The sequence below is a fragment of the Lemur catta genome, chromosome 1 (genome assembly GCF_020740605.2).
Source record: "Lemur catta isolate mLemCat1 chromosome 1, mLemCat1.pri, whole genome shotgun sequence".
NCBI lineage: Eukaryota > Metazoa > Chordata > Mammalia > Primates > Lemuridae > Lemur > Lemur catta.
This window is the reverse complement of record NC_059128.1, coordinates 117175055-117425792: the sequence shown is the minus strand read 5'-3', so window position 1 is coordinate 117425792 and position 250738 is coordinate 117175055. Positions and strand designations below refer to the sequence as shown.

The 250738-nt window shown below is 50.1% G+C and overlaps 9 protein-coding genes, 3 long non-coding RNA genes and 1 other non-coding gene across 28 annotated transcripts; 9 read left to right on the top strand and 4 right to left on the bottom strand.

Moving 5' to 3' along the window:
• Positions 1-17220: 17220 nt before the first annotated feature.
• Positions 17221-28043, bottom strand: LOC123639617 (endoplasmic reticulum transmembrane helix translocase-like). The gene is given in 28 exon segments (XM_045553616.1): positions 17221-17225; positions 17494-17615; positions 17617-17675; positions 17759-17870; positions 18099-18241; positions 19009-19205; positions 19286-19400; positions 19470-19627; positions 20324-20420; positions 20498-20541; positions 20544-20696; positions 20875-20915; positions 20917-20969; positions 21504-21629; positions 22783-22893; positions 22969-23144; positions 23536-23693; positions 24092-24212; positions 24290-24427; positions 24512-24638; positions 24868-24923; positions 25045-25174; positions 25664-25770; positions 25849-25918; positions 26012-26125; positions 27309-27429; positions 27570-27760; positions 27866-28043. Coding segments are annotated over 28 exon segments (3195 nt in total). The 5' UTR covers positions 28016-28043.
• A 35389-nt stretch (positions 28044-63432) lies between these two features.
• LOC123631217 lies at positions 63433-63538 on the top strand. Its single transcript, XR_006733076.1, has one exon. It is a non-coding gene; the product is annotated as a U6 spliceosomal RNA (small nuclear RNA).
• Positions 63539-72478: 8940 nt separating this feature from the next.
• Positions 72479-80742, top strand: LOC123637888. Its single transcript, XR_006735087.1, has 3 exons — positions 72479-72614; positions 73493-73574; positions 80545-80742. It is a non-coding gene; the product is annotated as an uncharacterized LOC123637888 (long non-coding RNA).
• A 12968-nt stretch (positions 80743-93710) lies between these two features.
• Positions 93711-97671, top strand: LOC123637869 (NADH dehydrogenase [ubiquinone] 1 beta subcomplex subunit 7-like). The gene is made up of 3 exons (XM_045551005.1): positions 93711-93896; positions 96878-97046; positions 97481-97671. Exons 1-3 carry the CDS (start codon positions 93785-93787, stop codon positions 97599-97601), a joined length of 402 nt encoding a protein of 133 aa, XP_045406961.1. The 5' UTR covers positions 93711-93784; the 3' UTR covers positions 97602-97671.
• On the bottom strand, positions 94264-121649 carry TECR (trans-2,3-enoyl-CoA reductase). 3 transcript variants are annotated; one of them, XM_045550972.1, is made up of 14 exons: positions 121500-121649; positions 100639-100689; positions 99987-100038; positions 99622-99666; positions 99423-99526; positions 99231-99346; positions 99039-99144; positions 98890-98962; positions 98760-98803; positions 98630-98687; positions 98455-98543; positions 98051-98096; positions 96483-96667; positions 94264-94489 (listed from the first exon to the last, which is right to left on the bottom strand). In XM_045550972.1, the coding sequence occupies exons 1-14, from the start codon at positions 121512-121514 to the stop codon at positions 94403-94405; spliced, it is 1071 nt and encodes a 356-aa protein (XP_045406928.1). In that variant the 5' UTR covers positions 121515-121649; the 3' UTR covers positions 94264-94402. The 3 variants fall into 3 exon arrangements, with proteins under 3 accessions (XP_045406928.1, XP_045406948.1, XP_045406939.1); XM_045550992.1 differs by lacking the exons at positions 94264-94489; positions 96483-96667 and adding an exon at positions 97725-97935 and having other exon boundaries at positions 121500-121646; XM_045550983.1 differs by lacking the exons at positions 94264-94489; positions 96483-96667 and adding an exon at positions 97725-97967 and having other exon boundaries at positions 121500-121644.
• On the top strand, positions 101880-123403 carry LOC123637874. Of its 3 annotated transcripts, XR_006735086.1 has the most exons (5): positions 101880-102829; positions 104560-104670; positions 108788-108892; positions 120961-121149; positions 123075-123403. It is a non-coding gene; the product is annotated as an uncharacterized LOC123637874 (long non-coding RNA). The 3 variants fall into 3 exon arrangements; XR_006735084.1 differs by lacking the exon at positions 120961-121149 and having other exon boundaries at positions 101889-102829; XR_006735085.1 differs by lacking the exons at positions 104560-104670; positions 120961-121149 and having other exon boundaries at positions 101901-102829.
• Positions 123404-128399: 4996 nt separating this feature from the next.
• Positions 128400-132292, top strand: DNAJB1 (DnaJ heat shock protein family (Hsp40) member B1). The gene is made up of 3 exons (XM_045550958.1): positions 128400-128814; positions 130005-130585; positions 130906-132292. The coding sequence occupies exons 1-3, from the start codon at positions 128604-128606 to the stop codon at positions 131134-131136; spliced, it is 1023 nt and encodes a 340-aa protein (XP_045406914.1). The 5' UTR covers positions 128400-128603; the 3' UTR covers positions 131137-132292.
• A 10256-nt stretch (positions 132293-142548) lies between these two features.
• Positions 142549-153987, top strand: GIPC1 (GIPC PDZ domain containing family member 1). 3 transcript variants are annotated; one of them, XM_045550939.1, is made up of 11 exons: positions 142549-142627; positions 145094-145183; positions 145292-145343; positions 146988-147075; positions 148485-148538; positions 149845-150165; positions 151344-151529; positions 151623-151803; positions 152533-152645; positions 152964-153045; positions 153176-153987. In XM_045550939.1, exons 6-11 carry the CDS (start codon positions 149878-149880, stop codon positions 153325-153327), a joined length of 1002 nt encoding a protein of 333 aa, XP_045406895.1. In that variant the 5' UTR covers positions 142549-142627; positions 145094-145183; positions 145292-145343; positions 146988-147075; positions 148485-148538; positions 149845-149877; the 3' UTR covers positions 153328-153987. The 3 variants fall into 3 exon arrangements, with proteins under 3 accessions (XP_045406895.1, XP_045406888.1, XP_045406903.1); XM_045550932.1 differs by lacking the exon at positions 148485-148538; XM_045550947.1 differs by lacking the exons at positions 142549-142627; positions 145094-145183; positions 148485-148538 and having other exon boundaries at positions 145338-145411.
• Positions 153988-156432: 2445 nt separating this feature from the next.
• Positions 156433-159202, top strand: PTGER1 (prostaglandin E receptor 1). 2 transcript variants are annotated; one of them, XM_045550918.1, is made up of 3 exons: positions 156433-156541; positions 157289-158256; positions 158835-159202. In XM_045550918.1, the coding sequence occupies exons 2-3, from the start codon at positions 157306-157308 to the stop codon at positions 159099-159101; spliced, it is 1218 nt and encodes a 405-aa protein (XP_045406874.1). In that variant the 5' UTR covers positions 156433-156541; positions 157289-157305; the 3' UTR covers positions 159102-159202. The 2 variants fall into 2 exon arrangements, with proteins under 2 accessions (XP_045406874.1, XP_045406867.1); XM_045550911.1 differs by lacking the exon at positions 156433-156541 and having other exon boundaries at positions 157175-158256.
• A 550-nt stretch (positions 159203-159752) lies between these two features.
• On the bottom strand, positions 159753-185744 carry PKN1 (protein kinase N1). Of its 4 annotated transcripts, none has more exons than XM_045550876.1 (22): positions 185507-185744; positions 180179-180479; positions 177295-177446; positions 174919-175054; positions 171579-171724; positions 170962-171175; positions 170036-170230; positions 167878-167987; positions 167640-167783; positions 165761-165836; positions 165525-165666; positions 165341-165434; positions 163438-163517; positions 163284-163359; positions 163098-163189; positions 161811-161987; positions 161506-161568; positions 161300-161376; positions 160965-161107; positions 160552-160659; positions 160375-160455; positions 159753-160043 (listed from the first exon to the last, which is right to left on the bottom strand). In XM_045550876.1, exons 1-22 carry the CDS (start codon positions 185525-185527, stop codon positions 159840-159842), a joined length of 2832 nt encoding a protein of 943 aa, XP_045406832.1. In that variant the 5' UTR covers positions 185528-185744; the 3' UTR covers positions 159753-159839. The 4 variants fall into 4 exon arrangements, with proteins under 4 accessions (XP_045406832.1, XP_045406822.1, XP_045406842.1 ...); XM_045550866.1 differs by lacking the exon at positions 185507-185744 and adding an exon at positions 181303-181394; XM_045550886.1 differs by lacking the exon at positions 185507-185744 and adding an exon at positions 181303-181394 and having other exon boundaries at positions 165546-165666.
• Positions 185745-187774: 2030 nt separating this feature from the next.
• Positions 187775-193854, top strand: LOC123637805. The gene is made up of 3 exons (XR_006735075.1): positions 187775-188177; positions 189264-189467; positions 193712-193854. It is a non-coding gene; the product is annotated as an uncharacterized LOC123637805 (long non-coding RNA).
• A 283-nt stretch (positions 193855-194137) lies between these two features.
• Positions 194138-202834, top strand: DDX39A (DExD-box helicase 39A). 3 transcript variants are annotated; one of them, XM_045550833.1, is made up of 11 exons: positions 194138-194246; positions 198063-198298; positions 198609-198736; positions 199913-200005; positions 200388-200571; positions 201284-201402; positions 201779-201910; positions 201989-202098; positions 202188-202332; positions 202448-202595; positions 202688-202834. In XM_045550833.1, exons 2-11 carry the CDS (start codon positions 198091-198093, stop codon positions 202702-202704), a joined length of 1284 nt encoding a protein of 427 aa, XP_045406789.1. In that variant the 5' UTR covers positions 194138-194246; positions 198063-198090; the 3' UTR covers positions 202705-202834. The 3 variants fall into 3 exon arrangements, with proteins under 3 accessions (XP_045406789.1, XP_045406798.1, XP_045406804.1); XM_045550842.1 differs by having other exon boundaries at positions 194142-194246; positions 198087-198298; XM_045550848.1 differs by having other exon boundaries at positions 194162-194246; positions 197980-198298.
• Positions 202835-202934: 100 nt separating this feature from the next.
• ADGRE5 (adhesion G protein-coupled receptor E5) lies at positions 202935-218460 on the bottom strand. 4 transcript variants are annotated; one of them, XM_045550794.1, is made up of 21 exons: positions 218160-218460; positions 216512-216652; positions 215095-215145; positions 214750-214869; positions 214072-214227; positions 211111-211242; positions 210395-210541; positions 209820-209966; positions 209688-209734; positions 209483-209560; positions 207830-208007; positions 207646-207753; positions 207211-207434; positions 206153-206332; positions 205068-205259; positions 204437-204663; positions 204235-204301; positions 204037-204128; positions 203781-203949; positions 203602-203703; positions 202935-203519 (listed from the first exon to the last, which is right to left on the bottom strand). In XM_045550794.1, the coding sequence occupies exons 1-21, from the start codon at positions 218191-218193 to the stop codon at positions 203490-203492; spliced, it is 2622 nt and encodes an 873-aa protein (XP_045406750.1). In that variant the 5' UTR covers positions 218194-218460; the 3' UTR covers positions 202935-203489. The 4 variants fall into 4 exon arrangements, with proteins under 4 accessions (XP_045406750.1, XP_045406757.1, XP_045406767.1 ...); XM_045550801.1 differs by lacking the exon at positions 211111-211242; XM_045550811.1 differs by lacking the exon at positions 216512-216652.
• Positions 218461-250738: the final 32278 nt, after the last annotated feature.

Genomic DNA, 250738 nt, shown 5'->3' with positions numbered 1-250738 from the left:
TCATATGTAAATAATCTGAGAACAGTCTTGGTTCTCTCTAATTCATTACAAAGGCGGGGTATTCACTTGTTTTGTTCATTGTGATATTTATTCTAAGTGTCTAGAAGAGTGCTTGGCACACAGCAGACATTAAATGAATGTTTGCTGAATGAACATGAATTTGTATGTTGGGTCTTTTTCTCGTATTCTAAAGTAACTGTTTCAATCTAATACAAAGAAAAAATTGAGGAAGTAAATGGCAAGTTGTAAAACAAATGATACTTTTAAACTCATTAGCTTAGACTATTTCCTAATTGTTCCTGTTTTGCACACAAACCTGCTAGTCTTGGAGGTCTGAGTGCTGGCAGGGAACCAGTCCACTCTTGGCATAAGGGTCATCCAGCCCCTGTGGGTACCTTGGTCTCAGCTGCTACTTTTGTCTGTTTCTCTCTTTCTGTTTATTTTAATTACCTTGGCTTCTTCTGCATTTGCCAGTAAAAGAATATAAGAAAGACAATGCAAAGGACAATGCAATGCAGTGCGGTCAAAGATTACCTGAATATGTGAAGACCATTGAACAAAGAAAATCAGTCTAGAAAGCTGGTTTTGTGGGCTGACTCAAGTAGGTTAAAACTCTTTAAAATATTTAAACTTTATTATGCGTTTAATAAAATATTTATCTTTCAATGTTAGAAACCAATAGATATTGTCAGAAGACAAAAAGTGGAGAAAATGTATAGAGGACAATATGCTTTGTTTATTTTGGAAGCTAGGCCGGGCGCGGTAGCTCACGCCTGTAATCCTAGCACTCTGGGAGTCTGAGGCGGGCAGATTGTTTGAGCTCAGGAGTTCAAGACCAGCCTGAGCAAATACTAAAAAATAGAAAGAAATTATACGGACAGCTAAAAATATATATAGAAAAATTCGCCAGGCGTGGTGGCGCATGCCTGTAGTCCCAGCTACTTGGGAGTCTGAGGCAGGAGTATCGCTTGAGCCCAGGAGTTTGAGGTTGCTGTGAGCTAGGCTGACACCACGGCACTCTAGCTCAGGCAACAGAGTGAGACTCTGTCTCAAAAACAAAGAAAAAAAAAAAAGCAGCTAATGTCTTTATTTTTATCAAAATAAATCATGCTCCTGGACAAAAGCAGAGAGCATTATGGAATATCCTTACACGAAATACGTATTTATGTAAAAAGCAACAGTCTCCTGTTCACTCGCACCTGCTCCAGTTTCGTTCAAAGAGGTTACACTTTCCCCCCTTCCCTTTCTTAATTCTCCTGGTTGCTACTTTGACAACTTGAAGTAATCCACGTGCGCATCAGAGCTTCAGGGGAACAGCTCTTAATGGCCCCTATTGCTTCTCAAGTCTGAAGCATGAATGCTTTTCTCACTTACATTATCTTCCTCCAACTTTCTCCCTTTCTGCTAATTTTGGCCAACTACGTTTAGTTCTATTGTTTACCTTTTAACTTAAGCTTTTACTTAACCCTCTGTTTATTGGTGGATTAACATTAGAAAGTGTCTCTTGATTTTCTACCACACAAAATAAAGGTGTTTGTGCCCAGCGTTTTACCTCTATCTAACCTTTTTGACTGTCTGTCTTTAGCCTACTGTGGATTTGCTTTCACATTTTCAAGATTGAGAATTTTCAAATCATGATCTGTAGCCCACATTTGCCTCTGCATTCATCCTGAACTCTTTGGGATGATCCACAATAGGCAAAGATCATTTTTATAGGTGGACCTCTATTTATTGCCCCGGTTTTTAGCCATATTTATCCAGCTGTTTCTTCTAACACTGGAGACTTAGAACCTAGAAATGTTCTAGGGTCCCACTGTGACTATAGCAGACATCACGATTGCCAGTCTTGTCACAATAGATTCTACACATTGTAGTCTCCACTACAGTCCATTAGTTCCATATTTTCACATAATTTTGTCTTCCATAAATGTATTGGCATCTATCTCCTCCAATTGGCTGATTTCTTTCTTGGCTACCATAGATGTATTATAATATTTCCCATTTTAGTTCCTTACTATCATTTTCCTGGAGTTTTCAGAAGACAGTATCTTTAATCAGAATTCCAACTTCCAAATAAATACGTTAAATGTTCACTTAGGTACAATAGAGAAAGAGAACTGAATTTATGATGTAAATAATTAGACTGAAGTAATGGCCTGGCCCTCTGCTTATTAGGTAATTAATTTTGATTAGAAGAAAAGAATACAAAATCTTAGAAAGTCAGTTTCCTCACTTATAAAGTGGTTGTAATAACACTTTCCTCAAAAGATTATTTTAAGTATTGAGTAAGAAAATGTGAACATGCTTTGCAAAAACTTAAGCACTATATGATGTTAAGTATTATAGCTTATAAAAACTGACACGTTCATCTTATTTTAAAATCCTCAATATAAACATAAGTCTTTAGCTGCTTATGTCCCTTATTCCAATACAGAAATGGAAATAACTAATAGTGTTTTAATCCTGGTCCAAAATTATTTTGTAGGAAAGTCTGAGTTCTGGGCTATAAACACAGTGGATCATAATGCTTAAAATTTAATCACAATATGAAGTCCATGACAAAAATCTAGTGGCAATTATTTAACATACATTTATGTTAACTGATTTTTTCACTTTAACTGATTAAAGTGATTTTAATTACTTTATACTTAACTGATTTTTTTCCCCACTGCTTTTGTTGAAATTAACCACTGCTTTGGCATTTTGCACACACCTAGCCTGATTAAGACATAACTCCTGGATATATTCATCCAGATTTCTCGGGCATCACTATGCATACAGAGCAACTGTCATCTCTGTTCCCCACACTTTCCAATCTCTTCTTCCTTCCAAACCTGCTCTTCCTTCTGAATCCTAAACATTCATGAGGAAACGCTTATGCATACCCTTCCCATGTCAGAAATCTGAATTCACCTCCTGCATCTATTTCTTCCCATCCTGGTCCCGGACCCATCCAGTTTACATCTTCAATGTCTAAAGTTTGTTCACAGCTTCACTTCCATTTCCCCTGTTAAGACTTGAATATTTCTCCCCTGGATTTCTGCCACAGTATGATTTTCCTGTCATTAATATTGCCCTCTCTGATCCATTCTGATGCCAGAGTTTTTTCCTCTTCCTAAAACCGGAACTTGGTATAGTTTCTCTCCTGCTCCAAACTGTCTAGCCCCTAAGATGCAGTCTGCCTCCCCCAGCAAGCGTGACCCACTTGTGACCAGGCCCCTGCCTGTGTGCCCTGCCCCAGCTCTGCCTAGCCCGGCTCACGAGTCATCCCTCTCCTCCTCCTGGCTTGCAGTCAATGGAGCCACTCTTTTTACCTGAACCTGTCAAATGTATCCCTACTTTTAAGCCTTCGCACACATTCTGTCATCAGACTGAAATGCCCCTCCGCCACCCTGACTCCCATTTTATCATTTGGCTGGAAATGACCTAATCTTTTTACAGGAGACTGGACGGGGTCCCTCCTCCTCTTTGTCAAAATTTCCTTGTTTTATCAATGGTAAATAAATTGACATTTATTCACTACGATAGCCTTTCCCCCCACCATGATTAGTTCTACCAAAATACTTACTGATTTGTGTCATCATTGCCCATTAACATATTTTTGAAGATCAGAATAGAGCATTGTTTAAGAGCGGAGTCTCTGTGGGCCCGTCGCAGGCGTGGGAAAACCAGGCTTCCCTGCCTACCACCGGCATAATCTAAGGCAAGTTACTTACACTCTTTGTGCCTCAGCTTTCTTACCTGTGAAACAAGCAAGATGATAGAATCCGCCTCATATGGTTATGGAGGGGATTAAAAGATAACACATGTACAGTATTTAAGGGCGGGGTATATGGTGAGAAGTGTGAGCTATTTTTCCCTTAGTTTTTGTTTGTCTCGCCCAGTGGTTAGCACGAGGCAGGTGGGTGTTCAGCGATGGTAAATCGTGAATGGTGATGAGCAAATGATTGTGTCAGCTGCTTTTTAAAGAGGCTTTTCTGACCACTTTCTCATTTATTTTATTATTGCATACACTCATTCTCTAAGCTGTTTGCTGGAAATTAACTGGATTTACAGCTAGGTGCTTTGCTTTAACCATTATAAATTATGAAATAGTTGAAGTATGCATGAATATACACAAATTTAAAATGATCTAGAAATTAAATTTGTTGGTGACTTCTGGAATTATAGATGATTTCTGGCTAATGGAGTTCAGTTATGTAAGATGCCCTAAGAAGCCACAGCGCTTGTATGAATGATGATAAACACTTTTGTTTCACTCTGTATCATTTAGCATTCATTAACATATCTCATCTTCCACATGAGGTTTTTCTCTTTGGGCATTATTTATTTACTGGAAAATTTTTATTTACTTATTGAAATTTATCAGTTTTAGTTAATGTCCCTTTTAAGATTTTCCACAATAAATTTTTTAACATCTAATGTCATATATATCTACTTATTGATCTATTGAAGGTACAGTTTAATACCATATAGACATACTTAGTATGTTGTAAATGTGTGTGTGTGTGTGTGTGTGTGTGTGTGCACCTGGGTTTGTTTGTTTGTTTCTTTCTTTCTTCTTTTTGAATTAAAAACACATAACCCATCATCATGTTTTGGTTTTACCTTAACATTTTGGAAAAGCAAAGTTAGACTAAATTTATTTCTCTTTTTGGTTCTTGACCCTATTCCCCTCTTCCTTTAATTAATTTTATGCATTCATATTTTATTATTTTTACTTTTATCTGCTCAACTTATGTGTGTATTGTAAGCAAACAAATATTTTGGAAGTTGCCAGAGCATCACTATATTTTCAGAGAATCATTTTGAATCTCTAGTAGTGACATATGTGCCACAGATTTACTTATCGATGAAGAAACTGAGCATTGAACATGTTAATTAACTTGTCCACAGCCTCACAGGCAGGTTGAGGGTACAGGGAGGGTTTTAATCTTTCTCTGTCTGGATAGAGCTGGTATTTTTCATTTCATGCCACACTTACAGAGGAGCACAAGTCAGGTGCCTGCCTTAAATCACATCCCCACTGCCTGTCACGGTGCCTAAAACGCAACTTTGTTTAGTTATATTCCTTTTAGTTTTGGAGGCTTTCTCTGTCATAAATGTAAAATCCACAAAGTAGCAACTACCTTCAACCTCGTATGTTAAGGAGGAGAAGTGCTAGCAGCGTCTTCTTCTAGAGGCACCCAGGGAGGAACGAGGGATTAAAAAATAAATGAATAAAAAAGGGCAAATCCACTTAAATGTGAGTTTTTCTAGTATTTGCCACTCAGAGTTCTGCCAGCCACAAAGTAAGATCAATATATTCTGGAAGTCACCTTGATATCTATTTTATTATCAGCATCATCTAATGATTTCTTTTTAAAACACCTTTTATGAGAAGAAAATAGAAAAAAATCAAGGCAGAAGCATTAATCTGGAAGAAGGATCTGCTGCAGATGAAAAGGAAACCTTTAAAGTCCAAAATGCTAATGATGATAAAGTGATTTGAGGCAACATCTAGTCATGAGTATCACCTGATACTGAAGGTTGTTGTGCAGTTATTAGAGAAATTTAAAGAGATTTCCCTTGGGCTTAATCTATTACATACAAAGTAGAATCAATCAAAAACATGCACTTTCCTCTAGGGGAAAAATAAAGAAAAACTATGAAGGTACATCTGCCCTTTGGCTGTAGGCTTACAGGAATTTTGTGATACTTGCAACATTAGAAAGGGAAATAATATATGTCAGGGTTCATGACAAAAGATTGCAGAGCAAACTGCCCGGGAAATGGAAGACAACTGACATGTATTGTATCATCACCAGATGAAAGTGAAGCTTTCACTATGATTGTAGTCACCAAAGCAATGACCATATTCAAAAAGACATAAAATTTGTGGATGTAAAATAAATATGGACAGTGTGGCTAGTGGAGATATAATAACATAAATGCCAAATGAAGTGGTGTTCAGACCATCCCAGAAGAAATGAAAACATGCTACCAAATCTGATTATCAATGAACTGAGAGCTAACTGCTAGTGAATCAAGGAAAGAGTGTATTTTCTGCCTGACACACCGTGTACACCACCAGATTTGCAATTGTGTAAGCAGAACAGATGATACTGTAAAATGCAAGCAAATTGACTTTGGGGTCAAAATAAGCAAGGCTGTTCAAAGGAGTCCAAATTCAATTAGTATTTTTTTAATGCAGAAGATGAATTCTGAATACACAGATATAAAAAATACATTTACATAGGTGAAACCATTTATGAGAATCTGTTGCTTCTTGTACTATCACATTACTAACACAATATATATATATGTGGAGAAATAAGTAAATTAAAAATGGAAACCATGTTTTGGTGTCAGGTGGGATACTAGAATTATAAAGGTAAGATTTTAATAGCAATTTGCATATGAATCTGTGCATCCATTTTCTATTGCTGCACAACCAATTACCACAAACCTAGTCACTTAAAACAACATACAATTGCACAGTCTCTTTGAGTCAGTAATCCTGGAATGGCTCGGTCAGGTCCACTTCCCAGGCTCTCACAAGGCTGCAGTCCAGGCACAGGTTGGATTGTGTTCTCATCTGGAAGCTCTACTGGGGTGGAATCTGTTTCCACACTCTTTCAGGTCGTGGCAGAATTTGCTTTCCTGCCGCTGAGTGACTGAGGAAACCTGCTTCTCGCTGACTTGGCCATGGGCTTTCCTCAGGTCCTAGAGACTGCACACAGCCCCTGCCACGTGGTGCTCTACGTGGGAGTTCACAGTGTGTCTGTTTGCTTTTTCAGGGCCAGCAGAAAAATCTCTCTCTGCAGTCTGCAAAAACAGTCTAACAATATAGTATGACATAACATAGCCATGGCAGTGAAATCTCATCGCCTTTGCCATATTCTGTTGATTAGAAAGGAGTCACGGGTGCTGCCCACACTCACTGGGAGGGGATCACTCGGGGACGCGACTCACTGGGACTCACCTTAGCGTGTGTCAGCCATCGTAAGTGATCATGTATGAGCACAAGCAGAGAAGGAACATGACAAAATTAAATGTCTTCTCAATAAGAGATCAAGAATATATGATTTGCCCTTAGGAAAGGCTACTGAATTTTAAATTTTCATGTAATTTCATATTAATCACCTTAAAAGAAAATAGTAAATAATTATAGCTTTAAAATGCCCCTGAGTGTAAAATTTAGGTTTTTAGGTATTCCTTCTAAAACTGATGGTAAAATAATTTGGATGCTGAACGTCAAAGTAACGCACCATTTTGCCAAGTTCTAAGGATTTTTGTGAGGGCCCAGATGCTGATTGAGTCTCAGCTCAGTGTTCCAGCTGCCTTGGTTCATTTAGGAGGTTTGCCCTGCCGCGTGTCTCCGGCAGTTATGAGTTCACTCACAGACGGCAGGTTAAGGCGACACCTCCGCTCTCATTACCTCTTCAGAAGGATGTTTGTGGATTTAATCATAAGGAACAGATACTCCCCCTGAAATCTTTAAAGATGAAAACCCAGGTTAACCTCGTTTGTAACGTTTTTATTAATCAGATGCAGTTTGCTGTAGAGTGAGAAGGGGTGAGGACGGAGTGTCATGCTGTGCACTTTTACCACACCTCAGAATCACCTGGGGCCCTGATGAAAAACTGCATCTTCCTTGGCCCCACACAGAAGTCCTGAATGAGGATTTCTAGGGAAAAAAGTCATAGAATGTGTAATTTTACAAAGCTCTCTCTACGCGATTGGCGTGAGCAGCTAGGTTTGTCAATCACTAGCATAGGGTAAGTAATAATAATCCAGTTAAGAAGCCATCTGTCAGTGGATATGTAGCAGAAAATAACAATCTCAAGGGAGAAAAAATGAAATAGATCATGTTTGCATTATGATTTACTCAAATATAGTCATATACATGGATAACAAGATTTTAATACTACAAACTTGAAACCATAGAAAACCATAGCAGCATTTTATTGATAACCTCCTACAAGTATGAAACTTTGTTATATATTTGTGTATTTTTAGTATACATATATTTTTACCTGTTCATTAAATCAATTCAGAATAAAAGATATTCCTCAAAACCAGTCCGTGAACAACACATCATGCAATGCTGAATAACCTGTATTATGCTAATTATAACCAAAAAAATTGTTAAAGAGAAGTCTTAGAAGCGTAGCCTTAAGGCTCTTCTCTTTTCTTTCATCGGTTTATTTATTTTTCAATTCAATCAATTCACGTATCTTTATTCATATTTTCACCAAATAAACTTACATCGAAAGGTTTAGTCTGTGTCAGAGTATAATGCTGTCCTTACAGTGCCATACACATGCCATACTACAGCAGGCATTGTAGATACGATGGTGAGCAAGGTAGGAAATATCTCTGTGTCAGAAAACTTACGTTCTTCAAAAAATAATAATAACCAAGAAGAACACTACATGACTGTAAGTGTTATGTGGAGAATAAGAGAAAAGTCTATGCTACGGCCAGTGACTGGGTAAATTCTTCAGATTGGGGGGTTGGGGAGACTCTTTAAGTGGCTGACATTTTAATGAAATGCCAAGAAGTATAAAATGACAGGAAGGAGGCAGCTCAGCAAGTATTAGTTGTGACGGTGTACCAAGCACAGAGAGGAGCTACCACATGACTGGAAGCAACTGATCTTGGACTGTGCAGGGGCAGAGAGCTGTGTGCCTGGAGTCTACAGGACCACGGTGAGAAGAGCACAACATAAACACACTTGGGCTGCACCGAGAAACCGAGCGGAGCAGAAGTAAACTCACGGTGCGAAGGGAAACTGCGGGAGGTTTGTAAGAGAGGCAATTGTGTGTTCAGGTTACAGCCTCAAAATGATCACTCTGACTGCTTTGTGAACAATACAGAGGTCAGAATTGTACGGAAGGAGAACCATTATGAAACCATTGCACTTGCCTGGTAGACATGAGGCTTCTACTAGGGAGGGGCCAGTGAGCAGGGAGGGCAGGGCACCGATCTGGAACATGTTTTGGGGCTCAGGTGGCAGAAATGGATGATAGTTTGGATGGGAGTAATGAACAAATAAAAGGAAAAAATACAACTCTATGTGTGTGTGTGTTTGTGTGTACAAAACCATCCTCAGACTATGCTGATAGTTTTCTCAAGATGATTCCCTTGTTTTGATTTCATGTGTTTGATATGTTTATTGAAATAAACATCTACTTTGTATATTGAAACTAGTGGTATGCATGTTAGAATTTTATTAAGAAAGTGCAGGCTTTCCCTTTGTTTTCACCAAGTCACCTTCCAGTAATCCTAATGTAAGACTTTTAGCAAAAGTAAAGCTTCTTAAATATAGACCAAAGATAATTATCATATAAACATGTGTCTTCCATATTGTTATGTCTTTTCATTGATTTGACCAAATATATTGTTCAATGATGATAATATGGGCATGACTATCTCACAATTAAGACTGAAATTTAGCTTTCGTCCCTCTAAAATGGAAAATACCATTATCTTAAGAATATATTTTTATGTGCGTATGTGTGTGTGCATTTTAAACTGGGAGGTACTTGGGGGAAAATGAAGATACCAACCAGAAATTTACTCAGCAGGGATCATTTATTTCTGTGAGTAATGAGGGTGTGTGGTCCAGAGTGTGGGTGGGAATTTTGCACAGCAAACAATGCTAATGATAGCTCATCGGTGGGGACAAGGACAGTTCTGTGGCACTATAGAGCCTGAGCTATGATGACACTTCACTAAAAGGTTACAGAAACATGTAAAGAGAGGAATGGCAGCCTTATATTAACCAAAATGTTCTGTGTTAAAATAAGTACTGGGCATTCCTAATGGATATTTTAAGTGACTATTTTGCACAACTGCTTTTAGTTAAACCAGTTCTATTTCACTTGAAATGTGAAGAAATTGTTGCTCTAGCAGCATTTCTTGTCCTTAATGTTATTTTTCAGCATATAGAAAAAGATATTTCAGAAATCGTCATACAAACTGGGATAGTTGGAAACATGCCCATGTTTAGATCCCGTAAGTGTAAACATTTTTATTATGCTTATCATAAAAAGTACACATCATAGTACCTACAAATAAGGATTGTGCTAACATGGAAAACACCTGTAAAATGACTTTAGCACATTCTAAGTTAATTTGTTTAAATGTTCTCAAATTTCATATAATGATAATCTAAAATTCACGTGCACATGTATATCACAAAGGGAAAAAGATAAAAAAGATAGATCTCCTTAAGATCCACAAGAAAGTATGCATAGATCTCATGGGTATTGTTTAGGTGAACTGGCATCTTTTTCTAGTACAAAGCATGCAAATTTATGGTCTAACAAAACAGGGTTTTGAGTTCTTGGCTCCTAGTGCTTCTTGTGCACACTAGGTATAAAAAGATATGGAAAAGTTATTCATAAAGTTTATTGGGGTCTGCATAGATACTGAGGTAATTCGAAGGAAAAAATGCTACTTTGAAGAAAAACCCAAAGGTTGCTTCTATAAGAAAATTCATTTTATTTTTATTTGACAAAATTATAATTATATATATTTATGGGGTACAGTAATGTAATGTTACAATGTATATATACACTGGGGAATGATTAAATCAAACTAATTAACACATCCATTACCTCACATACTTATCATTTTTGGGGGTGGTGAGAATGTTTAAAATCTACTCTCTCAGCAATTTCAACTATAGAATACGCCATTATTAACTAAAGTCACAATGCTACAAGATGGATCTCCAGAACGTATTCTGCCTGTCTAACTGAACCTTTATACCCTTTGACCAACATCCCCCCACTCCCCCCTCCCCCAGCCCCTGGTAACCGCTGAGAGCTTTTCCCCACTTCCTACATTCACGAAGCTTCTGCAGTGTGCCGTTGTGTAGGTGCTCTGAGTTGCTGGGAATGACTGAGGCATTCCCACATTCCATGCTTCCATAAGGCTTCTCGACACTGTGAGTTCTCATATGTTTAATGAGGATGAAGAACAAAGTTTTCTTCACATTTTTTCCATATACAATAACATGTCCAGTGTGACCTCTAACACACGATGAAGGACAACCAAAGACGACCCCACAATCCTTACATTAATTAGGATTGTGTCCAGGTAAGATTTTATATAACTCTGAAGGGATGAAGTGTCCATGAAGGCACTGCATGCTGTCCCCATGGGTTTCATGTCAGGAGGACTTCCTGTGAGCACAGTAAGATTTAGAACCTCGGAGAAGCTTGTCCTACATTGATTATCTACATGACTTGGCAAGTGACTCTCCTTGTTCTTGTAAGGAACTTCAATGCCAACATTCCCAGGTTTTTCATAAGTGGAGGACCAGAAATCATTCCTGGTGATTTTTTTCTAATTTCTGTTTATTAATATTTTTCTCCATAAATACAGTCCTGAGGAACTCAGACACTGGCATTCAGCAGAGTCTCACAACCTATTGAGGCCAGGCTCCCGGGATTTTCGAGCACCGTGTATCTGTAGGGGTTGCCTTGATTGGGTTCCAGCCAAACCCATTCCTCCTGGGAGCGTTCACAGCCACACCCTCAAAGACCGCAACATCCATAAACAAGGCTGATGTGGGCAGTCCTGGGCCATCCACAGGTAGCACCGAGGCTCAGTACAGGACGTGGAAGAGTGTGGACTGAGAGGAGACCTCTCCCTGTAAAGTCTCCAGAAGGCAATTCAGCCCAAAGAGGTGCTTCTGGGATGGTTATCCTTAGTGAAGGGACATTTTCTGGAACGGACACCTGGAGGTCTCTGTGGGCATCAGCCATTCAGCCCAAGATGCAACTTAAAGACAAGAGGCTAAAAGAGCTGGAGGCAGGAGAACCGAGCAATTCGAAATGGACAGAGGAGGTGACATTTGTCTGCTTTTGCTTCCTACCTACATTTAAGGGAGTGTGGATGTGGTATGACAGGGCCCAGACTGTCCCTTTTAACTTAGCCTTGAAAGAATATTCAAAGTTCTCCAAAACGTCTCAATCTCCTTTCCACATTGGAGGATACCCCAGGATAAAGCAGCCCCTGAAGCAGGGCTCATCTCCTTGCGTTTCCTGTCCTGTCTGGATTGTTCCTCAATAAACTCGTGGTATTGTTAGCTCTCCAGTGCCTTCCAGCATTTTTGTTTTTCATGCTTTGCCTATGTTTTCCCGTTGTCCTCAGTTTATGGTTAATTGGAAATAACTGGTGTACCCTGACTAATTTTGAATAAAACAATGAAGGAACAAATCAATAACTACTTGCTTATTGGATGGCAGTTTTGTTGATTCAGCGTAATAACAATAATAATAAACACACTAGTTTCAGCCATAGGGGAATGTTTGCATATCTTTTAATTATATATTTATATTTTGCACATTAAACTGTTTTTAATGTCCTAATCATAGACATCAGCCTTTCTCACTACTCTAATTATGTAGTAAGACAATCTGTTCCTCCAGGGTTAGTTACACTTATTTTCATCGATTTTTGCTCACATTTCTAGTTCAGTCTTTTTTTGATAATATCTACTTACTACCTTGAGAAGATTTGCCTTATTTCAATTATTTTTGTCCTTCATATATCTCAAAATATTTTTTTTTCTGCCTGTTAGCTAATGTCTCCGTAGATTGTTCATATAACTCTTATTCATGTCACAGATCAAACCAGGATAATAAGGCAAAGGAAACTTGAATTTGGATGATAGTATATCATACAGTTCTGAATTGTATAAAAGAACAGAGAACCCGAAAGAACCACAAACAAGCAAGTTGAATATATCAATAGCTTACACGTTTTAAAGGGAAGTTTTGAAATCTCTTAACACAAATACGTGTTTACATGTTATCTTAGGTCCCCCGAGCAGAGTAATCACTGACGCTGAAAAGAAGCTGACATGTACTCGGGTCACTTCTCTGCAGGACGACACATTTCAGAGCATTTGTCATCATTTCCTATTGCTCAGTTCAACAATGACAGCTTTAAGAAAAACCGTTTCTGATGTTACAGGGTTCTCTTAAACTGCTGGAAAGAAAGGCTTTTCTGTGACTGTTTTCATATAGCATGTGGTCTGGTAAGAATTAGAACTGAGAAGCAACCATGCTTTAATCACATGGTACCCAATTGTGGCCTTGAAGAAGTTTCTTTGTAAAATATTCATCACGTCACCTTGCCTCCACTGCCATTACCTTAACACTACTAACGTGCTCGAAAGACTTCTCCTTCACAGAGTACATTTCCCCCTTGCCTTCTTCCCCAAATACCGCATTCGTAACAAAACATCAATATTCCCAGACATGGTTTGGAAAAACATTATTTTACCTCAAGACAGTTTTTTGTTCACCACTACATTTCTTGTGTTCTGCATGATGCCCGATTGGTAGCAGTGTATCAATAAAAGTTTTCTTAGTGAATAGCCTAATTCATTGTGATATTTTGTGCTTATATGTAGGTGTGAACATCTGAATACACAATATATCATATGTGCACACTTGCAATACATTGGTCTACATAGCTCCAGCAATGTGAATAAAATCTATACATGTCAGAAAATAATGGAATTTCAAATAGGCATCAATCACAATCTTAATATATAGTGAAAGAAAAACATATGAATGGATTTATGAATTCTATTGTTTGGGCATAAACAATAGTTTATGACAGTAACTAAGAAACCATCTAGGGAATATTAAAAATGTTTTTCACCTGAAATATAGTTCTCAAGTTAATCTCTTAAATAAAAACTGATACATAATTTTATCGACATCTCTATCTACATCTACAATTTATCTATTTAGTCTAAGAAGCTAATAGCGAGTAACAATTATTGGAGAAATGAGACAATCTGAAAGATCTTAGGAGAAAATCTAAAGAATAAACAATTTTTCAAAGAACAATGTGCCAGCATAGAAACTATGTTTTTCATTAGTACTTTCAATCGTTAAATAAATTTTGAGTTATATATATAATAAAAAAGTGAAAATACTTTTTCATTAACATAACCTTTTTCCTCTATGAGCAGAGAAAGAAAGTAGGTGAAAATAGAGGCCAGAAGGTGATACTGGGAAGTGGTTTAGGTCCTGCTCCCTTTTATCTGAGTACCTGAGTATGCCAAGGATTTGGAGAATGAGTAAAGTGATACACGATGACTAGATAATCAAACCACCCTATTGTTTTTTTAAGAATATTGGAAGAAAACTCTGGAAACAACATCTGCCTTTTGTTCCAGAATTGTTGAAAATAAAATAAATGACTATGTAGATGTCTTTGAGTATATTTTATAAAATGTATTGAGATGAAGAGCTGTGTTCTACAATCTGGGAGAAACAATTATGGATTTTAGTTAAGTAAAGTGATGAATATAATGAAAATCAGCAGAATTCCATAACAGAGATGAAGAACAATCTTATTTTATTCCAATGTAAATTTAAGTTTTAAGTTTTAGATCTTTGTTTTTTGTTGTTGCTGTTAAAAATTTGGTTAGATGGGTAATTCTGTATTTAGATGCGTACGTTTTCCCTCAAACTGGGAAAGTAAACTCATTTTGCTTACAAAATTATGAAGTAGCAATGATATCTGAATGAGTAGCAAGTGTAATTTTATACACAAAATTATTTTTAAAAGGTTTTATAAGATTTTAAAATGTTATATTGTTAACAAATTAGGTTTCCTATGTAAGAAATTTCAATTATGCTATTTTAATTCAAAGTTTTGAAAACTGAATATCTAATCACAAAAATAATATCTTTGGGATACTAACAAAAGCATGTTTAAAATAACCTAAAGGAGGGAGGAAATAATTGAAAGCAAAGTATTCTAAGGTCCTGGCATCACTGAAATGATTAAGAATTTACATTAATTTTGGTTAATTCTTGGACATAATTTGTGATAAATCAAGAACACAGAACTGTTAGTTGAAAGCAGGATACAAAATACAGGTTAATTTAATGAATGACAGAATAAAGTATGCACATGTATGTTTATTTATATGTTTATATACTATATACATTATGTATATTGGAATTATTTATAATGTTTTATATATGTTATATATAATACAATCAGAACATTAATAAATTAGTAAAATAATAAAATTGATAGTTATATCAAATATGCAAGCAGAGAACATTTAGAGTGTTTCTATACAATATCAGAGATGTGGAAAAGTAATAGAGTTTGGGAAACATTATAATTTCAGTACGTATTCAGTAGCATTTTAATGTATGATAAATATATTACAATGGATTTGATATTTTGCCATACCGGACCACTTAACATATGTCACAAAACCCTGAAATATATTAAAGATAGAAAACATCTCCATAAAAGAACATGCTAACTTCTTTTCAGACTTAATCTACTGTGTGATAAACCCATGTGAAAATATACATAGAAGTTATAGCATTGGCTTGTGTGCGGATACAGGGCCTTTTACGTGAGGTGTTATGAGAAGATCAAGAAGGAAAAAGGAAGAAAGAAAGAATGTGAAATTAGTAAAAGATTGATGGATGAATAGAACGTTTCCAGGTAGACCAAAAGGGATTTTTGAGGCCAAGAGACCAAGATATTTAAGGTAAGGAAACAATGTTTTGCATTTCAGAAACTATGAAGATTCTGGCGTAACTACAGTATCAAGTGCACTGAGCAAAGTAAAATAATAATAACAACAACAACAGCTAACATTGATCAAGGTTTTGGTATGTGCCAAGGACTTTTAGCCGTATATTCTACATGTAGTGTTAGATTTATTCTTTATAACAAACCTCTGATATATTATCCTTGTTTTAACCAAGAAATGAGTAATGAGTAAATGAGGTCAAGGTAACAATTTGGTATCATTTTAAACAAACATATTGTATTTGTTCAATATTCATTTAGTTGCATCAGAGAAAAGCACATTATTAATAATAAACATTCTTCATGTTCGAAATAAGAGCTCATAAACAACTTTCCTTCAAGTGCTCCTCTTAGCTCAGCACCTTTGCGTGCGCCCGTTTCCTTACAGTCAGTAGTGTATTTCCCTTTGCTTGTATTTGCTTGCCGGTAAATAGTTAATAACTGACTCTGGAAAAAATAGAAAAGAAAAGAAAGAAAGAAAACCCCCGATACCTCACGTCTGCTGACTTCTGTTGTGCAAATGCTACCACGGTTAAACTCAAACTACCAAAGCGCGGTGTCACTGGACACAGAGTCGGGAAGATGTGCGCGCACGCTGCACCAGCACCCGGGCTCCACAGCCCGACCGCCGCGTCGCTTCTCCAGCTCTCGCGCTGAAGCGGCGTGCTCTCCCGGCCTGCGCTTCTTCACATTATACATCTTTGTAACGGTATTTTCCACACTCTGCAATAACTTTATTACATGTGCAAGAATGTGCACTACAAGCACCTTCCATTAACTGTCGCGCCCGCGCCCACCTTATGGGGGGCTTGGTCCCCAGCCCCAGGGACTTCTCCCCGCCCCCCAGGCCCTGTGGGGCGCATGCAAAGTATGGGGTGGGGGTCCCGATGCCCCGCTGACCCTGCCTAGTCCCCCAGGCTAGACCCCTGGGGAGCCTGGCCCCGCGGTGGCCCCTAAGGAGGGGGCGGCGGTCCCGCGATGCAGCTGCATCCGCTATGCTGCTGTGCATGGGGCCCCGGTGTGCGGCTCGGACGGGGCGGTCTACACCAGCGCCTGCCGCCTGCAGGAGGCCGCCTGCCGCAGTGCTGGGCACCTGGAGCCAGCGCCCCCCAGCCGCTGCACCCTCGGTGAGGACCCCACGCCCCGCCCGCCTGCCCTCGGCCCCCGCCGGCCGTGCATCCATCCTTTCATCCATCACCTCCCCGTCCTCCCTCTCACCTCCCCTCACCTCCCCGTCCTCCCTCTCACCTCCCCTCGACATGGGCTCCTGGTTCCTTTCTGCCTGTTTGTCCCACCCCCCCTTCCCTTCTCCCACTTATTTTTTCTCCACAGTGCCCCCCACTCCCCCAGTCCCTGCCCTGGTCTCCTGCCCTCTCCCACTGATCCCCCGCCTTGTGACGCCTCTCACCTCCCACGTTTGCTGCTCTGGGCCACATATGTGCTCCCCTCCCTGGGTGCCGCTGGGCTGCCTGCAGTCCCGATCCCCTCCCCCACAGCGCCCTTCCCTCCAGAGCAGCCCCTGCCGTCGGCCTCTGCGGCCTACACCCACCCCGATGACCCAGGCCCTCTGGACTTGGGGCACCCGCAGCAGGATGTGAAGCTGAGCGGAGCCGGCCCTGAGGCGGTGGACTCAGACCCCTAGCCTGAAGGAGGGTGGGAGCACAGGTGAGAGCTGGGCCTACCCCCAACCTCCCACCTGCCCTGGCCCCAGACAGGCAGTGGGAGCCACTCAAAGAGAGGGGTCAGCCTTGGAGTTTCTGGGGGGATCCGGTTTCCCTCCACCGCACACCCCTCCCCCAGCACACACTGGGGAACAGCCCCGTGGGGGACAGGAGCCCCGAGCCTGAACCTTCCTGAGGGCTTGACCCGGGGACAGACCCATCCCAGGAGGCCAGTGAGCCAGCGACCCACAGCCAGGCCCCAGCCGAGCCCCAGTAGCCTCAGGGCCACTCACCTCCACAGGGATGTCCATGAGGCCAAACTGGCTGTTGAAGTCGGGCGAGGAGCCAAGGAGCAGGCTGATAGCCCGGAGTCACTACCAGGCTCCACACCAGGGGCTTGTTCTCGGGAAGGCTCTCCATGAAGGGTGGGCCCTGCAGGGATGGACAGCTGGCTGCATGTGGTGGGTGCTGGGTGGGCAGGTGGTGTGTGCTGGGGGCGGGGAGCCAGGCCTCACCTTGTAGTTGATGGCAAAGGTGGCCATCTGCATGGCCATGGCCATGATGCAAACGGTGCTGTTGACCAGGCTTGGCTCAAACTCCTTGTACAGGTCCACAAACGGCTCTTGCCTGCAGGGATGCGTGGGGGTCAGGGCTCCCTCTCCTGCTCACACACCCTCTATGGCTCCCTGCTGCCCTGGCACAGAGCCAGGCCCCTGCTTGGCTGACCACACTGGCCTGGCCTTGTGTCCCTCCCTGGCCCAGATGACCCACAGGCTCTCCCATCAGTGTCTGGGCATTCATCCTCCTGCCATTCCTGACTGCAGGGGCATTACCTCTTCTGGGGGTGGCACTCACTTCTCAGAGCTCCGGGCCTGGGCCTCCCTGTACAGGTAGACAAGGCTCAGGAAGTGCACGAAGAACTGGAACATCATGGTGAGGATCGTGTACAGGTTGAAGATGTTGGGTAGGGGACGCTCTCGGGAGAGGGTCTTGAGGGGCTGCAGCGGCAGGGATGGGAGGTCAGGGCCTGGCTCTCCCAGGGGACTGCGGTACCCACTCAGCAGGCAGTAACCCCTGCCTCCTTGGAAGCCTCATGCAGAGAGCGGCCACCAAACCCTGTCACGAGTCCACACCAGTCCCCAGATCCCTGCCCGCCTCTCGGCCCTCCCATCCCAGGGCCACTTTCCTGGCCTGGGCCCTGCTGTCTACGCTCTCCTTGGCAGCCACAGGGGTCTTAAAATCATGAAGCAGATCCCACTCTCCCTGTTCCAAACCCTCCCTGTTCCTGTTGCACTGGCGCAAACCAAAGCCTTCCCCGGAGCCCACGGGGCACTCATGGTCCAGGCAGCCCAGCACTTACCCTCTCTGGCCACCGGGGCCTCCCTGCCCCGGCCTGAGTGTCAGTGCTGCGTGAGCCTCCCTGGCTGTCCACCAGGCCATCCCCTAGAGCCCACGACCCACTGAGGGTTTTTACCCTTTTGAGGAATTGTACCCCTGACTGTCCCCTCCTTGCCTATGGGGCTCTGTGTGGCCCACTCGAGACCTCTGCCCACGGACAGTGTGGGACCTCAAGCTGTGCACCTCGGAAGGGTCCGGGAGCCTTGGTCTGCACTGTACTGCTGGCACTGCCTGTGCCACCCGGGCACGGCCCCCACCTCTAGGCCCTGGACCCCTGTCTGTAACTTGGGGATGACAGTTGCCACGCCTGAAGCAGCCCGGCCTGGCTGGCCCACACATCCCTGGCCTCCCAGCACCCGTGGCCCACCTTGGAACGGGAGATGAAGAGGAAGCAGCCGGCCAGCAGCAGCCCCTGCAAGGTAGCCTGGAAGTCGCTGAACTTGACTCCCTCCAGGTAGAGGACGCTCTGGCTGTAGGCCAGGATGAGGGCGTTGAGCGCTAGGATCTTGAACATCTGCAGTGTGGTCACCAGTGTGCAGCGGCCTTGCTTGATCACGTGGCAGACTGCGGGGTGGGAGGAGGCGAGTGTGGGTGTAGGGTGCCAGGCAGGGTGGGCGGGGGGTCAGGGGCAGCGTGGGACTCACTGCACTGGATGGACGAGAGCTTGGAGGTAAAGGGCGCGGCGATGCTGGCGTCCCCCAGCTTCACGATGGGCGTGCTCTCGTCCTCGAGATCACGAAGCACCTGGCTCAGACGGTCCTGTGGGGGTGGGAGGCGGTGAGCCCTGGCCAAGAGGGGGGCACCGATGGCTGCCCTCTCGAGACTCACCTTCTGCGAGGCCGGCTTCTCCTCAGGGGGCGGGAGCCCCGACTTCTTGGCTGTCCTGGAGGTGGCCCTGATGCCACTGTTGTTCAGGGTGGGGCTGTCCCGGGGCCGCCGTCGCTGCTCAACAACCCGCTCAGGGGCCTTGGCCAGGAGCGCCACACCTGGGGGGCGGGGGCGTCAGGACCAGGAGCAGGCTCCACACCGGGGTGCACCAAGCTCTGCAGCTTGTTCTCATGCAGAACTGTCCCCAGACCTCCCAAGGAGACCCCGGAGAGCATCCATTCTGCTTTCCAAACTACTTAACAAAACAAACCAACAAACCCCCCTGCAAATCAAATAAGAAACACACTGATACTTAGATGGGTCAAACCTAAACTGATTTCCAAAGAAATGGACTGCCAAGAAACACAATTCTAGAAGGTAAATGGCACTTCATAAACGCTTGACTAGACGAAGCAGATAAGTATGGGAAAAGCACAAAAACCACATTAGGTTGATCTTTAAAGTTGAATTGAACACCTGTGTCTTCTTGACAGCAGCCCGGAGGCCGTGACCCCGCGGCAAGCGCTTCAGCTCCTGGTTTTTGGAGTCACCTTCCCCACTTGTCCCCCCTCTCCCCGGCCCGTGGCCTCCACCTCTATTCCTGGACCCTCACGTCCCTTCCTGCCTTCGAAGCCCCTAGGACCCCCTGCCCTTGCCGGCCCTTCCCTCCCCTGTGCTACTTGCTGCCTCACAGGAATGAATGCCCCGGGACTGTCCCTGTACAGGGAGAGCTGGGTCTATCTCTCTGGCTCAGTGACGTGTCCCTTAACACCAGGTCTGAGGAGGAAGCAGCCATCCCAGGCCACGGGGCTCACCCACATCAGCGTGCTTCCGGGCACCCATGTCGTTGGTGCCGTCCCCGCACATGAGGGTCACGTAGCCCAGCTCCTTCAGGCTGGTGATGACGAACTCCTGCATGGGCAGAGACGGGCTGAGCAGGGCCTGTGTGCCTGGACGCTGTGCCCCTCCCCCCAGGTCCCTGCAGGCACCTTCTGTGTGGGGGCCACTCGGGCGAACACCTGCATGTGGGGTTGAGGCGGGGCAGCTGCTGGGGGTCGGCCGCCTGCAGGTGGGCCAGGCCATCGCCTGTGAGGCACAGCGCATGCTCCAGGGCCAGCGCCTTCGGGGACCCCTGGGCCAGGGGCAGGACAATACTGCCGTCGATGGAGCGCCACTCGCACGGTCGGCCTGTGGGGCAGGCAGGCAGGGTCAGGGACGGGGGCTCAGCTGCCCAGGCTTGGAGTCCCCCACATGAGGATACTGCGCTGCTCACTCAGGCCTGGTACACAGGTGAGCTGCTGGGATGGGAGCTGTTCTTGGACTCAGGGTCCCCTGACGCCCCCTCCTGGCTGTGCTGGGGCCTCACCTTGCTCCGAGGGAGGCTGCAGGATCAGCGTGTGGGCCTTGCTCCTGGGCCACGTGGCAGGCAGTGAGCGGGTTGTCTCCTGTGATCATGACCACCTGGGGGAGAGAGGGGCAGAGAGGTTCATCAGGGCGGGCCCAGCGGGGCAGAAATCCAGCCTGGAGACCTGCTGCCAAGTCTCCTAAGGCAGGCCAGGGCGGGAGGTCCCGGCCCTCCAATGGAGACCCTGAACAGACTTCCAAGGACCACAATCCACCCCCACCCAGGGTGTTTTGCACAAAAGACACACATGTCTGTGTGTCCTTCGGAGAACACCCATAGCTTTTATTTGCAATGCAGATTAAGAGCCAGCCTCTGGTGTGGACCCTCTTGGCTTGGTATCTGCTACCCAGGGGAACATTTCAGCAATGAGAAGGAGGGGAGAGGGGCTGGCACAGGTGAGTCCCAAAGAGTCCTCGGGCCAGGACCAGCGTAAGCACCTGAGCTATAATCTCGCTGGGCCAAAATCTGCAGTCTACTCGCTGTAAAGACCTGAGTGCCCACCCCCCACTGCCTGCCCCGCTGTGAGGCTAGAATTGTCACATTCCTGCCTGTTTGACTTCTCTGCAGGTGGAGCCCAGCCTCGTCCATACCCGGTGGGACGCGTTCTGGATCTCCCTGATCACGGCTTTGGAGTCGGCCTTGAGCGGACAGGAGACCACGATGAAGCCGACGAACTTGAGGCCACACTCCAGGGCCTCGCGCTTGACCTCCCGGGCCTGTGGGGGGACACAGGTGCCCTCATCATCTGTCCCTCCCGCCACTCCCTCTCTGCATTTGCTGAGCTCTGACCACACACTGGGAGCCAGGGGGACAGCGGACACTTCCTCAGCAAGTACAACCTCCTGTGACGGTGCTGAGTACAGGGGAGGTGAGTGAAGCTCCTGTCCTTGCAGCAGGGACATGCTAAGGTCAGGAGGAGAAAGGTGCTAGGCACCCTTGAGGGACGGGGTTTGGCAGCGGCTGGGTGGCCTGGACCCCCCACTGTACCTTTACCTCCTAGCTGTGGACGTGGGCACATCATGGAGCCCCCCATGGCTCAGCTTCCATGTCAACAAAGTTGGGACTCTCCAAGTAATGGGGTTTGGCCATGTCCCTGACGTACCCTCCACCACATGCCAGAGACTAGGCAAGAACACTCCTGCCTGCAGGGAGTTCACATTCTACCCGAGGACAAACGTGACAAAGAAAGTCATAGACATCAGAGGGCTGGGAGCCACGGGGGAGATGAAGGTGGGGGCAGGGCAGACAGGATCAGGGGATGGAATCGGGTGGGGGGTGGGCGGGGCGGGAAGGCCTCAGAGATGACGGCTCTGAAGGGGGTGAGGGCCCGTGCCACTCGGGAGAAGGGGCTCCGGTGCAGGAATGAGGCGGCCGAGAGCCTAGGCCTGGCCTCTGCACACAGCACTGCGACCTGACCTCACGCTCTGGAAAGATCCCGCAGCTGCAGGGTGCAGACTGAAAACGGAGCAGGCAGACACCGGTAACCTGGCAGACGTGTCAGCAGTGGGGACCGGAGGGCGGATTTGTGGATGATGGACACGGGGTGAGGGAGCTGAGGGTGCCAAGCTCTTGCAGTCACCAGGTGGTTCGGCAGGGAAGGAGCAGGGTGTGTGGGACACCCCAAGGTGGGGGCAGGCGAGATCTGGGTGTGCTCTGCATGACGTGGCCGTGGAAGCCAGGACAGGATGGGCCCCCATGGTAGGGGACTGAGGACTGAGTGCCACTTGGGGCCTCCGAAGGAAGAAGCTGAGGTGGAGGACGAAATTGCACCCATGGCACCCACTCACCATGGAGCTGTAGGGGACAGGGGGTGGACTCCAGGGAGGAGCTGACGGCCAGGCACATGGTGGGGGCAGCCCGGGTCCTTACCTGCTGGTGGGTAAGGTGCCCCAGCTCCTTGTACCCCAGTGCCAGGACGCGGGCTCCTTCCTGGGAGATCTCAGTGTGGATGTGGTGGTAGTCGGGCGGGCACTGGGCGAACTGCAGGGAACGCAGGGGGATGTCACCCACTGCCCCACACCTCCTCCCCACCGCCCCGGGCCGCGGCTGGCTCACCATGGAGTGCAGGGTTTCGGGGGCCCCCTTCACAGCTGCGATGTAGCAGAGGTCAGTGGAGCCCAGCTTCTCGTACGAGGCAAGCACAGACATCCGCTTCAGGGCACTGGCAAAATGAAAGCGCTGGTGAATTTTCAGCCCCTGAGTTTTAATACTTCTGGGGAATACTTTTTCATCTGGAAACAAATAAGTACGAGTCCTGAGGGGCTTTGCTCCAAACAGGCAGCCAAGCCCCCATCTCTTCCCCCGGCCTCCCCACCTCCCTCCTGCCTCTCCCCGGGCCTGCTTGGGGGGCTCTGGGCTAGAGAGGGGGTCAGAGCTGGGGGACGTGTGGTCGGATGACCCTAGCACTATGGCTTCAGCCAGGGAAGGCCAGATTCCAACCCAGGGGGATGCCCAAGGACGTGCCCTGCCCTGGCTCTGAGGTGAGCCTGTGCCCACTCGTCTGGGGCAATGCCAGAGTCGTGGGCCTGCCTGTTCCCCAGGTGTCTGAGGGGTGCGGCCCGCCTGCCCGGGCCGTGAGAGCTGGTGGCTCGCCCTGGCTGGGCCTGAGGCTCCAGCCCTCACCTTTGGTCAGTGTCCAGTCCACAGCGGTCAGCATGGCCTTCTCGAGGGGGTCACCCACGAGGGTGCCGTCATCAAGCTGCACGAGGGAGTGGCATGTGGCAAGGGCCCGGTGTGTTTGTACTGGGATGCTGGACACGGGGGTCATCTCCTTCCCATCTCTGCAAGGATGGGGTAACCGTTGGTTACCGGGCGGAGGCAGAAGGGTGGAGCTGCACCTCTCCCAGGGGAGGGACCCGCATGGAGCACTCGCCTTGTGTCGGTCACTGGGGGTCTCAGGCTGGGTCTTTGTGAGACCTCTACCTGCCTCACAGATGTCCCCGAAGTCAGGCATCGCGTGTGTGGGTCACACGGCCAGTGTGGGATGGAGGCTGGCTGGCTGCTCTAGGCCCGAACTGAGCCTCCATGCCACCGCCACCTCTCACCCTGGGGACTTTAAGGAAGCCCCAGGGGACAGACCCCCTGAGGCAGGCCCTCACTGCGGGGGCTCGGGCTGTCCCTAGACCTCCCAGAAGCCCCCTGCTGGGCAGCCCCCAAGCCCAGGGCCCCTGACGCTCACCTCAGCCCAGCCACGCCGCGTACCACCAAGCTGTCACTGGTCAAGGTTCCCGTCTTGTCAAAGCAGCACACCTCGACCTTCCCAGCAAAGGGGATGCGGAAGGGCTCCGTACAGTACATGTCTGGGGACAGGAGCTGGCGTCAGGGGTCCTGCCAGGCCCCGGCCCGCTCAGTGCCCAGCCACACCCGACACACTCACAGAGCTTGGCCAGGGCGATGAGGGAGGTGCTGACGGCCAGGGACAGCTCGATGGGCAGCTCAGGGGGCACGACCGAGGTGAGGATGAGGGTGCACTCCAGAAACAGCTTGTAGCGGTTCCGGCTGGGGTCCCTGGTGCCTGCAGAGACAGGGCCTGCCAGCCTGGGGCCTCAGAGGCGGGGTTACAGGGGCCGGTCGGGGCCGTGGCCGGTCGGGGCCGTACCTTCAATCCACACGTAGGCGGCAGCAGCGATGGCAAACACCAGGAGGAAGAGGATGAAGATGAAGGTCTCCACGTTGTTTGCGGTCACCCGCTTGACCCCAAAGAGGATCGTGCGCAGCAGCTTGCCCTGGAGGGACAGAGGACACCTTTCTGCTGTCCGGGCTCCCACCGGAACCTGAGGCCTGGGAAAGCAGGCCTGGTCTTGGGCTGGCCTCTGCACCCTGGCCCTGGCCCAGGCACTTGCTGCCAGCCCGAGCCTGTGGGCTGGATGTTCTGGGGTCTGAAAGGGTGATGGCTTGAATGTCCCCCGCTCACCCTGGGGCCCAACCTCCCCAGATCCAGGCAAGGCCCCACACCTGGGACGTGTTGAATCCAGTCCGCAGGACGTAGGCCACATACCCGTTGTCGACCGCTGGGGAGACAAGCAGAGCCACTGTCATTCCTGCCTCCTGGTCCTGACTCCCTCACGATCAAACAGATGTGGGAGGAGGGGGTGGAAGCCAGGACACCCCAGACACCCACGAGGCACCTACGCTTCAGGCCTGCGGTGGCTTTCTGTGGGGGGATGTGCTGTACCACCTTAGTGCCCCCAAAGATGACGTGGAGCCGGGAGTCAGCCTGGAGGTCCAGCACCCGGTCTGGGCTGAGGTCTTCGATTGGCTCCTGGGGAGGAAGGTGGTGAACCTGGATGGCCGGGGCCACTCTGCCTCCTTCCCCAGCCCTGGAGAGCTGGCCCTGCAGCTGCGATGAGCCAGTCTGACCTCATGGGGCTCCCTGCCCGACCTGGCGCATCCCACCCAGGTCCCAGGCCCCACCCTCACCGGGGGCGGCATCCCGTCTCCTCTCGCCCTGCACTTGCAGTTCCCACTCCCTGTGACCCCACCACACCCGCCTCTCCCAGGACTCACCCCCTCTCTCAGTCCACCTTGCTCTGACACCCCCGGGCACCCACAGATACCCTGGCTGCCCTTGGCTTCTCTCACCTCCTTCCTTCCCACCACCTCCCAGTTCCTCCTGTCCACTGCACTCACCCGAGTCCACCCGCCTCCACCATCTGCACCTGGGTGGGATCCTGGCCCAGCCACTGGCCCCCCCTTTCCCGGCCTATTTCCTCCCAAGTAGCTTGAGGACCCCCCACCTCCTGCCACCCACCTTCATCTGCGGCATCGACTCCCCAGTGAGCATGGCCTCGTCCACAATGCAGCGGCCCCTCAGCAGCAGCACGTCGCAGGGCACCAGGTTCTCCTGCGGGGAGCGGCCTGCAGGGCAGGGCAGGAGGGTTGGTCAGAGGCCCCGAGGCAGGGCTCCCACCTGGATGGAGTGGAACTGGGCCTCACCGATGGAGACGATGTCCCCGGGAACAATCTTGTCGCTGGCGGTGGGCCTCCACTTGCGGCTTCGGTATACCTGGGTGGTGAGGGGCGGCAAATGTCACCACGGAAGACGTGCCTGCACTGTGCCCACCCCCAGACTGGGCAGGACTCTCTCCCCCGCGTGCACCTGGATCACGTGGGGCTTGTTGCCCATCCTCCGGATCTCCCACATGTTCCGCAAGGCCTCTGGGGTGTGGAAGCCCCACCTTGACAACTCTGCTCGGGGCATTGCAGGCCTCCCCTGGAAAACGAGGAGCCGTGGGTGGGTGTTGGGAACCTGGGCAAGCCTTCAGGCTCCTTTCTTCCGGGCCTCACCTGGGGCAGACATGCTGCCTGCCCACAGCCCTCTGCTCTGCAGGAGCCCGAGGAAGCTTCTCAGTCTACCAACAGGCTCTTCCGGCAGTTGCGGTGCTGGTGTGAGACAAGAACCCCGTCATTTGCTTGGGTGACATGACAAGTGGAGGAGTGCCTGACTGAAGTCGCACAGAGGAGGCCTGGGCAGCTGGATACTGGCTGCAAATTCCCCCAGGGGCCCAAAAGATGGAGCCTGAGCCCCACCCCCACTGAAGCTGGGAGTTCCTAAAAACTGCTGGAATAGAAGCCCTGGAATGCAAGGAGCTGGGCCCAAGGGGGTGTTCTGCTGTCAACCACGGTCATCCCCATCCTGCCCTGTAACTGGATGGACATCCCAGGCCTGGGATGTGAAAAACATGAAGAATGACCCTACTGTTATGAAAACAAACAGTGACAACAGAGCCCCCTCCCGCATCTTGGTGGGCACCTTTGCATGAGCAGGAAGAATGGTGTGAAAGGGAACGTTGCTGTCCTAGGCCATTGATGTGGGTGACCTCAGGGAGGGGAGATGGGTAAGTATTTCTTATAAATCTTCGTATTAGATCAATAGTTGTGGTAAACACAGTTGTAATCTACTGAAAAGCAATTAAGTGAGGAAGAAGCCCCTAGGAGCTCTGTGGGTTTCCAGGTTGAGGACCATTGCTGTGGCGGCCAGGATGGGGGCCCTGAAGCTAAGCCACAGCATCTGGAGCCTAGCTCTGCCCCTCCCAGCCGCGCCAGCACTCGTGGTTTTGGTAAAGATTAAAGGAGAGAGCATGTGGGCTGGCAGGGGTCCTGGGCCTGTTTTTTCCGCCTGGTGCTGTGTTGACGTCTTGGGGGAGTAACACCTTGGTGATGCTGATTATATTTTTAACTTTTGCAGTTTCAGCCAGAGACTCAAAACCAAAGCCAGCATCAGCCATTCTGCCCAGTACAAAAGAGAAGCCATCAGGATCACCAATGTCTTTATCACCATTACTGAAACGCTGACATATGTCTGAGCAGAACAGTGAGGACTGAAACCTAAGGAATTTAAGATGAAGAGGGGAAGTGCAATAACAAGAAAACAAGGACGAACAGCCAACTGTTACTGGGAAGGGGCCACGGGCCAGCTCCCGCCAAGAGTGGCACACTCGGGGTTTCACGCCACAAGGCAAGGGCTCCAGGCCCTCTGGGGGTTCCTGCCAGCAGGCAGGTTTGGGGTAAACTAAACTAGAGCATGTTTTGCAAACAGCGCCACGTTCACCTGGCATGTCTGGCTAAAAAGGCGGCCAGGATGGGCCTCTGTCTCCGCTTCCTGAATGGGAAGGGGCAGGAAGGCCAAAGGACCCTAAGGGAAGCCAGGAACTCACTTGTTGCTCCCAAATTTCTTCTCAGCTGCTCGGATCTCTGAGTCTTCCTGGAACCCTCTGTTGCCCTGATAGTATGAGAAGGCATTTCCCACCGGAAAGGCCACAGGGAGGAACTGCTTCTTCTCCAGGCCATCGTAGGAATACTTAATCTTCTGGAATTCAAAGGACAGCACCTCAAGCCCGTCTTCGCCCTGAGTTAGAAGGCATGTGTGTGGCAGAGGCTCCTGACCTGGGTGTCAGTACCTGGAACTCCCACCCAAACCACTGCTACAGGCAGCCTGGCATTCGGTCCCTACCTTGTCACGGTACAGGGCCACGAGTTCGGTGGAGCCATTGTTGGGGGTTGGTACCACCTTCACAAAGGTCGCTTTGCTGGGGTCATACTCCTGCCAGAGGCAAAACATTGCTGTTGAGTTCTTCTCAGCCCATAGTTTGATGGCCCGCATGGGGAGATTTTGGGTGCAGAGGCCTCATGGGCATGTTCCAGAATATGCCACTGGATGCTGGTCAGCCACTCCCCAGTCCATCCCAGGGACAAGCAACACCACCTCGCTGTGCCTCTGGTCCTGTATCTTTTTTTTTTTTTTTTCTTTTCAGGCAGAGTCTCACTCTGTTGCCTGGGCTAGAGTGCCATGGCATCAGCCTAGCTCACAGCAACCTCAAACTCCTGGGCTTAAGCGATCCTCCTGCCTCAACCTCCCGAGTAGCTGGGACTACAGGCACATGTCACCACACTCGGCTAATTTTTTATATTTTTAATAGAGATGGGGTCTTGCTCAGCTGGGGTCCTTTATGGCAACAAAAACAGTCTAAGACACTTGTCCACGGTTAAAGGAAAGAAAAGGTCACACTCAGGGCCAAGCACTTTGGGAGGCCAAGGCACAGCAGGAGGATTGCCTGAGGCTACAGTTTGAGACCAGCTTGGGCAACATAGTGAAACCCCATCTCTACAAAAAAAAATTAAAAATTAGCAAGGTATGGTGGTACGTGCCTGTAATCCCAGCTACTCAGGGGGCTGAGGCAGGGGTCGCTTGAGCCCAGGAGTTGGAGGTTCCAGGGAGCTATGTTTGCACCACTGCACTCCAGCCTGGGCAACAGAGTGAGACCCTGTGTCTAAAAAAAGAATAAAAATTTAAAAAGAAAAGAAGTTTGTTAGGCTCACAGTACTGCAGGCTGTGCAAGAAGCTTAGCACCAGCATCTGCTGCTTCTGATGAGGGCCACAGGCTGCTTGCACTCATGGTGAGTGGGGGAAGGCACAGGGGAGCCAGCATGTGCAGAGATCACATGGCGAGAGAGCAGCAAGAGAGAGGGCGGGGAGATGCCAGGCTCTTTTTAACAGCCAGCTCTCATGGGAACTAATGAGAAGTCCCTCATTAACACAAGGAAGGCAGCACAAGCCATCCATGAGGGATCCGACCCCGTGACCCAAACACCCCTCATCAGGCCCCACCTACAACATTGGGGATCAATTTCAACACTAGATTTGGAGGCATCAAACAAACCAAACTATAGCAACAGCATTCAAGGTCCCGTCTCCCCTTCTGCCCCACATATGTGCTTGCTAATCAGATAAACTGGTATGGTTCAGTGGGTATATGACTTTGCCAAGCACCCTGTAGTGGGCTGAACAGTGCCTCCCCTAAAAGATACGTCCACGTCCTAAGCTGCTGAACCTGTGAATATCACCTTACTTAGAAAAAGGTCTTTGGAGATGTAATTAAAATAAGGATGTTGAGATGAGATCATTCTGGATTTAGGGTGGGCCCTAGATCCAACAGCAAGTGTCCTTATTAGAGATACACAGAGGAAAGAAGAGATTGAGGTCGTGTAAAGATGGAGGCAGAGACTGGAGGAATGAGTGTGGCCACAAGCCAAAAAATGCCAGCAGCCATCAGAAGCTGGAAGTGGCACCAAAAGATTCTCCCTCGCAGCCTGTGCAGGGAGCGTGGCCCTGCCAACACTTGGATTTCAGACCTCTGGCCTCCAAAACTGGGAAGGAACACCTTTCTGTTTTTATCCTCCTGGGTTGAATTTATCCCTAAGCACTTAAAAAAAATTTTAATGTTATTGCAAATGAGATTGTTTTCTTGATTTCTTTTTTAGATAGTTGGTTATTAGTGTATACAAATGTACTAATTCTTACAGGTTTATTTTGTGTCCTGCAATTTTATTGAATCTGTTTGTAAGTTCTAACAGGTTATTATGTATGTGCGTCCTTAAAATTTGTTATATATATTGTCATCCCACCTGCAAAGAGAGACAGTTTGGATTCTTCCTTTTTGATTTGGATTTTTATTTCTTTTTTTGCCTAACTGCTTGGGCTAGGGCTTCCAATACTATATTGAATAGTTAAGTGGGGAGGGTGGGCAACCCTGCTGTATTTCTGATCCTAGAGGGAAAGCTTTCAGGTTTTCACTGTTGATTATAAGGTCAGCTGGAATCTTATCCCAAATGGCCTTTATTGTGCTGAGGTCCATTCTTTCTGAGCCTAATTTGTTGAAGTTTTATTATGAAACGATGTTGAATTTTGTCTCTGTATCTTATGAGATGATCAAATGTTTTTTCATTCTCTTATGGAATGTCACATTTATTTATTTGCATATTTTTATTAGAGATTGGGTCTCACTCTGTTGCCCAAGCAGGAGTGCAATTGCACAATCACAGCTCACTGCAGCCTCAAACACCTAGGCTCAAGTCATTCTTCTGCCTCACCCTACTGAGTAGCTGGGACTACAGGTGCGTGTCACCACGGCCAGCTGATTTTTAAATTTGTTTGTGGAGAGGGGGGTCTCACTGTGTTGCCCACATTGGTCTCAAACTGCTGGCCTCAAGCAATCCCCTTGCCTCGGCCTCCCAAAGTGCTGAAATTACAGGGATGACCCCACATGACTGGCCCTAAACCAGTAATATCTGATGTGTAAAAATGATTCTTCAAACATGAATAAGAAAAAACACTAAAGAGAACTCTTTAGGCTAAAATATTGGATGTTAGACAAAGACTCAAAGTCATATAAGAAAACAAAAAACTGCAGAAAGTGTAACTTTTTGGTCAATATAAAAGCCAGTATTCTTGTACTTTTGTTACCTAACACCACTTTTTGTTTCCTGTATGATTTAAAGCACAAATGCATAAAACAGTAATTATAAATCTATTTTAATTAGAACAAAACATATAAAAATGTAATTTGTAACAGTAATGATATAAAAGAAGTGGAGGTGAATGCAATCAGTATTTTTGTGTGCTATTGAAGCTATGTTGGTATCAATTAAAATTGGACTATTCTAAATTGGTGATAGTAATTTCAATACCCATGGTAATCATTAATAATATCTAAAGATCTCAAGATATACTCAGAATGAAATGAGAAGGGAATCAAAATGTTTTACAACAAAAATCAATGAGACTCAAAGACTGTAATGAAATGGCAAAAAAACATAAGACACAGAAAATAAAGAGCAAATCGGCAAAAATCAGTCTTGCCTCATCAACTATTATGTTAAATATAATGGACTAAACACTCCAAATCAACATGCAGACATTGGCAAAACAGATTTAAAAAACACCACAGGATCCAACTATATGCTGTTTGGAAGGGATTCACTGTACATCCAAGGAGGCAGAAATGTTGAAAGTGAATGGAAAAAGATATTCCACTTAAATAGTAACAAAAACCGATGTGGTGGCTACAGCAATATCAAACAAAATAGACTTTAAGTTAAAAAAAAGCAACAAGAGACAAAGAAGGGCACTATGTATTGATAAATGGAGACATTTATCAAGATTAAATATTTGAAAATATATACACACCAAACAAGAGACCCCACAATATAAAACAGTGACTGAATAGATGAGAGAAACAGAGTTCTAGGATAATACTTGAAGAATTCAATATCCTACTTTCTATGATGAATGCAACATGTAGTCTAAAGATCAAGAAACAGAGGACATGAGCAACACTATAAACTACCTAACACATTTACGTAACAATCTACCAAATTACAGAGTACATTTTCTTGGGTAAATATGGAATATTTTCCATAATAGACCATATATTATGCAGAAAAACAAGTATCAATAAATTTAAAAAGGTAGAAATCATACCCCTATCTTTTCCAAACACAAGTGAATGAAGCTGGATAACTTACAAATTGCACTAAAGGTTGTTTCCTATCTTCAGACTAGGTTGCAAGAAAGGCCTGTTGGGGCTGGTCTTTTTTTCCTAGTCCTTCAATTCTTCCTAACTAAGAAGGATCCCAAAGTGGCAGAAAGAATGGTTGCACATGTCATTGAAGATGTTCCTATATTGCCGGCCGGGCGCGGTGGCTCACGCCTGTAATCCTAGCCCTCTGGGAGGCCGAGGCGGGTGGATCACTCGAGGTCAGGAGTTCGAGACCAGCCTGAGCGAGAGCGAGACCCTGTCTCTACTAAAAAAATAGAAAGAAACTATCTGGACAACTAAAAATATGTATAGAAAAAACTAGCCGGGCATGGTGGCACATGCCTGTAGTCCCAGCTACTCGGGAGGCTGAGGCAGGAGGATCGCTTGAGCCCAAGAGTTTGAGGTTGCTGTGAGCTAGGCTGACGCCATGGCACTCACTCTAGCCCAGGCAACAGAGTGAGACTCTGTCTCAAAAAAAAAAAAAAAAAAGATGTTCCTATATTGCTCACATTGAAGAAATTACTCTTCAGTGTGAGTGGTTTCATGGTTTCAAAATGAACTGGGATGAAGAATTTCCCACATTCTTTACACTTGGGTTTCTATCCAGTATACATTCTGTGTTTCAAAAGGTTGTGTGAAGGCTTTCCCACATTTCTGACATTCACAGGGTTTCGCTCCACTGGAAGTCCTTCCATTATATTCACATCCTAGAGGAGAACTGAGGTTTGCCCACATTTTTTACAGATTTCACTGCAGCAGGAGTCTTGTCTTTGATATGAATTAGGTTAATGGAAGGCTTAATCACAATGTTTACATTCATATGTTTGCTCACCAGTGTGAGTTCGTGTGTTTTAAAGAAACTGGAACTGGGGCTTAAAAAATGTTTATATTCAAACAGTGTCTCTCCAGTATGTATTATTTCATGAATTCAGAATAGAAATTATTTCTGTATTTTTTCTGTGATCACCTGAAGCCTTATTGTTCTCTAAAGGCAGAACCAAGACCATCCTAGAGAAATGAGAGAGATGCTATAGAAATGAAACAAATTTTAACACCATCAATTTCTTGTGAGAAAAACTCTTTCATTTCCTGCCTTATTACACAAAATATCGCTACCATTTCATGAAACACAAGGTCAAATCTGGATGAGATTTTCATAAATAGAGGCACCCTCAAAAGGTTTTTCTTCTATTCTCATTAACAAACATGAGAAGCCAGGAGGCCAGTGGTGGCGAAATTGTAAAAAGAAGCCCCTGGCCATGTTGTCTTGAAAGACTCCGGACTATTACAAGTACTTAAATCCAGGTAGTTGAATGAAAATATTCCTTTGTAGAAGTATTAGTTTCAACTTGTTTGCATTTTTCCTTTTACTCTCTGTTCCATTTCTTGGGTCTAGGAAGTTAGAGGGAAGTTAGAGCTCAGGCATGAGGAAGAAAAGATGGCATCTCTCAGACCTCCACAAAATCCCTGTACTCATGAAAGGGTTTATTACACACGTACATGAGATCTCAGCGAGAACAGGGCAGGCTTTCAAGAAGTTGTGAAATGGCTTCAGAGAACAAGAAAAGGAACCTGGCTAGGGATTTTTTTATTGAGGTTAGAGAGTGGGCTAGTGTGAAAATTCAAGCACACAGGCAAGGGCTTACGTGAATTGGATGTCTTACCAGCACCAAATGAGGGTGCCTACCACATTCAGATGTGAAGTACAAGGTAGAAAAGGAGAAATGAGGTTTTAAAGCAGTCATCAGTCAAACGTTAATAAGATGAAATCAGAGACTTCCAGTTTCTAGTCTGACAAGTAAGGCACATAGAAGCTGTCAATTCCATCCATACAAGTAAAAAAAATGAACAAACATAAAATCAATTACTCTTCTCAGAACCGTTAAAGAATTGAGGGTCACAGGGCAATATTCTGTCTCCAAAATTGGAACAACACACAGGAAAAGTAGCCATTTTGTAATATTCCCAGAATATTATGTTCTTCTTAAGAGGCCTGTCCTTAATCTATTTCAACAAAGCCTAACCTAAGTCTATTTGCCAAAGCCCAAGTGACCTAAGGGGAGGGACTGAGAAGCATGTGTGAAGGTTAACAGTTTTTTGTCTTCCCAGCACTAAATACATGGCGTCTTTGCCGACACCACTTCTCCAACTCTCTTGACACCAACTAGGTGTCCCAAAATTTAATTCAGTTAAATAAGTGCATGAAATTAGTCAGACTCTACAGGTTAAAGGCTCAGTCCAAGAAGACTACCCCCATGTCAAATGCCAGCCACAACACAAAGTGCCCAGGTTACCCACACTTCTATATGTCCAACGACACATCTGCAGGTTTCCGCAACACCCCTCACTGTTGAATAATTCAATAGAATGTCTCTCAGGACTTGGTAGAATGCTTTACATAATAGCACAAGTTTATCAGAAAGCATACAACTCAGGATCAGCCAAATGGAAGAAGTGCATACATCAAAATATGGGGAGGGGTGGAGAGCTTCAGTGCACTCCCCAGGTGGGCCACTGTCATAGCAGCTTGATGTTCATCAGCCTGGAAGTTCTCAGAACCCCATTTATGGGATTTTGTAGAGCTTCATATATAGACATGATTGATTAAACCACTGGGCACTAGCGATTAACTCAATGTTCAGATCCTCTTTCCTCCCCAGAAGTTGGGGGCTGGGTCTCAATGTTCAAAAGTGGAACTTTGTGGTCACCAATCCTCCCCCTAGGGTTATCTAGGGGCTCCAAGGGTGGTTACTTTACAACCGAAGTGGGTCCTTCACCCTTATTGCTTGTGAAATTCCGAGGGATTTATGATCCTGGCGCTAGGAACTATACACAAACACCAAAATTTTTTTTATCATACCACAAAACATCACAGTTCAGGGGCATAGGCTCACTAAAAGATTGAGATTACATCACTGGATTATAACATGTTTCCTCTCCACTCACACCTTAGTAGTGTATCATTAGGGTTTCTATTTAAGAATAGTTGGGATACAATGAAAGAATATTCTATAATTTCTTTCTGTACATTTCAGACATTATTTAAGAACTGTCTAGAAAACCCTAAAGCTGACAGGGGAGAGAAATGAAAGAAAACCAAATGAAATTTTATCCCCTGACATCTAAAGCTACTGAAAATAGTAAACACAGGATAAACCTAAAACCTCACAATAAGGGCCTATCCACCTCAGTTTCTTTTCCCCAGCACATCTTGTCTAGTTTTCAATAAAAAATTACAAGAAATGGTAAAAGATTTTAAAAAATACAGTTACAAGGGATGGGGCAAGCACCATATCTAGATTCAGGTATAGAAGAGATATTGGGATCACCAGATCAGAAACTTAAACCAAGCATAATTAATATGCTGAGGGTCCTCACAGAAATAGTGAGCAACATAAAAGAACTGGTAACTTAAGCAAAGACACAAAAATTGTAATAAAGAATCAAAAGGTAATGCAAGACATAAAATATACTACTACAGAAATGAAGAATGCCCTTTAAGGTTCATCAATATAGTAGAAATGTCCAAAGAAACCAGTGATCTTCAAGAACTGTCGATATAAGCTTCCAAACCTGAAATTTCAAAGAGAGAGAGAGAGAGATAAAAAAAAAAAAAGAACAAAAAGGACAGAACAGAACATCCAAGAACTGTTAGAAAGTTATAAAATGTGTAACATACACATAATGGCAATAACTAATGAAACAAAAAGAAACAGTAGAAATGACTGAAGCAATAATGACTGAGAATTTCCCAGAATTAATGATAGGCACCAGTGCAAATATCCAGGAATCTCAAAGAATGCCAAGGAAAATAAATGCCAAAAAATTCACACTGAGGTATACCATATTCAAACTTGGGAAAAATCAAACACAAAGAAAAAATCATGAAAGAAGTTATGGGGGTGGGGTGGTAAATCCAACACCTTAGTTATAAAAATGTGTGGGAATTAAATCAGACTCTTTTCAGAAACTGCACAAGCAAGAAGAAACTGGAGTAAAATATTTATTTATTTTTATTTCATCATATTATAGGGGTACAAAAGTTTAGGTTACATATATTGCCCTTGTCCCTTCCTCCCCCCACTCCCGAATCAGAGATTCAAGCGTGTCCATCCCCTAGTGGTGCACATGGCACTCATTATGTATGTATACACCCATCCCCTCCCCCCCCCACATCTGCCCGACACCTGATTAATGTTATTCCTAAATGTGCTCTTAGGTGATGATCAGTGAAACCAATTTGATGGTGAGTCCATGTGGTGCTTATTTTTCCATTCTTGGGATGCTTCACTTAGTAGAATGGGTTCCAGCTCTATCCAGGAAAATACAAGAGGTGCTAGATCACCATTGTTTCTTATAGCTGAGTAGTTGGAGTAAAATATTTAAAACATTATGAGAAAAAATACCTCCCATGTAGAATTCTGTATGGAGAAAACAATTCCTTCAAAAGCAAAGGAAAAATACAGGCTTTCTGAGACAAAAAAAGAAAAGAAAAAAGGAAATTTATCACCAGTGTATCTGCCTTGAAAGAACTGTTAGAACAAATTCCTCACAAAGAAGAAAAATGAAAAAGAAAAGTTCAGCTCTAGAGGAGAAATAAAGTTAAAATAAAATTTGTTTTTATCATTCTTAATCTGACAGATGAGAGTTTGTTTAAAATACTAACCAACAATGTATTTGGTAATTGTAGCTTATGGATAAGTGATATGTATGGCAGCAATGTTCCAAAAGACAGGGAGGGAAGAACTGGTAATGTTTACATCAGGGACTTGCAAAACCAGTGAAGTAGTGTAGTGTTACTCAAAAGAAGACTTGAGTTAGTTGTAAATGTATACTGCAAGCTCAAAGGCAATCACTAAAACTGTTAAAAAAAAAACAACAACAACAAACTATAATTGATATGCTAAGAGGAGAGAAAAATGGAATCAGGTAAAATGCTTAATAAAAGCAGAGAAGGTAGAAAAAGAATGGAAGGTGGAAAAGAAAGAACAAGTAGAAAACAGTAAAAAGGTAGATATTAACCCAACTAAATCAATAATCACATTAAACATCAGCGGTCTAAATACAACAATTAGAAGACATATATTGTCATAGTGGATAAAAATAACACCTAATACATATTCTCAAAAAGAAACTCATGTTAAATATACAGAAACTGATACATGAAAAATAAAGGCATGAAGAAAGATAAAGATATAGCATGCTAACAGTAATAAAAAGAAAGCTCACATAGCTATATTAACTTCAGACAAAGCTGACTTCCTCGCATGAAAATCTCAGTGACAGAGGGGTGTCGCATAATGATTAAATGGTCCATTCACCACAAAGACAAGGCAATCCTTAGTGTGTATGTACATAAAAACATAGTGGCAAAATAATGAGGCAAAACTAATAAAACTGCAAGGAGAAATAGATGACCAACTAGTACAGTTGGAGACTTCAACACCCCTCTATCAGTATTAGGAGATGGAGCAGGCAGAAAATCAGGAAGGACACAGTTGAAATGAACAACACCATCGCACAATGAGACTTAACTGAAAAACAAAATACTTCAACCAGCAACAGAATATACATTCTTCTCAAGTTCGCATAGAACTTTCCCCAGGACAGCCCACATTCTGGAACATAAAACACATCTTAACAAATTTGAAAGCAGAGAAGTAATACAAAATATGCTCCCAGACTACCATGGCATCGACCTAGAAATCTGTTAATAGAAAGATAGCTTGAAAACCGACAAATATTTAGAGATTAAACAACATACTTCTAAATGGATCAAGGAATTCTCAAGAGATATTAAAAATTATTTTGAATTAAATGAAAATAGAACTTGCCAAAATTTGAAGAATGCAGCAAAAGAATAGAGAAAAAATTATACTATTGAACACATTTACTACAAAAAAAGAAATATCTGTAATGAATAATTTGCATCTACCTTAGAAAACTAAAAGTAGAGGAGCCAATTAAACCCAAAGTAAGTACGAGACAATAAATAACAGAAGAAATGAATAAAATTGTGGGAAATCAATAGAGAAAATTTTAAAAAAGCAAAACCTGATCTTGTGAAAAGAACAATAAAATTGATAAATGTCAAGGTAACTGAGAAAATAAAAAGAAAACAAAAATTATTATCTTTTTTTTTTTTAAGTCAGGGTGTTACTCTGTCACCCAGGCTGGAGTGTAGTGGTGTGATCATAGTTCAATGCAACCTTGAATCCTGGGTTCAAGTGATCCTCCTGCCTCAGTCTCCTCAGTAGCTGGGACTACAGGTGCATGCCACCATGTCCAGCTAACAAAAATTATTATGACAAATGAAAAGGGGGACATGAAAATACATAGACATCTGACAAAATGCAATATCCATTTATGATAGCAAAGTAGGAAGATAGAGAAACTTCCTCTTCTTTAGAATCAACACCTACAAGAAATCTGCAGTTAACATCATAACTGAATGGTAAGAAACTAGATGCTTTCCTGGTAACATGAGGAACAAGGCAGGGAAATACCCTCTCACCATTTCTGCTTAACATTGTATTGGAAGTCCTAGCTAATGTCATAGCACAAGAAAAGTAAATAAAAACTATATAGATTGAGAAGAAAGAAATAAAACTGCCTTTGTTGCATATGATGATGGTCTACATAGAAAATCTCAAAACATCCACAATGAGAAAGAACACTCTTGCAACTAATAAGAGATTATAGCAAGGTTGAAGTATACAAACTTAATGTACAAAAGTCAATTACATTTTTTAATAAAAATAAAAAATTATTATAAGGATATAAAGATAGGTGGACAGCACAAATTTAACCTTTCAAAATATTTTTGTCATGTGCATTGGTAAGCATTACAGTATCCTTTGAAAAGTGAAAGTCTTCATTGGTTATGGTGGATCACTCTGATAATCTTGGCACTTTGGGAGGCTGAGGCCAGATGATCTCTTGAGGCCAGGAGTTGTATCCCAGCCTGAGCAACAGGGAGATCCTGTCTCTACACATGAAAAAATTAGCAAGTCTCAGTGGTGTGTCTGTAGTCCTAGGTCAGGAGGCTGAGGTGGGAGGATCGCTTGAGCCCAGGAGTTAGAGGCTGCAGAGTGCAGTGAGCTATGATCATGCCATTGGACTCTAACCCAGCCAACACAGGCAGACCAGGTCTCCGAAAAAACAATCTCAAAATTTAACTTCCCTTGCTGTAGAACCAAAAGTGCCATATTATTCATTAAGCATTAATTAAAGAAAAACAGAATAACTACTAAGATCATCAATATTACAAGAAACATTGGATTGCTCAAGAAGGGAATGATTTAAATAGAAACACTTTAGATTTTCTCAAGTAGGAAAGCTGTTTCTCTTAGACAATTGAACCATCTGTGATTTGTTCAGGAATATTCCCCCGAAGGCCTCTGGTCTCCCTGTGAAAGCCTAATGCCCAGAAATCAAAAATCTATTTATGGCCAGGCGCGGTGGCTCACGCCTGTAATCCTAGCACTCTGGGAGGCCGAGGTGGGTGGATCGCTCGAGGTCAGGAGTTTGAGACCAGCCTGAGCGAGACCCCATCTCTACTAAAAGTAGAAATAAATTATCTGGACAACTAAAAATACATACAGAAAAAATTAGCCGGGCATGGTGGCGCATGCCTGTAGTCCCAGCTACTCAGGAGGCTGAGGCAGTAGGATTGCTTAAGCCCAGGAGTTTGAGGTTGCTATGAGCTAGGCTGACGCCATGGCACTCACTCTAGCCCAGGCAACAAAGTGAGACTCTGTCTCAAAAAAAAAAAAAATCTATTTGCTACTGCCTGTTTCACAAACACACATGAATGGGTCAGATGTGTCGCCTTTTCCTCCACCCCAGAGGGAGGAAGGAGAATCTGAGCAAAGTACAGAGATGATCCAACCTCATTACACATACAGAGGAAAGAAAACAGGGTGGGTTTTTTAAACAGGACAAGGTCACCGCCCATAGGTACAAGGATAGCAGTTAAGGTCCAGGCCCAGGGATCCTTCCATCTTGGAAGGAACTCTTGGGAAAGAGTCTCTTATCAGAAATAACTAGCAACAGACTCCAGCAAAAAAAAAAATATAAAAGCTTTGTTTTTACCCCAGGGCGGGGTCCTGGTTCGTAAAGAGACCACTGCGTTGGTGCTCTGGGACTTGGACCCTAGCTCGAGCTAGTCAATAAAATAAAACTCCTTTGCCTCTGCAGCCTCAGTGACTCTGTCTTTCTGTTCCTGGGGCCGAGGGGAACCAGCTCTAACATTTTGGGGGCTCATCCGGGATCCCCAAAATCCCCCGGAACAGAATCCGGATCCAAGGAGGAGTTGAAGTGCTGAAAATCCGTACGGTGTAGGTAACTGGGACCTGGGAAATGACCGGCAGAAGACTTAGGCGGACGCACTGGTGGGTCACCGGTCGGGAGTGACAGGAGACGTCCATCACCCCCTTGTCTGTTATTTGTTGTTTCTCTGTCTGTCTTCTGTGTTCCAGCCAGCGGGACGCAACCCCGAGAGGGGGCCACTGGGCAGAAGTCTGTCAGCCAGCTGGGTCTCAGGCAGTAAGAAATTCCGTACGACGTGGAATCCCTACGGTGACCAGCAAAAGGCCTAGGCAGATGCGCTGTTGGAAAGCCGCTGGTCGGGAGCGAAGGGAGACATCCCTCGCCCCCCTGATAGGTTTTTGGTGTGGGCCAGTAAGGTCCGTCTGAAAAGGGTTTTTCCAAGCAGTGGGACGCAACCCCGAGTGGAGGCCACTGGGCAGAAATTCAGAAATGGTGCAGCTCATGTAAAAAAAAAAAAAAGAGAGAGAGAGGTAAAGTCTGTCTGTCTGACTGAGTGAATGAAGTGTGACTGTAAGGTTCCACGGCTACGGCTACGGAATCTGAGTGGGTCCTAACCTGCAGTTCTGTGGCAACGTCGTACGGCATAACGGTGATTCACTCCCCTAAAAAGGAGTGACCGGGCCCGGGCTTTATACGGGTACACCTTAGCCAAGACCGCGCCTAAGTTCCCACGAGGGATGCAGCCAGGCGGACACCTGAGAGAAATTCCCTTCCCCGTTTCCTTTGTGAGCATGGGACAGACTCAGACAATGCCTCTGTCTATTCTCTGAGAAAGCAAAACCAAGTAAATCCATTTGACGAGGAATCCAAATGGCAGCTGGCTAAAATCTCTGTTGTTTGTTGCTTCTTTGTTTGTCTTCTGTCTTTCATTAGCGGGAGGCACCCCTAAAGTGTCGCGCCCGCCTCGCCAGCAAGGAAAACGCGGCAACAGGAGTTCTTCTACAGTGCTTTATTGGGGATCCCTCTAAGCTTCAAGATGCGGAAGACCCTGAGCACAAGCTCTCACACAGTAATATACCCTCAGGGAAACAGGAAGTAACAGTGATAGGCCACAATCAATCACAAGCGGTCACCAATAGGCCAAGCCAGAAAACCTCATATGCATACTTATGTAACAGACCTACAGATGTACTACGCATGCGCCACACTTGTTTACCTCAGCCAGGCCACCGGAAATCGGCGCCATCTTGTAATGGCGTCCGCGCTCCCCACATCTCCCCCTACTTTATTATTTAAGAAGGCCTGCCAGACTGGAAACCGCCTCGTCTCGTGCAATGAGCGAACTCGGAGACGTGCAGAGGCCAGTTATAAAGGCGGCCGTGGGTAAGGCCTCTGTCTTAGGCTACGCGGGCTGCCTCCCGGCCTGGCACCAACTGGTGTGCCTCCAGGCGCGGGACCCACGCATTCCCGTCATGGAGGTACCTTACAGCCGAGAGAGGGGGGAGAGCAGGCAAGTCGCGGAACGCCTATAACCTGGCCATCCACACGTGGGGGTCCTGGCCGAGTTGCAGTGCGGCAAAGGCTTGTTGCAGCAACATTTGGTTGCGCCGATTGCGACGCGCCATACGGGTAAGGGCCACAAATCCTATCAGGGCCACAGTCGCGAGCAAGGCTAACAAACAGCCCATTCCCGCCCACTCTTTCACATGGTTAGCCACTTGCCACACCCAATCCGACAGTCCTTGGGCAAAGTCCACGTCGACTCGCGTAGAGTTAACGTGAACTATACTAGCCTGCAGCTGTTCCATCAGAGTCTCAAACTCACTGGACCATGTACCCAACAACTGCTGCGACAGGGTTCGTGATAGGTTAGCTGCCCGGGAAGCGTTCTGAAAAGGGATAGAGGTGACACACATGCCAGGCAGGCGCCACTCGCATCCGAGCTGCATGACCTGCATCAACAAGTCCACTTGTTCTTGAACCAAGTCCACTCTTTGGTTGAGAATCATGATGCCTCCTTTCAGCTGAGCGTTGACGTTTGATTGGGTCGCCAGGGCGGTCGCCACCCCCGACGATAAGTTGTTCAAGGCGGTGGCCGTCTGCACCGAAGTGGTGAGCGCAACTGCAGCCGTCGCCGCGGCAGCCACCGTGGCCGCTACGGCGGCAACTATGGCTGCGGTGATGCCAAAGTCGCGTCGCTGCCGATACAGCATCGTGGCCGAGGGCGCCTCCACAGGGATATCAAACGGGAGGAAAGGTAGTTCTAGAGACTCGTTGGTGGTAAAAAAGCGGGGAAAAACTGTGGCGTCATGCCGGACGGGCATCGGCAGAGGGAAGACATCCATCAGGGCCCAGCGCGCTTCCGGTACCGCCGTCGCCGTCGTTAGGACTCCCCCCAGCATCAGCATCTGCAGTGACGCCATCCTGGCCCGCCGGACGCTCGTCCTCCTCAGCCGTGGTGTGCACCGAGCGGGTCAAGCGCGTCGGAACCCAAATAGGGTCCTCGTGATCCTGCGGGAAAACACAAACAGCTCCCCTGGACCTGGCTATAACCGGATCCGGGCCTCTCCACTGGCTCGTTAAGACGTCCTTCCATTTTACCGCCTCACGGTGAGCCACCGGGGGGGACGTGTGTCTCTCTGCCGCAGAGCGGCCGGACACATCCAAAGTCAAAAAATTTAAGGTAAAAAGGGCAAGGGAAATGGTACCTTTAGGGGACCTCTGTATGGCCTCCAGGGCATCTCCCCCTTTCTGTTTTTGTAGATAAGCCTTGAGCGTGCCATGGGCACGCTCCACAATGCCTTGTGCCTGAGGATTGTAGGGGAGGCCAGTGAGGTGTTTGACTCCGAGGCGAGCACAAAATTGTTGGAAAACTCTGGAGGTATAAGCGGGGCCATTGTCTGTTTTAATAGTACTTGGCTTGCCCCAGGCAGCCCAAGCCTCCAAGCAATGGATGATGACATGACTGGCTTTTTCCCCCGTTAGTGGCGTGGCGTGGAGGACACCAGAACAGGTATCTATGGAGACATGAACAAACTGAGTTTTTCCCAGAGAGGGAATATGAGTGACGTCCATTTGCCACAATTGTAATGGTCGCAGACCCCTGGGATTTACTCCCGTATGCGCGACATTGCGAAAAGGAGCACAAGCGTGGCACTGCAAGACAATCTCACGCGCCTCGGCACGCGAGATGTGAAATCGGAGACGCAAGGTCTCAGCTGGCACATGGTAAAGTGTATGAAAATCTTTGGCGGCAGCAAGGTTATCAGCCACCCAAAGAGTGCGGGTGGCCCGGTCTGCCATTGCATTTCCCGCCGCCATGGGTCCAGGCAAGAGAGAGTGTGCTCTGATGTGGTGAATAGAGAATGGGCTGGTCCTACTCAGGATGATGTTCCTGAGGTCCGTGAATAAGGAGAAAACTGTACTTTTAGGAAGGATATAAGGGGAAGTTTCCAAAACCTTCACTGCGTTAACCACGTAGCAAGAGTCTGAGATGATATTAATGGGATCGGTGATGGTGCTAAGAACCAGGCCAACTATTGCACACTCCACCAGCTGAGGGGAGGCGTAAGGGAATTGCTTAGTAAACACCTGGTCCCGGACAACATAACTCCCAATGCCTGTTTTAGAGCCATCAGTATAGACATCCAGGGCATTAGGCAGTGGGTGTGCCGAAGTCACCTTCGGGAAAATGAGGTCATTTCTCATAGCCAATTGTAATAGGGGATGTTTGGGGTAATGATTGTCAATGCCTCCTGGGAAAGCGCACCGCAGCACTGCCCATGCATGAAGAGTGGCACATAAGGTGTCTATCTGGTTAGAAATGTATGGACAGATGAGGCTCTCTGGGTAGCGCCCGAAGTGGGAGAGAGCCATGTGAAGGCCCTTTAATGCGAGGTCAGCTACACAGGTCGGGTAGTGACCAATCACCTTTCCCGGAGAGGCTTGAGGATGTACCCAGAGAAGGGGACCATCCTGCCAGAGCACTGCTGTAGGAAGGGTAGGAGAGGGGAGCAGACATAGAAGAAAAGGGTCCTGGTGACGAATGCGTACCAGATGCGCACTCTTAATGGCTTCCTCAACCCTATGCAAGACCTTTAGGGCTTCCGGAGTCAAGGTTCTAGGGGAAGTGATATGCGGGTCTCCCTCAAGGATCTGAAATAAAGGCTTTAGTTCAGCGGTGGTAAGACCCAGAAAAGGCCGAAGCCAATTGATGTCTCCTAATAATCGCTGGAAATCATTTAAAGTTTTCAAAGCATCCCTTCGAATGGACAGCCTTTGAGGTACAATTTTATCGGGAAGGATGCTACTGCCAAGAAATGAGCCCACCGCCCCTTCCTGCACTTTATCGGGAGCTATGGACAGCCCCCTTTCCTTTAACTGAGCGTGAAGGAAGGCAAAGACCTGAAGCAACAACTGGGCATCCCGATGGCATAGTAGAATGTCATCCATGTAATGGATGATTTTTACCTTAGGGTACCTCTGTCGAACAGGCTGGAGAGCCGCGCTCACGTAAATCTGGCATAGAGTGGGACTGTTAGCCATGCCCTGAGGCAGGACCCGCCAGTGGTACCTTTCATCAGGCTGCTCATGGTTCATGGAAGGGAGTGTAAATGCAAATCTAATTTTGTCAGATGAGTGAAGGGGAATAGAGAAAAAACAGTCTTTAATATCCAAAATGATCAGATTCCAATGCTTGGGCAAGGCAGAAAGAAGGGGCAACCCTCGCTGGACAGGCCCCATTAGGCGCATCTGGGCGTTGACTGCCCTTAGGTCCTGCAGTAAGCGCCACTTTCCTGACCTTTTCTTAATCACAAAAATAGGGGTGTTCCAAGGCGAATGAGAGGGTTCAAGGTGCCCAAGAGTGAGCTGTTCCTGTACCAACTCATGGGCTGCAAGCAGTTTGTCGGAGGGTAATGGCCACTGAGACACCCACACCGGGTCCTCCGAAACCCAGGGAATGGGCAAGGCAGTGTCAGCGGCCCCTAGGAAAAACCCAGCCCCTGTCTACCGGGATTGGGAGTAGGCATAAGTGGTGTTGACCTGCCTTGCAAATTCTTTCCTAAGCCCTTACCCGGGACCCATCCCATGGTACTCATCATGTCTTGGCTCTGAGCAGAATACTCATTGGTTAACTTAAGGTTTAACTGTCTCAGGACGTCTCTGCCCCAGAGATTCACTGGTAAGGGGAGAACAAAAGGCTTAAAACTACCCCTACCGCCTTCAAGATCACTCCAAGACAGAGTTCGGGCACTCACGGCTGGGGCCGAAGCGTAACCCAGGCCCTGTAAAGTTGCCTCTGAGCGGGTGAGCGGCCAGCCTTTAGGCCACCACCGCTCAGATATGATACTAGTGTCTGCTCCCGTATCCAGCAAACCCTCAAATTTCATTCCCTGAACAGTCAATACAAGGGTCGGACGGGTGTTTAAATCCAAAGACAGAAAGGTACAAGTGCCTCCGGACGACCCGAACGCCTTACTACCACGTGGCTCCTGCTTGCTGGGGAACCAAGCGTGAAGGCTAGGGAGGAGCAGAAGCTGAGCAAATCGGTCTCCGGGGTGGATGGAGATAATTCCCCGAGGTGATGAGCACATGACCTTTATTGGCCCCTGGAAGTCTGAGTCTATAACCCCCGGGTGGACAATCAGCCCTTTTAAGGTAGCCGATGACCTCCCAAGCACTAATCCCACAGTATGATTGGGCAGAGGTCCTTTAAAGTCTGAAGGGATAGGTTGACATCCTAACCCAGGTGTCAAAACTGTGAGGGTGGTGGCACGGAGGTCCAATCCTGCGGAACCGGGGGTGGCCCTCCTAGGTTCCCCCCCGGTAGCGCCGGATTCAAGGAGGGACGAGTCCCCGGGGTCAGCAGAGACGGGCCTGGGGGCCCCTGGGGGCTGTCCTGCGCCAGCATCGCCCCATATGTTTGCGGGCCCTGGGGTCGTGGGCCCCGCCTCCCGTTTTTTTGGCAGTGCAACCATGCTGCCGCTAGGCCCTCGGGAGATGGGCCGGCCTTCCTTGTCTTTAACGGATCGGCACTCTGCGGCCCAGTGCCGACCTTTCTGGCACACGGGGCAAACCCCCGGCTGTGAAGATGATTGCTTCACCTTACTTGGCGCTCGGCACTGTCTTCTCAAGTGACCGGGCTTGCCGCAGTTGTAGCAACAGCGTTGTTGCTGGGCTTGTGCCGCTATGACCGCAGCCGCCAGGCCTTGATTAGTCAGAGGACCCCCAATCTCCCTGCAAGCCTTCAGCCATGCATTTAATCCTTTACTTTTCCATGGCGTAATAGCATTCCGACATTCCGAAGTGGCCTGCTCAAAAACCAGTTGCTCAACCAACGGCAAGGCCGTGTCTACGTCCTCAAAAATCTTTCCTGCGGCATCCATCATGCGAGCCACAAAATCCGAAAACGGCTCTGCCGGAGCCTGGACAATTTTTGTCAGATTGCCACGCACCTCCCCCCGTTTGGGCAAACACTTCCAAGCCTTAATGGCTATCTGATTTACCTGGACATACACCTCCTCTGGGTAGGCCGTTTGATTATTGGCCCACTGTCCCTGTCCGGTGAGCATGTCAAAAGTCCACGCTGCTCTGCCGCCTCCCTGGGCTGCATTCGCACGGGCCTGCGCGGCACACCCGTCATGATACATGGACTTCCAGTCTAGATATTGGCCCGTGGATAGCGCCGCGCGCACCACCTGCTGCCAATCCGTGGGCGTTAGGGCACTAGCGGCAAGCCTCTCCAGCAGTACTAAAGTGTAGGCTGCGCTATGCCCCCAGTTGCGGACCGCCTCTGCAAATTCCTTTAATTGCTTATGGTCCACAGGTTGCCAATATCTCTGATTATTGTTGTCCACATACACAGGAAAAGCAAATCCTAGCTCTCTCCGCGCTTCTGGGGGGAGGAGAGACGCTCCACCCCCCGGTGCGGGCCCAACGAGGGGCGCTGTAGGTGGGGGCAGGGAATACGGGGGAGGCCAGGTCTCTATATCGAGCCTGGGCGGGGCCTGCCTTCTCGGCTGGACCACATCCTGCTTTTTAAGTCCCCGTATTTCCTTTCTCAACTGCAGAAAAGAGGGGGTAGCTTCTTCCCCCTCCGAGGCGGACGATTCACCTTCCGCCTCGGACAAATGCAAATCTGCAAATTCTGGCAACAGCGGGTCGTCACCCGTTCGCCGGTTCTCTACCTGACATGACTGATCGTCCTTAACCGTTGCAACTCCTTCCCCTCTCCCTCCTTCTGAGAGCTGAGACTGCACTTCCGCAAGCTGTTCTGCCGCGCTCCGTGAACCCTGCGGATCGCACTTTAGGCAATCCATAACTAACCTATGAAGTATCAAGACGCCAGGCCTTAAATCTGACGCCTCGCTTAGATCATGACCCACCTTCCTCCAAGATGGTATTGTGAGCGAGCCGGAGGCTAGGAACCAAGGGGATACCCGGTCCACCTCCCTCAACAATCTCTTTAGGTCATGATCGTCAACATGGATTTTATTTTCAGCAAGCAGAGTTTTCAGAGGCCACAGAAACCGGCGTAGTGGTATGTTGCCCATGTCTCTCTTGGGGGCGGGGAAATTGGCCGTCCCACACTGTAGTTCTGAACTCACCTCACAAGAGGTCGTCTCCGCTGGTGCCCTGGTGGTACAGTTCCCGGGTTTCGGCACCACTTGTCGCGCCCGCCTCGCCAGCAAGGAAGACGCGGCAACAGGAGTTCTTCTACAGTGCTTTATTGGGGATCCCTCTAAGCTTCAAGATGCGGAAGACCCTGAGCACAAGCTCTCACACAGTAATATACCCTCAGGGAAACAGGAAGTAACAGTGATAGGCCACAATCAATCACAAGCGGTCACCAATAGGCCAAGCCAGAAAACCTCATATGCATACTTATGTAACAGACCTACAGATGTACTACGCATGCGCCACACTTGTTTACCTCAGCCAGGCCACCGGAAATCGGTGCCATCTTGTAATGGTGTCCGCGCTCCCCACACTAAAGGGGATAAGTCCGGGGCCGCTCGGTGGAAATTCTGCTTCTGTTTGTCTGAGTTTTAGATGGTTAGCACAGGACCGGTCTAATATTGTCTGTTTGTGCCTTGGTAGATTTCTTTTGAGTGATATTGGCCAATTTGTAAAAAAAAAAAAAAAACGAGTCCAGACTCTTAGGTCAGGCGTGTGATTGGAATTAATGCTTACTGTGTGGAGTGTCTGTAAGTGCAACTAATGATAAATGAGATTTGTGGGTGAGTCTGCTGAGCCGAGGTGCTGCTGAGTGGAGCAGCCCAACAGCTTCTCCTTTTTCTATGGCCCTCTCAATCTCTGGATTTACAAGCTCCTGGTTACAGATTGTTCTTTGGGGGCTCCCTTCCCTGTTGGCGCTACTGCTTAGTATTGGCTTGTACACTGTGACCCCTCAATCCTGGGGACCTCTAAAGAAGGCTGCCTTCACACTTCTCTGCTGGCTCTTGGTGAGACTCCTTGTGTGGCTGTGAACTGCCCCCCCCTTCTAGTGGCTTTGTGTCATGTGATGTCTTTTGAACGCTTTCATTGCCCCCTTTTGATTAATAATCCTTTTTCTCCTCACGTGACTCAAGAGGACGGGGCGTCCTCTGAGGCCCCACTGTGAAAAGAAATAAAACTAAAACAGGGTCTGACCAAGGCCAAGACCTGCTGCGCAGACATGGGACAGACACCATCAACTCCTCTGTCCATTTTTATGGGCCATTTTAAGGATGTTAGGAAAAGGGCGCACAGCCTTTCCCTAAAACCAAAAAAAAAAAATTCATCACCCTGTGCGAGGCAGAGTGGCCGACCTTTGGGGTGGGATGGCCACGGGAAGGGGCATTTGATGCTGAGCTTATTGAAAAAAATAAAAGGGATAGTCTTTGGTCATCACGGCCATCCGGACCAAGCCCCCTATATTATAGTCTGGCAGGACTTGGTCTAGGATCCACCACCTTGGCTAAAGACCCTCCTGCCAGCATCAAGGAAAAAGACAAAAGCCCTAGTTACCAAAGAGCCCACCTGGGACGATTGTCAGCAACTACTAAAAGTTCTCTTCACCACTGAAGAGAGGGAAAGAATAGAGGGGGAAGCACAAAAACTGGTTCTAGGAGATGATGGCAGACCCACCGCTAACCCAGGGATCACAGACCAAGCGTTTCCACTCGAACGACCCCCCTGGGACTACAATGAGGCTGAAGGTAGGGAGCATCTCCGGGTCTACCGCCAGACTCTAATGGCCAGTCTTGGTCTCCAGGCGGCGGCACGAAAGCCGACCAATTTGGCTAAGGTAGGGGATGTTTGGCAGGGGCCCGAGGAGAGTCCGGCGGCATATCTAGAGAGGATTATGGAGGCTTTCAGACAGTACACTCCCATAGATCCTACTGCAGAAGAGAGCAAGGCGGCAGTAATGATGGCTTTTGTTAACCAGGCAGCCTCAGACATTAGGCGTAAAGTGCAGAAAATAGAGAGGTTAAGTGAGAAAACTCTGCGAGACCTGTTAAAAGTGGCAGAAAAAGTTTACAACAATAGGGAGATGCAGGACGAGAAGTTAAAAAGAATAAAACAAAAAGATAAAAGGTTCCAGGCGGGCGAGGTGCGTAAGACAAATAAGGAGATGGCAAAGATCCTACCTGCAGCCATGGGGGGGGGCGTCAGTTAAGGGCAAATGGCCGAGAACGACCCCGGAGGAAAAGACTAGGCAAGGATCAGTGCACCCACTGCAAGGAGCATGGACATTGGGCTAGAGAATGTCCCAAGAAAAAGGGGGGCCCAAGGAAGAGAGCATCGCCTAAGAGAGTCTTACTTGCAGGGCAAGGAAAGATAGTGAATAGGGAAGACGGAGTTCGGACCCCTTCCCCAAGCCCAGAGTAACCTTAGATGTGAAAGAGAGCCCAGACAGTTTCCTGATAGACACAAAGGGTGCTCACGCAGATGCTGGGACCTTGGAGGCAGCCGATAGCGTACCTGTCCAAAAAGCTAGACCCGGTAGCAGCAGGATGGCCAGCGTGCCTGTGCATCATTGGAGCTACCGCTTTGCTGGTCAAAGACACCGACAAGCTCACCCTGGGCCAGCATCTGCACATTACCACCCCTCACGCCATGGAGGAGATCCTGAAACAGCTGCCGGGATGATGGATCACAAACGCGAGGCTGACTCACTACCAGGGGCTTCTGTTAGACGCCCCTCGCATCGAGTCCCGGACTCCTGCCATCCTGAACCCGGCCACACTTCTGCCGGATCCTGAGCCAGCAACGCCTGAACATAGCTGCCTTGAGATCCTGGCCGAGACCCAGATGGCCCAGAGTGACCTGCAAGACTGCCCCCTCGCGAACAGCGACCTGACCTGGTTCACGGATGGGAGCAGCTTCATCTGGGACAGACACAGGTATGCAGGGGCGGCCATAGTAGATGAGCAAGGCAGGCTTATCTAGGCCACGCGCCTTCCACAGGGGACCTCGGCTCAGAAGGCTGAACTGGTTGCATTGACAGAAGCCCTTCGCTGGGCCCAGGGGAAGAGGCTGACGGTGTATACTGACAGCCGCTATGCCTTCGGGACAGTGCATATACACGGAGCCCTCTATAGGGAAAGGGGCTTCGTTACAGCTGAAGGCAAAGAGATTAAGCACAAGCCAGAGATACTCCAACTACTAGAAGCCATCCTGTTACCCAAGGCAGTGGCTGTAGTCCATACCCCGGGGCACCAGAGGGGGACTCCCTTGAGGCCAGGGGCAACCGGAACGTGGACGCTGAGGCAAGAAGGGCTGTAAAGAGACCAGCACTAACTGATGTTCTGCATCTGAGCTTGCCGCCCCCTGGGATGGGGAAGATGCCCCCCCAACTGGACTATTCCAGCATGGACATAAAGTGGGCCACAGAAAAACTACAGGCGACGCCGAACAAGGACGGCTGGTTCCAAGACGGAGAACATCACCTGATAGTCCCTGAGACCTTAAGGAATCACCTACTAGGGCACTTGCACCAGACAACGCATCTTGACAAAAAAAAAGATGTTACAGCTGCTGGCCACGGCACAACTCAGATTCAAATCACAAAGAAAGACGGCAGAAGACATTGTCAAAAACTGCCGTGTCTGCCAGGTTATGCAGCCGGGGAAGATCAGAGGGACCCATGCAGGTACCAAGGAAAGGGGGAGGCAACCAAGATTATTTTGGAAAATAAATTTTACAGAGATAAGACCAGGAAAATATGGGTAAAAATATTTACTGGTCATGATAGACACCTTCTCAGGGTGGGTAAAGGCTTTTCCTACTAAAAAAAACCTGCTTTAATAATGGCAAAAAAAATATTAAAGACAATAGTTCCCAGGTATGGGCTGCCAGAGAACATAGGGTCTGACAATGGACCAGCCTTCACAAGTCAAGTTAGTCAGGGACTAGCCTGGGTGCTGGGGACAGATTAAAAATTACATTGTGTATATAATCCCCAGAGCTCGGGGCAGGTAAAAAAAAAATAAACAAAACTATAAAAGAGACTTTAACTAAATTGGTCCTAGAGACTGGCGGGGACTGGGTGACCCTCCTTCCCTTCGCCCTATTTCGAGCCCGAAACACCCCCTATCATTTAGGCCTAACCCCCTTTAAAATTATGTACGGTGCTCCTCCACCAGTAGTGCCAAAAATAACTTCTGGAGTTACGCCTGAAGCCCCAAGAGAGGTGTCACAGGCTGTACAAAGCCATAATAACAAAACCCTGGAGCCCCAATAAAAGGGACCTTTTCAGATTATTCTTGTTACCCCCACTGCCCTAAAGGTTGACAGAGTGACAACCTGGATACACCACCCACACGTGGGACCGGCCAACGAGGACGGGCAGGAGCAGCAGCAAGTTCAGTGGAGAGCCTCGGCGGATCCAGAAAACCCACTGAGGACCAGACTGTCTCGCGTGACAACCAGACAGCAGCAGGACCAATGAAAAAGACACACGGACTAAAATTGTTTGTGGTGACTGTTATATTCATAACCCTTATAAAAAAAACAATGACTAATTCTAACCCCCACATGCCTTATAACCTTACCTGAAAAATCACTGACCTCACTGTCTGAGGTGGTGCTGCAGAACCGGAGGGGACTAGACCTAGTATTCCTCCAACAAGGGGGGCTATGTGCAGCCCTGGGAGAAGAGTGCTGCTTCTACGCAGACCATACTGGGGTGGTTAGGGAATCTATGGCTAAAGTCAGGGAACAACTGGCAAAGCAAAAATGGGAGAGTGAACAAAGAAAAGGATAGTTTAAGTCATGGTTCAATAGCTCCCCTTGGCTGACTACTTTACTCTCCACCTTGTTAGGGCCTTTGCTTGTGCTCTTACTCATTCTCATATTTGGACCATGTGTTTTAAATAAGCTGGTTAACTTTGTCAGAGACCGAGTCAGCGCCGTGCAATTACTGGTCTTACGACAGCAGTAGCAGGGCTTAGAGATAAAAGACATAAAAGGCTCATAAAATAGGAGACCCCATGCACGAGCAAGAATGCTCGTAAAAACAAAAAAAAGGGGGGGGGGGAATGTAGAGTAGGACTAAAACAATATTTTAGTTTGTTTGATGGTGACTTGTTTTTTGCTCTTAGCTAACAGCCAAATTCCGCTTCTGTACACAAAGCTTGCTTGCTTATTGCTTGGTTACGATAAAGAGCTAAAACCATGCTCAAATGCAGTTAAAAAAAAAAAAAAACGCACCACAGGTGGCTTCCTGATAGGGAGGCCGGCTGTGCAGGGCAAATGTCCTTGGGGAGAGAATCTCCTGGGGGGGGAATCTCTTGGGAAAGAGTCTCTTATCAGAAATAACTAGCAACAGACTCCAGCAAAAAATATATATATAAAAGCTTTGTTTTTACCCCAGGGCGGGGTCCTGGTTCGTAAAGAGACCACTGCGTTGGTGCTCTGGGACTTGGACCCTAGCTCGAGCTAGTCAATAAAATAAAACTCCTTTCCCTTTGCAGCCTCAGTGACTGTCTTTCTGTTCCCGGGCCAAGGGGAATCGGCTCTAACAGGAACAACAGGAGGAAATGTCACCTGAAGACTTTTAGGGGCTGTGAAAATCAATAATTCAAAATCTAAGCTGGTAGAACTATAAAATTATTTTGAGCCTCAAAGCATCCTCATTATGATGTCAGAGTCACCTGACAGGCTCCTATGTAACTTCTGTTTCTCTGGTTAGAGATTAGCCTTCTTGCTTACCTACACTGCTTTGTAAAATGTTATAAATGACTAAGGGGAGCCAGGGAAGACCAATCCCCTCTGCACTGCTGATCTTCATTATGAAACCCACTATATTAATGTAATATGGTGCCATAAGGCAAGAAGTGTGGTAGAAGCCTGATTTCTACAGAAGTACAGGCATAGCTGCAAGATGACCAGCCATTGTTTCATAGCTTGACTTCCTGTAGTTGCTTACTCCTTAGGAGTCACGCATCCCTAGCTGTCATGAGACTAGTAACTTCCCTATTCAGATCTACACATACCATCTCTATCATAAAACCTAAGACTGGTCTTTGAGATATTTTCCAGACTCTGCCTTCAAGTGGACCAACTGACGCCAACCAGACCAGCAGCCATACTTAGGAAGTGACTCAGCAGGTCCTGGGACCCTCTACCTAGGAACTGACTCAGCACAAGAAGACACTTTCTGTTTCCCAACCCTCTGAGTTCCTCCCCAGCCAATCAGCAACCAGTTGCCTAGCCTTTTGTCCCCCGGCTACCTTTAAAAACCCTGAATCCCAAATCCTGGGGGAGACAGAAGTGAGAAATTTCTCGTGTCTCTTTGCTCAGCACCCTACATATAATATTAAAGTATCTCTCCACTGCAACCCCTGCCGTCTCAGTGCACTGGCGTCCTTCTATGCAGTGGGCAGTAGAACCCTGTTGAGCAGGAACAATTATAGATTAATTTCCCCCATACCCTTCTGCCAGGGACTTCAAGGCTGTCATATCTTAAGACCCAATATTAAATTGGGAAGGAAATGAAACCTTCTGAAAGAAAATAAAACAAGCAGTGTGGAAAAGAAAACAAACCAACTAAATAAATTGTTGTAACTCATAACTCTTACACCCTTTGTCCCTGCAGCACAGACCCTGGGGGCCAGACGCCTCAGTGCCGCCAAGCCAGAAATCGGCCTCGCAACAGCGGGCACAGTGCCAGGAAGGAGCCGCTGGGTCTCGATCCCCCATGGCTGCCGAGTGTCCTGTGTGGTCACCCCCACGCTCCAGTTACAAGCCAAGGAGGAGCAGGCCTGGGACGGGACGCTGGGCGACCCTGAGGAGGACAGCGACCAGCCCCGGTAGCTTCCTGGCACTGTGCGGGGTCCGGGCTGCTGGGGTCGCAGGAGATCGGGGGTTTCCAGGCCTTCGCGGCTCGCGCTCAACCTGCGGGTCCCAGCTGCAGCTGTCGCGCCAGCGCGGGCTACCGGGGCTGGTTGCTGTCGTCCTCAGGGTCGCCCAGCGTCCCGTCCCGGGCCCGCTCCTCCTTGGCCTGCAGCTGGAGCTGGGGGGGGGGGGGGCGACACAGGACACCGGGCAGCCACGGGGGATCGGGACCGGGCCGCTGCTTCCTGGCACTTTGCAGGGTTCCCGGTAGCCCGCGCTGACGCCACAGCTGGAGCCGGGACCGCGGGTTGAGCGCGAGCCGCGGAGGCCTGGAAACCTTCGATCTCCTGCGACCCCAGCAGCGCGGACCCCGGTGCCAGGGGCCTCGACTTCGGCCAAGCCCGGCGGCGGCGGCGGCACACAGGGGCGGGGAGCGGCTGCTCAGCCCGGGTGGCAGGAGGGCGCCGCGCCCACTGGCCTCTCACGCCACGTGCGCGAGGAGCAGGCGTCGAGCGGCGGTGTCCGCCCCGCCCGGGCCGCTCCTCGCCGCCGACAGAGCGCGCGTGGAGCGGCACCCGCCTGCGCCGAGGGTGGAGAAGGGCCTCCGGGAACCCTCCTCGCGTGCTCTGCGGCTGGCGCCTCGGGCCTGGCGCAGCCGGAGGAGAGCCGGGCCGTCCCGCGCTGCGGCCGCCACCTGCTGGCGACGCCAACGGCCCCAGAGAGCTCCTGGGCCGGGCGCGCGGGTCTTTGTGCGCACGCGCAGCGACGTCGCCCGCTGAGGGGCCGCGCGGGCACCAGCGGTTGACTTTGCCTTTACTGGTCTGACCGGCTCGAAGGCGCGGAGCTTGCTGCTTGCGGTTTCGGCCAGACTGGGTGGCCAGCCTCGGGCTACGCAGGCGGAGAAAACGCGAGGAGGAGCTGAGGTGTCCACGGACCCGGAAGGCTCTACCCGAAAGAGGCTTTCGGCTTGAGCGGCAGGATGGGGGCCACCTCCCCTGCCCCTGCCCCTGCCCCTTCGTGGGCGACCCAGCCTCCCCCGGCTGAGATGTGTGGCTTCGAATTCTTAACCCGAGGATATGACCTCCGGTTGAAAGAGATGGGGGAGTTTCACGGAGCTGCCTGCCGGCACGAACTCGTGAAAGTGAAGAAGATGCTTTACTGCAACAGAACGTTGCCGAATCGGACAGACAAGAAGCACAGGTAATAGCAACCGAGAGCCCGGGGCTGGGGCCGGGCTGGGGGGCGTGGGGGAGAAGCCCCCCTTCCTGGGCCGTGCGGGAGCCCGAGCCCTCCTGTCGCCCAAGGTGCTCGGCTTTCTCCCCTCCGCGGGCTCCTGAGCGCCTGGGATGAGGAAACCCTGGAGGGGTCCCGCTCCCAGGCGCCCTTTTGAAATTTTATAAGTCTTCAATACTAATATTAGTCACTGGGAATATCTGATTTACATACGTTCTACAAATCTAAGTACTGAATAAAATAAGGCATACCTGTTCATTTGAATCCTGCATTTCCCTTGGTTTAAAGTTCTTTGAAAATCAAAGTAAGAATTAACTTTGTTTCAAAAATGCGCTCTTGTTATTTCAGCCCTCTTTTTTCATAGTATGTTTACGGTGGAAAGTAAAAACTAAAATGTCTTTAAATGCTAATCATATGAAAAGAACTGCCAGAGACCTGTTCTATATACCAAAGTTCATTTAATGTAAGTCATCATGGATTGTGTAATGCCCCATTATCTTATGTATCAATAAGATAATTTTTAAAATGCTGCGAATTATAGTTATAATAAATCATGAATTACAAGTGGCATTCCAATGTCAGAGGTGTTAAAATGTGAAAAAATGAGCTTCTTAGAATCACTGAAATACGGTTGTATCTCTCATCTTTCAAACTTACCACAAGGTAGGTATTATTGTATGATTTTTACTTAATCAGAATGTCATCATTGTTAGGTAGTAGTCGTAGTAATCGTTGTAATATCTAACAATTACTGAGCTGTTATTTGTGCTAGGAACTCTTCAAAACACTTAGCATAGATTCTCACGTAAGCATCACAGTGGTATCCTGTGAGATGTCCCTACTATTCTCATTTCCATTTTAATAGTGAGGAAATTGAGGCACAGAAAAGGTAAGTCATAGCCAGTAAGTGACAGCTTAAAGGAGGATTCAAACCCAAGTTGAAATGAATCCAAAGGCCAATGTCTTTGTATTCCGATAGGCTGCTCTTTCATTAATGCAGTGAGTACTAAGAGCTAAGACATATTCTGCCTTCACAAGAAAATTAAAGATTTGTTTTGAAAACAGATGGAATACCATGAGATTTAATGCTTGCAGTTACATAAATATGTTTTGAGATAGTGAACTACAATTTTCTAAAAAGTCCTCTCACTCTTTCATAGGACTGCTCTCCATTTGGCCTGTGTCAGCAGAGATGCACAGGTGATAACTTTCCTGCTGGACAAAAACTGTGACCTTAACCCCCGTGACGGCGAAAACAGGACACCTCTGATAAAGGTATATAGCTGCGAACTATTTCAGCATGAGATGGGTTTTCTTTAAACCCATAGAATAAAAATGAATTTATCTCATTGAATATAACTAATAAGTGAAACCTGTGAAATGTTTATATTGAATTCCTAGAATTTACAATCTATTTCTTGGTCTAATACTGACAGGCCGTACAATGCCAGGCACAGGAATGTGTCATTCTGCTCTTAGAACATGGTGCCGATGCCAATGTTGTGGATGACTACGGCAACACTGCTCTCCACTATGCTGCCTACAATGGGGATTCATCAATAGCAGCAAAACTAGTGCTTATGGTGCCACTATGGAAACGACAAACAGGGTATTTATTTTCAAACTATTGGAAATGCCTTTGTTTTAACATTGACATATGTAAGGTCAATTTTCCATATTTGGAAGTTCAAGCATTCCCTGAATGAAAATATTTTGAAATACCTTAATTGTCTAAGGTTTTACTTGAAATATTGATACTTTTAAAGAAGCATTAGAGGGTACAGCTTCTTTTATGCATTTAGGGTAAATATTTGTGATAACACTAAAAGTAAAATTATTTTTCAAATTCTTTTCCCACCAAGTTTTTGTTTGTTTGTTTTCTCATTAGTGTAAAACAACATGGCAATGCAAATTTACCCTGGAAATGGGCTCTATCATAAAACTTGAACAAAAGAAATGCATTTCACAGAAATGGAAATCTTGCTGTTGAGAAGTTCCTAAAAAACTAATTGCTATGAACATGGTTTACCTCTCAGTGGCAAGGCTAAAAAGGGAACAATGGAAAGGGAAAAGGAGAGCTACCAGAAATATGCAGACCAATTTGACAATTATGTAAGTCAGGGAAAACACCAAGAAGAGGTTTTTTGCATGTCCCCCCCAAAGTTTTTATGTTTAGACCAGGAGCTCTTCAGCTGTGGGGATGATAATTCTCAGGTAGAGAGTGTTAGTGAGTGGTCAGCCTGCCCAGGCATCAATTGTAGGAGGACTCTGAGGAAAGCAGATTGGTGGTGAGTAGGTGGGAATGAAGTGGGAAAGAAGAGGGAAGAACAAATTTTTATTTTTATTTCAGCATATTATGGAGGTACAAAAGTTCAGGTTACGTATATTGCCCTTGCCCCTCCCCACCCCCAATCAGAGCCTCAAGCGTGTCCATCCCCTAGACAGTGCCCATCGCACTCATTCTGTATGTATACACCCATCCCCTCCCCCATCCACATCTGCCCGACACCCGATTAATGTTATTCCTAAATGTGCTCTTAGGTGATGATCAGTGAAACCAATTTGATGGTGAGTCCATGTGGTGCTTATTTTTCCATTCTTGGGATACTTCACTTAGTAGACTGGGTTCCAGCTCTATCCAGGAAAATACAAGAGGTGCTATATCACCATCATTTCTTATAGCAGAGTAGTACTCCATGGTATACATATACCACATTTTATTTATCCACTCATGTATTGATGGGCACTTGGGTTGTTTCCACATCTTTGCCATTGAGAATTGTGCTGCTATAAACATTCGGGTGCAGATGTCTTTATTATAGAACGTATTTTGTTCTTTTGGGTAGATGCCCAATAATGGGATTGCTGGATCAAATGGTAGGTCTACTTGTATCTGTTTAAGGTATCTCCATATTGCTTTCCACAGAGGTTGCACTAGTTTGCAGTCCCACCAGCAATGTATGAGTGTTCCTGTCTCTCCGCATCCATGCCAACATTTATTGTTTTGGAACTTTTTGATAAAGGCCATTCTCACTGGATTTAAGTGATAGTTCCTTGTGGTTTTGATTTGCATTTCCCTGATGATTAGAGATGTTGAGCATTTTTTCATATGTTTCTTGGCCATTCTTGTGTCTTTTTTTGAAAAATTTCCATTCATGTCCTTTGCCCACTTTTTGATAGGTTATCTTTATTTATAATATATAGCCTATATTTTATATTATTCCCTTAGTAATAGGGTTGAGTCTTAGAATTCAGAAGGTGGCTTTTTTAAAACTCTTTTTTCTTAATATATACCATAAATAATCATCTTCCTATTAGATTGCCTATAAGCCTTTTTCGGTTAATCATTGTTATGGTTGGATTGGTTATGCAGATTGCAGATGACGTTATATGTTTCTACTCAGCATCATCCCTTAAAAATGCAAGTAATTTAGTGCCTTTACTTATGCTAGAAATAATTCATATAGGCAGTAGCAGAACTTTTACTAAGAAACCATTATATTTCTATTTCTGATTCATATTTTGCCTAAAATAAAAATAGTTTTAAGTAACAACTAAAAGGGAAACCAGAATAAAAATGGATTAAAAAGGTAGATATGCATTATGGTCCCAGGATTACCATTAACATTGAGAATAAAATTTCATACTGAGTTTTTTAACAGCTGAGATAAAAATCTGTGATCTTGTAACAGGAGAAATTCCATGGACCATTTAATAATAAGCAGTCAAAGTTCATTTGAAGCCTCTCTTTTAATTCAAAGCCCATTTCCTTAATGACCCACTTGAGCAGGAGTGGCAGACATTGGCATCTGGGATCTTGTCACCATTGATAGAAGAGAGTCAAGTGAGTTGGCATCACCTGGAGAAATCCTCCACCTTTGTTGAAAGCTTTCAAACCTGTCTCTCTCTATCTCTAATTTCTCAAATGTTAATATTTGCCACAAAAAATGTATTGTCAAAGAGGGATTAGGCAAATTCAGAAGATTGTTTTCATACTGGACTTACAGTGCACAATTTTGTCATATTTCTCACCAATAGATGATCGTGCAAACTTTCTGTTGGGGTACATTACTTCTTGTAGGGCAAATATTCTTTGGAATATAGTTTAGGAAACACTGCTCTAGAGGTAATATTTAGATCATTAACTCAATAAAAATACTGCAAATGTTCACTACTATATCTTAGGGTCTGGGAGTGTAGAGATAATAGATCCCGCCCCTGCCCACAAGAAGCTCTTTTTAGATGAGAATCAATAAAATCATTACGATATACCATGATAAATGCTGTGACAGAAGCAAAGATTCTTGGGAGCAGTAAGCGTCTGAAGTGAGCTTTGGAGATGACCAGAGCTAACGCGGTGAGGCAGAGGAGGCGTGTTTCCAAGGGAAGGAGCAGCACATGGGAAAGCACAGGGTTGAGAAGGAAGGGGCTACTTTTTATTCACTTTCTGTATTATATGTACCTTCTTAGGATCTTATATAAGGTGTTCACTTCACTTGAGAAATACTTAATTTTGTCCATTACTAATTGTTTTTGCTGTATTACAGCTAAAAGACACTACTTTTGATTGCTCTGAAACAAGAAAACGTGAACGTGGCAGAATTTTTAATAAAAGAAAAGGCAGACGTAAATACGGTTGATGCCCTGGACAGGTACAGTAATTCGTTCTTTTTTTTAAAAAAGTGAGTGTTTTTCTAGAATGGTAACAGTCACTCAAGTCAGAAATATTAAGCAAATAAGAAGATTACCTTATAATTATTGGGGTATAGTGAAAAATGTCAACAGAAATGTTCAGTTAGAAAATCAGTGATTTGGACTGGACAATGTAAAGAACAGTATACAGAAGGATTTATCTTCTTTTACAATATTGACTGATGTTTGTAATTTGCTATCTTTTATCATATTATCTTTTTTCAGTGATATGATCTTGTGTTAGCTAAAGGAGTTTCATATTAGTTTTATTAGTTTTATGAAGTATGAACTTTAACTTTTAGATTGCTTTATGGCTCAATATGAACTTCTTCACCCCATCAGAGTATTTGTCTAACCCCTCCTTCTTACATACTTTTCCTTTAAAAATGCTGTATTTCACATAGATAGGAGCTGAAATTCATTTTGTCTTTTGGATTACTCAGTGAGTCTTTGCTTTAAGTTGCTTTCTTTGAAGCATATTGATGTTAGGTTATCCTTAAGTGACTATGAATTGCTATTACCAGATAGTGTGGATTCATCAGCTTTTTCCACTTGCATTTCTAGTGTATTTTGGTGTTTTTATTTTTAATTGGTATGGGCAGAGGGAAGAAAGACAGCTTTAATTGGATAAACTTTTCCTTGAATGAAGATGAGCCATAGGTCAGTGATAAAGAGAAAAGAGATAGATTTAGACTCCCAGAAACCTGGATACAATTCCTGACTTCCCACTTGATAGGTGTGGACCTTGGGGACACTATTGATCACCAAATATGTTTTCTGATATGAAAAGGCAGATCAAAAGATATCCACCAAGAGTTGCTGTGTGTGAGATTATATGTGTGTGTGTCTGTGTGTGTGTGTGTGTCTGTGTGTGTGTACAGCATTTACTTCAGTGCCTAGCACATGCTTCTCGTCATCGATACCTGAAACTACTCTGAGTACAGTTCTTACCGTTATTACTAATACTGTTGATGTAAGGCTGTAGGTAGCTTTTACTTCTGTGACCCCTATCTGACTTTGAATTAAAATATATTCTATTTAGACTAGGGAAGAATGGATAATTCTCCATTTAAATCTGGACCTATTTTAGATAAGTGATCTCAGCATAGTTTCTTGCCCATCAAAGGACTATAAATTAGCAACTTTTACTATGATATACTCCAGTGAGACAGGAGGCTTTTTTTTGTCCCTTTCTTTTAGCCTCAGTGATAATTTACAAAAGTGAACACTTGAGCACCCAGGATTCTTGTGTCTACAAGTACATGTAAATGGTTAATTCTACACAGACAGGCAAGATAGTGAATTGGTAAAGTATATCATATTAGTTGTTTAAGTAACTTTATTAAAGTTCCTAAGGGTGAAGTTATCTCTCTGTTATTTTAGAACACCCCTCATGCTTGCCGTACAATGTGAATCATCAAGTATAGTCAGTCTTCTTCTCCAGCAAAGTGTTGATGTCTGTGCTAAAAATTGCTGCGGACAGACTGCAGAAGATTATGCTGTTGCTATTCAGTCTTATATGTAAGTGTACCCATTAAAAGACTAGTTGATACTAAATTGGGGTATAAGATAATTATAACTATTGCATCTTATACATCAGGGGAGATTTCATAGTTTGGTTCAGGTAGTGCTGGAATGGCCGTGAGGTAGTCCACTTCATGTGCCAGAAATCAAGCAAAAGGCTAGCCTAGTCAGAAGTAGCAAAGGGTGCAGGATTCTTTTCCTCAGGACATTTAAGACCTTTATCCTTAGGGATCTCAACATTGTCCATTTTATTCCAAGTATAACCCCTATGCTGGGGATAAAAATAAGGTCACATCCTTGATACTTCTAATTAGTTATTTGGGCCTTGAAAAGTCCAGTTTAGCAGAAACTCTTGTACCATACCCAGGGGGCTATCTCCTAGACCAGCGGTCCCCAACCTTTTTGGCACCAGGGATCAGTGTCATGGAAGACAATTTTTACATGGATCGGGTGGGATGATTTGGGGATAATTCAAGTGCATTACATTTATTGTGTACTTTATTTCAGAATTATTATTGCATTGTAATATATAATGAAATATTTTTACAACTGACCATAATGCAGAATCAGTGGGAGCCCTGAGCTTGTGTTCCTGCGACTAGATGGTCCCATCTGGGGCTGATGGGCGACAGTGAGTGATTTGACAGGAGGTAGAGCTCAGGAGGTGATGTGAGTGATGGGGAGTGGCCGTAGATAGAGATGAAGGCCCTCACCCCCTGCTGTGCAGCCCAGTTCCTAACAGGCCATGGACCAGTAGCAGTCGGCAGCCTGGGGGTTGGGGACCTCAGTCCTAGACCCTTCTCCTTGAATTTTAAAGAACTTAAGGGGTTCCAAAGTGCAAGGAAGATGATCCTCTTTTATAAGTCAGAAGGAGGAAAAAAACAACATTGTAATCAGTCAGTTGTTTCCCTTGATTCGGTTGCTGCCTTGTTGCTATGGAAACTGATCCTGCCATCCGGTAATGATGACCTTTGGTACTAGGACACCCTTGCTGGTTCAGATCCCTCAGTCTTCATGGTCATCCATACTTAGACTTCCAAGTAACATTTTCTTTAGTTCACATACATATGCTCATGTGCTCAGCCATTGTTCCCAAAGCAGCAGGACTCTGCTCTGCAGCTGGGCCTGCTAGCTTTAGCCACACACAGTGAGCAAAGTGACCCTTCCCCCCACACTCCAAACCCTACGTAGAACCCACATTTCAGCTTAGACTTAGTCTAAACCTTCATGGTAAGTCATCCTTTGAAGCCCTTTTTCTCAAGCACATGTTAGTTGAGATTGTTCTAAACTGTCAGAGAGGTTCAAACAATGTTGCAGGAATAGATCAGAGTTCCCTTTCTTCTATGTTACCAGCTCTGTACCCTGAGGTCTGTTTGTGTCCTGGGTAGCACCTTTTCTGAGGTAGCGAATGGTCCCATATCATCCTTCCTGAGTAGTGGGCACAACTTGCCCTTGGCCCCGAAGTGATCTCTTCCCCATAATAATGAAAATCTCCCAAGCTGCTTGGTTCTCTACCTCAAGGTTTTAAAACATTTTCAAATTTTGCTTCACAAAGAAGCCATTCAGCTGAAACCTCTGAGTCTAAACTAGGGTAGTTGGATGTAACAGGGCTAAGCCTCACCCATGACTCATGGATACCCACATACAGAGGTGGGGCTTTGTGCTTTCTCTGGCAGCACATATCCTAAAGTTGAAACAATACAGAGCAGTTAGCATGGCTCCTGTGACAATATGATGTGCTCATTCTTGAGACGCTCCATATTTTGCACAGTCCCTGGAAGGTCATTTGACTGCTGACTAGCTCCACCAAAACTGTGTGAGTCCAGCACAATGGGCGGCACTCGATATCGAAACTGTGACGTTCTTTACAAAGATATCTGTGTAAAGTAATCTATGAAATGAGAATGGAGCTTAGCAACACATGGCATGTTGTGTGCACATATGTTGTTGGTACATAGCTAAGAAATGAGAAAATGTCAACTTCCTTTGTGGAACTTAAAAAGGCAGGATTTTATCTTCCATGTCAGTTGGAGATGAACATGGAGATTAAGCATCATTCTAACAAAGGTCTGCTGGTTCAGAGTCTGAGCAGCTAAGGAGGGAACAGTAGTAGTCCAAGCCAGGTCTTGACATCTCCTGAATTATGAGCTACAAAGAATAGAACAACTAACAACAAAAATTAGATCTTAATAACATGTTCTGAAAAATGCAACATTTGAATATTAGAACCTTGAAAAACACAGACTGGGTTTCATTTGGGCTTCTATAATAGCTTTAGCAATGAAGTTCAGGAACAAAGTATTCCATTGCACCACTATTTCTCTGAGCATTTCAAAAATGTTGTCTCAATACATTTTTATAACAACCTAGTTAAGAACCTAGTTAAGGTAGTAAAATCCTTACTTTTAGAAGAAAATATTGAGCCTCAAAGAAGCAACATGGCCGTGAAGAAATAGCTGTTTGTGGAGCTAGAATTTATTCTGATTTCAGGATATTTTCCATTATGTCTAGCTGGCTCCAGTTAATGTAGTGAGTTAATTCAGGAGTACTTCACCTTACTTTTTTCTTCATTACTTAGAAGCTGTATAAGAAGTTTGTAGATAGACCTTACAGATTTGAAGTGTATATGATAACATTGTTACATTAGCTGTGATATTTTCTGAAATGCTCTAAGAATTTACTATATTTAGTAAAAATTTTTTCTATCTGTATTAAAATAGTAATTTTATTTATTGTTTATTCACAGGTTATGCCAGCAAATTTTAGAATATAAAGAAAAAATGAAATATAATAATCCTCCTCAAAATCACAGTCCAGGTAAGACTTCAAATAGTGAGTTGCTGTTGGTGGTTCTACCATCATAAGAGTAGGAGGTTGTGACTACAAAAGATCAGTTAAAAAATTAATATTGAAATTTCTTAATTTCTTTCTTAGAAGCCTCAAATTCAGAATTACTTAAGAAGTTGGTTGTAGGTAATTTATAATCCAAAACAATATTCTGAAAAAAAATTCACTTAATTACTTATTTATGGTCTCTGAAATCTTATATGATATTTTTGTATGAATAAGAAAAGAGATGTTTAAGTTAGTATGTTGTAAATTTCCTCTATAGTCACATTATAATGAATTGGACTTGCTATAAAAATGAATCTTCTATTTAGTATTATAATAAGTGTTTTGCATTTAGTAAAGGAATATTCATTACTGTTAACCCTTGAACAACATGGGGGTTAGAGACACCAATCCCCCTTGCAGTTAAAAATCTGCATATAACTATTCTTTTGGAGACAGTGTCTTTCTCTGTTGCCTGGGCTAGAGTGCGCTGCCTCCTCATAGCTCACTGCAGTCTCAAACTCCTAGGCTCAGGTGATCCCCCGCCTCAGCCTCCTGAGTAGCTGAGACTACAGGCATGTGATACCATGCCTGGATAACTTTTAAATTTTTTGTAGAGACGGGGTCTTGCTCTGTTGATCAGGCTGGTCTCTTTTTGCCTGGTCTCAAGCAATCCTCCCGACTCAGCTTCCAAAAGTGCTAGGATTATAGGCATGAGCCACCATGCCCAGACGGTGTATAACTTTTGGATCCCCCTAAAACTTTGTTAAGCGTCTATTACTGACTAAAAGCCTTACAGATAACATAAATGATTGATTACCACATAATTTTGGTATGTATTATATGCTGTATTCTTACAATAATGTAAGAATATTGTCCTGTAGTCTTACAATAAAGTTAGAGAACAGAAACTATTAAGAAAATCATAAGGAAGAAAAAGTATGTTCATTACGTGGAAGTGGATCATCATAAAGGTCTTTATCTTCCCGGTCTTCACTCTGAGTAGGCTCAGGAGGAGAAGGGAGGGAAAAGGTTGGTTTTGCTGTCTGCTGGCGGCCGAGGTAGAAGAAACTCTGCTTATAACTGGGCCCCTGCAGTGCACACCCCTGTTATTCAAGGGTCAATTGTTTTACATAGTGATTTCTGTCATCTAAAATGGTAATGTGTGTGAACTCAACAATACCTTTGTGGTACCATAAACAAATGGCAATAAGAAGTGCAAAACGTATCCCGTGTGCACCACCAGCAATAGTTGATCATTTCTTAAAGATACCTGCTGAGTAGAGAAGTCAGAAGGGCAATTCTTTGTTTTGAAGTACAAGGCATGTTACGTATTCTTGTGCCAACATATTGTCACTATTTTCGACTTCATTGCCCATAAGTTGAAATTGAATGAAATACATTTACTTTGTTAGAACAGGATGTGTTCTTCTCTCTGCTCGATAATTGTCACAGTATCTATCAGCAATGTTAGAAGAAGATAGTCTGTTACCACTGGCTAGAGTTTTGTCATAATATTCCAGTAGAACAACTCTGGGCACAACAAATTATAATAAAAGTACAAAAATGCTTCACAGTAACAAAATGCTACTATGCCACCTCAGTCTCATACCAAATGCATTGTATAATCTAAATTGTAATGTAGTCTATACTTCTGAAAGAATTTCTGTAACTTAAGTTTTGCAAGTTGCAGGAGAAGGAAGATGGGATAGACTTAGTTTAGTTCTTTAATGTGCTCAGAGTGGAGCTGTTTCTATTTATTAAGAATTTCTGTGATTTTTCAAGAGAATTGTCAAAGAAATCATTTTTATGCATTTATTCCCTTGCCCACTTAACAAATAACTATCAAGTGTCTTTTAGGTATGAAGCATTTTTCTAATGTTACAGAAGACATTCAAAAATACTGTCAGGAGCTAGTTATTATCATTGTCCTTTTTATTATTTACTACTTTATTCAGTGTTTCCTGTGTGTCTGATGCCCCCCAGGAGCACATAGTGACCACTTGTTATGTATTTATTATGTTAACTGTAACATATGCCTGACACTTTAAGTCCATGGGAAGAAATTAAAGCTTTAAGAAAATAGGTAGGATGTAAAGTGAGCATGGCAGAGCGAATAAAAGTCTGCCAGATGAAGAGGCAGAAGGATGACGCTTGGCAGAAGGAACATCTTAGAAGATTGCGTGCTTGTCAGAAGGAACAGCAAGTGCAAAATCTGGTACTCATGAGTGAACTTTGCAGGGTTTAAAGCAGTTTGGTTTCCTACAGCAAAAGTGTGATATGAGAGTGGCTGGGAATGAGGTGACTACCTTGCTGAAATGAGCTCATGAAAGGCTTTTTAATGTACAGAAATGAGCAGATCTTATCCTGTAGGCCATGGGCAATTTATCCAAATGCTTTTTGCTGTAGACAGCAGATGACCTAACTAACAGTGGCTAAAACCATAGGGACAAGAATTGCTTTGGTGAGTCAGTGTCATCAGGATCCCACTTGTTGTCCCTCTTTCAGCTGTGCTGCTGGTGGCATTTTGCTCTTGTCTCCTTTCATGGTTGGCTAATTAGCAACAGCTCCAAGCATCATATTCTCACAGGACAGTATCTGAAGGCTGAAAGGCCTGCTTTTCTTCACACGTTTCTGTTAAATAGGGAGAAAACTCAGAAGCTTGCAGGGGACTTCCTGTAACGCTTTATTGGCTGGGTTACACCACATGCTCATTCCTAAGCCAATCGCTGGGAAAGCAGATGTAATGACAGTGATAAGCTTAGAATAATCATTTCTGGTTTGGGAGCTGGGTTGGGGTATTGGGATGAGAAATATCCAACTAAGATTGTGCTTCCCCAGCAAGAAAGAATAAGGTGGCTGTTGTAGGGAGCCAGCAAAGTGTGCTGCAGGGATTCATTGGTGAATTTTGAGCAAGGGAGCCACAGGATTAGATTTGGTCTAAAGTAGAGATTGGTTATGGTCTAAAGTAGAGATTGGCAAGCTCTTTACGCTAAGGGCCACAGAGCGAATGTTTCAGACCAGGTGGTGGTCTCTGTCACATCTACTCAACCTTGCATTGTAGTGTGAAAGCAGTTGTAGACGGTATGTAAGCATATAGACATGCCTGTGCTCCAATAAAACTTTATTTACAAAACCATATGGCAGGCTGGATCTGATGAGTGGTCTGTAATCTGCTGAGCCCCCATATAGGGGATAGGTGGAAGGTAACCACATAAAGAGACTAGGAGACCAATGAAGCTTTTGCAGTAGTCAAAGCCATCGTTTCCTTGTCATCAATTCTTGGAGTAGTCTCAATCTATTAATATTAGGAGGTTTTCACTGATCCATGGTAAAATACAGAAAGATAGAGAGCTCAGTTTATTCATTTTAAAATGTTGGTCTTTTCTTTGGTATTATGTCTTTTCATTTGTTTTGCTTAATGTTTTTTAATTTAAGAAATAATAATAATAGTTGGCAGTTTATTCTTCCTGTGAAAGCCATTCATTAAGAGCCCATGTTAAACTAAGTATTATGAATATAATTATCTTATATGTGAATACTTATGTATATGTTTCCAGTGGTAGTAGAAACATAAAGCAGAGGCAGAAAACAGGTACAGTTAATACGATTATTGAGCATGAAATGTTAGGGGGCAGAGAGAAATGTCAAATGATCCATAGATTTCCATGCTGTACACTGGCATTTAAACTGGACATGAGGAAGGAATAGGAAATTGTCAGGTAAGCAGAGGGGAGCAGCAGGTTAACAGGGAAGACTAAGTTTTTTCTATACATATTGCGTTTCTTGGGATATTCATGTAGGAGATTTTCAGTAGGTAAGTGGATAATAGACATTTCTAGCTGGAGATGGAATACTGAGGTTGGATATGCAGACTTGGAATAATCTTATTCTAATTATCAGGCAAAGTCGTAGATCTGAATGAACTTATCCACGATGGGGAAAATGCAGAATGAAAAGAAGTCCAGTGGGAAAACCCTGGGCATATCAACATTTCCCAGAGGAGAAGCAGTTAGTGCAGAAAACTGAGAAGTGGTTAGGCAAAAGTAGGAGAGAAATCAGAGGAAATGATGTTGCAAAAATTTTAAAAAGTGAGAATTTCAAGGAGGGAATATCTATTTTCACAAGTAAGATTACATGGCATCCTTTCCAAAAGAAAAAATTTATCGTTGTAAAGCCTACTATTTATGTGATTGGTTGTTCTTGCATCCAAATGTGGAGGAATATAGCTGCCAAGATCCTAATCAGTTTTTGTAAGTGCAGCAGCTACCTAAGCAGGATGAGGGAAAATGGTCTAGACTGGTGAGTACACCTCTCAGCACTTTTCCAGAATTGCCAAAACCTAAGGGTCACATGTAAGGAAAAGTTTTGTCTTTCTTATCTGCCTCTTGTGGAATTACTTGTTTTGCACTCAAGCCCTTGACAAGCTGTTCTGCATACATTCCAAAACAAAAATCTGTCAGTGAGAAACGGAACGTGCTGTCAGATGTACCTACCCTCCCTGTGGCATAGGATCATAACACAGTCATGTTTTGGCAGTTTCAAGTTGTCATCAGAAACAGTTTAGAGGCCAGGCACGGTGGCTCCCGCCTGTAATCCTAGCACTCTGGGAGGCCCAGGCGGGTGGATCGTTTGAGCTCAGGAGTTCAAGACCAGCCTGAGCAAGAGCGAGACCCCATCTCTACTGAAAAATAGAAAGAAATTAACCGGACAACTAAAAATATATAGAAAAAATTAGCCAGGCATGGTGGCACATGCCTGTAGTCCCAGCTACTCGGGAGGCTGAGGCAGTAGGATTGCTTGAGCCCAGGAGTTTGAGGTTGCTGTGAACTAGACTGACACCATGGCACTCACGCTAGCCCAGGCAGCAGAGTGAGACTCTGTCTCAAAAAAAAAAAAAAAAAAACAGTTTAGAGACCATCAATTTGGAAAAACTGACATCTTTTATATATTCGTTGCAGAAAACTTATATATATATATATATATCTCAAAAGAAAAATATAAGGTGATATGCTGAATATACTAGTTCTCAGTATTTTGGGAACTTTGGTGACATCAGTAGAAAAGTAAGCTCCTGACTCTTTTTTGTTAGTGTAATTCTCTTTTCATTTACATTCTCCTGATATCTCTGCCTTTACTGGTTTTTTTTTATTTCATCCCAAAGGAAAATACTATTATAGCACATTTGTAACATATGTATGCTTGACAAGTGTGTATTATTTCTTTTTGAGAGAATTGGCTGCCTATCCTAAAGTATATCTGGCATTCTATTAGTTTCTCTTCTCTTCTCTTGTCTTCTGTTCTCTTGTCTTCTCTTCTCTTCTCTTTTCTTCTTCTTTTCTAGATAGGGTCTTGCTCTGTCACCTAGGCAGAGTGCAGTGGTGTCATCACAGCTCACTGCAACCTCAAACTCCTGGGCTCAAGCCATCCTCCTCCCTCAGCCTCCCCAGAAAGTAGGATTGCAGATTCATGCCACCATGAGCAGCTAATTTTTCTATTTCTTGTAGGGACAGGGCCTTAGTTTTGATCAGGCTTCTGTTAGTTTTTCATGCTAATCTTCTTTATATCTTTAGCACAGTGACTTTTACTGATGATGGTTTGTCAGGAGTTTAAGAGTCTGTGGAATTGTCAAATACAAATTGTTTTATCTGACATAGTTTTCAGGGGAAGCACTTTTCCAGTATTATATATCTTTAGAAACTGGTAATCTGTGGCTTAACTAGAATATGTAGTTAATTGAGTTACCATACTTTTGGTATGCTCACTGCAACCTCAAACTCCTGGGGTAGAGGTGTTTCTGCATCCATGAAGTTCCCAGTTTGCAATACCTGACTTTGTTTGGAAATTGAGGGAGGTGAACAAGGAGAGTGCGTGATTTTTCTAGTGTTTCAATTGCTTGTTGGAATCCTGATCTTTTCCTTGAGGAATGCATTCTGCTAACATGTCAATCATGATTTACCTTTAGTTACTTTTCCTTATTGTTGTTATACTCATGATATTTAGGGAGTAACATGTTGTGGTTGTCTGACTGTATGTCTGTGTGTGTGAGGGGGAAAGTATCTGTGAATAATGAAAACAGGAAAGAAATGAATCATTTCTTAATGACTCTTTGGTAGAGTGCGTCTTTCAAACGGTGATCCTGAAACTCTGTGGCCTTAGGGTCCTTTTGTAGTATCATAAGTCATTGTGTAGAATGAAACAACACCTGGAAGTAGCCAGGTATCATTACCATGCCCTCTCGGGATATGGTTCCTACGTAAGTGTGTGGTTCCAAATATTATATAGACCTTGTTTCCGTGTCCTAAAATTTTATGTAAATAGTGTATACTGTATGTGTCTTTCTTCAATTTTCATTTCCTTAACATTATGTAATGTATTTGAGATCTATCTGTATTGACCCAAGTATCCCTGGTTTAATTTATTTTAAGTTCCTTATAATACTCCCTCACGTGAATGTACCACCTTTAACCAAATACTCTGGATGTGAGTAAAAGAGGACACACATGGAAGTAAAATTAATTGGGGATTGCTGAGAGCTTTGACATTAAGTGCTGTGTATCCTTTGATGTTTAGAATATTGTACATTAAAATGGAAAACATGAAATACAAAACACAGAATTATCTCTCAATGTATTCAGTTACAATGCATAGTATGCAGGACACCGACATTTTGTATTGGAAATATTTCTGCAACACTCATTAGTGTAAGGCCTGCCTTGCCTTTGTTTAACATTACTGCCTTCTACTTCATCTCCTTCCATTTCCTTAGATGCCTCTGGAATTCCTTCTCCCTGTAGTAGTTACAGTCATGTCTCTCCAATGGAAACAAAAGGATGAACCTCTCCTTGAATTATTACTATCCTACTACCTTCCATTTTCATATAAAGCTTTCATAATCTGACTTCTGCCCCCATGTCCATCGTTAGCCCTCTCCCTGTCTGCCTTTTTCTGTGGCACTGTGGATAGGAGGAAATGCCTTTTCACCAGTCCCTCTACTTTAGACAGATGCACATGCAGTTTCAGGCTTCTCTCTTGCTCCTTCTGCTTCCAGGCCTGCTCTCCCTTTCTCCCGGCCTCTACACCTTCTACTCAGGCTCACTTCACTCCTTAAGTCTCAGGTCAGGCATGATCTTTGGAAAAGCCATTTTCCTTTCTAGCCCCTTAAGCCCACTGCCAGTGTTTATGGAGCAAAGTCGATAGAGATTGTTCTTCCAAAGATGTTTTGGAGGGTTATTCCCTACACTCCAGGAACAAAGGGGACAGCCATGGAAAGAAATGACTGACAGTTGAGGTGGGGAAGTTAGAGTAGAGAAATCAGTAAGGTCCTGAGGCAGCCCCAAGGAGGGACATGCCTGTTTCTGTGGGGAAAGAGCCAGAATCAAGGAGGACTTCACACAGGAACCTGGGTCTTAAAAGAGGAAAGAAAGTTGTCAGACTACTAGAGGAAAGCATCTCCGATATAAGGCATAGGGTGTCCGCTGCTAAAGCTACAGAAAATAAGAGTGACTTTTTTTTTCAATCATTAGTAAGAAGCACATGCTCCGCATGTAACTCAAAAGGTCCTGTTAATATTATGAAGTAGACGACGCTATACAGCGTTCCTTTATGTGTTTCACTGTAGTGTTGAATTCTGTTTTGTGTCTGATGGTTGTGTTCATTTCTGTCGGGTGGGTGAATTTCTGAGTGAACATTTGAGATGTTTGTATGCCAGGGAGCTGGTGACATCTCGAGTGCCTCCCCCGAGTGGTTTCTTCAAGTTTTAGATAATTAGGAGCATTTTTTTTTAAAAGTAAACATTCTGCTACACTTTAAGCTTCATTAGCCATCTCTGAATTTACAAAAGCAAAAAATCTTTAATTTTCCGTATAGTTTTATGAAGATGATAGCTTTTATGGCATTGCTCTAAGCTCATTTTAACTAAATGTATGGATTTGACAGGAAAACAAGACTTTGGCACACCATCAGAGAAAGACGAAGAAGTCTACAGGAAGTGAAATTAAGGAGACACGGGTATAAGAAAATTATGTATAAGTTACTTGTTTAACATTGTCTTCTTTGTATGACTAACATGACACAGCAGCAGGGATTTTTTTCTTTTTGGAACAGCATTTTATAACCAGTGGGCCGTAATTTAATATTTCATTTTAAAAATCTCTTAAGTTGTCACGAAACTCAGAACATTCTCAAACTGAATGGTAAGTTACAGGTGGTCTTTGCCGTTGGAATAGACGCAAAGGATTTCTGAAATTGTGTTCGTTCCTTCATTTTTATACCCTCCTTTTGTGAAAAGGAACGTAACATAAAACTGACACGTATGATTAGGCGATTCAAATTTTGAAAAATGTCACACTCATGGCCTTTGGTTGGACTCACATTTAATGAGTCATCATTCCTAAAGTTTCATAGTTTACATTTCATGTTGCCGGTCAGTAAAGCCTGGGTCAAATGTGTCTCCTGCCCTGTGCTCTCTGCTTCCCTTCAGTGTCTATGTTCAGGGAGAGGATGGGCTCATGCAGCCTGTGCCTCTGAAGAGAATCGCACCCCCCAGAATGGGGCCTTAGTGAGAGGGTCCGCCAGTGAGTTGTGACTTACATTATGCAGGAAATCAGTAAATGGTTTGAAAGTCATTTTGTCACCTGTCCTTAGTGGGCTTTAACGTATACTCGACCTGTAGTTAAGCACAGAGTCTGTCAGGTACTTGACACTGTCTTACTGTGGTACGGAATTTGAATTAGCGTTTGAGGATTGGCTTTTGTTTCTGACTGGTGTTGATTTTATCTACTAGTAATGTAAAGTTTGCCTAGTCTCCACTTACTAACCTTGAGAAACAGTACTGAAGTGCATTGCAGGGGTTGCCTCTTGAAGACATGATGTGCTTTGTTTCAAAGGCCACTGAGCGTCCCCTCCCAGTACAAGGTGCGAGACCAAAAACAGCTGTCCGCAACAAGAAGCTGTGAACATCGAGATCAGGTAAATTTTTCTGTTGCTGTGTGGAGGCGAGGTCTCGCCGTGTCTGCCAGGCCGGTGTGCCGTGGCCCGACCATGGCTCACTGCAACTTCAAACTTCTGGGCTCAAGGGGTCTTTCTGCCTCCGTCGGGTTCCCAGTGTGCAATCCCTGTCTTGGTTAGGGCATGGACAGAGGTGAACTAGGAGAGGGCATGATTTTCCCAGTGTTTCAAATGCTGATTGCAATTCTCACCTTTACCTAGAGGAAGGCTTTATGCGAACATGGTCAGTCATGTTCTGACTTGAGTTATGTCATCTGATGGTCATTACACTGATGATATCGAGGCAGTCCTGAGTTCTGACTAGCAGACTGTGTTTTGCGGGGTTGGCTTGGGGCGGAGATTTCCGTGATCATTGAAAACAGGAAAGTAGTTTATCATCTGTTCATGAGTATTTGGTAGACGTAGTCTTCGAAACAGTGATCCTGAACCTTTTTGGCCTTAGGGTCCTTTGGTAGTATTGAAAACTATTGTGCCAAATTAAGCAGTATCTGGAATTAGCTGGATATCATGGCCATGTCCTTTGAAGATATGTTAGTACGTATGTCAATGGTCATAAATATTATATTGAGCCTGTTATCAGGTGCTAAAATTTTATAGAAATGGTGTACTCTCTATGCATCATTCAGCAGCTTTTCTACTTGCTCCGTAATAGGTATTATTTTTGAGATCTACCCATAGTGACACGTGTATCCGTGATTTAATGTAAGTGCCTTATAATATTGGATCACATTGAACACACCACATTTAACTAACCTCTCTGCATGTGGATAAGAAGGGGAACAAATGGAAGTATAAATTCTTGGGGATCCCCAGGAGCTTCTGTTCATCTTTGTTAATATTTGCAATATTGTACACTGAAATCCAAAATATGTAAAATATGAAACCCATATTTATCTATGTAGGTATTCAGTTAAAATGCATGGTAGACAGGGAAGTGATATTTTACTTCCCCACCCCTTGGCAACCAGAGATTTTTTTTAATTGTATCTGTAGTTTTGCGGTTTCCAGGATGTCATATTGTTGGAATTGTGCAGTATGTAGCATGTTTTAGATTGGCTTCTTTCACTTGATAACATGCATTTAAGGTTCCTTCATGTGTCTTCATGCCTTGATAGCTATTTCTTCTTAGCAGTGAGTAATATTCCATTGTATGGCTGTACCATACTTTATTCATTGACCTAATGGAGGATATATTGATTGCTTCAAAAATGGTTGAATTTTGATACCCATGCTCATGAGGGAGTATTCTTTTTTGTAATATCATTGTCTAGTTCAGGGTAATGCTAGCATTATAGAAATGAGTTGGGATGTATTTTTGCTTTTTATTTTTTGGGGAGAGTTTGTGCAGAATTTTATTTTTTCCTAGAACGTTTGGTAGTGTTCACCAGCATAGCTCTCTGGGCCTGGAGTTTTCTTTGTAAAAAGATTTTCAACAACAACTTTTATTTTATAGCTTTAGGGCAATTCAAGTCATCTAGTCCTTTTTGATTGAGGTTTGGTAATTTTTGTTTTTAAAGAAATTTTTCCACTTCATCTAAGTTGTCATGTTTATTCACATAAATTTTATAATATCACTTTGTTATTCTTTTAGTATATGTAGACTATGTAATAATGTCACAGTGCTCATTTCTGAAATTAATAATTTATCTTTTCTTTTTCCTGATCAATGTGGCTAGATATATTTTTATCACATTTATGGATCTGCTCAAAGTGTTTGGTCGTACTGATTTTCCCTGTTGGTTTCATCTTTGATGCCATAGCCACTTCAGCCTGCTACAAAAACATGCCATATGCTGGGTAGTTTATAAGCAACAGAAATTGATTTGTCACATTCTAGAAGCTATGAATTCCAAGATCAAGCACTGGCAGATTTGGTGTCTGGTGACAGACCACTTCCCTTTTCAGAGGTGCATTCTTTTCCCCTGTGTCATCACATGGCAGAAGGGGTGAAGGAGCTCTATGAGGTCTCTTGCATAAGGGCACTAATCCCATTCATGAGGACTTGGCCTTCAGGACATAGTCATTCCCCAGAAGACCTGCCTCCAATACCATCACCTCAGTGATGAGGTTTCAGCACAGGAATGCTGTAAGGAAATAGACATTCAGACCATAGCAGATGTTTATTATTTCCTTTCCTCTTGCTTTGGATTTAATTTGTCTTTCTTTTCTTTCTTTCTTTTTTTCTTTCTTTCTTTTTTTTTTTTTTTTAGTTTCTTAAGGTAGATATCAAGCTCATTCATTTGAGACTCTTCTAATATAGACATTCAGTTCTAGGAATTTTTGTTTAAGAACTATTGTAGCTATATTCCAAACATTCTGCTATGTTATATTTGCATTTTCATTCAGTCAAAATACTTTCTAGTTTCTCTTTTCATTACCTCTTTGACCCAGGGTGGTTTAGATATGTTTTACTTAGTTTCCAAATATTTGAATATTTTCCAGAGATATTTTTGTTATTAATTTCTAATTTGATTGCTTTTCAGTCAGGGAATATACGTTATAGGTCTTAAATCCTTTGGACTTAACCTTTTTATTAAGGGATATTGAAATCTCAGACCGTACTTGTGATTTTTGTCTATTTCTTTTCACAATTCTGTCATTTTTTTGCCTCATGTATTTTGAAGTTGTTATGTTACTAGGTGCATAAACATTGAGGACTATTATGTTTTCTTGATTAATTGAATCTTTTATCACTATGAAATGACCTTGTTTATTGCTGATAATATTTTCTTTTGCTATGACATCTACAGTACTTTGGTACTAATACAGCCACACCAGCTAAGCCTTCTTTATCCAAGGGTTAGTGTGGTATGTCTTTTTCCTTCTTTTATGCAACTTGTGTCTTGACATTGAAAGTGCATTTCTTATAGGCAGCATGTATTTGGGTTTTGCTTGTTTATCCACTCTGACAGTCAGCCTTTTACTTGGTGTTTTCAGACCGGTTTCATGTATGATGTGATTAGTGATGTAGTTAGGTTTTCTGTCATCATGCTGATTGATTTCTATTAGTCCCAGCTGTTCTTTGTTGTCTGTTTTTTTCTCTTTATGCTTTCTTTTCTATGAGTCTAGTAATTTTTATGATTCAGGTTTTTTTTTCTTTTTTATTTCAACATATTATGATTCAGTTTTTATCTCTCTTTTGGGGTGATTAGCTACAACTCTTTGTTTTGCTATCTTAGTTGTTGCTTTAGGAGTTTTAGTATATGATTTTAACTTACCACAGTCCACCTTCAAGTAATATGATGCCACATCACATATGGGATAAGAAAATACAACAGTATACCTCTTTTCTTCTCTCCCAGCCAGACCCATCGTGCACCTGTGGGATTATAGTTTTTACTAAGTTGAGAAAGTTTTTGACCGTTTTTTATCAAATTTTTATTCTATCTCTCTTCCTCTCTCTTTGGGGACAAATATTACCTCCTTGAAGTTTTCTCATAGATCACAGCATCTCAAATTTATGATTTTTTGTGATGTCTAATCTGTGTTTATTTCTATCCAGTGTAGTTTACATCTCTCACAGTGTAATTTACATCTCTATCTTTTCAGGTTGTTAAAAAAAAAAAACACCTTCCATGCCTATACTTATCTTGAGTTATGTATTGGGATAGAGTTGAATTACTTATAAAGAGCTTGATCTTCTCTGGTCTAGCTTGTATGATTTGGGATGATGCCCTACCTGCAAGGCAAGACCTTTTTGATGATTCATTGTCTTGTGAAGTCTGTGTTTGTCCGGCCCTTTCTCATGGTAATGAACACGTCTTGGCACTGTGTGAGCACCAGGCATGGTTTCCTCCAATTTATTTATGTGGTTTTCCCCTCGGTGTCGAGTAGTTTCCTAGCACACACGTACTATTCGTAACTCTGCTCACTACCTAAAAAGGAATCTGCAGATCTCCAGGGTTCTTTTCCTCTACTCTTCTCTCCTCTTCAGTGTTCTGTCCTGTGGTCTCTGTCTGCTTTGGTTTTTTCAGACTCTCAGCTTCATCACTGCAACTCAGGGAGTCTGGCAGAGTCTACCTCAGTGTTTTCTCCATGTGTCATGTCCTGAAAACTCTGTCAAAGCAGGGATCTGGGACATTCCTAAGGTTTCCTTCCTTTGTTTTTTGTTTCTCAGGGATCTTTGTCTTCATTGCCTAAAGTCCACTGTCTTAAGAATCTTTGTTCAATGTATTTATCTGTCTTATTTTATTTATCTTTTTGGTTGTTTCAGGTAAGAAGGAAACTCAGTACCTGTTCCTCTGCCTTGGCTAGAAGCAGACTACAGTAGAGCTTCAGCACCTGCCCTGGAGTGGCGAGAAAGCTTTTCTTCCCCCTTTGCTTCACCGCTCGCTTCTCACCCTCCATTCCTCAGTGTAGCCAACTCTTCCTCAGAGCCATCTTCCCTGGGCCCAACACGGACCACATCGTCCTGTGTGATCACACAACTGTTTTCTCGCAGCACCTATCTGAATTTATAATTGCCACCTTTTGTCTTTGTTCTTCACTACACTAAAGCTAAATAAGAGCAGAGGTCCTGTCTCTGTGATCTGCAGAGCTTAGTATAATGTGTTCCCCACTGCATGCACTCAGTATATGTTTATTCAGTGTATGAATGAGTGAGTGTAAAAATGTGCAGTCCTTTATATCGAAAAAGTACCCATATATTTTATTTCTATCTTTTTTTCACCCTGATACAGGCTCTTTTAGGCTACTGAAAAAACATACCAGAGTTCTTTTATGTGAAAAAATGGCAGAACTTAAAAAACTTACAGAAAAAGCTAAAAAAATGGAAACTAAGATTAGCATACTTCAAAAGGAACTATCTGAAACAAAAGGAATAAAATCAGAGTTAGAGTGACAAAAATTTGAGTGGGAACGAGAACTCTGCAGTTTGAGGGATGACATTCTAGTTTTAAAGAAATGTTTGAACTGTTTCCTTTAAGCTACAAATATGTTGGAGATTTTTTGAAATTGCTAACTTACCTTCTGGGGTTTAGCAGGGGAGAAATCATCTTAGTCTTGTGGAGTGTAACATTCTTGGATATAATATAACAAGTTTCTAACTGTGAATATATCTAATAAATGCATATTTTTTAAATCATAATTTCACTTTTTTTTTTTTTTTTTTGAGACAGAGTGTCGCTTTGTTGCCCGGGCTAGAATGCCGTGGTGTCAGCCTAGCTCACAGCAACCTCAAACTCCTGGGCTTAAGCGATCCTCCTGCCTCAGCCTCCCGAGTAGCTGGGACTACAGGCATGTGCCACCATGCCCGGCTAATTTTTTCCATATATATTTTAGTTGGCTAGATAATTTCTTTCTATTTTTTTAGTAGAGACAGGAGTCTCGCTCTTGCTCAGGCTGGTCTCGAACTCCTGACCTCAAGCGATCCACCCGCTTCGGCCTCCCAGAGTGCTAGGATTACAGGCGTGAGCCACTGCGCCCGGCCTAAATCATAATTTTAATAACTATGTTAGAAGTTTACCATAGAGAAATCTCATTGTTTATTTAACAAAGTAAATTTGGGGTTTAAAATTTTTTGTATTATAATTAATGCTGTGAGAACATTTTTATATAAATCTTTTTCTATATTTCAAATTATTTGCTTTAAACAAATTCTTCAATATAGAATTATTTGGTTAATGTACTGGAATCTTTTTTTTTTTTTTTTTTTGAGACAGAGTCTCGCTTTGTTGCCTGGGCTAGAGTGAGTGCCGTGGCGTCAGCCTAGCTCACAGCAACCTCAAACTCCTGGGCTCAAGCGATCCTACTGCCTCAGCCTCCCGAGTAGCTGGTACTACAAGCATGAGCCACCATGCCCGGCTAATTTTTTCTATATAGATTTTTAGCTGTCCAAATCATTTCTTTCTATTTTTGGTAGAGACGGGGTCTCACTCTTGCTCAGGCTGGTCTCGAACTCCTGACCTCAAGCGATCCACCCATCTTGGCCTCCCAGAGTGCTAGGATTACAGGCATGAGCCACCGCGCCCGGCCTGTACTGGAATCTTTTAAAAATGTCTTGGATCACTATTCCTAAATCGTGCTCAAGAAAGTTTATACTAATTTACAGTTCAACTGATAGAGTATGAATTGGCCATTTTTCTCAACCCAGAAGAAATTTCTTTAAAAAATTACACACTTTTGTTCTTAATATGCAGGGAATAAAAGGTAAGATGGGAAGTGATTATTTATTAGCTTATTCAACATCTCTCTCTCCTAACAGATAAAATTAATTTAAAGTTCTATATTGAAAACACATATTATTCCTTATCATTTAAATAAATATTAGACCTTGTTTTTTTCCAAAAGGGATTTTAAAGTTGTTTATAAAATACATAGTAGTCAACAAAATAATTTGAAATTGTTTCCAAAAAAAGAAACATAGAAACATTCGGGTAGCAGATATTAGTCTCCTTAGCCTAGACTTGAATTACAGTAATCCGTAGGTACATGTTGTGTGAAAGACATCTGAAGGTGTTCTCTTACACTGCAAATCAGTTTTAGCAATACCCACAGTATTTTGTGAGGATGAAAATTTATTTCCAGTGAATTTATCAACTAGTTTATAAACAGTAACTTTTTAATTAGTTATCTCTAAATGATCCATCCAAGTTGAGGGGTCATTATGACTGTGTAAAAAACGAGGTAATTTTCAACTTGTAACTTTACTGAATAATTTTGAGTATCTTTTTCCATAGTAACTAGTTCCAGAGTAACTAGTAAAAGAAACTTACCAATTGGGAGAATATTTGTTCATGTCTACCTTGCAAGTGCTATGTCCTTTGGAAGAAATTCAAGTGACAAATTCAAAACCTCAGAACTGGAAAGGAAACATATTTAAGAACATTGAAATTTTATTAGGATAACAAACCATATGTGATGAACCAGATCACAAAATAAACTTTCCATTTTCTAACACAATTAATTTTAAGAAAAATATATTTAACTGCAGATTCACCTTAAGACAACAGAAAGAGAAGAGGAGAAATGATCATATAGTGTCTGAAGAGATTGGAGAAAAGTTAAGACCAACAAAGGAGCAACATATGAAAGAAGTTGAAGTAAAACAACAACTTGAACAGACTCTGAGAACACAAGATGTGGAATTGATGGCTCTAAGAAAGAAATTGAATGAGATAAATCAATCTTTGGTAAAAATTTCATGATTATCATTTTATTTCATCAATATTACTTATAATATTCCTTTGGTTTAATATTTATTATTTAGTGCTAAAACAAACCCAAAATGTTACCCTAAAAATACACTATGACATTCAGAGCTAAAGTTATTTATTATAAATCTTGGCCTCCAAGTAGTATCTTATTTCAGTATAAAGAGCTTTTAAAAATGATGATATGCGATATTATGTACTTAATGATGATTTGAGTGTTTTGTTCCTAATAAAATAGTACAGTGCATTTCCCCCATTTCACATTTATTACTGTTTCAAACATAATGAGAGAAAACAAAAATGATTGCAATAGAAAATAATCTCAAGATTTTCTATGAAGACCTCTATAAATTTTTATCTCATTTATCATTAATTTTTTTTTTAAAAACAAAGTCTCATTCTGTTGACCGGGCTAGAGTGCCATGGTGTCAGCCTAGCTCACAGCAACCTCAAACTCCAGGGCTCAAGCAATCCTCCTGCCTCAGCCTCCCGAGTAGCTGGGACAACAGGCATGCACCACCATGCCTGCCTAATTTTTACTATATATACTTCTAGTTATCCATATTATTTCTTTTTATTTTAAGTAGAGACGGGGTCTCGCTCTTGCTCAGGCTGGTCTCAAACTCCTGACCTTGAGCGATCCTCCTGCCTTGGCCTCCCAGAGTGCTAGGATTACAGGCGTGAGCCACCACACCTGGCCTATCATTAATGTTTTAAAAGAGAAATCTTCTTAAAAGGGTGGAAACTTAGAAGGTGCTCACAGTGGGTGGAGAAAGAATTCTCAAGCAAAGTTTAGGGTGGACAGAAGTACAAAGTTTATTTATTTTCCTGAAAAAGAAAAGGAAAGAAAGGAGAGGAGAAGAGAACGGAGGGAGGAAGGGAGGAAGGAAGGAAGGAGGAAGAAGGAAGGAGAGAAAGAGAAAGAAGAAAGAAAGAGAAAGAAAGGAAGCAAGGGAAATGAAAGGAAGGCAGGAGGGAGAAAGAAAGAGAAAAGAAAGGGAGGAGGGGAAGGAGGAAGGAAGGAAGAAAAGGAAGAGGAAAGGAAAGGAAGAAAGAAAGGAAAGTAAGAGAAAAAAGGGAGTTAGTGGGGAGAGAGAGAAGTAGCCATGTCACACAGAAGAAGAAGTGAAAATGATGAGTAGAACTCCATGGTACACATATACCACATTTTATTAATCCACTCATGTATTGATGGGCACTTGGGTTGTTTCCACATCTTTGCAATTGTGAATCGTGCTGCTATAAACATTGTAGTGCAGATATATTTTTTTATAGAATGTCTTTTGTTCCTTTGGGTGGATGTCCAGTAGTGGGATTGCTGGATCAAATGGTAGTTCTACTTTCAGTTGTTTGGGGTGTCTCCATATTACTTTCCATACAGGTTGGACTAGTCTGCAGTCCCACCAGCAGTGCATGAGTGTTCTATCTCTCCACATCCACGCCAACATTTATTGTTTTGGAACTTTTTGATAAAAGCCATTCTCACTGGAATTAAGTGGTATCTCATTGTGGTTTTGATTTGCATTTCCCTGATAATTAGAGATGTTGAGCATTTTTTCACATTTGTTAGGCATTAGTCTGTCTTCTTCTGAAAAGTTTCTGTTCATGTCCTTTGCCCACTTCTTAATGGGGCTGTTTGATTTTTTTTCTTTCTGATTTTCCTTAGTCCCTGAGACCTTTCAAGCCAGAAGGGATTGGGGTCCCATTCTTAGTCTTCTCAAACAGAATAATGGCCAGCCTAGAATTCTGTATCTTGCAAAACTAAGTAACGTATATGAGGGGGAAACAAAGTCTTTCTAAGATGAGCAAACACTGAGGGAGCTTGTCAAGATAAGACCTTCCCTGTAGGAAGTACTCAGAACTTCATTATACACAGATCAGCACAATAAACAGTCACTGGTGTAAAATCACCCAAAAGCTAAAGGTCAAAGACCAGATACCGCAATGGCTCAAGAAATAAAGTAAAGCAACAAAGTCCTACTCAACAGGATGAACAGAAATCTACCCCACTTGTCAGTTTTTTCAATAAATCTGAATGGCTTTAACTGCCCACTGAAGAGACACAGGCTGGCTGAATGGATGAATATATACAAGTCAGGTGTCTCCTGTCTTCACGAAACACATCTAACCCACAAGGACTCATTTAGACTCCAGGTGAAGAGATGAAAAACAATATTCCATGCAAATGGAAACCAAAAGAAGCCTGGTATAGCATTTCTAACATCAGATAACTTAGTTTTCAAATCAACAAAAGAAATGAAAGACAAAGATGGTCACTATATAATGGTAAAGGGAACAATTCAACAAGAAGACATGACAATTCTAAATATTTATACACCTATCACAGGAGCACCCAGATTCATAAAGCGAATCCTACTTGATCTAAACAAAATGACAAGCAGCAGTACCATAATAGCCAGGGACTTCAACACCCCTCTATCAGAATAGGACAGATTCTCCAAACAGTACATAAAGAAACAATGGACTTAAGCAGAACTCTAGAACAAATGGGCCTAATAGACATTTACAGAACTATCTACCCAAAAACCACTGAAAATATGTTCTTCTCATCAGTCCACGGGACAGTCTCTAAGATTGACCACATCCTAGGCCACAAAACATGGCTCAATGTAGAAATTATGCCATGCGTCTTCTCAGACAACAGTGAAAAAAATTAGAAATAAACTCCAACAAGGCCGGGCGCGGTGGCTCACGCCTGTAATCCTAGCTCTGGGAGGCCGAGGCGGGTGGATCGCTCGAGGTCAGGAGTTCGAGACCAGCCTGAGCAAGAGTGAGACCCCGTCTCTACTAAAAATAGAAAGAAATTATCTGGCCAACTAAAAATATATATACAAAAAAATTAGCCGGGCATGGTGGCTCATGCCTGTAGTCCCAGCTACTCGGGAGGCTGAGGCAGTAGGATCGCTTAAGCCCAGGAGTCTGAGGTTGCTGTGAGCTAGGCTGATGCCACGGCACTCACTCTAGCCCGGGCAACAAAGTGAGACTCTGTCTCAAAAAAAAAAAAAAAAAAAAAAAGAAATAAACTCCAACAGAAACACTCATCTCTATACAAAGTCATGGAAACTAAACAACCTAGTGCTGAATGATAGGTCAAGGAGGAAATTAAAATGAAAATCAAAAGATTCTTTGAACTAAATGATGAAGGTGACACAAGTTATCAAAATCTGTGGGATACAACTAAAGTAGTCCTGAGAGGAAAGTTCATAGCCATAAATGTCTACATTCAGAAGACAGAAAGTTCACAAATCAATAATATAATGATGAATTGTCTCAAAGACCTGGAAAAGGATGAGCAAAGCATTCCCAAACACAGCAGAAGCAAAGAAATAACCAAGATCAGAGCAGAGCTAAATGAAATTGATAATAAAAGAACTATACAGAAGATTAATGAAACAAACAGTTGGTTCTTTGAAAAGATAAACAAAACTGACATGCTTCTTACCAGATTAAGCAGAAGCAGAAAAGAAAGGACACTAACAATCTCAATTAGGAATGAAAAAGGAGAAATTACAACTGATACCATGGAAATACAAACTATCATCTCTGAATACTATGAAAATCTTTATGCACATAACCTGGAAATGTGGAGGAAATGGACAAATTCTTAGAAACAGACAGCCCCCCTGGGCTCAATCAAGAAGAAATGGAATTCTTGAACAAACCAATATCAAGTACCAAAACTGAAGCAGCAACAAAAAATCTTCCAACAGAAAAAAAAAAGTCCTATGATGGTGGAGTGGTGGTGACCTCCTGGATTTGTGCTCCTGGAGAGGAAGGCATGGATCTCAGTCTGCCACAACGCTAGAGGATCGCTCCCCCACAAGAACAGCGGTGTGAATCCACGGAGAATCAGCGTGGGACACAGAGAGCAAGAAAAGACTGAGGTGAACGGGAAATCAGATCGTGAAAATCTGGAGAGTGCCGGATGGACAATAGAGAGGGGAGCATGGGACAGCTGCAGGTGAGGTGGGTTCAGCCCCACAGGAAAGTGGCCTATTTCGCCACTGACCTCCACACCCACTCAATTAGGGATCTGCCTGAGGCCGGTGCGGAATCACTGTGGGAGATGCGGGGCTCTGTGGAGAGGAGACAATAGCGAGAGGCATTTTGGACCCCAGAGCTCTGTGGGTGGACTGCAACTGGCGGGAGAGGGTTTGCGCTAGGTTGCAGCGAAAGACACCTGGGGGAAGCCAAACTGTCTCCTTTACATGGGCAGCTGGGCTCCCTCAATCCCTGGCTCCTCTGGCCCCTGGGACCCTGAACATTCACCCCCAGTGCCAGCGATCGGCGGGCGGGCAGCCACCATTGTTGGGGTCCATAGCCTAGCCTCTGCAGAGCGATTGGGAACCAGGCGGCTCCATAGGCGGCTCCATCCCCTAATCCGTGGACCCCCACTAGGAGCTCCGCCTTTGTGTGAACATTGAGTGCTTCCCCAATTGCGAGGGAGTGGAGCGTGGACCTTGCGGACATTGGGGCAGGGCGGAACGTCACCCCTGGGAGCTGCAGCAGCCGGGGTGCTGGGCAAATGGGGGCACCCACCTCCCCCTACCCACTGTCTTTCACGCAGAGAGAGGCAGAACCCACCTCGGGAGAGGAAGAGGCAAGGAAAAAGTCACTTTCTGTCTGCAATTAGAACAGCGCAGTGACTGAACTCTCAAACCGGTTTCAGGTCAAATTAATTCTCTGGGGCTGGACCCAACAGGAGCAGCCCCCCAGATGAGGTAGCAAAATCCTGAACAACACGTGAAGGGCTCCCCCTAGTGACAGAGGAGGCAGCTTACCTGGGCTGCTGCACAGCCCAAGATCAGCATGCACGGCATGCCTCTGTCCAGCCTAAAGCTGAAAGAAGGGACCTAAGCATTGATCCAGATGGGAAGGGCTCAGCAAAAGACCTCTGGGAGTATAAAGAATCAAGCTGAAACCTTGCCTTCAAAGAGGACTACTAGTTCTCCACCAATTGACACAAACCAGACTCGAAATAGCAACATGTCACAGGAAGAATTTCAAACATGGATCATAAATAAGCTGAATATTATGCAAGAAAAAATGGATAACCAACACAAAGAAACCACAAAAAAGATCCAGGACTTGGAAGAAAAATTCACTAAAGAAATCAAAATATTGAAGAAAAATCAAACTGAACTCCTGGAAATGAAGAATTTATTCAGGGAGCTACAAAACACAGTGGCAAGTCTCAAGAGCAGGGTAGATCAAACAGAAGAAAGAATCTCAGAGATCAAAGATAACACTTTCCAATTAAATAAGTCAGTCACAGAGATGGAGCAAAGAAATAAGAGAAAAGACCAGAGTCTACAAGAAATGTGGGATTATGTGAAGAAGCCTAACGTGAGAGTTATCGGCATTCCTGAGGGTGAAGAAGACAATAAGCAAGGGTTGGATAAGCTATTTGAAGACATAATTGAGGAAAATTTCCCAGGCTTTGCCAAAACTCTAGATATACAGGTTCAAGAAGCTCAAAGAACCCCTGGGAGATTCATACCAAATAGGAAGACACCATGTCATGCAGTTGTCAGACTGACCAAAATTTCCACTAAAGAGGCCCTCCTTCGAGCTGTAAGGAGAAAGAAACAAGTAACATACAAAGGAAAATCCATCCGAATTACGCCAGATTTCTCAACTGAAACCTTACAAGCAAGAAGAGACAGGGGCCCCATTCTCACTCTTCTGAAACAGAATTGTGCACAGCCTAGAATCTTATACCCAGCTAAGCTCAGCTTTATATATGAAGGTAAAATTAAGACATTCTCAGATAAACAAAAACTCAGAGAATTCACCAAGACAAGACCAGCTCTCCAAGAAGTACTCAAAACAGAGCTACACACGGACCAGCACAAGAAAGACCCATGAATATAAAACTATTCAAGAGAAGATAAAAACCCAGTTATCACAATGGCTCAAGTGAGAAAACAGAATAATGAAATTCAACCCAACATAAGGAACAGAAATCAGTCTCACTTATCAATTCTCTCATTAAATGTGAATGGATTGAATTCTCCACTCAAGAGACATAGACTGGCCCAATGGTTAAAAAAATACAAGCCAAGTATCTGCTGTCTTCAGGAAACTCATCTAACCTGCAAGGATGCATTTAGACTGAAAATAAAAGGGTGGAAATCAATCTTTCAAGCAAATGGAAGCCAAAAGAAAGCTGGCGTCGCGGTTTTAATCTCCAATAACTTAGTTTTTAAATCAATAAAAGTAATGAAAGACAAAGATGGTTACTATATACTGGTGAAGGGTACAATTCAACAAGAAGACATAACTATACTTAATATATATGCACCCAACTTAGGTGCACCCAGATTCATAAAGCAAACCCTACTTGATTTGAACAAAATGATAGACAACAACACATTAATAGTCGGAGAGTTTAACATGCCACTGACAGTACAGGACAGGTCCTCCAAACAAAAAATAAACAAAGAAATAATGGACTTAAATAGAATGCTAGAACAAATGGGCCTGACTGACATCTACAGGACATTCTACCCGAAATCCACTGAATATACTTTCTTCTCATCAGCTCATGGGACATTCTCCAAGATTGACCATATCCTAGGACATAAAGCATGTCTTAAAAAATTTAAAAAAATAGAAATTATACCATGCATCTTCTCAGATCACAGCAGAATAAAAGTAATAATAACAGAAATTCTCATTCCTACTCAAAGTCATGGAAGCTAAACAACCTTCTCCTGAATGATTATTTTATAAATGAAGAAATCAAGATGGAAATAAAAAGATTCTTTGAATTAAATGACAAAGGAGACAAAACTTATCAAAATCTTTGGGACACAGCTAAAGCAGTCCTGAGAGGAAAATTTATTTCCATAAATGCCTATATCAAAAAGACAGAAAACTTACAAATAGACAATCTAATGAATAGACTCAAAGAGCTGGAGAAGGAAGAACAGACCGACCCCAAACCCAGCAGAAGGAGAGAAATTATTAAGATCAAGTCAGAACTGAATGAAAAGGACAACAAAGAAACCATAAGGGAGATTAATAAAACAAAAAGTTGGTTCTTTGAAAAAATAAACAAGATTGACACACCTCTGGCTAGGCTAACCAAGAGCAGAAAAGAAAAAACTCTAATAACCTCCATCAGGAACATGACAGGAGAAATCACGACCGATGCCACAGAGATACATGACATCATCTATGATTTTTACAAAAATCTTTATGCACACAAATTGGAAAATGAAGAGGAAATGGACAAATTTTTAGAAACACACAGCCTTCCCAGGCTCAACCAGGAAGAAATAGAATTCCTGAATAGACCAATATCTAGATCTGAAATCGAAACAGCAATAAAAAACCTTCCCAAAAAGAAAAGCCCTGGACCACATGGGTTCACACGTGAATTTTACCATACCTACAAAGAAGAACTGGTGCCCATCCTACATAAACTATTATCCAATATCAAGAAGGATGGAATTCTCCCCAACACATTTTACCAAGCCAACATAATTTTAATACCAAAACCAGGAAAGGATGCAACAAAAAAAGAAAACTACAGATCAATATCCCTTATGAATATAGATGCAAAAATTCTCAATAAAATCCTAACAAATCAAATCCAAGTGCTTATCAAAAAAATAATCCATCACGACCAAGTGGGCTTCATCCCAGAGATGCAGGGATGGTTTAACATACACAAATCTATAAATGTAATTCACCACATAAATAGAAGCAAAAATAAAGATCATATGATCCTCTCAATAGATGCAGAAAAAGCATTTGACAAAATTCAACACCGTTTTATGATCAGAACACTTAACAAAATAGGCATAGACATGGCCTATCTAAAAATGATACAAGCCATATATGACAAACCTACAGCCAACATCATACTGAATGGGGAAAAATTGAAAGCATTCCCACTTCAAACTGGAACCAGACAAGGCTGCCCACTGTCCCCATTACTTTTCAACATAGTATTGGAAGTCCTTGCGAGAGCTATCAGGCAAGAGAGCAGAATCAAGGGAGTCCAAATAGGGAAAGAAGAGATCAAACTCTCACTCTTTGCTGATGATACAATGTTATATCTAGAAAACCCCAAGGATTCAACCAAGAGACTCCTGGAATTGATCAGCGAATTCAGTAAAGTCTCGGGATACAAAATCAATACACACAAATCAGAGGCATTCATATATGCCAATAACAGTCAAACGGAGAACCAAATTAAGGACTCAATACCCTTCAAAATAGCAACAAAGAAAATAAAATACCTAGGAATATATTTAACTAAGGAGGTAAAGGACCTCTATAGGGAGAACTACGAAACACTGAGGAAGGAAATCGCAGAACATGTAAGTAGGTGGAAAACCATACCATGCTCGTGGATTGGAAGAATCAACATTGTTAAAATGTCTATACTGCCCAAAGTTATCTACAGATTCAATGCAATCCCTATTAAATTACCAACATCATTTTTCACAGATATAGAATGAATAATTTTACGCTTTGTATGGAACCAGAGAAGACTCCGTTTAGCAAAATCAATTTTAAGCAACAAAAACAAAATGGGAGGTATCAATTTGCCAAACTTCAAACTATACTACAAAGCTGTGATTATTAAAACTGCTTGGTATTGGCACAAGTGCAGGGACATAGACCAGTGGAACACAACAGAAAATCCAAATATAAAACCATCCTCATATAGCCATCTAATCTTTGACAAAGCAGACAAAAACATACTCTGGGGAAAAGATCCCTTATTTATTTATTTATTTTTTTTTTATTTTTTTTTTTTTTTGAGACAGAGTCTCACTTTGTTGCCCGGGCTAGAGTGAGTGCCGTGGCGTCAGCCTAGCTCACAGCAACCTCAGACTCCTGGGCTTAAGCGATCCTACTGCCTCAGCCTCCCGAGTAGCTGGGACTACAGGCATGAGCCACCATGCCCGGCTAATTTTTTTGTATATATATTTTTAGTTGGCCAGATAATTTCTTTCTATTTTTAGTAGAGACGGGGTCTCACTCTTGCTCAGGCTGGTCTCGAACTCCTGACCTCGAGCGATCCACCCGCCTCGGCCTCCCAGAGCTAGGATTACAGGCGTGAGCCACCGCGCCCGGCCTCAAGATCCCTTATTTAATAAATGGTGCTGGGAAAACTGGATAGCCACATGTAGAAGACTAAAACAGGACCCACAGCTTTCACCTCGCACAAAAATCAAATCATGGTGAATAACAGACTTAAACATTAGGAGGGAAACTATTAAAATTCTAGAAGAAAATGTAGGAAAGACTCTTACAGACATTGGCCTAGGGAAAGAATTTATGAAGACCCCTAAGGCAATCACAGCAACAACAAAAATAAATAAATGGGACCTGATCAAATTAAAAAGCTTCTGCACAGCCAAGGAAACAGTCATGAGAGTAAACAGACAGCCTACAGAATGGGAAAAAATTTTCGCATACTACACATCAGACAAAGGACTTATAACAAGAATATATTTAGAACTCAGGAAAATCAGTAAGAAAAACTTGAACAACCCTATCAAAAAGTGGGCAAAGGACATGAATAGAAGTTTTTCAAAAGAAGATATAAAAATGGCTAACAAACATATGAAAAAATGTTCAACATCTCTAATCATCAGGGAAATGCAAATCAAAACCACAATGAGATACCACTTAACCCCAGTGAGAATGGCCTTTATCAAAAAGTCCCTAAACAATACATGTTGACGTGGATGCAGAGAGACAGGAACACTCATACACTGCTGGTGGGACTGTAAACTAGTGCAACCCCTATGGAAAACAATATGGAGATACCTTAAACAGATTCAAGTAGACATACCATTCGATCCAGCAATCCCATTATTGGGCATCTACCCAGATGAACAAAAGTCATTCTATAAAAAAGACACCTGCACCTGAATGTTTATAGCAGCACAATTCACAATTGCAAAGATGTGGAAGCAACCCAACTGCCCATCAATTCACGAATGGATTAGTAAATTGTGGTATATGTATACCATGGAGTATTACTCAGCTATAAGAAATAATGGTGATACGACATCTCTTTGGTTCTCCTGGAGAGAGTTGGAACCCATTATACCAAGTGAAGTATCCCAAGAACGGAAAAACAAGCATCACATGTACTCACCAGAAAATTGGTTTCCCTGATCATCACCTAAATGCACATTGGGGAATGATACCAACTGGATATCAGACTGAGGCAGGGGGTGGGGGGAGGGGATGGGTGTATGCCTACATGATGAGTGCGTTGTGCACCGTCTGGGGAATGGCCATGTTTGAAGGTGCTGACTCTGGGAGGTGGGGAGTGGGGGGAGGGGATGGAGGTATGATTACATAGTGAGTACCAGGCGGACTGTCTGGGGAATGGACACGCTTGAGGCTCTGATTCAGAGGGATGGGTGGGACATGGGCAGTATATATAACCTGAGCTTTTGTACCCCCATAATAAGCTGAAATAAAAAAAAAAAAGTTCTGGTTTGGAATCTAGGTTTGGACTAGGGTCATTTCATATAGTCCCTTTACAATATTATTATTGTTCATCAAAGCTATAGAGGTATGGGATTATCAACTATTACCTTGTTGATTTATTCTACAGGAAATATTGGAAAGATGTTGCTATTGCTTTATGTTATTCAACTCTGTAAAAGTATAAAGATACAAGTATTTCTACTAAAGTTGCCTTTCTATCAAAAAAAATAGATACATGAGACTACATCAAACTAAAAACCTCTGCACAGCAAAGAAAACAATTAACAGAGTGAGGAGTGAAAGGTGGTCTTACTAATAACCTAACAGAGGAAAATAAACTATCAAACAGAACGTAAGAGAAATAAACTCACAGGACATAATTGCCCCTTTCTCTGCCTGCATGTGAATCTCACACCCTTTCAAGGAGACAGCCTGTAGAATAGGAAAAAACATTGCAAATTATTCATCTAACAAGGGACTAATATCCAGAATATACAAGGAATGCAAACAACTCAATAGGAAAAAAACAAATACCACATTAATAAGTGGGCAAAGGACATGAATAGACATTTCTCAAAAGAAAACATACAAACAGCCAACATGTATACAGAAAAAGACTTAACGTCACTAAGCATCATGGAAATGCAAATCAAAATCACCATGAGATATCATCTCACTCCAGTTAGAATGGCTATCATCAAAAAGACAAAAAAATAACAAACACTGGCAAGGATTCAGAGAAAAGGGAACTCTTATACATTGTTTTTAGTAAACTAGTACAGCTGTTATGAAAAGCAGTATGGAAGTTTCTAAAAAAGCTAAAAATAGAACTACCATATGATCCGGCAGTCTAACTGCTAGGTATATACCCAAAGGAAAGGAAATCAGTGTATCAAAAAGATACCTGCACCCCCATGTTTACCACAGCACTGTTCACAATAGCCAAGATATGGAATCAACCCAAGTGCCCATCATTGGATGAATGAATGAAGTGTGGCATATATTACATAATGGAATACTATTCAGCCATGGAAAAGAACGAAACCTTGTCATTTGAAGCAGCACGAGTGACTCTTAGGTTAAGTGAAATAAGTCAGACGCAGGAAGATAAATCGTTCTCACTCACATGTGGGAGCCTAAAATAAATGAGTTTATGAGAGTAGAGAGACTAGTGGTTATAACAGGCTAGGAAGGAGAGGAGAGAGGGGAGGATTGAGAGGGGTTGGTTAACAGATACAAAATTACAGCTGGCTAGGAGCAGTAAGTTCTAGTGCTCTGCAGCACTATAAGGTGAATATGGTTAACAACAATTTAGTGCATATTTTCCAAAGACTGGAAAACAGGATTTTGAATTTCCATGAGACAAAGAAATGATAAATATTTAAGGTGATGGATATGCTAGCTTGATTTAATCATTACACATTGTATACAGGTATCAAAATATCACTGTATCCCATAAATATGTGCAATTATTACATGTCAACTAAAAATAAAAGGAAAAAAATGCATGAAAATCCAGTGTGTTCCCTAAAAGGCAAGACACTCATGCTCTTAAGGAGGAGTGGAGCCAGGCGTGATGGCTTGCACCTGTAGTCCCAGCTACTTGGAAGTCTGAGGCAGGAGGATCACTTGAGCCCAGGAGTTCAAGGCCGCAGTGAACTATGATGGTGCTACTGCACTCCAGCCTAGGTGACAGAGACCCCATCTCTAAAAATTATTTTTTTTAAAAAATGAGTGGAAATCCCTTTATACCCCCCAACCATCCAAACTTAAGTCATTTCCTCCTTCTCCTCTCTCATGGGCCCCTCATATCACAATTTTTGAATCTATTCTATTTGCATAATTTCTTATACAACGTTTTCCTCTCCCATTAGACTGTAGCTGCACAACGCAGGCACTATATCTGCCTTGTTGACCACTGGACCCAGTATACAGTAGATGCCCAATAAATGCTTTGCCAGATGAAAAAATATATATATTATATAATATATTCAATAGTATTTAAATTTTCAGCTTTAAATAATGTTATTTATAGATAACTTTAATTTGTTTATTTAAATTAAATTCAACCAATCACAATATTTACTTTAAATAATTTCATTAACAATTATGATGTTCACTATAGTGTCAGTATTGAGTGGTTTTACTGAGAGAAATTCAAATGTTTTCAAAGAAAAACGTTTTTTTGAAAAATAATTTTCATTTGTGCTCTATACTCGGGCTACCAGGAGCGCCCCCGATATGGCTGAGGGAGGCCGCGGGCCCAGCTCGCTCCCCTCTCTCCAACCCAGATGGATTTCCAGATTCAGGGACGTTCCCTCTGGGGTCCGACTCTATCCCGCGAGGGGGCGCCGCACCTGTCATGCTTCTTCCTGACCGCCAGGTGGCGGAAGGCGAACCCTCTGGAATCTCTATCATCCCCACAGCGTCCCGAGCGACCCGGAAGCCGTGGCTGGAGAAGGGGGCAGTGCTTCCGGGTGGGAGTGGGGTGACCCTCGGCGGCCGCGGAAACCTGCCGCGACAGCAGCCATGGGGGCTCACCTGGTTCGCCGCTACCTGGGCGATTCCTCGGTGGAGCCCGACCCCCTGCGGATGCCCACCTTCCCGCCGCACTACGGCTTCCCCGAGCGCAAGGAGCGCGGTGAGGCCCAGTGCGCAGGCGCGGCGGGCGGGAGCGGGGCGCGGGACCCCGAACCCCGGGGTCCCCAGGGCTGGGCTCGAGGTTCGCGCCTTGTGTCTGTGGTCAGCTCCGGCTGCGGCCCGGAGGAGTCCGGGGGACGCTCGGGGCCCTGCCTGAGTGTGCAGGCGTCCCCGGCCGAGGGCACGGCTGGAGCAAACCCGGGCGCAGAGAGCGGAGAGGAGTGAGGCGCTCGGAGCGGGGCTTTGTCCTGGGACAGTGGGCGCCGTGCAGGGTTTAGCACAGAAGGGACACGTTCGTCGTACCCCGTCCCGATGTCGCAGCTATTTTTAGGTATGCACAAGAAAACCGTGGCTTGCGCCGTGCAGACTATCCTGCGTGATGCTTTTATTTTTAATGTAGTAGATATCACAGGCATATCGAGCGCCAGTTCTGGACCAGGTTCCGCTTTGGGCACCTTGGTTGCAGCAGGGAACTGGGGGTATCCAAGCACTGTCTTCAGGGAACTCTCAGCCCCGTGGGGAAGATAGTGGAACGAGGCAGATTTCGGGGGCAGCTCCTGGGGGGTAACAAGGCAGGCTTCCAGGGGGCAATGGCTGGAAGCAAAGACCCGAAGGAGGATAAGTAGGAGTTAACCAAAGAGGGGAGAGCCAGTGCTTGGAAGCAGAGGAGGGAGGGACACGATCAGATTTGCTTTGTCAGAAGTTCCCGCTGTCTGCTGGGTGGGCGACAACTTTCAGACAGGAAGACCACTAAGCGGTGGGGGTGCAGAGAGGTTGGATTTGAGAGAATGTTGGGAGGTGCTATAACCACTCAAGTGTTCCGCCTCCAGGTAGCCCTTCAGCCCCAGCTGAACCTACAGTCCATGGCACCCTGCTTTGCAAACGCCAGCAACCCCCCCTCTTCTCTCTTGCTTACCCTGATTAAACTCACCTCTTCCCCCTTCTTGGCACCTGTCTCTAAGCAGCTTCCACCAACTATATCGGTGAACACCATTGTCAGTCCTCAGCTCTTACCTAGCCTTGAGAAGCTAGAAGCACAGTTGATCAAGTACAGCTGATGCTGCCACCTCCTGGAAGCCCCTCCTCACCTGGCTCCCAGGACCGCACCTCACTGGGGGCTTCACTGATAATTCCTCACCTCCCGTTTGCAATGCTGCAAGGCTCAGGCCCTCTCTCTTCTGTCCACCACTCCCCGGGGGGTGGGGGGGAGGTTCTGCTAATCCCCTGGCTTCAAGTACTGTCTGGGGACCAGAGCTCACAAGTTTTTATCTCCAGCTGGGCCTTGACCCTGAACTCCAGATTCATGGATTCCACTGCCTGCTTGGCATCTCCATGCAGTGTTAACGGGCATCTCACACTCGGTGGGTACAAACCACAGCTCCTGACCACCCCAGGAAGCCTGCCCCTCCCTCTGTGCTCCCTGTCCCAGTAACTGGCAACTCCATCCTTCCTCGTGCTCAGGCCGAAACTCCTGGGGCATCCTGCCTAACCCTAACCTCCCACCTCTAGGCCTTTGCACTTGTTCTGCTACCTGGCGCGCCCTTCCCCTGGGTATCTGCATAACTCACTCCCTCGCTTTCTCATGCTCCTCTCCCAACACTCCTGCTCTCTCTTGCATTGTTTTTCTCCCTCATTCTTAACCATTGCCAGACATTCTGCGAGACACTACATTCTATTTGTTCTGCACTTCCCCCCAAGGGCAGGGATGCTTGTGTGTCATGTTTACTGCTGTATCCCCACCACTTAGCACACAGTAGGGGCCCCAGAAGTCCTTGCTGCTGGCTGACTATAAGTTGTGTGACTGTAAGATACAAAAGAGGGAGGCGTCTAGCGTGGCTGACTGGAGCGCCAGGGGCAGGTGGCATCAAGTTGACATGGGAACTGGCAGAGGGCTGCAGGTGGATGCCCAGGCCTCAGATGAGGTATAGGGTGCAGGGACCGCGTTGGGCTTTTCAGCATACGGGGTGGCGATCAGGCAAAGGGCTCTTGGAATGCCAGTGTTTGGCAGCTCAGCGATGGGAGGAGACCTGGGGAAGGTGCGCTGCAGGAGGAGCCACAGGAGGAGAAAGAAAGCAAATGAGAGGCTGAGGAAGCCTAGTGTGTGTGCTGGGGTGTCTGGACAGTGGTGGGGTGGGGTGGAAGCCAGAAGAGAGTGGGATACGGGGGCAGGAGAGGAGGAGCTGGGCCTGAGTGAGATGAGGGAGTCAGCTGAGACGTGCACACACCTTTCTCCCTTGGGCAGAGAGAAATGAGCCAGGACCAAGAAAGGTGTCGCAGTAAGGAGGGTGCGGAAGGCTGGGTCCTAAGTGGCTCCTGCTGGGCTAAGAGAGAGGGGCAGAGAGCTGAGGAAGGTGGCCGGGAAGGAGCGCAGGATTGCTGGGCACGGCAGGCACAGGCTGGGGTGTGTGCCCGTGATTCCTAACTGCCCCAGTTGGCCTCCTCCTGAAGTTGATTTTGTCCCGGGTCAGGTTTTGCTACGTGGGTGGGGCTCCAGGGCCCACAGCTAGTCTGGCTGTCCTTGGAGGCACGCGCCTAAGTACTTCACAGGTGTTATTAGCCCAGTTCGTGCTCAGGTAAGTTGCGTTACCTGACAGTGCATTCTGTGGTGCAGGAGAGCGTGGTTCCTGAGCTCGGGCTCTGCAGAGTGGGACTGTCCGGACGGCCGTGGAGGGAGGGTATCCCTGGGGGAGCCATCAAGAGATATTGCCGTGCCCTGGCAGGCGATGGCGAGGGAGCCACCCCTCTCCTTCTGGGCCTCAGTGTCTGGGTTGCCTTTATGCAAATTAGAAAAAAGGAACCCCTTTAAGATACTGCATCTGTCAGAGGATGGCCCTAATCCACTGCCATCTGCCACCCAGTCGTCCAGGGGGGACACCCCTGTGATGTGGCTCCCTGATGTCGCATGCATCGATCCACTGGGGAGCCTCTGGCAGTTAGGACCCAGGCAAGGCCGCCTGGCTGAGCCCCGCCTGCTCCCCGCAGAGATGGTGGCGACGCAGCAGGAGATGAACGACGCGCAGCTGACGCTCCAGCAGCGGGACTACTGCGCCCACTACCTCATCCGGCTGCTCAAGTGCAAGCGTGACAGCTTCCCCAACTTCCTGGCCTGCAAGCACGAGCAGCACGACTGGAACTACTGCGAGCACCTCGAGTGAGCCCCAGGCCCACCCCAAGCCCCTGCCACACCCCTGGCCCCCAGCAGGGTGAGGCTCCAGAAGCCAAGAACAGTGAACTAGCTGAGGTTTCCAGCCAGGCGCCACCTTAGTCCAAAAGACACTCTCCAGGGCCCTGCTGGGTGGGCACAGAGGAAAAACCTGGGTGGGGCAGAGGGCTGAAGCCACCTGAGGAGTGGCCCAGCCTGGGTTCCAGCGGGAGGCCCCTGCCCTTCCCTGGGGCTCCCTGGTGGCCACCAAGGAGGCAATGGGTGGAGTCAGAGCGGCCAGCACCTGCTTGGGCGCTCCCGACAGGAACCACAGGCACACGGGTGCTCTGGGACACTGTCCCAGTCCCATCCACTTCCCAGGGCTGTGGGAGAGCCATGTGCTGGCCAGAGAGCCTGGTGACCCTCCTTGTGCTCTGCCCCAGCTACGTGATGCGCATGAAGGAGTATGAACGCGAGCGGCGGCTGCTCCAGCGGAAGAAGCGGCGTGAGAAGAGGGAGGCAGAGGCGGCCAGGGGCCAGGGGCCCGGAGAGGTGGCTCTATAGGGGATCCACCCCCAACCCTGTGGACCAAAGAAATAAAAGCCTCGAGGCTCCTCAGCTGAGCCCACTCTTACTGCAGAGGTGCTGCCTGGTGGTCCCCAAGCCCATAGAAGAAACACACAGGGATGGAGTCCGACAGGGACAGGCAGCTTTTATTCCAGGTACTGGAGAGCTGTGGCCCCCTCTCCTCCTCCAGAATGACACTGGGGTTGGGGACGACAGCTGGGCTTGGCTGAGCGGCTCAGAGCAGGAAGGGGATGATGGGCATGCGCAGGGGTGGGTAGTCACGGAACTCCTTCAGGTAGCTGCGGTGCTTGCCCTTGGCCCAGATGGTCATCTGGGTGAAGCCCACCAGGGAGAAAAGGGCCACTGTGGGGAAGAACGGGGGCGTAGGGAGGGGCTGCCGGGCCCAGATGGGTACGGCCCTGCTGAGGGAGGGGCGGCAGGCTCACCTGGGAGACACTGTGTCATGATGGCAAAGCCGATCCAGGACCCCACCTGTGGGCAGAGGAGGTGGGAGGGTGAGGGCAGGCCAGGCTGGGCAAGGCCAGCTCTTCTGTCCAGCCCCACCAGCCCCTGTGCATGTGGATGCCCAGGACTCAGCTTCCTGAGTGGGGGTGTGGGGACCCGACTCCAGTGCTGGGGGGACCTCAAGTGAAGGCGGTGGTATGATGGAAGCCCAGCATTAGCACACCTCCCAAGCCCCAAACCCAGAGAGGTCGCCGACTCTCCCCCTCCAAATGTTCCCCCTCCAACTGCAAAAGCAGCTGCCAAGCCAGGTGCCCCCTCCTGGGGGCTGGCCCCTCCACATGGGACCCCAAGCCCCCTAAGGGATAAAGGCAGGGCCACCCCTCACCTCATAGGTGTAGTTGGGGCAGGACACCAGCAGGAAGAGCCATGTGAAGGGGTTCTTGGTGGGGTACGGGATCTTCCGGGTCTTGGACCCTAACGGGCAGGACAGGAGGGGCGAGTAAGACGCCCCGCGGCCCCCTCTGAGCCCGCCCCCGCCCCCGCCCCAGCAGGCCACTCACCAGCCGGCCGCAGGTCCCGCAGGGCCATGTGGATGGAGAAGTTGCCCAGCTGGCAGATCTGTCAGAGGAGCAGGGTCAGCCCAGAGCCCACCAGCGCCCCCCACCCTGCCACCAGCCCCAGCCTCCTTACCACAAAGATAGCCAGTGCCAGTTTAACCTGCTGGGCTCCATAGGCTGAAGGGGAAGCAGGGGGATGAGACAGATAAGGGGAGGGCCTGGGGAAGGGGCGTGCGGGGGGAGCGCGGTCCGAGGCCACTTACAGGGGGGCGTGTAGAGCGGGTGGTTGATGTAATAGGCCATCCACGCGGCGAAGCCCCAGTAGTAGGTGCAGTTCTGGAAGGGAGCAGGGGCAGGGGTGTGACGGGGACCGGCGGGGCGGGTAGCGGGGCTCCGCGGGGCGAGGCCTCACCTTGAAGATGTTGCGCAGAGGCATGGTGCCGTGCGAGAAGCGGTGCACGAAGAGCGTCTCCAGCAGGCGCTTGACGTAGTGGAATGAGTGGCAGATGCAGGCGAGGCTGGTGGGGGGAGCGGACTCAGCCGGGCCGGCCCGGCGGGGCTTCCACCCTCCACCAGCCGCCCCCTGGGGCCTGGTCCCACTCACTGCACCACCGTGTGCCGACTGGACGTGAAGTCGTATTTGTGGCCGTAGATGAAGGGCACCCGGAAGTAGAAGAGCAGGTAGATGAAAAGGGGCCCCGCGTACTCTGTCAGGAAGACCTGAGGGTACAGCGGGGCAAGGTGAGTCACCTGCTGTGGCTGATGGGAAAGGGGACTGCGGGTGGGGTCGACTCACCGTCACCCAGCTGATCTGGGCCCCCAGATCCCGGAAGTAGAATGTGGCCGTGGTGCCCACGGGCAGCTTCTGCAGAACATCCTCGTCCTTCAGGGACTTGCCCTCTGCAGACAGGCGGGCCAGGGCTCAGGGGCTGCCTGGGCCTTCTCCCACTGCCACCCGGGAGCCCAGGGGTGGCCGGGCGGGCAGCTGTACTCACTGGGGTCCAGGCGGAGGGACTGGCGGGCTGGGTACCACTGCGGATCTGCGGGGAGACCAGGGAGGTCACAGCCCACAGCTTGGCAGGGCTCAGCCTGCCCGCTGCCCACCCGACTGTGTCTGGGTTCCCGGGGCTCTGGGACCCCGCAGCCCCTCCCACCCCCTGGCACGACACAGGCCGGAAGAGCGCGGGCAGAAGCAGGGTCTTGTCCCTCTGAACGCCCAGCAAGGGCGTTACTGCTGAGGGCCACGCTGGGGGGCATCTCTGCAGACCCCTGGAGGTAGAAGCTCGCAGGATGGGGTCCCTCCCAGAGGCTCCTGGCCAGAGGGGTCACAGGGGGGCAGTGTGGCAGGCCTTGGACTCACGGGACTTGGTGAAGAGGTTCTTGATCTCCGCGATGGTGGCCTGGGGCTCCACCTGGGGGAGCACAGGCCAGAGGGACGTCGGCCCTGAGGGAGCCCGGACCGACCCGGATGGCGGTGTGGGAGGGAGAGGATAGACTGAGGGGGCCAAGACTGCTACTGTGGGAAGGGGGAGGGTTGGGCTCCGGGCTCCCACCCACACGGCCAGTGCAGAAACAGCAAGGGCCCTACCAGTGTGGGGACAGCTGTGGGCTGGGGGCTCCAGTTTTACCAGGCAGCCAGGCTTAAGCGTGGGCAGCTGGGCCTGCTCCCCTGCCCTCCTCTTCACCGCCCCCCCTCGCCCACAACTCCCCCACAGTGAAGGCCCTCTGTCCTCCCCAAGAATGGTCCGAACCCCTTCCCCCAGGCCTGGCGACGGCAGGGGCAGGTCCCAGTCCACCTCCTCCCGAGGCCTTGAAGCCCTGCAGGGTCCAGTGAGGCTGCCCTGCTTCCTTCCCAGCTGGGAAGCCAGCTCCCGGCCACACCCAGGGGTCACAGCTACCCCTCATGTGCCCTCTGAAGGGCAGGGGGGTGGGGCACAAAGGACCCAGCTGGACAGCTCCTGGGCTGGAATGAGCGGGGTCCTGGCCCAGTGCAGCCAATGCAACAGTCCTACCTTGTCTAGGAAACACAGCTTCTCCCTCGTCTTTGCGTCCAGAATCTCCACCTCAAAGAAGAGAACGGCCTTTTTGGGTTTCTTGGCCGCCTTGGGGGGCATGGGCCGGGGGAGCCCATTGAGACCAAAGCCGGGACCAAAGCCAGGACTGAGGCTGGGCCCGAGGCTGGGGCTGGTCTCTCGGGCCACCATGCTCAAGCTCATGTCCATGCTGCCTGCCACTGGCCCTGCGGCTAGACTTTGCCCACGGTGGCCAGCAGCCCCAGCTGCCACCGTCAGCCCCCACCACCAACCTCCCCACGCGAAGCAGCTCTGGGCCGGGCAGGCGCGATCAAATTCTGCCGCGGTGCTGGAAAGGCGCCCGAGCCTGCCCTGGCACTGCCGGCTTCTATGCCAGATGTAACCCGAGTGGCATCAGAGCCACTGCCCAGCTAAATATAAAACCGTCGCAGTCTGAGCACCCCCAGTAGCCTTGCCACAGACTTGCCCTGGAGGGGCTTTTGGGGAGCCTCCAAGAGCTGGGTTGCCCTGAAAGAGGCTTTTGAGTGGACACAGACCCTCAAAAGCACCAGGGGCAGAAAGATTCCCCAGGGACAGGCATGGCAGTGCCTCCCAGCACCCTCTGCCAGAGCCAGTGGCCAGCAAGCAGCCCAGGCCCCGGTACCCAGCTCAGGCCTAGGAGTTCACTGGGCTTGGAGAAATCCCAGCTATTTTGAGAATCTGCCAGATAGATCATCCATTTCCCCTTCTGAGCTGCAAGAGACACTCAGGATTACTTTCCTTGTGCATTTGTGTTCCCCGGGAGGTGACAGATTCCGGAGTGATTGGTGCAGAGAGCCTCCCTCTAAGTGTGGAAAGATCAGGGAGCAGGGAAGTTTGGGACAAGCGCCCCTGACCTCCCTCTCCACCCATTTCTCACCTTGTGGCCACATGTGGGGCAGTCTCCTCATGATCCCAGGTCTGCCACTGGCCAGCAACTGCAGTGGACCCTTCCCACCCACAGAGCCCCTGGCAAGCCCTGGGCCAGAGGCGGCCTGAGGAAAAGAAGCGGGCACCTGCTCAGACAAACCCCGGGGCAGGCCCCAGGCAGGGGCCATCAAGGGCATGTCCACCCACCCAGAGCCTGGGGAGATTGGTCCACTGCAGCCAGAGCCCACCCTGAAGGAGAGGGTTTCACAGTCAAGCCAGAGAAGCCAGGCACCCCTCATGCCCAGTGACAGTGAGAAAGGCAGGGTACAGGGTGGGAAGCACCCAGGACTGTATCCAGCCCTGCCCTGTGGTCACTGGGGGACCCTGGGCACGTCTCCTCTCTCTGCCCCTCAGGGGCAGGCAGGAAGGTCTAGCTCCTGGGAAATGCCCCAGAAGTGTAGGCCCTGAGACAGGGGAAGAGGCCCCAGGGGAGGTGGCCCTGCAGTGGCCTTGCCTCAGATCCGGCTGCCCTACTGGCCTGTGGGTCGCTGCCTGCTGGCCACCTATGATACACACACCCACGTCCTATACGTGAGGGTAGGAGACAGCCTAGCACCCAGGAAGTCCAGGCTGATGGCACCTGCTGAGTGCCTGCTGTCAACTCTGGGCTCGCTGGGGCAGAGGGGCAGGCTACTGAGCCCCTCTGAGCCACTGGGTAACAAGACCAGATAGAGCCGGCACATGGAAGAGCCAGAAAAAAAAGAGCCTGGTCACACTGCTCGGAGCATCAGGCCCCACCAAAGGGACTTATGGGTGAGGGACGGGGAACATGCGGAATGCACCAGAAAGGGTTATAAGAGCAGGGCCTGGGCAGGCACGGGGCCTGTCCTGTGGCTGCAGGTATATTAATAGTTCCTGGGCCCTGGGCGGGCAGTGCCCACATGCCTTCAAGCCTGTGTGGCCTGCAGGAAGGCAGCCCAGCGTCCACTGGGAGAGGAGGCCTCTGAGTTCCTGCTGAACCACTCAACAGCTTAAAATACAACCAGCCCCTCTCCCTGCCCAGCCAGCTGCTGGGGGAGGGCTGAAATCCTACCCTCTCCCCCAGCCCAGGCACCCGACCAGGGCCCAGGAGGGAGAGTACCGGCCGTTGGGGCTCAACTGGCTGCTAGTAAGGACGCTGGACTGCAGTAGGAGGCGGCGGCCAGGGGAAGGGCCGCGCTCACAGCAGCAGCGCCCAGGCCAGCTGAGGCAGAGGAGAGGAGCTGCCCCTGCCCGCACAGAGGTAAGCCCCGGCCCCACGGCAGCACCCAGGGGCTCGCCAGGGCAGGAATGCCCCGGGCCCGGGGCACTGCAGCAGGATCGATCCTTGGTGGGACAGCTGCACTTCTCCCACTTCCTGCCCCAAATCCCCAGACCCAGCGGCCATCTTCTCCCAGAGAGGACTAAAAGGCCCTAGGGGGCACGTGGGACCTCTGCACTATTCTTGCAACGCCCTGTGCCGCTGTAATGTTTTCAAAGTAAAAAGGTAAGTGAAAGTTACGACAGGTGAAAGAAGCCAGACGCAAAGGGCCACATGTTTACATGTGACGTCCAGAGTGGACAGAAAGCAGACTAGGGATACTGCGGGATCGGGGAGGGGCAGAGCCGGGGGGGACTGCTGATGGGTACCTGGTCTTCTCTGGGGGTGACACCAATGTTCTGGAACTACGCAGAGGTGGTGGTTGCACAACACTGTGCATGCACCGAATGCCACTGATCCATTCACTTTTAAATGGTTCGTTTTATGTTACATGAATTTCACCTCAATAAATTATTTTTAAAGGGGAAAGGGGAATAACAAACAAGCCCAAATTACTCATTTCAAAAAAAAAAAAAGGTCCCAGGGCAGGGGAGCAGAAGAGGTTCCCCACCCCCACCCCTGGACACTGAGGGCCTAACTGGGGGAATTTGTCACATACCTCCCCATCCTGGGCCTCCTGCCCCCACTGCATCCCCTCCCACCCTACCCCTGCTCTGTAACACACACACACACACACACACACACACACACACACACACACACACACACACACACACACACACACACACACACACACCCTGCCCAGGCCTGAGGCCAACGGGGTGAGGGGGACCCAGGGGACACCCAAGACTGCAGCCAGAGGGCACAGGCAGCTGCTAAGCAGAGCCGCAGGCAGCGAGTCCTGAGCACAGAAGAGGGCAGCAGGCTGGGGCTGTCCCTGGGAGAAGGTGGCCACAGGACAAGGAGTGGGGGGCACTCCCGAGGGAGCCCAGGGAGGGCCAAGCTGGGACAGGGAGACGCTCGGGATGAATGGAGGGTCACCAGCCTGAGCGAAGTCCAAGCACTGGCTGCAGGCAGAGGGTGTGGCCCTGCTGCCTCAGACACAATGCACTGGCAGAGGACAAGGACGAAGGCTGGGGCAAAGGCCAGTGGCTCTGGAATGACAGTTCCACTAGCCTGGAATTCTCTCCTGGAGGCCACCAACAGCAACTCGTGGTAGCACAAGGTCAGGGCAGGGCCAAGGGCCAGGACAAGGGGTGTGGCCTGAAGCCCACTCCACAGCAGGGATTCAGGGGCCAGGCTTCCACCTGCCCCAGCCCAGAGGGGAGCCACCACCGAACAGCAGGGCCCAGTCTCCACTGTCTTTGTGATGACAAAGATCTTACTGACAGTAGGAGGAGCAGAAAGAAGGGCTCCCACTTTCTGAGCACTTGCTCTGAGCTGATGCCGGTGCCCAGAGCTGCTGGGGAGCCAGAGCTCCTGGGATCGTCCCCAGTTGGCAGAGGAGCAAACCAGAGCAGCAGAAAAACGCAATAGTCATGAACCCGCAGGAGAGGCCCACAGCCTTTGCACTGACTGTCCCCTCTGCCTGGAACACTCTCCTGACACCACAGGCGGGGCTCCAACCTCTCCTCCTGAGGTCTTCAGCGAGGCCCTTCTAGGATTCTACCTAAAATAGTGACTCCAGACATTCACCATTTGCCTCCCACTAGAGCATCAGCTGCTGAGGGCAGGGACCGTCTGTGCTCGGCCGTTTCCCAGCACCCAGAACAGGGCCCAGCGTGGAGCTGAACGCGGGAGCACCTGGGGAGAAGGTCACACAGGTCAGGCCCCGAAGCCCCCTCCCTCCTCCCTTCCCTGCCTGTACCCTCGGCCTCCCTGAGCCGAGGCCGTTCCCCCACTCCTCCCTCACCACACGCTGGAGGGCCCTGCCCACCACGCCAGACCCCAGAGCAAAGGCGGCACCCAGATGCAGGGGCTGCCTGCAGGAGGCCTCACTCCAAAGGGGCTTCTAGGAGGCCCCCAGACACACCCACCCATGGTGACCCTACAGCAGCACCAGACCCTCCTCCCTGGCTCTGGGGCAACCCTCACAGAGGGAAAGGGTCAGCCGACCATGCTGCAGGGGCTCCAGCTCCCCGGGAAGCGGGGCTGTCCTTCACTGGTAACTCCAACCTGCTGACCGGCTCTACGTGGCCTGGGCCCTTGAAAGCAGCACCACAGGCACAGTGGCCCCCTCCCGAGGAAGGCGAGGCCTCGGGGGGCCAGTGGTGGACCTGCCTCCTCAGCTGTGCCCACGTTTCCTGGGTGCACAGACTCACCTATTTCCTGGCTGTGTGGCCTGAGACAAGTTACCCAACCTCTCTGAACCTCCATCTGCAAAGTGGCTTGTCCGCACCTGCCAGCCCACAGAGTTACTTGTAAGAATTACAGGGTTGATAACAAAAAGAAAGTACATAACCATCTCCAGTCTGGAATAAATACTAAAGGTAAATATTATTTGATCAGTAGCAGCAGAATAGCTGTACCAGATGCACAAGACAGCCAGGCCTTGCCCTTCTCCTGAAACCCTGGCCATGGCCTTGAAGGGGCCCATCCATAGGACACCAGGGTCAGAGAGCTGGTGCAATAACACCCCACCCAGCTGGTGACAGCAAACCCAAACCCTAACAATAGCAAGACATATACGGGTGGATCACCAGCAGGATCACTGGCTCCAAGCAGCAGAGGCTGTGGTGCTCTCCACTGCCCCCTTGTGGCCTTGGCCTCTGCTCCCACTGGCTGGACGACACCTGCAGCAAGCACCTCAGGCATGGTCCCAAAGCCCTCTGTCAGAGGCACAGCTCCAGTGCAGAATGGGACCTTAACCCTGGCTCTGCCACCAGCCAAGAGACCTCAGGGAGCCACAGTCCTGCATTCATTCATTCATTCATTCCTGCCTCCCTTCCTCCCACACCTCAGGCACTGTTCCAGGCCCTGGGACACGGCAGTGAACAAAACCAAGCCCATGCCTTCAAGGCACTGCATTCTACTATGCGTCCCAGGGAAGCAGGGAGCAGTGGGGCGGGGGCAGACAACAGTGGCATGCTTTGTCACCAAGACTTGTAGAATAAAACAAAACGGAAGGGGGAGTGGGGAGGATAGCCATCTTAGAGTGGTCAGGGAAGGCCTCCTTGAGAAAGGGGCATCCAAGCAAAGGCCAGTGGGAAGTGAGGGAACCAGCCATGAGCGTATCTGGGGGAAGAACAGTCCAGGAAGAGGGAACAGCAGGTGCAAAGGTCCTGGGGCTGAACTGTGCTTAGCATTTTTGAGGAGCAGGAAGGAAGCCTGTGTGGCCAGGGCACAGTGAGGGAGGGAGAGGGTTGGAGGAGGTGAGGGCAGGGAGGAGACAGGGCAGACTGTGCAGGGCCTTGTGGGCCACAGGGAGAACTTTTTTAGCTTTTTCTCTGAGTGATGTGGGAGCCATGGAGGATTCTTGAGCAGAGGAGGGACATGACTTGACTTGACTCAGGTGTTCACAGGTGCCCACTGGCCACTGCTGCTGGGGGAAACAGGCTGCAGGGGTGAGGGCAGGAGCTTGGAGACTAGGGCAAGGGAGCAGGAGGGAGCCGTGGCGGGGTGAAAAGTGGTCACATCCTGGAGAGGCTGTGAAGGTGGAGGCAACATGACCTGGCGATGGTCTGGATGTGGGGGTGAGACATGCGGGGAGTCCGGGGCTGAGCCCCATAGGGAGAAGCAGGCAACATCCGAGCCCAGGCAGGAGGTGCTGAGTTTGGAACTCCTGCTCACCACCCCAGAGGCGCAGCCGGGCAGGCCTGGCACATGCAGTCCGGGCGCTGGTGCCCAGAAGGACTTTCAAGCTTCAGCCTCCCCGTCTTTACAAACAAGGGGGGCCTGATGTCCCCCAGGCCCCTCCCATCTGTAAACAGGACTCAGTGGCCTCGCTGGCTGCAGAGTCCACATCACAAGACCTGGCTTGGCACCTTCCACCAATGCACTTGCACCTCTGTGTGTGCTAGGACGGGACCTGCCCAGTGGTTGTGGATGGGAACAGCGGCCACAGTTACTCCCTGCTCCCTGTCCGGGGCTGGAACTGCAGTGGCTTCCCCGATGCCTCTCCTTTCACCCCAGCGGTGGCCCAAGGGAGCAGGAGCCATTAGCTCTGTTCCGTAGATGATGAAGCTGAGATCCAAGGGGTTAAGGAGCACACCCAGGTCACCTGGCAGTAAATTGGCCAGAGCCCAGACACCCATGCATGCATGTTCAAGGCCAGGCCACCCCCCTGCAACACGCAGGCCTCTGGGGCCCCCACACAGAGCTGGTGCACACCCCGCCTCTGAGCACACAGCTCCAGCAGGCTCTCTCGGACCCCATAGAGGACTGCACTCCCTGGTGGGAAGCATCTTCCCCCAAGGTTCGGGCACAAGAAGCTTGGCTGGGGATGCCACCCTTGCTTGGTGCTCCTGGGGACCTCAGCAAAGACAAAAGGGCCCGACTGGTCCTTCAGCTGGCTGGCCTGGCCACTCATGGCCTCACCAGACACAAGGGCTGCTGCACCCACAGCCTGGGCTCTCTGTGGAGACTGCCTAGCCCAGAGGATGGAGGTCTGGCCCCACCATGCCTGCCCTGAGCAGCACGGCACCAGCCACCTCACCCATGTCCCAAGTACAGAGACTTGTGCACATTCACCGGGACTTCACCTCAACAGCTCAGCACCTCGGCACTTTCAGCTCCCTTTCCCTGCCACTTTCCAGAAATATTGAGTCACACTGCTAATGCCAGGATTGCTGAGAAGACCTTGGGCTCAGCTGCCAGGAAGTCAGCACAGGCTGCACCTGCTCGGCCAGAAATACCTTATTCCCTGGTGGCCTTGGCTTGTGACCTCATTTCTCTGTGGTGTCGAGGGGACAGCTGTGACAGCCTCCCCAGGGTGTCACAGTGGGGACAGAACATTACCCAGCGTAGGAAGGGCCGAGAGATGCTGGCCACCCACCCACAGACCCTTGACCACTCTGCTCCTGTCTCCTGTCCCTGCTGGCAAGACAAGAGGCGCCAGGGCCTGAACAGCAATGTCCCTAGGCTCCCAGATCCAGGGCCAGGGCCAGGTGCAGAGGCAGCGGTAGCCCAAGACCAGGACAATCTGGGCTTACTGTTCCTGCCTGGCAGAGCCCCATGCAACTGGGCAGCAATCTAGCCTCAGAGGACACTCATCAGATGCCCATGTGCTCCTGGGTTGGTCAATGCAACCACAGGAGTCAGAAGATGAAGACACCCGCCGAACACAGTGAGGAGTCAGAGGATGGGGTCTTGGCTGTAGCCTGCCCCGCATTCTCTAGACCAGCAGCTCCCTGGCACCACAGCCCATGTGCCTCTCTGGGCGCTTGCAGGCTGCGCCCTCAGGCTTCCAGGGCGGGCTGGCCCACCCAGAGCGGTACCACTCCAGCCTGTTTCATTTGGGCGAGACGCCAAGAGTGATGTCTATCAGATGCTTATCTATAGTCTGTGGGACTGTGCTGAGGACCCACGATCGCCCTCTTCCTCTCCCCACCGCCCTCCAAAGGCACCACCAGGCAGTGTGTGAGCGAGCACTCAGCCCCCACCGTCTCACGCAGACACCGTTAGATTGCCATGGTGACCCATTTTACAGACAAGGAGACCAAGGCTCGAGGAGTAAAAGTAACCAGCTTAAGGACACTTGGGTGAAAAGCTCCAGGGGGCAGGACCCCATGTTTGTTCCTTAGAACTGAATGCTCGTGGCTGCCGGGGCCAGCGCTAAGGGAGCTCTAGTCTGGGGACTGCTCCTGCTTCCTCCAGGGCTGTCCCTGACATTCACTTTCAACTCCCCAGGCCCAGACCCCTGGGGGAGGGCCCAGATCTGTACCCCTGTCCTCACCCGCTGGGTCTTAGTGACCACAGCTGGGTCTCTCTGTCTCTGGGCAGGAAGCTGGACGAGGGGCAGAGACTCCAAACCCTGTGGACACAGGCTGACTGGAGGAGCAGGAGCAGCTCACCAAGGCGATACCCACTGCTGAGTCCAGCAGCCAGGTGAGTCTGCCCTGCGAGCTCAGCTTGCCAAACAGCCGGGTCTGGGTGCACGTGGCCGCCCTCTCTCTCTCCCTCTCTCTCCCTCTCTCTCTCTCTCTCTCTCTCTCTCTCTCTCTCTCTCACACACACACACACACACACACACACACACACACACACACACGGCAGCAGCCTGCACCTCCCAGCACTCCCACCAGCACAGCATGCTAGGCCCTGAGGCACATCCCCGACATGAGTTACCTCCTTTCCCATTAATCCCCCTTTGCAGATGAGGAAACTGAGGCTCCTTTGTTCACTGACATATGCCAGCCACTAGTCAGGGATCTGGAGATGCAGCCACTGAAGGAGAGGAAAAAATCCTTGTCTACAGGGAGCTAACATTTGAGCGGGGGGGAAAAAGAGACGATGAAATAGTTATATATAATATTAATATATTTGAAGGTGACATGTGACATGGAAAAAACCAAGAAGAGAAGACAGGGAGTGGCGGATGAAGGGAGACAGGTGTACAGCTTTACATAAAGTGGTCAAAAGCTGGGCATGCTAGCACACACCTGTAGTCCCAGCTACAGAGGCAGCAGCTCACATGAGCCCAGGATCCTGAGGGGACTCTAAGCCAAGCCCTGAAGGGGTGAAGGACAGAGTGGCTCAGGTATCTGTGGAGAGCAACCCAGGCAGAGCAATGGCCTGTGCAAAGGCCCTGAGTTGCAGGTGCTCCAGCAACAGCACGGAGGCCTGTGTACCTGGAGGAGCAAGCAAGGGGAACGTAGGGGGAGGTGAGGGCAGGGAGGTGATGGGCCATGCAGGGTCTCATAGGCCAAGTGAGGACTTTGGCTTCTACTCTGAGTAAGGTGGGGACCAGGGAGAGTTCTGAGCAGAGCACAGCAGAGCAATGACCTGACTTGAGTTCTTAAAGGACCCCTCCAGATCGTGGGTGAATAAGGGTGGAAGCAGGGAAGCCCAATGAGAGGCTGTGGAAATAATTCTGTCAAGATAATGATGGCTCAGATGAGGGGTCTGGCAAACTACAGCCCACAGGTCAACTCTGGTCCGCTGCCTGTTTTTGAGCAAGCTAAAAATGGATTTTACATTTTCAAGTGGTTCAAAGTAAAATTAAAAGAAACCTGTATCATGACATGTGAAAATTAAATGAAATTCAAATTTCAGCATCCATAAATAAACTTTTATTGGAACAGGCCATGCTCATTGGTTGTCATCTACGGCTGCCACTGTGCTACAACAGCAGAATCGAGAGGTTGCCACCGAGGCCGCGTGGCCTGCAAATCCTAAGACCTTTACTACCTGGCCCTTTGCGGACAAAATTTGCCAACCCCTGCCTGAGGCCTAGCAACAGCAGTGAGGCTGATAAGTGGTTATAGTCCAGATGTATGGTGAAGGCAGAACTAAGGGATGTGCTGATTTGGGGACATGAGGCGTGAGAGAAAGAACAGAGTCAGGTGGGCACGGTGGCTCACACCTGTAATCCTAGCACTCTGGAGGATCGCTTGAGCTCAGGCAATCCAGACCAGCCTGAGTTCCACTCTGTGCAGGGCCATCTACAACCCCTAAAAGCCTTTCCCACTCCCTGAGCAGTTTTCATTCTCCATTCACTCAGCGAACACTCACTGAGCCCCTGGATGTGCTAGGCCTGTGATGGGTGCTGGGCTCCGGATGAATGGGACTCGGTCCCCCGGGAGCCAGGTCTGTAACAGGAGTGTGCAGGCAGTGTCCCACACTCTGGGACACAACAGTGAGCACAACTGAGTGTGGCCATGCCCCCCCACCTCCGGGGCCTGCTCATGCTTAAGGAGACCGCAGACAAAGCATCTATTATGTAATGGGAGGTCAGGACGTACCAGGCACCATGGAGAGGCAGGGCAGAGGGCCCAGAGGGCCACAGGGGTGGTCAGCAAAGGCCTCTCTCAGGAGTGTAATGTGAGCCAAGGGCCAGTGTGAGGCTCCCTGGGGAGGAGTGCAAAGGCCCTGAGGCAGCATGGGTGCTTGGCAGGGTTCTGGAACATCCAGCGGCTGGAGCAGAGTGGATTTAGGGAGAGCAGCCAAGGATAAGGAAGAGGCTGGAGCAGAGGCCAAGACAGCACTTTGGGGGTTTCAGCCACAAGCAGTGGGAAGTCGCTGGAGTGCCACAGGCTGGTTTGGTTTCTAGAAGGATCCTCATGGCTAGGGGCAGAGGGACAGCAGGGGAGCTAACATGACAGCACAGACAGCGGTGAAAGGCTCAGTGAACCACCCAGGCCAGAGACCCCCGAGGCTTGGGCCAGGGAGGGCATGGGGGCAGGAAGTGGTGAAAAAGCCACCCTAGTTCCTGGGTCCTGAGGGCGCCACTGATTCCAAACAAGCCATCAATTTTCAGGAAAAAAATCAACTACACATCAATAAAACATACATATGTCTATCATAAGATGCACCTCAACTTAAGGAATGTTACAACTGGAGGGGAAAAGCTATGCATGCTGGAACGAAGGGAGCGGTTACAACAAGTGAAAGGGTTTCGGCACAGGTGGGCAGGGTTTCTGGACAGCCTGGCAGGCTGAGTCTCATCTATAAAGGGAAAGGTAAACTAAGCAGAGACGGTGGCTCTAGCTGCTGAGAGAGGGGTCAGGGAAGATGCCCGTGTTTGCCACCCCACCAGCAGCTGGTATCTGTGAGCAGCTCTGAAGGCCAAGGCCCTGCAAGCCTCAGAAGTCCCTCAGCTCTGCCCCCAGCATGGAAAAGAGGGCAGAGGACGAAATGGTCGAGTGAGAGACAAGGAATGCAGAAGTCCTGAGCGGATGTCCTCCCCACACTCTCTCCCTGGACAGTGCATGTTCCCAGGCCCAGCCAGGCAGACTGGGGATGGCTGCAGCCCAACGTGCCACCCACAGAGGCCCCAGGTGAGCTGGGACATGCAGCTCCCAGCTCAGTCCTCAGACTGTACCTGGAGGGGCCTGCAAGGGACTGTTATTGGGGTTTATTGACTGTGGCCTGGGGCATCCCACGGGATCCTATCTTAGCTTTACATGGAAACTCAGGAGTTCAGGTAACTTTGGGTCAAAAAGAGGGAAAGAAAGAAAAAAAAAAAAGGAGAAGAATGGCTACTCTCCAAAGTCAAAAGATGAGCAGAGGCCAGATTCAGGGATGAGCAAGAGCCCACATGAACACAGCCGAGGACGCCACAGGCTCAGGACCGCACTCAAAGTCGGGTGTGCCAGTCCCAGAGGACAGCCACGCACCCCACAAGCGTGCAAGGTCCCTCCTCCTCATCAGCTGCAGTGACTGAATGCCTGAGCCTGCCCTGTACTTTGCTCGGTAGGACAGTGGCCTCTAGCAGACATTCACATAATCACTCATTCCACAGGAACCCACTGACACCCTCCCTGGGGCCGGGAGTTACAGGGGAGAGCCAGGGGCTCGCACGAACACACACATTATCAGAAGGTGCCGAGTGCTGTGCACAAAGGAACTCAGACATGAGAGGTGACAGGGGATGGCTATGGCCTGGGTGGGTCGGGGGGAGCCTGTCGGAGGCACTTTGTCACATTCGAGCTGAGACCACAGAGCCGCCTCCCCAAAGCCATCCCAGCACCAGTACTCAAGCACAGGGATTACCCGGCCCACCGCCAGCCCTGTCCTCTGTGGATCGCCCAAGCCCAGTGGGAGATTTTGTTAAACCATTCTCTGGGGTGAGTAGTATTCAAACAATATACTGTTTAAGACTGTACACATCTCCCCAAGAATTCTGATGGAATCCTCTAGCCCCACCCAGCTCCTGAGAACGTTGATTCGGCAGCTCCACCCACCCATCTCGTTAGACCCTTGCAGTGTCCCAGGAAATAGTGTCTCCGGGAGGCCCAGCTCCGTGACCCCCTCAAGCTTCTCGATGGTTCCCGATGGTTCCTGAAGCCCCAGTGCTGGGTTAACTTCCCACCCCCACCCCCAACTTGGCAGCTCCAGCCTGACTTGACATGCCCAGGCCAGTGCTCCCTGTTCAGTTTCAGATGGAGAAAACAAGAATTCAGAAGGACCCAGGACACGACACAAAGCCCGCAGTCTTCCAGGCAGTCTGTGAATGGCCCAGTGGGCTCTGCTTACATAAGGGCCTGGTTCGAGCAAGGACAGGGACAGGGCCATGCCAGCCTGCCAGTTTGACACAGCTACAGAGCTACTGAGAGGGCCTTTATCCCTCTCAGGGCTGGGAAACACTAGTGGCCCATCTCCAGTGAACCATGTGATGGGGCGGGTGAGCCCCTCTCCTCCAGAGAAGCCCCAAACATCATCCACAGCCCACTTCTCAAGGAACAACTGCCCTGTGCATTTACATGATAAACACTATAACATGAGGACCCCATAAGGACTTAAAGTGCCCTCTGATAGTTAAACCTTTAGATAAAATCAACAGCAAAGGGACTTCTGTCAACCTCAGGATGAAGTTCCATGGGTCTCTCTGGGTGGCTACAAAGCCCTTCCCCATCAACCTCATCTCTCGACATCAGACATCCAAAAAGCCTGGCCTCCAGGCACCTGCACACGACACACGTTTCCCTCTGCCTAGGACACCATTCCCCTCCCCTTCCTCAAAGGCCTCGTCTTTCAGGCCTTGGCTTAAATGCAAAGATCTCGGGGGGCAGAGGCTGTGGTTCATTCATCCCACTATTCCTGGCGTGTAAGTATAGAGGGAAAAATATGTTGGAACGAATGAACTAATGAATGAGTGATGACCTAGAAGACAGACAGCCAGAGCCCCATGACAGGAAGACACCTGGACCAGCAGAACCTGTCCCCAGCTGCGTGGTGAGGGGCAGCCCCAGTGCAGTCTTGGCAGCTCGCATCTCAGCACGGCCCCCGTGCGAGGAAGGTGACATGCCGAACAGGCCAGCCACAGGCAGGGAGGCCCCAGGCCCTGGCCAAAGGGCCATAAGAAGCCAGTTCCCCTACATCAGGACCACTCAGGACTGGCCACAAGGCTGCCTCAACCCACACGTGAGACACTGGACTCACCCAGGTCCCCAGACCAGGCGCCACACTTGTCCTTCTGCTTCATGTGAGGCTGACCCACAGAGAGAAGACGCATTCATTCATGGAATCATTCGTTCTACAAGGAGGCACTGGGCCAGATGCTGGGGAAGCCACAGGAACAAAACACAGAGTTCCTGCCTCCCGGGAACCCACAGTCGGACGAGGCGGAAAGCCTGTCAAGCACCCATGTGAAAACACAGCCCTAGCCAGGGATGCGCCCTGATGGAGATGAGTGGGGTGCTGGGGAGATGGGCGGGGGGTCAGACTCTGCACAGGATGGTCAAGGAAGGCCTCTCTGGGTGACAGTGAAGCCAAGCTCTCAGTAACAGAACAGGGCCAGGCATGAGAAAAACAGAGGGAAAAGCATGCCAGGGCAGGGAACAGCATGTGCTCAGGGCAGGACAGTGGCCACGGGTGTTTGTGGAGATAAAAGACAGCAGGGGAAGATGAGAGAGGAAAGCAGGGAACAGACGACGACAGGAAGCCTTCTGAGGGAGGCTGAGCCATGGCATGCTAAGATCCTCCCACTTACATGAGAAAAGACCCCCTGGCTGTGGCTGGGTAGGGGACAGATGGCAGGGAGGAGGCAAAAGCAGAAGCAGCCTGCTTCTGAGTGAGGTGGCACCCAGGGCCAGGCCGACTTTCATGCAGCACCTGCTTTCTGGAATGGTTCTTTGTCACAACTGGTTAAAAAGTGGGTTCTGAGCCTGCTTCCACTTCGTCAAGGGTCTTCCCACGGGGTAGGAAAGAGCTGATCATCCCAAAATGTGACTTGCATGTCGTGTGACATTAGATCAAAACTGACAGACTGATGTTTGGGCTCCTTCCTCCATTTTCTGGGCATATTACTTAACATGAGTCCGTCTCTTGGCGCCTGATTGGCCTCGTTCATTGGCAAGTGTTGATTTCGAGGCTTTCAAAAGAGGCCACATGCAGAGAGCATTTCAGCGCCCTGGAGATGCAGATGCCCTGGAGATGCAGATCCGTCCTCACCCACCTAACGATTTCTGCCTAGACTGTGGGCCAAGCAGTGTGCTGGGCCCTTCACACCCCCCAGTGGCCCTCCGACACAGATGTCCTTATCCTGGCTGCACGGCTGAGAAAACTGAAGCTCCAACAGGTTAGATAACTGTCCCGGGGACAGAGCAGGTGGCCTCCAGAGGCCAAATCCTTCACCACCACACGCTTCATCCCTCCCCCAGCCTGAGACCACCTGGGCCCAACCACAGAGAAGCCCACTCTGGGTCTAATAGAACCCTGACTCTGCTACTTACTAGCTACAGGCATGTCACTTCACTTTTCTGTGCCTCAGTTTCCCCATCAGTCCAGCAGGGATAAGAATACTACCCACTTTATATGTTCATCATGAGGATGAAATGTGTTACTAGATAAAAAGCACCCAGCATAAGTACTATGTTCACAGAATAAGCACTATGATTATCGTGCCCTGGCTGCCAGGAGAAGTGTCCCCAAGTATTAAAACATTCTCAGTTGACCCTGTCAATATCAGCAAGAGTGTGTTAAGACACAGCCTGAACTTGACCAACTAGCTCAAGGTCTCTGGCCTTTCTCACCCAGCCAGGCCTGAGTAAGAAAGTGAAAGTGCAGGATTCCCAACCAAACCCAACCGCCTTATCAGAGCTGCAAGCTGCTCCCCAAGCAAGACCCCCACTTGAGTCTGTCAACTCTCCTCCTCTCTCTCTCTCCTCAAGAACCAGTTAGTCAAGAGGCTCTGCTGGAACCAGGAGGACTCTAAGTCCCCCCATCCCTTACGACTGAAATAGCTGCCCCACCTGCTGCACACTGAAACTCACCACTCATCTCCCACTTTTCTGCCTCCTCTGCCTCAGCCCCGCCTCCTCTGCCTTGGGACCTGCTGTCTCCACAAATGCCCCACTGCATCCAGGGGTGAGTAGGATCACAGTACTTGTTAAATGTTAGCTGCTGTACAGCGCTTGGCACTGAGCTGACATTTCCTAGGCATCTATCTGCTCATCTAATGTTCACCAGACCAAGAACCCCTTGAAACAATAACCCTATGAGGTAGTGACAACCGTCCCCAGTGGTGCTAGTCCACGTGCAACAACAGGCTGGAGAGAGGGAAGGGCCTGATCTGATCTGTAGCATTTGCCGCTTTCCATGGTGTAAATACCCTGCCCTGGCCCATTTCAAGATATAACCTGATGTCCCTGCACACAGGGTTGGAAAGATGCACACAATTAGAGCCAATGCGAGCCAGCTCTGGCACATCCTGAGTGTCATTTTATGCATGACAAAACTGGCTTGAGAGGCTAAAGAATTTGCCCACAGGCTCCACACCTTGTCGGTGGCAGTTAAGGATCTGAGCCTGGCTCTGCAAGCTTTGCTATCTTCCCAGGAAGAGTATCAATCCCAAACATTGCCCAACCGAAAGAGGGTCTGGCATGTGGCCCTGTGCAAGGCCCTCCTCTCTGGGTCTCAGGTCCGTCATCTGTAGAGTGCAGAGGTTAAACCATAAGAGTTCTAGAGCTCACTCAAGCCCAAGGTTCTGAGACTCTGACTGCCCACAAGGGAGGGGCTGAAGTCCAGAGCTACAGAGCATAAGGGACTCTATACCAGGAGAATGTGCCAAGTGAATTACCATCTGCTCAGAGCAAGAGGCCTGTGGGGTGCTGGAAAGCCTAAGACACCCCCCCCCCACCCCAGGATGTTGGCATGAAGCATGCTAACATGGGGAAGGGCTTTAAAGCTCAACACCACATTTTGTGACTTGCCAGTCCCAATCCTGCCCTCACTCCAAGGGACGGCCCACCCAATTTTAGGGCAAAGAGAAAAAGACCCCCTGCCAGCAGTCCACACTGACCCACAGCACCCCACCCTCCCTGTGGGGATGTTCTGTCTTCAGAATAGAGCAGGACAGCCATACACTGTCTTGGGGCAGCATCGGTAGGGAAGTCACAGGCCCGGACAAAACTGGAGTCAGACAAACCCAGGCCATGGCTTGGCTCCACTGCTGCTGAGCTCCTTGACCTTGAGCAGCTTCGTTTACTTCTCTGAGCCTCAGTCTCATGTGTAAAGTAGAATACTAGTTCCCACCAGATCGGGTGCCCATTCACAGGACTCCATAACTGTTCCACTGCCGGGAAAGCAGACAGACCTGGTCCATATCCTGTCTCCACCCCAACGTGACCTTGGGCAAGTTCCCTCACCTCTCTGGGCCTCAGGTTCCCTGTCCACAAAACAGGGATACAGAAAGCACCCACCTCTCAGGGTTTTTGGAAGGACACAGTAAACATGAACTGTCCCAGCTCTTATTCTTAGCCAGCAACAAAAAGCTAGCACAGGAAGAGGGACGCACAGCCAGGGTTCTATCCTGTCCGCACGTGCAAAATCAATCCCAAAGCATTTTCTGAAGGTCTGTTCGATGCAGGGTGCGGAAGGGGATGGATGAGGGAAGAGTTCAAGAGGTCCCTGATCTCAGAACACAACGCCTGCCTGCAAACAGGCGCCTGATGCAACGTGCAAAAGTCAAAGAGATACGTCACACAACTCAAGAAAAAAGAGAAAGATTTTCTTTAGAAAAAAATAAAGAGTTTCTAATTTTTTAATTAAAAAAAAAGTCAAAGAGAACTAAAAACAGGGGTTCAATGGCCAGGGGGAAAAAAAACCCTAATTATCCCTTACCTTCTATTTCAAAAAGACGCAAAAATTCAGAAGGAAAAAAAATAACAGAAAACAGACACCAACACCTAGGATCCCGCCGCCCAAGGTTAACATAAATTCATATTTTAATCTATTTACTTCAGATTCCTTTTTTAAAAAACAAAAAAACAAAACAGACATACCTAATCATCCCTCCTTATCTCCCCCACCCCAAGCAATAGTTCCTCTAACTACAGAATAATCTTCATATGTTTCTGACCTTTTATTATGTATGCATCCATAAACAATACATAGACGTCACCTTTGATACATATTTAAAATTGATAAAATCTTTTGCAACTTGCTTTTTCAACTCAACATGTTTGGAGATTTATGAAAGAACTGGGCAAAGCAAACCAGAATTTCTTCCTGTCATAGAACTGTGCACAATAGTCAAAATGAATGAACCAGAGCTCCATGTAACAATTCTCCTTTTATGCATAACCTTGGATGTTGTATTTCTAGCAACTCTGTAATGTTCTTTAAAACTAGCCCTTGCTTTCATGATCAAGTGGGTTTTGCTCCAAGGAGCAGCAGCAGAAAGGCTCAGAGAGGTTAACTAACTAACCTGCCCTGAGGCAGTGGCAGTGTGAGGGTTCAACCCCAGGCCTGCCCAAGGGCCACACACCTATGACACTATCACACACAAGTCTACTTTCTCCATAATTTTTACCTTATCTAGTTTTGTATCCAAACAATTGCCTCTTGGCTAGAACTCTACTTCCAGAAGTTTCCTATTTATTCCTGTGAAAGAAGCTGAAGTAGAACTTGCCTGAGACAAGGTACTATGTTGGTCTAGGATTATTTGCAACGTGGATACCAGAAGAGCTACCCTTCTGAGGGTACAGAGATGCTAAATGAGAGTGGTAGAGACCCCAAGAGGATGAGGCTTCCTTGCCTTTGGCTACTTGGCTGCGGGAAATGGGCAATGAGCTGGGCTCCTGGAGGCTGAAGAGGGATTGGTTTTCCCTGGAATTAACAGGCTGATTTACAAGATACAGTAGCTGTTTTACCAGCTGCTATTGGGCTCATTACTTTGAGTCTCATCTGTAGTGGCAACAACAGCAATAAAAAAAAAAAAATCTCCAGTAGCCTAATGTAAGTAGGATAAACAGTTCTCTTACCAACCTACCTCTGACCCCAACACAATCCCAAGGCCTGTTTTGGCATTGCAAGGAGGCAGCTTCAGCCAAGGCCTAGGGGTGACCTGTTCTAAATGCTTGACCTCAATTAGGGCACAGATGGGATAATTTTTCCTCTCAGATCAGTTGAGATTGGCAGTGATATGAAACCATTATCTAAACAGCAACAAAGGTCCCCTCCAGCTGGAATCTTAACTGCCATGGTATCAGTCCTTAACCAGACATTAACTTGCTATGACAGTGAGCAAGTCCTGGCTTTTCTGAGCATTACTTCTACCACTTGTAAATTGCACTTCATAATCTCCAAGGTTTCTCCAGGGGCTAAGAATGTCTTTTGAGGGGGGCTAACCTTTCAGTGGACTAGAGGTTGCTTGAGGGTAGGAGGATGGACTTAATCCCAAACAGAAATATATGCTTTGATGTAGACAACTGAAACCTTTTCTCAAACTGTTTGTTGAATGTGAGTGAAAGCATGTCTTCTGTTTTTATTGGCCTGCAACAAACACTGGCAATAAAACTAATCTGTTTGCTACGCCAACTGGGCTGGAAGACAATTGCTCCTCCCATCCAGAAACTCTGTAGCCATCACCCCAGAGTGATACTTGGCAAATGTTAGCAGAGAATGATAACAAAGAACGCAGCAAGATAACTATTTTTTTCCTCCAAGGTCACTTTAAACAGTGAGTTTGAATCTCCCTCTTCCTTCTGGGAAAGAAATGATTTAAGTAGTTCTCTCGTCAAAGTCTTGGCCTTCCCATTATACCCAGCTTCCCAGAACAAAAGTACTCACCCTCAGGGTCCTACTTTATCTGACCACCAACCAGCAAAACTAAACTAATTCCAGCAAAACTAAACTAACTAGGTTTTGCAAAATGCCATGGGGCTCTTCCCACACTGCATCTTTCAAATTGAACATGGCTTTTTCTCCAGGGTGAGAAAGTTCGAGAGGGAACACCATATTAGAACTTTATTCTAGAATGATAAAGTTGAATGACACATTAGAGATGATAGAATCCTACCTCCTCATTCTTGGTAGCATGTCAAAAATAACAGAATTTCCGGGTTAAAGTCTTCAAAAGATTCAGGGTAGATTTCCAAAAATAATAATAATATAGGGGGCAGGCAGAGGCAGTAGTTTTCAACATGTGAATAAAAGCAAAAAAATCTTTCCTTCTATTCATATAAGGTACCCAGAGTAGTCAAATTCATAGGGACAGAAAGTAGAATGGTGGTTGCCAAAGGCTGGGGAGTTAGTACTTAATGGGGATTCAGTTTGGGAAGATGATACACAGAGATGGATGGTGGTGATGGTTGCAAGACAATGAGTACATACTTAATGCCACTAAACTGTACACTTAAAAGTGGTTAAGATGGCAACTTTTACGTGCATTTTATCATAATTTTTAAAATTTGGGAGGGGGGAACAAGAAATCTCTTGACCTGCTAGCTTTCATTTAAAGACCAGGATGGCACAGTGGCTAGGAAGTGACTTTGGAGTCCTGAGTTCCTCTTTTTGTTCTGCATTTACTAGCTAGGAGCCTTTGAGCAAGTCATTTGACATCTCTGAGACTTTATTCATCCACAAAAATGGAAATAATAATAGTCTCCTACCTCCTAGGGCTGTGAGAATAAGAGAATAAGGTAACAGAATCTCACTAACACAAGAGTATGCACTTGCTAAATTATTCTTATTTTGAATTTTAATAATAATTATTTAATAACAGTTACTTAAGGCCAGCCTTGGTGGCTCACGCCTGTAATCCTAGCACTCTGTGAGGCCGAGGTGGGAGGATCGCTTGAGCTCAGGAGTTCGAGACCAGCCTGAGCAAGAGGGAGACCCCTGTCTCTACCAAAAAAAAAAAAAATTTAAAAATTAACTGGGTGGGTTGGCACGCGCCTGTAGTCCCAGCTACTTGGGAGGCTGAGGCAGGAGGAGAGCTTGAACCCAGGAGTTTGAAGTTGCAGTGAACTATGATGAGTCCATTGTACTCTAGCCAGGGAGACAGCAAGACTCTGTCTCCAAAAGAAAAGAAAAGAAAAAAAAAAATGGTTATTTAAAAGATAGCAATAATTAAATGATAAATATTAATTATATTATCAGGTAGGGTGATAAGGGCATCAAGACTTTGTCTTAACGGAAAAAGAAACCCAAGTTAGGAGTCAGAAGACCTGACTTCAAGTTTTCAAGAGTGGATGTGGGCAGTATAAGATTTCTTCTTGGTGACACAACAGGGTCTGACAGAGATGACCTCTTAGATAACCAGAAAGCAAGAGCAGCTTCGCAGTCCGGTGGAAGCCAACCTTAGAGTTGCATCTGCCTCACCGCCCAAGTTTCTCCGGGACGTCCCGGGCCGAGGGAAGGGGTCCAAAGGTCGTATAAAAGAAGACTGATTGCAAAGCCCTCTCGACGCATGGTGCAAGGTTTGTGTAAGACTCCCTCGGATCCGGAGCAAGGGACACACACCCTCGCTGATTGCATGACAAAGTCTTCCCCTGGGGGAAGCTGCAAGGAACCTGCAAGCTTCCCAGGCCCTGCAGAGACCCCAAGAAAAGGCACCCCCAAAACAGCCTGGGTTGCAAATTTATAAATACCTCCCCGGCACATGCGCACTAGGATTTACGAGCGGCCCGGGGCGCAACAAGCGCCCATTGCGCCTGCGCGGTCCGGCTCTCACAGTACCACAAAGGGTGGGGGGGTCCCAAGGTCCCGCAAAGAAGGAAAAATAATAGGGTCTGCGGCGTCCGCCCGGTCCCCGCTTCTCATTTCTTACCTCGTACTGCTTCATGGCTTCCTCACAGGGCGGATACTGCCCCTGCCGCTACTGCTGCTGCCTACCTGCGCGCGACACAGCACGGGTCACCTAACGCGCTCGCGACAACAGCGCCAGACCGCAGCTCGCGTCCGCCCCGCCCCTCCCTGTCGCGCGCGCCCCCCCGGCCAATCAGCGCGCGGGGCGCCCACCTTAGTCCCCGCCCCGAGGGACAGGTCTGAGCGAGGACTTGCCACTCGCACCACGGACTAACCAATTAGCTTGCGGGACCTACCGAGGGAGGCAAAGCGGAGCGCGGGCGGGAGTGGCTAAAAGAAGGCCCCTTGCCTCGCCCCCTGGTGGCGTCGCTGTGGAAACCGAGGTAAGCTGCGGTTACAACAAGGCGGAGTGCGAGAGCAAGAAGTTGAGTGACAGGGAGGGCAGCGTCCACATGGCTGGCAGCGCAACAGGCTGAATTCCGAGGTGGGCGGCCTCGTGGGTACCCAAGGAGCAGCAGAAGAGGAACAGGGGCTGGGGGCGCGGGCTGGGGCGCCTGGATGGCGAGGCCGCTAGGGCGAGGGAACTCCGTTGTCGTGAGTGGGAAGGAAGGAAAGGGGAAATGGAATGGCGAAAAGCTCCTTGGGACCCCCCCCCAACCTGCAACCTGAGCCCCAGCCCCATTCTGGGGGTGTCTTCTCTGCCCTTTTAAATGACACCCCCCGCCCCACCTTGCTCGGCTCAGTGGGCAGGGGGCCCGCGTTTATCTCTGCTTGCCGTTGTCCAGTATGGTCACTACTGGGGACATGTGGCTTGTGAGCCCTTGAAACGTGGCTGGTCCAAATTGAAATGTGCTGTTAAGTGTAAACTACGCCGATTTCAAAGAATTAGTACCGAAAGGTGAATGTAAAAAAAAAAGTCCTTAATAACTTTTTATGTTGATTACACGTTGGAATGAGAATATTTTGGATTAAAATACATTATTGAAATTAAATTCCCTGTTTCTTTTTACTTTTTTTTGTTTTGTTTTTTTCTTTTGAGACAGGGTTTTGCTTTCTTGCCCAGGCTGTTGTAACTCACTGCAACCTCTGACTCTTGGGCTCAAGCGATTCGCCAGCCTTGTCCTCCAGAGTTTCTGGGACTACAGGCATGCCACTATGCACGGCTAATTTTAATTTTTTTTTTTTTGGTAGAGACAGGATCTAGCTCTTGCTCGGGCTGATCTCCAACTCCTGGCCTTAAGCAATCCACCTGCCTCAGCCTCCCAGAGTGCTGGGATTACAGGCCTGAGTCACCGAGGCTGGCCTCTTTTTTACTTTTTTAACGTACTTATTAAGGCATTTAATATCATAGGCAAGGGGCTGCATTTGTGGCTGGCAGTTGTCCCTCCTACCCCATTTCTATTGGACAGTGCTGGTCTGGGTCATGACATGATTAGATTCACCTGATTATTCTGTCACGAGCTAGCGGGGGAGACTGAGTGTCAACACACACACACACAAACATACACACAGGTGGACTCTTGCACACACACACACTGAAGACTTCGGACAGGACCTGGCACACTTCTTCACCTCCTGTCCTTTCTCTTGTTTCCAGATCCTGCCCCTGACATTTCAACTGTTAAACCCTCCGGAATTCAGAGGTCTGGCATCAGGAACACCATGAGAAGTCCTTAAAGGTAGATCGCTGATTCACAGGGGAACGAGTTGAGGCAAGGGTGAGTGAGTCAGTGCTTGGAACTTAGTCACCACATTCAGTTCTGGAAACTTCTGGAGGTGTAGCCTTTGGGGATCCTTGTCTCTGAGTAAAGGAAACCAAGGCTGTGGTCTTCAGAAACTCATCATCTTCGTCACTGGGACTATCTGGACAAAAACAGGTGAAAACATCAAGGTGTTTTATAACTGTGCTTTCAAAAGTAAAGATCTTTTTCTGTCAGCAGTTTTGAGGCTTTTTGTGTCCTGTCAGACCTGCCTTTCTTGGGAGTAGGGGAGAATATTTACTCAGAAGCCACAAATTGAAATCCTACCAAGCTGAATTAGGGTTAAGGTATCTAATTGTGAGGAGCCTGGGGGGCAGGGTTGAACCCCTAAAATCCCACCACATTTTGCTAATTTGCCAGTTCTGTTGATTTCTAACTTTTCTGATATGAATAGGTGAGTCTTCTGTCACTCGGTTCCAGCTATATAGGGCATTATGGTGTCCAAATAGTTGTCATTTTGAACGGATTCCACATATATTCCCACAAACTCAGAACATTCTGGAAATTACCTTTTGAGACTGCTTTTATGAGCCCCACACGCACTCAACAGACACCAAATCATCGTTGCACTACTACTATGCCATGTGCCAACTGGGCATACAAATAACTTCCACCTTCTCCTCACCCACAAGAAGCTCGTAGAAAGGCAAGGTCCAGGCCGGGTGCGGTGGCTCACGCCTGTAATCCTAGCACTCTAGGAGGCCGAGGCGGGTGGATCGCTCGAGGTCAGGAGTTCGAGACCAGCCTGAACAAGAGTGAGACCCTGTCTGTACTAAAAATAGAAAGAGATGATCTGGCCAACTAAAAATATATATAGAAAAAATTAGCCAGGCATGGTGGCGCATGCCTGTAGTCCCAGGTACTTGGGAGGCTGAGGCAGTAGGATCCCTTAAGCCCAGGAGTTTGAGGTTGCTGTGAGCTAGGCTGATGCCACGGCACTCACTCCAACCCGGGCAACAGAGCAAGACTCTGTCTCAAAAAAAAAAAAAAAAAAAAGAAAGGCAAGGTCCAAACTCCAGAGTAGAATTGTCCTTTGTTTCCAATGGGTGTTGCAGGTGCAAGGAACCCCTGGTTTGCCTCATCAGGCTTCCAGTAACCAGGCTAGATCAGCAGAAATCGAAGCCACCCTCAGAATGAAGATTGGCCTCTTTGTTTAAACCACTGACAACACTGTACATGGCCCCCTGACAGTGCCTGTTTATAGGGACAGCTAGATCCTGCTTGTGTCCTTATATCCCCAGCACGGTGGCTGATTCATAATGGCGACTAGTAGATCCATTTGGTGTTTGCTGAGCTGATATTAACGAGCTCCTTTATTAAAGCAATTTCCAAGGGGCAAACCTCAAGAGAGGTCTTGAGCAATGGCAGCTTCAAAGGATGATCCAGGCCTCCCGGGACCTTAGGTTTGGGGGAACCTGAGGTCACTCGGTGAAGAGGTGAACCTGAGGTCACTTGGATGGCGAAGATCTGATGTGTTTGGTAGTGTCTTGTCTCACAACCTCCTTTTGTATTTCCCATGTGCAGATAAGGTAGGGTCTTAGTTTTCCCAAAACCTGGCTTGGCTTGTTTTTGGGTGTGTGATTGAGCTGGTTCAGATGGGTGTGAGGGGAGGAGAATCCGAGAGGAGACAAGCAGGGGCTGGTTAGCAACTTTCTGCTAAGTCAGGAGCCCTGGAGAGAGGTTTCTCAAGCTCTATCCTGTCTTGCCTGGGTTGTTTGGGTTTTTTTCTTTCTTTGCATTTTTAATTGAGGTATAATTTACATACAGTAAAAGTCCCCCATTTTAGTTTGCAGTTCGAACATATACACTCATATAACTACCACTGCAATGAAGATAAAGAACATTTCCATCGTCCCCCCAAATTCTCCTGTACCCTGCTTGTAGCAGATCCCAGCCCCTGGAAGCCACTGACCTGCTTTTTGTCCCAATACTTTTGCCTTTTCTGGAAAGTCATATAAAATGGAATCACACAGTCTCTGACATAATACATTTGAGGTTCATGTGCATTGTTTCCTGTATCCGTGGCTCGTTCCTGTATATGGCTGAATAGTATTCCATCATGTGCTTTCAGAACCAAATGGGATCACGTTTGTTTATCCATTCATCCATTGAAGGACATTTAGGTTTGGCTGTTGGTAATTATTAATAAAGCCTCAGTAAACATTCTCTCATGGATTTTTACAGATAAACATAGGTTTTTATTTCACATGGGTGTCCCACCAGGAGTGGGATTGCTGGGTCATAAGGCTGTTGTGCTTTTCAAGGTCTTTTTGATGAACAGATGAAGAGTTGAAGAGAAAGGTAATGCAATTTTTTTTTTGGAAATGAAGGTTTTATGATCATCTGAGTCACTAGCACTCAGTGTGCTAAACACTTCAGCATTTTACTCACTGGGTGACCTTGGGAAAGTCACATGACCTCTCAGAGCTTCAGTTTCCCCACCTATAAAATGGGGGTAATGATAGTCTAACTTCATAGGGTTGTCGTGACAATTATATGAGTTAATATTCATCAAGCACTTGGAACAGGCTTGGCTGTGTCAGTGTTAGATGTTATTATAATGTCATATGTCATTTCCTGGCCCCTTCTCAACTGCATCCACATAGCAACACAAAGAGGTAAAATCTACTCTTCTCCCCATTTCATGGAGGACAGACCTAATGCTCTGAGAGATCACACAGGCAGAAAATGTGTAAGCAGTGGGTCCAGGCTTTGAACTAAAGCAACCGACCCCAGACTCACATGCTTGGTTCCTGTGTCAGCCAGGGTTTTACCAAAGAAACAGAACCAGTAGGGGGTGTGTCTGAGTGTTAAGAGATTTATTCTGAGGAATTGACTTACATGGTTGTAGGGTTGTAGGGGTTGACTGGACAACTCTGAACCCTGGGCAGGGGCTGATGATTCTTCTGCAGGCAAACCTCAGTGTTTGCTTTTAAGGCCTCTGGACTGACTGGATGAGGCCCACTCATATTATTGAGGGTCATGTCCTGTACTTAAAGTCAAGTAATTATATGTCAATGTTAACCTAACCACATCTACAAAATGCCTTCACAGCTACACCTAGGTTAGTGTTTAATTGAATAAGTAGTTTCTAGAGCTTAGCCAAGCTGATGCAAAAAAACTAACCATCACACCTTCTCCAAGTTGAATGCCAGTGTGATCTGCTGAGTTTTCTCTAGAGGTCACTTTTCTAGTAATATTCTGAAGTGCCCAGTGAGAGTCCAGGTCAAAGCACCATATCCATAAGGAGAGTTATGGGGTTACTTTGTTTTGTTTGTTTCTTTGTTTGTTTAAATAATTAAAACTTCCTGAATGTGAGTAGGACATGGTGGCTCATGCACCTGTACTCAGGAGGCTAAGGCACAAAGATCACTTGAGCCCAGAAATTCGAGATCAGTCTAGCCAACATATCGACATCCCCATCTCAAAAAAAAAGAAAAAAAATTCCTGAACATGACCCAGGCTCACTCAGGGACAGGGGAGTTCCCAGCCCTAAGGGTTGCCCCCAAACACAAAGACATCCCTTGCCCAGTGTTTTTGGCAAGATGTTGCCCACTAGTGTGATGAGAAACATTAGTACAGCCAGAAAGGCCTGCCCAGAGCCATCTTAAGGTCTTTGGAGGCTGCCATATCTATAATTCTAAATTAAATTTATATTATAGAATACTAACGTATAAGTGTGAGAAAGTCCACAAGCTTTGGGTTCTTCCCCATAATGATGACTCTCTCCTGCTAGTTATTTATGTAAGTTTTTAACTAGTAAGTTCTCTCCCCCCATGATTGGTTGCTGTGCTGTGCCAGTAGGCACCCAGCCCCAGCCCCATCCAGTGTGTGTCCCAGTCCAGAGTCCTTGCTGATACCACTGGGTCAGCAAATGGGCAGGGCGAGCCTAGCAGGGGAAGGCCATGGTCTTTTTTCTCAGGAGTCCCCACCTGTCCAAGCGCAGTAGCCACTGGAAACTTTTACCTGTGATGCTGCCAGGAAGGGGGCGGTGGCTGAGCAGCCCATCACTAAACAAAACTGTTAGTCACCCCCTTTGACAAAGCTTCCCTTGTGCCAGGCCTGTCCTGAGCACTTCACAAATGTTGACTCATGTAAACTTCATGAGTAAACTTCAAAGCCCTTCGGAGGCAGGTGCAACTGCTAGCCCCATTGTACAGATGAGGAAGCTAAGGCCTCAGGATGGCTAAGTAACCAACACAAGGTCAAGCAGCCCAGGAAATGCTGGAACCGGGAATGAAACCCAGCTGTCCGACCTCCCAGGCGGTTCCTCCAGGAACCTCCCTCCCGTCACTAGGCCCTTCCCGGGTGGAACCCCTTTCTGAGCCTCCTTTTCCCGTTAGCCATGTCTTTGACCACAGGCACTCCAGGCTTTCAGAGCTAAATGGGATCATGTCACCCACAGATGAGGAAACAGAGGTCCTGCGAGGTGCATGACACACCCACGTCCCCCCAGTCATAAAGGCAGTTGGGAGAGAAGGAGAAGCCCCTGCATACAGGGAGTGTTTATGAACGGTCCACTGAGACAGTGTGCCAGACGTGGTTCCAGGCACTGGAGACCCAGCGCACACAGAAGGACACAGGCCCTGCCGAGGTGGCGACACCAGACTGGGAGGGAGGTGACATTTAATATGAAAGCCAAGGTACAAGATAATTCCAGATTTGGTGGCAAGTGCCCTTGAGAAGGCCATAAAGTGAAAGGCCGAGGGGTGGGTCCGGGAAGACCTCCTGAGGAGGAGGTGAGTTTTGGCAGTGCTGAGGATCCCAATGGCATTCTCCCCACAGCCGGGAGAAGAGGGCAGGCGTGGACTTTTATTTCCATATTCTAGAAGGGGGCACCGGGGACAGAAAGAGGTTAGGCGGCTTGCCGACAGTCACCCTGCTAGAGCACCACTAACACATCCTGATAAAGCGGCAGGCAGGTTTGCTGTCTCCTGGGGAAGGGGCGTAGCCGTCCCAAGCCCCGCCCCCTGCCCGAGCCGCGCGTTCCCGGCAGGGGGCGGAGCGCGTGGCAGGCCGGGTCATCGGAGGTAGTGAGAGAACGTCGCGATTGGCTCGCCCCGGGGGTGGGCGGGGTCTCCTCAAGCCAATACGCGCGCAGCGAGGAGGCGTTGCCGAGGGCAGAGAGGGAAGAGGCGTGGCCCCGAGCCGGTGGCCGTTGACGGCGCTGCCCCGCCCCGGATGTCGCGCGCCGCGGACTGGGCGGTGACGATTGGCCGGCACGGCGCCGGGGGCGGGGCGGAAGGTTCTGGAGGGGGCTGGCGGGCTCTGGAAGCTTCCGCCGGACGGGTATATAGAGTCCGGGACGGGGCGGCGGCGGAGCCGGAGGACGGCGACAGCTGGGCGGCGGGCCGTAGCTGGGGGCCATGGGCAAAGACTACTACCAGATCCTGGGCCTGGCCCGCGGCGCGTCGGACGAGGAGATCAAGCGGGCCTACCGCCGCCAGGCGCTGCGCTACCATCCGGACAAGAACAAGGAGCCCGGCGCCGAGGAGAAGTTCAAGGAGATCGCCGAGGCCTACGACGTGCTTAGCGACCCGCGCAAGCGCGAGATCTTCGACCGCTACGGAGAGGAAGGTGCGTGCACGGGAGCGCGCGGCCGGGGGCGCGCCCTGCCGTTTGACAGGCGGGGAAACCGAGGCACGCCGGCAGCGCGATGCTGGCCCCTCCCGGGGGGACTCCCCGGGTCCGGGGAGCGAGTAGCCCTCGCGCTCCGGCCGCGCGGGCCTCCACCCTCGGATTGGCGGCGGCCCGATGCGGGGAGGAGCCCTGGCCGCGCAGTTCGCCCAGAAGCTTCTAGCATGTCTGGGGATGCCCCTCCCCGGGCGCCTCCTCCCACGTCCGGGAGCGGCGCCGGGTGCGGTGCGGACGGAGAAGGGGACGGGGACGGCTGAGCTGAGTGTGGAGAGCCTCAGGCTCACCTGGGCTCGGCCGCCAGGGGCTGCAAGGCGGGGCCTCGGGCACAACCTGCGGGGAATGAGGGAGGCTGCGGACGGGGCGCCGGTCTCTCGCGGGCCCTGGAAGGTGCAGTGAGGTAATCCCTGGGAGGCGATTACCTAGCCCCGTGCCAGGCACGCAGAAGGCAGCGGCGCCGACCGCGGCCATCCAGGTGCAGGGGGCCATCCAGGTGCAGGGGGCGGCGCGCCCACCTCTGCCCGGCCCCAGCAGGGTGGCCCTCCCGAAGGAAAGGAAGCGAGGCTTTCTTGTCCAGTTGCCCATTGATGACTCTGACTGGCTTCTGGGCCTGATCTTAAGAAATGAGCTGACTTTTTATGTAATGGTGGTGGCAGTGAAATGGTAGGGTGTGAGAAGTTGGAAATTTTCCGACTGTCTTCTACCTTCATTTGTTTCTACTGTCCTCACATGTCACGTCATTTGCCCTAAAGTATTTAGAGTAAACACGTACTGAAAGCTGACCCTGGATTGTATCTTTCTTAGCCAACTCTTTTAGTGAGTCTTTCTTTCTTAAGCCCTGTAATATTATGAGGAGGGTGGATCAGTCGAGAAGTGGCAGGGCCTGGGTAGCACCTAGAGGTGGCCACCTCAGAGCTGGAGCCTTTTGCCACTGTCATGCCAGGCTGAAGTGCCTCCCGGGGTCTGTCTCTGCTGCTGCAGTGGGAGGTAAAAGCTTGGGGTTCTTTGCTCTTCCCTGACAGGCTAAAAAAAGTTCCTCCCCCATGGTTTCCAAGTTTTTTTCCGTTAAAGGAAGCTCTTAGAGATAGAAACTCCTGACTAGCTATCTGACAGCTTCCAACTTTGCCTTTCAGGCCTGAAGGGTGGTGGCCCCAGTGGCGGTAGCAGCGGTGGTGCTAATGGTACCTCTTTCAGCTACACATTCCATGGAGATCCTCATGCCATGTTTGCTGAGCTCTTCGGTGGCAGAAATCCCTTTGACACCTTTTTTGGGCAGCGGAATGGGGAGGAAGGCATGGACATTGATGACCCATTCTCTGGCTTCCCCATGGGCATGGGCGGCTTCCCCAACATGAACTTTGGACGTTCCCGCCCTGCCCAAGAACCCACCCGAAAGAAGCAAGATCCCCCCGTCACCCACGACCTTAGGGTCTCCCTTGAGGAGATCTACAACGGCTGCACCAAGAAGATGAAAATCTCCCACAAGCGGCTGAACCCTGATGGAAAGAGCATTCGAAACGAAGACAAAATCTTGACCATCGAAGTGAAGAAGGGGTGGAAAGAAGGGACCAAGATCACCTTCCCCAAGGAAGGAGACCAGACCTCCAACAACATTCCAGCTGACATCGTCTTTGTTTTAAAGGACAAGCCACACAATATCTTCAAGAGAGATGGTTCTGATGTCATTTATCCTGCCAGAATCAGCTTGCGGGAGGTAAGGTGCTAGGAGGTGTGGTGTCTGTGGAGGGAGACGGCAGCTTTTTGAAGCAGTTCAGTATTTGCTCAACAAATGTTTCTGAGCATGTAGTGCATCCTAGATATGGGGTATAGCAGCGAATGGCACTAACCCAGGGCTCTGTTCTTCCAGAGCTTCCATGCTGGTGACGTGAGCAGATTTAGGGGCAGGGTCTTAGTTTCAGAGGTCTGATGGACCTTACCCCTACACCAAACAGTCTCTGGACAAGAGTTGAGCTTCCTAAGCTGTTTTCTACCTAATGCTATTCTCCACCTAATGCTGTCCCTTTGCTTTCCAAGGCTCTGTGTGGCTGCACAGTAAACGTCCCTACTCTGGAGGGCAAGACCATACCTGTCGTATTCAAAGATGTCATCAGGCCTGGCATGCGGCGAAAAGTTCCTGGAGAAGGCCTCCCCCTCCCCAAAACTCCTGAGAAACGTGGGGACCTCATTATTGAGTTTGAAGTGATCTTCCCGGAAAGGATTCCCCAGACATCAAGGACCGTACTTGAGCAGGTCCTTCCGATATAGCTGCCTGCGTTCCCCAAGGACTGACCAAGGGCCTTTCCAGAGCTCAAGGATTTCCGGACCATTCTACTAGTTGCAAACCATGAGAGGGCGGGAGGGCCCAGGGAGGGCTTTCGTACTGCTGAATGTTTTCCAGAGAATATATTACAATCTTTCAAAGTTGTGCACTAGACTTAAGTGGTTTTTCGAGCAATAAGGCGGCAGACAGTGGGACCAGCAGGAAAAGGCATTCCAGTCTGCCCCACTGGGTCCTACAGCTCTCCCAGGAGGGGCCCACGCCCTCCTTCTCCAGTCCCCACCAAGGGGCGAGAGGCAGACCAGCAGCTGGACTTGATCCCTCCCTGTGTAGTGGCATTGACCTGCTGTCTCAGTTGCCAGACCCTTGTACACACTTGGTTTCTCTTGTGTGGTCAGTTTGTGTTTTGTTCTTTCTGTATTTGACTCCCACGTCTTGCTCTTCCCTTGAAGAATCCTATCTTCTGTTTGGCCATCTCAAATTGAGAACCTAAACTTATTTCTGCAGAACTGCCTGGCCAGCGCCCACAAGCAATACCTCTTGTTCCAGCAGGACCAAGGGAGCCAGTCTCCAGTGAGTCGCACAGCCCCCGCTCCCTCGGGGGTCCGGGAGCTTGGCTAAAGCAGGGGGACCTCCTGACCTCTGGCTCTGGTGCAACTGAATGTGCTCACTTATGGGTCACACTCTTTCCTTTTCTGTAAGGCAATCTTTTGGCACACCTGTGGCTTACCAGTGGCCCAGGTAAATGTTTTTGTCTCATGGACTCTGGACTTCTTCAAAGGGATCTGATCCTTTTGAATTTTGCACAGCCCTAGATATAATCCCTTTTGATAAAAGGGTCTTTGCTTCTGATTACAGGAGCACTGTGGAACGTCTGTAAATATGTTTTTATAATTCCGTGTAAAATTGGTGTGCACTCAAATGAAACTAGTCCACGCAGCCACTGCTCTCTGTATGAGGGCCATGGTGGAATTCAGAAGAAACCTTGGGGGGAGGGGTTTGGAACAAATGTCTGTTCCCTGGAGGCTAGTCTGATGCTCAGACTTTTAGATTCCTTGTAAGTTGCCACTGCCAATATGAGACCAAAGTGTGTGACTTGTCAATATGCAGCGTGACAGCATTAAAGACTGATGCTAAACCTCAGGGGAGCGGTCCTGCGACTCTGTTTGAGGGCTTTGCTGTTTCTGGGGCTGGGTTGGGGACCTGGGAATCCTTCCAAAGGCAGTTGAGGTGGAGGGAGGACTGGGCAGGAGACAGGAGCCCTGGAAGGGGAAGACAAGTCTCCTTTCCTGGCCCTGTGTGGGTTAGAAAACTTGAACCCAGCGAGACCCAAGTGCAGTGGATTCAGAGCTCATTTTTTTGGTGAAGGTTGGGGCTAGAGTTCAGTAGCCGGCAGGAGCCGGCTTGTACTTCCCCTTCTTGTCTCGCTGGGCTCCCGACTGCCTCAGGGGACCTGGGCACTGGGGCCAAGGGGAGGGGCAGGGTCTGCCCTCATCATTCCCCGTCAGTCCTTTGCTGCTGGAATACGCTGGGTGGCCAGCAGTCCTAGCCAAACCAGAATTAAGACTGCAGCTGCCTGGGAGCCAGTCCAGGGCCGGCCCCACCCTGGACAAGACCCATTTCCTGCCCTCGTGGTAGTCACAGGCCACCGAAGCTGCTTTTATTTTCTAATTTTTTTTAAGGAACTGGTTTGATTATAAGGTAAGTAATTACACAGGCTTAAAATGGTGTATTGCTACTTTACTACAGAACGTTTTCAAGTGAGCACTTAAATAACACTGTACAAAGTCAAGTTAAGAGTTGCTTTCTTTTCCCACTGAAACAATTTAACCACTGGAAACGGTCTAGGGGGAGCCCTGTCAAAAGAATGTTCTTTGTATCTTTTTTTTTTTTTTTGAGACAGAGTCTCGCTCTGTTGCCCAGGCTAGAGTGAGTGCCGTGGCGTCAGCCTAGCTCACAGCAACCTCAAACTCCTGGACTCAAGCGATCCTCCTGCCTCAGCCTCCCGAGTAGCTGGGACTACAGGCATGTGCCACCATGCCCGGCTCATTTTTTCTATATATATTTTTAGTTGTCCAGATAATTTATTTCTATTTGTTTTTAGTAGAGACGGGGTCTCGCTCAGGCTGGTCTCGAACTCCTGTCTTCGAGCGATCCACCCACCTCGGCCTCCCAGAGGGCTAGGATTACAGGCGTGAGCCACCGCTCCCAGCCTGTATCTTTTTTTAAAATGTAAACTCTTAAAAAAAATTCAATAAAATAAAAATCTCAGTTCTTCAGACACTCCTGCCACATTTCAGCTACTCAGCAGCCTCACATGCATGTGGCTAGTGGCACCTATTGGATAGCGCAGTCTGGAGGGCTTTTCACCAAGTATGATACAGGGGTCACTTGGAAGAGCAGCCACAGTAAGCCAGGAGGTGCCATCCTAGTGAACAGGTGGCCTCTGAAATACGGGAGCCAAAAGGGATCATACCAAAAGAGATGACATTTCTTGCAGAACTGGCCGTGACCTCAGTTGGGGTCACGGATCCCCAGGGCTGCCATGGCCACCCCCAGGTCTCCATTATGCAGCAGGTCCCTGTGAACTTCATACTGAAGTGCCACAAACAGAAGTGCATGAAGCCTCAGTGTGCATACGGTTCTGTGAACTTCCACAAACAATACGGCCAAGAAACCTTCCCTCAGGTGTGCTTTGCTTTTGTGTGTGTGTGTTTGCTCAGGGGCCACCACCTGGCCTGGTTTTGTGCGTCCACAAACCTCGCCTTCCCACTCTGGGCCTGCCTTCTGTGGGTTTATTTTACTTTCCCGCGCTACCTCTCTGAGTGTGTCTCAGAGCGCCTTCCACGTCAGTACATGAGGAGTTGCCTTATTCTCTGACCCCCTACATCCTAATCCATCATACCAGCAGTGTTCCTCATTTTTATATTATTTAAACACAGTACAACATTACTTCTTTTCTTTCTTTTTTTTTTTTTTAGAGACAGAGTCTTGCCTTTTTGCCCAGATTGGAGTGCAGTGGCGTTGCCATAGCTCACTGCAGCCTCAAAAGTGATCCTCCCACCTCAGCATCGCCTGTAGTTGGGACTACAGGTGCCCACCACCACACGTAGCTAATTTTTAAATTTTTTTTAGAGATGGGGTCTCACTGTGTTGCCCAGGCTGGTCTTGAATTCCTGGCCTCAAGTGATCCTCCAGCCTCGGCCTCCCAGAGTGCTGGGATGTACATTCAGCCTGTGGCAAGAAGCTGAGCCTCCCACCCCTTCTTCCCCTTGGCCTGAAGTTCCCCTTCCTACTACACCAGTATAGACAAGCAGTGGCATCATAGACTTTTTCTCCTTTTTTTTTTTTTCTTTTTTAACATTTTTTTGTGCTTTCTCCAAGAGAGTGAGTCTGTGCTTATATAACCATAAGCATAATTTCTAAATTTTCAGTTTTATTTTTTGACTGTAATCACAATACAAAACTGGAAAGGGTACACAGAGTGATAATCCTCCCTCCCACCCTGCCATCCAATTCCACACCCACAAACTGGAAACAGCTTCCAGTTTCTCTTGTGCCTTTCCTGAGAGGCTGCATGGAATACATTTTTCTTTTTTTACACAAATGGTGCATACCATACACTCTGCTTATTTTTTTCTCTCACATATCATGAAAATAAGGAGCTTCCTCATTCCTATCAACCCACACCTTTAATTCTGTCAGGCCTACCCTGGTGGGTGTGAAGATCAGTTCATTGTTTGGTGGCCTCTGACTCCTCTCATTTCCTGCTTTCAGGTTTGAGTCCCAGCTCAACCACTTTCTCGCTGTGTGACCTTGAGCAAGTGACCTAACCTCTCTGTGCCTCAGTCTCTTGAAATGTGAAATGGGCATAAGAATAGCACCTCTCTCCTAGGTTTCTAGGGATTTCAAGATATGTAGATTCAGTTGTGCATCCATGTGCACACACACCAGGGAGGTACTAGCATAGAACAAGCACTGTGTGCCAGTTTTTGTGATCGTCACTGCACCCTTGTGTGACGATGTCTTAGCCCACAGCTTGTAATCCCAAAGACTGAGCTGAGTCGAGTCTTTGGGGTCAGTGTTCTTTGCTGAGCTCCAGGTGAGCCCCAGGTGAGCTGCTGAGAAGCTCAGCCCAAGCCTTGGCCCTGACCCAGCTGGAGGAAGCCATACCTCAGGCAGGTGCACTCCCATCCCTCCACTTGACAACCTGCTCATTCAACAGAAGCAGAACAGCATCAGGCTCCAGAACAGGGAGCCCTGGGTTCGAATCCCAGCTTCATTCTGTTGCTGTGTGTCCTTGGGCAAATGACTTCACCTCTCTGAGTCTTAGTGACCTTTGAAATGAATGTGCATCTTGGACAAGTCTCAGGAAAAAAAAAAAGATTTATGAAATGAAAGTGTAGATTTCATGAGATAATGCATCCAGGAAACAAAAGAACATAGGGATTAAGAACCCAGCTCCTTGGCCGGGCACAATGGCTCACGCCTATAATCCCAGCACTCTGGGAGGCCAAGGCTGGAGGATAACTTGAGGCCAGGAGTTCAAGACCAGCCTGGGCAACAGGGCAAGACGCCATCTCTACAAAAAATCAGCCAGGTGTGGTGGTGTGCACCTGTAGTACCAGCCCCTTGGGAGCCTGAGGGGAGGGTCACTTGAGCCCTAGAGTTTGATATTACTGTGAACTATGATCTCTCACCGTTGCACTCCAGCCTAGGCAACAGAACAAGACCCAGTCTCTAAAAATAACAAAAAACAAAACCCTAGTTTCTGGTGCCAAATCCAAGTTCTGCTCACTGCATTCCCTCAAACAAATAACAAAACCATTCAGAGCCTCAGTTTCCTCCCATATGTAATAGAACTACATAACAGCCTCTACCTGCTCACTCACCAAGAGTGAGTCTGTCACTCAGACAGACAGCTAATCCCTGAGAAGCACTTTATGCAGACCTGAAACAGAGCAAGGTGCAATTAACATTAGCAAACAGATCAAAAGCACTTAGCAGAAAACCTGCCCCAGATCTCCTTAAATATTAGCTATTCTTATTATTTCTTATAAGGACACAGTGCCCATCATGTAATTAGCACTGGTCGGTTCAATAAACCTTTATCAGGCACCTACTCTGTGCTATCCTTGTTTGTGCTGCTGGGAAGACAGCAGTGAACAAAACTGGCAAAAAAAATCCTGTCCCTGCGGAGCTGATGGTTAAGTGGGAGTAGAAAGAAAATAAGAATAAACAAAATATCTAATAAGCTTGATAAGATGAGAGTACATTTGGCCCTCTTCATCCATACATTCTGCATCCTCAGATTCAACCAACCATGGATCAAAAATAATTCTAAAAGAAATAACAATAAAACAAAAAAATACTAATGTTAAAATGCAGTGTAACAACTGTTTACATAGCATTTACATTGTATTAAGTATTGTAAGTAATCGAGGGATGAGTTAAAGTGCATGGGAAAATGTGAGTAGGTTACATGCAAATATGACTTATAGAAGGGACTTGGCATCACAGATTTTGGTATCTGCAGGGTCCTGGAACCAGTTCCCCACAGATACTGAGGGATGGCTGTAATGGAGAAATACGAAACGTGTGTAGAGAGTGTTGGGTACAATTTTAATGCCTAACTGAGAATGATGACATTTAAGAAAAGACAAGAAGAAAGTCATAAGGAATCTGTGTGAATACTAAGGGAAGAGTGGTCCAGGCAGAGGGAACAGCCTGTGCAAAGGCCCTGAGGCAGGAGCATGCCTGAGTTGTTTAAGGAACACCCAGCAGCCCAGAGAGCTGGAGCAGAATGAGTGAGGAGAGTGACAGGAGACAAAGGCAGGGAGATGACAATACAAATGGTGCAGGTCCAGCCAGGAGCAGTGGCTCACATTTGTAATCCTAGTACTTTGGGAGGCTGAGGCGGGAGGATGGCTTCAGGCCAGGAGTTCAAGACCAGACTGGGCAACATAGCAAGACCCCATTTCTACAAAAAAATAAGAAATATTAGCCAGGCATGGTGGCACTTGCCTGTAGTCCCAGCTACTCGGGAGGCCCCAGCAGGAGGATCACTTGAGCCCAGAATTTAGAGGCTGCAATAGGCTATGATGATGCCACTGCACTCCAGCCTGAGTGACAGAGTGAGACCCTGTCTCAAAAATAAAAATAAAAAGGTTCAGGGCCTGTGGGCTGCAGAGAAAACTTTGGCCTTTCCTTTGGGTGATGTGGAAGCTTGCAAGCATTTTGGGTTTTGTTTTGTTTTGTTTTGTTTTAGTTTTCCTGTGCTTGTGGTGGGGGCAGGGTGAGTGTTTGTGTTATTTTGTCCTATGATAACTTCAAGTCCCTGAGATATGTCATCAGTCTCTTGAAATCTCAACGCACCAAACTTCCATCTCAAAATAGCACAACACACACAAGAAGCATCTATATTTCCTGCTAAAATCCAAGCCTTAAAGAACATGTACTCATCTTTTCTCCTACAGACCTGAAAACACGTTCACGGGCTGCTGACTCCTCACTGGCCCAAGAGGAAGTGGTGTCTGATTTATTCTGAGTTCTCAAACTCTGGGATTATTCCATCGGACACCTTCCCTCTTGTCATGAGGGGAGGAGAGACAACCTCAGGGAAGCATTCCAAAATGTCCCCCTCCATGGCAACCCTGAGTTTCCTTGAGGTCACCACCAACCATGTCTTTATGTCCTACATCACCAGAGCTCAGAGTGATACTTGTCCCAGAACTGAGCCTCTGAGCGTTTGTTAAATGAGTAATTAGGTGACAAAGTGATTCAGACAAGAGGACCTGCAATGTTTGTCCTATGACCATTCATGTCAGGGAGTGTGCAGAGGAAAGACCACCTAGCCCTGGGGTCTCCCGGAGGTCCCCCCAGGTCAGGGACCCCATGCTTCAATTCCTCCAGTTCCCACCAGAAATAAACGGATATTTGCTCTGTCTCCAAGAGAACAGGCTATTTCCTGTTCTATTTCACAATTCATGGATTAGTCATTGGGTACAGTTCCTGAGTGACAGCTCGGTGCTAGGCCCAGGAGATCCATCAAGCAGCAAACATAGCTATGCGGGGGGGTGCTGGTGACACTCATAGTTTCCTAGGAAACACAGACCTGGGGGGTTCGGTTTCCTAGGGCTGCCATCCTCAATGACCACAAACCGAATGGCTTAAAACAACAAGAGTTTATTCCCTCATAGTTCTGGCAGCCGGAAGTCTGAAACCAAGGTGTGAGCAGGATCAATTCCTTCTGGAATCTTCGCGGGAGAATCCATCCATGGGTCTCTCCTGGCCTCAGTGGCTCCAGCCATCCTTAGCCTTCCTTAGCTAAGTGTCCTTGGCAGATGCGTCCCTTCAATGTCTTCACACAGCCCTCCCCTCTGCGTGTCTCTGTGTCTTCTCCTGTTCTATCTCTTATAAGGACACACGTCGTTGGATTTAGGGGCCACCCTAATCCAGGATGGTCTCTTTTCAAGAGCCTTCAGCTAATTCCATCTGCAAAGACACTTATTCCAAGTTAAGGTTACATCCACAGGTTCTGTGATGTGGATATATTGTTTGGGACTGGGGATAAATTCCAAGCATCACACTGACCAAGGCACTTCCCAGAAGCAAAGAGGTTGGAGGGAAAGAGGTCTGGCAGGCCTCAGGCACCAGCCCAAGGGACAGGAGCTCATCAGGGCTCAGGGATGGGCCACTGGAGCTGAGACCCCGGGGATGAGGGCCTCATAGGCAAAGGTCATGGACCCAGCAAGGCTAACCTGCCAACTGTGGGCCTCTCCACGCATGCACGCCCTCCCCAAGGCTGGGTGTGGCTGGAACAGAGACAGCAAGAGAGGGCCAGGCAGGATATGTCCAGAGATGAGACAGGCCAGGCCCTGCATGCCTGAAGCGGAAGAGAAGCTGCCAGTTGGGAGAGTTTGAGTCAGGAGGGACACGGCCAGATTTGCTTTTTCCTGTAAGTCAGAGCCAGGACCTGGGTGATTTGCCTTATGGGGCCCCAACTAGCTTTGGGAATATTACTCTGGACACCATCGTGGCCAGGCCAGACTCCAGAAGAAATGCTGCAACTCACAAGGACAAGTTCTTGGAAGACACGAGGCTTCCAGCTTGCAAGGGGGTAGTGGGGAGTCCTCAGTAGAGAAGGAACTTGACCTGACTCAAGTGCTCACAGGCGCCCTCTAGCTGCTTGTGGCTGGGAAGAGCAGAGCCAGAGGACCAGGGAGACTGCCCTGGTCCAGGAGCAGGTGGGAGCAGAGGAGGTGATGGAGAAGGATTCGAGATGCTTGCTTGATTTATTCATGTATTTATTTATTTATTCATTCATTCATTTGAGACAGGGTCTCACTGTGTCACTCAGGCTAGAGTGCAGCGGCGTCATCATGGCTCACTGCAGCCTCAAACTCATGGGCTCCAGTGATCCTCCTGCCTCAGCCTCCCAAAATGCTAGGATTACAGGTGTGTGCCATTGTGCCCAGCATCGAGATGTGTTTTTGAAAGTAGCACTGATACGATGTGCTGATAGATCCGAGCTGGGCTGTGAGAGGAAGGCAGAAATCAGGGCTGACTCCAACGTTTGGGGCTGGAGCAACTGAAAGAGCATTGCCATTACCAAGCTGGGGAAGACGGGGTGAAGGACAGGTTTTGGGTGTCAGTCAGGACCTCAATTCCAGACAGGTTCGGTTTGAGATGCCCTGAGACATCCTCATAGAGAAAGCAAGTGAGAGGCACGCCTCAGGAGTTCAAGAAGGGCTGATGCATGCCGGGGCTCAGCACTCATCAGCCTTTATTATCACTGCTTTCGACATTTCTTTCTCTTTGCTGCTGCAAAGGGCCCTCCAGAAAATAGTGTGACCTACACTGCTGCTGGGTTTCATTGTGACTTCCTAAAAGCCAGCAGTCAAAGGCAGGTGTTAGAGCTGGGGCTGCAACCTGAAGCCCCAAGACTCAGCCCAGTTAGAGCCACCCCTCCTGCACCAGGATCACCCTGGCCAGGGCTATGTCCCTCATCAATGTCCCTCCTTGGTCCACCGTGTCCCCCACATCTCAGGGTCAGGTACCAAGTTGAAGAAAGTAGAACTCATCCCCCAGAGGGATGTCTCCTGTCCTGGGTTTTAAGGCTCCAAACTCATAAGCTGCTGTGCATCCTTGAGTCACTGGCTAACCCTTTGAGACTGTGTGAATATCCACTTCTGACAAGCCTTGCCTTCAATCAATTATTCCATTGGTGGCTGCAAAATGGTGATTTTTCTTTTACTTTCTTTCTTTTGCTTTTTTTGAGATGGAGTCTTGCTCTGTCACCTTGGCTAGAGTGCAGTGGTGTCATCTTAGCTCACTGCAACCTCAAACTCCTGGGCTCAAGGGATCCTCTTGCCTCAGCCTCTTGAGTAGCTGGGACTATAGGCATGCACCATGGTGCCCAGCTAATAAAATGGTGATTTTTCTAACTCAACCTTTCCTTCTGCATGTACTAGTTGGCATTCCAGAATGAGAACTTTTTTTCCCCAAAGGAGCAGAGGTGGAACTCAAGTCTGAGCTCCTCACCTGCTGGGCCTCCCGGCCTCAGTTTTCAGGCAAGCCTCTTGAGCTATAAAATCAGGTAGGAGGTACCCAGTGCTGCTCTGTGCCCTTGGGCAATTCCATCACCCCCTCTCTGAGCACTTCCTCATCAGTTAACAAGAGGCAGGTGAATTCTGACTTAGGACTCTGCAGCTCACCTCATGCTGTCTCCAAGGCCCTGCATCCTGCCCTCTCCAGGTGTGCAAGGGGCAGCTCAGATGCCAGGAGCAAGCAGGGCAGTGGGCACAGTCCCACAGAGGGCACTGGCCCAGCCAGGGCAACTGCTCGCTCAGTGCAGGTGGCAGAGGTCAGCAGAACAGGAAGGGAGGGACAATAGTTCTGCCTGTTGCCTGGCCTGCCAGAGCAATCTCGGTGTTTGCCAGCTGGGTGGGTCCAGCCAGGCAGCGCTCAATGGATAAGCTCAAAGCCCAATATTCCCTTTCACTTTTTGCCTCTGTTTGTCCTGGCCGGGCTGAGATGCAGCTAACCCCAGTGGCTGCAAAGAGCCAGTCATTCAAGTAGGCTTGAGCACAGTTGCAGCAATTAGAGGCTTCCAAGAACTACAATTCCCAGAACACACAGCGACCTCCCAGTCTGGCCCCAACTGCCCAAGTGGCTGGATTTGAACTAGAACAAGGTAATCTCACCTGTCCTGGGAAGTGAGTGTCCTGGCCTGCTTAAGGTGCATTTGTGACTTTATTTCTTGGGACCTGTGCTGGCCTGAGAAATCCCAGTTACAAGCCAAACCTGTTGATAGTGTGATTATCTCCCCATAAACTCTACCGGGTCCATTCATCCAGATAGGTTTGCCGAGACCCTGCTCTGTGCCAGCGTGAGGTGGCGGTGAGTGGTTGACAAGAGAGACTCAGCCTCTACCGTCGCAGTCAGATGGAGGAGATAGGCCCATGGAAGGTCAGCTCCCTGAGGGCAGAGGCTGGGTGGGGACCTTCTGTGACCTAGCACATACGAAACAACAAGTGAATAGACTATCTCACCTCGTCTTCCATTCCATTGTGCCTTTTGCTAGCTCCCACCGTATGGCACCATTCTAAAGTGTGCTGTATCTCTCTGGCCTCCAGGCCTCTGCACACGCTGTTCCCTCTACCAGGAACACACTCAGCTTATTCGTTGATGTATCTGTAGAGGTAGGACAGAGCCTGGCACGGAGCAGGGGGTACATTAAATATTAGATGAGTGAATGAATGAATGGATGGATGGATGGATGCCTTTGTCCATTGTATACCCCAGGAAGCAGGGACGCTCGGGACCCTCCCTATTCATCTCGGTCCCCCGCCTGCCCGCCCGGAATGAATGCATCTTTTCATCCGTGGGAGGATGGCCCGGCTGGGGCAGAGAAGGCCAGGCGGGGAACTGGGTTGGGAGGTGCCATAGGCACCCCCCGCAGGTCTCCTAAAGTGCCCGCTTTCCTGGACGTCAGGAGTTCGCATCCTCTCCCCGAAACTCGGCCTCGGTCACCTGACTCCCACGGCCCGTCTCCTGTCCCTTACCACCCAGGGCACCCCGGATTGACACTCGGCCAACAGCACGTGGTGCAGGGGCCCCAGGTTCTCATTGGCCGCTCTCTGTCCTTCCTCCCCGGCGATTGGCAGCCGTAGCTGACCCCCCTCCGCGGTCGCGCGGTGGTACAGCCGCCGCGGCCTGGGCGGGCGGAGCGGCCCACTTCTCCAGGGCGCGGGGGGCGCCGGGAAGCCGGGCGCGGCGGAGGGATCCCTCTGGAATGTGTCCGTCGGCCCCACCCGAAGCGGAGAGGCGCGGATTGGCCGAGAGCAACGGGCCGCCGCCGCTGATTGGTCGGCTGCCGGCGTCGGCCCCGCCCCGCCCGCCGCCGCTACGAGAGAGGCTGAGGCCGGAGTTTGCGGAGGGGCCGAGCCGGGTGCGCGCGGGGCGGCGGCGGCGCAGGTGAGTGGCCCCCGCGGGACGGGTGCGGCCGCCCGCGGTGGGGGGTCCAGCGCGAACCCCGGGGGGGCGCGGACTCGCGGGGATCCGGCCGATCGTGCAGGGTGGGGCCGGCCCCGTGGACGCGACTGGAGGTCCAGAGTTGGCAGCGGGGATGCCCGAGGCCCCTTCCCTGCGGGGCAGCTCCATTCCCGCCCCCGAGCAGGGGTCTCCAGCCGTGCCGAGCCCCTGCCCCCTTCCTCCCTCTGGACAGTCCCCGTCCCGGCGGAGACAGGCGCGGGGTCGGTATTTCTGACCCCTGCCCGGCACCTCCCCCAGGATCTGACCGCGTCTGAAGCCCCCAGGGCCCGGGGGTACGCGGTGAGGACCAAGCTTTGGAGAATAACAATATGAGAAACTCACCCCAGCTAGCATTTATCGAGCGCTTCCGTGTCACGCATTTACCATGCAGATCATTGAATCAAAACACCTCATGGGAGGTGCTGTTACTTCTTTTAGAGGTGAGGCAGCAGACCCAGAGAGGTGGAGTGACTTACCCAAGGTCACACAGCTAGCTAGTCCCTGACAGATCCGGGACTGGAACTCATGCCTCAGAGTCTAAGACTGGAGTCTCGACCACTAGACTGGATGCCCAGTGGCTCCATGGCCCCAGTGTTCCTGACCAGCCCCTTCCCACCCACTTCCCCACCTCCCCACGTCCCCACCTCATACTTGCCATCTGGGCCACACCTGCTGGTCTTTGCTTCCTCCCCTGCCCCTCCCAACCCCCAGAGGTTGCCAGACACCAGTTGCTCAAACAGGAAGCTGCCTCCACTCCCTTCTCTCCTGAAATGGAAAGGCAAGGCCCAAATACCTGAGAAGAGAGTGACATGCACAGGGGAGACGGGCAGGGGGCCAGGATGCTGGGGTCCTGGGTCCACTGGGTCCTCTGGGCAGCCGGGGCCAAGGCTGGGCAGTAGGCGTTCTCCCCGGAAATACCCAGGAGCCGGTTTTTCAAGAGTGAATCAGAGGCTTCCTTCTCTCCAAAGCAATACCTTGCTGGAAGGGGGAGTCTGGGCGTGGTGTCCCCCAACCTCCACTAGCTTATGGGAGCTCCCGGGAGCTCCCTTCCCGAACTCTTCTTGCTCTCCTCCCGGGCTTCTGTGTGACTGTAAGGTCCTTCCCAAGGATGGAGTGGGGATGCTGAAATTCCAGCCCACAAACTCAGTGCCCAGGCTAAAGCTGCTCTTCTTTATCCCTGTGCTCAGGTGTGAGGGGAGACAGGGAAAGCAGGGAGGCGATGAGAGTTAGCGACCTCACAGCAGGCATGTTTTGAGGATGGGAGGGCTGTTTGGGGGCTGTTTTGAGGATAGGGGGCTCCAAGAGCAATCAGAATGAGGACATAAGCCACATTCATTCTACAAATACTTGTTGAGCACCTACTATGTCCCAGGCACTGTTCTTGGCACAGAGAATATAATAATAAAAAAGACAAAAATTCCTGCTTTTGGGGAGTTGGCATTCTCATGGGGGGGCAGGGAGGGGAACAGGCAACAGACAAGGTAGCAAGTAAATGAAGAAGATAATTTCAGATTGTGTTAAGTGCCATGAATAAAATATGAGGGGGTGTCTAGCCTGAGCAAGAGTGAGACCCCGTCTCTACTAAAAAAATAGAAAGAAATTAGCCAAACAACTAAAAATATATAGAAAAAATTAGCCAGGCATGGTGGTGCATGCCTGCAGTCCCAGCCACTCAGGAGGCTGAGGCAGTAGGATCGCTTGAGCCCAGGAGTCTGAGGTTGCTGTGAGCTAGGCTGAAGCCATGGCACTCACTCTAGCCTGGGCAACAGAGTGAGACTCTGTCTCAAAAAAAAAAAAAAATATGAGGGAGTGGCATGACAGAGTAGTTGTGGGCAGGGGATGCTCTTGGGCTGAGGTCTGGATGACAAAAGGAGCCAGCCCTGCAGTGATTGGACAAGGGACAGAGCCAGGGCAAAGGCCTTGAGGCTGGACCAAGCTTGGAATAGCGCGTCTGGGTAGAAGACTAAGCCAGAGCCACGATTCTGCAGGGCTTTGTGGGTCAGAGTATGGAGGTTGGAGTTTTTCCTCTGGAAGGTGGGAAACCGTTGTAAGGTTTCAGGCAGGGGAGTGATGCCATCTAGTTTACGTTTTAAAATAGAGACACGAAGTTAAATAACAGCCTGAGACTGGAAGATAAGAGTTTTGCTAGAACAGCATGTAATTAAGTTCATGGGCCTGAGCTGTCTATACCACAGGGGCAGTTCTAACAGGCTGGGGCAAGCCAGGAAGGCTGCCTGGAGGAGTTGGCCTAAGTAGGCCTTGGCAGGCAGGAAGGGCTGGGATATTCCTGGGCTGGGAAGGGGAGGAGGCAACAATACCAATGACAATAATAATAACAGCTTCCATAAATGGAGTCTGGGGCAGAGTGCTAGGCCAGTTGCATTCATAATCTCTTTACATTTCCACAAGCTCCCTGAGGGACAAGAATTCTGCCCACTTTTCAGATGAGGACACAGAGGCCCTGTGAAGTGAAGTGACTTGCACACAGCCACGCAGCTGGTAAGGAGCAGGAGTGGGATTTGAACCCTGGCTGCGAGGCCTCTTATGGCCTGGAAGGCAAATTCATTAATCCCCCACTTTCCTCACTACTGTTATTCCCCTTCACAGGTGAAGACACAGGAGCCGGCTTGAACCAGGGCAGTGGATGTGGGCAGAGAGAGTAAGGAGATGGGGAATTGACAACGGGGAAAATAAGGCATCTTGGAGACTGACTGGCAGACAGTAGAGGTAGCAATAGTAACAATAGTCACCAACATTTATGGGACACTTATTGTGGGCCAGGAACTGTCCCGGGCACGTGCGTGATTTCCTTGGGGCTCAGAAAGGTTAAGACACTTGCCCAAAGTCACACAGCTAATGAAAATGGAGTGAGGTTCCAGTCTCCTGTTCTTAGCATCATGCCTCCCAGTGGGTAGAGCCAGAGGGGTGCGAGGGGGATAGAGAAGGATGATGAGAATTGTGTTTTTTCTTTTTTTTTAGCATCATTGAGTGTGATGAAATAACTTGAGGGGACAGTACTGGTTTTTTCATTTAGAATTTATTGTTGTCAAATAATGAGTGAGTGCCTACTGTGTGCTAGACTCTGTGATGGGTGCTATGGATAGAGAGATGAGGGAACCAATAGAAGACTATTGTCGGCCTGGTGTGGTGGCTTACGCTTGTAATCCTAGCACTCTGGAGGCCAAGGTGGGAGGATCATTTGAGGTCAGGAGTTTGAGACTAGCCTGAGCAAGAGCAAGGCCCCATCTTTACTAAGAATAGAAAGAAATTAGCTGGACAACTAAAAATAGAAAAAATGAGCCAGGCATGGTGGCGCATGCCTGTAGTCCCAGCTACTCGGGAGGCTGAGGCAGGAGGATTGCTTGAGCCCAGGGGTTTGAGGTTGCTGTGAGCTAGGCTGACAACACGGCACTCTAGCCCAGACAGCAGAGTGAGACTCTGTCTCAAAAAAAAAAGAAAAAACAAAAGACCATTGTCCAGAACATGTAAAGAGTTAGCACAATCAATAAGAAAAAGGGCCTTGCAATTAAAAACAGGCCATGCATTAAAAAGAAAATGGGCAAAGACTTACACAGGCCATTCACAGAAAGGCACATGCAAATGGTTAATCAATGTATAAAAAGGTGTTGAACATCATTGTTCATCAGGGTAGTGAACATCAAAGCCACAAAGAAAGAAGTGGGAGTTGCTGTCCCTGCCTTCATGGCTAGATGAAGCACCTACTATGTGCCCAGCACAAGGCTGGGAGGGGACCACAGAGTGGGGGTTGCACTTTTGCTGGAGAGAGAAGACCCTTTTGAGGACAGAGACTACAGCCTGTGCCCCTTATTTCACCAGAGCCAAGCACAGGGACTGGCGGGCTAGTGAGTATGAATGAATGAATGGGATCATTCATCCACTCATTCATTCAACAAGTATTTATTGAGCAACTGCTATGTGCCAGGCACTGTTTTATGCATTAAGGATATAGGGATGAATAAGACAGAATTCTTTGTCTTCTCAGAAAACAGACAATAAACAAGGTATAAATGAAATATATATTCCACCTGAAACAGGTGAGGTCATGAGTCAGGTGTATATCAAAGGGAACAGCCAGTGCAAAGGCCCTGAGGCTAGACTGCCTGGTGTGTTGGAGGGAGTGAGCAAGGGGGAGAGTGGGAGGAGGTGAGGGCTGGGAGGTGACAGGGTAAGTCATTTGGGGGCTGTGGGCCATGTGGAAGCCATCGGCTTTTATCCCAAGTGAGGTACAAGCCCTGAGAGGGGTCAGAGCAGAGACAGAAGTGATGTGATTTATGTTTTACAGGGTCATTCTGGCTGCTGTCTTAACAAGAAGCTGTGGGGGGCGCACGTGGAAGCCAGGAAACCCGCAAGAGGCGACTGCACTAGTCTAGGTGAGTGATAATGGGGCCGGAGCAGGTGATATCAGAGGAGGTGTTAGAAGATAAGTGAATGAAAGAATGAACAAATGCATGAACACATGGATGCCCAAGGATAAGCACAGCCAGCTGGGCTCAACTGAATCCAGGTTGGCCCCCTGGAAGAGACAATCTGAAGGAAGGGACCAGGGAGTCCCCTTTTCACAGAAAAATATAATCCGATGTGTAATTCGAACCTCACCACCACCAGGAAAGGTGGCTGGAATATCCTCATCTGCAGACCAGGCATCTGGGGCCCAGAGAGATGACGTCACTTAGGGGATAGCTTCGTGATTATGTACTTGGGCTGGGGAGTCAGGCAGATCTGGGCACACATCCATCCTTTCTGACTTTGGATGTGTGACTTAAAAATGAAATCTGAACTTTTCCCCAGTCTGTAATGCTCCTGCACAGTTTGTCCCTGTCACCTCTTTTCCCTCCCGTCGTCACATTCTCCCCTTTGTTCATTCTGCTACAGCCGTCCTGGGCTCCTAGCTGATCTGTGAGCCTGAGGAAGGGCATGTCCCTCCTCTGCTTAGAACCCTCCATGGCTCCCACCTCACTTGAGATGAAACCCAACCTCCTCCCTGAGATTCAAAGGTCCTGCATGCTCTACTCGTGTCTTAGTCCATTTTGTCGTGCTATAAAAGAATACTCAAGACTGGTTAATACATAAAGAAAAGAGATCTATTGAGTTTGCAGTTCTCCAGCCTGAGAAGTTCAAGGGCACGGCACTGCTTCTGGAGGGGGTTTTCTTGCTCCATCATAGCATGATGGAGAATGTCAAAGGGGAAGTGGACACAGAAAGACAAGGAAACCTGAGGAGTGCCCCGGCTTTATAACAACCCACTGTCTCAGGAACTAATCTGTTCCTTTGAGAACTCACTCACTGCCTCAAGGACAGCATCAAGCCATTTATAAGGGATCCACCCCCAGGACCCAAACGCCTTCTACTAAGCCCCACCTCCCAACACTGCCACTTTAAGGATCAAATTCCAGCATGCATTTTTTTGGTAGAAACAGACAAACCATCTCCAAACTATAGCAACACTATTACCTTCCTGCCCTCACCTCCTCCCTCTGTCCCCCACTTACTCTGTTCCAGCTACATGGGCCTCCTCACTGTTCATCTAATATGCCAAGCACATGCCCACCCCAGGGCCTTTGTACTGGCTGTTCCCTCTGCCCAAAATGTTCTTACCCCAAAGCCTTGCCTGGGTGCTTTCTCCTGTGATTCATCTCTGAGGTTCAGCTTCACTTGCTCAGAGAGGCCCTCCTTGACCTTGTCTGTAGAACTTGCCTTGCTTTATTGTTTTTCTAGCACTATTAGAAATTATGTTAGACATTTACACATTTGCTTGCTAACTATGCATCTCTCTCTCCAGACTGTCCACTTCGGGAGGGCCTGGACAGAGCCCCAGCTAGCCTATATAGCACCTGTGAGTACATTAGAAAGGTAGCTCTTCCTCCTGCAGACCACACCACACCAAGGAATGTAGCTAGGCAGGCAGAGCTCAGGCTGAATTTCAGTCCCACTTGCCACCTTGGTCTAGTGTTTTTGCACAGTGCACAACCTGCATAACTGCACACGGTGGCCATACTCAGGGATCTTGCTTGTCTTACTGAAGGCAACATCTAAAATGGTGCATTAGCCAGGAGCGGTGGTTCACGCCTGTAATCCTAGCACTCTCAGAGGCTGAGGTGGGAAGATCGCTTGAGCTCAGGAGTTTGAGAACAGTCTGAGCAAGAATGAGACCCCATCTCTACTAAAAATACAAAACTTAGCCAGGCGTGGTGGTGCACACACCTGTAGTCCCAGCTACTCAAGAGGCTGAGGCAGGAGGATCACTTGAGCCCAGGAATTTGAAGTTGCAGTGAGCTACGATGATGCCGCTGCACTCTAGCCAGGATGACAGAGCAAGACCTCCGTCTCAAAACAATGAGATAAAATAAAATGGCATGTGAAATATGTTAAATACTAAAAAAAAAAAAAAAAGTTTGAAGGAAGGGAGGAAAGAAGAAAGAAATAGAGAATGACAAGAAAGAAAAAAAAGTATGTCCAACAGGACAGGTTTTGTAGTAACAACCCCAAAATCTTAGTGGCTGAACTCAACAAAAGTTTATTTTTAGTTCCTGCTACACTTCCATTGCAGCTTAGCCGGTGAGCTCCATTCATTGTCATCACTCAAGGTGTGACCTGATTGAGTTGCCACCATTATGGAATGTGGCTGCTCACCCTGTCCAAAAGAAATGGAGTTGTGGAGGCCCACACTAGCAATTAAATGCTTTAGCCCAGAAGTGTCATATATTGCTTCCTTTTATGCCCCATTGGCCAGAACTAGTTATTTACCTGCCCAGTCACAAGAGGGTCAGGAAGTGCCATCACCTATGTGCTTTGAAGAGGGAAGAATCAAATTTTTTGCCCACAGCATTAATGAGTGATAGAAAAATAAAGAGAAATTGCTTTGAGCCTCCATTTTCTCCTCTGTTAAATGGGCATGATTACAGCATAATGTGGTCCTTCCATTACAGTGTGGGGTGAGGATTAAGGAAGGTCACAAGAGTTAGCTTGGGGTGTAATAGATACTAACTGCTGTTGTTACTGCTTTCTGCGCAAGTGTGTAGATACCGACACCAAGATTTGAACTGAGGCGAGTTTGTTCTCTGAATACTTCATTGGGCCTGTCTGATGCTAGGAGTAAGGGAGTAGTACGGAGGTCCTGAGCCCTGCTTTCTGTCCTGCAGGTCTTCTGGGTGTGCCCCTACTTTTTGCTGCTCATGCCGCTGGGACTGGGGCGGCGGAAAAAGGCGCCGTCTTTGGTAGAAAATGAGGAGGCTGAGCCAGGCCGTGGTGGGCTGGGCGTCGGGGAGCTGGGGCCCCTGGGTGGAGGTGGGGCAGGGGGGCCCCAAATGGGCTTGCCCCCCCCACCGCCAGCCCTGCGGCCCCGCCTCCTGTTCCACACCCAGCTGGCCCACGGCAGTCCCACTGGCCGCATCGAGGGCTTCACCAATGTCAAGGAGCTGTACAGCAAGATCGCCGAGGCCTTCCACCTGCCAACTGCCGAGGTACCCCCTGGGGAGCTGGGCACCAGGGTCCCTCAGCAGGGCTAGAGGCCTGGGCCTGCACTCTGTTCGTGAGCTAGGGCTTGGATGCTGGAGCTGCAGTTGCTGAGGTCTGTGCCCCAGTGCATTGTGGGGAATTAGAGGCCAGGGCTGGATGCTGACTTCCCATAAGGCACTGGCAGGCCTGTGCCCCAGTGGACTGTGGGGGCTGATGGCCAGGTCTGGACTCCAGGTTCCCATCAGGCACTGGGAGATCTGTGCCCCAGTGGACTGTGGGGGCTGATGGCCAAGTCTAGAAGCTGAGTTCCCATCAGGCACTTAGAGGCCAGTGCCCCAGTGGATTGTGGATGCTGATGGCCAGGGCTGGATGCCGAATTTCCTTAAAGCCTTGGGAGACCTATAGCCCAGTAGATTGTGGGAGGCTGATGGCCACAGCTGAATGCTGAGTTCTTGTCAGGTACTGGGAACCGGTACCTCAGTGGACTGCAGAACTGACGGATGCTGAATTTCCATAAGGCACTGGGAGGCCTGCACTCCAATAGATTGTGGGAGCTGATAGTTAGGGCTGGATGCTGAATTCCCATCAGGCATTGGGTGGCCTGTAACCCAGTGAATTATGGGGAAATGGAGGTCAAGGCAGGATGCTGAATTCCCATCAGGCACTGGGAAGCCTGTGCCCTAATGGATTGTGGGAGCTGATGGCCAGGGCTGGATGCTGAGTTCCCCATAAGGCATTGGGAGGCCTGCACCCCAGTAGAGTGTGGAGGCTAGAGGTCAGATGCAAGATGTACTTTCCAATGATGCATTGGGACACCTGACCCCAAAGAATGTGGGGGTGGGAGGGAGGGTGGTAAGGAGGGCAGCAGTGGGATTGAGCAGGAAGTAGTTGCTGGGGTCTCAGTGAGCAGGGTGAAGGTCTGTGCCTTCCGCAAGCATTCACCGAGGACCTGCTACGTATCAGGCTCTGCTCCCTGGAAACAGCAGTAAACTTTTGCTAGCACAGAAATGCTTGTCCCAGCATAGCTGGCATGCTAATGGGGGCTGCCCTGCCCTGGCTCGGAGTGGGCAGGCACTGGGATGGAGTCCCCCAGCCCTTTCCCAACTCCTCCTTTCCCTGGCAAGTGATGGTTTGCAAAGGGCAAGGGAGGAAGGTGAGGGTTAAGTGTCTCCCGCCCTTGCAGGTGATGTTCTGTACCCTCAACACCCACAAAGTGGACATGGACAAGCTGCTGGGGGGCCAGATTGGCCTGGAGGACTTCATCTTTGCCCACGTCAAGGGGCAATGCAAGGAGGTGGAGGTGTTCAAGTCGGAGGACGCGCTGGGGCTCACCATCACGGACAATGGGGCTGGCTATGCTTTCATCAAGGTGGATGGGCAGGGCACTCGGGAGGCCTGGGGGCAAGGGTGGGCCATGGGACCCAGGGCAGAGCCACAGGTACTGATGACTCTGTCCTCACAGCGTATCAAGGAGGGCAGCGTGATTGACCACATCCAGCTCATCAGTGTGGGCGACATGATCGAGGCCATCAACGGGCAGAGCCTGTTGGGCTGCCGGCACTATGAGGTGGCCCGGCTGCTCAAGGAGCTGCCCCGGGGCCGCACCTTCACGCTGAAGCTCACGGAGCCCCGCAAGGCCTTTGGTGAGGGGCAGCTGCCACCTGGACCTCCAAAGCCATTCTGCTTGGGTGGGATCAGGCTGTGGTATTGGGAGCTGCCAGCAGGTGGCGCCAAAGCCCAGCCGGCTGCAGAGAAGGGGGGCCGCCCCGCCCTGCTCCAGGAGGGGGTGCTGGCTCTTGGCTCAACCTGGGAGAAGGGTGGGAGCGAGGAGGAAGTTGCCCCCACACCCAGTTTCCAGGAGCCATTAGCCCAGCCAAGCGCCCCCACCCCTGGCCAGCCCCCAGCCCCGAGAAGCCAGGCTTGGCTGCCTTGTGCCATTCCCCCACTTCTCCATCTGACTTCACTAACTCTCAGGAATGGGCCCCAGGCCCCTGTGGTGGGGGTGGGGGACTCAGTCACTTTCCTGGGCAGGTAGGCCTGGTCTGTGGCACAGCCGCCATACCCCCTTGGCCCCACACACCCCTGCTTTGCGAGAGGAGAGTAGCTGGAGACCCAGGCCCCCAGCCCCTCTGTCCCTCAGAAGAGAGCAGAAATGGCTCCTCCCGTCTCCCCTCCAGTATTTCCCATTCCTGATCCCCAGCCATCCCCCCTACCACATCCATTCCATGCCTACCCTCCCAGGATCACCTCAGCCTCTGACCCTCCAGAGAAGGTTGGGGGGTGGGTGTCTATGGCCAGAATGTCTGGGTTCCTGCCCAGAACATGCTGAAATCGAGCTTCCCCCATCCTCACCCCTTCCCTGCCTCCCGCAGACATGATCAGCCAGCGTTCAGGGGGTGGCCGCCCTGGCTCTGGCTCACAACTGGGCACTGGCCGAGGGACCCTCCGGCTCCGGTCCCGGGGCCCCGCCACAGTGGAGGATCTGGTGAGTGACCCAGCTCCCCCCGTGCCTGTGCTTCCATAGGGGCAGCACTGCCTGTTAGGCTGAGGGGCTCTGGGCAGACAATCTGGATTGAGTTCCACTTCTGCCACCTCCCAGGGACCTTCCTTGGGCAAGTGGGGCTCAGTTTCCCCATCAGTAAAATGGGGATGATAATAACACCCATGCCTTCTTCACAGGGTTGTTGTGAGGACTAAGTATGTGTTTGTGTAAAGTGATGACAGGGCACCTGGCACTTAATAAGTACGGTTACTCAGTTCGTATTATGATGATGTCACTGTCCCCCCATCACCACCACCTCAGCCCTCAGCCTTTGAGGAGAAGGCGATTGAGAAGGTCGATGACCTACTGGAGAGTTACATGGGCATCAGGGACACGGAGCTGGGTGAGTGGCGGGTACCTGGGTCTGGGGATGGGTGGGAGTCTGGGCAGGGGGTTCTAGGTCTGGTGGGAGCTGAGTCTCCTTTGAGCCCCCTGGGCCATCTGTGCCTCCATTCTGCCCCTACCCCGAACAGCAGCCACCATGGTAGAGCTGGGGAAGGACAAAAAGAATCCAGATGAGCTGGCTGAGGCCCTGGATGAACGGCTTGGTGACTTTGCCTTCCCCGATGAGTTCGTCTTTGACGTCTGGGGTGCCATCGGGGATGCCAAGGTCGGCCGCTACTAGGACTCCCACTGGACCTCTCGATGATGACCTGGGCCCAGCCTGGTTAGGAGCCCCCCAGAGGGGACACCAGAGCCCAGACCCAAGTGTCTGGCTTGGGCCAAGCTCAGCAGCCCCAGGGCCATACAGAGGGGAGGTGGGGCCTGGCCCCTGCCCCACTGCTATCGGTACCACCCCCTTCCTGGCTGGGGTCCCCGGCCCCCCTGCCCTGTTCCCCACCTACCTCAGCCAGGTCAGGCGTGGGGAGGGATTGGTCAAATTGGGCAGCCACCCCCGCCTTCTACACTTTCCCTTCTACACTTTCCGCCATCAGCTGCCAAACCGGTCCCTCTATGTCTCCCTGGGACCTCAGGCTCTGTTTGGGGGTGGTGACCTTCCTAGTTTCCTGACGCAGGGAATATGGGGGTGGGGTATTCCCCCCAGCAAATGCAATAATACCCTCCCCTTCCACCACCCCCACTCCCGAGAGGAGCCCCCTCCCTGTGGAGTCTGTTACCTCCACATTTGAAATGAGTCTGCTGTGAACCCCCAACCTCCTCCCCACCCCCCCATCTCTCCCTCAAGGCCCAGCCTGGGACCAGAGCAGGGGGGAGGGAGGCATGATGGCGGTGGGCTTTTGTATCTGAATTTGCTGTCTTGAATATAAAGAATCTATCTGCTGTTGGACCTGTGTGGTTTGGGGGTGGTGGGGCCGGAGCTGGGAAAGAATGCGGCAGCTGAAATCCATCTTCCTCAGCTCCAAATTGAATTAGAAACTGGCCCTGGGCCGCCCACCCCCTCCCACTGTTCCTCCTGGCTGCGGGCCACCAGGCTTCCAGGCAAGACCGAAGCTTCTTGGCCTACTGAGGGTTCAAATCCAGCCCTTTCTCGAACGAGGCCTCCCACCCGACCACGCCCTCTGTGAACAGTGGGCACGAGGCTGTTGTGTACAGCCAGTGACAGTGTACCAGGGCTTTGAGGCCTGGCTTGGAAAAAAGAAAGATGGCGCCTCAGGCCTGCTGGAGCCCCACCCATGGGGCCAGAGGGATCGGGGGAACAGTTGCAATCCAGTCCCTACCCCACCCCAGCTGACACTGGACATGCAGGCATCCGTGGTGCACAATGCTTCTCACTGGACATGAACCCAGCGTGCTTGTTTTGACAAGGCACTTCATCCTGGAGGATCGAGGGGGGATCTTTGGAAGGGGGAGTGGGCCCCTGGCCAGACCTAGAGGGAAGGGAGAGGACTGAAGTGAGGGGAGCCAGGCCAGAGGCTCCCGCAGGAATGTTCGGGGGGAGCTGAGAGGCTGCAGGGAATTCTGAGCCCAGCCCGCTCCCCGAGTCCAACAGGGACGTGCTGGGCCACAGAGGGGGCAATGGGGTGCACCTGGGGCTGGCTCACAAACAGGCCTGCAGTTCTGTTCATGGGGTGGGGTGGGACAGGGGAGCTACTGTCAGGGTGACTCGGGGCATCCCTGGGCACCCGTGGGCTCCTCGTGTGTGCTCAGAGCTGGCTATGGTGGAGAGCAGGTGTGGCTGCGTGCGTCTGGGGTGTTGAGTAGGACTGTGTGTCTATCAGTGTTGATGGCTCGTGCCCATGCTGCGGGAGGGCTGTGACTTGTATCTGTGCTACAGGTAAAGGATGTGGCAGCCGTGTTCGTGAGTGTAACTGGCAGTGTCTGGTGGTGGGGATTGTGACAGTGCATCTGGGTCTTGGGGTGTCCAGGGCTGTGACTGGCTTGGCCTGAGGTGTCCAGGGGTGTGAGTGCATGTCTCAGGGTGTTGCTGTTTCTGGGGTGGGGGGTGAATGGCTAGGCCTAGGGGTGCCCAGAAGTGTGGGCATGTGTGTGTCAGGGAGTTACCGTTTTTGAGGGGAGAAAGAGGTGGCCAGCTAGATCTCAGGTGTTCAGGGGGTGCCACTCCTCGTGTCTTGGGTGTAGAGAGTGTCCTCATAGGGCCTGTCTTGGATTGTTGGGGGGAAGTCTCCAGGTGACCGTGGGGCTCACTCAGCAGTAAGGATTGTACGTGTCTCAGGGTGCCAAGGGACACTCCATTTCCCAGCACTAAGCCATGTGATGGGAGGGTCATGTCATGGTGCTTTCCCAGGGGGCTGCACTTTGGGATGCTGAGGGAAGTGGCCGCTGTTAGAAGTCGGTAGCTACAGGTGCATCTCCAGCACTGGGGGTGACAGGTTCATTGAGTTCAGGGATGTGATGGCAGCACCTGGCTGCTGCTGAGATGGGGACAGGATGCAACAGAGGCTAGGACTCAGAGCCTCAAGTGATGATTGTGTCTCAGGGTGTGAGACTGTGTGTGCCCTACTTCCAGGGCAGGAGGTGAGGCGGCAGCTGTGTGTCCAGGCTTAAGGGCGTGACTGTCTTTGTGGCTTGGGACACGTGTCCAGGTGTTATTGAACCCATCCTAAAGCAGGATCTAGACGCTGGGGGAAGAGAGGCTGGGGAAAGAGAGTCCCCTGGTTGGCCCAGGCCTCCTGGTTCCCCTGCCCCCCCTGCAGACTGCTCTCCCTCCCCTCACAGGGTATGACTCGCTGTGGCCCTGGCCTGGGCTTAAGCCCCTGTGTAAATAGTGGGCGGATCCCCTGGCCAGGCTGGGCCCGACTCAAGCCAGTCCACCCGAGGCTCGGGCAACCACCACCCACCCCAACATCCACCAAGGCTCTGGAAGGCCAGGGGGCGTTACTGCCCCCAAGCACACAGGGTTAGCCCCCCTAATACCAAAGCCTCGCAGGGGGCTGTGGGGGGGGGCAGCAACACCCCCTGCAGGCGCCCCAGCCTGCCCCAGGCGATGCTCACATTTTCCAGTGTTTAGATTTTATCCGCTTTATTAATGAGGCAGGCAAGAAGCCCGAGCGCCTGGGGGGAAGGGGGCTGCTCTTGCCACACTGGGAGCTGGTCACAGGGGACCAGGCCAACTCCCAGGGAGCCCCCCTCCTTGTGAGGGGATCTGGGGCCCTGAGTGGCCCCCGCCCACTACCAGGAGCACAGCAAGGGGGTCTCTGCCACTGCAGGTCCCTAGCAGGCGTAGGCTCAGTGGAACGGCCCCTGGAGGCCAGGAAGGGCAGCGGGAGGAGCCGAGGAGCCGCCCCAGGAAGAGGGAGGGAGGGAGGGAGCGGCCTGCTGGAGAGCCCGGGCGCAGCAGGCACCGAGGGGCGGCCAGTGCGGCAGGCTCAGGGGCTGAGCGGCGGGCGATGGGGACCCAGCATCCCAGGCAGCGCCGGGTAAGCAGGTTGGGGCACACAAGGGTCTCTGGTGGGAGTGGAGGGCATGCAGAGACAGCGGTGGCTGCCTCAGTCTGTCCGTCCTGTGTTCCTTGGCTCTCAGCCCCCATCTGTCAAGTCTGTCCACCTTCCCTTCCCATCTGGCCTGTGGGCACCTCTGCACTTTCAGCCCTCACCACCAGGGTACAGAGGAATGGGTGGTCCTGGGGCTGGAACATGGGGTGGAACCGTAGGCATCCAGGCTGAGGCAGAGGTGATCAGAGTAGGGCCTGGGTGACAGCAATGGAGCACAGAGATGGGGCATTGGGGACAGAAATGGGGCTGTGAGGACAGCAACAGTGCCATGGGGGTCAGAGGAGGGTCCACAGTGACAGGGACGTGGCTATGAGGAGACAGCCTGTGCAAAGGGGCAAGATGTGCCCATGGCTGGGGGCGTCAAGGATGGGACTGGAATAAAGGTGACATGGTGAGGGTGAGAGATGGGATGGCAGGGTCTGATAGGCCCACGGGCCAGAAATTTGCCGCAAGGACCCATGGGGGGGAGAGCATGGTGCCAGAGCAGGAGATGGGGTGGTGAGAGGCAGAGGAGGAGGAGGCGGTCAGAAAGGAGTGGCCAAGGTCATCTGGAGTTGCCACTGGCAGAGGAGCCGCAGAAGAACCCGTGGAGTCCGACGGGCCCTGATGATCCGAGATGGGACCGCCTGGGGCCTCACCCAGCCTCACTTTGCCCTCCTCTCCTCTACCCAGCGCCCCGGGCACCTGACATGAGCCCCTCTGGGCCCCTCAACCTGAGCCTGGCCGGCGAGGTGACCACGTGCGCGGCGCCCGGGATCCCCAATGCGTCGGCCGGGCCGCCGTCGGGCGGTTCCGGCGCGTCGCCCGCGCTGCCCATCTTCTCCATGACACTGGGCGCCGTATCCAACGTCCTGGCGCTGGCGCTGCTGGCCCAGGCCGCGGGCCGCCTGCGGCGCCGCCGCTCAGCTGCCACCTTCCTTATGTTCGTCGCCAGCCTGCTGGTCACCGACCTGGCAGGCCACGTGATCCCGGGCGCGCTGGTGCTGCGCCTCTACGCCACGGGGCGCGCGCCGGCCGGTGGAGCCTGCCACTTCCTGGGCGGCTGCATGGTCTTCTTCGGCCTGTGCCCGCTGCTGCTGGGCTGCGGCATGGCCGTGGAGCGCTGGGTGGGCGTCACGCGGCCGCTGCTCCACGCGGCCCGGGTCTCGGCTGCCCGCGCGCGCCTGGCGCTGGCCGCTCTGGCCGCGGTGGCCTTGGCCGTGGCGCTGCTGCCGCTGGCGCGCGTGGGCCGCTACGAGCTGCAGTACCCCGGCACCTGGTGCTTCATCGGCCTGGGCCCGTCGGGCGGCTGGCGCCAGGCACTGCTCGCTGGCCTCTTCGCCGGCCTCGGCCTGGCCGCGCTCCTGGCCGCGCTCGCGTGCAACACGCTGAGCGGCCTGGCCCTGCTGCGCGCCCGCTGGCGCCGCCGCTCCGGACGGCTCCCCTCGGCCTCCGGCCCCCACAGCCGCCGTCGCTGGGGGTCGCGCGGACCCCGCTCGGCCTCCGCCTCGTCCGCCTCGTCCATCGCTTCGGCCTCCGCCGCCTTTGGCGGCTCCCGGGGCGGCGGCTCAGCACGCAGAGCTCGCGCCCACGACGTGGAGATGGTGGGCCAGCTCGTGGGCATCATGGTGGTGTCGTGCATCTGCTGGAGCCCGCTGCTGGTGAGGGGCGCGCCCGCCCCGCGAGCCACGCTCCTTCCTGAGCCCTCCTCGGCCCCTCCCACCCTGCTCCATCTTAGGATACCTGGGCCTTTGTCCCTTACCCGGCCAACGCTCCGCCCCCTTGAGGCCCCACCTGCCAGGAGAGCCAGGCCTTTGCCTTCTACTTCTGAGGTCCCATCCTTCCTTCCAGCCCCCTTTCTTCCTCCTTCTTGAGGTTCTTGCAGCCCACCTCGACCCACACAGGCCCCCTCTCCAGCCCTGCCGCTCTAAGTCCCCATGCTTCATTCATCCCCTAGACCTCCTCCACCCTACCCCCTCCTTTCTCTTCTCCCCTTGAGTCCCAAGTCCTTCCGGATACCTAGGGCTTCTGACCGGAGCCCTCCCCCACCGAAGCCTTTGCTTCTACATCCGTCTTTCCACAGCCCCTTGCCACATAGATCCCCGTCTACCCTCCCCCTGATGCCCGCCCCTCCTCCCAGCCTCCCCTTCCAGCCACGCCCCTACCCACCCTAGCCCCACCCTTCGCCTATGCCCTCTTCTTCCGCCCACCCCACCGCTCACACCGACTTTCCCGGCAGGTGCTGGTGGTGCTGGCCGTCGGAGGCTGGAGTTCCAGCTCCCTGCAGCGGCCGCTGTTTCTGGCCGTGCGCCTTGCGTCTTGGAACCAGATCCTGGACCCCTGGGTGTACATCCTGCTCCGCCAGGCTGTGCTGCGCCAGTTGCTTCGCCTCCTGCACCCAAGGGCCAGCGCCAAGGGCGGCCCGTCTGGGCTGGGCCTAACCTGGGGCACCTGGGAAGCCAGCTCCCTGCGCAGCTCCCGGCACAGTGGCCTCAGCCACTTTTAAGCGCGCTCGAAGGCCGAACGGCTAAGCCAGCCCACCCTAGGCTGGGCCCGGGTCCGTAGTGCAGAGCCTTTGAGGAATAAAGCCATTTTTGGAGCCCAGGACCGTGTGTCCCGTCGGGGCTGCAGCACCCACGGTAGCCGCGCGGGGACGTCAGAAGCGCTGCGTGCGCCCCCGGGACGAGTGCACCTCCGGGACTTACCGCGCGAGGGCGCAGAGCCCGGACGCTCGGTCTCAGGGAAGCCAAGCCGGAGCCGCATGAGCATGCGCACAACGCCGCGCCGGGACTTGGGGGAGCTCTGCCGGGAGCAGAGAGGAGTTTGGGGGGGGGGCGCTCCCTGCCGCCGCCAGGACAGACTCCCGCTGCCATTCTGCTCATTATGGCCTTAAGCTCCCCCAACACAGTCCCAAAGCCCTATCCACAAACCATGCCCCACCATGCCTCGCAGCCCCGACGCCCCCCACCCCACAACCCCAGCCCCCTCCCATCGCGGCTCACCCACGCTCCCCACCACAGTAACAGCCCCGAGTCCCCACCGCGCCTTGACCCTCTTCAAATGTCCCCGCGTCACTCCTGACTCCCACTTCCACCCATCCACCTGCCCCCCTACCAAGCACAACCCTGCGTCCCTACACACAAAAAGAGACGGAGAATGCACGGAAGGGGCAAACCCCAAAGGCCTTTTTAAAAACTAAGAGCTCTCAGGCAGCGGGGGCAGGGCAAGGGGAGGGATAGGGGAGCTAGCAGCCCCCGGCCACGAAGTCGAAGTCCCGGAAGGCCGCCTGCTCCGCAGCCGTGAGGGGCCTGGCTTCGCGGGGCGGACTCAGCGTGGGGGCCTCCCCTGTGAACTCTTCATCGAAGTTGCTGACGTCGGTGCGGCCTGACAGCGTGGGCACGAAGGGCGGCGGCAGGCGCCGGGCCAGCAGTGTGTCCCAGCCCAGTGTCTGGGGAGTGGGTGCAGGGCAAGGGTCAGCCTGGGAGGCTCAGAGGGTGCATGCCTCACAAGAGAGAGGAAAAGAGGGGTGCAGGAGACTGGGGGCTCTGGAAGGATCACGGGTGGGAGGCTGGGCTCATGCACAGGGCAACCTGAAGCAGGGATGTAGAGTTTCAATGCGGTGGGAAGGGGGGGTTGGGGTGGATGAGGAGGGAGGGGGAAGGAAATGGTACCAAGAGGACAGGACAATGTTGGAGGTGGAGTGACTAGGCCTTGGAGGGGGTGATGGCTGGGTCCTGGGGGATCAGCAGGCCCTTGGGGTGGAGGGAACGAAGGCTTACCCTGAAGAAGGGTTGCTTTTTCACATCTTCGGCATCTCTCTCGCTGGACCCCAACCTCCGCTCGGGATTCCTCCGTAGCAGCTGGAAGGAGGGAACACAGTGTCAGGATCTGCGTGTCCCCTTCTGGGCCCTGGACCCCCTGCCCAGGCCCACCCCACCTTGGTAGGGGGTCCTCACCCTTCGCATGATGCCTATGGCTTCTGCAGACAGAAAGCGTGGGTAGCGGACTTCATCGTTCACAATGCTGTCGAAGACCTCCTCCTCGTCGTCCCCTGGGAATGGGGACTGGGCACAGGGAGTGCCGGGGTGAATCAGGCCCCTTCTCTGGCTACTTCACTCCCAGCCCTGACTGGAGCCCTTGGCTCCAGCTTTGTCTGCATGCTGCATGTTGTCAATGGTGCTGGCTTACATGGGACAGTTAAGTATCCCATTTTATAGATGCAGAAACTGAGGCCAGGGCCGTGAAGCCAACGGCCCCCAGTTACACAGCAGGTGGCAGGGGCAGATTTTGATCCCACCCTGGGCACACGCAGGTTCCAGTGGAGGAACACACAAGATGTGTGTGTCATGGGGGCAGCCTGGGGCCTCACCTCGCCGACCAACATCTCGTAGAGCAGCACGCCCAGCCCCCACCAGTCCACAGCCCGTGTGTACGATGTGTCGGTCAGCACCTCGGGTGCCAGGAACTCCGGGGTCCCACAGAATGTGCTTGTCCGGTCCCCATAGCCCATCCCTGGAGGCAGCAAGGCGGCATGAGGTTATGGGAGCAGGAGGACTCCGTTCAGCCCAGCTTGGGGTAGTCTACACGTGGGCTACCATGTCCAAGAGTGGGTGGGGGTAACGCCAAGTAGGGTTAGAGACTCCATTCCTTCTCTGTTCCTATGTCTAATGGACAGACACTGGCAGCTCAGATTCAGCCCCTTACCCTCCTTGCAGAGGCCAAAGTCTGCGATCTTGACGTAGCCTTCCGTGTCCAGAAGCAAATTGTCTAACTTCAGGTCCCTGCAGGGTATCGGGGGGTGGGAGAGTGGGATGTAAAGAGGGGTGAGTGGGGGCATCTAGGCCCTGCCGGAAACCCCTGCCCCTGCCGCAGCGGGTAGAGCATGCACATGCATGCACATGCGCACACACCTGTAGACAATCTTGTGTTCGTGGAGAAACTGCAGCCCCAGCACCACACAGGCCGAATAAAAGCTATAGAGAAACAGGCTGGAGTGAGGGTCCTGGGCCACCCAGCAAGGGGGAGGGGCACAGAAGCCTGGCTCCCACATCCTCTAGAGCTCCCCAGTCCCCTTAAGCTCCAGGAAGCTGGGGGAGGCGGGACCCGAGGGTAGAGGCTGAGGGGGCTGCCAGCCTCTCAGGGCCATGGTGTCCTGTGTGTGCTGGGGCAGGAGGCAGGGGCCTGGGCCAGTGGGCGGGGGGCGGGGAACGCTTACATGGCACGGGGCTCAGAGAACACGTCACTGTGGATGTGCAGCATCAGGTCCCCACCGGCCGAGTACTCCATCACGAAGCACACGTGCTCTGCTGTCTGGAAACAGCCGAAGAGGTTCACCAGGAAGGGGTGTCCTGCCTTGGTTACCGCCGCCAAGATCCGCTTCTCACACATCAGGCTGGGCAGGGCAGGGCAGGGGGGTAGAGGTCAGTGACTAGCTGCCCGCTACCCCTGATTCCTATACTCTCCAGAGTCCTCAGTCCACAGATATTTTGCTCGGGGCCTCACATTGCTGTGTGACTTTGAGCAAGTTGCTTAATATCTCTGAGCCTTGGCAGCCTCATCTGCTAAACAGGCCCCCAGAATCTACCCACCATCCTAATAACAGCCCCTCGACTTCTCTTCCTGGAACTGACAGGGGTGGGCATGAGACCCAAGCCAATCAGAGCAGCCTCTCTCTCTGGCCAGAGACTGGTTCAGAGATGGGCAAGCCAAGTCCTACTGATTTCCACTGGGATTATTAAGGGAGAAGTGTTAAAGCTGTTGAATGAGCCTGAAGCTACTAGGGCGGGGGGCATCTCTGTCCCCACAAGAGGACTGCAGGCAAAGCCCACACCGAGGAAAGCAGAAACCGAGAAACGTCATGTGAGCACCTGGATACAGCCATGCCTGAAAGCAGAACACCCCTAGACTTTTCTGATCCAGACCAATAAATTCCTTTGCTTGTTTGAGCCTGTCTGAGTTGGATTCCTGATTATCAAAAGGATGTTGGGAAGACCAGGGACAATCTTAGTGCCTCTACCAAGTGTTTACAGGGGTCACACTGTGTACAGAGTGTTTCAGATGCCTCCTCTCCTTTAATCCACTCAACAACCCTGCAATGAAGGCATTATTACTCGCCTTTCACAGAGCAGGACCCTGAGGTTTCGAACCGAGGGCCTGACCCCACGGCAGAGGCAGTGTGGTGGCGCCATGAAGGATACAGGCTTCAGAGCTTGAGACCTTAAGTTCAAATCCTGGACCTACTGCTTACTGGCTGTGTGACCCTGGGCAAATTGCTTAACATCTCTGTGCCGTTGTAGAATGGGGATAATAACAGCATTTACCTTACAGGGCAGCTGGGGGAACAAATGAATAACTGCTTTCTGAGAACTGTTATCTGAGTACAAGGCTAGTGTCAGTGACGATTATGAGTCATTCTCCCTGCATCTCCAAGGAGGGACTACCCTGTCTCTCATTCCCCCAAAGAGAAAGCAGAGGTCCCCAGAGGGCTGGAGCAGGTCCATACCTCTCCACCTCGTCTCGAGCCACAATGTCCCCTTTCTTCAAAGCCTTGATGGCGAACAGCTCCCCACTAGACCGGAATTCGGAGAGCAGCACCTGGAACCACAGGGAAGCGAGGTGGCCTTAGCAGCTAGCCTTGGTCCCGGGGGTCTGGACTCCCAGCCCCCCAACCCCTTGCCCTCCACCTCACCTTCCCAAAGTGACCCCGGCCCAGCACCGCCAGGAACTTGAAATCCTCGAGGGTCAGGGGTGACTTCCTCAGAGGGCTGTGGGAGAGAGGACACTGGTGGGGCTGGGGGCACTGGGCAGGGATGGTGAGTGGGGGTCTAGGGGAGGGGTGTCACCTGCACAGGGCGGGGCCTGAGGTCTCCTGGGTCTCCGAAGACAGCTCGGGAATGGTGGTAGTTTCCCGCATCGGGGAACTCTGCAGCAGGGAGAGAAGGCCAGAGTGAGGGGAGTCAGGGATGCCCCCCAAACCAAAATAGTCTCCAAGGCCCCTTCACAATCTGCCCCTTCAGCAATCTGTCTCCTCTCTTCCCATGTACCCTCACTCTCTCCCCTCTGGCCATACTCTCCCCCTCCCTAAGCACAGAACACACCAGGCACATTCCTACCCCAGGACCTCTGCACGGCTGTGCCGTCTTCCCAGACTCTTCCTCTCACATACACTGGTACGGCTCCTCCCTCTTCCTTATTCAAATGTCACCTTCCCAGGTTGTTAGCTGACCACCATGTAAACTAAGAGAACACCTCAAGGAAGACCTTTATCATGATCCACTTCCACTTAATGGTCAATACATTTTCTCTTCCTTATGTATGATGTTCTTTTTGTTTGTTTGTTTGTTTGTCTTTTTTTTGAGACAGAGTCTCACTCTGTTGCCCAGGCTAGAGTGAGTGCCGTGGCATCAGCCTAGCTCACAGCAACCTCAAACTCCTGGGCTCAAGCAATCCTCCTGCCTCAGCCTCCCAAGTAGCTGGGATGTATGATGTTCTTGATAGCATTTTCTTTTCTCTAGCTCATTTTATCGTAAGAATACAGCATATAATACACATAATGAATAAATTATGTGGTAACTGGCTGTTTATGTTATTAGTAAGGCTTCCGGTCAACAGTAGGCTATTAGTAGTTCAGTTCTGAGAGAGTCAAAATTACATGGATTTTCAACTACATGGGGGTCAGCACCCCTAACCTCTGTGTTGTTCAAGGGTCAACTGTACTTATCTATGCATTGGTATTAGCTTTAATTCTTTATACCACAAGCACATACAACTGAAAAAAAATCAAAATTAATTTTTGTTTTCAAGACAGGGTCTTTTGGGAATGATAGTGGATCATTGGGAATTAAGAAAAATAAAAAAAAGCTGGGCATGGTGGCACACGCCCACAGTCCCAGCTACTGAGGAGGCTGAGGCAGGAGAATCACTTGAACCCAGGAGTTTGAGGTTGCTGTGAGCTTGGCTGACGCCACTGCACTCCAGCCTGGGCAACAGAGCAAGGCTCTGTCTCAAAAAAAAAAAAAAAAACTCAAGACAGGGTCTTGCTGCCTGGGGTTGGCAAATGCTGGCCGGTGGGCCAGACTGTTTTTGTACAGTCTTTGAGAGCTAACAGTGGCTTTTACATTTTTTAATTGTTGGGAAAAAAATCAAAAAAAGGAATATTTTGTCACCTATAATTGCTCTCTGGTGTTCAAACTTCAATGGTTCGAACTTGCATTGGTTTTGTTCGAGCCAATGAGGTTTTACTGGAACACAGACAAGCCCCTTCGTGTATGTGTCCCAGCAGCTGCTCTGAGGCCATGCCGCAGACAAGGACTATCTGGGCCTTAACAGAAAAAGTGTGCCGACCTCTGACCCAGATCAGATGAAGAACATTTCCATCACCCGGGCAAGCTCCCTGTGTCTCCCTCCTTTCGGTAACCCTTGCCGAGAGAACGCTGCAATCTTGATTTCCATCGTCAGCATTCGTCTTAGATGTGCTCCTTTTACGGGGTGGTGCACTGAGGCCTGGAGAGCTGAGGCTCAGAGCCAGGCGTCGGCAGGGCAGGGATGGGGACCCAGGCGGGCTGCTCCCAGGCTCGTGTTTTTAACCAGGATTAGAGAACTGGGCCCTGTTTCTGCTGGAGACATGCTGTGCAACTGCAAGGAAGTTCCTGGTGGTCTCTGAGCCAGGAGCGAGACCCCTGATGCTACCTAAACCTAGGCCAGGCTTAGAGGCAGAGAGGACGGAGGTGGAGGAGGGATGCTCACCAGGCTGGATGGGCTGGAAGGAGGGTTCACAGGGCTCTTCTGGGGCGAGCTGTCTGAGTCAGCCCCGAGGTTTAGCTTCTCCACCGATATGTCACTGTAGCAGAGGGGAGGAACGTGTGTCTGGGACCCAGAACCCCAGGAGGCAGTAAGAGGCAGCTGGCACCCGCAGGCCCTCCCTCCTTACCCCGCAGGCCGGGCCTCAGACCTTGGAGAAGCCCCGGGACTGAAGGTGACTGTCGCTGTTGCGTTCGGGATGAGCCTCCGAAGCAGCCGCACCCACGTGGCAACATCAATGTTCATCTGCCTGGCACGCTGAAACGCCTTCCCTAGGGGCAGGGGGGCAGGTGACACCCTCCGCGACACTCCCAGGATCCCTGGCCTCACCCCCTGGAGGGGCAGGCCTGGAAAAATCCCCCTCACCTTGCTGCTTGGAGAAGATTTTCTTCTGTCGTCGGAGCCGAGGGATCCTCTCGATGACAGGGTTGCGGAAGGTGACCTGGGGGGAGGAAGCCCTTAGGAGCACAGGTGTGCACACCCAAGTGTCTTCGAGGTTCTGAACACTATGACATTGAACCCCAGAGTAGCATGACACAGGAAAGGGTCATAAAACGAACACTCCTCCTCAAGTGCCATGTTGGAAAACAAGAAACAAGTGACTGGACCAGCCTCTAGAGGCAGGGAGGGGTCTGACCCAACAAGAGCGACCTGCAACTCCAGCAAACACATCCTGCACCCCCCAGTACCCTGACTGCCCAAGCGTGTTCGCAGACCAGCATCACCTGGAAACCTGCTAGACAGAAATACACATTCTCAGGCCCCCCTCACCCTAATGAACCAGAAACATCAGGGACTGAGGCCCAGCACTGTGTCTCAACAAGCCCCCCAGGTGATTCTGGTGTCCGCCCACAAAGGGAAACCATGGGTCTAGCTTAATTCTCCCAACTTGAACACACCTTTTTTTTTTCTCTTTAAGAGACAGGGTCTTGCTCTGTCCCCCTGGCTAGAGTGCAGTGGCGTCATCATAACTCACTGCAGCCTCTTGAACTCCCGGGCTCAAGCGATCCTCCTGCCTCAGCCTCCCAAGTAGCTGGGACTACAGGTGCGTGCCACCATGCTCAGCTTATTTTTTAAAAATTATTTTGTGTAGCAATGGGGTCTTGCTATTGCCCAGGCTGGTTTTGAACTCCTGGACTCAAGTGATCCTCCCACCTCAGCCTCCCAAGCAGCTGGGACTATAGGCTCAAGCCTCCACCACAACTTTTAGAAGGTGCTAAAATCACAGAACTGCAGTGTCTGATATGGTTGCCACATGTGGCAAGTTAAACTGGTTAAAATTTAAGTAAAATTAAAACTTTGGTTTCCTGGTCACACTGGCTACACTTCAGATATAAAACATTTGCATGTACAATAGAATTCAACTACTGTAGGCTCATCAACAACAGAACAGTAGAAAGTTCTATCGGATGGTGCTTTTGTAGAAGCATAAGAACAAAACAAAATGCTACGAGTAAACCTTGAAGGCGAGTAGCAATGTTTCAGAATTTGCCCCTTGGGCCACCCATGACCATACTCTACTTGGTTTGGGACAGTTTTCCACAAGAGCAACAATTTCACTGCCCCACCACCTGAAGTCAACTCTCTTCCCTCTTCCTTTCTTTCAGTGGTCCTTGATTATCAGATCATGTAAGAATTTCTGCATGGGGGCCAGGCTCTGTGGCTCACACCTCTAATCCTAGCACTCTGAGAGGCGAAGGCGGGAGGATCCCCTGAGGTCGGGAGTTTGAGACCAGCCTGAGCAAGAATCTTACATCCTGTCACTGATGTAATTAGATGTACTTTTCTTTTTTTTTTCTTTTTTTTTTTGAGACAGAGTCTCACTTTGTTGCCCGGGCTAGAGTGAGTGCCGTGGCATCCGCCTAGCTCACAGCAACCTCAAACTCCTGGGCTTAAGCGATCCTACTGCCTCAGCCTCCCAAGTAGCTGGGACTACAGGCATGCGCCACCATGCCCGGCTAATTTTTTTTTTTCTATATATATTTTTAGTTGGCCAGATAATTTCTTTGTATTTTTAGTAGAGACGGGGTCTCGCTCAGGCTGGTCTCAAACTCCTGACCTCGAGCAATCCACCCGTCTTGGCCTCCCAGAGTGTTAGGATTACAGGCGTGAGCCACCACGCCCGGCCTAGATGTACTTTTCTAATAAGGTTCACACACCAATCAAAAAGGTATCTTCCTCATCTAGAAAACTGGGAGCAGGGAAGGCAGGAACCATTATCTCAGGGTCAGGGGTTGGGCTGTACCTCAGCCACCAGGCAGCCCTGGGGTTCCATGTCCAGTTGCACCTCGTGCCTCTCATTGTCCAAGAAATCCTCCAACTTCAGGAATTTGAGGGCGCACAGGCCCCGCTGGTCCCGCCAGAACACAGCCAACTCCAGTTCCCGTGCCTCGGGGGGAAGGAAGACGGCCTTCACTTGGGGTGCCTGAGGCCCAGAACTCCTCTTGCTCCTCTAAGCCCTGTGGTCCCCCAACAAAGCTCACCCTCTCCAGCTCCAGGGTGAAGCTCTGGTCCCAAGCGTTGAGGCCACATGGCTTCCAGGACGTCTGGCCCACCACTGTGTTATCCAGCTTAAGCACAGTGCTAACCTCACCTGAAATGGGGGGGTTTAAGGGGCGTTCATCAGAAAATGGTGGGGAGAGGTCTCCAGTATCTTTTAAAGAAATCCTCCCCTCCATAACATTCTGCCAATGTAAAGTTTTGCCTTTGATGTTTAAAGTCATTAATCCAATTGATTTTTTCCGTACAGTGTGAGGTAGGGATCCAAGTTCACTTTTATTCCATATGGAAGTCCCAGCAATATACTCCTAAGGACTGACCTTAGAAAAATGCATGCAGGTGTACATTAGCATATGCATATATATGATGCTTACATAATGGCTCAAATTAGAAACAACCTACTGACCATTAAAGGAGAATTAATATACAAACCATGATACAGTCTTAGTAGCTGAAGTATCAATTTGCTGATATTCAACTGTTTTTTACCTTAAAAAAAGGCAATTTGACATGGCTCAGACTAACACAATGGATTATTAAACAGGAATAAATACGAATCCTGTCGCACAATATGAATGAGTCTCCCAAAACAATACTGAAAGAAACCAGTACACAGAGTACATTTTGTATGAGTCCATCTATATAAAGTTCAAATACCAGGCAAAATGATACCATATTGTTTGACATGCATACATGGATGGTAAAAACTACAAAGAAAAGCCAAGAAACTACAAAATGCAGGACAGTAGCCAAGTCTACGACAGAGGAAGGGGCTAGAGTTGGGGAAAGGGCTTCCAGAGAGTTGGCAATATCCTATTTCTTAACCTGGGTGGTGGTAACATGGGTAGTTGCTTTATTGTTAATCTTTTCCTATACTCACTTTTTTGTACATATCTATTAGTTTTTTTTTAAATTATGGTAAAATACACCTAACATAAAATTTACCACCATAATCATTTTTAAGTGTACAGTTCAATGACATTACGTACATTCACACTGCTGTGCAACCATCACCACCATGCACCTCCAGAACTCTTTTCGTCTTACAAAACTGAAACTCTGTCCCCGTTAAACAGTAACTCCCCATTCCCCCTCCTCCTAGCCCCTGGCACCCACCACTCTACTTTCTGTCTCTATGAATCTGACTACTCCAGGGACCTCATGAGTGAAATCACACAGTATTTGTCTTTTTGTGAGTAGTTTATATCATTTAGCATAATGTCCTCAAGGTTCATCCAGGCTGCAGCATGTGACAGGATTTCCTTCCTTTTTAAAGCTGAATAATATTCCATTGTTTGGCTATTACATTTTGTTTATCCATTCATCTGCTGGCGGACACTGCGGTTGCCTCCATCTTTGGCTACTGTAAACAATGCTATGAAAACAGATATCCAAATATCTCTTTGAGATTCTTTTTGGTTTTTTTTTTTTAAGACAGAGTTTCACTCTGTTGCCCCGAGTATAGTGCAATGGCATGATCACAGCTCACTGTAACCTCAAGCTCCTGGGCTCAAGCCATCCTCCTGCCTCAGCCTTCCAAGTAGCTAGGACTACAAGCATGCACCACCACACCCTACCAATTTTTCTATTTTTAGTAGAGACGGGATCTCTTGTTCAGGCTGGTCTCAAACTCCTGACCTCAAGTGATCCTCCCGCCTCAGCCTCCAAGAGTGCTAGGGTTACAGGCATGAGCCACCATGCCCAGCCAAGACTATGCTGTTATCTTTCTAAAATTTTTTCTATCACTAATTTTTAAATTGACAAACAAAAATTACATACATGTATCATATATAACATGTTGTTTTGAAATACAAATACACTGTGGAAGGGCTGAGACCCTGTTTTTAATTCTTTTGGGTATATGCCCAGAAGTGGACTCGCTCAATATTATTTTTGAGGAAGCACCACAATGCTTTGTGTAGTGAATGTACCATTTCACATTTCCACCAACAGCACACAAAGGTTCCAATTTCTCCACATCCTCACCAACACTTGTTATTTTCTGTTTTTAGTTTAGTTTTGTTTTTGATAGCTGTCCTCCTGATGAGTGTGATGTATTTGTTTCTTAAAGTATTACAAATATGGGGCATCCCAGGATCCCCCACCCCACCCCACCCCTCAGGGCCCACAATGTCCACTCACTGGTGTTCTCCGCTTCTGCTTTGAGGCTGCTCCGGCCACTGAGGCTCCCACTTCGGCTGTAAAGGCCTCGGGCTGGGCGGCTCAGAAAGGGGGTGCGGCTGTCTGGGGTCCCAGGTCCCCCCACTGAGGGCGAAGGGTTCCAGGGGATGGTCTCTGGGAGGTCTCTGCAGCCCACCACTCGAACCACCAGGGTCCCTGCAGGAGAGGAAGGTTCAGCAGGGGGCCACATCACGGACAGGCTGGGGGGGACATGGGGAGCACAGGGGGAGGGGCCTACAGGTAGAAGCACACTCAGAAACAGCCATGGTACAAGTGGGAGCCAGGGAGGGACAGCCAAGGTGGGACAGAGGGTCTGATGCAGGGATGTCTGTGCCTGGATGTACGAATATGAGACAGATGGTTTTGGGTGGGGTAGGGTGGCGGGGAGGAGCTCTGGGTGCTGGGGTTTAGGGACAGAAGAGAAATTCAGGGCAGAGGCCAGGGGGCCAGGCAAGTAGGAACAAGGTAGGACTAGGGAGGCCAGGGTAGGATTTGGTGGGCTGATTTGAGGTCTGAGACGGGCTAGGGGTCTGGGGGGCTGGTCTGGAGGGGTACGAGGTGAGGGCTCTAAGCAAGATATGCTGGCTGGCCTAGAGGGGGGCGGTCAGAGGTTTCAGGCTGCAGATTCTGAGAATGAGGTGGGGCTGGGGGACTGTGGCTGGAGGAAAAAGTCAGGACCAGGTGGGGACGAGCGGGGAAAGTGAAGAGGAACAGAGATGGGGACAAGAGCCCAGAATCAGCAGGAGAAATGGGGGAAAGTCTGAGGCTCACAGGGCTATCTACTGGAGACGGGAGGGAACGGTGGGATGGGAGCCCAGGGCTGGGCAGAGTGGGGATCCGGATCCGGGGTCTCAGGGCTGCGAGAGAGGGGCCGGTCCGAGGCCCACCTGTGAGCGGCGCAGGCTTGCAGAGGGTGCTGTAGTGCGTGGCGGGGAAGGGCCCCGCGAGGCGAGCACTGAAGGCGGTGGACGAGGCTGCAGCGAGCTCTTCGCGCAGCAGGCGCCCCTTGGGGTGGTCGGCAGGCAGCTCCCCCAGCCTGCGCTCCAGCGCCTCCCTCAGCAGCCCCAGCTTCTGGTTAGACTCCGTCAATTTTTCCTGGGCCTGCGGTGCGCAGGGAGGGGATGAGAGGCGGGGCTGGGCTTGCCCCTCCCCAACCCCATGCTAACCTCAAACCAACTTAGGCTCCTCTCCGGTGTCCTGAAAACTAGGCCTCGCCCCCTGCCCAGGCCCCACCCCTCACTGAGGTCCATCCCCGGCCGAGACCCCGCCCCCTCGCTGATGCCCCACCCTCACAGTAGCACTGTTCCCAGCGTAGGCCCTATCCCCAGCTAAAGTACCGCCCTGCTGAGGCCCCGCCCTTCACAGTGGCCCCGCCTGGCAGAGGCAAGGCCCCAGGTCAAGGTCCCACCCCTAGGTGAGGCCCCACCCCTCACAGGGCCTGTTCCTTGTCAAGGCCCCGCCCCTCACAGAAGCTCCGCCCCCAAGCCAAGGGCCCGCCCCTTACCTCTCCGACTGCCTTGCGGTCCGGGGCCTTGGCCGCACTGAGCAGGCGCAGCACGTTCTTGGCGCCCTCGGCCACCGCGTGCTCCACTCGGAAGTGGTGCCGCAGCTCCTCAATGCGCAGCTCCACAGCCCCCAGGTCCGGACCCCCTGTAAGCATGGCATATGGGGCACTGAGGCTAGCCTGCAACCCACCCCCCACCAACCTGGGCCCAGACACGCGACCATCCACAGAAGCAGGCACTGGCCATAGATAAACCATCACCAAGATGTATCACACTTCTCCCAAGGGGCCATCACGGTGACACTGTCACACTGCCACTCAACACCCAAGGAGTGACAGTGTCCCTCTTACACAGGGACAGTCTAAGCAATGATATAGAGGCGTACTATCAAGCCAGGCTTAAGGATAGACAAGTTGTCACAGTCCCTCTTCATTCCTAGGGATTAGCACCGGGACAGCCCCTCAGGCACACTGTGACCCACAGAGACAGTCACATTATCTTGATTCAGTCAATGTCACCCAAATACCATCACATTTTTCACCCAGGGACTATAGCCCCCAGGGGCAAGGGCATAAATCATACTGTCATACACATGTTGACACACCTCACTCCCCACTGAACAGTTACTATCACACAGTTACATTGTCAGCCATGCATAGTGACATCCATGGGCATTTGGACAAACACAGAGATACAATCACACTGCCACACAGATGGTGTCAGCCACAGGGACACTATTAGGGACTGAATGTGTCCCCCAAATTCACATATTGAAGCCTTTAATCCCCAGTGCGATGGTATTTGGAGATGGGGCTTTTGGGAGATGATTAGGGTTAGATGGGGTCATTGGGCAGGGGGAGGCCTCATGATGGGATTAGTGCCTCATAAGAGGAAGAGGCTGGACATGGTGGGTCACGACTGTAATCCCAGGACTTTAGGAGGCGGAGGCAGGAGGACTGCTTGAGGCCAGGAGTTCAAGACCTGCCTGGGCAACATATCAAGACCCTGTCCGTATGAAAAGTCTTTTTAAAAAATTAGCTGGGCATGGTGGTGTGCACCTGTAGTCAGTCCTAGCTACCAGAAGGCTGAGGCAGGAGGATCACTTGAGTCCAAGAATTCAAGGCTGCAGTGAGCTACTATCATGCCACTGCCCTCCAGCCTGGATGACAGAGCAAAACCCTGTCTCAAAAAAAGAAGAAGATGATGATGAAGAGGAAGAGACAATAGAGTTCTCTCTCCACTGTGTGAGGACACAAGAGAGAAGGTTGCTGTCTGCAAGCCAGGTGGAGAGCCCTCACCAGGAATTAACTGCTGGCACCTTGATCCAGGACTGCCAGTCTCCAGAACCGTGAGAAAATAAATGTCTGTTGTTTAAGCCACTCACTCTGTGGGACTTTGTTATGGCAGCCTGAGCAGACTAAGACAGATACTGTTACACAGACATTGTCACACTGTCGCCCACAGGGATACAACAGCATTACCACTTTGTCACCAGTGTATGCACACTGTCACCTGAAAGCAGAGGAACACATGCTCTGTCACAAAGATGCAGTCACATTGCCACACAGGGACACTGTCACATGGGTCAGGCTTTGTTGTCATACAGACACAACCCTGTCACCTCAAGCACAGCACACCACTGCAAGGACAGAGGGACACAAAAGCCATTATTCCCAATCACAGGGTCAAGAAAAAGGATAGAACTACACTAAGGCAAAAATCCCAGGGTTCTAACTCCAGCCCAGAGAGAATCATAAGAACATAATCACACTAAGGCATAGGGGCAGGTGTAGAAATGCCACCACATTGTCACACAGGCAGGGCAGCATCACTGATACCCACAGGCACAGTCAATGTCATAGGGAAAAAGACTGGGTGTCACACCCAGTGTGAAATCACAGGGACACAACCACAGCCCAATACAGGACTCAGCCACCCAGCGGCTCAGGGAGAGGGACAAGGACATACTGACGTGTAGGAAATTTGTCACCCATCAATCATACCTCTGTGGCTGTAGGTTCCTAGGACAATGTCACTATTTTATAAAATGACCCCTACTCAGACCCTGGACCTTGGTCACAGAGAGTCACACTGTATCCACAGGTGTGTGGCACTCACCTAGATACCAACAAGGCAGACAGAGTTACAGGGACAACCTGGACATTCACCGTCATGTCTTCTTACAAACACAGTCGCACCCTCATCCCTAGGCCTGCCGTCATACTATGCTTAATCAGTCACTGGGACTTTTAGGGATAAAGCAACCCAGTCACCCATGGTTATAACACCACACAGAGGCAAAGGGACATGATCATACCATCACACTTAGTCGCTAAGAAACCCACGTGGGTACCCACAGTACAGACACACAATCACATGGTTGCACTGATATACACACCCCAAGACACACATGTTGTCCTCCAACTTACAAGCCTCACCAACAGCTGACAATGTGCTACCTCTCACAGTGACAAACTGTTATCTTTACTAGGGTACACATATAACTCCTGGTCCCCACAGTCAAAGTCACATTAATATTGACACACATGGGTAGTATGGACACAGACAGTCCTGTCACAAATTCAGGTTGACAATCCTAACATGTTCAGTTTCTGAGACACCCCTGGTCATTCATACACATGGATGTAAACACATACACACACACACCAGGGACGCCCACAGTTCTGCACACACAAGGGGCCAAAGTGACAAGGGACAAGGTAACCATCTAGTCCAGAGATTCACACGGGTTTTTTTTTTTCCTGTAAAGAGTAAGACAGTAAATATTTTCTTTTGTTTTCTGTTTTGTTTTTTTTAAGAGACACGGTCTTGCTCTGTCGCCCAGGCTGGAGTGCAGTGGCCCAATCACAGCTCACTGTAGCCTCCAACTCCTGGGCTCAAATGATGCTCCTGCCTCAGCCTCCTGAGTCGCTGGGACTACAGGCTCATGCCACCACGCCTGGCTCAAGACAGTAAATATTTTTCACTTTATGGCCCACACAGGCTGTTGCCACTACTCAGCTGCGTTATGACAGTGTACAAGCAGTCAGTGACTACAGTAAATGAATGGGTGTGGCAATGTGCCAATAAAACTTTACTTACAAGAAAAGACAGCAGGTGGATCTGGCCTGAGGGTTGTTTGCCAACACTTGATCTAGTCCAAACCTTGCCTGGGACAAATGGGAAACTGAGGCCCAGAGAGGATCACGAATGGGTTCCAGTCACATAGTGATTCACAGTACCCATCTCCCTGCCCCAGAAAAGGACCCTTTACAAGGCCAGAAACTGAGCCTGGTGAGGTGAGATGCAGGCCAGCCTGTCTCAGGGCGAGGCACTCACCTTGGGCCTCCTCTGGGGCCGCCTGGCTCTCCAGCTGGCCAGCCTGCAGGGCCCGGCGGAGCTGCATGCGGATGATGTCGATCTTGGTCTTACTGTCCTGCAGCATCTGCTGGGCTGTCAGCAGCAACTTCCGGTCCTGGAGGCAGAGATCAGCTGTTAGAGGAAGGCAGGGGTGCTGGGGGCTGACCACCGGTGCTGCTGACCACACCACACAGGTCCTGGGTGACTATGGGACAGAGTGTTTATATCTTTGTTTCTGTGTGGGTTCTTCTATACGTTCCTGGGTGTAGTGATGTAGTCCCTGGGTTTGAATCCTGGCTCTGCCACTTAACAGCTGTGTGAACTCAAGCAAGCCACTCAACCTCTCTGGGTCTCAGTTTCCTCATCTGCGGAATGGCAGTGCTAACATCACTGACTCCCTCTGGACTGGCTAGTCTATACATAGAGCTTGGAGCCCTGCCTGGCCCAGAGCAGGTGTCACATGCACACTAGCTGTTAGAATGGCGTGCATGTGGGTGAGAGGTCCCCACGGTCAGGGAGCCTCTGAGGGTGCCTGGGTGTTTGTGCACAGGATTCAAGATATGACTACATCTGGGAACTGTCCACAACCTTGCGTGTGTACAAGTGCCAAAAATCAGTTGTGGATTTTTTCTATCCACTTTGTGCTGGTTTTTTTTTTTTTTTTCCAAAGTGAAGCAGGGAAAGTATGTGCCGTGTTAACATTCGGATAAGACACTGCAAGACATTATGTCTTCTCTATGCATGTTCAGTGTTACCCCTACTGGGCAGAAATTGGTTCTTGGGGGGTGAAAAACTCTTATTCTTTTTGTGTACAATGCAGAGACGTGCATAAAGAGATATATGGTTGATCTCTGTTTTAACATTTTTTTTTTCTTTTTGTATTTTATTTTTTTATCTTCTTTGTGTGTGTGTGTGTGTGTGTGTGTGTGTGTTTTAACATTTCATGGGATGGTGTTCAAATACTTGTACACAGATGCTTGTAGCGGAACTACTCACAATAGCCAAAAGGTAGAAACCACCCAAATGTCCATTACATAATAAAAGGATAAAGAAAATGTGGTACATCTATATAACAGGATATCATTCAGCCACAAAATGGAATGAAGTACTTATTCCTGCTGCAATGTGAATGAACCTCATAAACATTAAGCCGAGTGAAGAAGCCAGATACAAAAGCCCATGTGTATTTACATAAAATGCCCAGAATAGGTAAATCCATAAAGAGAGAAAGCCGATTAGTGGTTTGTGGGGGACGGAGAATGGGCAGTGACTGCTAATGGGTATGGGGCTTCCTTTCAGGGTGCTGAAATGCTCTGAAACTAGATGGAGGCGCCACATTGCAAATGTACCAGATGCCACTGAATTGTGTGCTTGAACATGTTAATGTAGTATATTTTATGTTATAGGTATTTTACCACATTGGGCAATTAGGAAAAAAATGTCAGAAAAGGTTCCTTAGGGGAACAATAATGAAAAAAAGGTTGAGAAACATCTACTCAGATCTAAGGGTGTATTTTTATTTGTTCAGCAAGCATATTTGTTAATATCAGTGCCTGTTATATGCCAGGCACACAGGTGTTGTGTCTCAGTTGGCGAGACCTAAGATGCAGTGTCATTGGGGCCAGAGTCCTCACCTCGTCACAGAGCTGAACCATCTGGTCCCCAAGGCTGCACCACTGCGGAACCCCAGCCCCTGACATGGAAGTCACAGAAGCTGAGAGCTGTGGCATTCCCAGGAATCCTTGACCTGAGGTGGGCATTTCCAGACCAACAACTGTGCACATTGGATGGGGTGAGGATACCATGTGACCCTATCTACATGAAGTTCAAAACCAAGCAAAGTGAATCTGTGGTCCCCAATACCCAGACCATCCCAGCCTCCCATGGGGGCAGCTGTAGGCAGCACCCTGTCCCCAAAACCTGTGATCTGCACAGGTGCACACATCTGCAGTTGTGTGTGCAGGCACATGGGTGGATGAGTGCACTCATGTGGGTGTGTACATGTTCATGTGCACTGCACTGTGGGCATATGTACAGATGTGGGTGCACATACGTGTGTGCTTGTACACAAGCTGGTATGTGTCACAGATAATGGGTGCACATGTGGGTGGGTGTGTCTGTACACACACTGATGGGTGTGTGCACGTGCAGGCATGTGCATATGCAGTAGGTGTGTACCTGTGGGTGTGTACACTGTGGGGTGGGCATGTACACTGTGAGGTGGGTATGTGCACATATAGCGAGTGTGCACGTGTGGGTGGGCATGTACCTGTGGGTGTGTGTACAAGCGCAGGTGAGTGTACGCATGCACAGGTGTGAATGCACATGCGACGTGTGCCCTCGGCACTGCCCCACCTTGGTGCTGCCATTGCTGTAGGTCTGGATCATGTTCTCCGCACCCTGCTTCACCTTCAGCTCGATGGCCAGCTGCTTCTCCAGCCCCGCCACACGGCTCAGGTTGGTGGCCGAGCAGGCAGGGCCGCCTGCTCCAGGGGAGTGGGGGGCATCTGGAGGGGACAGGTGAGAGAGAATCACCATGGTTGTCACCCTGGTCTGCCCATTGCCCCAGGACCCAGGGGCTGGGGGCCAGGAAACAGGAAGGCAGGGGTGCCAGGGCCCAGCGGGTCCACCCACCCTACCCCCCCAGGGAAACTGTGCGGGGCTAGGACAGGATCCAGGATAAATGAGCGTGTGTGTGAGTGCATGTGTGGGTCCTTGGTGCCAGTGCGACGGTGTGTGGGAGGCCCCCAACTACTTACATGGCTGTGTGTGAGCCACGAGTGTGGGAGCGGTTCCATCTGTGAACCATGGGGTGCGACTATGTGAGACGACAGGTGTTACAATGACTGAGATTCTGGGTGTTGGGGTGCACACATTTCTGGCTGTTGGTACAACTGTGAGTGCAGATCTCCAGGAGTTGGTATGAGTGTGTTTGAGTCTCTGGGTATTGGGACAGCCAGACTCATGTGTCTACGTGAGTCTCTGGAGGGCAGTGTGACTGTGGGGGGGGGGTGACCCTGTGCACATTGGATGGGGTGAGGATACCATATGACCCTATCTACATGAAGTTCAAAACCAAGCCCAGACCGTCCCAGCCTCCCATGGGGGCGCTGTGGGTGGCATCCTGTCCCCGAGTGTTGATGGTACAGAAATGACTGTGAGATTCTGGATGCTGGCTGCACTCTGTCCCTGAATGTTGATGGGACAGCGCTGGTGTCCAGTTGTTCACATGCTCACATGTCTGGAAGGGCCGGGTGTTGGTGTAAGTGCTGTTGCATCTTCAGGCCTTGTCCGATTGTGAGTACAACTCTCTGCTGATGTGACTGTGCCTGTCAGGCTTGGGTGGCTGTGTGCGTGAATCTCTGGGGTTTGCTGTGATTGCCTGCAAGAGTGGCTGTTGTCTATGTGTGTTTCTCTGGGTGTTGGGTGACAGGATATAAGCCTTTGGGTGTTGTCATGATGATGTGTGAGAGTCTCTGGGATTCATACGCTAGCGTCTTAAGTCCTTGGGTGTTGTTTGGGTGCTGGTGTGACCGTGTGCCTTTCTCTGGGTACCCATGTGACAGTAAGTCACTGTAAGTCTTTCAGTGTTGTCATGACTGTGTGTCAGAGTCTTTGGTTGTAAGACGAAAACGTTCTAGAGATCTGTTGCACAACGTCAATATACTTAATACTATAGAACTGCATGCTTAGAAATGGTAAATTTGGTCACGCATGGTGATGCACACCTGTAATCCCAGCTACTCAGGAAGCTGAGGTAGGAGGATCTCTTGAACCCAGGAGTTTGAGGCCATAGTGCACAAAAATCACGCCTATGAATAGTCATTGCACTCCAGCCTGGGCAACATAGCAAGACCCCATCTCTTTTAAAAAAAAAAAAGTTTGGCCAGGCACAGTAGCTCACACCTATAATCCTAGCACTCTGGGAGGCCGAGGCAGGTGGATCGTTTGAGCTTAGGAGTTGGAGACCAGCCTGAGCAAGAGCGAGACCCCATCTCTACTAAAAATAGAAATAAATTGTATGGACAACTAAAAATATATACAGAAAAACTTAACCAGGCATGGTGGTGCAGGCATGTAGTCCCAGCTACTCAGGAGGCTGAGGCAGGAGGATTACTTGAACCCAGGAGTTTGAGGTTGCTGTGAGCTAGGCTGATACAACAGCACTCTAGCCCGGGCAACAAAGTGAGACGAAAGAAAGAAAGAAAGAAAGAAAGAAAGGAAAGAAAAGAAAGAAAGGAAAAGAAAGAAAGAAAGAAAGAAAGAAAGAAAGAAAGAAAGAAAGAAAAGAAAGAAAGAAAGAAAGAAAGAAGGAAAGAAGGAAAGAAGGAAAGAAGGAAAGAAGGAAAGAAGGAAAGAAGGAAAGAAGGAAAGAAGGAAAGAAGGAAGGAAAGAAGGAAAGAAGGAAAGAAGGAAAGAAGGAAAGAAGGAAAGAAGGAAAGAAGGAAAGAAAGAAAGAAAGAAAGAAAGAAGGAAAGAAAGAAGGAAAGAAAGAAAGAAAGAAAGAAAGAAAGAAAGAAAGAAAGAAAGAAAGAAAGAAAAGAAAGAAAAGAAAGAAAGAAGGAAAGAAAGAAAGGAAAGAAAGGAAAGAAAGGAAAGAAAGGAAAGAAAGAAAGAAAGAAAGAAAGAAAGAAAGAAAGAAAGAAAGAAAGAAAGAAAGAAAGGAAAAAAAAGTTATATTTTATGTTATGTGTAGTTTTTATCCTAATTAAAATTACAAAACAGATAAAATTTTTAGAAATTAAAAAAGAGTCTTTGGGTGCCATCTAGGTGTTGCTGTCATTGTGTGAGTCTTTGAGTATTTGAGTGATAGTCTCTCAGTATTTGTGTGACAGCGTGCACATCTTTGGGTATTGTCTGGGTGTTGATGTGATTGTGTCTTTAGGTATTGTCATGGTGTATAAGTCTTTGGGTATTATCTGGGGATTGTTTGTGTCTTTAGGTATTGTGATGGTGTGTACACTTTGGGTGTTGTCTAGGTAATTGGTGTGACTGCGTCTTTAAGTATTGTGATGGTGTGTACATCTTGGGTGTGGTACAGGTGATGGTATATAAGTCTTTGGGTGTTGTCCAGGTGTTGGTGTGGCTGTGTCTTTAGGTGTTGTGATGGTGTGTGCATTTTGGGTGTTGTCTGGGTGTTGGTGGCTGTGTGGGTCTCAGTGTGTCCCTCCCTGAGGAACTGAGGCCCTGGGCAGTGGAACCCCTGGAGTCCCGCTCCCTGGGTGGGGGCCGGGCTCACCCTGGGTGGTGGCAGGGTCAGGCAGCACCACGTGGGCGTGCAGCTCCTGCAGCTGCTGGTGCAGCAGGTCGAGGCGGCGCGAGGAGCCACGCAGCAGCAGCTCCACAGGGCCCAGGCTGCGGCCCAGGTCGGTGGTGGCCCGCCGCAGGTTCTCAGCACCCTCCTTCAGTTTCAGCTCCTTACGGATCTCCCGGCGCAGCCGCTCCCGCTCCAGCTCCAGCTGCTGCTGCACCCCGGGGGCTGCCAGGTCCGCCCCTGCCAGGCCCAGCTGCTCCAGCAGGGACCAGCTGCGTGGCTCACTCTGCGGGGGACAGACAAGGTCAGGGGACTCCAGGGTGTAGACCGCAGGTGGCCCACCTGGCCCAGCCTCCGCCCCAGACTGGAACTCCTGAGATGGGTCCTGCTCTACCTCCTCTGACCACCAAAACTGGGAGGTGAGACAAGGCCCTGCTCCTGCTTCCTGACTCCCCCAAACTGACGGGTCCCAAGGTCAGGGGCTTCTTCCTTCCCTGGCCCCTCAGACTAGGGGATCCCACAGGCATGACCCTGTTTCCCTTTGTCTATCTCTTACGTAGTGGGATTCTGGAGGGTAGGCCCTGTCACCCCACCACTGTGTTTCCCCACTAGGTTCTGTCTCCCTTCTGCTGCCCCCCAAACTAGTGCAGCCCCAAGGGAGGACTCATTTTCTCTGCTGCTCCCTAAAACTTAGGGGGTCTTGAGGGTAGGCCCCACCTTCCCTCTGATGCACCCTCAAACTGTGCCATCCCAAGGGCAGGCTCCACCTCTCCTCAGCTATACCCCAAACTAGGGGATCCCAAAGTCTGGCCCTGTCTCCTCTTTGCTATACCCCCAAACTACGGGGTCCTGGGGAAGGCCTCATCTTTCCTCTTCCTACCTTCTAAAACTGGGACCCTAAAGAACAGAGCCCCATCTCCTTCCTCCTCTGTCTCCCCAACCTGGGAGCCCTAAACGGCCCCAGATATTTTCATCCTCTAGAGAAGTAGGAGGCCAGCACCCCATCCCCTCTCCCCAGTCCCAAACTGAGAGCTACCCAGGGCAGGGCCTCCTGCCTGTGCCGCTTAGGGTCCCCTTCTGCCCGCCCCAACAGGGACCCCAGCCCCCACCTCCAGCTCCTGCTCCAAAGGGGGATCAGCCTCCGCCATCCTGGGTCCGGGCTGAGGGCCCCGCCCTCTTCCTGAACCTCAGCCCCACCAGGGCCTCTTGGCCGCCACTTCCTCTTTCCTTCCAGCTCCCAGCATCCCCTGCGCGGGGCCAGCTCTGGGGCTCAGGGGCATCTAGCGGACCCTCCCCTCAGCCCCACCTCCAGGGCCAAAGCTGCTCCTCCAGAGGAAACCCAGGGACAGCCCTGTTCCCTGTCCCGAGAGGATGCCCAAGGTGTGCGTGGTATGCACACTCACATGCCCATCGTGTGTACGTGGTAAACAGGCTCCCACGAGGGTACACAGGCTCCAGTGGCTGACCTGAGCATGCACACACTTTCACATACATATGGGCATGTGCATGGAACACAGGCTCACGAGTGTGTGCACACTCTCACACCTGCAGGTATGTGCCTGGAATATGGGCGCCCAGGTGTGCACATTCCCATGCCTACTGAGAATACGCTTATTTGCAAATGGCCATCAGTGCATCTACGGGTCACTCTAGAACCTATACGATACACACTCCCACCTGCCCGAGTGGACCCGGCCCACATGCTCATTCATGTGCACATGCGCACACATGTATGCACACTCTTCAAGGCCCCCCACGGCATGCTCATGCTCCCATAAGTCTCCAGCCCTGCCACTACCTGCACATGTCCCTGTGGCCAGAACCTCCCACCCACCCCTTGTCCCCAGCTTCCCCTTCAGGGTCAGAACAGCCAGTTCTGCAGAGGCAAGGTCCCCTTCCTGCAGACAGACCATCCCAACTTCCTGCTTCCTCTCAGTCTAGCTGCCAACTATTGCTGACCATAGCTCAGAGGTCTAGGGTCCTGGCCAGTCCAGTGGCACCTCCCTGAGGCCAGCGCCATTAGGAGACAGCACTGGGGTGGGTGGGAAAAGAATACCCCAAAACCAGCAGCCCAGAAACTACTTGCTAAGCACATACCAGTGCTCTAGTACAACCACATATGCTCCTCAATGGGGTTACATCCTGATAAACCCATCGTAAGTGGAAAATATAACAAGTTGAAAACACATTTAATACACCTAACCAGCTGGATGTGGTGTCTCATGCATGTAATCCCAGCACTTTAGGAGGTTGAGGCAGGAGGATCACCTGAGACTAGGAGTTTGAGATCAGCCTGGGCAACATAGTGAGACCCCTATCTCTACGAAAAAAAACAAACAAAACCAAAATACACCCAACCTACTGAACATGACAGCTTAGTCCAGCCTACCTTAAATGTGCTCAGAGGACTCACATTAGTTCACAGTTGGGCAAAGTCATCTAACACAAAGCCTATCTTATAATAAAGTTGAATATCTCATGTCATTTATTGAATAGTATACTGAAAGCAAAAAACAGAATGATTATATGGGTAGTCAAACAACAGTTTCTATTGAATGGGTATCGCTTTTGCACCATCATAAAAATTGAAAAATTTAAGTCAAACCATCCGAAGTCAGGGACCGTCTGTATGAGTAATAGCAGTTACTGCAAACTTCATCCAGGTCAACTAACGCAACTCCGTAACATGGGTGCTATTATCACCCCATTGTTAAGATGAGGGAGCTGAGGCCCAGAGTGGTCATGTAACTTGCTCCAAGGTCCCACAGCCAGCAGGAAGAAGGCAGGGCCAGAATTTAAAACAAGAGCACCCAGAATCCAAAATGTGGCTAGGAAATGCCCCATGTGCATTATTGACCTTAGCTGTGAGAATCTATTTCATAGACAAGGAAAGGTGTCCTTTGGCTCTTGACTGATCTTGGGAGCAGCTGTCCCCATGGAGTGTTACCGCAGGTCAAGAGCATTACCCCCATCAACCTACCAATGCTAATACACCTCAGTAGCTGCTGTCATTCTCCCCAATTTACAAGTAAGGAAGAAACTGAGGCTCAGAGAAGTGACAGCAATTCCCAACGGAGGTGGGATTTCATCCCCACCCCTGGGGGCAATGTGGCAACATCGGGAGATATTTCTGGTTGTCACAACTGGGGGTGGCGAGGTGACATCTATTAGATGGAGAGGCCAGGGATGCTGTTCAACACCCTGTAGTGCATGGGGCAGCCCCCATCACAAAGAATGATCCAGCCCCCAACCTCAGGATGCTCAGAGGCTCTGGGGTAAAGGCCGTGGGTGCGGATTTACACCCTGAGCTGCTGACCATGATGCTAATCAGGAACAATTTCACAGCAGCCCCACCTCCCAAGTGCTGGCCAGGTCTCCATCTCTTCCCCCCGTAAACATCCTATTAATCCCATTTTGCCCATGACAGAATCGAGGCTCACAGAGACGAAGGCATTGGGCCCAGGGTGCACAGCAAGGATGTGTCAGCACTGAGATTTAAACCTAGGCTCACCTGGTACCACCCTCACTCAGCCAGGCCCCCCCCCCCCCCCCGTCCCCAGCAGGCAGAGCAGGGTACAGCCAGGAGCAGGGCCAGCTCAAATGGGGGAAGTCCAGGCAGGGAGGAGGAGCAGCCTCCCTCAGTCCCACCTCCAGCAGCGGAGCCTGAGAATATGTAAAGCACAAAGGGAGGGAGGCTGGGCCTCCTGGGTCCTCCTCCTTTGGGTGACTCACTTTTACCCAGAGCCAAGGGGTCACCTGAGGGCCACAAGGCAAAGCCAGCAATCAGGGGCCTGCCCCGGCCTTGGGGAATCCCTGCTCCTCTGTCTCCCACCATGGAGCAGGAGACCCCAGACCCAGAGGGCCTACCTCCCAGAATCCCCCTCTTCCCAGAGCAGCCAGGGACCTGGACCCCCACATCCGGAGATTTCAATGCCTTGGGCGTTTCCGGAATCTGGACAGGACATCCGTTTGCCGGACACAGAACAGACAGGCACACGTCAGGACAGACAGAGGGACAGGGCAGCAGGCCCAAGCAGCCATGAGAAAGGGATGACCAGGAGGGAGGAGGACAGTGGACAAGAGATGGAAAGGGCATGGGTCCAGCCTGATTCCAGAAATCACAGCCTGTCTGGGTCATGTGTGGGCCACGCCAAGCGCATGCACGCGCCGGGAGCGGGGGTTCCCACACAGCCCGCCCTGGGCCGGGGGTGGAGGCAGGGACCCCAGCCCGGCCCCGAGGTCTGACCTTGTGTGATCGGCAACACCAGATACGCCCAGCTCCTCGGCAAGGCTGGCAGGCCATCAGCAGGGCTGGGGGTGGAGGTGGTCACAGGGGGTCATGGGGGGGCGACACAGAAGGGACGGGACAGGTGCAGAAGGAGACAAGAACCCGGTTACACAACAACCACAGGACAACGGATTGGATGGCGAGATACTAATGGGGACACCTGAGGCACCGACATGTCTCAGATTTGGGTCACCGAACCTAAGGAGGTTGGAGGTCACCCTGGCCCTGCTTGTCACAGATGAGGAAGGTGAGTCCAAGGCAATGATGCCCACCAGGTGACACAGGAATAACCTGGCTGGGTGTCTGTGTGTTACGGGGGTGACCCAGCCCTGAGCTGCCACCCATGGCATAAAGGTAGGATTCTAGGGATGGGAGCATCCCTGACTTGCTGACCCGGACACCCCCCCCACCTGGGATATGGTTCTACCTCACAGCCTGGAGGATGGCAATGGGGTTCCCAGTCCCCGACCTAATGAAGTGACTCGGGCACTTCTGCCAACAGGTGCCAATCTGGGTGGCGCCCAGACCATCATAAAGCTCAATCTAGAGGCGGAGGGTGGCTGGAGCTTTGTTGTGAGGGGGAGGGGCGCGGGCCGGGTGGCCTCCTCTCCTCCTGGGGCACCGCGCCAGACACCTGCCCAGGTGAAGCGGCACTTGCCAGGCACCCAACGCTAGGGAGGAAAATCAGTGGGGGCTGCGACAGGCACCAGGACGCATAGCCAGCCAGAGACACCCGAAGTCGAGCCTCCTCCGCCGCTCCCCCTCTAATTCTCGGGGAGGGGCCGAGTTTGGGGAGTGCGGCGGAGGCCTCCAGGACAGCCCTCTCCCCCTTGCAGCCCCATCCGTACCTCCACCTGCCAAGAAGGGGGCCGTGCTGGCTCCACGGTCCCGGCCCAAGGAGGGGGCGCCGGGCGCTCCGAAGGCCCCCGCCCTCGTCGCCCGGGTCCGGGAGGCCCGGCAGCGCGCGGGCCGGGGTCCCCGGCGCCATCGGGCCGCCCCGCAGCTACGGACGCAGGTGCGCCTACCTGCACGGCGTCGCTGGCCATGTCCTCCCGCCGCCCGCCGGGGGGTCCCCGCGCGGAGGGAGGGGCGGCGAGAGGAGCGCGCGTGCGCCCCGCGCCGGGCGGGGAGGGGGCGGGCGCGGCGCGACCCTCCCCGGCGCGCGGCCCGCTCCGGCCTGCTCCGCTCCGGCCCCGCCTGGCCAGGCCGCCGCGTCCGCGCGCCGCGCCCTCCGGCCCCAGCGGCCGACGGGCCCGGTCACGTGACCCCAGAGGTCGGCGCCCGGGGAGGGGGCGGGGCCCAGGGGGCGGGGCTCCCAGCGGCCCCCGGGGCTGCGGGGTGCCCCTTGCAGGCCCCCTCCCTGCGGGGAGCCGAGAGCACCCATCTGTTCCCCTTCTTGCCTCTTCCTGGGTTCCGCGACCACCGCACTCTACCGAGGGTCCCCACTCGAGTAAGCGGGACCCCGAAAAGAAGGATGAGCCCCGTTACAGCCGGGAGCAGCGGAGGCCTTGGTGCCTCCCGGGACCCCTCTGAAACCAAAAACAATAGTTAATTCCCCATGCATTTGCAAGCTCAGGCCGCCTGGACCCGTGGTCCCCCATTCAAGGGCTTAAAAGTTATCCCATTGCCTGGAGACAAGCTCTGGGAGGATCTGGGTTCAAATCCCAGCGCCCGATGCCTTGAGGGAGCCCCAAATCTCAAAGAGCACCTCCTCTGCGAAATGGAAAAAAGGATATGCCCGCCTCTTGGGTGTTGGTAAAATTAAATGAGGCAGTGCATGCCAAGTGTTGAGAACACACTAGGCTCTTAATAGATGTTAGCTGCTGTCATTTCTTTGTTTCTTTCTTTCTTTTTTTTTTTTTTTTTTGAGCCAGGATCTGGCTCTATTGCCCCGGCTGGAGTGCAGTGGTGTCATCCTCCAAAAGGGATCCTGCCTCAGCCTCCCAAGTAGCTAGGACTACAGGCGTGCATCACCACGCCCAGCTAATTTTTCTATTTTTTGTAGAGGTGGGGTCTCATTCCTGCTGAGGCTGGTCTTGAACTCCAGGGCTCAAACAATCCTCCCGCCTCGGCCTCCCAGAGTGCTGGGATTAAAGGCGTGAGCTACCACGCCCGCCCTGCTGTCACCTTTAATGTTATTGTCATCATTATTAAAAGGGATCATGACCCTAACTTAGCTTCTGACTCTGTTGGTCCTGTGAGCCTCAGTTTTCCCAGCTGTATAATGGGGACCAGCCTCTTTTGGGGGGGCTACTACATGCAGATGGCGCTCCGTAAATGCAGACTCGTGCCCCACCGGAGGGTGGAGGCCTCTGCGGAATTTCTCTGGGGTCTCCGGAGCTTGCAGCTTGGCTCATGGCTGCGGTCGGACCCGTCACTCCCTCGGAAACCCGGCGAGGGAGCCAAACCTCGGTCCCCCGGGCTCCCGGCGGGGAGCGCTGCCTGGCGGCGGCGCCTGCGCCGTGGCGCCCTCCGGGACCCGCCAAAGCGCCTGGGGCTGTGGGGACCTTGGTTAGGCAGGGCTCTGCTGGGTTTCCGTCGTCGCAGAGACCAGGGCGCGGTGTTTTCTCTCTTCTTTTTTCCTCTGAGCAACTCTTTGGGAGATTTTAACAGAGAAAGAGAGAAGAAAGAGGGGAAGAATTATACCCATACAGAATCTGCTCGCTTCTCGCCTTTCCTCGGCCCTCACCAGGTCCAGCCCCTACTGTGGCTCTCTCTTCTGATCTCCCCCACGGTCTGTTCCCACTACAGCCCAAGACAGCCTGTGAACACCTGTGGCAGGGCAAGTTCCTCCTCCCCTCTCTCTCTTTCCCTCCCTCTCCCTCTCCCTCTCCCTCTCCCTCCCTCTCCCTCTCCCTCTCTCTCCCTCTCTCTCTCTCTCTCTCTCTCTCTCTCTTTCTCTCTCTCTCTCTCTCTCTCTCTCTCTCTCTCTCTCTCCAGAACCCTCCATGCTCCTAATTCACTCAGACAAAAAGCTCAAGTCCTCCTTGCAGCCCACAGGCCCTGCAAGATTAGCCCTCACCTCCTCCCACCTCTCCCTCTCACTCACTCCCTCCAGCCACTTTGGCCTTCTAGCTGTTCCTCAAATGTTTGTTGACTGAATTAAAGTACTCTGTAAGTTAGTTCTTTTATTCCTGCTTTGCAAATGAGAAAACTGAGGAGCCCCTCTCCCTGATCATCAAGTTTATGGCCCTTGCCCTGAGGAATATGGCATCTCCCTCTAATTCTCGAGCCCACCCATTTTACAGGTGAGAAGGACAAGGTAGAGCGAGGTTTCCAGGGGCCCCAGGGAATGGGTTGGCAGGAACCACCTTGCCCAGGGACCCGCCCTCTCCCGCCTGCCAGATTCCAGGCTGCCTCCTTGGATGGAGCTGGGGAAACCTGCCAAATTCTCGCTCCAACCTTCCGACATTCATTTACTCAGTAAACATTTATAGATGCCCGCTGGGGACTCTGGTGGCACTGGAAACAAAGTTCCACTGTGGGCTTTAAAGGAGGAAACAAAAGACTAGTTGTACAATCTCAGAAAAATATGATAACTGCACCAGCGCATCCCTATAGCTGCAACCCACTCTGCAGCCTTGGAAACGACATCACACCACTGCCTGTTCCTGTTGGAAAACCTGCCCCCGGCTTCCTGGCAGTTTTAGGAAAAACTTCTCACCTCTCACCTGGTCTACAAGGTGGTCTTGTCAGGTAGGCTTCTCTGTCCACCTACCCAGCCGCTCCATTCTCCTTACCCCCATCCAGCAACACTATCCTTCACTGTGGACTTCAAATATTCTCACCTTACTTCCAACCACAGGGCCTTTGCACTGGCTGTTATCTGGTCTTGAATATTCTTCCATCACATTTCCCCAAGGCTGGCTGCTTTTGCTCATTTAGTTCTCTGTTTCTCTGTTCAAATGTCACCTCCACTGAGACACCTTCCCTTACGCTGTCATTTCTAGCCCATGGCCCTTTTTGATTTCTTTTAAATGGTACTTCTCTCTTGAAATTGCACAGTACCTTTGCCGTCTCAGTCTCTGTGGAAGGAATGCTTGGACACAATGTGAGGTGTCAGGTGAAGGGTATTCCAGGCCTGTGGAGGTCTAAGGAAGCAGCCATCCCACTGTCAAGGACGAAGCTAGCACAGGCTTCCCAGAGGGGGTGGCACTGGAATTGAGTTGTGAAGGACAAGTTAGAAAATTGTCAGGTGGGGCTGGGTGTGGTGGCTCTCGCCTGTAATCCCAGCACTTTGGTGGGAGGATCCCTTGAGTCCAGGAGTTCAAGGTTACGGTGAGCTATGATCACACCACTGGACTCCAGCCTGGGCAACAGAGTGAGACCCTGCCTCTAAAACAAAGGAAGAGAGGGAGGGAGAGAGAGAGAGAGAAAGAAAGAGAGAGAGGAAGAAAGAAAAAAGAAAGAAAATTGCTAGTCGGTTAAAGAGAAAAAGGGTGTCTGTTAGAAGGAACTGTAGGGACAAAGATGAGTAAGAAAACCTGACACGTTAAGGCATCTACTTGCTGCTCCTCAAATGTGCTGAACCTTTTCAACCTCAGGGCCTTTGCACTGCCTGTTCACTCTGCCTGCTATGCTTTTCCTTCTTATCTTGGCATTCTCTCTTCCTCACTTCATTTCCATATTTACACAAATGTCGCCTCTTTAGAGAAGTCTTCCCTGACTGAATCCCCACCTAAAACAAGCCCCAACCTCTACCCTTCACGTGGTTTAATCTTTCTTCCTTGCAAATTTTAACAAATTTTCTCTACTATTTTGTTTCTTGTCTATCTCTCCCAGAGGATGTCAGCTCTCCGAGTGCAAAAGATCTGTCTTGTTCACTGCTGGGTCCCTGGCTCCTAAAACAGAATCTAACACATAGTAGATGCTTAATAAGTCACTGCAGGATGACTGGACGAAGAAACCAAGCATCACAGGGTACGGCTGGAGTTTTTGGTGCCCAGAAGCCTGGGATGAGGAGACAGGCTCCAAATGCCACAGATGGTAAGGGCAGGGAGACTCCAGCATCTCTATGGAGTTTAGACTTGACCTTGAGGACAGCAAGAGACACTGATGGATTCTTCTCAGGGGAGGAACTGAATGAAGATTGTGTCGGATGAAAGATAAGGTTCTTTGTGAACCAAGTGTCCACCACTAGGGGCCAGAGAAAGAAATGGGAGTAGATTTATTTGACACTAAATGTATCAACAAGGCTATCTCAAAAACACCATGTTCAGGGAGGATAACAAAGCAAATAGTAGGCCGGGTGTGGTGGCTCAAGCCTGTAATCCTAGCACTTGGGAGGCCGAGGCGGGCGGATTGTTTGAGCTCAGGAGTTCGAGACCAGCCAGAGCAAGAGCGAGACCCCGTCTCTACTAAAAAAATAGAAACTATATGGATAGCTGAAATACATATACATAAAAAAATTAGCCGGGCATGGTGGCACATGCCTGTAGTCCCAGCTACTTGGGAGGCTGAGGCAGAAAGGATTGCTTAAGCCCAGGAGTTTGAGGTTGCTGTGAGCTAGGCTGACACCACGGCACTCTAGCCCAGGCAACAGAGTAAGACTCTGTCTCAAAAAAACAAAAAACAAAGCAAATAGTAGATTTCTAACTTTTGATTTAAAGAGGAAAAAAGAAAAAGAGAAGGAAAAAAAGCAAATAGAAAATAAATGATACAGGATGAACACGGTGGCTCATGCCTATAATCCCAACACTTTGGGAGGCCAAATCGGGAGGATTGCTTGAGTCCAGGAGTTCCAGACCTGCCTGGGCAACATAGTGAGACCCCCATCTCTAAAACAAACAAACAAACAAAAACCTTAAAAACATAAGAAATTAGCCAGGCATGGTGGCATGCGCCTGTATTCCTGGCTACTTGCGAGGCTGAGGCAGGAGGATCACTTAAGCCTAGGAGTTGAGGTTGCACTGAGCTATGATGGTGCTACTGCACTCTAGCCTAGGTGACAGAGTGAGACATTGAGACCCTGTCTCAAAACAAAAAACACAAACAAGCAAAATAAATGATACGATCTTATATCATTTATATACATTACTAAGAAACATAAAGTGAAACTATATGTAAAGTTTTGGAAACGTGTGTAAAGTAGTGTGTTTGAGCACAGCCTGCATAGCCTGGTGTTGGTGGGTTAGGCTGCTTTGCGTTCAAATCCTGGCATCACCACATGCTAATAGTGAGAGTTTGCTGTTCTGTGCCTCAGTTTCTTTATCTGTAAAATGGGATGATAATAGCAGCCTCTACCTCATAGGGTTGCTGAAAGGCTTAATGAATTACAGCCATGGGCAGCATAATGACATATCAGTCAATGATGGACCACCTATGCAACGGTGGTACCATAAGATCCTTATACCATATTTTTACTATGCATTTTCTATCTTTAGATATATTTAGATACACAAATACTTAACATTGTATTGCAGTTTCCTCCAGTATTCAGTACAGCAACATGCTGTACAGGTTTGTAGCCTAGGAACAATAGGCTATATACCATATAGGCTATGCCATCTAGGTTTGTGTAAGTGCATACAACAACAAAATCACTAAGGACGCATTTTTCAAAATGTTTCCCTGTCATTAAGCAACAAATGGCTATAATTTCTTGTAAAGCACAGAGCAGAGGTGCAGTAATTGTTCCATATCATTACTTTAAAGATGTTTTTTCTGTGCTGGAGTGAAATGGAATTGGGATAGTGAACACAGGTGACTTTCACTGTAACTATAATGTTATTTCTTTTATTTTTAATTATTAATTATTTTGACTGAGGTACATTTTACCTGTGGTAAAGTACACAGATCTTTCAGTGTGCAGCTCCATGGATTTTTTTTTCTTTTTTTTGAGACAGGATCTCACTCTGTTGCCCAGGCTGGAATGCAGTGGTATCATCATAGCTCACTGCAGCCTCAAACTCCTGGGCTCAAGTGATCATCCTATATCGGCCTCCCAGAGTGCTAGGATTACAGGCTTGAGCCACCTTGCCCTGTTTTTTGTTTTTGTTTTTGTTAGGAAAAAACAAAAGCTCCTCTTGGCTGCATGGATGGTGAGTATGGGGTGTGTTGCTGGGATGTTCTTCTGTTTTCTCAGACCTCTCAAAAGGACTCTACTGGCTTTGAAAGCCTCCTCTCTAACAACTCAGATGATCCATGATACCCCAAATTTGCCTCCTACCTGCTTTCTTGGGGCACTTCCTCTCTCCCTGGGGACTGGTTTTCCCCTGGCTTTCAAGTTACTTGGCCTTGCAGCTCCACTCTTGTGTTTACTTGAAATTTTATTTTGTTCATGAAAAATTTAAAATATTAATTTCTACTTTCTTTTTTTTTTGAGACAGCATCTCAGTGTATTGCCCTGGCTAGAGTGCAGTGGCATCATCATAGCTCACTGCAACTTCAAACTCCTGGACCCATGTGATCCTCTTGCCCCAGCCTCCTGAGTAGCTGGGACTACAGGTGCAAGCCACGATGCCTGGTTAGTTTTTCTACCTTTAGTGGAGATGGAGTCTCACTCTTCCTCAGGCTGGTCTCGAACTCCTGAGCTTCCTCAGGCTGGTCTCGAACTCCTGAGCTAAAGCAATCCTCCTATCTCAGCCTCCCAGAGTGCTAGGATTACAGGAATGAGTCACTACACAGGGCCCTCTTCCTCTTACAGGGACATTAATCCCATCGTGAGGCCTCCCCCACCACCCAATGACCTCTTCTAACCCTAATCTCCTCGTACAAGCCTCATCTCCAAATACAATCACATTGGGGATTAAAGACTTCAACATATGAATTTGGCACAAACATTCAGTCCCTAATAGTTCACTGCAACCTCACACTCCTGGGCTCAAGTGATCCTCCTGCCTCAGCCTCCTGAGTAGCTGGGACTACAGGCCTGCACCACTACGCCTGGCTAATTTTTTTTTTTGAGTCAGAGTCTCACTTTGTTGCCCGGGCTAGAGTGAGTGCCGTGGAGTCAGCCTAGCTCACAGCAACCTCAGACTCCTGGGCTCAAGCGATCCTCCTGCCTCAGCCTCCCGAGTAGCTGGGACTACAGGCATGTGCCACCATGCCCGGCTAATTTTTTCTATATATATTTTTTTTAGTTGGCCAGATAATTTCTTTCTATTTTTAGTAGAGACGGGGTCTCGCTCAGGCTGGTCTCGAACTCCTGACCTTGAGCAATCCACCCGCCTCGGCCTCCCAGAGGGCTAGGATTACAGGCGTGAGCCACCGCGCCCGGCCCGCCTGGCTAATTTTTAAAATTTTTTTTAAAAAACAGGATCTCACTGTGTTGCCCAGGCTGGGATGATTGCTGGTTGGCAGGAGTTCTAGGCCAGCCTGGGCGACATAGTGAGACACCAACTTTTCAAAAAAAATTAGCTACTCTGGAGGCTGCAGTGGGAGGATCACTTGAGCCCAGCGTGGGCAATAGAGCGAGACCTTGTCTCTTAAAAAGGAAAAAAAAAAAAGGTGGAAAATTGAATAACCACTTAGGAAACCTGTCTTACTCCACTAAAGCTCATGACCTAAGGCCCACCATTCCACTCTTAAGTATTTAGGGAAATGAAAACTATGTTCAGGCCGGGCCCGGTGGCTCATGCCTGTAATCCTAGCACTCTGGGAGGCCGAGGCGGGTGGATCATTTGAGCTCAGGAGTTCGAGACCAGCCTGAGCAAGAGCGAGATCCCGTCTCTACTAAAAATACAAAGAAATTATATGAACAACTAAAAAAATGAAAAAAAAAATATATATATATAAGTTAGCAGGGCATGGTGGCGCATGCCTGTAGCTACTCGGGAGGCTGAGGCAGTAGGAACACTTGAGCTCAGCAGTTTGAGGTTGCTGTGAGCTAGGCTGACGCCACGGCACTCTAGCCAGGGCAACAGGGCTAAAAAAAAAAAGAAAACTATGTTCACAAAAATACTTGTACAGTACAACCTTTACTAACAATGGCCAAAGACTGGAAACGATCAATCAGCCATCAACAGGTGAATGAATAAACTATATAGGTGTTGCCACACGATGGATTATTACTCAACAATAAAAAAGATCGAGCTATTGACACGCCTGGTAACACAGACCAATCTCAGAAACCGTTTGTTGAGCAAAAGAAGTCAGACACAGAAGACAATCTACGTGCATGTTCCCATTTATGTGAAATTCAAGAACAGACAAAATTATAGTGGCAGAAATCCAAGTAGTGCAAGATGTCCTGTGCACTGGAGTCATTGCAAGCTCCCAATCTTCCTCAGGTCCCGTGGAAGACCCCCGCAGACCGCGGATTGATGGCGCCTCTGAAAGCTCTGGGTGCAGCGTTCAGCGCAGAAGCCTCGCTTCCAGAGGGTGGGGCATTTAATCCAATTATTGGGGATGGGGGGGGGAAGAAAAAAATGGTGGGTCACACGCCCCGGGCAAATCGTTCGGTTTTTACTTGCCAGTACTAAATAGGGCGGCAACCACAAGGGGTGGGGCTAAGCCCATATCACGAGACTTCGCGCAGTCCGCGCGGTCTCAGTCAGCTCACTCGGGCGCGCCTACTTTTAGATTAACCAATGAAGCCGAGTCGTGAGGCACGCCCTCTTTTCTCTTCTCCACCAATAGCGTCTCAACGCCTCCCGAAGAATCCAATCACCGCTTCCGCCTCTCTTGAATGAAAAGGCAGCGGCCCAGTGAGCGGAGCCGCAGTCGGACGCAGGAGGCAGGAAGCGCGCTCGTATTGAGGCGCGCGGCGGGGAACCGGAGTTGGGCGGCTCTCCTCTCAGCACGCGGAGGCGAACGGGGAACAAGGTGAGAGGCGGGTGTCTGGCGCGGGGTCGGGGTGCAAGGATGTCTGACCTGAGAGCGAGCGGGCGAGGGGAGACGCCGGGGGTTGCGGGGAGGAGCGAGAGGAGGGGGCGCGCGATGAGGTGGGACAGGGCGGTTGGGGAGTCTGGCGCCCTCGGTGGCGGCCGTTGGGCGCTGGGACGCATGCGCGCAAGGGATGAGCCGGCCGTTGGCGCGCGAGGCTCGGGGCCCACTTCCGGGAGGGGTTGTCATGGCCGCCTTCGGGCCGACCCCGACTGGGAGAGAGAAAGGCTGTATGTCCGAATAAACTCCTTTCCAAATAGCCTGGGGCTGTTTTAGGAGGGATTCGAGCGTGGGACGACGCAGGGTTCTAGGGCCGCAGTGGAGGAAGTCGGAGCTTCCAGACGGGGCGAGCTTCTCCGGGTCCGAGGGCATTCCCCCTCCTCCACTCTTCCTTGTTCTTGCTCTACGTTTAGGGAATTCGGGTTCAAGAAATTTAGGGCAAAAAAGATCTTCTGTGGGAAATAGGAGTCCCCGGTAAAGAAAAAAGCCCGGGGCAGAAAGCCCGCCTGGGGACACTTACGGAAAAACGGGTCTGCGTGGCGTGTCTGGGTTGTCACTTATCCTGTGTCAGTATTCAAGGTTATCTGTTCCGGGGGCCTCCACCGTCGCGGTCACCTCCTTTGGTAGGGGCAGACCCCGCCATATCCTATTTTCGGATCTAATTTGTTTTGAACCTTAGATCTGTGCAGCCACTTCCTGAAATATTTTTGTGCCTTACCAAACTCAGTTTGCCCCCAAATTTATGTCCCCACCAACACAAAACAACTTACTTTAAATACACCTTCTCCTCTTAGTCACCCAGATTTGGAGACTGGAATAGATGACTGGCTTTTCTCTACCTCTCTGTCCCCCAGGGGATAGCCCAGCCCTGTGGAGTGTCCCACCCTCTCCTCCGCCACCTGGGTTACTCTTCTTTCATTTGGTGGCCGGTTTTCCCTTGATGTTGGTCTTAATCTCCCACTCCATCCGTGGAGTAAATTACAGTACTCTTGGGCAAATCCTGATGGAGTCACTGGACTGGGAAACCTAATTAGCAATTCCCTGTTGCTTAGCAAATTAAGTACATTTGCCCTGGGCCTGACCAGGTCTTCCAGCTTTGTCTTCTGCATCCGTTTCAGCCCTTCAGTCCTATTCACTTCTGGAAAGGGTCACGTGTTTTTTTGGGCTGACTTTTGACTCCTGTTTCTCTGCAACTTGGGAAATGACCCTGTCCTGTCTTTGCCTGGCAGGATCCTCAGAGCCAGTATCAGATTGCCTGTTTCAAGAGTCAGATAAAGAGACATGCTAAACTCTGCCTGAAGGTCTGGATTCTAGTTACACTCATTCAGAGGTTTCTTTGGAGTGCTTATCTGCAGTACGGACAGCAGGGCTGACTGGAGGAGTTCTTTTTCAGTTGGGGCTGTAGGAAAATGCCCTTCTGGAGCAAAGGAGGCTTAGAAGAAGTGTGACCATTCCAGGCAGTGCAAAGGTGACAAGTGATGGTTGAGATGCAAGAGCAAGGCCAGTGAGTGAGGGATGGTGGGGCAGATGCGGTCTGAGCATAGAGGGGTCAGGTCCAGAAGGGCCTGGCAGGCCATAGTGGGGACCCTCACAAGAGTTTTATTCTGAGCACAGTGGGAACCCATGGAGGGTTTTGAGCAGAGCAGTGACGTGCTCTGACTTAGCTTCTATAGGCTCCCTCTGGTTGCTGTGGGAGAGGAGCGGGGCATGGCAACAGGGAAACCAATGAGGAGGCTATTGGCTTAATCAGGCAAGGGATGATGGTGCCCAAATGTCCTACTGATAAAATGGGGTACACTCCTAAGATGGAATACTAGATGAGCATAAAAGGAGTGAAGTCCTGACATGTGCTGTGACATGGATGAACCTCGAAAACAGGCCGGGTGCGGTGGCTTATGCCTGTAATCCTAGCACTCTGGGAGACCAAGGCGGGAGGATCACTTAAGGTCAGGAGTTCGAGACCAGCCTGAGCAAGAGTGACAACCCCGTCTCTACAAAAAATGGAAAAATTAGCTGGGCAAGGTGGCATGCACCTATAGTCTCAGCTACTCGGAAGGCTGAGGCAGGAGGATCACTTGAGCCCAGGAGTTTGAGGTTGCAGTGAGCTATGATGATGCCACTGCACTCTACCCCGGGCAACAAAGTGAGACTCAAGTCTAAAAAAAAAAAAAAAAAACCTTGAAAACATGATGCTGAGTGAAAGAAGCCAGACACAAAAAGCCACATACTGTAAGGTCCCATTTATGTGAAATGTCCAGGATTGATTTTCTGTCTTTCTTTCTTTTCTTTTTCTCTATTTGCTTTGAAACACCCAGGATTTTCTGTAGGCAAATCCATAGAGACAGAAAGTAGGCTAGAGCTTGCCAAGGTGGCGGGGGATAGGGGATGATAGGTAAAAGGTCAGGGGCTCTTTTCTATTTTGAGGTGATGAAATATTCTCAGATTGGCTGTGGTAATGGTCGTACATGTCTGTGACTATAAAAATCCACTGAATTGTATGCTTTAAGTGGTGAGTTGTATACCATGTGAATATCAGGAAAGCTGTTCTAGTTAAACAAACAAACAAAAGAAAGGTGATGGCAGCTTGGGGCCACCATGGTAGCATGGGTGAGAAGTAGCCAGAGGGACTGTGGGAGTCACTGGCTGGTTGGACAGGGATGTTGAGGAGGGAGAATACAGAGCCACTGAGGTCAGAGTGGAGTTGCTGTTTCTGAGGTGTGGGAAGCAGGCATTTTGAGTTCATCTTCCAAGTTCCCTCAAGGATGTTGGGGGAGGCAGCTGGTAACTGGGTCTTGAATTAAGAGACAAGATTGCCACTGGAGACCCAGCTTTTGGGAGGTAGCAGCATAGAGGTGATTAAAGCCCTGGGCCTGGATGAAGTCACAGAGAAAATGGGTCCAGGACCCTTAGCCTTCAGCCTCAGGGAGAAGAGGACAGCTTTAGCCCTTCTACCTCCTAGACCAGAGGCTGGGGTTGGGAGAGAGGACAAAAGACAAGTGTCCCCATGTTTGGGGCTCTTGCACCCAGCAGGCACTTGATATGCATTGGATTAAATAAAGCGAGAAGGTGAGCGAGCTTTGTATTAATTCCACTCACCATCTCAGTTTTATTTTTATTGGCCTGGGCCCAATGGGAGGCTTTTCATGAGAGCACTTAATTATTCCCCTGTGCAGACCACAGATAGCAGAAGCCGGGCTGGGCAGACAGCTGCTTGCTCCCTCACAAACTCAGTTCTCTCCAGCATCCTGGTACCATACCTCCAAGTCTCTGGGCTTCCTGTCCCATGCAGGCCCAGTGGGGTCCTTGGGGAGTGATGGGGAGGGGACTCCTTTGGGCTCAGTGGTCTAAGCAGGTTTGTTAGAGCTGAGACTTGTGTGTTGTGTGTTGACAAGGAGGCATTTGTGCAAAGACCTGGGAGCAGAGCATTCCGGGTGGTGGTGGGAGGTTCACATGGTTGGGGGGGATGCTCCATGACTCTGAGCCCCGGAGCAAGGCTGAGGTGGGCAGGGACCAAGCTGGGAGGGTTGAGGGCTGCCGTGAGTTGAGCTCCACAGGAAGCCCTTGGAGGTGGAAGGTGTTGGGTGTGGCTGGTGGGATGTGGGAGAGGTGGGTGGGCTTGGAGGAGGGTGGGGAGATGTGGAGGCAGCGGGCTGAAGCTGGGGGTGTCGCACAGGTGGAGCCGATGGCCCGGCCGAGGGGAAGAGACCAGAATGCCGTACAGTCGTAGCTTCATCAGCTTCCTGTGCCTGCTCGCAGGGCCTTTCTCTCCTCTGTCCTCAGCACCATGGCAGAACAGGACATGGAAAATGAGCTTCTGGATTACGAGGAAGATGAAGAGCCCCAGGCTCCTCCAGAGAGCACTCCGGCTCCCCCTAAGAAAGACGTCAAGGGATCCTATGTTTCCATCCACAGCTCTGGCTTCCGGGACTTTCTGTTGAAGCCGGAGCTCCTGAGGGCCATCGTGGACTGTGGCTTTGAGCATCCATCTGAGGGTACGCCTCCCTGGTGTCACCCCCTGTCCACGTCCTCTCACCAAGACCAGCGTGGCTGTGTAAAGTGGCTCTGCCTTTGGTCTGCCCTCGGTGAGGGAGGTGCCTGCCGCCCAGTGGGGGGCTGTGGCTGCCCACAGTGGCATGGCACTGGACTTTGACCAGGCAGACACCCTAGCCCAGGTCGCGACAGCCCAGCCCTGGACTTGGCCTCTTCTGACTGCCCTCACTCTCGTCCCCCAGTCCCCTATAGAGGAGCCCCCACAGAGGGTATGTTCAGCTCCTGGTCCCTCATGCTGTCTTTCTCCTCCAGTCCAGCATGAGTGCATTCCCCAGGCCATCCTGGGCATGGACGTCCTGTGCCAGGCCAAGTCCGGGATGGGCAAGACGGCGGTGTTCGTGCTGGCCACCCTGCAGCAGATTGAGCCTGTCAACGGACAGGTGGGTGGGCTTCCAGGCTCTTAGGGGAGGAAGCAGGTGCCATGGAGCCCTCTGGTGACGATTCTTTATCCCCCATTATTTTTGTGGGCTTTTAATTTTTTTTACTGGTTAAGTATTCACATGCTTTTTTTTAAAAAAGTGCCTGCAGTTCCTGGAAATAGTGCCATCATTTCAGTGTGTACTTCTAAATGTATATGTCTTCGAAGGTAGAGTCACATTGAATACAGTTGTCACTGCTGTTCTTGCTAATGGGCCCCTGGCCATCTCCTGTTGTCATCCTTGTGTTCCACTCTCGGGAGACAATTTATGTGAATTCCGGTGTTTTGCTCTTAAGAATCACACTAAGGGCCGGGCGCATTGGCCCACGCCTGTAGTCTTAGCACTCTAGGGGGCTGAGGCAGGTGGATCGGTTGAGCTCAGGAGTTTGAGACCAGCCTGAGCAAGAGCGAGACCCCGTCTCTACTAAAAAAATAGAAAGAAATTAGCTGGACAACTAAAAATATATAGAAAAATTAGCTGGGCATGGTGGCACGTGCCTGTAGTCCCAGCTACTCGGGAGGCTGAGGCAGAAGGATTGCTTGAGTCCAGGAGTCTGAGGTTGCTGTTAGCTAGGCTGATGCCACGGCACTCACTCTAGCCCAGGCAACAAAGTGACACTCTGTCTCAAAAAAAGAAAAAAGAATCACACTAAGGTGCACAGCCTCGTTGGTGCATGTGCCTTGGTTTTCTTAGCGCAAATTGTGAAGGATGGGGACTTCATGGAAGGCTGTGGTGTGGTGATAACATTTGGTGTTGTAGGCGGGAGTGCAGGGACAGCCCAAGAGTGGAGACTCAGGAAGCCGTTAGAGTGTGGGGCCCATGTCACCACGGTGGGCTGGGTCTAACCTTAGCCATTTTCTGTTTCTAACCTCATTGTAGGTCCTGGTGTCAGACTATGTGGCCTCGGTAGCTGTGAGAGGGGTGTAGGGAGCGAGGGGCATGGAAGGGCTGGGAAGGTACAGGAATTTGGACCAGGTTTTCAAACGGCCCATGGTGTGGGGAGCAGTGTTGCAGGTGCTGTTGTCGTGGAGGAGGTGGGGACCGGTTGGGTATGGGCCTTCAAAGGAAGGGAGTGCCAGTGTGAGCTCTGGCTGGGGAGGGTTTAGCCTGAAGGACCTCTCTCCTGCCACTGCACAGGTGACGGTCCTGGTCATGTGCCACACAAGAGAGCTTGCCTTTCAGATCAGCAAGGAGTATGAGCGCTTCTCCAAGTACATGCCCAGTGTCAAGGTGAGACCCCTCAGAGTGGGCCAGGCTGGACACTGTGTGGTCTCCTGCAGCCTCTCTGGCCTTGCCTCTGGCCCTGTCCAGCATTTACTAAGTTTGGCGGCAGCAGCTGCCTTTGAGGTTTGCGGTGGTTTATGCTCCTTAAAAGCCTAATAAATTATGCATGACTCCCAGGGGCCTGCACCAGTCCCAGCCTGTGGCGGCCTTTCACTGATGCCATGGCAGACTTTCAGGCCTCCTGTTCCAAGGTGCCAGGGCTGGCTATTGGGCATCCTCGGGGGGCTGCTGGCCTGTGGACTGGGCGCCAGTAGAGAGTAGGGTGCAAGTGTGCAGCCCCTAGACAGCTGGAAGCAACTTCTCCCAATCCGCCTCCCAATCCCCGTAGGTGTCTGTGTTCTTTGGTGGCCTCTCCATTAAGAAGGACGAAGAGGTGTTGAAGAAGAACTGTCCCCACGTCGTGGTGGGGACCCCAGGCCGAATCCTGGCACTTGTGCGGAACAGGAGCCTCAACCTGAAGAACGTGAAGCACTTTGTGCTGGACGAGTGTGACAAGATGCTGGAGCAGCTGGGTGAGTGTCCCTGCTGGGCCTGTGGGGCTGCCCAGGCCCACCCAGCACACTCTCCCTCCCCACACAGCCCCTGACGTCAGAGTCAGCATCTAGGTGGGCCCTGACTGAGCGGGCCAAAGGCTCCCAGAGAGGGTCTCGTGGGTGGCCAGCACATAAGTCTCCCGTAAGTGATCTTAGGGAACCTTCTAGTGTTAGCAGTGCGGGACGTGCTGCTCCTGAGCCCAACTGAATGGGACCACAGGGCCCACGTGAGCTGGCGTCCCTGCCTGGACATAAAGGCATACATGTCCACACCTGTAGAAGTATCGTGGCTTCCACTGCCAGTTGGGTTAGTTTGAGGCCCCTGCCTGCCCTCAGTGAGCCCCGGCGGGGCCGGTGGGAGATGGGCTTTGTCCTGGGAGGCAGCTACAGCTCTCACCCCAGCGGCTATCTCTGCCTCAGGCTCCCCTCCCTGAAGTGCGGCTCGAGGCGCATGGCACGGCTGCTCAGCGCTGGCAGCGTGTAAGTGGATTGCAGCTCCTCCTGCGCCTGCGCTGGCTTGCCCCCCGAGTCCAGCCCCTCAGGCACCTGGGACTCGCCCCTCCCTCCACTCCCTCGTCATGGCGCCACTGGCTCCCTGGCACAGGTCGGGAGCGGTCTGGGTCTGGTCTGGGGTGGGGGTCGTGGTCCGGCAGATGCTCACGCCCACCTGTTTCTTGCCCTCCCCACCTAGACATGCGGCGGGACGTGCAGGAGATCTTCCGCCTGACGCCCCATGAGAAGCAGTGCATGATGTTCAGCGCCACGCTGAGCAAGGAGATCCGCCCGGTCTGCAGGAAGTTCATGCAGGATGTGAGTAGGGCAAGACCCTGGCCCACCCACAGTGGCTGAGACCTCAGTGCAGCAGCTTTGGCCCTCCCCAGGGGCTTGGGGCTGCCCCAGGACACTCACACCATGCACACAGCACAAAAGATGCTGGGAGACTGGCCAAGCCTCCTCCTTCCATCCTCCCTCTCAGTCTTGTCAAACTGGGAGTCAAGCATGGTCCACACCTGAGCCAGACCAGGGCTGATCTCCAGCTTGTGGTAGTAAAATCCTTACTGAGGTTGGGCGCAGCAGGCCCTCTGGGACGCATCGTACAGAGGAATCCTCACTGAAAGATTCTGGGCAACCGAGATGCCTAAGAGTGAGTCCTGCTCGCCCCCTTCCTGCCTCCCTCCCTACGCAGCCCATGGAGGTGTTTGTGGACGACGAGACCAAGCTCACGCTGCACGGACTGCAGCAGTACTACGTCAAGCTCAAGGACAGCGAGAAGAACCGCAAGCTCTTTGATCTCCTGGATGTGCTAGAGTTTAACCAGGTGACGCTTCATTCTGGGCCCTGGGGAGGCCAGTGGGCCTTGGGGGACTCTGGCCCTGATTGCCACTTCTCCCTCTAGGTGGTCATCTTTGTCAAGTCAGTGCAGCGCTGCATGGCCCTGGCCCAGCTCCTCATGGAGCAGAACTTCCCGGCCATCGCCATCCACCGCGGCATGGCCCAGGAGGAGCGGTGAGTGCACGCCACCCGCGAAGGCCACAGGGAGCGCCACCCAGGAACCCAGTATCTGATGGCCTCCACTTGTTTCTCCTGCACCCCAGCCTGTCACACTATCAGCAGTTCAAGGATTTCCAGCGGCGGATCCTGGTGGCCACCAATCTGTTTGGCCGGGGGATGGACATTGAGCGAGTCAACATTGTCTTCAACTATGATATGCCCGAGGACTCGGACACCTACCTGCATCGGGTGAGTGGCCCCACGGGTCCCCCCTCCTGGGATGGCAGTGAGGTGGTGCCCGGGCTTCCCTTCCCTCAAGTCCTGGGGTGGTATCTGGGCTGACCCTGATCCCATCTTCCTGTAGGTGGCCCGTGCAGGTCGCTTTGGCACCAAAGGCCTGGCCATCACATTTGTGTCTGACGAGAACGATGCCAAAATCCTCAATGACGTCCAGGACCGGTTTGAAGTGAATGTGGCAGAACTTCCAGAGGAAATTGATATTTCCACATACAGTAAGTGGCTTGGGCAGGGTGGGAGTCTGGGGTTGGGGCAGAGGACCCCTCCCGTGCCCCCTCACTAACTGGCCTCCCCATTTGTCTTGTAGTTGAGCAGAGCCGGTAACCACATGCCTCAATGGCCTGCAGCCGCCCACCTGTTGCTTCATGTCTTCTTTCTAGGTGCCAGATGGGTCTCTTTCTTTTTTTTGTTCAAAAGCTGTAGATTTGTGAAAGAATAAATATGTATTATGGAAGCCTGGCTCCCATCCCATCTGTTTCTTGGTTGTCTATCAGCATTTCATGGACACCACAAGCCTGGCCAGCAAACCCACACCAGCAAGCAGGGCCACCTTCTTTATACATGTGTTATTTAATTTTAAGTGTCAACATTGAAAGATTCATACAGATAAAAATGTACACGACATCCACAACCTTCAAAACAGTGAGACCTGCTGCCTGCGGCAGGCAGGCCTCTGTACCGTGAGCCTCAGGCAGGGGCCCTGCCCTGGCATCTGACATCAGTCTTAGCTTAAAGGGGAGTTGAACCCCAGTGTCCTGGCCTGTTCCGCAGCAAAGACAGATGAGAGGAAAAGGCCAGGCTGGGCAAGAGCCCTCAGTCTGTCCCCAGTACTAGCTGCACGTACCAGGGCGATGGGCTGCAGCCCTGGGTCAGCAGCTGTCCCACCCTGGGGCAAAGAGACAGCCGGAAGCAGGACCAGCGGCTCTGACTTTCCGCCTCCCTGGGTGTTCTGGAGTTCGGTGTCAGAGTACAGCTGCTGCCCGTCTCTGTGGCACACAGTGGGGGCAGCAGAATGGGAGGAGAGGAGAGGACGGTCTTCAGCATGTGCAAAAGTTGCTCAAGCCACAGGAGCTGCTAGCACGGCCTGAATACGGATTCCCATGCTGGGCTCACAAGCCGGACTCTGATGGCCTGAGGGCCTGGAGAGAAAGGAGCCTTGTGAGGCCTGAGCCCCACCAGGGTGCCTTCCAGAGACTCCCAGTGCCAGGCACAGCCCCTTACCCGAGTCATCTGATTGTGGCTTGTGTTAGATGTGGAAGAGGCAAACTCTGAGTACTTGTTCCCAGCAATTAGGCAGGCCCACTTCCAGTACTCTTCCCGCACCTGTGGCCAGGGAAGCTGGTCAGAGAAGCAGGCCCCAGGGACCATCCTGCCTGCCCATGCCCCGCTGGAGGCCCCACCTTGCGGTTGAGCAGGCAGTGCAGCAAGTACAGGAAGAGGCCCTGCAGGCAGTTGAGGATGGTGAAGACATAGGACAGCACCCAGTTGTGTGGGCTGAAGAGGAACAGGCCGAAGACCCAGGTGCAGCCCAACAGGAAGAGCTGGGCGATGGCGGTGACGGTCAGCACCCTGCAGGGAGGGCAGTTGCAGCCTGGGGGTCCCACTTCGCCACCAGCACCACCTCCAAGTCCTCCCTTTCCTGCCCCCTCTTCTCACCTGGCCTTCTTTAATTTTTTCATGTCTGGATTGATTTCAGAAAACTTCTGAGCGAGCTTCCAGACAGTAGTCACGAAGACGACAGCATTGCACTGGGCGGGGAGCATAGATGGTGGGTTACAGGGCAAGAAAGATGGTCTAGCAGGGCTCAGTGAGGGGCCATGCCGCTCGGGCTTTGGGTAGGGGGTGGGCAGTTACCAAAATGATGAAGATCACGGGTCCCAGGAAGCTCCAGAGGAAGCCACGGTTAAAGGACAACCAGCAGCTGGGAGGGAAGGGAGAGGTCCCATCAGCGCCCCAGGAGGCCCAGAACGGAGGTGGAGGGTAGCGAGGCAACATGCGTGGCGCTGCCCGCGTGCCCTGGGCCTGGCACCCGGCCCTCCCCTCGTGTTGCACTCACAAGCCGGTGCGGCCGTAGCCCTCGCTATAGGAGGCCGCCGAGATGGCGACGATGAGCAGGGGCACACCGTAGCCGATCAGGCAGAGCCAGCGCGTGCGGAGGCCCTGGCCCTGGAACACGCGCACCACGAGGAAGTAGAGCTCCAGGCCTTCGAGGCTCATCCAGCAGAAGGCGGCCAGGAAGCAGTAGTGCAGCAGCCCGGCCACCAGGCGGCAGCGCAGCCCTACCTGCGGGGCGGGGTCGGAGGGGCGGGGCGACGTCAGCGAGAGGCGGGGCACGCACCGCCGAAGCCAATCCTCCGCCAGAGTCTCTGGGTGGGCGGGGCCTGGAGGGGAGTGGGTGGGACCACGGCCTGGAGGGTGGGCGGTGCTGTGGCGGAGCCAGGCTCTTCCAGGACCCGCCCCCACCACGCCCATAGCGAGGATGAGGAGTAGGGGCGTGGCCATGCACCTCCAAAGCCGGCGCCCTTTAAAGAGGCACAACACGGTGGGCGGGGCCAGATCCCGGGCAGGAGTGGGGGTACGTGCCTCCAGGGCCCGCCTCTCTGAGCGAGCCCCGGAAGTGGGCGGGGCTAGCTTCCTCCCGGGCCTGGCCGACTTAGCGCTCAGGTGAGGGCGGGGCGGGGCCATACCTGGTCACTTTGGTTCTCGATGCCAGCCAGGAAGATGGCGGAGCCCACAAAGAGGCAGATGCACAGGTGCAGGTGTATGGTAGTGCGCGAGCCCTGGATGGGCCGCACGAGCAGGAAGGTGAGAATGCAGAGCAGCAAACAGACCAGCGACAGCGCCAGTCCCACCTTGGTGATAAGGGCCAGCTTCCAGTCCTAGGGGCAGGATGCGGTGGGCAAGGTTCCGTGAGGACCCTGAGGCCTTCCTGCCCTCCTTGTGATTCCGCTTTACCAACACTGACGGGCCTACCTCTCTGACCTCCTCCCTTCCCCCCCTACACCTGGCTACACCTGTCAGCTGGCAGGTATGAGATAGGGACCTCACATTTTTTTGTTATTTTTTTTGAGACAGGGTCTCGCACTGTCCCCCAGGCTGGAGTGCAGTGGTGCAATCACAGCTCACTGTAACCTCAAACTCCTGGGCTTAAGTGATCCTCCTGCCTCAGCCTCTGGAGTAGCTGGGACCACAGGCACGCGCCACCACGTCCAGCTAATTTTTATTTTATTTCTGTAGAGACGGGGTCTCACTCTTGCTCATGCTTGTCTCCAACTGAACTCCTGGTCTCAAGCGATCCTTCCGCCTCAGCCTCCCAAAGCGCTAGGATTACAGATGTGAGCCACCACGCCTGGCCGGGATCTCACAATTTGGTGCTTGCAGGCCTTTGGCCTGGGCCACCAGCCCCCCCTACTCTGCCTGGGTAATTCCAGTTATCCAACATGGCCCAGCCTATCTATGGATCCTACTGAGGCCACATACAGAAAGTTGTGCTCCCTTGGAATGTCCTACATGGGGAGCTTTTAAAGATATTTTGCAATTGGTGTGGGGAAGGCAGGAAGAGGGGCACTGGCTGCAGTAGGGCCTACAGTGCCAGGGCTCACCGTTTAGTTGCTGGGTCTTAGGGAAGGGGTCTGGGGCCACCTGGGCTGTGCAACCACACAGACACATTTGAGAAACCAGTTGGACCACACCTTGGAGAACCAGCTGACTGTCTGGTCACCTAAGCTGAACTGGCCACCTGGGGCTGTTGAGAGCGGCCCTGGCTGCTCACCTGCACGTCGTAGTGCGCCATGAGGATGGCAAAGCTGCTCAGGTGGCTGCATTGGCAGGTGGTGCTGCCATTCCGGCTGCCCAACATCCGGCAGCCTGTGGTGGCCCAGTGTCCACTTATGTTGCTGTCACCCTTCCAGAAGGCACAGATGAGCTCCTCCCCAGTCCCCGGTGTCTCGTGCTGTGGGTGGGTGGGGGTGGTCAGAGAGGTTGGCCTGGAGCCCACTCTTGGGGCCTGGGCTTGGGCTGAGCCCGAGGAGGGCTGCTTTTCACTGGGCAAGTATTTACTGAGCACCTACTGTATACAGCAGGTTTGGGGACACAGCAGTGAACAGGGGCAGACACAAGTCCCTGCACTTGAGGGGCTGACATGCAAGTAGGGAGTGGGGGGCAAAATAAATCATAAATCTAATAAATAAATAACCTAGATAGTGTGTTAGAAGGTAATAGTTGCCATGGGGACCATGAAAAAGATGAAACGGTGCAGGTAAAAGGTGGGGAATGAGTACAGGTTGTCTTTTTTTTAGAGACAGGATATTGCTCTGTCGCCCAGGCTGGAGTGCAGTGGCATCATCATAGCTCATTGCAGCCTCCAATTCCTGGGCTCCTGGGCTCAAGCAGTCCTTTTGCCTCAGCCTCCCAAGTAGCTGGGAGGGACTACAGGCACACGCCATCACATCTGGCTAGTGTAGTCTACTTGCCCAGTGTAGAGATAGGGTCTTGCTATGTTGCCCAGGCTGATCTCAAACCTCTGGCCTCAAGTGATCCTCCCACCTCACCCTCCCAAAGTGCTGTGATTACAGGTATGAGCCACTCCTCCCAGCCCAGGTTGTCATTTTACATAGAGTCAGGGAAGGCCCAAATGAGAAGGCTGGAGGCAGATAAAAGACTGAGTCATGTCAGGGAAGAGCATCCCAGGCAGAGGGCACACACAGCAGGTGCAAAGGCCCTGAGGCATGTTTAAGAAAGGGGCAGAGTGTGGGCAGAGGTGGGAAAATGGAGACCTTGGCTCTGGGGTGAGCAGGAGGGTGGATTCCCCCTCCCCACCTGAGGACTCACTTTGTGGGAGAAGGCGAAAGTGATGGGAGAGGCCAGTTTCTCCGTGTTGGTGTTGCTCAGAAAGACAGAGTTCACGGCCGAGAGGATCCTGACCTGGGCGCCGTGGACAGGACTTTCATGGGTCTCTTCCAGCTGGGCTTGCTTCTTGGGCTCCAGGTCCAAGGAGGCATTGGCCAGCAGTTTCTTCATGTTCTGGCTGGAGAAGATGCCTGCCACAGTGGGGCCTGGGGGACAGACACACTTGCTGCCTCCTCCTGCCCTCCTTCCCAAGATGCCCCAATTCAGGCTTGGCCAGTCTGCCATGATGCCTGGAATCCCTCCCGATGGCACAGTTATCAGTTGTCCCGTAATCTGAACCTTACCCTGGCCCCATCCCAGATGCTCGTTTCCCCTCTCCCACCAGTATCCCGCTCCGCTCCAGACTGCTGCTGTTACCCGAGTCCCCGGCTCTCGCTGCTACAGCCCAGTTCAGCAGCATCCGTGCATGGCTCTGACCCATGGTGACATTCTTGTTCCCCTGCTCCTGAATTATCAGGGTCAGTTCTGAAGGGAGAGGGGTAAAAATTGGGGACACTAGATACAGGCGGGGACCTGGGGCAGGGATAGGATGAGGCCTTACCTGTGCCCGAAGGGGAACGGTAGGTGACGGGCTCTTCAGGCAAGGTCTTGGCCAGGGCCCTCAGGACTTCTTCGAGGCCCGAGAGCAGATGGGTGGCTATCAGGTGCCGGATGGGAGGGGCCAGGTTGTCCATGTCCTCACTGGCTTCCATCAGCTCGTCCACCAACTTAATGAGGTTCTGGGGGTGGTGGGTGACAAAGCCACTCGATCACTGGACCGCAGGGGCTGCCTGAAGGACCCAGGTCTCACCCCCGACTGGAGGACATACTTGAGAAGCACAGGCACCAGGGAATCATTAAGGTGACGCAGTGGCCAGAAAACAAGTACAGGGATTGAGTATATGCAATCCCATGTGCACATGTGAATCGCAGCAGTGGCACTTGCCATGCAGCTGAAGCAGCTCTGAAGTCTGAAATACACATAGTATTTCAAAGACTTAGTTCAACAAAAAGACTACAAAGTATCAAAATACCTCAGCTTTTTTTTTTTTATCATTCCATGTTGGAATGGTTAATATTTTGGATCTATTGGGTTAAAGACAATCTTCTTTATTCTTTTTTCTTTCTTTTTTTTTTTTGAGACAGAGTCTTACTCTGTTGCCTGGGTTAGAGTGCCGTGGTATCAGCCTAGCTCACAGCAACTTCAAACTCCTGGGCTCAAGCGATCCTCCTGCCTCAGCCTCCCAAGTAGCTGGGACTACAGGCACGCACCATCATGCCTGGCTAATTTTTTATATATATTTTTAGTTGTCCAGCTAATTTCTTTTTTTTTTTTTTGAGACAGAGTCTCACTCTGTTGCCTGGGCTAGAGTGCCATGGTGTCAGCCTTGCTCACAGCAACCTCAAACTCCTGGGCTCAAGCAATCCTGCTGCCTCAGCCTCCTGAGTAGCTGGGACTACAGGCACGTGCCACCATGCCTGGCTAATTTTTTTCTTTCTATTTTTAGTAGAGATGGGGTCTTGCTCTTGCTCAGGCTGGTCTCAAACTCCTGACCTCTAGCAATCCTCCCTCCTCAGCCTCCCAAAGTGCTGGGATTACAAGCATGAGCCACTGTGCTGGCCTAAATAAAATCTTAACATTGGGTTTCACTTGTTTATTTTTACCTTTTAAAAATGTAGCTATTGAAAAAGTTAAAATGACGTTAAGTGGCTCATGGTATTTTTCTACTGGGCTAAGCATGCAGGTGAAAACTATGTAAGGCTTACTCTGCCAGGCACTGTTCTTTGAGTCTTCCTTCTATTAGTTTATTTAAACTTCACAACGACTATAGCAGGCACTATTTTCATGCCTGTGTAACAGATGGGGAAACTGAGGCCCAGAGAGGGGGGAGTCACTTGCCTGAGGTCACACAGTGAGCTCTTGCAGCCCTGACTCCAGGTTTTTAATTGTTCCACTCTGTTGCCATTATACCCTTGTGTGTGTGTGTGTGTGTGTGTGTGTGTGTGTGTGTGTGTGTGTGCGTGTGTGTGTGTGTGTGTGTGTGTCCGCGCACGTGCCCAGTGGGGTGTAATGGGCGTCTACTGTGTGTGTTGTGTGTATGTTGTGTGCATGTGTGTCTTTGGCCAGAGGCTCCTGCACTGGTTGAGCACTCTCTCCAGACACATTGAAGCACCCCCTACACTGTCCTGGGGTCCCCCAGGGCCCTGACCTTACCTGAATGGTGTCCTTGGCCGAGGCTGGCTTGAAGTCTTTACCGAGATCCTGGACTTTGTTGAAGAAGCGGGAAAGAGTCTGGGGGGGAGGGGAGGCAAGGACGTCAGAGAGCTTTGAGGGGAAGCGGGAAGCACAGGGCAGGGGGGTGGATGCTTCAAGTTGCACAGGGGTTCCCTGCCTCCCGGTCCCTGCTGGGGCCACTCACCCGGCTGTGGGAGCCCGGGGGCGGGGTCCAGTTGGTAAAGGGCGTCTCTGCAGGGAACAGCACAGCGGCTCGTTAGGCTGCGAGTGTCTGGGGGGGGGCAGGGGGGGGTTCTGAGGCCAGGTCAGAACGTACCTTCACAGACAGTGATGTTTTGGTTATTCGGGAGCCCAGGTTTGGGCTTCCAGCCTGGGCGGCAGCGGCACTTGTACGATCCCACAGTGTTGATGCACACGGTGGACGTGTGGCAGCGATGCTGCCCGGAGCCGCACTCGTCCACATCTGGGGGCCCAAAGAAGGGGGTCAGGCCCTGTCCCAGCCCCTAGAGGGTCCCCTCTCTTGTCCGCATCCCCACCTCACTCTTCCCGGTGTTAGTGCCCCCCTTGGAGTGGCGGACGCTGGGTTACGGGAAGAGTGGAGAGGCCTGAGCGCAGCAGGTGGGCCCCGTACAGACGTGCAGCTGCGGAAACACTGAAACACCTTCCTCCCAGTTCATCAGCTGCCGCCCGAGGTCCCCCTGAACGTCCCCGTCAGCACCCAGTTCCTTCCCCGGGACCCCCAGATCTTTCCAGGTTAAGTCTCCAAAGAATAAAAGGCTGGCACAGCGTGGAGCCTCCAGCGTCCGTTCTGCTTGGGGTGTCGGTGCCGATGAGTGTGTGACCGGGTGTTTGGCTGCGGGTCTGCGGCAATGTGGGATCGGGGCCACGGACCTTCGCAGACGGTGTCGGCTGGGCCGTTGGGGGACCCGGGAACCGGCCTCCAGCCCGGGCGGCACTGGCACTCATAGCTGCCCGCTTTGTTGAGGCAGTGGGTGGAGCTGTGGCACAGGTTATGTCCGGAGGTGCATTCATTCACGTCTGAGGACAAAGCCACAGGGTCAAACCCTGCCCCGACCAGCTCAGGCCCCCCCGCTCAGTGCACCCCCTTCCCTATCTTTTCACTGCCCCAGACCAAGGGCCATTATTGCACGTGCCGCCACTTGGTGACCTTCAGCTTCACCTTCAAAGTAATGTATGGTGGCCTCCCTGCAGGATGGGCACAGCAGGGACCATGGTCCCCAGTCTTTAGGTAAAACCAGGAGGGAAACTGAGTCACAGGGGCTGGACTTCCTGACCAAGGACTCTTGACCGCTCCCTGCCTGACCATGGCCGTGGTTCCCCTTCTCAGAACCGGAAGTGACGCCTTCTTCCACTCACACGTGAGGGATGAGGAAGAGGTGAGGTCTGGGGGCTTCACAAGGGAACTCCGGGCCCAGAGGGCCCTGCTGCCTCCCTGCGCTGTGGGCGGGACCTTCCTGGCAGGCGACTCCTTAGGCGGAGTCTTAGCGCTCCCTTGACCTTGTGGTAAACTGCGGATCTTCTCCCTCCTCCTGGGCTGCAGGACCCGCCTGGGCTCCGGCCTCACAGTGTCTTCCCGGGGCCTCTACCTGCGCAGAGCTTTGGGTCCTCCGGTTTGAGCACGAAGCCGGGCGGGCAGTGGCAGGTGTAGCTGCCCAGGGTGTTGCTGCAGATGCCGTAGCTTTTACAGACCCGTGGGCTCTGCTGACATTCGTCCACGTCTGCAAGAGGAAGGAGAGGGTGAAGGACACCTGCAGCCGTGGACAGCCTTGGGCGCTGGGGTCCGGCCACATTTCCTGGCACGGAAGCATCCAGAAGGCACCACTGTCGCCTCCCTTTTCCAAATTCACACCGAGGTGTCCCACGGCGAGCTTGGTGGCCCAGACCCTCTGTTGTCCAGATGTGGCCGGAAGCAGCCCGGGTCCTCCCCAGCTCCTCCGCCTCCCTCGGCAGCTCCCAGCTGGGCCGAGGGTGTCGCCGCCTCCTGTGTCCCAGCCTGAGGATTCAGAGCAAAGTCCTGGGAACTGAGTGCGAGGGAAATGCTGCTTCCCAGAGCAGGACCCTGTCCTGGCTCTCAGGGGCATCCTTTGGCCTGATTTCCCCAGGGCGGCTGTTCGCTGGCCAAGTTCTCCCGGTGGCCCTAGCAGGACAGCGCTCTCCCATCCACGCTGACTCTGAGAGCCCAGCTCCACGGAGATGGCCCAAGAGGCGGCCCTGAGCCAGGCCCCCTGGGGCAGCATCCAGCAGGGGCAATGGTCCTTGGTGATGATCTCTCTTGCTGTCTGGTCCAAACTGGAGGCTCTTCCTTCACCTAACTCTCCCAGTGTGTTTGGGGGTCGATGTCACCCTGGCCCAACCCCACCCGGCCACAACATCCTCCCAAGCCTGGGTCATCAGGGCTGTCCTCAGGGCCATGAAAGGAAATTATCAGCGCACATCAAGGCAGAGCCTTGGGTGGGGAAGTGGATGGAGGCGGAGTGGCCAAGCAGGCGGCCAGGACGCCAGGTGGTATCTTCTCCAGGCTGGGGCCGGTGGCCCTCCCCTCGAGTCTCCCTCCTCCTGAGTTTCCAGATGGGGAACCCGGGTCCATCACGGCCAGGGTGGTCAGAGGGTTCCAGGTGGGTCCCAGCACATGTGGACCCTGGTGAGGGCAGGTCTCATTCCGGCAGTCACTGATGATGGCGGAAAGGACAGATATTGCGCTGGAACGTGCCGTGTTGTGAGCTTGTGAAATATCCTGAATGTCAACCCTCCTTTTGTAATTAGATGCCAGATGGGCAGGGGACTGCTCCAAACTTCCAGAAGTGTCCCTGTGTGGAGGGATCTGAGCCTCGGGGTTCAGACAGGGATGGGTGACCAGGTCTCCAGATGGCCCTCTGATGCCTGGAGAAAGTGGGGTGAGGAGAGGGGGAGTGGCCCCAGGTCTGCCCGTCATAGGCCGATGGGCTGTGACACTGGCTGGACATGTCCTCAGGGGCAGCAAAGCCTGGAGTGCTGAGGTTTAAGGGGAGGGCACAGATAGACCCTGCTGAGCCCTCACCAAGTTGGAGCCTCAGGTGGTAGGTCCTGCCCCAAACCAGCAGGTTGCTCTCTCCTGTCACCTGCCTTGAGGTCTGTGGTGGCCTCTTTGTCACCTCACTCTTGCTATCCATGTCTATGCTCAGCCATGGCACACTGAGAGGAATCCATGATCGCCATGTACAGTTGTGCAGGTTGCTGATTGCACAAGGGTGTTGCTCCAAGGGGATGAGCAGGGGCTGAAAACCAGTCCATTCTTTGTTTGCCAGATGCAACTGTGTCCACATGGAGAGGAGGGGCCTTTTCCCGATTCACACAAAGATTCTATCCTCTAGCCAAGTCGTGTGTGTGTGTGGTGCAATGTCCACCTACAGTGGGCCCCTGTGGACCAGCAGTGTGGTGGATGGAGGCCTCCTGCTGCACTCGATGCAGGTGCCTGTCCCCAATACACGCATCTTGGCCCTGTCCCCTGCTTCCCTCCCTCTGCCCTCTGCCTGCATGCAGGGCAGGAAGGGTGGGGCTGGGACCTGGGCCATGGGCCCTTTTCCCTCTCCAGCAGGGTGGCCTTCAGAGTCCTCTTGGCTCAGCCTCAGGCTCATGATCACCCACCTCTGCCCCTCTCAGTCCCCCATCTCTGCAGCAACTCCCTCTCTCTGGGTGAGCTGTGGCTCCCAGCTGCCCACTGCTCTCATCTGTCCCTGTGGATGCTCGAAGGCCCCTCCCTTCCCCAACCAGCTCCCCCTGGAAAGAGGGAAAAGCCTGGTGATGTGTGGAGGCCCAGCTTCTCCTGGGCCTGAACCATGGCCAGCGGCACCAAGCAACACCATGGCAGGAGGTGTAGCTGCTACGCAGGACTGGACCCTTGCGGCCAGTCTCTGACCGCCCACCCCAGGAATGCCCGTCCTGGAGATGGTGCATCAGATGATATCAATTACAATACCCAGTGATGGCCCAACGGCCATTGCTCATGCGGCACTTCCTGCGAGCCAGCAGCTATTAAGTGCCTTTGTGATCACATTGACATTTCCAGCAGTTCTATGAGGTTTAGCATCATGATTACACCCCTTTTACAGATGGGTAAATCGAGGCATAGAGAAGTGAAGTAACTTGTCCAAGGTCACACCAGTTAACAAAGGCTACTTTTGTTTTTATCGTTTTATCTTTTATCTTTTTTTTTGTTTCCCACACCTCCCTGTTTTTATCTTTAAAAGATAGGTACTCTTTTTGTTTTTAAACACAACATTATGATAATATTATCTCATGTTTACAGCGGTTTCTGAATAAGTATCATAAGTACTATACACACAGCTATCAGGATTTGGACCCAGGCAGCCGGTCCCAGCATCTATCTTTGACTGTTAAACCACCTTGCCTGTCTGGGCTGGTGGGACAGGTACACGCACAGCTGTCCTGTCTCAGATCCCAGGCTCTGAACCTATAGCCAGGGCTCTGCCCCTTGGATGCTGCAGGAACGGCTCTGGCAACCCCAAACCTCATGGACGGAGAGAAGGAAGACGTGGGATGGTTCTTACCTTGACATGTGTTCTCACTCTCATTGTAGAATGTTTTTACCCCAGAAGTGGGCGCATATCCTGGGCTGCATGTGCAGTAGTAGCTCCCTTCCACATTCTGGCAGTCTGCGAGTTTTCCGCAGAACACCTTCGTGGGTGGCGCACACTCGTTGATGTCTGGAACACAACAGGGCAAAAGGTCACCTCCCAAAGGTGTGAGTTCCCTCAGGGCAGAGACTCCCACTCTAACTCCCCAGCATGAAGCGTGGTGCTTAGTAAGTATCTTTTAGAAAGAATGCTGAGCTGTGCTGCAGCTGGAGCAAGCCATTCCTGAAGGCCACACAGTCAGTTCTGTGCATCCCAGTTCTCTGGCTGGCACACTGGATTTAGACATAGTGGACGGTGCCGAGGTGGTGGATGGGCAGGAAGCTCAGCATTCCCCTCTCTCCAGTCTTACGGGCAAACTGAGGCACGGACCTGAGATTCCGTGGGAATTGACTTCTTTCTCCAGGAAGCCATACCTTTTCACTCCGTACCTCTCCACCTTTGTTTATTTTTCCTTTCTCTTTTCTCTGGCCATGATGATAGTCCCAAGGCCAAGGGGTGTGGCCCCTAACTACCACCCATGTCCCCCACTGGCACTGGGCAATGCCTCATAATCTCTAATGTGCCCCTCCACCGTCCCCCAAGCCTCTGTACCATCACAAGACACGGTGAGGTCGCTGAAGATCTCTTCAGATGAGGAACTGAATCCCGGCTTGCAGCGACAGGCAGTGGCATTAAAACATCTGGCATTCAGAGGGCACCACCGGGTACAGCCTGAGGGGGCAGAGGGCTCGCTCAGAAGGTGACATGGCACCAGGGTCCGGGAGAGGGGCCAACGTGGTCCCTAGAGGAAGTGGGGAGAGGGGAGGAGGGGCCAGCCCTGAGCGTCCCCTGAATCAGGCCTCTCACTCCCTGGGCTGAGGGGTGAGGGGTGCCCGGTGCGAGGTAGGGGTCCAGGGCCCCTTCCCTGGGCTCTGGCTGTGGACTGCGCAGACTCACCCCCGGAATTCTGGGATTCGGCTTCCGACAGAGTGAGCAAGACACACAGCACTGCAACAGAGAGAGGGAGGGGGTCGGGTGGGAAAGGAGGCCCAAGGGTGATGCATTTGGGGGAAAGGGGTCCCAGCCCCTCCCACGCTCAAATCCCATCCTTTGCTCAAAGGGAGAGTGAACAATCGGCATGTCCCTGGGATCCAATGCCCACAGCCAGAGGGTCTGTCACTTGGCGCCTTCCGGGTGGGTTTTCAGGAACCTGGGAATGGGGAGGGGACCCCGAGCCCATGTGGGTCTCACTCAGGCTGCCAGCTCTCCCTACCTGGGGCTGTGTAGGCAGCGGCTCAGAGGACAGACGAGCCGGGTGGCCCTAGTTCAAATCCCTCCTCACTCTCTGCCTCAGTCTCCCCTTCTGTAGAATGGGGATGACGACACCATTCACATCCTAGTGTAGCGTGGGAATGAGCCCCGTGAAAGCTGCCTGGCGCATCTCAGTGTTTCCTGTCATCCTTTCTTCACGCAAAAACGAAGGGGTTGGACCAGGTGTTCTCTCAGATGCCCCAGGCTCTGAGGTTCCCAGGCTGGCACCCTGCCTCAGGGACACAGGTGCGCACACACCACACCCACAACCGCTGTGGGGCATCCTGTCCTGGGACCCAGTGGGGACATTTTGCCCCAGGCTTCCCCCACACACACAGGAAGACGCCGTGGGCACCTGTGGGGGTTCGTGCAGAACGGCCTCTCCTCCCTGCTGTTCCTGCAGCTCAGGTTGCACCCCTGTCCCAGGGCATGCCTCAGGTCATCAGGGGGTGTGGAGATGGGGACCTCCTTGCCATTCACCAGAGAGACAGACAGGGAGACAGAGGTGGAGAGAAAATAGAAAGAGATAAGAGAGACAGAGACAGAGAGATAAAGAAGGAATTCAAAGAAAGAGAGACAGAGACAGAAGGGGGGACACAGAGATGGGGACAGAGGGAAACAAGAGTGAGGTTGAGGAACGATGACAGGGGAGGGTGGATGGCAACGGGGAAGGGAGGGAGCAGGGGACGGCACCTCAGCAGCAGGTGAGGGCCTGGGGGGAGGGCTGGGAGTCCCTGTGAGGACCCCAGTGATCCAGGGAGCCCCCAAGTGGGGGTGTTGGGCAGCGGGATGGGATGGGGACCCGGAGGGTGCCTGGGTGTGAGTCACTTCCTGGGCTGAGGGAAGGGATGACTCACCACTCAGTCGCCCACTTTGACCCTGGAGGGGACTCCCGGTGGGGGTTGGAATTCTGGAGTCGGATTCTGGTGTCATTGTGAGCACAGCTTGGGGAGGGTGTCGGGGGTTGCAGACCAGAGGTCCCCTGACCGCTCAGTCCCTGTATCCAAACCTGGTCCCCCTTGGGCTGGTGGAGGACACAGACCCCACACCCACCCACCCGCACCTGCTCCCAGCAGCTGCGCCTCTTCCACTTTCTCATGCCGGGATCCCTCTCTTCCTCCTCTTTGGGTACAGGGCTTGGCTAGTTCCCCTGCCCGCCAGGAATCGGTTCCTCTTTGCAGGACACACAACAAAATGACCATCCCTCGAAGGAAGGGACAGAGGTTGGTTTGTTGGCTCCGGCTCCCAAAGCCTCGAGTAACTCCTTTAAAGGCAGGGGCTGTGTTTATGCCCATTCTACAGATGGAGAAACTGAGGCTTGGGACCCAGGGGAGGTTAAAAAAAAAAAAAAAGACCAGGAAGAACCTCATGAACAGAGGAGGCAGAGGAAGGTGGAATTGAAGGGCTGGGGGCCCCAGGCCTCAGGCTGCAGGGATCCTCTGTGTCCCACCCATCCTCTCCACCCAGGCTGGGCTGGGCTGGACTCCCCACCCACGCCCTGAGGCTACAGGGCCAGGCCACCTCCATCTGGAGCCTTGGAAGCTGCCCAAACGGGAGCTGGGAGAGAAGTGGCTTTTCATCTGCTCCCAGACACATCTGCTTTGCGTTCTCTGGCGGAGCCCTGAGCAAGGAGAATCCTGCTTGGGGACCCTGGGGTGGGGGTGGGGCAGTCACCCCATGTGCCTCCTGTAAGGACCCCCCCAAGACTATTTCCCCAATCTGCCAGTTATTATAACCCAGAAGTTAATAATAATAATTTAAGATCCTGTTTACTTAGGCAAAGCGTTGAGTAGTTTGTGTCCTAACTCACTCAACCCTTAGCAGGAGCCTCCAAGATGGAGGCTGATCTTGTTCCATTTTACAGGTGAGGGAAGTGAGGTTCAGAGGTGAATGAGCCCCAGTGACATAGCCAGGCAGGGCCTGGGACCACCCAGAAGCTGCCCCCAACCAGGTGTGCCCCACGCAGTGGCCTCCTGTCCCTCACTCCCAGAGCCCAGGGGGATGCTGAGCTAACACCTGCCACCCTGGGGCCTGCACAGGGGAGCTGTGTCCTTTGGTCCCGGCAGGCCTGGTTTTTCCCCCAAATGTCATTTCTTCACTCTTTGTTGCCCCGTTGCTCAGGCAACGAGCTGCCCTGATGATAACCGTTAGAGCCACCCCAGGCGGGGCGGGAAACGCTTGGGGGAAGTCACAACAAAAGTCAAGTTCAAAACCCACAGCCTGGCAAAGTCCCTTCAAGCCACAACTGAGGCCCGGTCAGGTCTAGGACAGCAAGAATGGGGGGTCTCTGGGGCTGCCCCTGCCACTGAGACACTGGGGTACAAATTGGGGGTACCCCGCAGTAAAGGGGTCCCAGCCACCAGCTCCCAGAAACCTCCCTCAATGATCTATATTAACAGCAGCTGCCTGTGGAGTCTCAACCTCACTTTTTTCTCCTTTCCCTTCCCCCGTGCCTCAGTTTCCCCTCTTAGGGGGCAACCTCCAAACTGGTTGCAGAGTGGAGCGTAAAGACCCCTCCAGGCAGAGGAGCAGGCTCTGAGAGTACCCGGGGTTCCTTCCGGGGTGCAAGGGTGCCCAGGCACTGCCAGCTCCTCTCTCCATGTGCCCACGGGTGCCTGCCTCACATGTGGCTTCTTCCGCCTGCCCCGGAGCCACCAGCGGCACCTCCCATTTCGCCCTCACCCCTCCCGGTGGGATCCCAAAGTTCTTACCAAGAAAGACACCGCGGCCACCGCCGCCTCCCATGGTTCCAGCTGCCGGCAGGAGCAAGGAAAGCAGGGGAGGCACAGGGCTGTCCCGTCTCCCCCGGCTGCGCAGCTGTGTGGGATGTCCCAGGCTGGGCCTTTATGAAGGTGGGGGTGGACAGCTGCTGGCCCAGGGCCCTCCCCGGAACTGGCGGGGCAACTGGAAGCCAACAGGAAAGTGCAGTAAAAACACAGACCCAGGGGCGCGCGCGCGCGCCACACACACACACACACACACACACACACACACACACACACACACAGCGCCACACACACACACACACACACACACACACACACACACACACACACACACACACACACACACACACAGACAGACAGAACCGGCTCAGCGGGCATGAAGTGCAGCGTGCTTCCAAATCCCCTGCCAGTTTTTCCAACCTTTGAAAGTCTGACAAACACTCCAGCCCCGTGTGTATACAGGCCAGCTGCATCGGAGGGGAAGGGGGGGCCAGAGAGGTGGCGCAGTCTTGCCCCAGGGCCTCTGTTTACAGCAGACTCTGGGCACTGGGCGGAGCGGGGGTGGAGGTGAGGTTGGACACAAGCCACATCAGAAATAGCCTCGGGCTCCCGTGTTCAGGCTCAACCTGTGCCCAAAGCTTTGGCATGCCTGAGTCTCCAATGCCAGCATCCCAGCTGACAGTACTTTCTTTCCTCTCCTGTTTCTTAGACCAGGAGGGAAACTGAGGCACAGAGAGGTCAGCATCCAAATAGGGGCAGGGGGGCTAGGCATGGTGGTTCATATCTTTAATCCAACAATTTTGGGAGGCTGAGGCAGGAGGATCGCTTGAGCCCAGGAGTTTGAGACTGGCCTGAGCAACACAGCAAGACCCCATCTCTAAATAAAATTTAAAAATTAGCTGGGCGTGGTGGCACACACCTGCAGTCCCAGCTACTTGGGAGGCTGAGATGGGAGGATCGCCTGAGCCCAGGAGTTCAAGGCTGCAGTGAGCTATGATTGTGTCATTGCACTCCAGCCTGGGTGACAGTGCAAGACCCTGTCTCTAAAACGATAAATAAAAATAAAATAACAAAACAAATAGGAGCAGGGGGAGAGCAAAAGACCCCTCTGTGGATGGCAGGCAGGCACCAAGAACAGAAACTTTGGGGCACAGGGAAGCTACTCTCCTGGACTTCCTGGGCCAGAACTTCCCCTCATGAGAAACATATCTCAGGGGCTCATGGGCCCTGCGTTAATCACCAGGGACTCATGTGATGGGAGAGGTGTTTCCTTTCCAAATAAATCACATGACTGTCTTGCCTCTTGAGCTACCTAATAATTTTTTTAAATGCTCTTATTTAGAAAGTAGTTTATCTGCACCAGGCCAAGTCCTGAGTGTTTGTATGTTTGTTTTGAGACAGAGTCTCACTCTGTTGCCCAGGCTGGAGTGCAGTGACATCAGCCTAGCTCACTGCAGCCTCCAACTCCTGGGCTCAAGCAATCCTCCGGCCTCAGCCTCCGGAGTAGCTGGGACTATAGGCGTGCACAACCATGACTGGCTGATTTTTCTATTTTCTTTTTTTTTTGGAGAGGAAGGGTCTTGCTTTGTTGTTCTGGGTCTTTTTTTTTTTTATTCTTTTTTCTTTTTTTAAGCCTATTTTAGCTGGGTGTGGTGGCTCATGCCTGTAATCCTAGCACTCTGGGAGGCCAAGGTGGGAGGACCGCTTGAGCTCAGGAGTTCGAGACCAGCCTGAGCAAGAACAAGACCCCGTCTCTACTAAAAATAGACAAAATTAGCCAGGCATGGTGGCATGCACCTGTAGTCCCAGCAGCTTGGGAGACTGAGGCAGGCAGATCGCTTGAGCCCAGGAGTTGGAGGTTGCTATGAGCTAGGCTGATGCCACGGCACTCTACTCAGGGCAATGGAATCAGACTCCATCTCAAAAAAAAAAACAAAAAGCCTATTTTAACTCATTTACTCCTAAAACATCTATAGCACTGTTAAGATTCCCACTTTACAGAGGAGAAAACTGAGGCAAAGGGGAACTTGCACAGCTAACAAGGGGCCCAGCCAAGGTCTGCAGGCAGGCAGGCAGTCCAGCCCCCTAGCCTGTCCTCACGGCCAGGGAGAAGGTCTCTACTGGGTACTAACATGGCTTGAACGCCTCCATGACCCTGAGCTTCTAGCGGGTGACTGTATCCAGCTAGAATTCAAAGTCTTGGTTTACAGTTTCTTATATTCATATTTATTTTTAGGTTTCCCTACTATTTGGGGTGACAAGAAGGGTTTTTCAAGGAGGCTGCAGTGATTAAGTCTCTTTTTCTTTACACGGATGGATTGATGGTGCAAAAGCAAGGAATGCTGAAGCAAGTAGGAAGTGCGTAATAGTTGAAATGGAGAGATTGCAACTTTGGAAAAAAAAAGTCACCAATGACCGAAGTCAAAAAAAGCTTTGTCCTGGGGATGGCCCCCACCCCTACCCCCAAAATTAACCTCTTCCTGCCATGGGAAACGGTGCAGCTCCAGGCTCCTGCCAGGGGGCCTGAGGGGTCTGGGAGAGGGGAGTGGACACAGGGGGAGGCTGGTAGGAAAGGGCCAGACCAGGTCCAGAGTGGATTTTTGGCTTTTTTCCTCGAAAGATGGAAATCCCAGGGCTCAACGCCCCCTTGCCGCAGAGCAGCAGGTCAGACAGCTGGTGTCTGGAGAACCTCAGGGTGGTGGGAGGCTCTTCCAGATGTTCATCATGTTGTTCCCAGCCCTTCCACGTGACCATCAACTCTCTTGCCTTCCAATCCCCCAGGAAAACGCTTGGAGGAGGTGTAGCCTCCCTGGAACTCAGTTTTCCTGTCTGTTAAATGGGGATTAAAATGCCTAACTCTCTGGCCTCATGGGACAGGGTGAGGAAGGAACAGGATAATGTGAGAGAAAAGGTTTCCAGATGTTTGCTGCACACTTGGGGAAGGAATGAGGAGGGACAGCCCCTCCATCCGCCACCGCCTCAAAATCTAGCCTGTCAGCAAGTCCAGTGCCTTCAGATAGACCCAGAATCCTGTCACTTCTCCCCATGGTCCTGTCATTGGGCCCCACCCTGGTCTAGCTCCATCATGTCCTGACCTGGTGTCCTGGCCCTCACCCCACACAATCTGTTCCCCTGTGCACACCCAAGTCAGAGCATGCCCCTCTTCTGCTCAAGAACCCTCCAAGGCTCCCACTTCACTCAGAGCAAAACCACAAATGCTCTCTGTGATCTCGAAGGCACATTCTACCCTGTCACCTCCCTGTCCTGCCTCTTCTCTCCCCCTCCCTCCCCACACATAGCTCCTGTTTTCCTTATGGAAAACATCCTGGCATGGTCCCACCACAGGGCCTTTGCACAGGCTGCCACTGATGCCTGAAATGCTCTAACGCCCAAGGAAACTCAGGGTTCCTCCTGAGGACTTTGTCTGTCTTATTCAGCCCAGCACGGAGCCTGCACCAAGTAGGGGCTTCATTGTGGTAAATCATGTACATTAGTACATGCCTATTTGGCAGCCCCTGGACAACCTCGTGACTTTTGTCCTGCAAGGACGGGAGGCAGGGACACAGTCCCCATTTGTAAGATCGGGAACTGGCACCTGGGGTGGGGGACATAGGGCCACTGGCTTGAGGTTTCCCAACTGGGAAGTGGCTGAACCAGGGATTATTCAGCCAATAATACCAATGGTCTTATTAATTATATTAATATAATTCATTATTGTTATTATTATTATTACAGCTGCAACAATAGCAAAATCACAATGGTGGATGACAGAGTTCATCTAGTGCCTACTGTGTACCTAGCCCTCTTCTTAAGCACTTCCTGGGGATTGAACTCACTTATCCTCCCAATAGCTCCAGCGGGCAGGGGCTGTGATTTCCAACTGACAGCTGGGGAAACTGAGGCACAGGGCAGTGAAATGACTTCCGTGGAGTCACAGAGCCCCTCTTCTCCCCATCCTTTATCAGATGTCCTGAGCAAACCCTGTCTCTCCTCTTTTGGGCTGTGTGGTCTCGGGCAGGTGATGGGGGAGGGAGTAGCATCTCCGGGCCTCAGTTTCCCCATCTGTGAAACAGTCGGCAGCTCTCCAGGCACCCATGGGGATCGTGAGGGAGTGAACGCATTGCAGGGTGTATCTGGGAGTGGACGATCAGCCAACAACAAGAACGATGATCTCAGAGCTGGGGGATCTTCTCTTCGCTGCCCTCTAGGGTCGGGAGAGAGACCAGGGGACCTGGGACCCCGATGTCCTGCCCCTGCATCCCCCACTGGCTTCTTGTGCCATCAGCTCGTGCCCAGCACCCGCACAAGCCTGGGCTGAGGCAGCGGGTCAGATGGGGTCCCCGGGTGGAGGTGGAGGGATAACAGGATGCCCCCCAGCTGGGAGACAATGGCAGAGGAAGGGGCCGGGCAGCCCCCTCGCGGATGAGCCCGGCAGCTGGCTCCAGGAGGGCGGCACAGCTATTGTGCGACCAGACAGCTGTCCCTAAGCCAGGAAGCCCCACAGAACGGGGAAGAGGGTGGGAGGCCACAGGCCAGCCCTGACCCTCCAGCCGGGGCAGGGCCCACAATGTGCTTTTGTCTCTTCTTGCAGGCTGGACACCTGGGTTCCCCCCAGCCCACCTGGCTGGGGACCTCTTACACAAGACCCCACCCAGCCCAGCTGGCATCCTGCTAACCACTCGCTCTAAACTCATCCCAGCCCAGCCTGGGGAGTTTGGAGGCTGCACTGAGCTAGGCCGTTATTTATAGCTCCCTGGATCTGCTAAGCAAGATCCTAAATATAGCAGTCAAGCTATTTGGGGCCTCGGCCCTGGACCAGAGTGGATGGGGCAGAGGGGAGAAAACAGGGCACATGTGTGTCCCCAGCCTGCCCCAAGACCACCCAGCCCTCTCAGCCTCGTCGGGCTGGGGCTGCAGGGGTCTCCGGAGCAGAATGGGGGTACGGAGGAGGACCCCAAATACAAGGAGAGAAGAAAGGCAGGAAGCTGCAATGCCTCAAAGGACCAGGCAGCCGGGCCTTGTGCTGGCTCCAGGGGCCGAGGAGGAGGAGGGGTCCAGGCACTTGGTTCCTTCCTCTTTCTTCACCCTGCGACCCACTACAGTGAGAAAAGTGGGGTTGAGTTGCCACCTCGATGTTCTCAGCTTCTAGGAAATGAAGCCCTTCTGGAAGCTGCAGGGGCACCCTGAACCCCAAACAAACTCTTAGCACCTAGCAACCCACTTCCCCTTCCCCACAGGCAAGCGCTTAGCTCACTGGGCGGGCTGGGGGCTGGTGACGTGGGGTGGGGGGGTGGGGCTATAAATAGACACTATATAAGCAGCTGCAGGGACAGCCCGGCAGGGGGGTGGCTGGATTGGAGGGGGATTTCACAGGCAGCTGGACCCTAAAGTTTCCCCCAGTCTTGTCCCCTCCCAGCCATCGCTAAGATTTGGGGTGTTAAGAGGATCCAAGAGGCAAATTGCTTAAAAGGGTAACATCATTGATTCCTTAAGGAAGGCAGCACATTAACACGATGGTCATTAAGACATGAATAAAACCTGAAGGCTTCCTCAGCAGTAAATGCATGACGGGTTGGAATATTATACAGCCTTGAAAATGAACTTCAGGGTGTGCAATGAGATGGCTGCATCCCCATAACACATTCTTTTCTTAATTTAAAAATATTGAAGGAAGTGGGAAAAATAAATCTTCATTTTCAGTGTGACGGTTTCATAGTAGCACCTTGAAAAAAAAAAAAAGCCCAAAGCTCCATGTTCACCAAAAAGCTCAAACACAAATAAAAAGAAACAAGATTTGATTTCAGCATACAAACGTATAGATGAAAACTTTTAAAAAAATTCGATAAAACATCCAGGCGAGGGTGGCTCAAATCCCAGCACTTTGGGAGGCTGAGGTAGGAGGATCGCTAGAGGCCAGGAGTTAGAGACCTGCCTCGGCAACACCCAGTGAGATCCCATCTCTACAAAAAATTTTTAAAAATTAGCCAGGCATGGTGGCGTTCACCTATAGTCCAAGTTAACTTGGGAGGCTGAGGCGGAAGGATCATTTGAGCCCAGGAGTCTGAGGCTGCAGTGAGCTATGATGACACCGCTGCACTCCAGCCTGAGTGACAGAGCCAGACCCTGTCTCTAAAAAAGAAGGTGATAATTTTGGTACATTCATAAATTTGCGTGGGTTGTCACCTGGCCCCTTCTTCACAGGATGGGATCTGTCTATTGGTGGCAGAATTAGCCTTTGCTGTCATTAAAAAAAAAAATTAGTGAAATAAGATAAACCGATGGTCCCAAGAATTACATTGTTTCATTGATTCTATTTCATTCTATTCTGTTGATTCTATTTCTATTTCATTGATTCTATTAACCTGAGGTTCCACAAAAAAATTAAATAATTTAAAAATGTTTAAAGGTTTTAAGGAGAAGCATTTAGAGGAAGCGAAGGAAAGCGAATTAGAAGGAGCAGGGTGGGGAGGCCAGCTGGGGAAGGGGAACAGCTGGGGGGATGGCAGTGGGGGTGGGGAACTGGCAGCCACCCACAGGAAGCTCTGCAGTCCTGAGCTGGGAACACTGTGTGACACTTGGTGGCGTTTCTGTCACTTTCTTGCAGCTCTCAGTTTCTTCTCCATTTTGCAAAGGCTTCTGGGTACAGCAGGCTGGGTGTGCTAATGCTCAGTTAAGGGTGGGCTCCGGCTTCTCTGCCGGGGTCGGGGGCGGGGGCACTGCAGTCAGACTTGCAGGGAAGGAAGGGGGTTTAGGCTGGGTGCCCGGGTCAACTCTCCCCAAGCCTCAGTTTCCCCATAGGGGCCTCCTCTGTCATGGGTTTTCTGGGTTCTTGGAAATACGGTCACGCACAGCCAGTCCCAGAAAGAAGCGATGTGTTCCAAGAGCCAGGGACATTGGTAAGAATAAACCCACCCACTCCCCCCAGAGCACCCGGCTCATTGGTTGGGGGGGGGTCTCCCTTTGACAGGTGCAGTTTAGAGGTTTTTCAAAAAGTTAACTGTGGCGTTATCCTGAGACCCAGTCATTGTACTCCTAGGTACACACACCCTTGAGAACCGAAAGCAGGGACTGAAACAGATATTTGTATACCCATGTTTGTAGCAGGCGCAATTCACAATTGCCATAAAAAGCAACTTTTTAATTCATCCATAAAAAGGAATGAAGTTCTGGTCCATGCTAAAACGCGCTTCACAAACATGATGTTGAGTGAAAGAAACCAGACACAAAAGGTCACATATTGTCTGATTCCATTTCTACGAAATGTCCAGAACAGGCAAATCCATAGAGACAGGAAGCAGATTACTGGCTGCCAGGGGCTGCGGGAGGGGGAGTGGGGAGTGACTGCTGATAGGGCTGGGGTTTCCTTTTGGGGTGATAAAAATATTACTAGAACTAGATAGAGATGTTGGTTGCACAACACTGGGAATGTACTAAATGCTACTGAATTATTCGCTTTATTTTTATTATTTTTTTTACACACTTCCCACTTCATGGAAGAATTATTCACTTTAAAAGGGGTCATTTTATTTTAGGTGGATCTCACCTCAATAAAAGAAAAAAAAACTGAATGGGTCAAGGTGGTGTCCCCAACCCCACCATGGACATCTCGCCTGTCCCAATCGCTCCTGTGTGACTCACAGATTACCCTTCAGTTAATGTTTTCACAGCCCTGAGATGAGGTAGGTATTTCTCTCTTCCTTTTACAGATTTTTTAGAAACATATTTTTAGTTATTTATTTGTGAGACGGCGTCTCACTCTGTTGCCCAGGCTAGAGTGCAGTGGCGTCAACCTAGCTCACAGCAGCCTCAAACTCCTGGGCTCAAGCGATCCTCCTGCCTCAGCCTCCCCAGTAGCTGAACTTACAGGTGCGCCACCATGCCTGACTAATTTATTCTAGTTTTAGTTGCCTGGCTAATTTTTTTTTTCCTATTTTTAGTAGAGACAGTGTCTTGCTGTTGCTCAGGCTGGTCTCGTACTCCTGACCTCAATAGATCCTCCCTCCTCAGCCTCCCAGAGTGCTAGGATTACAGGCGTGAGCCACTGCGCCTGGCCTCTTCTACAGATTTGACAGTCGCGCATTCACTCAATGAACACCACACACCAGATGCTGTTCTAGGCACTGGAGGATGCAGGTGTGAACATGCTAGACCAAAACCTCTGTCCCTCAGGGCTGAGATTCCAGTGGAAGAGGGAACTAGGAACGTGATAAATAGGAACATTATGGAAAACGTTAGGAACAGGACCATTAAGCAGGCTAGCCAAGGAGGAGGGGGTGATGAGAGTTTCCAAACTAAAGAGGGCCGTCAGGGAAGGACTTGCAGAAGAGGTGACATTTGAGGAAAGACTTGAAGGAGTGAGGGAGGAGCCATGAGAATGTCTGGGGAAGGGTGTTCCAGGCAGAGGAAAAGCCGTGCAAAGGCCCTGGGGCTAGGGCATTCCTGATGACATGGACCAGCTAGGAGCCTGAATCGCAGATAAGACCAGAGGGACAGTGGGGTGAGACTGTGTGCAGGAATTCTAAATATTCAACACCTGCCAAGGCAAGAAGTCTCACCAGCTAGAACATTCTCACCCACAGGCAGCTGTCCTCTGGTTCTGCACCCTGTGTATGTGTCATTGTTGAAGGAAGACACAGAGGCAGAGGGAGGTTGTTGAGTGGCTCCGGGGGGTTGGTGGGGGGACTCGCACCCAGCTCTCCTGGTCCCCAAGGCGGGTCTGGCTTCTGCTAACTGCCCCTTTGTCCCCAGGGGGTCACTGCTGACGCTTGACCGTGTTCATGCCCTCAGTGTGTCCTCTCCTGTCCTCCTAATCCACGATAGCCCCTGTGAAGCACCTGGGGGCTAGGATCCTTCATGGCAGCTGTCTCTTTACCCTTCGTGGACCCGCCCGCACCTGCTCCAAGCCCTGGGTCTGATGCTTAGAATCATGGGACAGGAAGCTGTGTCATTTCACAGGCGGGGAAACTGAAGCCAGAGTAGGGAGGGACTGCTCAGGGTCATGCAGATGGGCAGAGAGAGGGCTACCTGTGTTCTCTGCTACATTGGGGTGGGAGTGTGGGCTCTGGGTAAGTTCCTGGGTCTAGACTCTTTCATTGTTCGCCTGGACCAGCTCTGTCGCCTTCACCCTGGTTCCCCCTCCAGGGGGCACCTGTGAACTCCTGAGTCAGAACACGCCCCTCCTCTGCTCAAGAACCCTCCATGGCTCCCATCTCACTCACAGCAAAAGCCCAAGTGCTCTCCGCAGCCCACAAAGCCCTGTACAATCTGTCCTGTCACCTCTCCGCCCTCACTTCCTCCCACTCTCTCCTTGTCACTCACTCCTTCCAGCCACACTGGCTTCCTCCTCCTCTTCCTCCGTCACTGCAGGCACATTTCCACCTCAGGGCCTTTGCACAGGCCGTTCCCTCTGACTATACTGCTCTTTTCCTCCCAGACATCCACACATTCCCCCCTCCCCGCCTCTTTCAGGTCTTTGTTCAAACGTCACCTCCTCACTGAGGCCATTGTGACTTCCCTCCCCCTTTAAACTTGCAACTATCTCCACTCTTCCTTTTCCCCAAAGCACCGACCTCCTTCCAAGTCAGTGTGCAACCTCCGCACTTGTACCTATTGTTCACTGTGCACTTCCCTCCAACTTGCGGCAGCCCCAGTCTTGGCTGTGCCCCCGAGTCCTCAGCAGTGCCTGGTACACAGCCGGTGCTCAATAATGGTTGAATAAATGAATGTCAAAGGCTGAGCTTATTGCGGCTATATCTTGGACACCTTTAAAGACCTCAGTTTTCTCTTTCGGTTTTCTCTTCATTTCTTTTCCTTTTTGTCTCTCTTTATAACAAAGAGAGCAGTCTCGTTGATCCAGGCTGGAATGGAGGGTGAGGCTGTAGCTGGCCAGGTGCTGAGAGTCCAGGCTCAGCCCTGGGACTGAGTGACCCTTACATTTTGCACCCGGTTCCCTCCTCCTCCTCACCCTACTCCCAGCTCCAAGCCTCCAACAGGCAACAGCATGAACCGAATTTAATACCACCCCACCCCAACCCTTACGAATATAGGTCCTTTTCCTCTCTCTTTCTACTTATGGAAATGGCCTAGGTTTCCTTTTGTGGTGGAGGCATAAAAGTTCTTTTCCAAATACATTCATTTAACAATTTTTAAAAAAGGAAAAGCAATGTTGATTGAAGGAAAAATCTGTGGTCCGTGGAGATGCTCCAAGTACTGGAGGTGGGGAGGGATGAATGACGTGGGTGAGCCTCAGATCAACTCCACGCAGCGGGCATGACGTCGCCTTAGCCAAAATTGTCCTCTGAGTGGTGCCACTGTGAGTTGTGGGGGAGAAGGGCCCCTGTGGGCAGACGGCATCAATTTTTCTCAGTGGTAGGAGGAGGCATTTTTCTGAGAATATTTCCTGTCGGAGCCCCAGATGTAGGAGCAAGGGTGTCCCCGCAGCTTTGTGTGGCCCTTGGGTCTTAGTGACAAAGTGCAATGGCAATCTGGCAATCCCCTGGTGGATATTCTGCCTCCACAACAGCCCCTGGCCCCCACTTGCAGGCATCCCTGGGGATGCGGTTGTCTGCCTGCCACCCACGAGGCCAGGCAACCCTGGCATTGGTAAGAAGATTGGCACCCACGCCCTGAGCTTCCTTCCTCTGAAGGAGAATCATCAATATACCAGGCCACAGACAAAAGGCCAATAGCACTTGAAAAGCCACTCTACATTGCTAATCATCAGGGAAATGCAAATCAAAATCACAATGAGATATACCTCACACCCATTAGGATGGCTACTCTCCCAAAACCAGAAAATAATAAGTACTGGCAAGGAAGTGGAGACACTGGAACCCTTGTGCACTGTTGGTGGGAATGTAAAATGGTACAGCCACTATGGAAAACAGAGGTTCCTAAAAAAAAAAAAAAATATATATATATATATATATATATATATATAGAGAGAGAGAGAGAGAGAGAGAGAGAGAGAGAGAGAGAGAGAGAGAGAGAATTACCATATGATTGAGCCATTTTACTTCTGGGCATATACCCAAAAGAATTGGAAACAAGGTTCAAAGAGATATTTGTACAGCCATGTTCATAGCAGCATTATTCACAATAGCGAAAAGTTGGAAGCAACTCGTTTCCATGGACAGATGAATGGGTATACAAAACGTGGCATATATACACAATGGAATATTATTCAGCCTTTAAAAGGAGGAAACCTTGAGGGCATGACACTAAGTGAAATAAGTCAGTCACAAAAGGACAAATACTGTATGATTCCATTTACATGAAGTAACTAAATTAGTCAAATTCGCAGAAACAGAAAGTAGAAGGGAGGCTGCCAGGGGGTGTGGGCGGGGGTGTGTGTGTGGGGGGGGATGGGGAGTTGTTTTGTGGGTGGAGTTTCAGTTTTGCAAGATGAAAAAGTTCCGGAGATGGATGGTGGTGTTGCTAGAACAACAATGTGAACGTAGTTAATGCCACTGAACCGTCCACTTAAAATGGTTAAGATGGGCCAGGCGCGGTGGTTCACGCCTGTAATCCCAGCACTCTGGGAGGTCGAGGCGGGTGGATTGCTCGAGGTCAGGAGTTCAAGACCAGCCTGAGCAAGAGTGAGACCCCGTCTTTACTAAAAATAGAAATAAATTATCTGGTCAACTAAAAATATATATACAAAAAATTAGCCGGGCATGGTGGCGCATGCCTGTAGCCCCAGCTACTCGGGAGGCTAAGGCAGTAGGATCGCTTAAGCCCAGGAGTTTGAGGTTGCTGTGAGCTAGGCTGACGCCACGGCACTCACTCTAGCCCGGGCAACAAAGTGAGACTCTGTCTCAAAAAAAAAAAAAAATGGTTAAGATGGTAAATTTTATGTTATGTGTATTTTACCAGAATTAAAAAAAAAATCCAGGTCTGGAGGGTTCAGACAGACTGAGACAGGACTCCGCAGCCTGTGGGCCAAGGGTGATCAGTCTCTCCAAGGAGTCAATACCAATTATACCCTTGACCTCTCCAGGGGATACTGCTGTGGTCATTGGGGCTGTTCACCAATATTCTAGCTCTTTCTCCTTCCAGGAACAAGGGAAGCAGGCATTGCCCCGCCCACTTGTTTGACCATGTGACTTGCTCCGACCAGTGAAATGTGAGCAGGTTTGACACATGGCGCTTCTGAGCAGAAGCTTTAAGAGCCAGTGAGAATCATGCTATATTTTCTTTTCTTTCTGCCATGGCAAGCTGGAATGTGCCAGATGGTGGTTGTGCAAGAAGTGAAATCTCCGATGCTTTAAGCCCCTCGGATTTGGGGTTTGCTTGTTACTGCAGCAGAACTTAGCCTGTCCTGACTCAGATGCAGCAGCAGAGGCGGTGGGTCCCCCACCCACCCTGAGCCCTCTCCTGTGCATGCTGATGGCCTCATACCATAAACCCCAGGGCTGGAACTAGGTGACGCAAGGTCGGCACTGGCTTTGGAAGCAAAATTTCAGGGGGCGCCAAAGAACTTGATAGTCAGGATAAATATTATTTTAATGTGATATTTTTAAAAACTCAAGATTAATACCAAAAAGCCATGATGAATAAAGTAGCACAGTTTTATTTATTTAATTAATTTTTTTTTTTTTTGAGACGGGAGTGTCTTGCTATGTTGCCCAGGCTGGTCTCAAACTCCTGGGCTCAAGAGATCCTCCTGCCTTGGCCTTCCACAGCGTTGGGATTACAGGCATGAGCCACCATGCTTGGCTGAAAATTCGATCTTTGCACTTCATTTGCCTTGCTCTGGTTCTACTTCGGGTCAACACCCATGATATTCGCTCTAACATGAACTCCTTAAAGACGCATTCTTAGTGCATCATAAAATTTAGCCCTGTGAGGCCAAGCATGGTGAGTCGTGCCTGTAACCCCAGCATTTTGGGAGGCCAAGGGGGAAGGATCACTTGAGCCCAGGAGTTTGAGACCAGTCTGGGTAACGTGGTGAGACCCCCATCTCAACAAAAAATTTAAAAATTAGCCAGGCGTGATGACATATACCTGTAGGCTCAGTTACTTGGGAGGCTGAGGCAGGAGGATCACTTAAGCCCAGGAGTTCGAGGCTGCAGTGAGCTATTATTGTGCTATCGAACTCCAGCCTGGGTGACAGAGCTAGACTGTGTCTCAAAAAAAAAAAAAAAATTAGGCTTGTGTAGTAAAGAGTTAACTCAGTGGGCTTGGAGTTCTCCAACCCTGCACACTCCAAAGAAAGGCTTGTCTTTAAGACAGTCCCTTGCCCTGCTCCTGGGAGGTAACCTTTAGGTCCCTGGAGTGGCTTGTCTGATAAGAGCGTCCATATACCTGGGGCCCTGGGCCACGCCAGATAGTCTATGCTCACAACGTGATTTATGGCAGAGCTGTGGACCACGTGGTGTCAGCTTGATCTCTGGAGGGACTGGAGACCAAGCAGCTAAGGCCAGTCACATGGGAGTTCTGTGCCTATGGGCCTGACCTCCAACAAAAACCCTGGACACCAAGGCTCAGGTGAGCTTCCCTGGTTGGTGCACACCATGAGTGTTGTTACACATTGTTGCTGGGGAAATGAAGCACCACCCACATGACATCACCGGGGGAGGATACCTGGAAGCTCTCACCTGATGTCTCCTTGACTCTGCCCAAAGCACCTTTTTCCTTTGCTAATTTTTTTTAAAGAGTTGGGGTCTTGCTATGTTGTCCAGGCTGGATTTGAACTCCTGGGCTCAAGCTACCCTCCCGTCTCAGCCTCCCAAGTAGCTGAAACCATAACTGGGGAGCATAACTGCTTTTCTGAGTTTTGTGGGTCTTAGCAAATCATTGACCCTGGTGGTGGTTTGGGGATCCCCGACATGGGCCCCCATCCCCAACTAGCTACCATCTTTTTTCGTCTTCACTGCCCTTGTCACTGAATGGCATGTTCTTGCTCATTTGCTGTTTCCTGTCTCTCTCTCTTTCTCCTCTGGATCGAGGATTCTGGAAGGCCGGAACCTCATCTGTTGCTCCTATGAGAGGTGCACAGCAGAGAGGTCAGGGGTCAGAGCTGACTAATTAATGCCTAGTATGGCTTCTGCGAGGTTCGCTTCTAAGTGCAGGTCATTCTGTTTCCTCGGTGGCTACAGTGGCATCCGGCCGGTCAGTGGTCAGTAGAAAGCAAGTGAATTAAGAGACTCCTCTGAGGGCTTTGAGATAGAGGGATGGTGGCAGGGGGGTGACACAAGCTGTCTAGGGGGTGGGCGGGAGGAGGGAGCCCAGATGCCAGAGGATGACACGAGGGACACCAGGGAGGGTTGGATGCCTGCCTGAGGTTGTGGCCACACACAAGCCCTGCCAGGGCTATTTGGAGCTGCCCGTCCCACAAAGAGGCAAGCTGGTCACTCTGTGGTCACCTGCAGGAGGCCCAGAGGCACAGCAGAGCTGAGTCGAGAGGAAGAGGGCAGGGGAGGCCAAATCCACAGGTCAGGGCTTCGAGGAGGAAATGCGTGGGAATCAGGGCAGCTGGAGCCGGGACCCTGGATGCTGCCCAGAGAAAGCCTGTGTCAGGCAGCGGCCAGTCTGGCCTGGCCTGCCCTGGGAGGATCTGCCCTCCCTGCCACCGGGGGCCCTGGAGATGCCACTGGACTGCTGGACATAGCTCTGCACCCCCCGGGAGGAAAGCACCCCCCCCTGCACCCCCAGCCTCCAGACTTTCCCACATAAGGCTTCGGGGGCTGCTCGGGCCACGTGAGTTCAGGACAAAGGAATCAGAAGCACATGGGTTGGATCCCCCAGGGAGGAGAAGTTCTGGAAATGAGACGAAAAAAGGGACAAAGGGGCCTGGGGCAGGGGGGACTGGGAAGTGGGGAATTAGGAGGCAGTGGGAGAAGGTGCCTGGCTCTGAGTGGCCCCAGACTGGGGACGCGCCTCAGCAGGGGATGAGGGTCACTATGGACCCATGCACCACCAGTGCAACTCCCTCTGACTCCCTGAACCCAGACGCTCAAGCCAAAGTACTTGGCGCCATCCACGTCTCTCTGTCTCTGTCCCTCTCTCTCTCTCTCTCTATTGCATCAACAAATCCTGAGGGTTCTGCTTCCAAAATCTGACCAGAGTCCACCCACTTTTAACCTCCTCCACTGGCCCTGCTGCTCCAGGCCCATCCTCTCCCACTTGGTCCAGTGCAGTCGCCTCTGCCCTGGTCTCCCAGCTCCTGCCCTTGCCCAGCCCCTCTGCTCAATAACCCTCCATAGCTCCCACTTCACTTAGTGGAAAAGCCAACGTCCTCCCTGTGGCCCACAAAGCCCTGCACCATCTGCTCCATTACCTCCTCCCTCTCTCCTCCAGGCTCATTCCCTTCAGCCCCTGCTGGTTTCAGTACATTCCTACCCCAGGGCCTTTGCATATGCTGTTTCCTCATACTCACATGTAGATCCCTTTCACCTCCTCCAAGTCTTTAGTTGCATGTTACCTACCTAGAGAGTCTTCCCTGACCCCCCACTTGAATTTGCTCGCCTACTTTATTTTTCTTAACACTTATCACCAACCAACATGTTATAGATTTTTATTCTTATTTTTGTTTTATTTATTTATTGTTTTAGAGGCAGGGTCTCACTCTGTTGCCCAGGCTGGAGTGCAGTGCTGTCATATGAGCTCACTGCAGCCTCCAACTCCTGGGCTCAAGGAATCCTCCTGCCTCAGCCTCCTGAGTAGCTGGGAGTGTAGGTGTTTAACACCATGCCCAACTAATTAATTTATTTTTATTTTTTGTAGAGACGGAGTCTTGCTATGTTGCCCAGGCTGATCTCAAACTCCTGGCCTCAACTGATCCTCTCACCTAAGCCTCCCAAAGTGCTGGAATTACAGGGGTGAGCCATGCCAGGTAAGATTTTTGTTCTTGAACTTGTTTCATGCCTGTCTCCCCATGAGAATGTCAGCCCCATGAGTTGTGTCCGTTTCATTCTCTGCTGTGTCTGCAGGGCTCAAAACACAGTCTGGCACAGTAGGTACCTGTTGATTCAATCCATTGGATGGTGACAATCCCACCTTCCGATTGTTGGGGCAACATTTTTATAGCTTTATTGAGACATAATTTACGTAGCATATAATTCGCCCATTAGAAGCTTACAGCTAGATGAAATTAGTAAATGTACCAAGTTGTGCAACTATTACTATAATCCAGTGTTTGAGAAATACTTTAGTCACCCTGAAAGGTCCCTCATCTTCAATCCATCCTCACTCCCATCCCCACCCCCAGGCAACCACGGTCTGCTTTCTGTCTCTATAGCTTTGCCTTTTCTGGAAATTTTGCATACATGGAATCATATTATACAACACGTAATAAGTTGTGTCTGGCTTCTTTCATCGAGCACGATGTTCTTCAAGTTTATCTGTGTTGCTGTGCTTATCAATAGTGAGTTCCTTTTTATTTCACTGTGTGAAGGGGCCACGGTCATTTAGCCGTTCACGTGCTGGTGGACACTGGGGTTTCTCCACCGCGAAGGAAGAGGCTGAAGGACAAAATATGACTTAAAGAGCTCACGCCTGTAATCCCAGCACCCTGGGAGGCTGAGGCAGGAGGATCACTTGAGTTCAGGAGTTCAAGACCAGCCTGAGCAACAGTGAGACCCCCGTCTCTACTAAAAATAGAAAAATTAGCCGGGCGTGGTGGCGTGCACCTGTTGTCTCAGCTACCCGGGAGGCTGAGGCAGGAGGATCGCTTAAGCCCAGGAGTTTGAGGTTGCTGTGAGCTAGGCTGACGCCACAGCACTCTATCCAAGGGTAATAGAGTGAGACTCTGTCTCAAAAAAAAAAAAATAGTTTACTTGAGCCAAAGTGAGGACAGCTGCCTGAAGACTCAGACCCAAGGGACCTTGGATATGAACTCTGTTTGGCCTTAGTTACAAGGTTTTGAAAAGAAAAAAAAAAGAGGGGGAGGGCACAGAGAGGGGGCTGACACAAAGTTGTTTGTCAGGAATCTCATTCGTTTACAGAAATTACACTGATTAGAGACTGGCTATACATTGTTAAACTATAGGGTGTGGGTTATAGTGTCCAGTGTGGCATTATTAGGTTAATTCATAACTATTTGGGGCAATAGCAAATAGTTCTTTTGTTGTTGTTGTTAGAGATGAGTCTCATTTTGTTGATTAGGCTGGAGTGCAGTGGTGTCATCACAGCTCACAGCAGCCTCAAACTCCTGGGCTCAAGAGATCCTCCTGCCTCAGCCTCCCGAGTAGCTGGGTCTACAGGCACATGCCACTATGCCTGGCTAATTTTTCTATTTTTTGTAGAGATGGGGTCTTGCTATGTTGCCAAGGCTGATCTCAAACTCCAGGCTTCAAGCGATCCTCCCACCTCGGCTTCCCCAAGTGCTGGTGGCGTGAGCCGCTGCGACCCACCCACCCAGCAAGCAGTTTTAAGAGATGAATCCATAGCTCAAAAGGGGGAAGTAGGACGAGACAGCTATTTCATTTTAATGCCTCTCTGGACCTGATAATTTGAAAGGGCTCACATTCCTTAGATGAAAGTTCTTTTCTTTCGGGGCTGTTTCCACCTTTCGGTGACTGCGAATCATGCTGCTACCGACATTCGGGGACACGTTTTTGCGTGAACATATGCTTTCATCTCTGGATCACATAGTACACGTATGTTTAACTTTTTAAGAAACTGCCAGATTGTTTTCCAACGTGGCCATACCATTTTCCATTTCCACCAGGAGCGGCCGAAGGTTCCAGTTCCTCTCGCAACCTCCCTAACATGAGATATTGTCAGGCTTTTAATCTTAGTTCCTCTAATGTCAAGTGATATCACCTTGTAGTTTTAATTTGCATTTTTGCAATGTCTAATGATGTTGAGCATCTTTTCATATGCTTATTTGCTACCCAAATATCCTCTTTGGTGAAGCACCTGTTCGAATATTTTGCCTATATTTAAACTGGGATTTTTTTTTTTTTTGCCTTATTGTTGATTTCTGGATATAGTCTTATACAAAGAGATCTTATTCTGAGAGTTCTTTATATACTCTGGATACAAGTTCTTCCAGACGTCTGATTTGAAAATATTTGCCCCTACTGTGTGGCTCCTCTTTTCATTTTCTTTATGTCTTTTGAAGACCAAAAGTTTTCATTTTGATGAAGTCCAATGCGTTAATTTTTTTTTCTTTTATGGATCAGGATTTTGCTGACATATCTAAGTGATCTTGGCCTAACCCAAGGTCCCAAAGATTTTTTTTCTTATGTTTTGTCCTAGAAGTTTTATAGTTTTAAAACACTGGGCGAAGTGGTGTGCACCTGTAGTCCCAGCTACTTGGGAGGCCAAGGCGGGAGGATGCTTAAGTCCAGGAGTTTCAGGTCAGCCTGGGCAACATAGCAAGACCCCATCTCTAAAAAAATATTATAGTTTTAGGTTATACATTGAGGCCTATAATCTGTTTACAGTTACTGTTTGGGGCATGATTATGAGATAGGGTGTAAGTTCTTCTAATTTTTGTTTTTGCACTTGTATATCCTATTCTTAGGAAAATTTAAAGGGGGTGACTTCTGTTTCTAGTAAAGTGAGTACTCGGCTAGAGCTTCCCTGCCCATACTTGTTCCACTAGGGCCAGGGCAAGGCTGGAGGAGTGAAAACTATGACCATAAGAGCCTTCCCAAACAGGATGTTGCTCAACCCTTGCAAGGCTGAAATACAACCTCCAGGGTCCTTATCATTGTTCTGATCACAGCTATTATCAAACCCGGGCGCCCCCAGCTTGCCTTCAGCTCTAGGCTTGGGCAGGGGCCTTATCACCCAAACAGAGCAAGGTGACAGCAAAGCCTGACTGACCCCTGTGCCTCCTCAGTGGGGACAGCCCCTGTCTCTGAAGCCTCCCCTTGCCTTCCCTGCCTCCCCTGCGTCTTGGTGACTGAGCTTTCCTCCTGGCCATCCCCGCCCCTCCAGCCACTAATCTAGAGAGGACGAAACACAAACACTCCTGGCAGCCCTGCCACGTGTGTCCAGGTGGGGCAGGGGCCCCTTGCCTCCTGGGAAAGGGAACTCTTGGTGTCGGGGCGGGGGGGTATCCTTCCAGCCTCTTATCCCACCTGTGCCTCTCCCTATAATTTTTTTTTTTTTTTTTTGAGTCTTGGGAAAAGGCAACAAATCTAACCACAGGGAGACAAGATCCTGTGAGCACCTGAGTCAGGTCAGGTCCCATCCTTCCTCTCCCCAGAACCCTCTATGGCTTCCACTTTTTTCTTTCTTTCTTTCTTTTTTTTTTTTTTTAGAGACAGGGTCTTGCTCTGTCGCCCAGGCTGGAGTGCAAATGGTGCAACCATAGCTCACTGCAGCCTTGAACTCCTGGGCTCAAGTGATCCCCCAGAGTAGCTGGGACTGCAGGCATGCACCACCACGCCTGGGTAGTTTTTCCTCTTTTTTGTAGAGATGGGGTCTCACTATATTGCCCAGGCTGGTCTTGAACTCATGGCCTCAGCCTCCTGAGTAGCTGGGATTACAGGCATGAGCCACTGTGCCCAGCCACCTTCTAAGATTTTAATTCGTGAGTTTACTTTGGGTGTCAGCCCCATGACAGCCACAAGGGCAGGGGTTTTTCTATCTTGTTCATTGCTGTATTCCCAGTGCCTAAAACAGGGCCAGGCACACAGCAGGTGCTCAATAAGTGTTTGTTGAAGGACTTGTCACTTTCTCTTCCATTATTCTTTGTCCACTCAGGGCTGGTGGGGCCGGCCCCACCCCCATCAGCAGAAGTGGTCACGTGACCCATTCCTGGCCCGTGGATACTCTGCCCTTTCTGACCACTGTGATTGGTTCCTAACTGACATGTGACCCCAATCTGCCCAATGAGAGGGAGGCCTGGGAGTTTTACTAGAGCTATTTATTAGTGAAGAGTCTTTCTCATTTTTCTTTTGAGTTTCTGGGCAGACAAAATATAAGCCAGGGACTGCTGAGGTCACTTTATCCCCATGAGAAATGGCTGCCTGAGAGTGAAGCTCTCTAGAAGAAAGTTTAGTTGAGAGGTGGAGATTATTTTTTATTTTGAGCCCCTGGATCCAGCTGTGACTGAAGCCAACATACTTTAGACACTTTTCAGTTACATGAAAAAATACATTATTATTATTTTTTCCTTAAGCCAGTTTGGCTTTGGATTTTCACTTGCAACTGAAATAGTCCTGACTAACTGCTCTCCTCTTCTTCCCTCCTTTCCTTCCTTCTCTCTCTACTTTACTTCTTACCAACATTCCATCCTGAACCACCGTCCCCTCTAACACAGCCAAGTCAAAACTGCATGTTGTCCTTTCCATCCATCAGTCCCTCCCCCTGCCTCTCCTGGCCAACGTCTCCCCCACCCTGTGTACAAGGACCCTGCCAATGGTGGGGGCGAACTACAGGTCCCTCACTAAAGGGCTGTGTGCCCTCAGTATGTGAGTGTACCTCTCTGGGCTCCAGTTTTCTCATCTGTGAAATGGGACATAACCGGTCGACCAGTGTTCCCAGGTCTACGTCTTCTCTCACCTCTTCTGGCTGACCGGTCGCCCGAGGCTTGCTGTCACCTGCCCTGCTCTGACTCTGAGCTTTGCTTAGCATCCCCCAAGTCCACTCCTTGGCCTGTAGAAGAAGGTCTTGACTCATGCTGGTCTCCAGGGCCACCACTGTCAGGGCCCAGAACTCTGAGAGAGCTGCTGTTGTCACTCTCATTTCACAGATGAGGAAACTGAGCCCCGGGTCACCCAGCCAGGATATAAACAAGGCATTTTATATAAAAGAGGTAAAAATGATAAACTGGAGAATTCCCAGGAAGGGGTGGTTATCAAGGAGACAGGGCAATCAGGGAGGGCTCCCTAGAGGAGGTGACATTTCAGGATGAAAGCTTCCCAGACACAGCACCATCAGGGGGAAGTAGGCCAGGCAGGGGGAAAGGACGGACAAAGGGCTTGAGTAGGGAACCAGGACAATGTGCCCAGAGGTTGGCAAGGGGGTTGACAGAACACAGGGGGATGAGGACAGGGAGGTGAGCAGGTCCTAATACTCACATTGCTACAAGCTCAGACTGTCACCTCAGCACCCATCAGAGTTTCCACTTCTTGCAGTGTTGCCCCCATTTCACAGATGAGGAAACTGAGGCCCCAGGCAGGCTCCCCAAGACTGGAACCATCAGTTCCGGCTTCCCCAGCCTCTGCTGTCTCCCAGGTGGGACAGGATCCTTGTCTGGCTAGGGGGTGACTTGGGGTCCTTAGGACAGCCCTCAGCCACCTCGTCCAGCAGCCTTTCTGCCTTGCTCTGCCGGGGGACCTGTCTCCTCTGAATGCAGCCCTCACACGTGTCAGGCCTGGCCAGTGGGTTCTCGGAGGGGAGCCTGGTGGTTTCCCACCCCCGGCCCGCCCAGCCCGCGGGGCCCCTCCTTGCAGGGAAATTAGAAAAAGCAAAAGTGAAGGGGGGGGGCTCCTGGAAGGGAAAATATTTTGGTTCTCAGAAGGCTTGGGAATTGCCTGATTCCCAACCGATTAGGGGTAATTAACCCTTCGCAAGGCGGTAATTAAGTCGGTGTCTCTGGAACCACAATTAGAAGCTCCAGGAGGCTCCGCCCCCTCCCCCGGAGCCAGGCAGCCCCCGGGAGCTGAGACCAGGCTGTGGGGACCTGGAGTGCCCCTTCTGCCCCAGGTGGGACTGGGGACAGGGCTCTGCTCCCCTCCTGGGGTCGAGGGAGACCCAGAGCCTCCCTCGTGGCCCTCCCAAAGCGGGAGGAGCAGTGTTCAGGGAACCCAATCACTCCCCTGCAGAGTGCCTCTCGGGGTTGTCAGGCCACACACGGGGACTTTGCTCTTGCAGGGGCGTGAAGGCAAGAGGGCCAGGCTGGGCTGAAGGTTAAAGGCGTGGGGGCTGGTGACAACCTTTGAGGGCATTTTTCTCTGGCCAAGAGGAGCCGAAGCAGAGACCCCAGCCCCAAACGGGGTGAGGATGCCAAGGTCACAGGCTGTCCACAGGGACAATGGGGGAAGTCGTGGAGAGATTCAGAAAGGACAGGGGCCACTTTTTTGGTGTGGGCGCTCACTGCAGCCCCCCAGGCTGACAGAGGTGGAAAACCCTGGGGCCTCTCTTGTCCCTTAGTGTCCAGAGGCCAAAGCCAAGCATTTGTCCCAGGAGCCAAACTGTGTGTGTGGGTCCCTGGTTCCCCCAGGGAGACAGGCAGGGGCCCAGGGGGAGCTGCATTTTGGCTGCCTATTGGAGCCAGTATGGCCAGTGGCAAAGTCCTGGGAGACTGGGGGTGGAGAGAGTGCGTGGGCTGGGGGGCTTCTCCCGGTGGGCAACACCACAGTGGCATGGTGGGCAAGGAAGGTGCAGCTGGGTAGTGGTGGTGGGGGCTTTCCGCTCAGCGTGAGGTTGATTCTTCTCCCCTCGAACTCTTAGGAGATGACTCCTCAGTGGGAGGGAGGGGTCAGATTTGTCCCCCAAAAGTGCCTTGACATCCCACCCCTCCTGACCCTCCATCTCTCAGCTCCGGCCACCTTCACCTCCTTTCCTATTGTCCAACAACAGCCCAAGCTCTTTTCTGCCCCAGGGCCTTTGCACTGGCTGTGCCCTGAGCCAGAAAGCCCTGCTCCAGTCTTGGCATGGCTGGGGCCTACCCCTTGTCGGGCTTCAGGGCAAGCGTCACCTCCTCAGAGCCCCCCTCCCAACACTCACCTTATCGGGAGAGGCTCCGGCCCCTCAGTCACGCTGGCTTGGCTACACCCCTTTGTGCACTTTCTCCTTCAGAACACTTAGCACAACCAGCAGTTGTTTCCAGGGTTGGTGTCCTCCTCTTGCTGGTCTGTATCCCCCAGACCCTGAGCCCCAGAAGGTCAAGGACATTTATCAGTTCTGCTGCTTCCGTGTTCTCTGAACCCAGAGCAGAGCAAGCACACAGTAAGTGCTCAATAAATGTTCGTTGCGTGGATAAATGGGCAAGTTCTAGCTGGGAGAGGGCAAGTGGGAAAAGCGGAGTGCGGGGGGGAATTTAACAGGTGGGAGCTGTTTGCAAAACGAACTGGGGGGGCTCCAGGGCGCTCGGGGTGGGGCGGAGGGGGGAGGGCGGCGATCCGCTTGCCTTGGAGTCGCGCGCACCTCCCCCGGCGGCCTACAGGTGGCGCTCGCTCCCCGCGCTGCAGCGGCGGGAAGAGGCGGTGGGAAAGCCCCGCTTTGGGTCCCAAGTCCTGGTTAAGAGGTTTTTGGTCCCATGGGGTGTCTGAGAGGCGTGGAGATGGTGGACTTCGGGGTGCGGGGAGCTCCTGGTGCCCCCTCCCCAAACAAGTCAAGCGGCTCCTTGCCTGGGGGGCAGGGGGACAGCGCTTACCATGTCGCTGTCCTGCCTTAACTTCACATAGGCTACACCTGGGCGCAGTGCTCGGTTTGCGTGGGCGCTGGGTGCACATTTGTGGAACAGTGAGTGGATGAATCCCCCTTTTACAGATGGGGAAACTGAGGCTCAGGGAGGCGATGTGGCTTTCCTAGGTTCACAGAGCCAGACAGCGGTGAGGCTGGGATTGAAGATACAAGGCTTGTCTGACTCCAAGGTCAGCCCTTTTTTTTTTTTTTAATTTTAAAATAGATTTCTTAGTTACCTGAAGTGATACAAGAGTCCCTCTGGGAAGCCAAAGTCCTCCCTGATGCTCCTTATCTCAGCCCTGACATGGTCTTGGGGAGTCTTCCCTTCTAGCCTGCTTTCTCCAACTTTTTTCTTTTCTTTTCTTTTCTTTTTTTTTCGTTTTTAAGATGGGGTCTTGCTCTGTTGCCCAGGCCGGAGTGCAGTGGCAGAATCATATAGCTCACTACAGCCTTGAACTCCTGGCCTCAAGCGATCCTCCCACCTCAGCCTCCCAAAGTGCTAGGATTACAGGTGTGAGCCAGTCACACCCGTCCCCATCCTCAATTTTACAACCAGAAATATCTCCAGACATCACCAAGTGTCCCTGGGAGTGGTGTCACCCTCGCTGGGACCTGTAGCTGTATACCCTTCTAGGCTGTGTGCACACTCCTGTGCATTTCTTGGTTTGACTTTCCCCAGAAACAGAGCCCTGGTACAAGGATTGCAGAGAGAGTGGTTTATTTGTGAGATGAACAGAGGAAACCTGGGGTGGGGAATATGGAGGGGGGAAGGGATGTCAAGCAGGTTATCACTATGGCCACCTGGGGGGTTGGTCCCTCTGGGGGTCTCTGGGAGACTTTGTAGACCAGGCAGGTACGAGGGGAGGGAGCCGGAGTATTTATCCACCAACTCCCATCTCCAGCTCAGGGCTGCTGTTGGGGACATTAATTCCCCCAACTTCTGGCTCCTGGCCATGTGCCCTGAAGTGCTCCAGGGACAGATGTGGCCAGGGCCCCGCAGCATCGCTGCAGGGGTTTCTCTGCCTTTCTGTGTGGCTGTTCCCGGGGGGTCTCTTTGGGCTGTGTGAGCCGGGCTGTGCGAGCCCACCCTGTAGAATGCAGCCGGCTGTGTGGATATTTGGTGTGCCAGCGTGTGTTTATCTGCCGTGCATGTGTTTGCGTCTGTATTTATCTGGCGCGAGTGTGCTTGTCTTTGTTTTCCCTTCTGCTCCGTCTCCACGAATGTGGGGGAAACTTCTGTTTTTTAATCAGGGGCCAGGGAACTGTCTTATTGCCACGTTAGCAACTGTGTTATTAATGAGGATGATCGGAAGTGATTTTTCATGCATGCCCTGAGATCAGAGCCAAGGCGCCCCGCCCTGGAACCCTCCTAAAGGGAGCAGCAAAGCCATGCCTGCTGTTTATGTGTGTGCCCAGGAGGGAAACTGAGGCACAGGGCAGTGGATGGCAGCCAGGGAAAGGAAGTTACCTCTTAGAAACTGATTATGTGCAAAGCAAAGCATTCTCTATACATAAATGCTAGATTCGTCCCCATGCCTAGTATATATAAAGAGAGGGATTCTTGTTCCTATTTACAGATGAAGAAACAGAGGTTCAGAGTGGGCCCCAGAGCTCATGTGGAAGCCAGAAACTCTTGAGTCTTTGAGGCCCATGTCTTTATTCCTTTCAAATGGCAACCACTCTTTTTTTTTGTTTTTTTGAGACAGAGTGTCACTCTGTTGCCCAGACTAGGGTGCAGTGGCATCAGCCTAGCTCACAGCAACCTCAAACTCCTGGGCTCAAGCCATCCTCCTGCCTCAGCCTCCCGAGTAGCTGGGACTACAGGCATGTGCCACCATGCCCGGCTAATTTTTCTATATATATTTTTTAGCTGTCCATATGATTTCTTTCTTTTTTCTTTCTTTTTTTTGAGACAGAGTGTCACTTTTTTGCCCTGTCTAGAGTGAGTGCCGTGGCGTCAGCCTAGGTCACAGCAACCTCAAACTCCTGGGCTTAAGCGATCCTACTGCCTCAGCCTCCCAGGTAGCTGGGACTACAGGCATGTGCCACCATGCCCGGCTAATTTTTTCTATATATATTTTAGTTGGCCAGAGAATTTCTTTCTATTTTTAGTAGAGACGGGGTCTCGCTCTTGCTCAGGCTGGTCTCGAACTCCTGAGCTCAAACAATCCTCCCGCCTCGGCTTCCCAGAGGGTTAGGATTACAGGCATGAGCCACGGCGCCCGCCCGGCAACCACTCTGAAAGTTCTCCAGGACTATTGATCCTCATCAGTGTCTCAGTTTCCCCTTCCAGTCACCACGAGTCCTTCACTGTTGGCCCTGGGCAGACCAGCCCTCTGGCCTCTGAGTAATCCCTGTTGCTTGGCAGGGTGCCAGGTTTCTCGTACTTTCCTCCTGTCCAGATATTAATTAGCATTAATTAATAACCTCCTGCGCGGTGACAGCAGTTCCAGCGGATCCTCGAGCTCTGAAAGACCTGGAAGCTGGTGCGTGGCAGTTGGGGCCCTCAGTCCTGGCAGGGACCAAGAGCAGGGCCCACAGGTGGCACTACTTGGAAGGTCTTAAACCGGTCAGAGCTTCACCCAGGCCCAAGCCCGGGAGGATAGGTTGCAGCCCCTGTGGCTGTGGAACAGCATTTAGACTAGAGGAGACCCTCACTCCACCGGCCAGGAGAGGGAGCCCGTGGTCCCCCAAAGGGTCGCACGGTTGGCCACGGAGGCTGAAGTTCCCTTCTGGCACCCACTAGACCCTAGGCAAGTTGCTTACTCTCTTCGTGCCTCTGTTTCCTCATCTACAGCATGAGGGTAATTTCTGCTTTGCAGGGTTGTTGGACTAAATAAACAACTGTGTATATTTCATGTCAGTAACCAGTAGTTAAGGACTCAGCAGCGGCTGGGACCAGCTCTGCTGCTTACCAGCTGCGTGACCCACACACAAGACACAACACACCTGGGTATCAGTTTTCCTGCCTGCAAAATGGGGCTATCACAACATGAGCTTCATGGGATTGTTGCAAAATTAAATAAAAGAATGCTCTTAAGATGCTTACACTCATGCTGGGCGTGTTGTAAGTGCACAATGAACGATGGCTTCAGTCAAGGAGGAAAAGAAACAGTTATGATTGTGCTAAAGCCCTGAGGTGTGGGGTTCAAGGCAGGAACACAATAAAGGTCCACTTTGATCACATAAAGGGACTCATACTGTACTTATGATTGTTCCCCTGGGCACTGTTGTATGTTGAGTTGTGTGTCCACCCCACAACCCCCAAGAGATATGATGAAATCCTAACCCCTGGTACCTGTGAATGTGAACTTATTTAGAAATGAGGTCTTTGTAGATGTAATTAGTTTAGTTAAAAGAAGGTCATACTGAATTAGGGTGGGCCCTAAATCCAACAGAACTGGTGTCTTTATTAGAAGAGAAACACACACAAAGACACAGGAAAGAAGGCCATGGGAAGATGGAGGTGGAGATTGGAGAGAGGCACCCACAAGCCAAGGAGTGCCAGGGATGGCTGGAGCCACAACAAGCGGGTAGAGAAGCCTCCAGAAGGAGCCAACCCTTGCAGCCCCTTGATTTTGGACTTCTGGCCTCCTGAACTGGCAGAGAACAAATTCCTGCTTTAAGCCACCCGATGTGCTGGGCTTTGTTACGTCAGCCCTAGGAAACTAACGCAGGCATCTCCTCCTTTTTCACAGTTGCGTAGTATTCTGTATAGCACTGCAGCCGATCTCTCCGTCATTGGCTCATGGACATATGAGGTGTTTCTATGTCGCTTGGTCACAAACAGGCCTGCCGAAAACATCCTGCCTCCCACCTCCAGGCATGAGAGCAGTTACTCCTTGTGGCCGGCCACCCAGAAGGGGAACTGGTGCTGGAAGGTTTGTGCATGTCACTTTTTTTTTTTCAAGGCAGGGTCTTGCTCTGTTGCCGGGGCTAGAGTGCAGTGGTGTCATCATAGCTCACTACAGCCTCAAATGCCTGGGCTCAAGTGATCCTCCTGTCTCAGTCTCCTGAGTGAAGAGGGCTACAGGCATGTGCCTCCATGCCTGGCTGATTTTTAATATATATATATATTTTCATTTTTGTAGAGACAGGGTCTTGCTATGTTGCCCAGGCTGGTCTTGAACTCTTGGCCTCAAGTGATCCTCCCATCTCAGCCTCCCAAAGTGCTGGGATTACAGGCATGTGCCACCATGCCTGGCCTGCACTTTCCATTTTAAGGCACACTGCCAAGCTGCTCCCCCAAAGTGCCAGACAGTCTACACCCCACCTCCAAAGGGGAGCTCTCCAAGAATTTATTTCAAATACGGGTCATAGCTGCCCAAGGAGGCTGCATTCCGGTGGAAATGGTGTTTTCAACTGGAACAAGAGAGCTACAGAGGCTTTCTTAACCCATCCCCCTGGGCATTGAGCCCCTCTCTGAGATGTGGTTTCCCTGAACCTTGGAGGGGCTGGGAGCTCAGGATAAGGTTGAACTGCGGGGTGATCCCAGGAGAGGGGAGTGAGGAAGGGAAGGGAGGGTGGCCAATGAAGGGGGTGTTTATAGGCCCATTTCCACTGTCAGCATCTCAATCTTGCTGGCAGATGCAGAGACACCCGGGAGAACAGCCCCTTAGCGTTTTCCCACAAGGGCGAGAGAGCTGGGGTATTTATCCACCAACTCCCATTGGCCACTGGGCAAGGGCTGTTCCAGGAGAGAGTTTATTCTCTAGAATTTTCCACCCACCCAGCATCCAGGGCCAGTCCTCAGGGGCTGGTTGTTGGAAGCTGTGGGGTCAGCGTGCCCAGGACTGCTTCCGGGACAAGGGTGGGTGTTGACATTCTGGGGAGGGGGAGACAGGTGATAAAGGGAACAAGTCAATCACAGAGGATGTTCCAAGGGGACAGTGCTGGCGGGGAGGGAAAATTAGAATGGGTGAGAAGAGGCTGCAGGGGAAGTTTCTTAACACTGCACTTGGCACCCAGTAGGTCACTAATAAATGTTCTGTTGCCTCTCTCTAGTCCATGGGGAGAAGGGGGGGCGGGGAGAGAGAGAGAGAGAGAGAGAGAGAGAGAGAGAGAGAGGGAGAGAGAATGCCTGGGCACCCATTCCTGAAAGGAGGGAGAGAGTCACTGTTCATGGTGCTGAAAAATAATCGGCCCTTCTCTCTGGGAGGCGGTGAAACTCTAATTAGAATGAAAATGTGGTTTAATGAGGAAGGAAACTGTAATTGTGTTGGCCAGCAGTGTCCAGAAGTGCCACTTCCCCCTGGGGCACCTCACAAGCCTCCAAGGGGCTGGGCATGGAAAGGCTCGGGAGGGGGGCGCTGTTGGAGCCTCAGTTTCCCCCCAAAGAGGCCTCCTGGATGGCAATAGGTAAAAAGCTGTGCAGAGCCCCACCTGCCTCTAGGGCTGGTTCCAGGTGCCTGGGGCCCTCTATACAGTAATACGGCCGACAGTGGAACCAAACCGGTGATGCTGTTTATTGAGTACCTACTATGTGCCTGGCATGGTTCTAACCCCTTTACAGATGCTAACTCAGGCGATCCTTAAAATTATCCCCATGTTACAGATGGGGATACTGAGGCACAGAGAAACCATGTGCCCAGGGAGGAATAGGTTAAAGAGTGGGTGAGAACGGTGGGATCTGGCACCGGGAGCCTCCTTCTTTCCTTAATTAGCTGGGTGCTGAGAGCATCCAAGGGTTGCCAGCCATTGAGGCCAGGGCACCTTCATCCCTCCCTGCCTCCTCCTGACCCAGTTTCCTGACTATTTCTGTACCACTCTCTCCTCCCTTTGGTGCTCTATCTACCACTACCTCTCTAGTCAAGGAGGTGGGTGTGGCTTGAGGTACAGTGGGCGTGGCTCAAGGCACAGTGGATGTGACTGGATTTACCAACCCCTCTTAACAGCAGGCTGCAGAACTGGGACACAAAGCCAGGGCTTCTGACTCCCAGGCCTGGGTTCTCTTGCCATGGTAAACTGAGGGGTTCCTCAAGTGTTGGTCTGGATAACACTGAGGTTTACTAGACCTCAGAGTCTCTGCTTTTATTTCTGGAGGCATTGCCAATAAACTGCAACCTGCAGTGAGGCATTGTCAGAATAGAAACATTCAGTAGGGATAGATGGGCAATAAAAGTAGATCTATCTGGACTTTCAGAGGGATCCCAGATTAAGGAACATTAGATTGTTTGCCACATATGTGGCATACAAAGCATTAGGAGCCTTAATATACAAAGAGCACTTGTGAATAAATAAGAAAAAAAAGACAAATATACCAAGTGTGAAGTTGGCACAGGGCATGAATAGGAGATTCACAAAGGGATGATAAAAACTTAACAACCCTCTGCAAAGATGCTCAGCTTGACCATTCATCAGCTGAAGAATCACTTTTACTCATCAAGCTTATGAATGTGTGTGAAGTGTGAGGATGCACCCTTGGGCACAGTCGTGGTAGTGTAAACAAATACAGCTTTCCTGGGAGGCAGCTTAGATATTAGTATTAAAACTTTAAGTGTGTGAATCTCTGACCCAGCAAGTTCACCTCTAGGAAGTTATTTTTGGGAGGTAATCAGTCAAATAGGCAAAGAACTATGAGGAGTAATGCAGAATGGTAAGAAAAGGGCTGGTTATTTTCACAATTACATTGTTCTCTTCAAGGTTCTGATTGACATAACCTGGACCCCCAGTAAGTGGGGTGTCTATACAATGGCTAAGGAAAGGATGAAGGGACAGGGGAAAGTGATATTTCCAGTCTACTTGTTCGATTTCATCCTTGTTAGTGAGTTGTAGCATCAGGGCTGTCCGGAAAGTATCCAGCCATGTAATATGGAAAATCGTATGTATGAACTTGTGTGTACACATGTGTATGTGTGTGTGCATGACCTGGCTGGGACAAGTGAGACATTTGCCTCAGACTGGGCTTGGGTTCAAAACATAAGAGGGTGTCAAAAACAAAACAGTCCTCGAGATAAATATTCGAATGCAGTATTTAAAAAAAAAATCAAAACAATGGACAAATCCATGTGAACAAACCACAACATTTTTAAATGATGCTGGAATCTGACCCTGACTTGCAAGACTCAGACTGTCTTGTCTCACCCACATCCTGGCACTGTGGTCGTGTGTGTTTGCACACGTGTTTGGGTGCATGTGTGCTTGTGCACTTGGGTGTCTGTGGATACGTGTGGCTGCATGCTTCTGTGTGCAGCATATGCACTGGGTACACTCAGTGCAAGCATGTGAGTGTATGTGTGTGTCTGCAGGCACCGTGTGTAGCCATGTGTGTGCATGTGTGTGCCCATGCCTGCATGCATCGAGAAATGTCCAGAAAGATGCCCTCATGTTATTAACTATATGTTTTTCTGGGAGGTCAAAATTTAGGTATTTTCCTCTCTTCTCTGTATGTGTGTAAATTTTCTCTTCTGGTGTTAGGGTCTGAATGTTTGCGTCCCCCCGCAAATTTATATTTTGAAATCTAATCCCCAAGCAACAGTACTAAGGGGTGGGGCCTTTGGGAGGTGATTAGGTCATGTAGACAGAGCCCTTATGAATGGGATTAGAGCCATGTGGGATTAGTGCGTATAAAAGAGGCTTGAGGGAGCCTGTTTACTCCGACCATGTGAGGATGCAGCGAGAAGATGCCATCTGTGAGGAATGGGGCCCCACCAGTCACTGACTCTGCCGACAGCTTGACCTTGGACTCCCAGCCTCCAGAACTGTTAGCAATAAATTTCTGTTGTTTGTAAGTTAGCCAGTCTGTGGTAATTTGCTTTTTAGCAGCTCGAATGGGCTAAGACACCTGGTATGTGTCATCCTAAGACCAGAAAAGTAAAACCAGAAAGCCATTTTCACTATGGACGGCAGGTCATAGGGAGCGGGGTAAGAGAGACCCCTGCATTTACAGAGGATCAATAGTGGCCAATGTGTCCTGAGCATTTTGCCATGCGCTGGGAACCAGGTTAAATATTTTCAATGTGTCAGATCTTGGTACTTCTCCCACAGCTCTATCCATGGCCCATGCATGGTGCTGACCAAATTTCTGTTGAATGAATGAGTGAATAAATGAGTGAATGAATAAATGACTCTGTCACCTGACCCTGAGAGCCAGGACCTCTGTATTCGCCTTTGCCTTTGCCTCTTCCTGGAGTACCAATCCCCGCAGTCTTTGCGTAGTATGTGCTCAATAAACATTTGCTGAATAAGTGAATGACACCTGTCCCCTGTTATGAATGAGGAAGTTGAAGCTCAAAAATTCCAAAAGCGTCAACAACCAGGACACTGCCTTTCCCCGCCCAGCTGGTGCCAGACACTGTGTCTGGTGCTCTGCTGTGTCATCTGGGTCCCCAAGTCTGTTTGCAAGCGAACCAGCTGCCAGGACAGACCCTGGGGAGGATGGCAGCAATAGTTTCAGTTTAGTGAGCACCTACTGTGTGCCACTCCAAGGGGCTCAGAGAGGGAGTGCCACATGCCAGGGCTCCCTAGCTGATAAATGGGACATGGCCTAGGTAGTGGGTTGAATGGTGGCCCCCTAAAAGATACGTTCAATTCCTCACCCCTGGCACCTGCAAATGTGACCTTATTTGGAAAAAGGATTTTTGCAGATGTAAATAAGTGAATGATCTCAAGATGAGATCATCCTGGATTAACTGTGTGGGCCTAAATCCAATGACAAGCATCCTTAAAAGAGACAGAAGACAAAACACAGACACACACAGAGGAGAAGGCAGAGGCAGCGATCGGAGTGACACAGCCCCAAACCAGCAAATCCCGAAGCCACTAAAAGCTGGGAGAGGCAAGGAAGGAACCTCCCTCGTGCCTTTGGAGGGAGCACTGTCCTGTCCAAGTCCAACACCTTGACTTTGGACTTCTGGCTTCCACAACCGCTAGGAAATAAAGTTCAGTCATTTTAAGCCATCCAGTCTGTGACACTGTCACAGCAGCTCTAGGAAACCGATACAATCCATTCTCCCACACATTTCCTCATAAATGCTGCCAAATGTATACGAAAGCTGAAAGAACAGGGCAGTGAACACCCGCCCATGGAGTCTGCACTTGGCGTTTGGCTGTGTCTGTCCCTCTCTCCCTCTAACCATCCATCTCATTTTTTAGTGTTTCCCCTGCCTCTTTCTCATTTATTTTAATGCAGGAGCCAAAGGGGTCTTTCATTTATTTTTTATTTTTTGAGACAAGGTCTCTCTCGCTCTGTCTGTCTCCCAGGCTGGAGTGCAGTGGTACGATCGGAGCTCACTGTAACCTCAGACTCCTGT

Bases quoted from the DNA above. Each gene is read 5' to 3' on its own strand.
- TECR (XM_045550972.1), bottom strand. The intron at 99,527-99,621 runs GTGAGTACAGCT...GCCTGTCTGCAG, and splicing joins GTCCCTCCGCCTGGACCCCA to AGGGCAAGTCCCTGAAGGAC. The intron at 99,145-99,230 runs GTGAGTGGGACC...TCCCCCCACCAG, and splicing joins AGTCGGCACACGGTGGTGCA to CCTCGCCTGCATCTGCCACT.
- ADGRE5 (XM_045550794.1), bottom strand. From the start codon at position 218,193: ATGGGAGGCGGCGGTGGCCGCGGTGTCTTTCTTG. The intron at 216,653-218,159 runs GTAAGAACTTTG...CCTTCCTTCGAG, and splicing joins TGGCCGCGGTGTCTTTCTTG to GGATGGTCATTTTGTTGTGT. The intron at 203,950-204,036 runs GTGAGAAGAGGG...CCCTCCCTGCAG, and splicing joins AAAAAATTAAAGAAGGCCAG to GGTGCTGACCGTCACCGCCA.
- DDX39A (XM_045550833.1), top strand. From the start codon at position 198,091: ATGGCAGAACAGGACATGGAAAATGAGCTTCTGGATTACGAGGAAGAT. The intron at 200,572-201,283 runs GTGAGTGTCCCT...CTCCCCACCTAG, and splicing joins CAAGATGCTGGAGCAGCTGG to ACATGCGGCGGGACGTGCAG. The intron at 202,333-202,447 runs GTGAGTGGCCCC...ATCTTCCTGTAG, and splicing joins CGGACACCTACCTGCATCGG to GTGGCCCGTGCAGGTCGCTT.
- PTGER1 (XM_045550918.1), top strand. From the start codon at position 157,306: ATGAGCCCCTCTGGGCCCCTCAACCTGAGCCTGGCCGGCGAGGTGACC. The intron at 158,257-158,834 runs GTGAGGGGCGCG...CTTTCCCGGCAG, and splicing joins TCTGCTGGAGCCCGCTGCTG to GTGCTGGTGGTGCTGGCCGT.
- PKN1 (XM_045550866.1), bottom strand. From the start codon at position 181,341: ATGGCGGAGGCTGATCCCCCTTTGGAGCAGGAGCTGGAG. The intron at 171,725-174,918 runs GTGAGTGCCTCG...CCATGCTTACAG, and splicing joins GGCCCCAGAGGAGGCCCAAG to GGGGTCCGGACCTGGGGGCT. The intron at 171,176-171,578 runs GTAAGGGGCGGG...TGCGCACCGCAG, and splicing joins ACCGCAAGGCAGTCGGAGAG to GCCCAGGAAAAATTGACGGA.
- GIPC1 (XM_045550932.1), top strand. From the start codon at position 149,878: ATGCCGCTGGGACTGGGGCGGCGGAAAAAGGCGCCGTCTTTGGTAGAA. The intron at 150,166-151,343 runs GTACCCCCTGGG...CCGCCCTTGCAG, and splicing joins TCCACCTGCCAACTGCCGAG to GTGATGTTCTGTACCCTCAA. The intron at 151,530-151,622 runs GTGGATGGGCAG...CTGTCCTCACAG, and splicing joins CTGGCTATGCTTTCATCAAG to CGTATCAAGGAGGGCAGCGT.
- LOC123637869 (XM_045551005.1), top strand. From the start codon at position 93,785: ATGGGGGCTCACCTGGTTCGCCGCTACCTGGGCGATTCCTCGGTGGAG. The intron at 93,897-96,877 runs GTGAGGCCCAGT...TGCTCCCCGCAG, and splicing joins CCCCGAGCGCAAGGAGCGCG to AGATGGTGGCGACGCAGCAG. The intron at 97,047-97,480 runs GTGAGCCCCAGG...GCTCTGCCCCAG, and splicing joins AACTACTGCGAGCACCTCGA to CTACGTGATGCGCATGAAGG.
- DNAJB1 (XM_045550958.1), top strand. From the start codon at position 128,604: ATGGGCAAAGACTACTACCAGATCCTGGGCCTGGCCCGCGGCGCGTCG. The intron at 128,815-130,004 runs GTGCGTGCACGG...TTTGCCTTTCAG, and splicing joins CGACCGCTACGGAGAGGAAG to GCCTGAAGGGTGGTGGCCCC. The intron at 130,586-130,905 runs GTAAGGTGCTAG...TTGCTTTCCAAG, and splicing joins CCAGAATCAGCTTGCGGGAG to GCTCTGTGTGGCTGCACAGT.